Here is a 212,672-nt window from a genome sequence, read left to right as displayed (position 1 = left end):
CAGAGAGGGGCTCCCGCAGTGCAGCGGCGGGCTGAAGGGCTCCTCAAGCGCAGCCAGAGTGGACGCCGAGGCCGAGGAGGCGCCCAGAATGAGTGAGGGCTGCTAGCACGTTGTCACCTCTCAGTGGTTTAGAACCAGGGCTTTTAAGACCGGGCACAGTGGCTCACACCTGTAACCTAGCACTTTGGGAGGCAGAGGCAGGCGGATCATGATGTCAGGAGTTCGAAACCTGCCTAACCAACATGGCAAAACCCCGTCTCTACTAAAAATACAAAAAATTAGCTGGGCATGGTGGCACGCGCCTGTAATCCCAGCTACTCAGGAGGCTGAGGCAGGAGAATCGCTTGAACCCGGGAGACGGAGGTTGCAGTGAGCCGAGATCGCACCACTGCACTCCAGCCTGGGCAAAAGAGTGAGACTCCATCTAAAAAAAAAGAAAAAAAAAAAGAACCAGGGCTTTGAAGTCAGTGGGTTCAAGCCCTACTCTGCTATTTATTAGGCCATACTGTGAAGTTTGGACAAGTTTCTTGACTTCTTGAAACCTGGTTTTTCTCATTAGTAAAATGGAGATAATGTTAGCATATTCATAGATTGTGAGGTTAAATAACAAGTGGTGTGTATAAAGTTCGTGGTGTGAAGGAAATGCTCGATAAATATTGATAATGACGATAATGATGATGATGATGATTTTTGTGAGAAAAGAGGGATTATAAAAGACTGCTCCTAGCCAACCTTTTGCCCATGAGGGAAATCTACAGGCTCAGTCCTTGTGAAGCTGGGGTTTTGGGTTCCCAGAGGCCTCAACCACTCCTTTTCCTGTGATCTTGTGTCTGGGATGACAGTGCATCAGCAGAGGATGGATCGTTTCCTGCAGGCTCAGCCCACACTCCGTGTAGCAATCTTGGGGGATTTCTGTCTGGAAAACAGTCTGGCGGTTCAATCCACAGACAGTCCCCCAACCTTCCTCTATATCTTATAGAGGAGGTGGGAAAACGAGGAACACTTGAATGAGAGGCCGTGCATATACGAGTTGCCTACAAAATCTGTCATTTTTGGAGGTATTATTTGAAGGGAACGTTTATTTATTTATTTATTTATTTTGAGACAGAGTCTTCCTTTGTCATCCAGGCTGGAATGCAGTGGTGCAATTGTAGCTCACTGCAACCTTGATCTCCTGGGCTCAAACCATCCTCCTGCTTCGGCCTCCTAAAGTGCTAGGATTACAGACGTGAGCCACCACACCCAGCCATTAAATTTATAATGAAACTTTGGCCAGGCTCGGTGGCTCACGCCTGTAATCCCAACGCTTTGGGAGGCTGAGGCTGGCAGATCATCTGAGGTGGGGAGTTCGAGACCAGCCTGGCCAGCATGGTGAAACACTGTCTTTACTAAAAATACAAAAATTAGCTGGGTGTGGTGGCAGGCGCCTGTAATCCCAGCTACTCGGGAAGCTGAGGCAGGAGAATCACTTGAACCTGACAGGCAGAGGTTGCAGTGAGCCAAGATCACACCATTGCACTCCAGCCTGGGCAACAGAGTGAGACTCCGTCTCAAAAAAATAAATAAATAAATAAATAAATAAAATAAAATTAGCCGGGTGTGGTGGCAGGCACCTGTAATTCCAGCTTCTCGCTACTTGGAAGGCTGAGGTAGAGAACTGCTTGAACCCAGGAGGTGGTGGTTGCAGTGAGCCGAGATCATGTCACTGCACTCCAGCCTGGGTGACAGGCAAGACTCCATCTCAAAAACAAAAAAAAAAGCCAGGCATGGTGGCCCACGCATGTAATCCCAGCACTTTGGGAGATTGAGCTGGGTGGATCACGAGGTCAAGAGATTGAGACCATCCTGGCCAATACGGTGAAACCGCGTCTCTACTAAAAATACACGGCATTTTCTGTTCTTGTCTTTACAAATTATCCCCTGACTCATGATAGATACATGACTTGGCCACATCCTTTGCTGTGTGAGCCACTTTTTTTTTGAGACAGAGTCTCGCTCTGTCACCCAGGCTGGAGTGCAGTGGTGCGATCTCAGCTCACTGCAAGCTTCGCCTCCCAGGTTCACGCCATTCTCCTGCCTCAGCCTCCCGAGGAGCTGGGACTACAGGCGCCCGCCACTACGCCTGTCTAATTTTTTTGTATTTTTAGTAGAGACGGGATTTCACCGTGTTAGCCAGGATGGTCTTGATCTCCTGACCTCGTGATCCGCCCGTATCAGCCTCCCAAAATGCTGGGATTACAGGCGTGAGCCACCTTGCCCGGCCGGCAGGAGAATCTCTTGAAGCCGGGAGAAGGAGGTTGCAGTGAGCCAAGATCACGCCATTGCACTCCAGCCTGGGTCACAAGAGCAAAACTCTGTCAAAAAAAAAGAAAGAAAGAAAGAAAGAAAATTTAAGGCCAGGCACGGTGGCTCACGCCTGTAATTCCAGCACTTTGGGAGGCTAAGGTGGGTGGATCACTTGAGGTCAAGATTTCGAGACCAGTCTGGCAAACATGGTGAAACTCCATCTCTACTTAAAAAAATACAAAAATTAGCTGGGCGTGGTGGTGCATGCCTGTAATCCCAGCTACACATGGGGCTGAGGGAGAATAATCACATGAACCTGGGAAGTGGCGGTTACAGTGAGCTGAGATCTCACCACTGTACTCCAGGCTGGGTGACAGAGCAAGACTCTGTTTCAAACAAAAGAAAATTTAGGCCAGGCACAGTCGGCTCACGCCAGTAATCCCAGCACTTTGGGAGGCCGAGGCAAGTGGTTCATGAGGTCAGGAGTTCAAGACCAGCCTGGCCAATATGGTGAAACCCTGTCTCTACTAAAAATGCAAAAATTAGCCAGGCAGCCAGGCTCAGTGGCTCATGCCTGTAATCCCAGCATTTGGGAGGCCGAGGCGGGTAGATCACAAGGTCAGGAGTTCAAGACCAATCTGGCCAAGATGGTGAAGCCCCATCTCTACTAAAAATATAAAAATTAGTTGGCCGTGGTGATGCATGCCTGTAATCCCAGCTACACGGGGGCTGAGGCGGAAGAATCACTTCAGCCTGGGAGGTGGAGGTTACAGTGAGCCGAGATGGAGATCGCAACACTGTACTCCAGCCTGGGCGACAGAGCAAGACTCTGTTTAAAAAAGAAAAAGAAAAAGAAAATTTAGGCCCGGCTCAGTGGCTCATGCCTGTAATCCCAGCACTTTGGGAAGCCAAGGAGGGCGGATCATGAGGTCAGGAGTTCAAGACCAGCCTGGCCAACATGGTGAATCCTCGTCTCTACTACAAATACAAAAATTAGACGGGCATGGTGGTGGGCAGCTGTAATCCCAGCTACTTGGGAGGTTGAGGCAGGAGAATCGCTTGAAGCCAGAAGAAGGAGGTTGCAGTGAGCCAAGATCACGCCATTGCACTCCAGCCTGGGTGACAAGAGCAAAACTGTCTCAAAAGAAAAAAATAAAAAGAAAGAAATAGAATTTAAGGCCAGGCACGGTGACTCACGCCTGTAATCCCAGCACTTTGGGAGGCTGAGGCAGGTGGATCACTTGAGGTCAGGAGTTCGAGACCAGCCTGGCCAACATGGTGAAACCCCATCTCTACTTAAAAAAATACAAAAATTAGCTGGGCATGGTGGTACATGCCTGTAATCCCAGCTACACAGAGGGCTGAGGCAGAATAGTCACTTGAACCTGGGAGATGGAGGTTACAGTGAGCGGAGATCACACCACTGTACTGCAGCCTGGGCGACAGAGCAAGAATCTGTTTCCAAAAAAAAAAATTTAGGCTGGGCTCAGTGTTTCACGCCAGTAATCCCAGACCTTTGGGAGGCTGAGGCGAGTGGATCAGGAGGTCAGGAGTTCAAGACCAGCCTGGCCAAGATGGTGAAACCCTGTCTCTACTAAAAATACAAAAATTAGCTGGGCGTGGTGGGTGGTGCCTATAATTCCAACTACTCGGGAGGCTGAGGCAGAGAACTACTTGAACCCGGGAGGCGGAAGTTGCAGTGAGCCTAGATCGCACCATTGTGCTCCAGCCTGGGCAACAGAGCGAGACTCCACCACAAAAAAAATTAAAAAAAAAAAAAGAAAATTTAAAATCTGGTAACACGCAATAGTAAAAAAAAAAAAAAAAATAGAAGACAAAGCTGAGAGCAGTGGCATATGCTTATAGTCTCAGCTACTCTAGAGGCTGAGGCAGGAGGATACCTTGAGTTCAGGAATTCAAGTCCGGCCTGTGCAACATAGAGACCCCTATCATATCTAAAAATAATAAAATTGAAGACAATCTATCCATCAATTGGGAAAAGTTAATTAGATTACCATAATTAATACTATGGAATACTATTCCACCGTAAAAAGCGTGAGTTAGATCGAGTTAGATCTGTATGTCCCTATGGAAGAACTACCACAGCATTGTTGAGTTAAGAAAGCAGGCCAGGTGCAGTGGCTCACGCCTGAAATCCCAGCACTTTGGAAGGCCAAGGCGGGTGGATCACGAGGTCAAAAGATCGAGACCATCCTGGCCACCATGGTGAAACCCCATCTCTACTAAAAGTACAAAAAAAAATTAGCCGGGCGTGGTGATGCACACCTGTAGTCCCAGCTACTTGGGAGGCTGAGGCAGGAGAATCACTTGAACCTGGGAGGCAGAGGTTGCAGTGAGCCGAGATTGCGCCACTGCACTCCAGCCTGGCAAAAGAGCGAGACTGTCTAAAAAAAGAAAAAAAAAAAGCAAACTACAGTATAAAGTGGGTTACAGAAAGTCTCAATGATGTATTCATATGTAAAAAATTAAAGGAGCTGCACACTTAAATGTGCACTATTTATTGTAAGTTATACCTCAATAAAAGGTTTTCTTTAATCTTCATAAAATTTTGGGGGGGGGGGTGTGTGTGTGTGGTTAGAATGCAGTAGCTCGGCAGGGCGCAGTGGCTCACGCCTGTAATACCAGCACTTGGGAGGCTGAGGTGGGTAGATCACCTGAGGTCAAGAGTTCAAGGCCAGCCTGGCCAACATGGTGAAACCCTGTCTCAACTAAAAGTACAAAAAAATTAGCTGAGCATTGTGGTGGACGCCTGTAATCCCAGCTACTTTGGGAGGCTGAGGCAGGAGAATCGCTTGAACCTGGGAGGTGGAGGTTGCGGTGATCCGAGATCGCGCCATTGCACTCCAGCCTGTGCGACAAGAGCCAAACTCTGTCTAAAAAAAAAAAAAAAAATTGCAGTGGCTCACACCTGTAATCCCAGCACTTTGTGAGGCTGAGGTGGGAGGACTGCATGAGTTCCAGACCAGCCTGGGTAACGTCTCAAGACCTCATCTCTATTAAAAAAAAAAAAGAAAGAAAGAAAGAAAGAAAAAAAGATCTAGACAGATGAGTAACACATTTTTAACAGCAGTTACTTAGTTATCCCTGTGCAATTGCATGAGAAAGTGAAGGAAGATTCTTTCACTTTTTGCTTTATACTCTGTCACATTATTTACAGTTTAAATAAGCATATTTTGCTTTTGTTATCAACAACAAATAAATAGGAAAAAAAATCCTTTGTCTTCTGTGGGGTTCCCTAAATCACTCCATTGACATTCTTGCTGCCTTCAATGGCTCTCTGTGGGAAAAGAAAATGAAGTGAACACCTGTCAAAGGCTTCATGCAAATTGTGCCTACTCCAGATAATGTGATTGCTGATTTCCCTCTAATTTACATTAAGGAAATTGAACTTTTGGTTGAAGTCGGTCTTCTTTGAAGAAGGAAGCAGACGACATTTAATGCTATGGGCCTATTGTCACTTCAGCACTGCTCTCAGGAAAGAATTGGGATCTGGTGGCAAAGATCGGCGTGAACCATATCACTTTTTAAATGCCTAAAGGCTGGTTTTGAGAGGCAGCTAGTGAGAAAGCTGCCTCTGCAGCCAGGCCCCTCCCTGGCGGCCCGAGGCTCCGTCCGGTCCCCCGTGTCGTCGCTGGGGCAGCTGGCGCCCTCCGGCGAGGTAAGGCCAGGACCAACCGGAACAGCGCCCTTCCTCTGCAGCCCGCCTACTGACGTGCAATCCAGGATCTACGTGGGTATAGAGGGAAGCTGGGCCCACGGAAGGCAGAATGGCCAAAGAGATGGATATAAAGTGGAGCGGGGAAAGGAGGACACCCTAACAGTTTGGCAGCTCACTGTGCCAAGCGTTCATCTTCCAGAATAATGTAACTAATGTAGGGTATATGTTCTCCATTAGTTCATAAAGGAGGGGTGTCACACAAAGTTTACCTTCTTCCCCCAGCCCCATGAAAATTTCTTTAATATTTTTGTTTAATTTAAAGAGTAACATATGCCAGGCACGGTGGCTCACGCCTGTAATCCTAGCACTTTGGGAGGCTGAGGCAGACGGATCACGAGGTCAGGAGTTCGAGACCAGCCTGATCAACATGGTGAAACCTCGTCTCTACTAAAAATACAAAAATTAGCCAGGCATGGTGGCGCGCGCCTGTAGTCCCAGCTTCTCAGGAGGCTGAGGCAGGAGAATCGCTTGAACCTGGGAGGCAGAGGTTGCAGTGAGCTGAGATCAGGCCACTGCACTCCATCCTGGACGACAGAGCGACTCCGTCTCAATGAACAAATAAAAAGTTACATATGTTTGTGTAAACTATTAAAACAACACAGAAACAAACCCATACAGTTGGCTTATTTTACTTAGCATGATGTCTTCTAGGTTCATCTATGTTGTAGCATGTGTAGAATTTATTTCCTTTTTAAGTCTGAATTATATGGATATTTATTATGTTTATCCCTTCATCTGCTGATGGACACTTGGGTTACTTCTACCTTTTGGCTATTGTGAGTAATGCTGCTATGAACCTGAGTGTTCTATAAAGAACTTTTATTTGTCAAAACTATGTCATGCCATGCCAGGCGTGGTGGCTGACCCCTGTAATCCCAGCACTTTGGGAGGCTGAGGCAGGCTGATGATTTGAGGTCAGGGGTTTGAGACCAGCCTAGCCAACACGGCAAAACCCCATCTCCACTAAAAATACAAAAATTAGGCACATATGCTTGCTTGAACCCAGGAGGCGGGGTTGCAGTGAGCCAAGATCCTGCCACTGCACTCCAGCCCAAGGTGAAAGAGTGAGACTCTATCTCCACAAAACAAAACAAAACAAAACAAACTGTATCATGCCATAGGTTAACAAAAATAGTAGGTTAGGGAGTTTCTCTTAATAGAATTCTTCCAGGCTGAGTGTGGTGGCTCATGCCTGTAAGCCTGTTTCTCTACCACTCTACCTTCCCAGGAATAACTATCACTAACAAATGGTACTCGTCAATTCACACTTTTTGTTGTTGTTGTTGAGACGGAGTCTCGCTCTGTCGCCCAGGGTGGAATGCAGTGACACCATCTCAGCTCACTGCAACCTCCGCCTCCCAGGTTCAAGCAATTCTCCTGCCTCAGCCTCCTGAGTAGCTGGGATTACAGGCGCACGCCACCATGCCCGGCTACTTTTTGTATACTTAGTAGAGATGGGTTTTTGCCATGTTGGCCAGGCTGGTCTTGAACTCCTGACCTCAGGCGATCTGCCCACCTCAGCCTCCCAAAGTGCTGGGATTACAGTTGTGTGCCACCATACCCGGCTAATTTTTGTATTTTTAGTAGAGACAGGGTTTCACCATGTTGGCCAGGCCAGTCTCCAACTCCTGAACTCCAGTGATCCGCCATCCTCAGCCTCCCAAAATGCTGGGATTACAGGTGTGAGCCACTGAGCCCGGAGACTTTTTATTTTTATTATTATTTTTTTTTTGTAGGGTTGTTCTAGGTATGTTGCTCAGGCTAAACTCCAACTCCTGGAGTCAAATGATCCTCCCACCTCAGCTACTGAGTAGTTCTGACTACAGGTGCCAGCACTGAGCCCTATGTGCACCTTTTTTTTTTTTTTTTTTGAAATGGAGTCTAGCTCTGTGGCCCAGGCTGGAGTGCAGTGGCCCGATCTTGGCTCACTGCAACCTCTGCCTCCTGGATTCAAGCAATTCTCCTGCCTCAGCCACCCGAGTAGCTGGGATTACAGGCGCCCACCACCATGCCTGGCTAATTTTTGTATTCTTAGTAGAGACGAGGTTTCACTGTGTTGGCCAGGCTGGTCTCGAACTCCTGACCTTGTGATCCGCCCACCTCGGCCTCCCAAAGTGCTGGGATTACAAGCGTGAGCCACCGTGCTCGGTCCCCCCGCTTTTTTTTTTTTCTTCGAAACAGAGTCTCACTTTGTGGCCCAGGCTGGAGTACAATGGCCAGATCTCAGTTCACTGCAACCTCTATCTCTCAGGTTCAAGCGATTCTCCTGCCTCAGCCTCCCAAGTAGCTAGGATTACAGGCACATGCTACCACGCCCAGCTAATTTTTTTATTTTTAGTAGAGACAGGGTTTCACCATGTTGGCCAGGCTGCTCTCGAACTCATGACCTCAAACAATCCACCCGCCTTAGCCTCCCAAAGGGTTGGGATTACAGGGATGAGCTACCGTGCCCAGCTGCATCCAGACTTTTTTTTTTTTGAGACTGAGTTTTGCTCTTGTTGCCCAGGCTGGAGTGCAGTGGCATGATCTCGGGTCACTGCAACCTCTACCTCCAGGTTCAAGCAATTCTCCTGCCTCAGCCTCCCGAGTAGCTGGGACTACAGGTGCCTGCCACCACGCCCAGCAAATTTTTTTTGTATTTTTAGTAGAGATAGGGTTTTGCCATGTTGGGCAGGCTGCTCTCGAACTCCTGACCTCAGGTGATCCGCCCACCTTGGTCTCCCAAAGTGCTGGCATTACAGGCATGAGCCACCGTGCCTGACCCAAACTTTTTAATGTAAATATTGTATACACAAATATAGACACTGTATGTCATAGTTGTTAAGAATACAGGCTAACAATCAAACCTCCACATTGGTTTCCTCTAAGGTATACTGGGATAATAACAGATAATTAGATAGCTATTATTCTTTTTTTTTTTTTTTTTTTTTGAGATGGAGTCTTGCTCTGTCGCCTAGGCTGGAGTGCAGTGGCACAATCTTGGCTCACTGCAAGCTCCACCTCCCGGGTTCACGCCATTCTCCTGCCTCAGCCTCCCAAGTAGCTGAGAATACAGGTGCCCGCCGCAACACCCAGCTAACTTTTTTTTAAACAAAGATGGGTTTATGTCACATAGAAGGTTATGTCGATGTACTATTTAAATGTTATTTTTAAAAATATTTATAGATTCACTGGAAGTAGCAAAAATAGTACAGAGAGTTCCAGTGTTCCCTTCATCCATTTTCCCCCAATGGTTACATCTTATATAATTATAGTATAGCCCGGCGTGGTGGCTCATGGCTGTAATCCCAGCACTTTGGGAGGTCGAAGCAGGCGGATCACCTGAGGTTGGGAGTTTGCGACCAGCCTGGCCAACATGGTGAAACACCATCTCTACTAAAAATACAAAATTAGCCAGGCGTAGTGGCGCATGCCTGTAATCCCAGCTACTTGGGAGGCTGAGGCAGGAGAATCGCTTGAACCCAGGAGGCGGAGGTTGCAGTGAGCCGAGATTGTGCCATTGCACTCCAGCCTGGGCAACAAGAAAGAAACTCCGTCTCAGAAAATATATACATAGTACAATGTCAAAACAAGGATATTGTCCGGGCACAGTGGCTCACACCTGTAATCCCAGCACTTTGGGAAGCTGAGGCAGGTGGATCACTTGAGGTCAGGAGTTTGAGACCAGCCTGGCCAACATGGCGAAACCCAACACGATATCTACTAAAAATACAAAAATTAGCCAGGCATGGTGGCGGGCACTTGTAGTTCCAGCTACTTGGGAGGCTGAGGCAGGAGAATTGCTTGAGCCCGGGAGGCAGAGGTTGCAGTCAGCCGAGATCGAGCCACTGCACTCCCGCCTGGGTGACAGACGGTGATCCCGTCTAAAAAAAAAATAAATTAGGAAATTGATGTTGGTACAATGTGTGTATATAGTTTTATACCATTTTATCATATGTACAGATTCCCGTAACCATCACCATAATCAAGATACAGAACTATTCCATCACCACAAAGATCTCCCTCATGTCATCTCTTTAGAATCACACACATACACCCCTATCTCCCTAAGCCCTGGCAATTACTAATGTATTTTCTGTCTATAATTTTGTCATTTTGAGAATGTTATATAAATGGAATTGTATAGTATGCGACCTTTTGAGATTGACTTTTCTGGCCAGGTGCGGTGGCTCATGCCTGTAATCCTAGCACTTTGGGAGGCCGAGGCAAGTGGATCATGAGGTCAGGGGTTCGAGACCAGCCTGACCAACATGTTGAAACCCTGTCTCTACTAAAAATACAAAAATTAGCTGGTCGTGGTGGTGGGCGCCTGTAATCCCAGCTACTCAGGAGGCTGAGGCAGGAGAATTACTTGAACCCGGGAGGTGGAGGTTGCAGTGAGCTGAGATCGCACCACTGCACTCCAGCCTGGGCGACAGAATGAGACGCCGTCTCAAAAAAAAAGAGATTGACTTTTCTCAGTCATGTAATTCCCTTGAGATCCATCTAAATTGTGTGCGTCAACATTCGTCCCTTTTATTGCCAACTAGTATTTCATTCTGCAATGTACTTAAACATTTTTTTATTGTAGTAATATACATATAATGAAAATGCTTTTTTTTTTTTTTTAGATGGATTTTTGCTCTTGTTGCCCTGGCTAGAGTGCAATGGTGTGATCGCTCACCGCAACCTCCACCTCCTGGATTCAAATGATTCTCCTGCGTCAGCCTCTGGAGTAGCTGGGATTACAGGCATGCGCCACCACGCCCGGCTAATTCTTTTGTATTTTTAGTAGAGACGGGGTTTTTCCATGTTGGTCAGGCTGGTCTTGAACTCCTGACCTCAGATGATCTGCCCGCCTCGGCCTCCCAAAGTGCTGGGATTACAGTCGTGGGCCACTGTGACCAGACTCTGTTTTATATATATATATATATTTTACCAAGGGATTCTACCCACATTGGTAGAATCCCTCAGTATTTGTCTTTTGGAATACTGGCTTATTTTACTTAGCATGATGTCTTCTAGGTTCATCTATGTTGTAGCATGTGTAGAATTTCTTTCCTTTTTAAGTCTGAATTATATGGATATTTATTGTGTTTATCCCTTCATCTGCTGATGGACACTTGGGTTACTTCTACCTTTTGGCTATTGTGAGTAATGCTGCTATGAACTTGAGTGTTCTATAAAGTACTTTTATTTGTCAAGACTATGTCATGCCATGCCAGGTATGGTGGCTCACCCCTACAATCCCAGCACTTTGGGAGGCTGAGGCAGGCTGATGATTTGAGGTCAGGGGTTTGAGACCAGCCTAGCCAACATGGCAAAACCCCATCTCCACTAAAAATACAAAAATTAGCCACATATGCTTGCTTGAACCCAGGAGGCGGGGTTGCAGTGAGCCAAGATCCTGCCACTGCACTCCAGCCCAAGGTGAAAGAGTGAGACTCTATCTCCACAAAACAAACAAACAAACAAACAAAAAAACTGTATCATGCCATAGGTTAACAAAATAGGGAAAGTTTCTCTTTTTTTTTTTTTTGAGACGGAGTCTCGCTCTGTTGCCCAGGATGGAGTGCAGTGACACAATCTCAGCTCACTGCAAGCTCCGCCTCCTGGGTTCACACCATTCTCCTGCCTTAGCCTCCCCAGTAGCTGGCACCACAGGTGCCCACCAACACGCCCAGCTAATTTTTTGTATTTTTAGTAGAGAAGGGGTCTCACCGTGTTAGCCAGGATGGTCTCAATCTCCTGACCTCGTGATCCGCCCACCTCGGCCTCCCAAAGTGCTGGGTTTACAGGCGTGAGCTACCACGCCTGGCCAGAAAATTTCTCTTAATAGAATTCTTCCAGGCCGAGCATGGTGGCTCATGCCTATAATCCCAGCACTTTGGGAAGCCAAGGTGGGTGGATCACTTGAGGTCAGGAGTTTGAGACCAGCCTAGCCAACATGGTGAGACATGGTGAGAACCACTGCACTCCAGCTGGGGTGACAGAGCGAGACTGTCTCAAAACAAAACAAAGCAAAATTAATAAAAGTGATTGTGGCGATGGACAAACAACTCTGTGAATATACTAAAATCCATCGATTCGTACTTTTTAAATGAGTGGATTGCATGGTATGTGAATTTTATCTCAATAAAGCTGTTAAAAATGATATTTAAGAAGCATAACAATCAATCACAATGTATGAACCCTGTTTACATTCCGATTCAAAAAACTATTAAAAATGAAGTTTATAAGACAATTGGAAATTTGAACAATGACTAGACATTTGAGCATATTAAGGGTATATTACTTTTTGTTTTTTGTGTGTGTGTGTGAGACAGAGTCTCGCTCTGTCTTCCAGGCTGGAGTGCAGTGGCATGATCTCAGCTCACTGCAAGCACCGCCTCCCGGGTTCATGCCATTCTCCTGCCTCAGCCTCCCGAGTAGCTGGGACTACAGGCATCCGCCACCACGCCCGGCTAATTTTCTTTTTGTATTTTTAGTAGAAACGGGGTTTCACCATGTTAGCCAGGATGGTCTCGATCTCCTGACCTCGTGTTCCACCCGCCTTGGCCTCCCAAAGTGCTGGGATTACAGGCGTGAGTCACCTCGTCCAGCCTGGGTTTACTACTTTTTAAAGCATGATAATAATACTGTGTATGGTTATGTTTACAGATGAAATGATATCTGGGATTTACTTCAAAATAATATAAAAGGTAAGCAAGTGGGCCGGGTGCGGTGGCTCACACCTGTAATCCCAGCACTTTGGGAAGCTGAGGTGGGTGGATCACATGAGTTCAGGAGTTGGAGACCAGCCTGGCCAACAGGGTGAAACACAGCCTCTACTAAAAATACAAAAATTGCCGGGCAAGGTGGCTCACACCTGTAATCCTAGCACTTTGGGAAGCTGAAGGGGGTGAATTGCCTGAGCTCAGGAGTTCCAGACCACCCGGGTCAACAGGGCGTCTCTACTAAAATACAAAAAATTAGCCAGGTGTGGTCGCGTGTGCCTGTATTCCCAGCTACTCAGGAGGCTGAGGCAGGAGAATTGCTTGAACCTGGGAGGCAGAGATTGCAGTGAGCCAAGATTACGCCACTGCACTCCAGCCTGGGCTACAGAGTGAGACTCTGTCTCTAAAAAATAAATAAATACACTTTGGGAGGCGGAGGCGGGCGGATCACTCGAGGTCGGGAGTTCGAGACCAGCCTGACCAATGTGGAGAAACCCCGTCTATACTAAAAATACAAAATTAGCTGGGCATGGTGGCACATGCCTGTAATCCCAGCTACTCCGGAGGCTGAGGCAGGAGAACTGCTGGAACCTGGGAGGTGGAGGTTGTGGTAAGCTGAGATCACGCCATTGCACTCTAGCCTGGGCAACAACAGCGAAACTCAGTCTCAAATAAATTAAATAAATAAATAAATACATAAATACATAAATAAAAATACAAAACTTAGCCGGGTGTGGTGGTGGGTGCCTGTAATTCCAGATACTTGGGAGGCTGAGGCAGGAGGATCACTGGAACCTGGCAGGCAGAGGTTGCAGTGAGCCAAGATCACGCCACTGCACTCCAGTCTGGGCAACAGAGCGAGACTCCATCTCAAAAAAAAGAAAAGAAAAAAATGTAAACAAGTGGAAGTATTAATGAAACAAGACTTCTCACAGTTAGTAATTGTTGAAGCTGGATAAGGAGTGCATGAGAGCTCACTGTAATACATTTCCTCTACCTTTGTATATGTTGCAGATGTTCCATAATAATAAAAATGTATATCATAAATATCTTTTGTGTCAATACATGGAAACCTGCCTCATGCTCTTTGATAGGGGCATAGCCTTCCATATTTATTTAACTAATTCTCTATTAGAGAACTTTTGAATTTTTTTTTTTTGAGATAGTGTCACTCTGTCGCCCAGGCTGGAGTGCAGTGGTGTGATCTCGGCTCACTGCAACCTCTGCCTCCTGGGTTCAAGCAATTCTCCCGCCTCAGCCTCCAAAGTAGCTGGGATTACAGACGTCTGCCACTGCATCCGGCTGATTTTTGTTTTTTGTTTTTTGTTTTTTTTTGAGACGGATTCTCGCTCCCAGGCTGGAGTGCAATGGCGCGATCTCGGCTCACTGCAACCTCTGCCTCCCAGGTTCAAGCAATTCTCCTGCCTCAGCCTCCCATGTAGCTGGGACTACAGGTGCCCGCCACCATGCAAGTCTCTTTTTTTTTTTTTTTTTTTTTGTATTTTTAGTAGAGACGGGATTTCACCATCTTGGCCGGGCTGGTCTTGAACTCCTGACCTCGTGACCCACCCGCCTCTGCCTCCCAAAGTGCTGGGATTACAGGCGTGAGCCACCACACCCTGACTTTATTTATTTATTTATTTATTTGAGATAAAGTCTCACTTTGTCACCCAGGCTGGAGCGCAGTGGCATGAAATCTTGGCTCACTGAAACCTCTGCCTCCCAGGTTCAAGCGATTCTCCCCACCTCAGCCTCCTGAGTAGCTGGGACTACAGGCATGTACCACCAAACCTGGCTAATTTTTCTATTTTTAGCAGAGACAAGGTTTTGCCATGTTGCCCAGGCTGGTCTTGAACTCCTGAGCTCAAGCAATCCTCTAGCCTTGGCCTCCCAAACTGCTGGGATTACAGGTGTGAGCCACCGCACCCAGCCTTGAATTATTTTCAGATATTCAATATTCTAAACAATACTATAGGAAATATTATTGTACAAAGGTTTGTGCCCAATTAACTGTTTCCTTAGAATAAATTTCTTTTTTTTTATGCTTTTTTTTGAGACAGAGTTTCACTCTTGTTGCCCAGGCTGGAGTGCAATGGCATGATCTCTGCTCACCACAACCTCAGCCTCCCAGGTTCAAGCGATTCTCCTGCCTCAGCCTCCCGAGTAGCTGGGATTACAGACATGTGCCACCATGCCTGGCTAATTTTTTTTTTTTTTTTTTCCTGAGACAGTGTCTCACTCTGTCACCCAGGCTGGAGTGCAGTGGCGCGATCTCGGCTCACTGCAAGCTCCGACTCCGGGGTTCACGCCATTCTCCTGCCTCAGCCTCCTGAGTAGCTGGGACTACAGGCGCCCGCCACGACGCCCAGCTAATGTTTTGTATTTTTAGTAGAGACGAGGTTTCACCGTGTTAGCCAGGATGGTCTCGATCTCCTGACCTCGTGATCAGCCTGCCTCAGGCTCCCAAAGTGCTGGGATTACAGGCGTGAGCCACTGCCCCTGGCTAATTTTGCATTTTTAGTAGAGACCGGTTTTCTCCATGTTGGTCAGGCTGGTCTCGAACTCCAGACCTCAGGTGATCTGCCCGCCTGGGCCTCCCAAAATGCTGGGATTACAGGTGTGAGACACTGTGCCTGGCCTGTAATAAATTTCCAGAAGTGAAGATGCCAGGTCAAAGAATGTGCAGGTTAAAAAAAAAAAAGTTTTTTTTGCCAGGCGCGGTGGCTCACGCCTGTAATCCCAGCACTTTGAGAGGCTGAGGCGGGTGGGTCACAAGGTCAAGAGTTCAAGACCAGCCTGGCCAAAATGGTGAAACCGTGTCTCTACTAAATATACGAAAATTAGCCAGGCTTGGTGGCGGGCGCCTGTAATCCCAGCTACTCGGGAGGCTGAGGCAGGAGAATCGCTTGAACCCGGGAGGCGGAGGTTGCAGTGAGCCAATATCCTGCCACTGCACTCCAGCCTGGGTGACAGAGTGAGACTCCGTCTCAAAAAAAAAAAAAAGGATGTTTTTAAATTTATGCTGAGATTGTTCTCTAGTTAAATTCTTGGAATTACTTGTTTTCTGACGCTCCCAGTAATACACTGGTCCTTATCAATCCTTTTCTTTTCTTTTTTTTTTTTTTTTTTTGAGACGGAGTTTAGCTCTTGTTGCCCAGGCTAGAGTGCAATGGCGCGATCTTGGCTCACCGCAACCTCCTCCTCCCTGGTTCAAGCGATTCTCCTGCCTCAGCCTCCCAAGTAGCTGGGATTAACGGCGCCAGCCACCATGCCCAGCTAATTTTTGTATTTTTAGTAGACAGGAACTCACCATGTTGGCCAGGCTGGTCTTGAACTCCTGACCTCAGGTGATACACCCGCCTTGGCCTCCCAAAGTGTTGGGGATTACAGGCATGAGCCACCACGCCCGGCCCCTTTTCTTTTCCTTTCAACCTCTTTTTTGAGGTATAACTTACATGCCATCAATTTCATTCATTTTAGGTGTACAATTCAATGATTTTTTTTTCAACACAGAGGTTGTAGTGAGCTGAGATTGCACCACTGCACTCAGTCTGGGGGACAGAGTGAGACTCCATCTCACACACACCAAAAAAAGTGTGTATGTGTATGTATATCCCCTATTGAAGGATATTTAAGTTGAGGAGTTGAGGTCCATATTGTTTTTTGTTTTTTTTTTTTGAGATGGAGTCTTGCTCTGTCACCCAGGCTGGAGTCCAGTGGCGCGATCTCAGCTTACTGCAACCTCCGCCTCCCGGGTTCAAGTGATTCTCCAGCCTCAGCCTCCCGAGTAGCTGGGATAACAGGCAAGTGCCACCACGCCCAGCTAATTTTTGTATTTTTTAGTAGAGACGGGGTTTCACCATGTTGGCCAGGCTGGTCTCAAACTCCTGATCTCAGGTGATCCACCCGCCTTGGCCTTCCAAAGTGCTAGCTGTAGTCCCAGCTACTCGGGAGGCTGAGGCAAGAGAATGGCGTGAACCGAGGAGGCGGAGCTTGCAGTGAGCCGAGATCGTGCCACTGCCCTCCAGCCTGGGCAACAGAATGAGACTCCATCTCAGAGAAAAAAAAATACAAAAACTAGCCAGGAGTTGTTGCAGGCGCCTGTAATCTCAGCTACTGGCGAGGCTGAGGCAGTAGAATTGCTTGAACCCGGGAGGTGGAGGTCGATTGCAGTGAGCCGAGATCGTGCCACTGTACTTCAGCCTGGGCAACAGAGCAAGACTCTATCCCAAAAAAAAAAAAAAAAAAAGTAGAATAAATTCCTAGATGTAATATTGCTATGTCAAAGGATATGCAAACTGAAATTTTCGATAGATATTAACAGATTATTTGCTAAGGAAGTTGTACTCATTTACATCCCCCACCAACAGTGTTTCCCCACACCCCCAGAACATCCCTCATCATAAATGAGGTCATGCATAATTAAAAAAAAAAACAACCAGGATCTTTCTCTGTTGCCCAGGGTGGAGTGCAGCTGCATGACCATGGCTCATTGCAGCTTCGACCCCCTGGGTTCAAGCAAACCTCCCACCCTAGCCTCCTGAGTAGCTGGGATTACAGGTGCATTCCACTATACCCACCTAGTTTTTTGTTTTTGTTTTTGTTTTTGTATTTTTTGTAGAGACAAGGTCCCACACTGTTGCCCAGGCTGTTCTAAAACTCCTGAGCTCAAGTGATCCTCCCACTTCGGCCTCCCAAAGTGCTGGGATTACAGGCATGTGCCACAGTGTCCGGCCAGGCATTATTTTCTTTTCTTTTCTTTCTTTCTTTTTCTTTCTTTTTTTTTTTTTTTTTTTTTTTTTGGATAGGGTCTCACTCTGTCACCCAAGCTGGAGTGCAGGGGTATGTGATGCAATCTCAGCTTGTAGCAGGACAAGCCACAGACAAAACCTCTCAGACACCAAGTTGTAGAAGGGCTTTATTCAGCTGGGAGCATCAGCAAGCTACTGCCTTAAAATCCGATCTCCCCGAGTGCACAATTTCTGTCCCTTTTAAGGGCTCACAACACTAAAGATTTCACATGAAAGGGTCGTGATTGATTTGAGCAGGCAGGCGGTACGTGACAGGGGCTGCATGCACCGGTGGTCAGAGAGAAACAGAACAGGGCAGGGAATTTCACAATGTTCTTCTATACAATGGCTGGAATCTAATGAATAACATCAGTTTCTAAGTTATGAGTTGATTTTTAACTACTAGGATTAGGCCAGGCAGGCCCAGGCCTGGTTTCAGGCCTGGTGCCGGGCTGCCTGTCTTTGGTTTTACTTCTTTGTTGTTTTTTCTTAAAACAGGTACTGAGTATAAAATAATATAAAACAATATGAGAGGGTCTCTCTCTTCCCTCATTTACCCCCCTTTGAGACTCTCACTTTTTATTAGTGGGAGTTCTCACTTTTGTTTTTGCTACTTATGTCTTTTTGTGCAATAGATTGATAGTGATTTACATAGTATGCTTGTGCTGAAGCATTTTGGTGAACTAAGGTAGCAACGAAGTTTTTTATCATTTGGAGAAATACAGGTATAAGACAAGGGAGCAGTAAGCAGGTTCCTGTTACTATTATTATTTTTATTACAAGAGTTTTAAATTTTCCTATTGCTGGGAACCAATTTTCAAACATGGCTCCCGGACTGAGTCCATGCCACACTTGCACAGGTACATGTGCCAGTTTTGTTATATCTTTAACTATATTCTCAACTACTTGCCCCTGATCATCTATGTGTAGACAATAATTAGTAAGGTTAAATTTTCTACAAACTCCTCCTTCAGCTGCTACCAAGTTGTCAAGAACTATTCTATTTTGATAGATAGCATTTCTCATCAGAGTCTCTTGCTGGGCAAGAACGGTCAAGGCTTGACCGGTTTTATTAGTAATAATTTCTAAAACAGCTTGCAACTGTATGATTCAGTTGAGCATGTAGATAGGGGTTCGATATCCTCATGAGCCTTCTTGTGCCTAAGTGGCGGGTCTATAGTATTGTATGATTCTTTCAGAGGGCCATTCATTATTTTTCTAATCACTTATGGCTATGCTTCATTTTTTGCAGGAAGCATAGACTGGGAAGCCTAGAAGTTCACCTGTTTTTATGGGCAGTAAGAAGAAAGATGGCTTAATGGTGCCAATTATACAGCTACCTGTCCTGATCAGGCAGCTTAGCATAAGCTCTGTGTCCACATATCCAGTATAACCTGGTGGGGGCCGTCCAGTCCTGGTGGAATTCTGGGTGGGCCCAAACAGTCTGCAACTTTGGAAATTTGCTGAATGGATTCCTTTCTGTGTGATTGGAACTCTACCATGTAACTGTTTTTGTGGTACCATTATACAGCTTTTGCCTAAGACAACTAAGCCACCTTACAGGATGAGTGAATCCTTTTCCTTCTCTAGCTATGCAATACTGTCCAATAATTGAGACTTTTAGAACCCAAAAATTGTCAGGGTGGTTCTTTTGGGCTGGGAATTCATCAGGAACTGGGTCTGTAGGAACTAATTATCGGGCTTCCCATGGCCATTGATCTCTTGTTACAGTTCCTCCACAGACATAACATGAGGTGACTTGTAGAGACTGGGCTACATGTTCGACTAATGGCAAAAACAAATTTTTAGTTTTTCCTGGAATCTCAGGTACTGGCACATTTAGTTCATCATGAAATACTGAAATACTGGTAGAAAATACTGGTAGAAAGTCTGAAATACTGGTTCTGGAGAGCGTTTTTGAAACGCTCTCCTTTTATTAGGATGCTTACACTAAGATCCAGCCCTTTTCCATCAATGCCTAATGTTACATTTTTTTTATTTTACTTGGGTCTGAGGGGTTTGTGATTATCAATTTTAAAAGGATGCAGCTCCCACTTGTGCAGGAGGGGCTGACTTTTCATTTTTGGAGCCAAACAGGGTCTTTTTTTATTTTCTTTTTAAGTAGCCCAAATGACACAAGACCAGTATTGACACATCTCGCATAAATATGATTTTTGACAGATGTACTTATTTTCTGCTGTGTAACTTTTTTTCCAATCTAGAGAACCGCATCTTATCCCATGCTGTTTACTATTAATAGCAGCACAGGCATCAAATTTTAAGATTACATTTTTGGGGACCCCTTTTTCTTCTGTTCTAGCTATTACTTTACTTGTGTCACCTAGAAAAGGACCAGTCCTTAGTCTTACTTCAAAGACAGTGATCTTGGGAGGTTCAGAGGAGTCATAGCACACAATGGGCTGGTCACTGCCTGGATTACCTACTTTATACTGAGTGTTATTATACAAACAGGTTCCTTTTGGAGTTCTTAGGCATTCATAATAACTATAAAATAATATGACTGTAGCAATCTTTTGTCCTACCTCAGTGACCTGATGTATGTACTGGGAACAGTTCTCAGTCTGAGGAAGGTCAGTTGAAGTCCTTACTGTACAAGTCCAAATTTTGAGGAAAATGAGTCCCGCAATGAGTTTCCTCATGCTTCGGCCATGTGTGTACAAGTCAGCTTCCGGGTGTGACTGGAGCAGGGCTTGTCATCTTCTTCAGAGTCACTTTGCAGGGGTTGGCGAAGCTTCTCCTATCCACGTACAGCTCCTAGTCTACTGATGTTTAAGCGTGGTCTCAGTGGTTGGGCCTACTAGAATAAACTGAGTCCAGTACTTCTACACAGTTATGTTTAACTGGGCTCTCTGATACCGGGAGCAAGGTGGCAGGGTTTAGGGTGTTGCAAACTTCAGTGGTTATGCGGGGATTTTCACAGAGCAAGCTTTGGTATCTAGTTAGTCTAGCATTCATTAGCTAATGGTTTCCTTTGTTATTTATTAAAATCACCATAGCATGGGGGGACTTTATGTTTAGGTTTTGTCTAAGAGTTAGCTTATTTGCTTCTTGTGCTAACAGGGCCCTTGCTTCCAGGACCCTTGGACATGGGGGCCAGCCTTTGGAAACCCCGTCTAGTTGTTTTGAGAGATAGGCCACTGGCCTTGGTCAGGGCCCTACATTCTGGGTTAAAACCCCAACTGCCATTTTTTCTCTTTCTGACACAGAGTGTAAAGAGTTTTGTCAGGTCAGGTAGCCTCAGGGCTGGGGCCGACATGAGTTTTTCTTTTTTTTTTTTTTGGTTGATGAAATGCCAGGGTGAAAGGGATAGCCAAATGGACTAAAGCACAAGTGCCACACTAGTTATTTGGCAGAGTGCCCAGTAAAGGTCCACCACAATACCACCACACATCCACTCGGGGATGAACAAGGGCTGACTGATTGATAAGCTCTTGAAAATTCTTAAGCTCACTGCATCCCTTCAGGTCTCCAAGGAATGCTAAGTTTCCTCTCTGCCGTGAGAGACACGAAGTGAACTTAGTGTTGGGAGACAGAAGCTGCATGGCCCTCGGGGGCTGACCCGCAGAGACTTCAGGATATAGCAGAGAGAGCTTGGCATGACTTATTACTCCAGGCTGTAGAATCCTGGAAAAGAGCTACCATGCAGTCCACGCCTGGTCGACTAGAGGACCACCTTAGTGGAAGGGGGACAATCAGGGCCTCTGGCCTGCCATGTGCACAAGTATAACAATTGCTTTTGTTTAATGTGCAGATGGAATATTTGATCCATTTCAACCAGGAATTTGCATCTTGGTATGCTGTCTTAATAGTACACAGGAGGCCTTATTACTTTTAAATTATACAACATTTTTTGCTTAAAATTTTTTTAATAAAATTTTTTCTTTTATGACTTTTGCAGACAATTTTTTTAACATGTTTTAACTTTTTGACTTATTACAAACATTCTTTTCTTTAAACAACCAGTTAATTTATTTCAGGACAAGAATTTATCATATAACTCTTTTTATATAAATTCTGCCTCTCCCCTTTTTTTTTGAAGATAACCATTCTTTTTTTAAAGCAAACTTTCTTTATGTGTTTGGACTAGACTGTCTAAGGCCACAAGATTAGAAGTTACCATAATACATGTTACACTGTTAACTTTTAGCAAACTTCACTTTTGTTGAAAACCTTATAAGTTTGTGATTTCAATTATCCTTTGCTATTAATAAGACCTTGTTTAGTCTAAATTAACTTAGAATTGGTATAGATGGCCTTTTTTTCTCTCTGCTGGTCTTTCCTTGCCTCTGCCAGCTGCTTATGCTGCTGTTCTCTTAACTACTGTGGGGAGGGGGGGGAAGGGGATCTAAAACCAACTGTAACTGTCTATGTATAGAAACTGGTCTGGGTGCTTTGGCTTACAGGTTACCTTGTGCCATACCTTTGAAACAAGGGACCTCTCCAGGCTTTCTTCTGATAGCCAATCCACCTCTAATGCTAGCCAGTCTATTTCACACAAAGTTCTAAGTTTTTCTGGTGTCACAGTAACACCGTAATCTCCCTTAAATCTTGAAATTTTTTTTTAAACATAGTTCCCAGTGGGGTGGGCTTACTTTGCGCCTGACCCATATTTTTTTCTTCCGAGACAAAATACCATGCTCACACCACACATACTCACCACAAGACAAAGAATGGGTAAAGAGGGTACACACACACTTTTACCGTTTATACCAAACCAAAATCATGAAATTCAAAATCTGAATACCAAAAAATTTAAGCCAAGTGAAAACCAAAACTAAAGTATCCAGCAATTCAAGTCAAGTCAAAACCAGAACAAAAGTGCCAATGCAGGTACACCGTGGGGGATCAGGCCACGCTTCCACTCAGATGGAGTGGGGCAAGTTCCAAAGACTAGTCTTACCAAGTTTCAGATGTCCGGACTCCCAAGTGCCAGTTCCTTCCCGGTGTTCAGCCACTGTGTTAATCCTCCGCGGGGGCCTGCTACACGCTGCTCTGGCGAGGCATTCCACCAGGGCAATGTCGTACCCGGGAGCGCTCTTTGGATCGCGTCACTCAGGCTGGCCGGAGTCCCCCACAGGGACGCTCCACAGGGCAGGCTTAAGCCGCCTAAGGGGCTGCCTCGGCCGTCTGTCAGTCACCTTGCTTCCCGGTCAGGGAACCAAGAAATGTAGCAGGACGAGCCATAGATAAAACCTCTCAGACACCAAGTTGTAGAAGGAAGGGCTTTATTCAGCTGGGATCATCGGCAAGCTACTGCCTTAAAATCCCAGCTCCCTAAGTGCACAATTTCTGTCCCTTTTAAGGGCTCACAACACTAAAGATTTCACATGAAAGGGTCGTGATTGATTTGAGCAGGCAGGCGGTACGTGACAGGGGCTGCATGCACCGGTGGTCAGAGAGAAACAGAACAGGGCAGGGAATTTCACAATATTCTTCTATACAATGTCTGGAATCTATGAATAACATCAGTTTCTAAGTTATGAGTTGATTTTTAACTACTGGGTTTAGGCCAGGCAGGCCCAGGCCTGGTTTCGGCCTGGCGCTGGGCTGCCTGTCTTTGGTTTTACTTCCTTATTGTTTTTTCTTAAAACAGGTACTGAGTATAAAACAATATAAAACAATATGAGAGCGTCTCTCTCTTCCCTCAAGCTCACTGCAACCTCCCCTCTGGGTTCAAGCAATTCTTCTGCCTCAGCCTCCCGGGGATCTGGGACTACTGGCGCATGCTACCACATCTGGATGCTTTTTTTGTATTTTTAGTACAGATGGGGTTTCACCATGTTGGCCAGGCTGGTCTTGAATTCCTGACCTCAGACGATCTGCCCACCTCGGCCTGCCAAACTGCTGGGATTATAGGCGTAAGCCAACCACACCTGGCCCCAGGCATAATTTTCATAGGTTTATTGGCCACTTGTATTTCTTGTTCAGAGACTTGCATGCCTTTATCTTTCTGAACTTTGGTTTCTTCATTTGTAAAAATGGGGATATAGACTCCTGGTAATCCTAAGCATGAGAATTAGAAGATCAAGAATGAATTTCAAAGCTTGTGCAGTTCCTGCCTGCTTTTCTCCTACCCCCTGTGAGTGATAGTCTCATGCATTTTGGCTTCCTTTTTGAAGAGGGCTTCTGATCCTGGAGGGAGGACACTAGGAGCTTTTGCTCTGAGTGGTCTTTGGGCCCTTTTGGTAACTCATCGGAAGCCCTCAGCCAATGGTAGCAGTGACAACCAGGATCCTCATTTGCCTGTATTCCTAGGTCACAGCTTTATAGGGATGGCCAGAGATTCTGCTAATTAAAAACAAGAATCATTGAGAGGTATTGTAGGAGGCTCTAAATCGGACCCACCCACCCCCTCTCTGAAGATGCGTGTTTAAGAGGCAGGGTTGCCTACTGGGTGGAGGCCCCAGCACTGCCACTTATTTTGCTGAGTAATATTGGGCAAGTGGCTTCCCCATCTCTGAGCCGAGTGCTTTTATCTGTAAAATGGAAATAATAATGGCACTTACCCAATGGGATTGTTGTAGGCACTGATGAGCAAATGTATGAAGAGCACTAGGCACCTAACTAGGTAACTATTATTCTTCTTTAACAAAAGGTTTTATAACTTCTCTGCAACTAGCTCACTTAACATTGCTGTCAGTCAGTAAATTCCCTCTGGCAGTCTAATTGCAATCCCTCCTACTGCCATTTCAGGTCATTCACTTGAGTTCTGTAGTGAGGGGAGGTCATTTTTAAGGTCCTCCTATAGCTTTTTCTCTGTTCTCCCTGGTTCCAGGAATGGTCTGTCAAACTCTCTGGGGAGGGGAGGGCAGCACAAGGAGGGTACTCTTGGGGGCATCTTCCATTCTTTCTTTGCCCTGAACCTATCGCTGGAGACTCAGATACTATCTGCTGACGGTGGGGGTTGGGGAGAGGGGCAACAGGCGGCAGGGGTGGGATGGGGTTGGGGGTGGGGTGGACGAAAGGCCCACCTGGCCCAGCTTTAGTGTGTGGCTTTCCCTATTCCACTGGGGATTTTCACACGTCTCCTGCCAAAGGCCCAGGGGGCCACTGAGCCTTTCTAGAGAAGGAATGATTTGGCCAAGCTTGGAAGTGGGCCCCTGTCTAGGGCCTAATAATCATCAGAAAGGCCTTCCTGGCTAGGCTCCCAGGATCCCTGGAGCCTCCTAAGGGGCTTTCACATTCAGGATCTTCAGGCCTCGTTTGATCACTCCAGCCTGAGCTGGGGGTCTAGGCTGGGCCTCCACAGGCAGCCAAGCAATGCATAACAATGGCCTCCTGGGACTCAGCGCTCACCACACTCAGGGCCACATCTTAAGTACTTTGTAATAATAATAGCTTGCATTTACTGAGTGTTTATTAGGTACCAAACTCCTCACAACTATTCTGGGAGGAAGATACTGTTACAGACAAGGAAAAGAAAGCTGAAGGTTCTCAATTGCTCAAAATGATAGCACCACAAAATGCCCGTGCTGGGGCTCCAAAACCAGTGCTCCCCATCTGCCCATTCTCTTCCTCCTGTTGGCACTTTGGCCCCCCTGTCCTTCTGTATCAATAGTTTTCTCCAGGCCCCTCTCTCACCTCATCTCTGCCCTCCCGCCACACAACTGGGATTTTCAATACCCCCCACCATCAGTCATTGTCCCTCCAATTATTGAAGACACCCCTGAGGTCACAAAGGGATTAGATCCCCAGTCCCTCCCAGTCCAGCCACCCTGCCATCCTTTCAGGTGCCGCTGCTAGCCAACCCACCTAGAGATCAAAGGTTACTAGTGCTGAGAAGGGGCTCCGTCCATGCCTTCCTCATCCCAGGGTCAGCTGCTGGCCCTGGCCAGAATGTGGCTCTTCGAGAAGGTTGGGAAATGGCCTAGACTGAAGCTTTAACCCTCTTTTGTCAATTTCTCCCCAGGGTGGCCAGGTCTGGTCGACCCAGGCAACCCAACCAGCGGGGCTGAGGGTGGAACAAAAAGCTCTGGCTCCTCCACTAGCTAGCTGCATGGTCTTGGCCAAGTCACTCGTCTTCTTTGTGCTTCAGTTTCCTTAACAATAAATTAGGACTAAACATGACACCTTCTCCCTCAGGCTTTGGTGATGTAGGATACAATAAATTCCTCTTCAAAGCTTTTAGCCTGTTAACCTCCTTTAAAATTCAATAGGTGGAAAATTGTTAAGTACAATGAGTTCGTCTTCAAAGAACCAATATGTCAGTGTGTTCAACTTCCCTGTTCTTTTTTTTTTTTTTTTTTTTTTTTGAGATGGAGTCTCACTCTTGTTGCCCAGGCTGGAGTGCAGTGGCGTGATCTCGGCTCCCTGCAACCTCCGCCTCCTGGTTTCAAGCGATTCTCCCTCCTCAGCCTCCCAAGTAGCTGAGATTACAATTTTTTGCATTTTTGGTACAGATGGGGTTTCACCATGTTGGCCAGGCTGGTCTCGAACTCCTGACCTCAGGTGAGCCACCTCCCTCAGCCTCCCAAAGTGCTGGGATTACAAGCATAAGCCACCACACCTGGCCTTTTTTTTAAAATAGAGTTTCACTCTTGTTGCACAGGCTGGAGTGTAATGGCACGATCTCAGCTCACTGCAACCTCTGCCTCCCAGGTTCAAGCAATTCTCCTGCCTCAGCCTTCTGAGCAGCTAGGACTACAGGTGTGTGCCACCATGCCCAGCTAATTTTTTGTACTGTTTTAGTAGATATGGGGTTTTGCTATGTTGAGAAGGCTAGTCTCAAGCTCCTGACCTCAGGTGATCCACTCGCCTTGGCCTTCCAAAGTGCTGGGATTACAGGCGTGAGCCACTGTGCCCAGCCTAACTTTTGTATTTTTAGTAGAGACAGGGTTTCACTATGTTGGCCAGGCTGGTCTCGAACTCCTGATCTCAAATGATCCGCCCGCCTCGGCCTCCCAAAATGCTGGGATTACAGGTGTGAGCCACCGTGCCCAGCCAGATGCTTTCTTATTCTTATGCAAATGTACCTCCAAGACAAGTCCTCCAGGGACCCCTTTCCACCAGATGGGCCCCCTTGGTATTCCCTGGCACCCCAGGGGCCTGAGCTACCTCCTTTGGAGGTGCCAGCTCCTCCCCCAGTCTTTCTTTCTCCTATTGTCATCCCAGTCATTTCCCCTGTGCTCCCCTCTCCATTGTCTTCCGTTCAGGTGATGGACCCAGGCTATCTGTGAGAGGGCAGGGTGCCCATCTAGGTTCAAGGGGTCTATGGAAGATAACTACAGACATTTAATAGGGATAGTTCACATTTGTTGGGGAGATTGCAGAAGGCTTGTAAAATGAGCTTTGCTTCTTCAATAGCATCTTGGGTAAATAGCATCAGGTAAATATTTATTGATCACTCCCTACAGGTCATGCATGGCACTAAGCACTCTTGTAGCATCATCTGATGCCAGTCTAGGCTTCCAACCACTGCACTACATTGCCTACTCCTAGTTCACTTAACCCAGTTACAGCACGTCTCATGCCTTTTCCCCATGGTTTACTTGTCTCCCCCCATTAGACTGTGAGTCCTAAGAGAGAAAGGATGACGGGTTGGGTGCGGTGGCTCACGCCTGTAATCCCAGCACTTTGGGAGGCCGAGGCAGGTGGATCACCTGAGGTCAGGAGTTCGAGACCACCCCGTCTCTACTAAAAACACAAAAATTAGCCCGGTGTGGTGGCAAGTGCCTGTAATCCCAGCTACTCGGGAGGCTGAGTCAGGAGAACTGCTTGAACCCGGAAGGTGGAGCTTGCGGTGAGCCGAGATCACGCCACTGCACTCTAGCCTGGGTGACAGAGAGAGACTCCATCTAAAAAATAATAATTAAAAAAAAAAAGAGAGAGAGAGAGAAAGGATGGCATTACTGCGGTACTGTATCTGCCCTGTATATCTGTCATCGGTTAGCCCAAGGTCTGGCACACATGTTGCTAAACACTAGGATTGAGATGGTTGGGAAGGGGTTTTCTATCCTGTGTCCCTCCCCTCTCTGAGGTTGGCCTAGTTGAGCGGAGGCTTTGGATGACCTGACTGGGAGACTGAAGGTCTTTGGGCATAGGCATGTGCATATTAGGTTACTGATAGGGTTCTGCTGGGATCTACATTTAGTCCTCACAGAGGCTGCCAGCTCAAACCCTCCATTAGCCTGCATTGCCCCTATCTGACTGGCCTCCTCACGTATACCTGCCTTTGATTTTCAGGGCACCTGATGCCAGTGGGCAGGTGATTAAGAGGCACCCATTCCCACAGCTGAAAATACTGCCCAAATGAGTGTGTGCAGTGCCTGCCCCCAAGAACCTATAAACCAGTTCTTTTTTTTTTTTTTTTTTTCCTTTGGGCTGGCGGGGGAATGGAGTTTTGCTCTTGTTGCCCAGGCTGGAACACAATGGCGCGATCTCGGCTCACTGCAACCTCTGCCTCCCGGGTTTAAGGGATTCTCCTGCCTCAGCCTCCAGGGTAGCTAGAATTAAAGGCATGCGCCACCTCGCCCGGCTAATTTTTTTTTTTTTTTTTTTTTGAGACAGAGTCTGGCTCTGTCGCCCAGGCTGGAGTGCAGTGACGCAATCTTGGTTCACTGCAAGCTCTGCTTCCTGGGTTCACGCCATTCTCCTGCCTCAGCCTCCGGAGTAGCTGGGACTGCAGGTGCCTGCCACCACGCCCGGCTAATTTTCTGTATTTTTAGTAGAGACAGGGTTTCACCGTGTTAGCCAGGATGGTGTCGATCTCCTGACCTCGTGATCTGCCCACCTTGGCCTCCCAAGGCTAATTTTGTATTTTTAGTAGAGATGGGGTTTCTCCTTGTTGGTCCGGCTGGTCTTGAACTTCCGACCTCAGGTGATCACTACAACCTCTGCCTCCCAGGTTCAAGCAATTCTTGTGCCTCATCCTCCTGAGTAGCTGGGATTACAGGTGTGAGCCACCACGCCTGGCTAATTTTTGTATTTTTAGTAGAGATGGGGTTTTGCCATGTTGGCCAGGCTGTGCTGAACTCCTGACCTCAAGTGATCCACCCTCCTCGGCCTCCCAAAGTGCTGGGATTAAAGGTGTGAGCCACCACACCTGGTCAAGAACTTATAAGTCAGTTCTATCTGGATGCCTGACCTGGTTCCTGGGAGGTGGCCTCCTCGGGGCTTGGACACCTTAGAGAGGTGGGGGAAGTTCTCTTTTTTATTTTTTTTATTTTTTATTTTTATTTCTATTTTTTTTGAGACGGAGTCTCGCTCTGTCGCCCAGGCTGGAGTGTGGTGGCACAATCTCAGCTCACTGCAAGCTCCGCCTCCCAGGTTCACGCCATTCTCCTGTCTCAGCCTCCTGAGTAGCTGGGACTACAGGCGCCCGCCACCACGCCCGGCTAATTTTTTTGCATTTTTAGTAGAGACGGGATTTCACCTTGTCAGCCAGGATGGTCTCGTTCTCCTGACCTCGTGATTCACCCACCTCAGCCTCCCAAAGTGTTGGGATTACAGGCGTGAGCCACTGCACCCGGACTCTTTTTATTTTTACTTAAAAATAAACAGTGAGTCTCACTCTGTCACCCAGGCTGGAGTGCAGTGGTGTGATCATATCTCAGTGCAGCCTCGACCTCCTGGGCTCAAGCGATTCTCCCACCTCAGCCTCCCAAGTAGCTGAAATTATAGGCGCACACCACTACTATTTTTGTAGAGACAGCGTCTCACTATGTTGCCCAGACTGGCCTCAAACTCTTGGGCTCAAGTGATCCTCCTACCTCAGCTCAAAGTGCTGGGATTACAGGTATGAGCCACCACACCTTTCTGGGAGCTCCCTTCCTTTTCTCCTTCCTCATCCTCTTCCCGTCCAATATCCCAGCTCACTCACCTCCCCAGCCATCTACCACCAACACACCCTACCCAGAAGAAGGACTATTATTGTCCTTAAAAGTCAGCATAGAGTGCTCAAGAATATCTATAATAATGACATAGTGTCCCTTAGTGTTTCCATTTTGTTACTGGTAAAAGAAGCAGCCAGGCGCAATGGCTCACACCTGTAATCCCAGCACTTTGGGAGGCCGAGGTGGGCAGATCACGAGGTCAGGAGATCGAGACCACCCTGGCCAACATGATGAAACCCCATCTCCACTAAAAATACAAAAATTAGCTGGGCATAGTGGTGCACACCTGTAGTCCCAGCTACTCGGGAGGCTGAGGCAGGAGAATTGCTTGAACCCAGGAGGTGGAGGTTGCAGTGAGCTGAGATCGCGCCTTTGCACTCAAGCCTGGACGACAGAGCAAGACTCCATCTCAAAAAAAAAAAAAAAAAAAAAGCAGCAGCAGCAAAGATGTTCTGGGCATCTTAAAACTTTGGGATCATTATGGGGGAGGTGGTGCAGGTGGTATGTGTGATAGGAATGCTTTTATGTTGGGTCTCAAAATGTGAGGAGTGTTTAGGCAGGTAGAAAAGGTGGCAAAGGAGTGTTCAGGCCAAAGCCTGTGATAAAGCACACAAAGGACGTGGGAGATGACAAGAAACGAGATTGAAAGGGTTGTGCATGCCAAGCTAAACGTGTGGACTGATCCTGAGGGCAGTCAGAAGCCACTGAAGAGTTTGGGGCCAGTGAGTACATTCCAACAACAGAGAGAAGTGTTAAAATAGCTGATGTTGGCCGGGCACAGTGGCTCATGCCTGTAATCCCAGTGCTTTGGGAAGCCGAGGTGGGAGGATCGCTTGAGTCCAGTAGTTCAAGACCATTTAGAGAGACCCCAACTCTACAAAAAAATGAACAAAAGTAGCCAGTCGTGGTGGCATGCAACTGTGGTCCCAGCTACTCCAGAGGCTGAGGAGGAAGAATGGCTTGAGCCCAGGTAATTGAGGCTCAAGTGGGCCAAGATCATGCCACCGCACTCCAGCCTGGGCTCCAACCAGTTTCAAGAAAACAAACAAACAAACAAACAAAAAGCCGCTGATGCTCACTGAGCCTCTGCTTAGTACTGAAAAAGATGATTTCGTTTAGTCCTTCCAACACTCTTCCAGGGTTGTTAGTATTATTTCCATTGCGTTGTAAGGGAAACTGGGGTATGAGATTGTTTTCTCAAGGTCACTGCTAGGAGTTGGTCCTGGATCCTCTTCCTGTCATCATCCTGTTGGTCTGAGAGAGGGTAGGGGTCAGGGAAGGGCTCTGAGACGATGAGAAGACAGGACGGACAACCAGACGCCATGCCCGTCTAGTTGAGGGGGAGGATGGCAGCGCTCTCGAGGGTGAAGCACAGGTTTCTGACTCGGGCTCCTGGGAGGAGCGGGCAAAGGCGTGGAGATGTGAGCCACAGGCGCCAGCCAGTGGTCCCAGGTCCGAGACAGGACCTGCCGCCCGAGAGGCGTGGGAGCCGCACGGAGCAGCCGCCGCCTGCCTCTCTTGTCCTACTCTGGCGCGAGTCCATCCGGGCGGTGCGGCTGCTGAGAGCAGCGCCCTCTAGCGGAGGCCGGGCCTTGGCCCCGGGCCGGATGAAGTCACCGGCCGGAGGCATGCCGGGAACTGCGCCGCCGCGGCAGTCTTCACCCGCTGGGGGTGGTCTGGGCGCAGCTGCGGCCTGGCCTGTAGGGTCTCTGTCCAAACTGCGAGCCAGTGCACGCGCGAGTGTAGGGCCTCCTGACACGTCACCGAGAGCTCTGCGGTACCTTCTCCTGCCTCCCGCGGCCACGGTGGTCTCAGACCCCTCAGATCCCACATTGGATCCCTTCCTCCCGTCCTCACACTCCTCCGGCTTCTCTTACCACATTTTGGCCCTTCGACACCCTCGTGCTCCCCGCCTCATGCCTCATATCTCCGGGCCAGTATTTCATCGGGTCACCTCCACATCCCACTCGCTTCTCTCTGTCCCAACTGCCTGTGTCTTCATTCATGCCAACATCGACTCCAGGCTGGATGGCCACACCAGTCACCACCAGTCCGGCTCTTCAACGCATTTTTTGCCCTGCAGCTGGAGGAAGGAAATTTATTTATTTTATTTATTTATTTTTTTGAGACGGGGTCTCGCTCTGTCGCCCAGGCTGGAGTGCAGTAGCACTGTCTCGGCTCACTGCAACATCTGCCTCCCGGGTTCAAGCGATTCTGAGTAAGGGTATTTGTAAAGATAATGTTGTTCCTAGGATTGATGATCTTCAGCAGCCTTCCTTTCATATAAAGATCAAACTTCTCGGTCTGACCCACCAGCCTTTGAGGCCTGGACCCTGCACCCTCCAGCCCATCTTTCACAAAGCCTCCCTCTGGGTGGATCCACAGTCATCTGCATCAACATCACTGGTGGAGCTTGTTTAATACACAGATTCTGGGTCCCTGTGCCAGACCCATCAAATCAGAATCCCTGGGAGTGGCACGCATTTTCACCAGGTTTCCTTAGTTAAGACCCGCTTCTTGCAGCTCCGGAAAAATTACAGGGTTACTGTAATCCCAGCACTTTGGGAGGCGGAGGTGGGCGGATCTCTTGAGGTCAGGCGTTCGAGACCAGCCTGGCCAACATGGTGAAACCCCGTCTCTACTAAAAATACAAAAAATTAGTTCGGCATGGTGGCAGGCGCCTGTAATCCCAGCTACTTTGGAGGCTGAGGCAGGAGAATCACTTGAATCCGGGAGGTGGAGGTTGCAGTGAGCCGAGATTGCGCCACTGCACTCCAGCCTGGGCGACGAGTGAGTGAGACTCTGTCTCAAAAACAAAACAAAACAAAACAAACAAAAAAACCCAAAAAGCCAAAAACAGGGTTATCTTCCCTCCTAGCCTGTACACAGCACAGGAGGTGTAGTTTCCCCTTACTCAGACACTACACCTCCTCTGCTTCCTTCACATTGAGATTACAGGTCATCCCTCTCCTGCTCTTCTGAAGCCCCAGGCTTACTCCTAAAACAGTGCTTAAGTGGAGTTTTGCCTGTCTGCTTCTTTGTCCCCCAGTCAGAATGTAAACTCCTTATGGCAAGGGTTGTGTCTGTCTTGTTCACAGAGCAATGTGCCTGGCACAGAGAAGGGGATCAATAAATATGTGTTAAGTATTGAATTAATGAATATCTGGACATATTCCAAGCTTGAGACAATTCTAGCACCTGGCATCTGGTGAGAGAGAAGAGGAACTAGAATAAGCCATCCCTGGGGTGGAGGAGAAGAAGTGATTGGGGAGTATCGGGCCCTTCCAGTCCCCCTCCAGCTGTCACCCACAGGGGTCTAGTTTAAGGATGTATCTCCTCCCAAGGATGCCAAGGAGAACCTGTGTGCATATATCAACTTTCTTCTCTGTGGTCTCTGTGGACCTCTTGACCCATCTCTACCGCTCTACTGGGGCGTTGAGTCCTACCTGTACTATCCAGGGCAGCTAGCAGTGGCAACTTTTTTTTTTTTTTTTTTTTTGAGATGGAGTTTCACTCTTGTTGCCCAGGCTGGAGTGCAATGGTGCGATCTCAGCTCACTGCAACCTCTGCCTCCCAGGTTCAAGTGATTCTCCTGCCTCAGCCACCCAAGTAACTGGGATTACAGGTGTGTGCCACCATGCCCGGGTAATTTTTTTTATTTTTAGTAGAGTCAAGGTTTCGTCATGTTGGCCAGGCTGGTCTCGAACTCCTGACCTCAGGTGATCCACCTGCCTCAGCCTCCCAAAGTGCTGGGATTACAGGTATGAGCCACTGCGCCCAGCTTCAGATGGCATCTTTGTACTCCAGCAGTACCTTGTCTCTCTGATTTTTGACCCATCAGAGAAATCCCAAGCCCAGTCTAGATAAATAAGCCATTACAGCCTCAAGAAAGCCAGGTTCAGACAGCAGGGCCAGTCCCTGCCCAGCCTGTAGGAAACCAGCCAGCTGATGCTGCCTAGAGCCAACACAGACCACCCTATACCCTGTGTTCTGGTCCTTCTCTGGATACAGAGTCAAGGAACTCTGACCCTGACCTCAAGTACGTTTCTCCCCATTTAATTGGGAGTTGTGGGAAGGATTTAAATTGAGCCTTAATTAGAATAAACATGATCATCGCAGCTGTGGTTCTTTTTTTTTTTTTTTTTTTTTAATTTTTTTGAGACAGAGTTTCGCTCCTGCTGCCCAGGTTCAAGCGATTCTCCTGCCTCAGCCTCCCGAGTAGCTGGGATCACAGGCATGTGCCACCATGCCCGGCTAATTTTGTATTTTTAGTAGAGACGGGGTTTCTCCATGTTGGTCAGGCTTGTCTCGAACTCCCGACCTCAGGTGATCCACCTGCCTCGGCCTCCTATAGTGCTGGGATGGGATTACAGGCGTAAGCCACCGCGCCTGGCCGGTTCTTTCTTTCTTTCTTTTTCTTTTCTTTTTTTTTTTTTTGAGACAGTCTTGCTCTGTTGCCCAGACTGGAGTGCAATGGCACAAACTCGGCTCACTGCAACCTCTGCCTCCTGGGTTCAAGGAATTCTCCTGACTCAGCCTTTCGAGTAGCTGGGATTACAGGCGTGTGCCACCACACCTGAGCAATTTTTTGTATTTTTAGTAGAGACAGGGTTTCACCATGTTGGCCAGGCTGGTGTTGAACTCCCGACCTCAAGTGATCCGCCTGCCTCGGCCTCCCAAAGTGCTGGGATTACAGGTGTGAGCCACCACGCCTGGCATTTTTCTTTTTTTTTTTTTTTTAGATGGAGTCTCACACTGTTGCCCAGGCTGGAGTACAGTGGCGTGATCTCAGCTCACTACAACCTCTGCCTCCTGGGTTCAAGCTATTCTCCTGCCTCAGCTTCCTGAGTAGCTGGGATTACAGGCATGTGCCATCATGCCCAGCTGATCTTTCCGTATTTTGGTAGAGATGGGGTTTCACCACTTTGGCCAGGCTGGTTTTGAACTCCTGACCTCAGGTGATTCATCTGCCTCATCCTCCCAAAGTGCTGGGATTACAGGTTTGAACCACAGCGCCTGACTGCAGCTGTAGTTCTTACTAGATGCTGACCATGTGTCAAATACTGTTCTATACACTTGACACAGTCTCTTTCACACTTCAAACAATCCCTCTGCAGATTAGGAAACTGAGGCCCAGAGAGGTTAAGCCAGCCCATACACTTGAAGGGATGGGTGTAAAGCAGAGTGATTGAGAGGAGGGAGCCTGGGTGAGTTGGGAGGGATGCACACTTGGTGCAGCCCACAGATCCTCGGCTTTTTGGCTGGAAGGAAAGGTGCATGCCGGGCGGAGTCAGCGGTGATGTTAACGCTCCCTGCCTGCCAGGCTAGGGTGCTTGTGCTTGCTCCTCCAGGCTCCACACCAACTGTTTTCTTCTGTGTTTCTATCTTAGGTGACCAGTGCTACGGCTTAATGAATTGGAGCTGGGAGTCCTGGCTCTGGAACCTTAGGCAGGCTCCTGCACTCTCTTGGCCTCAATGTCCTCTCTCTGAAAGGAGTGTTGCTCAGGCACTTCCAACCCAGCCCACGGGTCTCTCTATTCATAGCTTCAGAGCATGATTAAGCTCAGATGCAGAAGCAGCTTTAATTAACATCAGCCTTTTCCCAAAATAGCCCCTCCCCTGCCTCACAGGTGCCCTGGAACACAGGACAGGCACAGACGAGGGAGGTAAGAGAGAGCAGAGGCCCTTCTGTCTGCACAACCCTGAGCAGATGAATTTCTGGCCTTCTCATGCAGTCTTGGTTCGTTGCCCTGGTGGGTCTCCAGGCTAAAGAGAGAGTATCTATTCCTCCTTTTCCTCTTTCTAGTCTGTATTCATTCATTCATCCCTCAAAGGGGAGAGCCTTCTCTTTGCCAGGCCTGGGATACAGCCATGAACCAGATAGACAGCTGTCTCTCTCCTCGTCCAACTGGCCACCAGGTGTCACCAGTGCCAGTCACATGGCCTCTTGCAGGCCTGAGAAGTGATGGGCTGGATGGGGAAGTATGGATGAGTGAACCTGGCCAGCTCTGCTCAGCCAGCCTGAATTCCAGTTGGGCACGGTGGCTCACACCTGTAATCCCAGCACTCTGGGAGGCCAAGGCAGGCAGATCACTTGAGTCCAGGAGTTTGAGACCAGCCTGGCCAACATGCTGAAACCCCGTCTCTATTAAAAATAGAAAAATTAGCCTGGCACGGTGGCACGTGCCTGTAGTCCCAGCTACTCGGGAGCCTGAGGCACAATAATTGCTTGAACCTGGTAGGTGGAGGTTGCAGTGAGCTGAGATCGGGCCACTGCACTCCAGTCTGGGCGACAGAGTGAGACTCTGTCTCAAAAAAACTGAAAAAAGCAAAAACAAACGAAAAAAGCAAGCTCCTCAAGTGGAAAAAAAATCTATCTCCTCAATCCTCCCTCGCCATAAAGATACATTCATGGCTTCCTCAACAGCCCAGCTGGCGTGGGACCTTGGGAATTCACAACCTCTGTCCAGTCTGGAATTCTTTCTGCAGACTGTTCCTCATAGAGAGCCCACTAGCCTTCTTGTAAACCCCTTTGGTGACCACAGCTCACTACTTCACAATGCAATCTATGTTATTAGAAGTTTCTTCCTGATTTAAAACAAAAATTTGACATTCACTTTGACTTGTCCTACTTCTGCCATCTGTGTTCATAAAGAGGAAGGCTCTTCTGCCAAACCTGGCCCTGCAGGCAGTTTAAGGGATTGTTCCGGTATCCTGAGTTTGTTCATTTATTTGTTTGTTCACTTATTTGTTTGTTCACTCATTCATGACTCTATACAGAGCATTTGCTGTGTGCCAGGACTCGGGGCCATAGCAGAGAATAAATAAGGTTGAAGCCTGTCCTCCTGTGGTTTACAGTCTGTCCAAGAAGCCAACAACCAAACCAACAGTAATAATAACACATGGACATGGCCAAATAGGAAAGATGTGGGTGGACCTGGAACAGGAGGCAAGGCCCTCACCCACATGGGGACTGGGAAGACTTCCTGGGGCCATTTCCCTGTGGTTAGGCAGAAGGTGAGCAACTTCCATGAAGTTCAAAGTTTCAAAGAAAAACAGAGTTTTGCTGATGCTCTGAGCTTAGTCTGCTCACTGGAAAATGCAGCATCATGGGAAGGGATGGTGTGTTTGGAGGATGGAAGAGGGATGGGAAGAGCCATCTAAGCAGTGAAAGAGAGTACGGAGTGTCTGGAGGCAGACAAGGCCCAGTCTTGCGGGAGCACACAAGGGAGGAAGAAGCTATTGTGTCCGGAATTGGTTCCTTCCGGTGGGTTCTTGGTCTCACTGACTTCAAGAATGAAGCTGCAGACCCTTGCAGTGTTACGGTTCTTAAAGATGGTGTGTCTGGAGTTTGTTCCTTCAGATGTTCAGATGTGTCTGGAGTTTCTTCCTTCTGGTGGGTTTGTGGTCTTGCTGACTTCAGGAGTGAAGCTGTGATCCATTGCAGTGAATGTTACAGCTCTTAAAGGTGGTTCATCTGGAGTTTTTCATTCCTCCGGATGGGTTCGTGGTCTCGCTGACTTCAGGAGTGAAGCCACAGACCTTCCCAGTGAGTGTTACAGCTGTTAAAGGTGGCGCGTCCGGAGTTGGTTGTTCCTCCCAGTGGGTTTGTGGTCTCGCTGGCTTCAGGAGTGAAACCACAGACATTCGCAGGGAGTGTTACAGCTCAGAAAGGTAGTGCGGGTCCAAAGAGTGAGTAGCAGCAAGATTTATTGCTAAGAGTGAAAGAAAAAAGCTTCCACGGTGTGGAAGGGGACCCAAGCAGGTTGCCACTGCTGGCTCGGGTGGCCAGCTTTTATTCCCTTATTTGGCCCCACCCACATCCTGCTGATTGGTCCATTTTACAGAGTGCTGATTGGTCCGTTTTTACAGACTGCTGATTGGTAAGTTTACAAACATTTGGCTAGACAGAGCGCTTATTGGTGCGTTTTTACAGAATGCTGATTGGTGCATTTACAAACCTTGGCCGGGTGTGGTGGCTCACGCCTGTAATCCCAGCACTTTGGGAGGCTGAGGTGGGCGGATCATGAGGTCAGGAGATCGAGACCATCGTGGCTAAAATGGTGAAACCCCGTCTCTACTAAAAATACAAAAAATTAGGTGGGCGTGGTGGCGGGTGCCTGTAGCCCCAGCTACTCAGGAGGCTGAAGCAGGAGAATGGCGTGAACCCAGGAGGCGGAGCTTCCAGTGAGCTGAGATAGTGCCACTGCACTCCAGCCTGGGCAACCGAGCAAGACTCTGTCTCAAAAAAAAAAAAAAAAAACCTTTAACTAGACACAGAGTGCTCATTGGTGTGTTTACAATCCTTTAGCTAGACAGAAAAGTTCTCTAAGTCCCCACCCGACCCAGAAGCCCAGCCGGCTTCACCTCTCAATGCCCCCTCTAAACAGGACACCCCAACTGCTGTTGGGAATTGGGCAATGATCGCTCTAGCTACTTCCTGCTGGATAGGGGCGAAGAAGGGGCCTTGCAGTTGTAGTGTCCTCCAGAGGGGAACTCTTTAGGCCAGTGAAAGGGCCAGTGGGTAGGTCCAGGGGTCCTCAGTAGAAGTTGTTATTTGAGCTCATTTGGGGTTCCATTTGTAAGACCATCTGTAGCTTGATGGCTTCGATCCTAGAGGAAACAAATTTGACAAGGTTAAAAATACAGGGCCTGAAGGCGAGTAATAGCAAGATGGCTGCCATGGGACCTAGAAAGGGGAGAAGCCATGTTGCCCAACTCCAGAGGTTGGTATAAGAGTTTGAAAGGCGTTGTCTGATTTCAGAAGCCTTTTCCTGTAAACACCTGGTGGCATCTCGTACTATACCTGACTGGTTAGTGTAAAAACAACACTCTTCCTCTAAGAAGGTGCAGAGTCCTCCTTTCTCAGCAATGAGGAGGTCTAGGCCTCAGCAGTTCTGGAGACTCACTGCTGCCAAATAGTCTATTTGGGATTGTAGAGTAAGGATAGTTTTCGTTATCTCTTGCAAACTGTCTGAGAAATCCTTTGAGAGTGTGTGGTAGTAGGATAATGAAGTAGATAAACTGGCTATTCCAGTTCCTGTAGCGTAGCCATTCCTAACCCTATAAGTAGGGGTATTAGTTGTATGGCTCTGCGCTGATGGACTTGAGCTTTGAGGGGTACTGATAGGGTCTGATTTCCTGGGCAATGTTAATGTTGGGACTTAGAAAGACTAAGGTGCAGGTGCCTGTCCAGTTAGTGGGGAGGCAGATATAGGTCGGTGTTCCACATAAGAAGAATATACCTCAGCTGGGTAGACAAAACTGGTTGTGTATGTTAAAAAGGTGTGCGAGTTTGTTGTTTTCATTTTTTCATACTTCTAGAGTACTTGCCAAGGTAGCTCCGGTGAGTGGCTGGAAAGGGATGTTGGGAGCAAAGTGAGTGGCTCCCTGTGTTCTATTTTATTTTCATCCCAGCAGGAGCTACAGTATATAGTCCTATCGCAAAGAGTATGGTTAGTATGCTGCTTAATAATATGATGAAATAGTAAAAGGATTCCATTAAAGGGGCAAGGAGAGGTGTTAAAGATTATGTAGGTTTTCACTTATCTTTTTTAAGGAGGAAGGGGTTTTTCTTCAGGATCAGTGGTAGGAGCCTTTTTAGTCTGGGATGATTCCTTCCAAAATAGGAGATGCAAGTCCTCCAATGGTTCACAGGTATCAAGGCTGGTCTGGGTGATCTTGGGACTCCTGAGCTGATGGTCCCGCAGGTTCCTCAGGGGATGTCCAAAATTTAACTCGGGTGTGGTGAATCCAAGATTCCACTCCTGCCACCTTAACTGCAGTGGGGGTAGAGAGGATTATTGAGTATGGTCCTTCCCACAAAGAGTCCATAGATGGGGAGGTAGAGAGGAGAGATTTGACCAACACTGGATCTCCAGGTTGAAACAACTCTGTTCCCTTTTCTCTGTGACATCCTTCAGGTAGGTTTTTAAGGTTTTGTTGATATTTTGCCAAAGAAGTTATATCTTTGACCAAGTTGGCCATTTCCTGATCAAGTAGGAGGTCATTTGTGAGAAAAGGTCGTCCCTACAGCATTTCATATGGACTGAACCCCATTTTGTGAGGAGAATTTCGGATTCTCAACAAGGCCATGGGCAACAGAGTAGGCCATGGGAGATGAGTTTCTTGTGTTAGTTTCCTTAAGTGCCTCTTGAGTGTTTCATTTGCCTTCTAGACCTTCCCTGAGAATTGTGGCCTCCAGGTGCAGTGAAGGTGATATTGTATCCCTAGTGCCCTGAAATTCCCTGAGTTATCATGGCTTTAAAGGCCAGACCATTGTCGCTTTGTAAGCTTTGGGGAAGCCCAAGTCTAGGAATTATTTCATGAATTAGGACTTTAATCACATCCTGAGCCTTCTCTGTCTTGCAGGGGAAAGCTTCTATCCAATTTGTAAAGGTATCAACACAGACAAGCAAGTATCGAAATACCTTTGACTTAGGCATATGGGTGAAGTCTAACTGCCAGTCCTCTCCAAGATAGTGACCTATTCTTTGTTCCCCCAAAGGGGCCTTATGATGGACAAAGGTGTGGCACACCTCACAGGCTTTGACTACCTGTAGGATGGTCCGGAGGAGACTTGGCCCTATAAATAGGGATTCGGCCATTTGATGAGTGTTTTCAATACCCATATGAAAAATTTGGTGGAGGGTTTTAAGTATTTTCCACTGGCTAGCTTCAGGTATAAGTATCTTTCCTTCTTCTGTCGTTAACCACCCTGAGGGGAGAAAACTATGCCTCTGTGAAAGTCCCCATTCTGTTTCAGTCGGGGAATACTGGGGCTTAATCTCCTGAAGGGGGTTGTTCCATACCAAGGGTCCTTCCCTAGGTGTTTCTAATGGGAGGTTCCACCTGGCGGCAATTTTTGCCTCAGCATCTGCCTGACAGTTTCCTTCTGCCTTTTCTCCTTCACCTTTCTGATGGTTTTGGCAGTGTAAGACTGCCACCTCCTAGGGTTTTTGCACTGCATGCAATAACTCCATAATTTCCTTGTGGTATTTACTGGGGGTTCCCCCAGAGGTTAGGAACTCCCTTTCCTTCCATATTGCAGCATGGGCATGTAGTATTAGATAAGCATACTTGCTATCTGTATACACATTTATTCTTTTTCCCTTTCCCAGTTCTAAGGCTCGGGTAAGTGCCACTAGTTCTGCTAACTGGGCACTGGTCCCTGGGGGAAGAGGCTTACTTTCAAGTACAGTTATATCACTAACTATGGCATAACCTGCCCTTCGTATCCCATTCTCCACAAATGAACTTCCATTGGTATATAGGTTAAGGTCAGGATTAGCTAAGGGGACTTCTAAGAGATCAGCTCGGGCGGCATAAGTCTGGACTATAATTTGTTGGCAGTCATGCTTGATTGGTTCCCCATCCTCTGGGAGAAAAGTGGCAGGGTTGAGGGCCACGCATGTATGTATTTGAAGCACCAGTCCCTCAAGGAGTAGTGCCTGGTATCTAAGTAGGCAGTTGTCTGATAACCATAAACTTCCTTTGGCAGCTAGTATGCCATCTACATTATGAGTAGTCCAGACTGTGAGATCCTTTCCTTGTATTATTTTGATAGCCTCTGACACTAAGACAGCCACCACCGCAACTACCCTTAAACAGTGAGGCCAGCCTTTTGCTACTACATCAATTTCCTTATTTAAGTATGCCACTAGTTGTGGGTTGTCCCACAAGTCTGAGTAAGGACTCCAAGAGCTATCCCTGCTCTCTCTGTGATGTATAAAGAGAAGTTTTGTCCTGTGGGAAGGCTTAAACCTGGAGCTTGTACTAGGGCCTGCTTTAAGATTTTGAAGGCTGTTTCTGCCCCTGGTTCCCATTCTTCTAGATGAGTATTTGCCCTCTGGGTCTCCTTGCTTAGAGTATAGAGGGGCCTGGCTATCTTTCTGTATCTGGGGATCCATAGTCGGCAAAAGCCAGTGATTCCAAGGAACCCCCGCAACTGTTTTAATGTCTTGGGCTGAGGATCAGCCAGTATAGGCTGTATTCATTCCTTACTAAGGGCCCTGGTCCCTCTGGCTAAGATTAGGCCTAGATATTTATCCTGCTATAGGCAAGGCTGGGCCTTCGACCTAGATGCCTTGTACCCTTGATTAGCTAGAAAGTTCAAGAGGTCTAGAGTAGCCTGCTGGCATGAGGCTTCTGAACTGGTAGCCAAAAGTAAATCATCCACATACTGAAGGACCAGAGTGCCTGGACTTGAGAAGTGGCCTAGATCTTGGGCCAGTGCCTGACCAAACAGGTGAGGGCTATCCCTAAACCCTTGGGGCAAGACAGTCCATGTAAGTTGGGATGTGTGGTCTGTGGGATCCTCAAAGGCAAAGAGAAACAGGGAGTCAGAGTGCAGGGGAATATAGAAGAAGGCATCCTTGAGGTCCAGAACAGTGAACCATTCTGCTTCCTCTGGTATTTGAGAGAGCAGGGTATAGGGGTTGGGTACAACTGGATATAGAGGAATTACTGCCTCATTGATGAGTCTAAGATCTCGCGCTAGTCTCCACTGACTGTTCAGTTTTTGTACTCCTAGAATTGGGGTGTTGCAGGGACTGCTGCATTTCCTTACTAAGCCTTGAGCTTTTAAATGTTTAACAATATCCTGTAATCCTTTATGAGCCAGGCCTTAAGGGATATTGCCTTTGATAAGGAAAAGTGGTGGGGACTTTTAGCCTGATTTGGACTGGGCAGGCATTTTTTGCCCTTCCAAATTGTCCTTCCAATACCCAGATTTCAGGGTTGATTCCTTCCTCAAGTAGGGGACAACAAATGGGTAACTTGTTCCCCATATTCATGTAGATAATAGCTCTAGCTTTGGCTAATATTTCCCTCCCTAATAAGGGTGAGTGTGGGAATTTCAGGCATAACAAGAAAGGGATGTGAAAAGAACAAAGTCTCCCAGTTGCAAGCGAGGAGGTGGGAGAAATACCTGATTACAGGCTGTCCCAGGATTCCTTGGATGGTAATGGACCTTGAGGACCGTCATCCGGGACAGGAGATTAAACTGAGAAGACCATGCCAGTGTCCAAGAGGAAGTCAATTTCCTGGCCCTCAATGATTAAACATACCCAGGGCTCAGTGAGGGTAATGACATGAGCTGGCGCTTGCCCTGGGCACCCTCAGTCCTGTTGTTGGATCATCTAGTTGGGGGCTTCTGGCCCAGAGAACCATTGCACTCTGGGGCCTTTTGCCTTCCAGTGATTGCCAATGGACATGGACGAGGGGGTGGCTTGTTTCTCACTGGACAATCTTTTTTAAAGTGCCCTTGTAAATCATACTGATAACAGGCCCTACTGGGTGATTGGCCTGCTCCATTTTCTGTCCTTTCTGAACCAACAAGGTTTGTTTGTCTGAGGGCCATGACTAAGGCTGTGGCCTTTCTCTGATCTTGCTTTTCCTTTTGGGCCTATTCCTCTTGGTCCCTATTATAGAACGCAGAGGTTACTAAGTTTAATAATGCCTCCAGATTTTGTTCAGGGCCCAGGGCTCGCTGTTGGAGCTTTCTCCTGATATCTGTGGCTGATTGGGTAATAAACTTATCTTTTAGAATCAACTGACCCTCTAGTGAGTTGGGTGACAGGGGAGTATATTTTCTTAAGGCCTCCCGTAGCCACTCAAGGAAGGCAGACAGATTTTCTTCCTTTCCTTGAGTTATGGTGGACATCATTGAATAATTCATGGGCTTTTTCCTAATTCTCCTTAGTCCTTCTAGAACACAGGTCAACAGATGTTTACAACTCCAGTCCCCATGATCTGAGTCAAGGTCCTAGTGGGGATCATACTGGGGATGGCTTGCTGACTGGTAGGGAATTTGTCCACTTCTTTAGCTGTCATTCTATCATTTACTTGTCTAAGATACCAGGTATCTCCAAACTCAGCTAAAGCTGCATTCTTTTCATTAAAGGCCAGGGTTTCCTCTAACAATAGCATGACATCTCTCCAAGTGAGATCGAAGGTTTGCCCTAGACCCTATAGGACATCTAGGTACTTATCAGGATCATCTGAAAACTTCCCCAGGTCTGCCTTGATCGGCTTTAAATCAGAGAGGGAGAAGTGGACATGTACCCGGGTTGGGCCAAATTCCCCTCCCCCTACAGCTTGAAGAGGACATAACCGATAGCCTGGGGTTTTTTGTGGTCCTTTGGAGATTTCTTTGCTTATTTCCTTCTGGGCAGGGGAGATTAGAGGAGGCTTATCATTAATAGGAAGGGGAGCTATAGGGAGGCTAGGATATGAGGGTATGCTGAAAGGTCCTCCTGTGGGATGTAAATTGCAAGCTTTGCATAGTTGTCTATTCTCCTTCAATGAAAAGAAAGCTTGGACATAAGGTATTTCAATCCATTTGCCTTCTCTCTTACAGAAAAGGTCAAGCTGCAGGATAGTATTGTAATTTATACTTCCCTCAGGGGGCCATTTTTCCCCTTCAGAGAGAATACTGGGGCCACGCCATAGTGCAGACAAAAATGAGCTGCCTCTTTTTCAGGGTTTGCAGGTCAAATTGGTCCTAATGACTTAGGATGCATTTCAAGGGTGAGCCTGTTGATGCCTGAGTGTTTCCCATCTGAAAGACAAAACTGCCCATGGTTTTGGTTTGTTTGTTTCTCCCCCTGCCCAAGAATCTGCAGTGGTCCCTGGACACTGCTGATCAGAATAGTTGCACTCACTGACGCAGCAGCAGAAACACCTCTTGCCCAAGAACCCGCAATGGTCCTTGGACCCTGCTGATCAGAATAGTTGCACTCACCAATGCAGTAGCAGAAACACTAGTTTTCCTCCTAGACCACAAGGAGGACTGAGGAAGGTCGGATTTAGTGGCCCTTACCAATGCATTCTCAAAAACCTGCACCGTTGCCTGTCCTCCTAGACCACAAAGAGGACCAAGAAAAATCGGATTTAGTGGCCCTTACTGACGCATTCTCGATAACCTGTTAGAATCCTAAGCATTCTCCTGTTAGTATTGGGACTTTACCCCTGTTCTATAAAGATGCTATGCCCCAAAAATGAAGTGGAGGGCCATACTCTGAGGGAGGGAAGGGATCTCCAGAGTTGGAAGTGTGATGCCTTTTGTCCTCACTTATATGAATAGGAAGGATAAAGGCTCCCCATATCCTAGCTTCTAAGGATATCCTAGCTTTCTAAGGCTCCCCATATCCTAGCTTCAGAAATAGCTTTTGTTAGTCCTGTTTGTCTGAGGAGGGATCCTAAAATTCCAGATATTCCCCCCTACAATGGGGCTTTGGGCAAAAATTATGTCTTTCTGATTGGTGAGACCGGGTGCCTAAAGAAGGGACTCTCGTGAGTCCTGAAGTTTATACTAGAAATCATTCTTATGGGAGAAACTAGAAAAGCACCAGAGATAGGGAGTGATTTTTAGAAGCAGGACTAGCCTCAGAGAAGAGAGGCGAGAGGAAGTTTGTCTGACAGGCATTAGGACCCAGGAGGCAACGGTCAGGATAGATAGGATAGACGGGCGAGTCTCTCTTGGGCGACGCGACTTTCAGAGTTCCACTCATGGCCGCAGGGTCAACCAACTTGTCGGGACCTGGGAGCTGAATGGCTTTCCTCTGTGTTGACCCTTGGCTCAGCCCAGAAGTACAGGAAAAGCGGAAGCTGGTTCCAGGCAAACCAACGCTCCCAACTCTGAAGAGTCGGGGGTTGTCAGAGAGCCCTTTCCCAGAAAGCCTGACACTCTTGTCTTTAGTCCGGCAGCCACGCTATTCGCTTTTAACTGGCCAACAGGTGCCCAGTATTTAGCCCCCAAATTCTAAGGAAAAATAGGACAGAATAGCAAGCGAAAGGGGTCCGATGGTACTCACCACTTGGCGATAGGCGATAGTCCCATCTGGGTAGACAAAATGTGTCTGGAATTGGTTCCTTCTGGTGGGTTCTTGGTCTCACTGACTTCAAGAATGAAGCCGCAGACCCTCACGGTGAGTGTTACAGTTCCTAAAGATGGTGTGTCCAGAGTTTGTTCCTTCAGATGTTCAGATATGTCCGGAGTTTCTTCCTTCTGGTGGGTTCATGATCTTGCTGACTTCAGGAGTGAAGACACGGACCCTCGCAGTGAGTGTTACAGCTCTTAAAGGTAGCACGTCTGGAGTTGTTCATTCCTCTCAATGGGTTCGTGGTCTCGCTGACTTCAGAAGTGAAGCTGCAGACCTTCCCAGTGAGTGTTACAGCTCTTAAAGCTGGCATATCTGGAGTTGTTTGTTCCTCCCAGTGGGTTTGTGGTCTCGCTGGCTTTAGGAGGGAAGCTGCAGACCTTCACAGTGAGTGTTACAGCTCAGAAAGGTAGTGCAGACCCAAAGAGTGAGCAGCAGCAAGATTTATTGCTAAGAGCAAAAGAACAAAGCTTCCACAATGTGGAAGCGGACCCAAGCAGGTTACCACTGCTGGCTCAGGTGGCCAGCTTTTATTCCCTTATTTGGCCCCGCCCACATCCTGCTGATTGGTCCATTTTACAGAGTGCTGATTGGTCCGTTTTTACAGAATGCTGATTGGTGCATTTACAAACCTTTAGCTAGACAGAGCGCTGATTGGTGCGTTTTTACAGAGTGCTGATTGGTGCGTTTACAAACTTTTAGCTAGACACAGAGTGCTGATTGGTGTGTTTACAATCCTTTAGCTAGACAGAAAAGTTCTCCAAGTCCCCATCCAACCCAGAAGCCCAGCCAGCTTCACCTCTCACTATGAGGGAATCGGCCCAAGATGAAGGAAGAAGCCCCTTTGGGCCCCTGAATGCCATCTCAATGACAGTGTTCAAGGCCCAGATCTAGCCTGATGTGGGTCACCTCTCTTGCAGGCACTGCATTTCCACTAACATGGCCCAAGGAAACATCAGCCTTTAGTTTCTATTTTTTGAGACAGAGTCTCTCTCTATTGCCCAGGCTGGAGTGCAGTGGTGCAATTTCAGCTCACTGAAACCTCTGCCTCCCAGGTTCAAGAGATTCTCCTGTCTCAGCCTCCCAAGTAGCTGGGATTACAGGCTTGCGCCACCATGCCTGGCTAATTTTTGTATTTTTAGTAGAGATGGGGTTTCACCATGTTGGTCAGGCTGGTCTTGAACTCCTGACCTCGAGAGACTCACCTGCCTCAGCCTCCCAAAGTGCTGGGATTACAGACGTGAGTCACCACATCCAGCCAGCATCAGCTTTTTTTTTTTTTTTTTTTCAGACAGAAGTTTGCTCTTGTTGCCAAGGCTAGAGTGTAATGGCATGATCTCAGCTCACTGCAATCTCAGCCTCCCAGGTTCAGGCAGGCAATTCTCCTGCCTCAGCCTCCCGAGTAGATAGGACTACAGGCATGTGCCACCATGCCTGGCTAATTTTGTATTTTTAGTAGAGACAGGGTTTCTCCATGTTGGTCAGGCTGGTCTCGAAGTCCTGACCTCAGGTCATCCACCTGCCTCAGCCTCCCAAAGTGCTGGGATTACAGGCGTGAGCCACTGCATCTGGCCCAGCATCAGCTTTTTGATCATGACTCGAAGTACACCTGTGGCCCTTCAAAGCTCTCAAGGATTCTTCACTCAAACTGCTGAGAGACCAAGATACCCCCATCTTGGGATCACACAGCTGTGTTAATGAACCTAAGACTGAATTTATTTCCATTTTTCTCTTATTCCCTTTTTTCTCTGTTTTGATTATACAAGCAATACACGTTCATTTTAATAAAAAATTTAAAATATAATGTTTATTATCTTATAGTTTCTGAGATTCAGGAATTTGGGAGTGGCTTACCTGGGTAGTTCTGTCTCAGGGTTTCTTATGAGAGTGCAATCAGGATGTCATCCAGGGATGCAATCATCTGGAGGCTTGACTAGGGCTGGGGGTTCACTGCCAAGGTGGCCGGTTCATGGACCTGGCAAGATATTGCCGATTGTTGATAGGAGGCCTTGTAGCTCCACCACTTGGACCTCTTCATGGGGCTGCTTGAGTGTCTTTATGGCAGGGCAGACGACTTTCACCAAAGCAAGTGATCCAAGAAAGAGATCAAAGAAGAAGCCACAGTGCTGTTTAGGACATACTTAGTTCTATATTTGGGAGTGGAATTAGGCTTCCCCTTTTGAAGGGAGAAGTATCAGATAACTTGTGGATTTTTTTTTTTTTTTTGGTAGAGACAAAAATCTCACCATGTTGCCCAGGCTGGTCTCGAACTCATGGGCTCAAATAATCCTGCCTCGGCTTTCCAAAGTGCTGGCATTACAGGGATGAGCCACCTCACCAAGCCTGTAGACTTTTTTTTTTTTTTTTGAGACAGAGTCTCGCTCTGTTACGCAGGCTGGAATGTAGTGGGACGATTCCAGGTTCAAGTGACTCTCCTGTCTCAGCCTCCTGAGTAGCTGGGAGGACTACAGGTGACTGCCACCATGCCCGGGTAATTTTTTTTTTTTTTTGAGATGGAATTTTGTTCTTGTTGCCAGGCTGGAGTGCAATGGTGTGATCTTGGCTCACCACAACCTCTGCCTCCTGGGTTCAAGCAATTCTCCTGCCTCAGCCTCCAGAGTAGATGGGATTACAGGTACATGCCACCACCCCTGGCTAATTTTTGTATTTTTAGTAGAGATGGGGTTTCTCCATGTTGGTCAGGCTTGTCTCAAACTCCCGACCTCAGGTGATCCACCTGCCTCTGCCTCCCAAAGTTCTTGGATTACAGGCATGACCTACCATGCCCAGGTGTAATTTTTGTATTGTTAGTAGTTACAGGCTTTCACTGTATTGGTCAGGCTGGTCTTGAACTCCTGATCTCAGGTGATCCATTTGCCTCAGCCTCCCAAAGTGCTGGGATTACAGGTGTGAGCCACCATGCCCGGCCTAGACACACCTGTAATCCCAGTTACTTGGGAGGCTGAGGCAGGATAAGCACTTGAACCCAGGAGGCAGAGGTTGCAGTGAGCTGAGATCCTGCCACTGCACTGCAGCCTGAGCGACAGGCTCTGTCTCAAAATAAATAAATAAATAAATAAAACTAAAAATAAAAATTTAAAGGTACAAAAGTGCAAAAGCATATGCAGTTAAAAGTGAGTCTTGGCCAGGTACAGTGGTTCACGCCTGTAATTCCAGTACTTTGGAAGGCCGAGGTGGGCAGATCACTTGAGGCCAGGAGTTCCAGATTAGCCTGGGCAACATGGTAAAACCTCTTCTCTACAAAAGATACAAAATTTAGCCAGGTGTAGTGGTGCACATCTGTGGTCCTAGCTACTCGGGATGCTGAGGTGGAAGAAGCATCTGAGCCCAGGAATTCAAATTCGAGGTGATAGAGTGACCCTGTCTCAAAAAAAAAAAAAAAAAAAAAAAAAGACCGGGCATGGTGGCCCACTTCTGTAATCCCAGCACTTCAGGAGGCCGAGGTGGGCAGATCACACGAGGTCAGGAGTTCAAGACCAGCCTGAGCAACATGGTGAAACCCCATCTCTACCAAAAGCACAAAAATTAGCCTGGCATGGTGGCACACATCTGTAATCCCAGCTATTCGGGAGGCTGAGGCAGGAGAATTGCTTGAACCCAGGAGATAGAGGTTGCAGTGATCTGACACAGTGCCCTTGCACTCCAGCCTGGGCAACAGAGATTCTGTCAAAAAAAAAAAAAAAAAAAAAAAAAAGACATATAGATTAGTGGAAAAGAATTCAGAATCCAGAAATAAACTCTCACATTTACAGTCAGTTGATTTTTTTTTTTTTTAAGCTGGAGTCTCACTCTGTTGCCCAGGCTGGAGTGCAGTGATGTGATCTTGCCTCACTGCTAACTCCGCCTCCCAGGTTCAAGTGATTCTCCTGGCTCAGCCTCCCGAGTAGCTGGGAATACAGACGTGTGCCACCGCATCAGGCTAATTTTTGTATTTTTAGTAGAGATGGGGTTTCACCATGTTGGTCAGGCTGGTCTCAAACTCCTGACCTCAAGTGATCCGCCACCTTGGCCTCTCAAAGTGCTGGGGTTACAGGCATAAGCCAACGTGCCTGGCCCTGTCACAGTTGATTTTTATTTTCAGCAAGGGTGCCAACATAATTTAATGTGAAAAAGAATAGTCTTTCCGACAAATGGTGCTGGGACAACTGAATATGTACATGGAAGAGAATAAATGTGAATTCCTGTCTCACACCACATAAAAAAGAACTCGAAATGGATCAAATACCTAAATATAAGAGCTAGAACTATTTACACTCTTAGAAAAAGACATGGGCATAAATCTTTGTGACTTGCTCAGGCAAGATTTTCTTAGATATGGTACCAAAAGGACAAATAACAAAAGAAAAAGTAGGCTGGGGGCAGTGGCTCACTCCTGTAATCCCAGCATTTTGGGAGGCAGAGGCAGGCGGATCACCTGAGGTTGGGAGTTCGAGACCAGCCTGATTAACATGGAGAAACCCCATCTCTACTAAAAATACAAAATTAGCCAGGCGTGGTGGTGCATGCCTGTAATCCCAGCTACTTGGGAGGCTGAGGCAGAAGAATCACTTGAACCCAGGGGGCAGAGTTTGCGGTGAGCCAAGATCCCGCCACTGCACTCCAGCCTGGGCAACAAGAGATAAACGCTAACTCAAAAAACAAAACAAAACAAAACAAAGCAAAAGGTAGATGAATTGGATTTCACCAAAATTAAAAACTTTTGTGTTTCACAGGACACCATGAAAACAGCAAAAAGATAACCCAAAGTAGTGAGACCCCGTCTCTACAAAAAATAAAAAATTAGCTAGGCATGGTGGTGCGTGCCTGTGGCCCAAGTTACTCGGCAGGCTGAGATGGGAGGATCACTTGAGCTCAGGAGTTTGAGGCTGCAGTAAGCCGTGATCATGCCACTGCAACTCCAGCTGGGGTGACAGCAAGATTCTGTCTCAAAAAAATAAATAAAGATTGCTGGGAGCAGTGGCTCACACCTGTAATCCCAGCACTTTGAGAGGCTGAGGCAGGTGGATCACTTGAGGCCAGGTGTTTGAGACCAGCCTGGCCAACAGGGTGAAAGCCCATCTCTACTAAAAATACAAAAATTAACCAGGCATGGTGGTTCATGCCTGTAGTCCTAGCTACTCGGGAGGCTGAGGCAGGAGAATCACTCAGAAAATCTCAGGAGGCAGATGCTGCAGTGAGCCAAGATCATGCACTGCAATCCAGCCTGGGTGACAGAGCAAGACTCTGTCTCAAAAAAAAAAAAAAGAAGAAGAAGAAAAAATTTAAAACTAATATATCTGATAAATAACGTATCTAGAATACAGAACTCTTATAATAAAATAATAAATTATTACAACAATAAAAAGATAACCCAATTAAAAAATGAGCAGGGTGTAGTAGTAAGCACCTATGATTCCAGCTACTTGGGAGGCTGGGGTGGAAGGATCCTTGAATCCAGGAGTTTGAGGCTGTAGTGCACTATGATTACATCTGTGAATACCCACTTCGCTCCGGCCTGGGCAACATGGTGAGACCCCCTCTCTAAAAGAAATTTTTTCTTTTCTTTTTTCTTTTTATTTTTTTTAAGACGGAGTCTCGCTCTGTCACTGCCCTGCTGGAGTACAATGGCATGATTTCGGCTCACTGCCACCTCCGCCTCCTGGGTTCAAGTGATTCTCCTGCCTCAGCCTCCTGAGTAGCTGGGATTACAGACATGCACCACCACGCCTGGCTAATTTTTTGTATCTTTTTTTAATGGCTGTTATGCTTTTAATGGTGGCATATACAAAATTCATCAATGCGAAAGATGTTTTACATACTCATAGACATAGTGATTAATGTAAATTATATCTTGACAATGTAAAGTACAGTGTGTTTGGCCTCAGAAAAGAAAGTAGAGAGTTAGCTGCAACTTAACATAACTGGAAAGGCTCTTTATGTTGTTTTTGCTCACCACCTTTATTATGATACTTCTAAATGATATCTGGGGAGGGAATTAAAAAATAAGACAAAGCTCTTTTCAGCTGTGGTTCAAAGAACTCTAGTGAAGCTGTATGGCAATGACATTGTGGGACCATGAAGTTTCTGTAGAAGTATTTCCAATAACAGGCAGTTAAGAAGCTTAATAGTTTCAAAGTCTGGAAAGCAGTAAAGATATCTTAGAGAATTTAAAAACATAAACTCCACTTCTCTCCTACAGAGACATTTTAAAGCATGGACATAACTTTAAGGAGATTGAGAAAACATCAGTAGTTTTCATAAAGCTTCAATGAATACCCCAAGGCACAAGTGTTGAAAACGGCCTGTTCACTAGAACATCACTTTTGGAGATACAGGTATGCTGTGCTTGCAGTGAGAGGACGACTTTATCCCTAGTTTAAAGCACCGGGTGTCAAGCTCAGCTTCCATTTACACAGGATGCACCAATAATCCCTATGATAGTGAATCGTTCAAGTACTATTTCCAATAGGTCTTTTGCCTGTTTGCTTAGTCAGTATTGGGGTTCTTTTAAACTCTGTGGGTCTGAATTTTTTTTTTTTTTTTTTTTTTTTTTGAGACAGAGTCTCACTCTGTCGCCCAGGCTGGAGTGCAGTGGCGCAATCTTGGCTCACTGCAACCTCCGCCCCCAGGGTTCAAGCGATTCTCCTGCCTTAGCCTCCGGAGTGGCTGGGATTACAGGCACCTGCCACTGCGCCCAGCTAATTTTTGTATTTTTAGTAGAGATGGGGTTTCGCCATCTTGGCCAGGCTGGTCTTGAACTTTTGACCTCGTGATCCACCTGCCTCGGCCTCCCAAAGTGCTGGAATTACAGGGGTGAGCCACCACACCTGGCTGGGCTGTAGAATATTTTAAAAGGTTAGAACTACCTCAAAAATAGTGTTGAAATAATACCGAGCCCTTTTAAAAGAGCTCACTGCATTTTTAAATAACATTTATGGAAAGAAAGAAAGACAAAATTTGCAGTAGCTGAGTTCCTTTCAAGTGAAAAGTAATAATGTAGAACTAACATGTAGGCTAAAATGTTTGGTAATTAATGTCAAAAATTGCCAAGATTATTAATATATATTTTGGTAATCACCATTGGGCAGGTTAATTTTTTGTGCAAAATACACTATATATTAATAGAACAGGAAAATCATTATTTCAGACCACTAACAGAAGAAAACCCACAGCAAGAGAAGCATCTATAGGGCAATTAAATGTTAGGGAATTTACTATCTTTAGAATACATCAATACACTTTGATTAGAGAAATATTTCATTTTTAAAACTAGAGTGTTTTAATGTACTTTTAGTAACAACCCAATCTAAGGAGTCTTGGAGGCTTGTGAAAAAGACATATCCACAAAGATGCTGCATTTCTAGTGTGTGGGTGAATTAATACTTCTGTAAGGAGGAAGGAACTGAATCACCTCAGCATCAATAAACAGCATTTTTCTTTTAAACAATAACTCATAATCTGATGACTCATTTTGCTTTACTAGTTCAAAATTAGGCAGAAGAACTAAGCTAACTGGTCAGACCCAGAAACACAATGATTTGGCAAGCCGCAGTCACTTAGCTCATGATGTGTGATAATCGGCAGAAAGGCTGCTCAACTCTTGTCCAATCCTTCACATCTGTAGAGGAGTTTGATATAACCACTTCTCTTTATCAACTTTAAGCTACATACAGGCAAAGAGATCACAAACTGCAGGGAGGTGGTAATGGTCTCGGGGGAAGTTATGTTTCTCCTGTAGAGGTTAATTAAGTAATACTTCCTGGGTCTTCTTCCAAAGCAGCCACTTGTCTTCTCCAGAGGATAACTGGGTGAGATTGCCCATCTTCTCTCCTGGCAGGACCCAGTCAGCTGTGTTAAAGGGACACCAGGAAGTGCTCATATGGGCCTTTTAAGCTTTTGTTTGCCAGTTCTGTCTTCAGTGCTAGGCACTTCCTTGGGACTTCCTTCTTTGTATAGGGGCCTGATAAGCCACTCCAACAAGGGGTTGTTCTTTATGACTTGGAAGGAATCAGCAATTCTAGAAGGAACCACTGCCTTTGGTGCTTTAGTTTGTTCTATTAATTCTTTTCTAGAAGGACAGAGCCACATATTCAGGGAATCTTTATGCTTCTCAGGCTCAGGTGTGGGTTCCACGGGCATCCCATTTTTATCCTTTCCTTCTTTCTTCAGAAGCCACTTATACAGAGCCTCCTTCTCACAGCTCTCATCACACACACACTCTGCAGAGCTTGTACAGGGCTCATTGGCTCTGCACACCTCTTCTGCCTTACATGGGTCCTGATGGTTCTGGACAAGCCAATCCTCTGTAACCATGCTGGGGGTGGACAATGGTTTCTTGGCCTCCAAGTGGTCATTCAGACACTTCAGATTGCCCAGGTTTTCAATCCCCACACTTTGGGGCTGGTTTCCCTGACAGTTGGTACAGGAGTCAGTCTTGACAAGCCAATCATTCACATTATAGGACTGGAATAAGAGCTTAAACTTCTCACTGGTTTCACAAATGCCATTCTCAGGCTTCCTCAGCTTATGGGATTCCTGGGGAGTCACCAGCCAATCTGATAGGTCCATCTCATCTTGATCAGGAAGCTTTAGATCTTCAAACTTTTCCATTTCAATGGAGAAATGACTAGTAGTGGAATGGCTGTTACAGTTTTGATAACTTGGTTTTTCAGGAATTTCCTGTTGCTGACTCTTGAGGAGCCAGTTTTCTAAGCCCTTTAGGTTTCCCCAGACATTACTGAAGAAATTGCAGGCTCTGGAAGAAGTCTGGCTATTCTCCAAGGTCTGCTTTTGGGTGAGCCAGTCCTGGGGGTTGGTGCTGGGTATGTAAGGAGCCTGATGACCACTGGCAGGTTGGCTCCCAAGCAGCCATTCGCTGAGAGGGACAGCTACAATACTGGATGCTGACTTCTGCTCTGGCATTGGGTTATAGCTTCTCTTGTCCAGGAAGGGCCCAATATTTGATGAACTAGCATGAGCCATGAAGTGCTCAGGAGTCTGAATGATTTTGAGAGACCCAAATGTGGTGATGGTCTGGCGCAGAGCACTTGTGTCAGCTTCAAAGAGCGAGATAGTTGAATCTTTAGGCTTAAGGGTCAAACTGCCCAGTCTCTTCAGGCACGCAGACTTGATTGGCTAGATCTTTGTTTTGGGTACAGTCCAGTTGATGAGTAAGAAAATTGAACTGGCCCAATAACCACTAGAGCTACTGAGCCTGCTGTTGAAGTGTCTCCTCTTTAAGCTGATAGATGAGGTCTACCTGTTCATATAGCCACACCTCACAACTTCTAAGACATTCCAGGTGACAGCTTATGCAACTGTGAATCTGAGCTTTGACCTCTCTCAAGTTATCTTTAATTTGCTGTTCAGCCCGGAGAACTCCACCAATAGCAAGCTCCAAGTCCCTCCATGCATCACTACACCTCAAAAGGGGTTTTATTTATTTATTTATTTATTTATTTATTTATTTATTTTTGAGACAGAGTCTCGCTCTGTTGCCCAGGCTGGAGTGCAGTGGCGCGATCCTGACTCACTGCAAGCTCCGCCTCCTGGGTTCAGGCCATTCTCCTGCCTCAGCCTCCTAAGTAGCTGAGACTACAGGCGCCTGCAACCACGCCCAGCTAATTTTTCGTATTTTTAGTAGAGACGGGGTTTCACCGTGTTAGCCAGGAGGGTCTCGATCTCCTGACCTCGTGATCCGCCCACCTCGGGCTCCCAAAGTATTGGGATTACAGGTGTGAGCCACCGTGCCTGGCCTCAAAAGGGGTTCTCTATTACTGGAGCTGCCACTCTGGTCTTAGAAGGTATTCATTCTGCTCACTGCTCCAGGTCCGAGTGCCTCTCCGAGCGATCCGAGGGGACCTTGGGTGGGCTGAGACACGGACCACACAAACCTAGGGCCCAAAGCAATTTTTTGTATTTTTAATAGGGATGGGGTTTGGCCACATTGGCCAGGCTAGTCTTGAACTCCTGGCCTCAAGTGATCTGCTGGCCTCGACCTCCCAAAGTGCCACTGCTCCCAGACTAAAAAAATTTTTTTCTTTTGTCTATAACCTTTAGATTTATTTTTATATTTATTAAGCAATAAGCAAACAAATAGTAAGAGTTGGGGGAGATTACCTAAAATGGTTTTCTTTTGGAATAGTTTTCTAAAAAATCAAATAACTGTTATTATTTTAAGTTGCATGGGACTGAAGCTGCACCTGGAAAGGAATTTCATTTTCATGACCTGCAAAATTGGTTAGGCAATGAGCTATTATTCCCCCCTCCCTGTGAACACATTTATAAACTTCGATGGGGGCAAATTCCATCTAATACTCTGAAAACCATTTCTCATCTCATAATTTACCCAAATCATGTGCATGACTGCAAGAGGAAATAAACAGAAATCTTTAGGCATACATAAGCCACAATGGATTATTAATCTTGTACAGACAATCCAGCATTAAGGCTAAGTTGATCTTTTAAACATTTTATGGAAAACATTTGACATTTTCACTAGAAAAGCCCACAAGCTATCATAACCCCAAAGGCATACAGCCGTGACAGGCAGGGCTCCATCGGGCTCCTCTTGAACTGGGCACCCCTTCACAGGTAGAAAAGCAGGAACACACACGTCTTCGCTTCCTGCTGCTCTGCACACACATCACAATATCTGGCAGAAGGTGGTTTCTGTCTTCCTTGGAGACATTAAACACTTTCACGTCATTTCTGTTTCTGATTTCTTCTACAACGGCCAGTGACTTTCCTTTAGGGACTGGGATTGTGCCAGCGATTATAGTCCCTGGGGTAGATAGCATCTGACAAACAGCTTGGATGAAAGGCTAACTAAAGAGTTTCATTTTCCCACTCTCATCAGTGACGCACACTCTCTGCCCTGGGCCACTGCTGGAATCTGCATTCCTCAAGATAGGGAGCGCCAACTGCTCAAAATAAGTCAGGTTAACCACATAATGCCCAACTTGGCATCCACATTTTCCAGGTGGAGGCTCTAACCCAACTCTAAATAAAGGCCCCTGGATGCCGGACAACATGATGACATCAAATCCTATTCTCCCTCCCTGTCTGACTTCCTTTCTATAAAATCCACTGGGGTCACGGTCAGGGTTGCAGTAGAGTTGGGGTTGCAATTCAGGTCAGGTCCAGGTCAGGGTCACCATTCAGGCCCTGCTCACCCTGTACCGTAGGCCCCCAGCAATTTTTTTTTTTTTTTGAGATGGAGTCTCACTCTGTTGCCCAGGCTGGAGTACAGTGGCATGACCTTGGCTCACTGCAACTTCCACCTCCCAGGTTCAAGCGATTCTCCTGCCTTAGCTTCCCGAGTAGCTGGGATTACAGGCATGCATCACCACACCTGGCTAATTTTTGTATTTTTAGTATAGACGGGGTTTCGCCATGTTGGCCAGGCTGGTCTTGAACTCCTGACCTCAAGTGATCCGCCCACCTTGGCCTCCCAAAGTTCTGGGATTACAGGCGTGAGCCACTGCACCCGGCCCCCAATTTTTTTTTTTTTTTTTTTTTTTTCTGAGATGGAGTCTCGCTCTGTCGCCAAGTTGGAGTGCAGTGGCATGACCTTGGCTCACTGCAACCTCTGCCTCCCGGGTTGAAGCGATTCTCCTGCCTCAGCCTCTCAAGTAGCTGGGATTACAGGCACCCACCACCATGCCCAGCTAATTTTTGTATTTTTAGAAGAGACGGGGTTTCACCATGTTGGCCTGGCTGGTCTCGATCTCCTGACCTTGTGATCCACCCGCGTCAGCCTCCCAAAGTGCTGGGATTACAGGCGAGAACCACCGCGCCTGGCTCAAAATTTTTTTAAAATAAAAAAATAAGATATCACTTCACATACACTAGATGGCTAGAATTTAACAGGCAGAGAATAGCAAATATTGACTAGGAGGTAGAGAAACTGGAACCCTCACACATAACTAGTGGGAAAGTAAAATGGTGCAACCACTTGGAAAGCAGTCTGGCAGTTCTTCAAAAGTCTATATATAGAGTTGCCATATGACCAAGCATCCCCTCACCCACATACATACCCAAGAGAAATGAAAATGTGTGTCCACACAAACACTTGGGCATGAATGATCATTGCAGCATTATTTATGATAGTCAAAAAGTGGAAATAACTCAATTGTCCTTAACTAATTAATGGTCAATAAAAGTGGTATATCAATGGAACATTATACACAATGGAATATTTTTGGCAACAAGAAGAATAAAAAGAAATGAAGTACTGATACATGCTACAACATGGGCAAACCTGTAAAACATGATGCTAAGGGCAGGGCGCAGTGGCTCAGGTCTGTAACCCCAGCACTTTGGGAGATCAAGGAGGGTGGATCACCTGAGGTCAGGAGTTCGAGACCAGCCTGGCCAACATTGTGAAACCCTGTCTCTACTAAAAATACAAAAAATTAGCTGGGCATGGTGACTCGTGCCTGTAATCCCAGCTACTCAGGAGGCTGAGAGAGGAGAATCGCTTGAACCCAGGAGGCGGAGGTTGCAGTGAGCTGAGATCGCACCACTGCACTCCAGCCTGTGTGATGGAGCGAGACTCCATCTCAAAAATACACACATAAAAAACAAACAAAAAAACCCATGATGCTAAGAAGCCGGACACAATCACATATTGCATGATTCGATTTATGTTGTGTCCAGTATAGGCAAATCTATAGATACAGAAAGCAGATTAGTGGTTGTCTGGGGATGAGGTAGGGGTGTTGGTTGGTGGTTGGGGGTTGATGGTTATATTAGTCCTTTCTCACACTGCTATGAAGAAATACCCAAGACTAGATAATTTATAAAGGAAAGAGGTTTAATTGACTCACGGTTTTGCATGGCTGGGGCGGCCTCAGGAAACTTACAATCACGGCAGAAGGAAAAGGAGAAGCAGGCACCTTTTTCACAGGGCAGCAGGATGGAATGAGTGTAAGCAGGGGAAATGCCAGACGCTTATAAAACCATCAGATCTCGTGAGACTCACTCACTATCATGAGAACAGCATGGGGGAAACCACCTCATCATCCAATTACCTCCACCTAGTCCCACCCTTGACATGTAGGGATTATGGGGATTACAATTCAAGATGAGATTTTCGGTGGGGACAGAGCCAAACTATATCAATGGCTAAAGGTACAGGTTTCTTTTGGGAGTGACAAAAATGTTCTAAAATTAACTGTGGTGATGGTTGCACAACTATGTGAATATACTTAAAACCATTGAATTGAATAGCATGCTTTAAGTTGGTGAGCCGTATAATATATGACATATCTCAATAAAGCTATTATCAAAATGAGTAAATAAATAAATAAGACTGGGCGCAGTGGCTCATGCCTGTAATCCCAGCACTTTGGGAGGCTGCGGGGGATGGATCATCTGAGGTCAGGAGCTCAAGACCAGCCTGACTGACATGGAAAAACCCCATCTCTACTAAAAATACAAAATTAGCCAGGCATGGTGGTGCATGCCTGTAATCCCAGCTACTAGGGAGGCTGAGGCAGGGGAATTGCTTGAACCTGGGAGGCGGAGGTTGCAGTGAGCAGAGATCGTACAATCGCACTCCAGCCTGGGCAAAAAGAGCAAAACTCCATCTCAAAAATAAATAAATAAATAAATAAATAAATAAATAAATAAATAAATGGTAGATCTCTGCACTTGGCTAGATACCTCCTTCCAACAAAATGTGGGTCCATTGTTCACTTCCTGAAGATACAGCAGCTCAGCCAGCCAGCTGTGCTTCCCTGCCCCCAATCACACCATCATCTAGCCCCTCTTTCCTCATTATGTCTACTAGGATAGCATCTTGTTTAGGGAAGACCACGACACAATAGTTAATTCCATGATGGGACAATAGAATTATAACAGAGGGGCAGCTGGAGTCAGACCCAGAAGCCACCCCTGGATTAGACATCAAATCTCTGTGTCTGCAGGAGAGGTGATTTGAGCCCAAGGTAGAAACCAAGGTAAGAGGGGCTGGCAACTCCAAGAGTGTGATTGTCAGTGGTGATAATGATGGTGATGGTGCTGGTGGTGGTGATAAGAGTTAGCAATTACTGGCAGGGTGCAGTGGCTCACACCTGTAATCCCAGAACTTTGGGAGGCTGAGGTGTGTGGATTGCTTGAGCCTAGGAGTTCTAAGCCAGCCTGGACAACATGGTGAAACCCCATCGCTACAAAAAAAAAAAATACAAAAATTAGCTAGGCATGGTGGTACAAGTCTATAGTCCTTGCTACTTGGGAGGCTGAGATGGGAGGATTGCCTGAATCTGGGAGGTCAAGGCTGCAATGAGCTGTGATTGTCATTGCACTCCAGCCTGGGAGACAGACCCTGTCTCAAAAACAAACAAACAAGCAAAAAAAACAAAAACAAAAAATGACTGGGCAAGGTGGCTCATACCTGTAATCCCAGCACTTTGGGAGGCCGAGATGGGTGGATCACTTGAGGTCAGGAGTTCAAGACCAGCCTGGCTAACATGGTGAAACCCCATCTCTACTAAAAATACAAAAATACAAAAATGGTGGCATGTGTCTGTGGTCCTAGCTACTCGGGAGGCTGAGGCAGGACAATCGCTTGAACCCAGGAGGCGGAGGTTAGTGAGCCGAGATTGCACCACTACACTCTAGCCTGGGCAACAAAGTGAGACTCCATCTCAAAAAAGATAAATAAATAAATAAAATAAAAAGACTTAGCAGTTACTGAGCATTTACAAATCAGGTCTGCACGTGCATTTATGCATTTTTTCTTTCCATTCTCAAAACAATTGTGTCAGATAAAAGATGTTGCTATCCCCATTTTAGGTATGAGGAAATTTGGGTTTAAAGAGGTTGCATATCTGGGCCAAGGTCACATAGCCAGAAGAAGCAGAGGCCAGATTGGAAACCAGGTCTACTGTGATCAACTGATAAAATCCCCCCAATGTCCCTATTCTGGTAGGATTAAGGGGCACTGAGGTTGTGTGGGCAAAAGAGTGGCTCCGTAGAGGCCAGAGGCCTCCCTACCCCATTCACACTCTGTCCAAGGCCCAGAGTCCCCTGAATGAAAGCATGGGGGCTTATTTCTCACTGGGACCACTGATAATGAGTTTCAGGGAAGACTCGTGAAAGCTGTAACTCAGCTGGAAATAGAAATGAGAGCCAGCCCAGACCAGCACTTCCGGGGTGTCTGGAGGGAAGAAGCAACTACCAGAGGAAGGAGCAGGCTGTGGAGCAGAGTGTGGGAACTCAGCACCACCAGCCTGAGAGCTGCAGCCAGTAAGCCAGGCAGCCTGGAACTTGGGCCTAACTTCCCTCCATGGCCCTCAGCTTCCTCTTTGGAGGACCAGATGGTCAGTCTGGAAGAGCTGTGATGTCCCCGCTTGTCAATACAGCTGATGTGTCTTACTGCTGAGGACAATCCCATGAATGCAGCTGTTGTGATGCTTCCTAGGTACTGAGGCCCTGGCCACAAGCCACAAGGGTCCCACCCACCCTCCAGTCCCGTTCTTATACCACTGACCCTGTTATGAATTAAGTTGTGTCTCCAAAAAGATAATGCTGAAATCCTAATCTATGGTAGTTGTGAATGTGACCTTACTTGGAAATAGGGCCTTTGCAGATGCAATTGAGTTAAGGTGAGGTCATTAGGGTAGGTCCTAATCCAGTGACTGGTGCTTTTTTTTTTTTTTTTGAGACAGAGTCTTACTCTGCCCCCAGGATGGAGTGCAGTGGTGCAATCTCAGCTCACTGCAATGTCCACCTCCTGGGCTCAAGCAATTCTGCCTCAGCCTCCTGAGAAGCTGGGATTACAGGCGTGAGCCACCATGCCCAGCTAATTTTTTTTTTTTTTGAGATGGAGTTTCGCTGTTGTTGCTCAAGCTGGAGTGCAGCGGCATGATCTCGGCTCACTGCAACCTCCGCCTCCTGGGTTCAAGAGATTCTCCTACCTCAGCCTCCCGAGAAGCTGGGATTACAGGGGCCTGCCACCACACCCACCTAATTTTTTGTATTTTTAGTAGAGACGGGGTTTCACCATGTTGGCCAGGCTGGTCTCAAACTCCTGACCTCAGGTGATCCATTTGCCTCGGCCTTCCAAAGTGCTGGGATTACAGGCATGAGCCACCGCACCTGGCCTTTTCTTTTTTTTTTCTAGAGATGGGGTCTCCCTGTGTTGCCCAGGCTGGCCTTGAACTCTAGCCTCAAGCAATCCTCCTGCCTCAGCCTCCCAAAGCACTAGGATTACAGGCATGAGCCACTGTACCTTCACCTGGTGTCTTCATAACAAGAAAGGCTATGTGAAGACAGAGACACAGAAGGGAGAATGCCATGTGACGAAGGAGGCAGAGGTTGGGTCCAGACACACCTGGGACTACCAGAAGGTAGAAGTGGCAAGGAGAGATCCTCCTCTAGAGCAGGAGTCCCCAGTCCCTGGGCCTTGGACCAGGACTGATTTGTGGCCTGTCAGGAACCGGGCTGCAGTGGGTGAGCGAGCATTACAGCCTGAGCTCTGCCTCCTGTCAGATCAGTGGCGGCATTAGATGCCCATAGGAGCGCGAACTCCATTGTGAATTGCACATGCGAGGGATCTGGGTTGCATGCTCCTTAGGAAAATCCAACTAATGCTCGGATGTGAGGTGGAACAGTTTCACCCTGAAATCATCCCCCTTCCCATCCATGGAAAAATCGTCTTGCAAGAAACCAGTCCCTGGTGCCAAAAAGGTTAGGGACCGCTACTCTAGAGATTTCAGAGGAAGTGTGGCCCTACCAACACCTTGATTTTGGACTTCTAGCCTCTGGAACTATGAGAGAATAAACATCTGTTGTTTTTAGCCACAAAATTTGTGATACTTTGTTATGGCAGCTCTTGGAAACTAAAAGAGACTCCTCCACATGCTTACATGCCCCAGTTGCACCAGCCATTGCTCTGTTCCTCCACTGCCCAGCTCCTTCCCACTCCAGGGCCTTTGTGTGTGCTGCTCCTTTCAGAATGTTGCACACCCACCTGCCCTCCATCACTCCCATCCTCCTTCCAAACTCAGGGTAAATCGCCGCCTTCAGGGAAACCTGACCCTGGGTATTCCAATTTCCACTCACGGCAGCAGGCTGAGTGCATTCCTTGTAGCCCTGCCACATCTGTAGTTAACTACTTACTCATACAGTTGTGTTCTGCCCATTTCCCCTGTCCAGCTGTAGGTGCCATGACAAGTACTGACCTGGCACGTGCACCAGCAGTCCTATCCCATGCAGAGCACGGTACACACAGGGATAGACTGCATGGATTAAGGGTGTGCGGAAATCCTGGCCTGGCACTGGAAGGCCCAGGCTGTGGGGCCTCTGCTCCCTTCGCAGCCTGCACTCCCTCCCGCACCCTGCAGGACCTTTCTCTCCAGGCAGGCCAGGCTAGGCTGGCTTCCCGGCTTCCCTGGACCCCACCATTCCCACTCCTTTTGGCCAAGCCCCAGCTTACTTTATCTGAATGACCTGGCCTCAGTGCCTTCTGCGCCTGCAAGGTCTGCATTAGAGCAGGTTCAGACTCAGGGAAATGAGCCCAGAGTAGCAGGTAGGGCAGAGGGGAGGGAGAGGGGACAGACGGGAGTGGAAGGAGGTCTTAAGACTGAGACAATGTTGGGATTCTCTCTCTCTCTCCCCCTCTCTCTCTCTCTCTCTCTCTCTTTTGAGACTAGGTCTTCCTCTGTCACCCAGGCTGAAATGCAGTGGTGTGATCATAGCTCACTGCAGCCTTTAACTCCTTGGGCTCAAGGGATCCTACTGCCTTGAGCTCCCAAAGCACTGGGATTACAGGCGTAAGCCACTGTGCCCAGCTGGATTTTCTTTACGGCATATTTTAAACATTAAACAGGTCAGGCATGGTGGCTCACGCCTGTAGTCCCAGCACTTTGGGAGGCCAAAGTGGGAGGATCACGAGGTCAGGAGATCAAGACCATCCTGGCCAACATGGTGAAACCCCGTCTGTACTGAAAATACAAAAATTAGCTGGGCGTGGTGACACGTGCCTGTAATCCCAGCTACTCTGGAGGCTGAGGCAGGAGAATCGCTTGAACCAGGGAGTCGGAGGTTGCAGTGAGCTGAGTTCGCACCACTGCACTCCAGCCTGGCGACAGAGCAAGACTCCGTCTCAAAAATTTAAAAATAAATAAATAAATAAACATTAAACAAATGATACATGTTCAATGTAGGGAAAAGAAATCTTAGAAAACATAATGAGCAAAAAAGGACAATAGAATAAAAATCACCCATATTCCAACTGCACAGAGTAACCTTTGTTAGAACTTTGTCATATATTCTCCTGGATCTTTTTTTTTTTTTTTCTGAGATGGAGTCTGCCTCTGTCGCCTAGGCTGGAGTGCAGTGGCACGATCTTGGCTTACTGCAACCTCCGCCTCTCGGGTTCAAGCGATTCTCCTGCCTCAGCCTCCCAAAGATGGCCTCGATCTCCTGACCTCGTGATCTGCCCGCCTCAGCCTCCCAAAGTGCTGGGATTACAGGCATGAGCCACTGCGCCTGGCCTTCTCCTAGGTCTTTATGTGAGCCTATTGTAGAGGAGAGAAAGTGTAGGGAATTCCCTGCATTCTTAGGGCATGATTTTGAAAAACCAGAGTTTCCAGGAAGCCTCATTGCTCCTCTGAGGCCAAGGCATCTATCAATGTGTGTCTTCCCATGTCTGGTCATGATGTGGGGAAGGGTTCAGGGCGAGGACCCCTCTGACCTGGACAGGAATGAACTACTGCTGCTCTGCGGGTGCCATCCTAGCCTCACTCTCCAGGCCTGCCCCTTCTTTGAAGCAGCTTACTGCAGCCAGAGACACTTCCCACCCCAAGGGAACTCAAAGCTTGTGTCAAGGCCAAGGAAAAATTCCCCCTCCGCCCTCTGAAGGCTTGCTGAAAATCACTGACAAGAGGCAGATTAACAGGAGGAAAAATATACAAATTTATTTGATCAGAGTTTTATGTGTCACAGAGGCCTTCAGAATGAAGACCCAAAGACAGAGGGCAAATTGTCTATTTTTACGTTTAGGTTCATTAAAGTATGGACACCCTTGTTGAAATATAATTGGACAGAAAGGGTATGCTCTAATGCTAATAGAATGAGTGGGGAAACCCAGCCACGCCCGTCTGTCTAGATTCTTCTTGGCCTCTCTGAGCATGTGTTCCTTCTTTCTGAGTGTGGGGCAGGGCCCTCTCTGGAAGGGGGATTTTATAATCTACACTCAAACAATGTAGGTCAGACCTTCCCTTCCCTTCCCTTCCTTCCTTTCTCTCTCTCTCTTTTTCTTTCTTTCTTCTCTTTTTTTTTTTTTTTTGAGACGGAGTTTTGCTCTTGTTGCCCAGGCTGGAGTGCAATGTCACGATCTTGGCTCAGTGCAACCTCCGCCTCCCGGGTTCAAGTGGTTCTCCTGCCTCAGCCTCCCAAGAAGCTGGGATTACAGGCATGCGCCATCACGCCCAGCTAATTTTTTGTATTTTTAGTAGAGATGGGGTTTCTCCATGTTGGTCAGGATGGTCTTGAACTCCTGACCTCAGGTGATCTGCCTGCCTTGGCCTCCCAAATTGCTGGGATTATAGGAGTGAGCCACTGCACCCGGCCTTTTTTTTTTTTTTGAGATGGAGTTTGACTTTTGTTGCCGAGGCTGGAGTGCAGTGGCATGATCTCGGCTCACCGCAAGCTCCGCCTCCTGGGTTCAAGCGATTCTCCTGCCTCAGCCTCCTGAGTAGCTGGGATTATAGGCACCCGCCACCACGCCCAGCGAATTTTTTGTATTTTTAGTAGAGACGGGGTTTCACTATGTTGGCCAGGCTGGTCTCGAACTCCTGACCTCAAGTGATCCATTTGCCTTGGCCTCCCAAAGTGCTAGGATTACAAGCATGAGCCATTGCGCCTGGCCTATTTTTTTTTTTTTTTTTTTTTTTTTGAGATAGGGTATCACTCTGTCACTTAGGCTGGAGTGCAGTGGCGCCATCACAGCTCACTGCAACCTCTACCTCCAGGGGTCAAGTGATGCTCCCACCTCAGCCTCCCAAGTAGCTGGGACTATAGGCGTGTTCCGTCATGCTTGGCTAATTTTTTTTTTTTTTTTTTTGTAGAGATGGGATCTCCCTGTGTTGCTTAGGCTGGTCTCAAACTTCTGGGCTCAAGTGATCCTCCTGCCTTGGCCTCCCAAAGTGCTGGGATTACTGGAATGAAATCAAGGCACAGAGCAAGCTGGGCTTTGGAGCAACCCACCAGGCTTCAAGTCCCCACTCTCAATTACTTAAACCAGTTATTTCACCTCCCTGAGCATCAGATTATCCATCTATAAAATGGGGCTAGAATTATACCTACCTGACAGGGTGGCTGGTGAAATGATATACAAGTGAAGTGATATATGCAACACTTGGCATAATGTCTGGAACAAGGTAAACACTTTATTATTATTATTATTATTATTATTATTATTTAGGTTGATGCATGGGGATTTTATAACCTCCACTCAAACAATGTAGGTCAGATCATTTTTCTTTTCTTTTCTTTTCTTTTGAGACAGTCTCGCTCTTGTTGCCCAGGCTGGAGTGCAGTGGCCTAATCTCTGCTCACTACAACTTCCGCCTCTCAGGTTCCAGCGATTCTCCTGCCTCAGCCTCCCAAGTAGCTAAGATTACAAGCGCCCACCACCACGCCTGGCTAATTTTTGTTTTCAGTAGAGATGGGGTTTCACCATGTTGCTCAGGCTGGTCTTGAACTCCTGACCTCAAGTGATCCACCCATCTCGGCCTCCCAAAGTGCTGGGATTACAGGCATGAGCCACTGTGCCAGGCCCGCAATTACTTTTGCTCCTACCTAATATCATCCCCACAACCGCCTTCTGGGCAGAAACCGGCAGGCTCTCTTGGAGAAGTCACAGGCGTGGCCATTTCCTGCAAAGAGCCAAACCCCTATTCCTCTGTGCCCCTCCTCTCCCACCAAGTGCTTTATAAAAATAGCTCTTGTTACCGGAAATAACTGTTCATTTTTCACTCCTCCCTCCTAGGTCACACTTTTCAGAAAAAGAATCTGCATCCTGGAAACCAGAAGAAAAATATGAGACGGGGAATCATCGTGTGATGTGTGTGCTGCCTTTGGCTGAGTGTGTGGGGTCCTGCTCAGGTGTTAGGTACAGTGTGTTTGATCATGGTGGCTTGAGGGGAACCCGCTGTTCAGAGCTGTGACTGCGGTGAGTGTTTCTAAACACCCTTGGTTTGGGGGTAGCAAAGGGCAATGGAATGGAGGCTTTCTCAAACCTCACCCCTGACCCCAGGACTCAGGCCCAGCTCATCAGGGCTTTGAGGGAAGGTTCCTACCTCCCTTCCTGAGGAACAGGAAATACCCTCCTTCCCAGCACCAGTAAAGCTGCGGTTTGGAGAAACGCCAGGGCTAGAGTGTTGTGGAGAAACCAATCGTTGTTAACATCTCATTTTCAGGCTGCACTCAGAGAAGCTGCCCTTGGCTGCTCGTAGCGCCGGGCCTTCTCTCCTCGTCATCATCCAGAGCAGCCAGTGTCCGGGAGGCAGAAGGTAGGCTCAAGATCAGCCTGGCAGAACGCCAAACCTAGGGCCCCTGGCACCCAGAGGCGAGGGGATGCCTGCTGGCTGCCCTGTCCCCACTCCCTGAGCTCTGTTTTCCACTTTGTTGACTAAGGTCCTCCCTGGGGTGGGTTCCGGGGACAGGGGAACCCAGGTCCCCAAGGGTTCTTGGTTGGGTAGGGCTGCACAGGACAGCTTCAAGTCTGGGTCTGGGATAGTTGCTGCCTTCTTTCTTCACCACACCTGTGGTCTCCCTGGGTCTTGGTGGGGCGTGTATGTGCAGGCCCTGCTCTGTTTTCAGCAAACCTCGCCGAGACAGGAGCTTTGGGGTGACTTATTCCCAGCCTGCCTCCTAGAGGTGTCTCTAAGAGCAGCCTCTGGGAGTGGCTGGGCACCAGGGAAAGGGGAACTGGGAGGAAGTGCCCAGCCAGAGCCTCAGTCCCAGAAGGGCAGGAGGGCAAGGGGAGAATGGTCATGGATTTCTTGGTGCCCACAGATGCCCCACTCCAGCCTGCATCCATCCATCCCGTGTCCCAGGGGTCACGGGGCCCAGAAGGCAGCCTTGGTTCTGCTGAGTGCCTGCCTGGTGACCCTTTGGGGGCTAGGAGAGCCACCAGAGCACACTCTCCGGTACCTGGTGCTCCACCTAGCCTCCCTGCAGCTGGGACTGCTGTTAAACGGGGTCTGCAGCCTGGCTGAGGAGCTGCGCCACATCCACTCCAGGTGACTCACTGCAGTACCCAGGGACGGGGTATCCAACATGTGTCACTCCCTTGATGCCTAGCCCTGCCCCTCCTTGAACCTCTCCGGCTGAGCTGGGCTGGGGGCTGGGGTCTGGGGTCTGGCTGTCACTCACAGGTACTGGGGCAGCTACTGGAGGACTGTGCGGGCCTGCCTGGGCTGCCCCCTCCGCCGTGGGGCCCTGTTGCTGCTGTCCATCTATTTCTACTACTCCCTCCCCAATGCGGTCGGCCCGCCCTTCACTTGGATGCTTGCCCTCCTGGGCCTCTCGCAGGCACTGAACATCCTCCTGGGCCTCAAGGTATGACACAGGGGGAGGTAGAAGCTCTGGCCAAGTGGTGGCTGTGGCTGGTGTGACCTGCCCTGAGCTGAGTACTGGGAGTGGGACTGGTTTAAAGGCTGGAGTCCATGGAGTAGAACCTATAATGTCCTGGAACAGTGGGTTTGGCAACGGCAAAAGAGGGATCAAGTCAGGAGCAGGTTGGGAAGCCTTGGAGGAGGAGGAGGAGTTCTCTGGGTGTCCTTGATGGAGGCCCCCCAGCCCCATCCTGCTGTCCACAGGGCCTGGCCCCAGCTGAGATCTCTGCAGTCTGTGAAAAAGGGAATTTCAACGTGGCCCATGGGCTGGCATGGTCATATTACATCGGATATCTGCGGCTGATCCTGCCAGGTGGGCCATCCTCTCTGCCCCCATTTCTCGATCTACAAAACAGACACTAAGACACACAGCCTCTTGTGTTTCTAAACACACAGAACTCACTATATTTTTCAAAGCATTTTCATGTCTACCAAATCCTTTAATCCCAAGGCATGAAGGATGTTGCTATGATGCCTAGTTTGCAGAAAGGAATATGGGGCTTAGAGCCATTAAGTGACTTGCCCAAGGTCACTTGTGAATTCTTTTTTTTTTTTTTTTTGAGAAGGAATCTCCCTCTGTCGCCCAGGCTAGAGTGCAGTGGTACCATCTCGGCTACTGCAACCTCCTCCTCCCAAGTTCAAGTGATTATCCTGGCTCAGGTTCCCGAGTAGCTGGGATTATAGGCACCCACCACCATGCCCGGCTAATTTTTGTATTTTTAGTAGAGACAGGGTTTCACCGTATTGGCCAGGCTGGTTCGAACTCCTGACCTCAAGTGATCCGCCTGCCTTAGCCTCCCAAAGTGCTGGGATTACAGGTGTGAGCCCAGCTGTAAATTCTTTCAATAAATATTTACTGCATGCTGTGTGCTCTCATGTGCCTTTTCTAATTCACACCCTGTGAGGAAGGAATAATCTTTATTCCTGTTTTATTTTATTTATATATTTTTTAAAAATAAGAGGGTTTTGCTATGTTACCCAGCCTGGTCTCAACTCCTGGGCTCAAGCAATCCTCCTGCCTTGGCTTCCCTAAGTGCCGAGATAACAAGCAGGAGCCACCAAGCCCATACCTATTTTAGATTTTTTTTTTTTTTTTTTTTTTTTTGAGGCAAAGTCTCACTCTGTTGCGCAGACTGGAGTGCAGTAGCACAATCTCAGCTCACTGCGACCTCTGCCTCCTGGGTTCAGCCTCCCAAGTAGCTGGAATTACAGGTCCCTGCCACCATGCCTGGCTTTTTTTTTTTTTTTTTTTTGTATTTTTAGTAGAGACAGGGTTTCACCATGTTGCCCAGGCTGATCTTGAATTCTTGACCTCAAGTAATCCACCCACCTTGGCCTCCCAAAGTGCTGGGATTACAGACATGAGCCACTGCACCAGCCTTAGATTTTTTTTTTTTTAAGATGGAGTTTCACTTTTTCACCCGAGCTGAAGTAGAGTGGCACAATCTGGGCTCACTGCAACTTCTGCTTCCCAGGTTCCAGTGATTCTCCTGCCTTAGCCTCCCAAGTAGCTGGGATTTTAGGCGCCTGCCACCACGCCCTGCTAATTTTTGTATTTTCAGTACAGACGGGGTTTCACCATGTTGGGTAGGCTAGTCTCAAACTCCTGACCTCAGGTGATCCACCCACCTCGGCCTCCCAAAGTGCTAGAAGTATAGGCATGAGCCACTGTGCCTGGCCTTTTTTTTTAAGTGCAGTTCTGAGAGGTAAAGTGATTTATCCGATATCACATAGCTTAGAGAGAGGAAGAGAAAGGATTTGAACCCAGGTTTGTCCAGAGCCTGGACCCTAGACCACTGCACCGTGGAGCCTGTGGTTGTTGTTGTTGTTGTTGTTTTGAGATGAAGTCTCTTTCTGTTACCCAGCCTGGAGTACAGTGGTGACAAGATCTCAGCTCACTGCAACCTCTGCCTCCCAGGTTCAAGTGATTCTCCTGCCTGAGCCTCTTGAATAGCTAGGATTACAGGCACGTGCCACCATGCCTGGCTAATTTTTGTATTTTTAGTAGAGACAATGTTTCACCATGTTGCCCAGGCTAGTCTCAAACTCCTGACCTCAAATGATCCACCTGCCTCAGCCTCCCAAAGTGCTGGATTACAGGCGTGAGCCACTGTGCCTGGCCTAAGCCTGTGTGTTTTATTCTTCTGACTTGCAGGCTAAAGCTGCAGCTCTTCCATATCTCATTGCTATCTCCTAGGGCTTCTGCTAGGAGACTGATCTGGGGCTAGAGGCCTCCCTCTGTGCACACGAGAATGCTGGAAATGTCACCTCTCAGGGCTCTGCCTGCCTCTCAGCCCTGAAAGCCATGGTGGAAAGGGGTGGTGCTGACATAGACATCTGAGGAAAGAAGTGAGGGAGGGTAAAGGGTGGTGCAGTAAGAGGAGGGGTGGGGAGGGCTTTTGGAGGCGCTGCCCCTCCTGGCCTCCTGTACAATGAGAGTGCACTGGACTCTCCATTCTCTGGCACCCACACACTGCGGGGGCCAATGACCTGGGTCTCACTCCTGAATCAGGTGGGAGATAGGGTTAGCAGGAATGACTTCTTGGGCTTCCCCGCCTCAGAGCTCCAGGCCCGGATTCGAACTTACAATCAGCATTACAACAACCTGCTACGGGGTGCAGTGAGCCAGCGGCTGTATATTCTCCTCCCATTGGACTGTGGGGTGCCTGATAACCTGAGTATGGCTGACCCCAACATTCGCTTCCTGGATAAACTGCCCCAGCAGACCGCTGACCGTGCTGGCATCAAGGATCGGGTTTACAGCAACAGCATCTATGAGCTTCTGGAGAACGGGCAGCGGGTAAGTGTGCAGGGGAGTGGGGGTCCCTGAGGAGGGGTCAGGACCCCAGAACCCTGGGCCCTAGCCAAGCACTGATGAAAATTCACTGCCCTTCTCTGAGCTGTAGTGTCCCTAGCTGGTCCCAGGTCTGGGCAGGATTCAGCTCTGAATGATAATAATGAGTAACATTTATCGAGCACTTACTACAAGCTGGATGCTATTCTGGGTGTGTCATCTGATCACCTCATGGAATTCTCACCACAACCCTATGGGGTAGGGACTGTTAGCATTCCCACTTTACAGAGGAGAACACTGAGGCTCAGAGACACCGTAGGAAAGTGGACGATTTAAACTTGACTTTACCATGCTCTTGACCATAAAGCTGCCCCAGACGAAGGCTGTGAGAACATCTGAAGGATTCATGTGGGTGCAGGGGAACCCAGACCAGAGTTGAACCCAGAGCCCAGCCCCAGACCTGATTCCCAGCTGGAGCAGTTGACAGCCTCGGGTCTTGCCCTAGGATCTTAGGAGAAGGATCTGTGAAGAGTAAATTTAGCCCAGCCGTGTCCCTGATTTCAGAGTTGGATATCAGAGGCAAAGGCAGGCCAGACAGCATAGACCCCATTAGGGTGGCCACCTCCCAGGACTCTATCGTTACAGGCTGAGGGAGTGGGGCCTCAGCCCGTGGCACTGGGGGCCAGAGCCTGGACTGGACCCTCCATTCTCCATCCGCCTGGCCCCTGGCTTAGTCTGGTCTTCCTCTTACCTCCTCTAGGCAGGCACCTGTGTCCTGGAGTACGCCACCCCCTTGCAGACTTTGTTTGCCATGTCACAATACAGTCAAGCTGGCTTTAGCCGGGAGGATAGGCTTGAGCAGGCCAAACTCTTCTGCCGGACACTTGAGGACATCCTGGCAGATGCCCCTGAGTCTCAGAACAACTGCCGCCTCATTGCCTACCAGGGTGAGGGGTTGGTAGGGTGAGGGGTTGGTAGGGTGAGGGGTTGATAGGCTGGAGGGCAGGAGGAGTCAGGGGTCCCAGGGTCTCCCAAAGAGTCAGAAGGGGCTATGGAGCACCATGCCCTGGGCCTATCCTTCCTTCCCTGGGAGAAGCCCCCTCTTCCCAGCACACCAGATTGCTTTTTAGGTCTTTGACTGTAATCCCTCAGGGGAGCCTGAAGAGGTGGGTTCTAGGGGCCTCTCACTTCATCTAGGATTCCAGAGGAAACAGAAGAGTCCCAGGCCAGTATGTACTGGGCACAGGAGACTAGGGCTGCAGCCTCGGCTCTACTACTCCCTCACTGTGTGACCTCGGGCAGGTTTCTGCTCCTCTCTGAGCATTAGCTTTAAAAGTAAGAGGGTGGAATTTCATTCTCTCTGAAATCACTTTTTTTTTTTTTTTTTTGAGACGGAGTCTCACTCTGTTGCCCAGGCTGGAGTGAAGTGGCTCGATTTCGGGTCACTGCAACCTCCACCTCCCAGGTCCAAGCGATTCTCCTGCCTCAGCCTCCCAAGTAGCTGGGACTACAGGCGCCCGCCACCATGCCCAGCTAATTTTTGTATTTTTGGTAGAGACGGGGTTTCATCATATTGGCCAGGCTGGTCTCGAATTCCTGACCTCATGATCTACCTGCCTCGGCCTCCCAAAGTGCTAGGATTACAGGCGTGAGCCACTGTGCCGGGCCTGAACCACTTCTACCTCTAGGATTCTATGAAACTCTAGTCCCAGTGGCTGGGGCTTGGGTAGGAAGGGGGGTAGGGAGGGTTAGGGGATCTTCCCAGCAAGTTCTCTAGGTGTGTTTGAGTGGGAATGGGTAAGATCCTCACTACTCTCTCCCCTATCTCCCTGTTCCAGAACCTGCAGATGACAGCAGCTTCTCGCTGTCCCAGGAGGTTCTCCGGCACCTGCGGCAGGAGGAAAAGGAAGAGGTTACAGTGGGCAGCTTGAAGACCTCAGCGGTGCCCAGTACCTCCACGATGTCCCAAGAGCCTGAGCTCCTCATCAGTGGAATGGAAAAGCCCCTCCCTCTCCGCACAGATTTCTCCTGAGACCCAGGGTCACCAGGCCAGAGCCTCCAGTGGTCTCCAAGCCTCTGGACTGGGGGCTTTCTTCAGTGGCTGAATGTCCAGCAGAGCTATTTCCTTCCACAGGGGGCCTTGCAGGGAAGGGTCCAGGACTTGACATCTTAAGATGCATCTTGTCCCTTGGGCCAGTCATTTCCCCTCTCTGAGCCTCGGTGTCTTCAACCTGTGAAATGGGATCATAATCACTGCCTTACCTCCCTCACGGTTGTTGTGAGGACTGAGTGTATGGAAGTTTTTCATAAACTTTGGATGCTAGTGTACTTAGGGGGTGTGCCAGGTGTCTTTCATGGGGCCTTCCAGACCCACTCCCCACCCTTCTCCCCTTCCTTTGCCCGGGGACGCCGAACTCTCTCGATGGTATCAACAGGCTCCTTCGCCCTCTGGCTCCTGGTCATGTTCCATTATTGGGGAGCCCCAGCAGAAGAATGGAGAGGAGGAGGAGGCTGAGTTTGGGGTAGTGAATCCCCCGGCTCCCACCCTGCAGCATCGAGGTTGCTGTGGACTCTCCTGCCGGGCAACTCTTGCGTAATCATGACTATCTCTAGGATTCTGGCACCACTTCCTTCCCTGGCCCCTTAAGCCTAGCTGTGTATCGGCACCCCCACCCCACTAGAGTACTCCCTCTCACTTGCGGTTTCCTTATACTCCACCCCTTTCTCAACGGTCCTTTTTTAAAGCACATCTCAGATTACCCAATGTGAGTGTGTCGTCTTTTTCCTGCTGGACTCTGACCGATATAACAGATGGGAATTACTGTCCCTAATGTCCAAACCTGCCTGCACATGCATGCCTCCCCGCACCCCTCCTCATCTTGGTACAGGGCAGCAGGGTGCTGGGTGTCATTTACCATCTGGACAGAGCCTACCAGTTGGGCTGAGGGCACCTGTCCTTTCAGTGCCTTTCTCGTCAGTGAGAGGCTTGGGGAGCAGGGACCATAGGCTGGCCTGAGCCAGCACACAAATGATGCCATGAAGGAACACAGCTGTGTCCTGGGCAAGGGGCCACTCAAAGGAGCAGGTGTCACTATAGGTGCCAGATGAGAGAGCCTGCAAATGGACAAGGGGGAAAGAGTTTGTGTGATGAGATGGGACAGTCCCTGGAGGGCCTTGGACAGCACAGCCAGCTGCCGTGCCATACCTTCCACCATCACGGTTACAACTGAGCCACTGATTCAACACTGTGGTGGCGCAGCTGTCCCCATCTGGGAGGGAAGGCAGCCCATCTCTGTTAGTTCCATTTGTCTCACCAAGCTGGGCTCCTTCCCTCCCTCCCGCCTTTTTTTTTTTTTTTTTTTTTTTGAGTTGGAGTTTCGCTGTTGTCACTCAGTCTGGAGTACAACGGCACGATCTCGGCTCACTGCAACCTCCGCCTCCCGGGTTCAGGCGATTCTCCTGCCTCAGTCTCTTGAGTAGCTGAGATTACAGACATGCACCACCATGCCCGGCTAATTTTGTATTTTTAGTAGAGACGGGGTTTCGCCAGGCTAGTCTTGAACTCCTGACCTTGGGTGATCCTCCCACCTTGGCCTCCCAAAGTGCTAGGATCACAGGCATGAGACACCGTGCACTGTGCCTGGCCTGTTTTGTTTTTTTTTGTTTTTTTGTTTTTTTGTTTTTGGTCACAAAGGCTCAATATACATTTCTGAGTACAGCATCACTGTGGAGAAATGCTCCACACAGACACACATGGGTTAGAAGGAACTGGCTGCCCCTAAGGACAGCAGAGCCAAGGGAGTCAAGGGGGAACAGTCCCCACTCTCCCTAAGTATCCCACCCTGTCCTCAAGGCCTGAAGATCCTCCATCATCACACCAGTGCCTTGTATACTAGAAACCAGCCCAGAATCAAAGGTCTTTCCAATCCATCCAGTAACTGTCATGGGGCTTAGGCTGTGGAGTCTGATGGCCCCAGCTTCAAATCCTGACTCCACCACTTAGGACCTGTGTCTACTTAGGTATCTTGATAACCCTCAGTTTCCCTAAGTGTAAAACAGGGATAGCAGTGGCCCCTCCCCTGGAGGTTGTTGTGAGGAGTGAATGGTATCATATCTGTAGGTCCACAGAGAAGCCTGGTGTCCAGCACTTAGCTGACCCACAACAAGGGGCAGCTATTAACACTTTAGCTGCCTCTCCCCAGTCCCAAAGGAGGCAAGCATGCCCTCTGCACACACTGCAATCCCCACCTCTGTTCTTTTTTATATTCTATTATTTCCCAGCCTCCCTGACTGTGCTGGGGTCTTGCCAATGCCCCCAGGGGACTTCTTGTCCCCAGGAGTTCCCCAGGGTAGAGCACCAGAGGTCCTGCCATAAATGTCTGTCTGCATGTTCTTGACTGCAGATGAGTAAGATTCAGAGGTGCTGGGGAAGGCAGTGCCACCAGCAGGCACTGAGCCACTAGGAGGCCCAGTTTTGTCTTCCTGGCTTCTGGATGCATCATCCTGACCCCCCTGCTGATTAGACCCAGGCACTCCCACAGCTGGGAGTGGTCCCCACCCCACTCCTTCCTTCCCAAAACAAGTTCCATGGAGCTCCTTTTCCTTTCCTGTTTTCTCATCAGCCGGAAAGATCTGGGAAATGTCCTGTGGTACATTCTAGGCTTGTTCCAACAGGCCCAGGCACACAGAAAGTGGGAGGCAATGAGAGGCTCCCAAATTCCCCCATCCCTTCTGGAGAGGCAAGACAGAGTCAGTGGGGGCCTTTGAAAGCCAATCTTTGAACTATAAATTGTGCTTGGGCTTACAAGGACTTTGGAGCTTGTCAACAAGGTCTGGGCCCTAACAGCCGAAGGACTGCCCCTGACTGACTGCCCCAAGGAGAACAGATGTTCGTCACTTCCCTAAGACCAGTGAGCCTAAGGGAAGGCAGATCCCAGCTTCTCCGCCTGGGCTCTCCCTGGCTGGCCTTTGTAGGATGAGGGCCGCTCCACGGGGCCTCTGACATTCCTGCTTGGGGGGAGTTGGATTCACATTACAAAGGAAGGAGATTAAGCATGCAATGAAGGGGCAGAGACTCAGAAAAGGAGATTCAGGGGTCTGGTGGTCCCTGAAGAGGAGGGAGGGACTTTGTGAGGTGGCCTTGGGCCCTGGGAAGGCCCCCCGCAGCATGTTTCTGGGCAGGGCCCTCAAGCTTTGATTTCTCTTGCCCACCACAGGGCTTTCTCTATCAATGTTCTGAGAGAGCAGCTCCAGCTGAGTCCAGTGTGCCCTTCCGACGCTCTGATGCCCAGGCTCCAATTTGCTTTTGCCCTAGTTCTCTGCCCGGTTTCTTGTTCTGAGCTAGGTCAGGCTAACTTTCCAAAGTCTCCCTCCTACAGACAAGTGACTTCATCGATGCTGGGCCTGGGTCCATCTGGCGCAGGGCAGGAGCCAGGGACAAGAGGGCCCGGTGGTGCTTCTTCAGGACTGTCTTGGGGGCCCAGCACCCGCCAGTGGATGAGATAGATGCCACCATCTGGCTTTGGGGTCGGTGGCTCTGTAGGGAGAGTGGCATGGCCCTGGTGCAGCCTTGGCCCAAAATGGACTGCCACTATGATGCAGACTGCCAGCAGAACAAAGACAGCGACAATGACGGTGACCACAGGCAGCCCGTCAACTCGAGGTTGTTCCCAGGTGCCACTTAGCACCTCCGGAAGCTGCCTCTGGGGCTCCTGCTCTGATGAACTGTTCACAGCTGGAGAAGGCCAGAAGTAGTGGCCAGCCTGGGAGGAGAGTGGCAGAGAGAGAGGGTGACATGGATGTATACACACAGAAAAAGACCAAAATAGAAAGAGACAAACACCCAAAGGAACCTGAGGCGGGGGGTTGAGGGCGGGAGGGACCAGAGACAAAGACAGAAAGACAAAAAGTCAGAGTAAAGACCTGGAGAGAGGCAGAGAATACAGAGGTAAACCACATGGCAGCAGAGACGATCAAAGAAAAAGGCAGAAAAGGCAGAGGGGGATACAGAGAGGGAGAAAGAAAGAGGAAAGGGGAAAGAAAAAGGCACATAAAAACAGACAGAAATAAAGATACAGACAGAGACAGAGAAAAAAGAAACAGATGCAGGGAGACAAAGACATTCAGACAGGGACAAAGAGAGTGCTGGCTTCATCACAGTCCAGCGTATACAGTTTGGCCCCCCAAGTTTCCTCCCACTGTCCCCTTTTCCCAGGTCTCCAGCAAAATTCCTAAATAGATCCTGTGCCCTGGGTCGGGAGTCTTGGCACGCTATGGGCTGCTGTCCCCACATCCTAGGCAGTGGGCAGAGAGCACCTGCTTCTTAAAGTCCTGGGGAAAGGGGGTCCTTGTCCAGCATTTTAGGCTCCCCTTACTCCCCACTCACACAGAAGACAGACAGGTGGTGCCCTGGCGGCGGGAGAGGTAGAGGTAGAGGTAGAGGGGACGTGAACTTAGAAGGCAGGGGGATGCCTCATTCCATAACTGTACCCCCGCCACCCTGCCGAGGTCTCAACATCAGGTTCTGGGGTCCTGGAGGAGAGGGGGTGCGCAGTGTGGACTCCTGGCTCTGCCCAGGATCGATTGTGGAGACCCTGTGCCAGTCTTCCTCTGTCCAAGTCCCAGTGTTCTTCTACCAAAAGCTGGGGGTCACGATCCGTACCCCTGTCTGACTCCACCCTGCTTGGTATTAGATGGGGGTGGTGGCATTGTAGTTAAGGTAGCAAACGGCAAAACTGTAAACCCTAGAGCTGAGGTCCTCACAGGCCCAAGAAACTTTTCCTCCCTAGCTTCCCCTTCCCAGATGGGCCATCCTGGAACAAATCTTAGCGGGTGGAGCCCCTCTCTCTAACCCTGCACTCTCAGCATGGCCCTCCCCATGGGTAGGCCAGGAAAGGCTTCCCAGGACAAACCCATGTCCTTTAGCCCCTCAGTCCCCTTGTCCACACTATCCCATCTCCCACATGCATCCCTTTGTCTGTGGAAAGGCACACCCCCCTCCCTACCTTGCAAGTGTCTCTGGGTCCCAGGCCACAAAGTTCCCAGGGCAGGGGGTGGGGAAGCAGCTCTAGATGTGCAGAGGAAAAGGGGAAGCTGAGGCTGGTGACAGACAGGGGGACCCTGCAGGGAGTCAGCCCAGCCTGGCAGGAAGGGGTGAGTCTACCTGGTGCATTGTCCGGGCCGACACAGGGCTCCCTTGGGACTGGCAGCCAGCTGGGTAAAGGAGGGCTGGCCACCCTAACTCAGCCCCTACCCGGAGCTGCCACGTCTGCGGGGCCCATGGGCACACACCCTGTGCACACACTCTCACCGCTCTCCTGCGCTTGCACTTCCTTCCGGGAACATCTGGGCTACCTTGGGCTCTGCCCTTAACACTGATAGTACCTTAATCTTCCTCCTTGGCGCCTCCTTTCATGCCCCCTGCCAGCTTCAGGAGCCTGGGTGTGCCTGACCACCCCTCCTCCACCAGATCTCAGAAGCCTGGCCAGAGCCCCAACCTAATCTGCCCCCCACCAAGTCATGCTGGCTCCTCGCCTTAACCGATTTCCTGGAGTTATTGTCCTTTGATCTTTTCTTTCTAAATGCAATATTTCTTTTTTTTTTTTGAGATGGAGTCTCGCTGTGTCGCCCAGGCTGGAGTGCAGTGGCGTGATCTGGGCTCACTGCAACCTCCGCCTCCCGGGTCCAAGCAATTCTCCTGCCTCAGCCTCCTGAGTAGCTGGGATTACAGGCACCCACCACCATGACCAGCTAATTTTTGTATTTTTAGTAGAGACGGGGTTTCACCATGTTGGTCAGGCTGGTCTCGAACCCCTGACCTCGTGATCCACCCACCTCGGCTTCCCAAAGTGCTGGGATTACAGGTGTGAGCCACCGTGCCCAGCCTCTAAGTACAATATTTCAAACACAATGGAAACTGCAGATACATTCTCTCTTTAATAAATACATAAGTCTCTAAATCTCCAAGTCTCAACCACCAGCTCTGTCTTCTCTCAATAGTTTGTCACATTTATTTTTAAAATATTAATATTACAATGAAAACAGAAGCCCTCACTTCCTGACCTCTCCCCTCCTTCTCACCACAGGGATAAACATCTCATAGAATTTGATGTTTATTGGCCGGGTGTGGTGGCCCATGCCTGTAATCCCAGCACTTTGGGAGGCCAAGGCAGGAGGATCACTTGAGGCTAGGAGTTCAAGACCAGTCTTGGCAACATAGTGAGACCTTATCTCAACAAAAAATTTAAAAATTAGCTGGGTGTGGTGGTGTATACCCATAGTCCCGGCTACTTGGGAGGCTGAGGTGGGAGGATCACTGAGCACAGGAGATCAAAGACCATGAGCCATGTTCGTGTCACTACACTCCAGCCTGTGCAACAGGGGGAGACCCCATCTCAAAAAAATAATAATAATAGAATTTGATGTTTATTATTCTCACACAAGGCATTGTTTTCCCTTTTTTCTTTTGGTTTTTATAAATATGAATTCTGTATTTCTTTGCATTTGCCTGAATGCAACTTCATTTGAGAGTATGTATGTGTTTTAATGTGTCCAAGTCACAAAAACTGCCCACCAATCTCTCCTCTCTCTAGAGACAGTTTTTTTTAGCCGCAGCTAACTCTGTGGGACCAGCCATCCCTCATTCTGTCCATTGCTGTGCACTCACCATCCTCCCTTCCAGTCTGGAGAGCCAGAGACACCCTGGGAACTCCCCTCCGCTGGAGTCTTGATCCAGGATGAAACAGAATGTAGCATCCTGGTTCCTTGTCTCTCAGCCGAGCTGCCCACATCCTGACATCCAGGGCCCCCACTCAGACCTCCAAGTTCACTTGAGCCCAGATCCCTGGGCTGCTGACCTGATCTGCAAAGTGAGCGGGACCTATTGCTGGCTGACCTTGAAGCCCCTGGCTGACCCCCTCCCAACGGGATCAAAGGCTCTGCTCATCCTCTGCTTCCCACCTTGGTCCATTTAGACTTTAGCCAGAGGGAATCTGGACTCTGCCACGGGTCCTGAACTTTGGCCACTGCTATTCACCTCCTGCCTCCTCAAGACACATGTACCATTGCTCTGGCAGATACCTCCACTGGGGCTCCAGTCCCTGTGTCCAAAAGCCCAATTTTTGATCCTTCTGATGACTACTTCTTCCCTTTCCTCCCTCATTAATCCTGGATCTATCTCCTAAAGGGCTTCCGAGATGATAATACGGTGGAACTTCTGGGACCAGACTACAGCCCCAGCCTTCTGTGTCACTTCTCTACCACTGCTGTGAGCTGCCCACCCATTCCTGCCGTCTAAACCTTAAACATCTGTTATAGCTTAGGTCAAGTGTGGCCTCCTCTAGTGACGAATTTTTCAGCCCTGTACTTGAGTAACTTGCTTTCTTTTCCTTAAGCCTTACAGCATAATGTTTCTTACCCGCTCCTAACATTTGTCCCACTTTGTCTTATGTAACAGGTATGTGGAGGCTCATCTTTCCAGGAACCATGACTCTTTTTTTTTTTTTTTTGAGACTTAGTCTTGTTCTGTCACCCAGGCTGGAGTGCAGTGGCGAAATCTCGGCTCATTGCAACCTCCACCTCCTTTCCATCTTTCCGGGGGAGGGTGGAAGTGGCTTTGCTGGCCAGAGGAAGGCAAAGAGCAACCCTTCTTTCACTCTGTCACCACCAAAGGCAGGCAGGCTGAGGAGTCTGCAGAGGGAGCCGAAGGACAGGGGCCTGTGGGAATACCCTGAGCAGGCCAGAGTGGGGTTGCCATGATAGACTCAGGGCAGGTCTGAGAGGCAGCTGACTTTTGAGGTCATCGGAAACTCTGGGCTAGAGTTGGGTAAGTAAGGAGCAAAGGCTGCTTTCCTCTACCACACCCCACTTCTAGCCTTGTAAAAAGCTATAGGTCTGTAAGGAGTGTGGGGTTTCTTTTTAGGGTAATGGAAATGTTATAAAATTGATTTTATTTGGGGTGAGTGAACAACTCTCTAAATATATAAAAACCACTGAGGCAGCCGGGCTCGGTGGCTCACGCCTGTAATCCCAGCACTTCGGGAGGCCGAGGTGGGCAGATCACAAGGTCAGGAGATCGAGACCATCCTGGCTAACACGGTGAAACCCCATCTCTACTAAAAATACAAAAAATTAGCCGGGCGTGGTGGTGGGCGCCTGTAGTCCCAGCTACTCTGGAGGCTGAGGCAGGAGAATGGCATGAACCCGGGAGGTGGAGTTTGCAGTCAGCCGAGATCATGCCACTGCACTCCAGCCTGGGCAACAGAGCGAGACTCTGCCTGAAAACAAACAAACAAACGAACCACTGAGGCTGGTGTGGTGACTCAGGCCTGTAATCCCAGAACTTTGGGAGGCCGAGGTGGGTGGATCACTTGAGGTCAGGAGTTCAAGACCAGCCTGGCCAACATGGTGAAACCCCATCTCTACTAAAAACACAAAAATTAGCCAGGCTTGGTGGCGTGTCTGTAATCCCAGCTACCCAGGAAGTTGAGGCAGGAGAATAGCTTGAACCCGGGAGCCAGAGGTTGCAGTGAGCCGAGATTGTGCGGCTGCACTCCAGCCTGAGCAACAGAGGGAGACTGTCTCAAAAAAAAAAAAAAAAAAAAGCCACTGAATTGTGCACTTCAAATGAGGACGAGTGAGAGGGTGAAGAAGGCATCCACATGGTGGGGAAGGAATGGGAGCAGAAATGGGAGCTTGGTTACTGAAAGGGGAGTGATCCAATAAGTAAGTATTTAAGGATCATGGGAGTCAGAGAAGGGCCTTAGAGACGCTACTCCCTAGCACCAACGAGCACACTGACAACTCAGACCTCGGTTTCTTTCTTTTGAAAAAATTTGTTTTTTTGAGACAGGGTCTCACTCTGTGGCCCAGGCTGGAGTGCAGTGGCATGATCTCGCTCACTGCAGCCTCAACCTCCCAGGCTCAAGTGATCCTCCCACCTCAGCCTCCTGAGTAGCTGGGACTACAGGCACACACCACCCCACCCGGGTAATTAAAAAAATTTTTTTGCACAGATGATATCTCACTATGTTGCTCAGGCTGGTCTCAAACTCCTGAGCTAAAGCGATCCTCATGCCTAGGTCTCCCAAATTGTTGGGATTGCAGGTATGAGCCACTGTGCCCGGCCCTCAGTTTCTAAATATCATTTGCACCAAAAGGAATGAAGACCCCTTAAAGAAACAGCCGATTCCAGGGCTGGGGCAGGTGAAGCACAAGAAGTGCCTGGAAGCCGGGTGCAGTGGCTCACACCTGTAATCCCAGCACTTTGGGAGACCGAGGTGGGTGGATCACTTGAGGCCAGGAGTTTGAGACCAGCCTGGACAATATGGTGAAACCCCGTCACTACTAAAAATACAAAAAGTAGCCAGGCTTGGTGGTGTGTGTCTATAATCCCAGCTACTCAGGAGGCTGAGGCAGGAGAATCACTTGAACCTGGGAGGAGGAGAATGCAGTGAGCTGAGATCATGCCATTGCACTCCCCCTGGGCAACAAGAGCGAAACTCTGCCTCAAAAAAAAAAAAAAAAAGCCTGAAACATCTTATTATGCCAGAAAGTAAGGAAGTGCTCAAAAAATGATGGAGACGTGTCAAAAGGACACAGAAGCCAGCTTGTAGGGGCTAACAGTGGCCAAAATGGAGACAATTTGAGCATCAGAACAATAAATGATTTTATTCCAACCTAGTGAATAAAACAGAAATACATGAGTTTATATACAGATATAGAAAATATCTCCTCATAACATCTCTATTAATTATAAAGGATAAAAGTGTAACTTTAGAGTGGAGAAAACTGGCTGTGGTGGGCTAACTTGTGGCCCCCAAAACGATATGCCCATGTCTTAATCCCCAGAACATGTGAATGTTACATTATTTGGAAAAAGGGTCTTTGCAGGCTGGGCATGGTGGCTCATGCCTGTAATCCCAGCACTTTGGGAGGCCGAGACGGGCAGATCACCTGAGGTCAGGAGTTCAAGACCAGCCTGGCCAACATGGTGAAACCCTGTCTCTACAAAAATACAAACATTAGCTGGGCATGATGGTGGGTGCCTGTAATCCCAGCTACTCGGGAGGCTGATTCAGGAGAATCACTTGAACCCAGGAGGTGGAGGTTGTAGTGAGCCGAGAAGCAGGAGAATTGCTTGAGCCCGAGAGGCAGAGGTTGCAGTGAGCTGAGATCACGCCACTGCACTCCAGCCTGGGTGACAGAACGAGACTCCATCACAGAAAAAAAAAAAAAATTGAGCCAGGCATTGTGGCTCATGCCTGTAATCCCAGCAATTCAGGAGGCTGAGGCAGGAGGGTCACTTGAACCCAGGAGTTCAAGGCTTCAGTGAAGTGAGATTGTGCCATTGCACTCCAGTCTGGGTGACAGAGCCAGATCCTTCTCTCTTTTTTTTTTCCTTTTGAGTCAGGGTCTGGCTCTGTCTTCCAGGCTGGAGTGCAGTGACACAATCTTGGCTCACTGCAATCTCTGCCTCCCAGGTTCAAGCCATCCTCCCCATTCCAGCCTCCTGAGTGCTGGGACTATAGGCATGTACCGCCAAACCTAGCTAATTTTTAGCAGAGACAAGGTTTTGCCATGTTGCCCAGGCTGGTCTCAAACTCCTGAGCTCAAGCAGTCCTCCCTCCTTGGCCTCCCAAAGTGCTGGATTACAGGCGTGAGCCATCACACCCAGCCCTGAGACCCTGTCTCTTAAAAAAAAAAGGAAAAAATAATGCATTATTTGATAGGATGCAAAGAGAGAGACTCAACATTGCTTCTTTGATGTCACTGCCAAGATAGATAGCCCAAATTTTAATTAATTAATTAATTAATTTTTTTGAGACAGGGTCTCACTCTGTCGCCCAGGCTAGAGTGCAGTGGCATGATCTTGGCTCACTGCAACTCCACCACCTGGGTTCATGCCATTCTCCTGCCTCAGCCTCCCAAGTAGCTGGGACTACAGGCACCCGCCACCATGCCTGGCTAATTTTTTGTATTTTTTGTAGAGACGGGATTTCATCATGTTAGCCAGGATGGTCTTAGTCTCCTGACCTCGTGATCCGCCCACCTCGGCCTCCCAAAGTGCTGGGATTACAGGCATGAGCCACTGCTCCCAGCCTAGATAACCTAAGTCTTATGAGGAAACATCAGAGAAACCGAAATTGAGAGAACTTCTATAAAATAACTGTACTGTAACCTTCAAAAGTGTTTAGGTCATGAAAATCAAGGAAAGGCTGAGCTATTCCGGATTGAAGGAGACTGAAGAGACTTTCAATGAGTAATTCTGGGCAGGATCCTTTCACTATAAAGGACATTATTGAAACAACTGTCAAAATTTGAATAGGATCTGAAGATTAGATGGTATTAATATATTTATATTAATTTCCTAATTTTGATGGCTGTATTGTGATTATGTAGGAAACTGTCCCTTGTAGGAAATACACAATAAACTATTCGGGTTGATGGGGCATCCTGTTGACAATTTACTCTGAACAACAGTTCAGGGAAAAAAGTTCTGTGTAATGTACTTCCAACTTTTCTTGTGACTGCTTCAAAATAAAATATTAAGAAAATAAAGAAAAAAGGGCTAGGCATGGTGGCTCATGCCTGTAATCCCAGCACTTTGGGAGGCTGAGGTGGGTGGATCACAAGGTCAGGAGTTCGAGACCAGCCTGGCCAACATGGTGAAACCCTGTCTCTACTAAAAATACAAAAATTAGGTGGGCGTGGTGGCGTGAGCCTGCAGTCCCAGCTACGCTGGAGATTGAGGCATGAGAATGGCTTGAACCCGGGAGGTGGAGGCTGCAGTGAGCAGAGATCTTGCACTGCATTCCAGTATGGGCAACAGTGAGAGACTCTGTCTCAAAAAAAAAAAAAAAAAAAAAAAAGGAAAGACAAAAGGATACCATTCATTTAAATGATTGTATATGTATATGCATATTGTCAAAGACTGGAAGGCAAATAGACTGGAAGGGAATTAATAACAATAATATAATTAATATTAAGGAGGTAGGATTGTTTCTGACATTCCTCTGCTTTCGAATCTTTTTTTTTTTTTTTTAATTTCAGTTATGGAGTCTCACTCTGATCATAGCTCACTGCAGCCTTGAACTCTTGGGCTCAAGAGGTCCTCTCGCCTTAGCCTCCTGAGTAGCTAGGACTACAGGCATGCACCACCATGACTGGCTAATTAAATTTTTTTTTTTTTTTTTTTTTTTTTGTAGAGACAGGGTCTTGCTGTGTTGCTTAGTCTGGTCTCAAACTCCTGGCCTCAAGAAATCCTCCTGCCTCAACGTCTCAAAGTGCTGGACTGTAGGCATGAGCCATTGCGCAGCCCTGACCTTAAATCTTTTGAGTTTAGTTCAGTAAATATGCTCTGAGGACCTGCTATGTGGCAGGCATTGTGCCAGGTCCTAGGAATATTGAAAAAAGTCACAATGCTGGCTTGCAGTCTGCAACAGAGAGAATCCTGGGATAAGGATGAGTGCTGCTGGATGCCGAGGACAGGGGACACCTCACCCCAATGAGGATGCAGAGGGAGGAGTGCTTCAAATAGGGACTCTTGCTTTTCTATTAAGAATAACGATACCAGACTTGGTGGCACATGCCTGAAGTCCCAGCTACTTGTGAGGCCGAGGCAGGAGGATCACTTGAACCCAGGAGTTTGAGTCCAGACTGAGCAATATAGCAAGACCCCATCTCTCTCTTTTTTTTTTTTTTTTTTTTTTGAGACGGAGTCTCGCTCTGTTGCCCAGGCTAGAGTGCAGTGGTATGATCTTGGCTCACTGCAAGCTCCACCTCCCAGGTTCACACCATTCTCCTGCCTCAGCCTCCCCAGTAGCTGAGACTACAGGCGCCCACCACCACACCTGGCTAATTTTTTGTATTTTTAGTAGAGACGGGGTTTCACCATGTTAGCCAGGATGGTCTCGGTCTCCTGACCTCATGATCTGCCCACCTCGGCCTCCCAAAGTGCTGGGATTACAGGCGTGGGCCTCCCAAAGTGCTGGGATTACTGGCCAAGACCCCATCTCTTAAAAAAAAAAAGTAAAAAAGGAATAATAATCATGCGTATAGGGCCTCTCTGAAAGATGTGGGGAGTCCTATCTGCATTGGGATCCCTGAGGAGGGAGAGGAATGTGGAGAATTCAGAGTCCAGGGAGCATGGGCGGCTGGTGGGCTGGGCTTCCAGGCTGAATCATGGGAAAGGAGAACCTGGTCTGAAACAGTACTGGGCAGGATTGGTGTTAGATTCCAGGAAAACCCCCAGGTGGTCTGTGGTGGAACCTGATGGACCCTCAGAAGGGAAGAGAATGGGGATGGGGCCAGGTTGCCATGGTTGGTCATTGTGCATAGGCACTAGAGGCCATGCTGGGTGGGCACAGTTGCTGCTGCAGCCTCACATCCTCATCTGGACATGGCTGAGCAGGGCCCCTGGAGCTGGTCCCAATGTGTTTCCTTCTATTCTTTTGACAGGAAGCTCCTGGAGAGCCAGTCCCCACCCCCATCCCGCCCCAGCACTCCCTCTCTCTTCTCCACTATGGACAGAGCCTCCACTGAGCTGCTGCCTGCCCGCCACATACCCAGCTGACATGGGCACCGCAGGAGCCATGCAGCTGTGCTGGGTGATCCTGGGCTTCCTCCTGTTCCGAGGTAAGAGGTGCCTGCCGCTTTCCCATGGCAATTCCTCTCCACAGCTGGCCATTCTAGGCATCGGTCTCTTTCTCAGGAGACACATGCTTTCCATCCAGGGGCTGTGCCCAGGGGAAATTCCAGAGCCTTTCCATGAAGGAGATCAGTTGGATTGGGGGGTCCTGATTACCAGGCAGGGGTAAAATGGAGCTACGGTTAAACCCTCTTGTGGGAAATTGTCCTGGGGGAGCTGGGCTCCCCATAAAGGCTGGCCTCCTGAATCGTGGGAGGGAGCTGTGTTAGTGCAAGACCCAGGCCCAAAGCTCCTTCTAGGATGTGCTCAGGCTACTCATGACCCTCACCCTCTGATCTTGGGGCAGGGCTGACGACGGCCACTCTCTCAACTGTTCTAACACAAATCCTCTGCACCATGGGCTTCACAGGGGATCTGTTCTCTCCTTTCACATGAGGAGTGGCAACCTAGGAATTCCTAATGTTGATTTTAAAGTTAAATCACAGCAAGAGGGACTCAGGTTAGACACAAAGAACTATTCACCAAGGAGGATGTGCTTAACATTCTCACATCCAGGGGGCTAGAGTAGATGACCTCCAGAGGATGCTACTTGGAAATGGCACCTCTCTGACAGGCTCTGCCAGCCAATGAGTTGTGAAGCCACTCATAGGGGTCCTCTCATCAGGGAGCAGTTGCTGGGAATCATGACGAGTCCAGGGCATTCTGACTCACAGGGCAGCAACTTCCCTTTGACCATTCCTGCTCTGCCCCCACCTCACCCTCTACAAGTCCTCTGTGCTCAAAGCAGCAGAAAGAGTGCGCAAGAGGGCTCAGATGGGGAGGGGTGGTGGCCCCTCGTCGGTGGTGGGTAAGAGGGCCTGAGTACCAGAACACTGGCTTCCGGAGATGTCAGGCATTTCTCTAAAAGTCCATGAGCTGGAGGACAAGATTCTGATTGTCCCCATCCCCTCCTACCCCCTCCATGACAGAGTCACAGGTCTGGGGCTGGGGGACAAGGCTGTTGTGGAAACTGCAGGTGAAGCTCATGAGGTGGCATTTTCACAGGCCGAGACTTTTCCCAGCCTCCCTACCCACTGTTTTCTCCCAGGCAAGTGCCAGCACTCTCAAATGCCCTGTGTCGGCTGTACCTAAGCTGCTATCACCTGCCCCGAGTTTCCTAACCCTTCATCCTGAAGTGTGCAGAGCATTTCCTGGCTCCTTCATCTTGGTGGACTGAGGAATCCTGAGCACATTCAGGCCCATAAAGGGACTTGACTATGGATACCCAGAGGCAGGGCAGACTTGAGACTTGGAGGATTTGAGAGAACAGGGCAAAAACAAAAGTGTCTGGCCTTCATTGAGCATGTCAGGCACTGCGTTAAGTGCTTCATATGCATTTTCCTTCCTTCACAACAACTTGCAAGGTACTGATACCACTTGCATTTTACTTAGTTATTTTTGAGACAGGGTTGCTCCATTGCGCAGGCCAGAGTTGCAGTGGCATGATCATGGCTCACTGCAACCTTGACCTCCTGGGCTCAAGCAATCCTCCTGCCTTAGCCTCCTGTGTAGCTGGGGGCTACAGGCACACACCACCACACCCAGCTAATTTTTGCATTTTTTTGTAGAGACAAGGTTTTACCATGTTGCCCAGGCTGGTCACTTGTACTTCAAAGTAAAGAAAACTGAGGCCTAGGTCAGACAGCGACAAAGCCAGGACTTGAACTCAGGCTTGCCAGGCTCGATTAAAATCCACGATTTTAACTTCTAAACTATGCTTTTGAGGAAAAAATGGGGAGGGGTGTGTGTGGAGATAGACTAGAAGGGGATAAAGCAGACAGAATTAGAGAGGGGAGACCTGGGAAATCAAAAATTCCTGTGGCTAGAGCTCTTTGGGAATCTGCAGGCCCAGTGGTCAGAGACACCCTCGGCTGTAGACACAGATGCTCCCTAAGTCCCTCCCTTACCCACAGAGAAATCTTTGTTGGTGACAAAAAGTTTGGGTAGTGGGAGGGGCAAGAGGCAAAGAAAGAGCAGGGTCTTGAAGCTTGTGACTTTGGAACTCCTCCCAAGCCACTGAATAATTTTCTTTCTAGATAAATGCAGGAAGGCAGTTCCCTGTGCCTTCCCTGTACCTTCCCACCAAAAACTAAGTTATAACCTTACAGCATTTAGATAGTACATTAGGCCAGGCTCGGTGGCTCACGCCTGTGATCCCAGCATTTAGGATGCTGAGGCGAATGGATCACCTGAGGTCAGGAGTTTGAGACCAGCCTGGCCAACATGGTGAAACCCCATCTCTACTAAACATACAAAAATTAGCCAGGCATGGTGGCAGGCACCTGTAATCCCAGTTACTCAGGAGGCTGAGACAGGAGAATAGCTTGAGCCCGGGAGGCGGAGGTTGCAGTGAGCTGAGATCGCACCACTGCACTCCAGCCTGGGTGACCAAGAGCGAAACTCTGTCTCAAAACGAAAAAAAAAAACCAAAAAATACATTAGATATGCTGGATTAGTAACTGATACATGTTTTCAGGACATGCCTTGGGTTAAAAGGATTCTCCCAGGGTCCTCCCCAGCTAGAAAGGGTTTTCTCTAGCCTGGGCTTCCTATAAATTTTGACTCCCCTCTTGACCATCCCCCTCTCCCCAACAAGGGAATGGGGCTCTCAGAAATGGTGATCTAGAAAAACATGGCCCAGGGTTTGGTAATTTTACACTTGGAAGCAATTAATTCTACACTATCCAGATGATAGCCCCATGGAGGAAGGCAGTGGCTTAAGGAAAATAAGCAGAGCAGCAGGCTGCCACAGGCTGGGGTGGGCCCCTGGCACCCGGCCGCCTCTGTCCACCCAGGCCTGGGCTGAATGCTCCCCTGATGCTGAGAGACCAAGGGAGCAGCAGAGCCAGGCCAGGGGCTGTAGTCCCTGCTCAAGCAGAGGGACGGGAACCCAGCTGGGCGGCTCCACTTCCCCACGTTGTTTTCCTTTCACATTGTTCACAGGTTTCAAGAATGATTTCATTGTGGAAAATAAGCAAATACAACCTGACCTTTCAGGTTCCACATACACAGCGGGACACACACAAGGGCACACGAGCATGCACACACATTTGCATAGAGCCCCGCAGACACACGTGTACATACAAAAAAGCCAGTGAGGGCTTCTGATTGGGGACTCTTGGTGACTGACCCCTCTCTGGGTTTGGTCAATAACAAGCATTTCCTATGTATCCTCTGCCTGTGAGAGTGAATGGGTTGCTCATGCTAGAGCTTCCCTGCCTCCTATGTATACCTCAGAACTTACTTTCTGCACAGGCCCCTACCTCTAGGCAAGATACAAGCCCTAATCCCCATCCCCATCTCACTCACCTTCCCGTCTCTCAGCCCCTTCCCTGGGGACAGGACCAGGGTGACAGTAGCTTAAGGTAAACATTAGCCTAGAGACCTGGAGTCCTGGGCCCTTCCTTGTCTAGGTGTGGCAGGTCATTGATCTTCTGTCCTTAGAAATGTCACTAGTTTAAAATAACCTTCTCCTGACTCTGCATCAGGTTGGTAAAATGCCCATGTCAGATTGAAGAGACAGGGAAGGACTTCGGGACTCTGAGCCATGAGGTGGTGGTGATGTTCCTATTGAGTCACAGTCTCAGAGGAAGCCAGCACCGTGAGCCACAGCCCACATCCTTTAGTCCTCTGCCTAGTGTGTCTGCCTTCCAGCATGGTAGGCTTAGAAAGCCAAAACGTTTTTTTCTGTTTTCTTTTCTTTTTTTTTTTTTTGAGACAGAGTCTCACTTTGTCTCCCAGGCTGGAGTGCAATGGCACGATCTCAGCTCACTGCAACCTCCACCTCCCGGGTTCAAGCGATTCTGATGCCTCAGCCTCCCAAGCAGCTGGGATTACAGGCGTGTGCCATCAGGCCTGCTAATTTTTGTATTTTTAATAGAGGCAGGGTTTCACCATGTTGGCCGGGCTAGTCTTGAACTCCTGACCTCAAGTGATCTACCCACCTCAGCCTCCCTAAGTGCTGGGATTACAGGTGTGAACCACCGCACCTGGCCAGTGTTTTCTTTTCTTTTTTCTTTTTCTTTCTTTTTTTTTTTTTTGTTGAGATAGGGTCTCCACCTGTTGCCCAGGCTGGAGTGTAGTGGTGCAATCATAGCTCACTGCAGCCAGCCTCAACCTTCTGGTCTCAAGCAATCCTGCCACCTCAGCCTCCTGAGTAGCTAGGACTCCAGGTGTGCACTACTGTGCCTGGAGAATTAAAAAAAAAAAAACAACAACAAAACAAAACTTTTTTTTAGAGACAGGGTCTTGCTATGTTGCCCAGGCTGGGCCAGAAGGCATTCTAAGGGTTCCTCTCTAGGCTCTGTGCTGGGCAGGGGACTTACCAAGCTATGTGTTTTGCTTTCTCTTGCAGGCCACAACTCCCAGCCCACAATGACCCAGACCTCTAGCTCTCAGGGTAAGATCAAACACGTGGGTCTACTCCAGCGTGTAGGCCTAGGAGCTTAGGAAGGGTGAGAGGAGCTCTATGCCAATTTAGCCTTAACTTCAGGGGGCTGGGGCTGCGGCTGGAGCGGGAGCTCTCAGGACTCACCAAGGCTGAGCTCATCTAAGGATTTTTTTTCAGCCTAGCTGAGTCTAATGTACCTTGAAAGAAAAAAGAGGTGAATGGTTGGGAATGAGGGGTGGGGGATGGGGTAGGGAGAAAGACACACAGATCTAGGGAAGAAGAGAGGGAGATGGAACAGTAGGAGGCCGTGCACCCCTCAGCCTCAGATGTTCTGTTTCAGGAGGCCTTGGCGGTCTAAGTCTGACCACAGAGCCAGTTTCTTCCAACCCAGGTGAGTAAGTGCGGTTGCTGAGGTCCCTGCTCCTGCCCCACACCCATTCATTCAGACCTGCTTGGAGCCCAGGGGTTCTTGGGTGGGATAGGGAGTGTGGTGTCACTAAACCTACCCCACCTCCCACTCCCTATCTGCCTCTGTCCTTGCAGGATACATCCCTTCCTCAGAGGCTAACAGGCCAAGCCATCTGTCCAGCACTGGTACCCCAGGTACTGTGTCATTCAGACTACAAATGCCATCCAGGGAGGGCCCAGTGAGGACCCCAACAGTTTCTGCTCTAAAAGAGAATATAGACTGGGGCGAGCGGGAACAGACAAGGAAACAGACCCTCACACTGATGATGACATGCAGGGTGAGAAGGGCTGCAGTGGGCACCAGCAGAAGTGTGGGAGCCCAGGCACATGTCAGTCACTTCGGACTCGGGGGCCAGGGATGACTCCCAGAAGCAGCTTCTGAAGCCAAGCTGAGAAGGGGTCAGCTGAGCATGTGGAGGCTGTGGGGTAGAGAGTAGTGGGGCTTATTCCAGGTGGGGTGGAGAGTAGTGGGGCTTATTCCAGGCAGAGGGAACTGCCCAGAGGTGAACAAGAGAATGGCCCCTTCTAGAACTGAAAGCAGGAAAGAAGAGGAAGATTTTGGACTGAAGAGCCCACCCGGTGCACATGCCGGCCAAGGCCCTGAGCAGGCCCGAATGTGCTTCCTCATTCACGGCAGCTCCAAAGAAGGCTGCGCAGGCCCCCATGGCAGCCAGTAAACCCGTGACGCCGAGGGCAGGCACCGTGGACGGGCTCTCCCCGACCTGGTTGGGCCTAACTTGGGCCAAGCCACAGATGTACACATCAGGACTTGTTGAGTGCCCAGGGCGGGGGGCAGCGGTGAAAAACACTGGGTTCCATCTGGATGGGTTCCTTCTGCCCTCTTCAGGAGGCCACAGGGGTCAGGACCCACATCAGTGGCACCCTGGTTCAGGAAAGAAAGAGGTTTGGTGGGGCGTAGAGACAGAACCTTGGGCCTGGTCACAACGAAGGTAACAGGAGCTTAGACTTGAGACTGAGAAAGGCATACCCAGAGAGGAGAGGGAGGAGAAGGATACCCCAAAATGAAGGAAAAGGAAGGCAGAAAAGGCTGAGAAAGAGCTAGAGTCCTCTCAGGCAGGGAAGACTGGCCTTTGCTTAGCAGCGAGGGAGAAGAGCTGCTGGGGGATGCCCCCATCTTGGTCATGCTGTTTCATGGTGCAGGCGCAGGTGTCCCCAGCAGTGGAAGAGACGGAGGCACAAGCAGAGGTATGTCCTGCTGCACTCACCCTGAAGAGAAGTCGGCAGGAGATGTCTGTGACCCTTTCTCTCATCTTATCCCTTGGCTCTCAGATTTTTTTATTCTCCCAGACTTATTTGGGAAGGGGAAGTGAGGAGAGATAAGTGGAACAGCAATTGGGCCTGAAGTACAATGGGTTGAGGAGGGAAGACACAGGTGACATAGCACCTTTTTTTTGTTGAGAAGGAGTCTTGTTCTGTCGTCCAGGCTGGAGTGCAGCGGTGCGATCCTGGCTCTCTGCAACCTCCTCCTCCTGAGTAGCTGGGATTACAGGCATGCACCAAAAGGCCCAGCTAGTTTTTATTTTTTGTTTTTTGTTTTGAGACAGAGTCTCGCTCTGTTGCCTATGCTGGAGTGCAGTGGCACAATCTTGGCTCACTGCAACCCCTGCCTCCCAGGTTCAAGAGATTCTCCTGCCTCAGCCACCTAAGTAGCTGGGACTATAGGCACGCGTCACCATGCCCGGCTAATTTTTGTATTTTTAGTAGAGATGGGATTTCACCATATTGGCCAGGCTGGTCTTGAACTCCTGACCTCATGATCTGCCCGCCTCGGCCTCCCAAAGTGCTGGGATTACAGGTGTGAGCCACCGTGCCCGGTCTTTTTTTTTTTTTTTTTTAGGAGAGATGGGGTTTCACCATGTTGGTCAGGCTGGTCTCAAACCCCTGACTTCAAGTGATCCACCCATCTTGGCCTCCCAAAGTATTGCAGGCATGAGCCACCGCACCAGGCCAACATAGCAGTTTTTAAGAGGGCCAGAAATCTGTGCCCCTTAACAGGCAGCCTGGCTTATTGGAGCCTTGCCTGAGCAGAAACATTCCTCCCACCTCAACCCTGGCACAATACAGACAGCTCTATTTTGCCCAGTCTGACCTCCTAGCTCTGCAGCATAAATTCCGGTCCTTCCCTAGGGGGAAGCGGGAGGGAAGCTAGCTCTAGCTTCCCTGTGTCAGTCCCCTTCGCTGATGCCCCTGACTCCACTCCATTTTAGACACATTTCAAACTGTTCCCCCCAATTCAACCACCATGAGCCTGAGCATGAGGGAAGATGCGACCATCCTGCCCAGCCCCACGTCAGAGACTGTGCTCACTGTGGCTGCATTTGGTGAGAGCGGGAGGAGAAGGTGGGACATAGGAGGGAACCCTACCCCTGGAATTGACTTGGACTCTGGGTCTGGAAACGCAAGTTCAAATCTCACCCATTTGTTCCAGGAGGTTCTGGCTGATGAGGAAGACCCTTGTGGGAGGGGGGCCCCTGCCCCTCCAGTCAGCTCTTCTTGGCTGTGCTGGGTTCCATGTTCTCATGCAGGGATGGAGTCGGGTGGAGAGCCCACTCTGGCTAGGGGGCGGCAGGCTGAGAGCTCACCTGTTCAGCAGAGAAGTGGAACTCACTTTGCTCCTGGAGCCTGTCTACACAGTACTTATCTGGGAAGGGAATGCCGGACTCTTGTTGGCCCCTTTGTCCCCCCGACTGGCCCCCTTCACCCCATTCTTTTCTCTGTTCAGGTGTTATCAGCTTCATTGTCATCCTGGTGGTTGTGGTGATCATCCTAGTTGGTGTGGTCAGCCTGAGGTTCAAGTGTCGGAAGAGCAAGGAGTCTGAAGGTGCGTGCCCTGCCCTCGGGGACCCTTTTCCCCTCTGCTGGCGGACCAGGGCTAGAGCCCCAGCTCACACCAGCCTGCATCTGCCACTCCATGAGCTGGAGGGTCCCCAGGTGGGCTTTGAGAGGAAGGCTGGACTTCTGAGTTACAGCATGTGAGCCCCAACCTGTGCCTTTGGCTTTTTACAGATCCCCAGAAACCTGGGAGTTCAGGGCTGTCTGAAAGGTAAGACCGTCAGAAAAATCTTCTATCTGACACCCAGACCCCAACTCCCAGAGGGAACCAACACTTCCTGCCTTCCACACCCACACACCCACACACCACACACCTTCACACATCACACACACACCCCCACACACCTCAAACCACCACACACCCTACACCTCACTACACACACCCACACACCACACACCACACACATTACATACATCACACATCACACACAACCCCCATGTTATACACACCTCCCACACACCTCAAACACACCACATACCACACACCCCGCTAGACACACATCTCATACACCACACGACCCCCCCACACACTCCCACACACCTCAAACACACCACACACCCCACACCCCACTACAGACATACCCACACACCACACACACACACACCCCACTCATCAGACACACCACACACCCCACACATCACACACCACACACACACCCCACACATACCTCAAACACACCACACACCCCACTACACACACACACCACCACTCCACACACCACGCATATCCCATACTATACACACACCCCAACACACCTCAAACATACCACATGCCCCACATCCCACACTACACACACACCCACACATCTCATACACACCCCACATACCACACACCACACACCTCATACTGTACACACCACCCTCACACACACCTCAAACACACCACACACTGCACCTCCCACACTACACACACATACCCACACACCACACATCCCCCACACATCAAACACCACACACACCCTGTACTATACACACCACACACACACACCACAAACACACCACACTCCCCACACCCCACACTATGCATACACCACACACACCCCACACATCACACACCATACACACAACCCATACTATACACATGCCCCACACACCCACACACCACACACACCCCACACGTCACACACCACACACTCCACACCCCACACTACACACACACCGACAAACCACACCCCACAAACCACACACACCCCGTACTATACACCCCTCCACACACACACCTCAAATACACCACAGGCCTCACATCACACACACCACACCCTACACACATATCATATACCACACACACACCCCATACTATACACACACACACACACCACAAACCTACTACACTCCCCACACCCCACACTATGCATACACCACACACACCCCACACATCACACACCATACACACAACCCATACTATACACATGCCCCACACCCCCCACACACCCACACACCACACACACCCCACACGTCACACACCACACACACTCCATACTATACATACCTTCCCACACACATCACAAACACACCACACACTCCACACCCCACACTACACACACATACCCACCTACCACACACACCCCATACTATACACCCCTCCACACACACACCTCAAATACACCACAGGCCTCACATCACACACACCACACCCCACACACATCACACACACACCCCCATACTATACACACACACGCACACCATAAACCTACCACACACCCCACACCCCACACTATACACATATACCCACACACCCCACACATCATACACACACACCCCTACACACCACACACAACACATCCCACACCCCACACTACTCACACATACCCATATACTACACACACACCCCACGCGCATCCACATACCACACACACCCCATACTATACACACACACCCCATGCACATCCACATACCCCACACATCCCATACTATACACACACCCCCACATACACTACAAACACACAACATATCCCATACCCCACACTACACACACACCCACACACCACATACACCCCATGCACCACACATACACCCTATACTATACACACATCCCACATACATCATAAACACACAACATGCCCCATACCCCACACATCCACAGCACAAACACACACACCCCACACCCTATACTACACACACACACCACATACATACATCCTATACTACACACACACCCCACACCCCATACCCTACACACCCACCCACACCATACCCACCCTCATACCCATACTATACACACCCACCCTCCCCACACACATACCCCACACACCCTCCCAAACCACACACACACCACAAACACATCACACGTACCCACATCACACACCCCACACCCCATACCCAACATACCCACCCAGACAACATACATACACCACACACCCACACACCACACACATCCCCCCATACCATACACACACATCCCCCCATACCATACACACAGACACCACACACACACCACACCACACACACACACCCCATACCCTATACTACACACACACCACACACTTCATACTATACACACTCACACCACGCACCCACCCAAACCACACACACATCACACACAGACACCCCGTACCTCATACTACACACATACCTCATACTACACACACACCACACACCCACCCAAACCACACACACCACAAACCCACACACCACATAAAAACACATATGTACCCCATATTATACATACACACAACATATACACCTTACATCACACACACCACACATACACACTCCCCCACACATCACATACATGACACATAACACTCCCATACCATACACACACACCCCACACACCCCATACCACACACACACCCCATACCACACACACCCCACACCACATACACACACACCACACATGCATTACACCACACACACACACAACACCTCACACCACATACCCCATACCACACATATACACCCCTCACACCACACACACATACCACACACATACAATCCTGACAGGCTCCTCTGAGGCCAGGGCTGGGGTGGGCAGGACAGGGGCAGACCTGAAAGGGAACAATCAAGTGACAGGAGATGGACTGAAACTCTTCAACACCAGGGCTAAGCCTCTATAACCCCATCATGAAAAGTGTAGGAATTCAGATTCTAATATAAAAAGACATTATCTCTAAGCTTAGGAACCACTTATTGAATACTTATTATGTGCCGAACACAATGGTATATATTTTATAATATTATCTCAAATCTTTATAGCAATTATTCAAGGTATATATTACTTTTTTTTTTTTTTTTTTTTTTGGACATGGAGTCTTGCTCTGTTGCCTGGGCTGGAGTGCAGTGGTACAATCTCAGCTCACTGCAACCTCTGCCTCCCAGGTTCAAGTGATTCTCCTGCCTCAGCCTCCCGAGTAGCTGGGACTACAGGCATGAGCCACCACACCCAACTAATTTTTGTATTTTTAGTAGAGACAGGGTTTCACCATGTTGGCCAGGCTGGTCTCAAACTCCTGACCTTGTGATCCACCCACCTCAGCCTCCCAAAGCGCTGGGATTACAGGCATGAGCCACCACGCCCAGCCTTTTTTTTTTTTTTTTTAAGGAACAGGCTTGCTCTGTTGCCCAGGCTGGAGTGCAGTGATGCCAACAGGGCTCAAATGATCCTCCCACCTCAGCCTGTCAAGTAGCTGGGACTACAGGCATGTGCCACCATGCCCAGCTAATTTTTAATTTTTTTAATAGATATAAGATGTCACTATGTTGGCCAGGCTGGTCTCAAACTCCTGGTCTCAAGTGATCCTTCTGCCTCAGCCTCCCAAAATGCTGGGATTATAGGTGTAAGCCAAGACATTACTCCATTATACATTTTAAAAATTGAGGCTTTAGGCCAGGCGCGGTGGCTCATGCCTGTAATCTCAGCACTTTGGGAGGCCAAGGTGGGCGGATCACGAGGTCAGGAGTTCAAGACCAGCCTGGTCAAAATGTTGAAACCCAGTCTCTACTAAAAATACAAAAATTAGCTGGGCACGGTGGCAGGCGCCTATAATCCCAGCTACTCGGGAAGCTGAGGCAGGAGAATTGCTTGAACCCAGAGGCGGAGGTTGCAGTGAGCTGAGATGGTGCCACTGCACTCCAGCCTGGGTGACAGAGCAAGACTCCGTTTCAAGGGGGAAAAAAAAAATTGAGGCTTTAGCGGATGCGATGGCTCACAACTGTAATCTCAGTACTTTGGGACACTGAGGCAGGTAGATTGTGTGAGCTCAGGGGGTCAAGGCTGCAGTGAGCTGTGATCGTGCCACAGCACTCCAGTCTGGGTGACAGAGCAAGACCCTGTCTCAATAAAAACTAAAAAAATAAAATTGAGGCTTTAATAGAGGTTGTAACTTGGTAAAGATCAAACAAGTAGTAGGTAGTAAAACCAAAATTTAAATGCAAGTCTTGGCCAGGTGCAGTGGCTCACACCTGTAATCCCAGCACTTCGGGAGGCCAAGATGGCTGGATCATTTGAGGTCAGGCATTCAAGACCAGCCTGGCCAACATGGTAAAATCCTGTCTCTACTAAAAAATACAAAAATTAGCCGGGCATGGTGGCACGTGCTTGTAATCCCAGCTACTCAGGAGGCTGAGGCAGGAGAATCGCTTGAACCCGAGAGGTGGAGGTTGCAGTGAACTGAGATTGCACCATTGCACTCCAGCCTGGGCGACAGAGTGAGACTCCATCTCTAAATAAATAAATAAATGCAGTCTTTCAGTCTTCAAAGCACACTCGCATTTCATTATGATCCACCACCAAAATATAGATTTTTTGAGACAAAGGTCTAAGGCTCAACAACCTCACAGTTCCTTGACTCCCCATTGCCCTGCCCTCCTCCTCTCTTTAACCCAGACCCCCTTCCTCCCCCAGCTGCTCCACAGCCAATGGAGAGAAAGACAGCATCACCCTTATCTCCATGAAGAACATCAACATGAATAATGGCAAACAAGGTCTCTCAGCAGAGAAGGTACATTTTTCTGTTTCCTGCCTTCCTTCCCCAAATTCACCTTTCCCTTCCTCCTCCTACTTTCAGGCCAGAAAGGAGATACTTTCAAAGACTCTGGCTTTTCTCCCCTCTTCTGTACCCCGCCAATCCTAAAAAGTTCACCCTTCCCCATTATGCATTTATTTTGCAGGTTCTTTAAAAGCAACTTTGGGTCCCCATGAGTCCAAGGATGATGCAGCTGCCCTGTGACTACAAGGAGGAAGAGATGGAATTAGTAGAGGCAATGAACCACATGTAAATTATTTTATTGTTTCATGTCTGCTTCTAGACCTAAAGGACACTAGCATTGCCCCAGATCTGGGAGTAAGCTACCAATAGGGGAGACTCTTTCCTATATGGACAGCTGCTGTGGAAATACTGCCTGCTTCTCCCACCTCCTCAGAGCCACAGGAAAGAGGAGGTGACAGAGCGAGAGCAAGGAAAGTGACGAGGTGGATTGATACTTTCTACTTTGCATTAAAATTATTTTCTAGCCTGCAGTCTAATTACTTTTGAGGTCTATGCTCCCATGCACATTTCTTAACAGTATGTTCTAGCAGCTTTTGGGCCTTGTTTCCTAGACCAGACATACATGCAGGTTTCTGCCCCTATGGGCAGCTCTCTGAGAAACTTGGATGGTCGATAGAAGGGACTTTGTGTCAGGTTTTATCAAGTTCACCTGGGTTTTGTTGTTGTTGCTTTTGTTTTTTTCTTGAGATGGAGTCTCACTCTGTCTCCCAGGCTGGAGTGCAGTGGCGTGATCTTGGCTCACCACAACCTCTACCTCCCGAGGGTTCAAGTGGTTCTCCTGGTTCAGCCTCCTAAATAGCTGGAGCTACAGGCGCATGCCATCATGCCTGGCTAATTTTTGTATTTTTTTAGTAGTGACAGGGTTTTACCATGTTGGTCATGCTGGTCTCGAACTCCTGACCTCAAGTGATCCACCCGCCTCAGCCTCCCAAACTGCTGGGATTACAGGTGTGACCCACCACACCCAGTCATTGTTTTTGGGTTTTTTTTTCCCCCTTCTTCTTCTTCTTTATACTAGCCTTGCTAAAGCAAAGGCTCAAAAAATTAGCTAAAAACTCAAAAACTCTCCACAGGAATCTTTAGTAAAAGGTGAAAGATTTATATGATCTGAAGAGAAACCAGAGTATCACCTGGTTTATTTTTATTAGTAGGGTTGAGGCGACTGACTAACCACTCCAATAGAGGAGAGAAACAAGGGGCTGTAAACAGTGACCAGTCGTCATCAAGAAAGAAGTTTTGACTAGGAAACTTCTTAGGGAAGTTCCTAAGTCACCTCTTGGGGAGAGGTGAATGAGAAAAGGGCAAATGTCCTCTGCCTGCCCCCGGGTAGACATGCATCACTTTGGTCTTAGCTATGGGATGAACCCTGGGAAGGTTTGCGGTGAAGATAGGTCTGTGACTTCATCAACACAAACCCCACCCACTTTACCCCATACAACAGTTATCTTGTGTCCAAATATAGAATAAAAGATTGTAGAAATACTGGAAAGTCATTTAAAGAGAAGGAGGAAAAGAAAGGAGGTGTCTGCTTTCTTAGTCTTAGTCATGTTTACCATGACCCTAGTCTGGAAATGAATCTTGGGGAAAATCAAGGGAGGAGTCATCCATGTGTGTCTTTCGGGAGTATTTAACTTAATTGGCAATTTGGAACATAGGGAGAACACAGCTTACTCATTCTGAAGCAACAATATGCTATTTTTTCCTGATTCAGACTTCTCAAGGCGATGAGAGAGACAGGCTAGAACAACAAGTTTCATCCCCTCTGTCTCATTAAAATTATTAAAATGAGACTGTAGAAACCGAGTGAGCAGGGCATAGTGGCACATGCCTGTAATCCCAGCACTCTGGGAGGCCAAGGTTCAGGAGGATCGCTTGAGGCAGGAGTTCAAGACAAGTGTATTAGACCATTTTCACACTGCTATAAAGAAATACTGGGTAATTATAAGGAAAGAGGTTTAGTAGACTCAGTTCCGCATGGCTGGGGAGGCCTCAGGAAACTTACAATCATGATGGAAGGGGAAGCAGGCACCTTCTTCACAAGGCAACAGGAGAGAGAGTGAGCAAGATCAGGAAAAACTGCCGTATAAAACTATCAGATCTCGTGAGAACTCACTCACTACCATGAGAACAGCATGGAGGAAACCACTCCCTTTATCCAATCACCACCCACCTGATCCCTCCCTCGACATTTGGGGGTTATGGGGATTACAATTCAAGATGAGATTTTGGTGGAGACACAGAACCAAACCATATCAACCAGGCTGGGCAACATGGCAAGCCCTTGTCTGTACAAAAAAATACAAAAATTAGCAGGGTGTGGTGGCACATACCTGTGGTCCCAGCTACTCAGGAGGCTGGGGATCACTTGCTTCTGGGAGGTAGAGGCTGCAGTGAGCCATGGTTGATTGCACCACTCTCCTCCAGCCTGGGTGACAGGGTAAGACGTGAAAGAAAGAAAACAAAGGAAGAGAAAAGAAAGAAAGAAAGAGAGAGAGAGAGAGAAAGAAAGAAGAAAGAAAGAAAGAAAGAAAGAAAGAAAGAAAGAAAGAAAAAGAAAGAAAGAAGGAAATAAAGAGAGGGAAAGAAAGAAAAGGGAGGAAGGGAGGAAGGGAAGGAAGGAAGGAAGGAAAAAAAGAAAAGGAGAAGAGAAGAGAACTTACTGTATTCTAAAATCCCCTAGGACAGGGCCTGTAACCTGCCCATGTCTGTAGCTCCTGCATGACACACTGTGCCCAGCACTTCCTAGGTAATCTAAACTGGCTCTTGGGTGAAGGAAATCTGATCATAAGATTGGGCTCTGCCACAGACTTTGGGTGCAATTGTCCCCCTCCTCCAAGCCTGTTCTCTTATATCTTTACTTTTTTTTTTTTTTTTTGTACCACTGCTGGAGTGCAGTGGTACAATCATGGCTCACTGCAGCCTTGAGTTCCTGAGCTCAACCAATCCTACCTCAGCCTCCTAAGTAACTGGGACTCTTGGCATGAGCCACTGCACCTAGCTAATTTTTTTAAATTTTTTGTAGAGACAAGCTCTTGCCGTGTTGGCCAGGCCAGTCTCAAACTCCTGAGCTCAAGTGATCCTCTTGCCCTGACTTCCCAAAGTGCTAGGATTACAGGCATGAGCCACCATGCCTGGCGGGTTTTAAAGTGAGCTGGCTGGACGACTTGGCCTTCACTATCTTTTCTCATTCTTACATTCCACAGTTCTATAGACTCTGGACATAGGAAAAAATGAATACAATGTGCTAAGTAGAGATCACTCTGGGTGAGAGCCAGAGACAAGTCGCAGGCAGCTCTGGACAAGCCTTTCACATTCTCAGGAGTTCCATTTCTCCTGTGTATTAACAGGGAAGAATGCGCCCTATCTGGCCCTGGCTACCTCACAGGCTAGTGGCTAGGTAAAATGGGATAATAAACATGGAGATACTTGGGAAGTGAGCAATTGTAGCAGACAGCTTGGAGTAGGGCACCAGCACCCAGGTCCCACTTCAGGATCAAGGCGCTTGTTCCCCAGCTGTGGGATTGTTGGCTGCTGAGGACTCACGGCTGGTTGATGATTGGCTGATGGGGGCTAAGAGTGGGGATGAAGACCTGGACCCCTTGCCTCAATTCCTTTGCCCCCATTCCTACTTCCCTTACTCCTCATAGCTGTTGTTCCAGGGGTGCTCACTAAGAAACCTTTAGTATGCAAATCTCAGCGTCTCAGAGTCTATTTTGTGGGGCACCTAACCTACGAAAGCAATACTGCAGTATTTTTTGAGGGGAGGGAAGACAGGGTCTGGCTCTGCCTCCCAGGCTGGAGTGCAGTGGCATGGCACAATCATAGCTCACTGCAACATCAAACTCCTGGGCTCAAATGATCCTTCTGCCTCAGCCTCCCAAGTAGCTGGGACTATAGACATGTGCCACCACAACCGGCTAATTTATTTAAATTTTTTGTAGAAATGAGGTCCTGCTACGTTGCTCAGGCTGGTTACAAACTACTGGGCTCAAGACATCCTCCCCCCTCAGCCTCCCAAAGTGCTGGGATTATAGGTGTGAGCCATCACACCTGGTTAGTTGTTTGTTTTTTGTTTGTTTTTTTTTTGAGATGGAGTTTCACACTTGTTGGCCAGGCTGGAGTGCAATGGCACGATCTCCACTCACTGCAACCTCTGCCTCCCAGGTTCAAGTAATTCTCCTGCCTCAGCCTCCTGAGTAGCTGGGATTACAGGTGCCCGCCACCACGCCTGGCTAATTTTGTATTTTTAGTACAAAAAATGGGATTTCACCATGTTGGGCAGGCTGGTCTCGAACTCCTGACCTCAGGTGATCCGGCCACCTCAGCCTTCCAAAGTTGTGGGATTACAGGTGTGAGCCACCACGCCCGGCCTTGGCTAGTATTTTTTAAATAATTCATATATATTTGATTCAAATCTCACAGCCAACAGCACATGACTTAGTAGCCACTTCTGGTCCAACATCCACCATTGGGATGGAACCCTTCAGGTGACATAACAATGTCTAGGATTCTGTTTGTGCTGTTGTTATTCTGCCTGCCATGGGCACTCAGTACAGCTGCTCATCATACTGGACTAATCAGGTCAAGGACATGGGGCTTCATTCTAGGTAACTCAGCTGACATCTTCATTATAAAACCACACATTTTCCTCTGACTCTGGGCAATGACCTGCATATATAAGCTGTTAGTCATAAGGTGTTTATATGTGGGGGAAGAGGGAGACAACTGGTATTAATAATCTTTGAGATTGAAAGGCTTTTACCCTGACACTGACACCGCAGTACCACATAAGCCATGTGGATTTTCCTGTTGCTAAGTAACTCTATCCTTTGGGAAGGGGTTGAGGATGAATTAAATGCTGAATTCTGCTCTGGAGCAAACTCTAATAGAGAGGTTTCTCCTGAGAAGCCTACTATTTATGCAAATCCAAGACCCCACCTCTGACAGGAAATCTGAGTGCAGCCTTCTGCAGCCCTTGCAGCTTCCTTGAAACCCTATCTCTTCCTTCATGTCTAGACAACAGGATGATGATTGTTTACAAGATGACTTCCTCCCTTTTCTCACACAGGACTACACGGTCCTTAAACAGGAACAGGTGGCGGGGATTGGGGGCTAGCTGCAGAATGTCCTTCTCTCATTTTTTCCCTCATCCTATGGGAGGGCAACCAATAAACCGGCACAGACACACAGGCCCAGTGGGACAGGAGGATCATTTACTCAGCTTCTTTCTTCTAGGCCTGGATGGGGCAGCATCTCAATCATATAGGGCACAGGACAAACCTCAGTATCGCCAGCAAGAATCCATTACAGTTCAACATGTAAGTAAGTGGAGGCGCCTGTAATCCCAACACTTGGGAAGTCCCCGGGGGCAGGATTGCTTGAACCCAGAAGTTCCAGACCAGCCTGGGTAACATAGTGAGATCCCATATCTTAAAAAAAAAAAAAAGAGCCAGGCATAGTGGGCATAGTGGCATGTGCCTGTGGTCCCAGCTACTCAGGAGGCTGAGGTGGGAGGATCGCTTGAGCCCAAGAGATCAAGGCTACAGTGAGTTGTGATAGCGCCACTGCACTCCAGCCCGCATAACAGAATAAGACCCTATCTCAAAAAAATAAAGTAAGTGGAGAAAACTGAGAGAAATCTGAGGCTGGCCCTAAGGTAAAATGGTTTAGCAGATGAAGGATCATTGCAGGCCCCCCTGACCTAGTTCTGGCACACAATTTCCCCAAGCCCAGCTAGTACTACTCTATTAAATTTGAATGTGCTGGAAAACACTGTGTGATTCTGTCCACCAGTCTTTTCCTGGGTTTGTGGATGTCCTCCTTTCTCTCTTCGTCAAACTTCTTTCCACATCTACCTCCTTCTCTTTGAGAACTGCCTTGGAGACCCCAATTTCTCTTCCCTTATCTCCTTCCCAGTTACCCTCTCACTTTTCCTGCGGGTCCTTTTCAACTGGCATCTCCATCCTATACTCTTTGGGCCCACAGCTTCCTCTTTTATAAAACACAGAAATTGAACTTTACAGTGAGGATTATTTTTGCTGACTAGTTGATGAGTTTAAGCAAAAACTGGCACAGAAGTATTCTTAATTTTGAGCTTTAGAGTTTCGCGTTAGTCCAAGTGATGCGATCATAAAAAAAAAATTCATCCAGAAGTGTTAGTTGAGGTGTAAACAAACTGAAGAATACATGTGGATACTTGGCAATATTTGAGAAGGTCATAATGCTAAACCATTTTTGTTACTGTTCTAGAAGTAAATGAAAAGAAGTCTGGAAAAGAAGGGGATGTAAGGTTTCAGAGCATGAGGAGAGAGGATGCTTAGCTACCAGACAGCAGCTAAGATTTGGGAAGAGGCCCCAGCTTCCCAAATCTTGTCCAATACTCTTGAACCTAGGCTCTGCTCCTAGATAGTCTCATAATTCATAGTTGCTCCTCTCAATCCAGTTAACCCCTACAGTGCTCTAACAGCCCACTCTCAGCCAAACACCTCTGACTTCATGGTATTCTAACATCTCCAGGTAGTACCTCCAGACCTTTTCCCTGTGCCCCTGGACACCAAGGTCCATCCCACCCTCAGCTGTCCATCTTCTAGAGCAGGCGGTCTAGCCTCCCCAAACCAGAAGAACTTCCTTTTTATATTCAACCACCTGATGGATGTCCCTGATCAGGTCCCTCAGCTGCAGAGCACAAGAAGGACCTTCAGGATCCAGCTTTCTGTGAGTACACTGCTCCGTGGATTAGTTAGCTGGTCATAGGTCCAGTGTCCTAGAGCTGAGCTTTTGACTCATCTCATGGTTCTGGGGCCTCCTTTGCCTCTCAAGTTTAAGGACATCCATAATTCATTGGATTTAGGATGACCCAAAACCTTCTCATACTAGTTCACTTTTGCCATCTTCTTCTGTTTCTGAAAGGGAGAAAATCACCAGTTTTAGTGGCTGGATTCAGGGGTGAGGGTGCATGGACAAGCAGCTTCCCAGCCCTTTTTGGTAGTGTTTTGCTTCTTGTCTTATTTGCAGGTAATGATTGCCAGATAGACAGGAATGGGGTCCAGTTAGTTATATCCAGGACCTTATGATATACCCCATATACACCCCTTTGCTCCTAATTTACAATGTCAAACTATAAAAAATGGTTTCTCTTCCTCTGAGCCAGTCTGTAACAGTGGTCAGCATTTATTAAACACATACTACATGCCAGATGAGGTGCTAAAAGCTTTGCAAGCATTATCTTATTATATCCTACGGCAATCCTATGCAGATTTTTTAACCACTATGCTAAATTCCTCCTCCTAAATTAAGTGAAAATGACCAAATTTCTAGACAACTGTTACTTTCTCAGTGCTTATGGGGGTGGAGATGAGGGAAGAACACTGACTTTAAGTGTTCCAGGAGAAATTGATATTACAAATGACACAAGCCTTTAGTGGTCAACTGGTTTGGTAGTTTTCAAACATGTAGGTTTTCTTTCCTTTAGTAGACCACAAAATACAAAACAGAAAAAAGCAGAGCTTCTTTGATTGAAGAAGGGTGAGGTGCTAGTGCCTTCCCTGCTATGCCTTCCTCCCCGCTCCCACTCCTCAATAGAAGATTCCAGAGACATCTGCACATTAAGCCTTAAGGATTCCTCAATTTAAAAACTGATAATTGAGGCCGGGTGTGGTGGCTCACGCCTGTAATCTCACCACTTTGGGAGGCTGAGGCGGGCAGATCACAAGGTCAGGAGATTGAGGCCATCTTGGCCAACATGGTGAAATCCCGTCTCTACCAAAAATACAAAAATTAGCTGGGCATGGTGGCGTGCAACTGTAGTCCCAGCTACTCGGGAGGCTGATGCAGGAGAATCGCTTGAACCAGGGAGTCAGAGGTTGCAGTGAGCCGAGATTATGCCACTACACTCCAGCCTGGCGACAGGGTAAGACTCTGTCTCAAAAAGCAAACAAACAAAACTACTAATTGAATCCAACCTTCTCGTTTTATAGGTGATGAGACTGAGGCCAAAGAAGAAGGAAAAAGGAGATGTTCAGGATCACGCAATGATTTGTGGCAAAACCCCAGCTATTAATATAACACCTATACAACTTCTAGACCAGTGCTTTTTCCACTTGAAAGGCCTTGTTATCTGAGTTTTGTTTTTTGTTTTTTTTCTGAGACAGAATCTCACTCTGTCGCCCAGGCTGGAGTGCAGTGACGCGATCTTGGCTCACTACAACCTCCGCCTCCCGGGTTCAAGCGATTCTCCTGCCTCAGCCTCCCGAGCAGCTGGGACTACAGGCACACGCTACCATGCCCAGCTAATTTTTGTATTTTTGGTAGAGACGGGGTTTCACCATGTTGGTCAGAATGGTCTCGATCTCCTGACCTCGCGATCCGCCTGCCGCGGCCTCCCAAAGTGTTGGGATTACAGGCATAAGCCACCGCGCCCGGCCGTTCTCTGAGTTCTTAAGTGGGCATAATGTCAGTGATGCCAGGGCCATGACTGTAGGCAAGGGCTGGAACTGCATGCCCTTTGGTGCTTTTACCCTTCCAAGTTTGTGTCCAGGAATATACATCTCTCCCCAACTGCCTAAGTAGGTGCTAGTTGATATCATGATTGATTTGGTCTTCTTGGGTAAGACCTCAGTTAATTCTGGGTAATTTTTTGTTTGGGGATGAACTGTAGCCATCCACCTATGAAGAAAGTGTTGCTTTTATTCTTTGCTAGGTTCCATCCATACCTGGATGAGGAACAGCAAGAATATTTATTTCCTCATTTCCATTTTACTAATCTCAATGTCTGGTCCTTCAGAAAAGAAACGAATGGGCTAAAGAGATAACTAGACTGGAAGAGAGGAGAAAAGTGTCAGAGGGGTGTTGGAGTAGGATGGGTTGGAGGAAGGACAGGAACAGCAAAGATGGAGGCTCTTCATGCCGGCCCCAATACCTTTCCATGTCTTCTTTCTCCACCCCGATACCCTCTGATGTCCAGTGCCTGAGGAGCTGGGGCAGTAGGGACATACTGAGATTGCCCTCCAACCCCATAAATCTACATCACTTTTCTATTTTCCTGACTCAAGCTTCCAAAGGCTGGGTTCGGCATCCCCAAAACCCATCTCTGAATCTCTAGGGCCTACCATTGACTGCACAGAACAGGCATTAGCGTATGCTTCAAAAAGACATCCCTGAGGAGCATAATAGTCATACTGTCACCCTCTAGCCTATAGTTTGCGAAGCCCTTTCCAGGCAGGACTTCAGTCGCCCCTCTTTGGATGTCCCTAGGGTTAGGCAGGGCCGAAGCCACTATCCCAACTCTACAAATGAGGAAAAGCCAAGAGCCGTGCTGCAGGCAGCTGGCAGCTGGCAGCAGCACTCTTCCACAGATCTCCTGACGAAGGTCGAGCACTTCTCTGCATCTCCCACGGTCTCTGGCGCAGAGCCTGCCGGGAGTTGTAGTCCAGTGCCCCGGGAGCTCATATGGACTGGACTACAATGACCAGCGTGCCCCGCGCTCCGCGCCCCCTTCTCTTTCAGCCTCGGGCGCGGGGGAGGCTCGGCGGACCTGCTGATTGGGAACCGATATGGCGGCGACTCTGGGCAGCGGGGAGCGCTGGACGGAAGGTACTAGGTCCCCGCCTGAACGAGGGATAGGGCGGCGTTCGGGAGACATCAGGGATGAGGATCCTGAAGACGCACAAGGGCTGAGATCCTGGGTCTGAGGTGATGGATAGAGGCCTGTGAAAAGATGCTGAGCCTGAGTAGGGTTGCGGATGGGGTAGGGAAGCTGGGGACCCACCGCGAGCCCAGAGTCACCGGTGACGACTTGTTGCCTCCGGCCCCCAGCCCCGCCCCCGCCCGTGCCCCGCCCAGGGCCCGCAGCTGTCAGGCCCCGCCCGTGCCAGGGTGACTGGAGGGCCCGTGGGGTGCTGTGGTCTCTCCGCAGCTTGCTAACCTGGCCCTTATCTTTCGCCTAACTGGGCCACCTGACCTTCAGTCCCTGTTTGATCATGTCGCTCCAGCCGGCATCAGGACCAGCCTTTTCCACCCTACAGTCAGGCAAAAAATATTGATCCAATACCTATTGTGTGCCCCGCCTAATGCTGATTCTGCAGTGGGGATTTGACTGACATGGGTCCCTTAGCTCACAAAACTCGCAGCCCACTGAGAGAGTTTGACGACTGAACAGCCAATTACAAAACGGGCGAATAATACAAAACGCCTGGGCTACACAGCAAGGTCAGGGATTTGGAGAGCACACTTACAAGGCACCTAACGCAGACTGGCTGTCAAGGTAGGTTTCTTGCAGAAAGTGTTACAAATGGTGACAAGAAGGATGCGTCGGAGTTAGCCAGGCCGACTTAGAGGAAGACTGTCCAGGAGCAGTGGGTGGAGGTAGCTGAGGGATGTTAAGCGGAAGAAAGATGTTAAAGCCTTTCTCAGGTCCTCCAGAGAAGACATGAGTGCTCTGCCCCTTTTGACTGTATTGCTTATGACCCTCTTTACATTCTGCAGGTGTTGTTATTGAATCTTCTCCCTTTAAACCAGGGGTATCCAATCTTTTGGCTTCCCTGGGCCACATTGGAAGAAGAATTGTCTTGGGCCACACATAAAATACACTAACTGACGACTAAATAACTAACTGATGACAGCTAATGAACTTAAAAAAAATTGCCAAAAAAAATCTCATAATGTTTTTTTTGTTTTGTTTTTTGTTTTTTGTGTGTGTGTGTGACGGAGTCTCGCTCTATCACCCAGGCTGGAGTGCAGTAGCGCGATCTCGGCTCACTGCAAGCTCCGCCTCCCGGGTTCACGCCATTCTCCTGCCTCAGCCTCCCGAGTAGCTGGGACTACAGGCGCCCGCCACCACACCCGGCTAATTTGTTGTATTTTTAGTAGAGACGGAGTTTCACGGTGTTAGCCAGGATGGTCTCGATCTCCTGACCTCGTGATCCGCCCGCCTTGGCCTCCCAAAATGCTGGGATTACAGGCGTGAGCCACCGCGCCCGGCCCTCATAATGTTCTAAGAAAGTTTACGAATTTGTATTGAGCTCAAAGCCGTGCTGGGCCACATGCCACCTGTGGGCCGCGGGTTGGACAAGCTTGCATTAAACTAACCTCTTTGTGGTCAGGAGTAGGTCTTACCCATCCGCCCTCTTGATCTTCTAGCCAAGTTCCTTGGTATATATTAGTTCTATAATTGTTAGTGTAAAAGAATTGAACTCCTCTCTACTTTAAATTTTAGGGGTGGGAGGCACTGCAACAAAAAATACTATTTTACGAGCAGTGTCTCTTCTGACCGTGGACCACAGAGAAACATGTTTATTCAGCTTTGTATGAGTGCTTAAAAGTCAGCATGACACCTCTAGCCCTGGCCATCATGCTTACCTTCTCATGCTTACGAGCAGCCTCCCAGAGAGGAAAGGCAGGTTGCAAAGTTGATTTTCAGGGTCAGATGGAGACCTAATGGAGGGGCTGTCGTTTTGCAGCTTACATTGATGCAGTTAGAAGAAACAAATACCCAGAAGACACACCTCCTGAGAGTCATGACCCCTGTGGCTGCTGTAACTGCATGAAGGCACAAAAGGAAAAGAAGTGTGAGAATGAGTGGACTCAGACCCGGCAGGGTGAGGGGAACTCCACGTATAGTGAGGAACAGCTGCTTGGGGTACAAAGGTGAGCATGTGGTGAGATTAAATGAGTGATTTTATGGAAAGTGCTTAGAAGAGTGCCTGGATGTGCTATGTAAGTATTGACTGATGATAATGATGATGATGATGATAATTGAAGCATACTAGCTTCTTGACCTCAGAGGGAAGACTGAGTAGAAGTGGAATATTAGGGTATAACATGAACTGACTACCCTGCTTCTACTTTAAGAGAGGCAGCAGAAACCGACTAGACACAACACACATCTACAGGACATTCTTTCAACAACAACAGAACGATTTTCTTCTTAAGGATACATAGAATATTCTCCAGGATAGACCATATCTTAGGTCATAAAACAAGCCTCAGTAAATTTAAAAAGATTGAAATCATACAGTGTATGTTCTCTGAAATCAAAAACAAAGGGAAATTTGAGAAATTCACAAATATGTGGAAATTAAACTACAAGCTCCTAATAAGCAAGCAAGTCACAGAATAAATCACTAGGAAAGCTAGAAAATGCTTTGAGATGAGTGAAAATGAAAACACGACGTACTAAAATGTATAGGATGCAGCTAAAACAGTGCTTAGAAGGAAATTTATAGCTCTAAATGCTTATTTTTTTAAAAAAGACTCCAAATCAGTAACCTAATCTACCTTAAGGAACTAGACAGCCTGGACAATACAGTGAAACCCCCTCTCTTCCAAAAAATTTATATATACAAAAATTAGCTTGGTGTGATGGCACCAACCTGTAGTCCCAGCTACTTGGGAGGCTGAGGCAGGAGGATTGCTTGAACCCAGTAGGTTGAAGCTACAGTGAGTCATAATCGCACCACTGCACTCCTGCCTGGACAGCAGAGCAAGACCCTGTCTCTCAAAAAAAAAAAAAAAAAAAAGAAAGAGGGATATCCCTACCAATCTAAATACTATGAACAATTGTGTGCCAACAAATTAGATAACCTAGATAAAATCAGCAAATGCCTAGAAAGACACAAATTACTGAAACTGACCCAAGAAAAATGGAGGCCAGGCATGGTGGGTCACACCTGTAATCCCAGAGTTTTGGGGGTGCTGAGGCAGGAGGATTGCTTGAGACCAGGAGTTTGAGACCAGCCTGGGCAACACAGCAATACATTATCTCTAAAAAAAGAAAAAAAAATACCTGGGCATGGTGGCACATGCCTGTGGTCCCAGCTACTTTGGAGACTGAAGCAGGAGGATCACTTGAGCCTAGGAATCTGAGGTTACAGTAAGCTATGGTAGTGCCACTGCATTGCAGCTTGGGTGACAGAGACCTTATTTCCAAAAAAGAAAAAGAAAAAAAAAAGGAAAACCCAAGTAGACCTACAACAAATAAGGTGATTTAATTAACAATCAAAAAAATTCTAGCTGGACATGGTGACTCATGCCTGTAATCCCATTACTTTGGGAGGCTGAGGTGGGAGGATCACTTGAGCCCAGGAGTTCAAGACCAGCCTGGCCAACATGGCGAAACTTCATTAGTACAATAAAAAACAAACAAAAAGACCCCACAAAAATTAGCCGAGCATGGTGGTGCACACCTGCAGTTCCAGCTGCTCAGGAGGCTGAGGTAGGAGGATTGATGGAGCCTGGAAGGGCGAGGCTACAGTGAGCACCACTGCACTCTAGTCTGGGTGACAGAGGGAGACCCTGTCTGAAAAAAAAACAAAAAAAAACAAAAAAAAAAACTTCCAATGAAGAAAAGTCCAGGCCCAGCTGGCTTCATTCTTTGAGACCAGTATTAACTCTGTAACCGAAACCAGACAAAAATATCATGAGAAGTCTAAACTATCAACCAATATCCCTTATGGATATAGATTTTAAAATATTCAATAAAATACTAGTAAAACAAATACAGCAATGTAAAAAGTATTATATATTTTCACCAAGTGGGATTTATCCCAGTATTGCAGGATTGTTTAACACACACAAGTCAATCAATGTAACATACCATGTTAATAGAATAAAGGACAAAAATCACATGATCATTTCAATAGGTACAGAAAAAGCATTTAACAAAATCCAACACTCTTTTTTTTTGAGATGGACTCTTGCTCTGTCACCCAGGCTGGAGTGCAATGCCACGATCTCGGCTCACTGCAACCCCTGCCTCCCAGGTTCAAGCGATTCTCTGGCCTCAGCCTCCTGAGTAGCTGTGACTACAGACACGCACCACCATGCCCAGCTAATTTTTGTATTTTTAGTAGAGACGGGGTTTCACCATGTTGGCCAGGATGGTCTCGTGACCTTGTGATCTGCCCGCCTCGGCCTCCCAAAGTGCTGGGATTACAGGTGTGAGCCACTGCGCCCAGCCCCAACACTCTTTCATAATAAAAACACTTAGCTAGGAATAGAAGGGAACTTCCTCAACCTGATAAAGTCCATCTACAGAAATCCACAGTTAACATCATACTTAAAGGTGAACAACTAGGTGTTTTCCCACCAAGATCAGGAACAAGACAAGTATGTCTGTTCACTCTTGCCACTCTGTTCAACATTGTACTAGAGGGTCAAGCCAGGGCATTTAAGCAAGAAAAAGAAATAAAAGCCATCCAAATTGGAAAGAAGAGTAAAACTACATCCACAGATGACATGATCTTGTAAATGGAAAATCCTAATGAATACACACACACACACACACACACACAAATACTGTTAGAACTAATAAACAAGTTGGACAAAGTTACAGGATATAAGATCAATATACAAAAATTATCATTTTTCTATATACTAACAATGAACAATAAAAAAATGAAATTAAGAAAATATAGTTGAGGCTGGGTGTGGTGGATCATGCCTGTAATTCAAAACTTTGGGAGGCTGAGATAGGAGGATCTCTTGAAGCTAGGAGTTCAAGACGAGCCTAAGTGACATAGCGAGGCCCTGTCTCTACTAAAAATAAAAATTTAGCCAGGTGTGGTGGCATGCACCCAAAATCCCAGCTACTCAGAAGGCTGAGGTAGGTGGATCCCTTGAGCCCAGGAGTTCGAGGCTGAGGTGAGCTATGATCACCCTACTGCAATCCAGCCTGGGTGACAAAGCAAGACCCTGTCTCTATATATAAAGAAATAAATAAATAGTTTTAAAAAAGAGATACAGTTGGCCTTTGAACAACACAGGTTTGAGTGGCATCAGTTTGAACCATGGATTTTTATATGTAAATTTTAAAAGATAAATACATTGGAAAAATTTTTTAGATTTGCAGCAATTTGAAAAAGTGGCTCACACCTGTAATCTCAGCACTTTAGGAGGCCAAGGCAGGAAGAATACTTGGGCTCAGAAGTTCGAGACCAGCCTGGGCAACATGGCAAAACTCCGTCTCTACTAAAAATACAAAACTAGTCAGGCGTGGTGGCGCACACCTGTAATCCCAGCTACTTGGGAGGCTGAGGCGGGAGAATTGTTTGAACCCAGAAGGCAGAGGTTGCAGTGAGCTGTGATTGTGCCATTGCACTCCAGCCTGGGAAACAAGAGCAAAACTCTGTCTCAAATAATAATAATCATCATCACCATCTCACAAACCATGGAGCATGGACATACCAAAAAAATTAAGAAAATTATATGAGTGCATAAAATATATCTAGATTCTAGTCTATTTTATCATTTACTGTCATAAAATATACACAAATCTATTATAAAAAGTGAAAATCTATCAAAACATATGCTCACAAACACTTAAGAGACTACATGGTACCATCTGCATTTGAGAAAAATGTAAACATACAGGTGCAGTATTAATCACACCTGCATAAAATTAACAGTAGTACTGTACTACTGTAATAATTTTGTAGTTAGCTCCTGTTGTTATTTTGCTGAGCCTCAAGTATTGGGAGTATCTGCTTAAAATGCCACATGATGCTAATCATCTCTTTGTGAGCAGTTTGTCGCTTGAGTAAATTATGTATAGCAGTAAAAAGTGATCTCTTGCAGTTCTCCAGTTTTGTTTTTTTTTTTTGAGATGGAGTTTTGCTCTTGTCGCCCAAGCTGGAGTGCAGTGGCACGATCTTGGCTCACTGCAACCTCCACCTCCCAGGTTCAAGCAATTGTCCTGCCTCAGCCTCCCAAGTAGCTGGGATTACAGGCGCCCACCATCATGCCCAGCTAATTTTTGTATTTTTAGTAGAGATGGGGTTTCACCATGTTAGCCAGGCTGGTCTTGAACTCCTGGCCTTGTGATCCACCTGCACTTAATGCCAGCAGGTAAGAAAACATTGCACTTTTTGCAAAATACCTTTTCATCTCATATTGAAAATGAAGCTTTTATATGGGTGCAGGACTGCTATAAGAAAGGCATACAGTCCATGATGTGATTATTACTTATCGCATGCCTGAGCTCAAGGCTTCCACTCACCTCAGTCTCTCAAAGTGCTGGGATTACAGGTGTGAACCCTGCGGCCAGCCCTACCTCATCAACTTTTTAGTGCAGACAAAAGTGCCCTATTCTGGAAAAGAAATGTCACAAAGGACATTGTATTAGTAAGGACGAGAAGTGAGCATCAGGATATAAGGCAGGAAGGGATAGTCTAACTCTGCTATTTTGTGCAAATGCAGTTCAGTTTATGATGGGGGCTGCCATTATATATAAAGCTGCTAACCCCTGAGCCTTGAATGGAAAAGATGAACACCAGCTGCCAGCCTTTTGGTTGTACAGCAAGAAGGCCTGGGCAATGAGAGCCCTTTTTCTGGACTGGCTCCATTGGTATTTTCTTCGTGAAGTCAGGAAGTACTTTGCCATTAAGGGACTGCCCTTAAAAAGTTCTTTTGGATTAACTCAGGGTTATGGTGCATGCCTGTAGTCTCAGCTACTTGGGAGGCTAGGCAGAGAATTACTTGAGCCCAGGAGTTGGAGGCTGCAGTGAGCTATGATCGTGCCACTGCACTCCAGCCTGGGTGACAGGGACCCTACCCTGTCTCTAAAAAAGAAATAAGTTCTGTGGCCAGGCGCGGTGGCTCACGCCTGTAATCCCAGCACTTTGGGAGGCCAAGGTAGGTGGATCACAAGGTCAGGAGTTCAAGACCATCCTGGCCAACATGGTGAAACCCCGTCTCTACTAAAAATACAAAAATTAGCTGGGTGTGGTGGCAGGTGCCTATAATCCCAGCTACTCGGGAGTCTGAGGCAGAAGAATTGCTTGAACCTGGGAGGAGGAGGTTGCAGTGAGTCAAAAACATGCCATCGCACTCCAGCCTAGATGACAAGAGTGAAACTCTATCTCAAAAAAAAAAAAGAATGTGAAAAGTCAACCCACAGAATGGGAGAAAACATTTAAAAACTGTATATCTGATAAGAGACTTTATCTGGAATGTACAAAGTTCTCTTGAAACTCAACAATAAAAAGACAAATAACCCAATTGGAAAAATGGGCAAAGGGTCTGAATAGGCATTCCTCCTATATATTCCTCCATATATGAATAAAGAAGATATATATATGGTTAGTAAGCATATGTAAACTTGTTCAACATTCATTAGTCATTAGGGAAATGCAAATCAAAACCACAATGAGATATACCCACTGGAATGGCTATGGTCAAAAAGGTGGATGATAAGTGTTTATAAAGAAGCAGATAAATTGGAACCTTTGTACATTGCTGGTAGGAATGCAGCCAGTTTGGAAAACAATATGGCAATTCCTCTTAAGGTTCAGAAGAAAATTAAGATTATTGACCTAGCAATCTACTCCTAGTATATTCCAAGAGAAATATAAATATACTTCCACAAAAAAACTTGTACATGAATGTCCATAGCAATATTATTCATAACGACCCCAAAGGGGAAACAACCCAATGTCCATTAACTGATAATGGACAAGCAACATGGGGTATATCCATACAATGAAATACTATTTTGTAACAAAAAGGGATGAACAGATTCATGCTACAACATGGATGAACCTTGAAAAAATTACAGTAAGTGAAAGAAGCCAGATACAAAAAGCTACATGTTATATAACTCCTTTTATGTAAAATATTCAGAATAAGCAAATCTATAGAGAGGAAAGTAGATTAGTGGGTCCCAGGGGCTGGGGGAAAAGTGGGAGTGACTACTAATGAGTATAGAGTTTCTTTTTGGGGTGATAAAAATGTCCTGAAATGAGATAATGGTGATAGATGCACACCTCTAAAAATGTATTTAAAAACTAATGAATTGTACATTTTAAAAGGGTGAACTTTATGGTACGTGGATTATTTCTCAATAAAGCATTATTAAACAAATAGTAAATTTAGGAGAGGGAGTCCTGAGTGTCTGCCATGGAAGCAGAGATTGGAAACTGGGCTGGGGATTCAAAGACTCCCCATGGGCAGCTCATGTGGAAGGGATCTGCTGACAGCCCAGACCCTGCATTAGAGTCCAACCTGTGTTACTGACTTACGATGAATTTCCCAACGAAGCTCCGAATCTCTGCCTGCCTTACTGAATTATATAGTAGCAAAAGACTGAAGACCTTCTCAATACAAATTAGTAGGTAATGTATATATTATACATTGATACAATGCAATAATATTTAGATTTTAAAAAGAATGAGGTAGGCCAGGCGTGGTGGCTCATGCCTGTAATCCCAGCACTTTAGGAGGCCAAGGCAGGTGGATCACTTGAGGTCAAGAGTTCGAGACCAGCCTGGCCAATACAGTGAAACCCTGTCTCTACTAAAAATACAAAAAACTAGCTGGGTGTGGTGATGCAAGCCTGTAGTCACAGCTACTCGGGAGGCTGAGGCAGGAGAATCACTTGAACCCAGAAGGCAGAGGTTGCAGTGAGCCGGGATCGCGCCACTGCACTCCAGCCTGGGCTCTGTCTCAAAAAAAAAAAAAAAAAAAAAAAAAGAGGTAGATATATAATACTAGGTAACATTTATTTAGTATTAAATGCTCTCAAGCACTTTGATGAAGACTTTATTTAATCACAATATCAACTCTGTGAAATATAATTATTAGCCCATTTCAGAAGATAACACCAAGCTATAGAGGTTAAGTACACAGCAAAATCAAAGCTAAACCAAGGCATTTTGACTCCAGAGCTCATCTCTAATCCAGCAGTTCTCAAAGGGTGGTTGGGGAACCCCAAGACCCTTTTAGGGTATAGGTCTGCAAGTTTAAAACTGTAGTCATAATGATACAAACATGTTACTTGTCTTTTTCACTAATTTTCTCATGATTATACAGTGGAGTTTTTGAGAGGCTACATGACATGTAATTACATCATCACTGTTTAAAAATTTTTTGTTTTCATTTCTGGTATAGTAGATGTGGACTGATAGAAGTCATATAAATGAAAGCTCTTTTGAGGTCTTCAGTAATTTTTTTTTGCTTCCTGTACCATGCATATCAGTAATTTTTAAGAGTATAAAACGTTGCTGAGATCAAAAGTTCAGAACTGCCACTCTAATCTAAACTACTGTCTAGTCTAAACTATTATTCTATACTTCTCATCTCTATATGTTAAGGATTGATCTCCAAGATAAATTGTTTTTTGTTTGTTTTTTAGAGACAGGATCATGCTCTGTTGCCCAGGCTAGAGTGTAGTGGAACAATCATAGCTCACTGCAGCCTCAAACTCCTGGGCTTAAGTGATCCACCTGCCTTGGCCTCCTGAGTAGCTGGAATTCCAGATGCAAGGCACCATGCCTGGCTAACTTTTTAAAATTTTTCATAGAGATAGGGTCTTACCATCCTGCCCAGGCTGGCCTCAAGCTCTTCACCTCAAGCAGTCCTCCTGCCTCAGCCTCCCAAAGCACTGGTATTACAAGAGTGAGCCACCACGCCCAGCCCAAAATAATTTTTTTTTTAAAGCAAGATGTAGAAAACTGATAATAATATGTTTCCATTTAGGCAAGAAAAAAATGGAGAGGACTATACCTGTACTCTCTGTACATAGGATCCACAGAAAACTTCTAATGATGGTTATCCCTGTGGTGGGAAACTGGGGGACAGAGAATGATGAAGCAGGAGAATTTTTACTGTATAAACTTTAGTTCTGTTGGCTCTTTTTCTTCTATCATGTGTATGTTAACTTTTTAAAAACACAGTTTAGCCAGGCACGGTGGCTCACACCTGTAATCCCAGCACTTTGGGAGGCCAAGGTGGGCAGATCACAAGGTCAGGAGTTTGAGACCAGCCTAACCAATATGGTGAAACCCCATCTCTACTAAAAATACCAACATTAGCCAGGCCTGGTGGCGCATCCCTGTAATCTCAGCTACTCGGGAGGCTGAGGCAGGAGAATTGCTTGAACCTGGGAGGCAGAGGTTGCAGTGAGCTGAGATCGCGCCATTGCACTCCAGCCTAGGCAACAAGAGCAAGACTACGTCTCAAACAAAAAAAAAAAGCAAAAAACACAGTTTAAAAAGATAGCCATAGGAAAAAGAGAGAAAAAATTATAAACAAACAGGGTGATTAACTGTTTCTTCCAGCTTTGCTGTCCTATAGTTCATCTCTCAGGATCTTAGCCTGAACCTTGGTGTAACAATTAGCATACTTGTTCTACTCACTTGCAGGGATATAGGAAGAGTAAACAGTAGATGTAAAAGTACTTTGAAAGGCATTAAGTTCTGGGTGGGAGAAGGACATTGTTAATGAATTTGAATGTTTCATTAACGTGTGCACTAATTTTCTTACAGGTTTGTTTTGGGTCCCACAGATTGGAGGTAGGATCGATGTATTATCTTGCAGTTAGTTGTACAAAAGGGACCTTTATAGACATACATGCGTGTGATTTTTTTTAGGATCAAGAAATGCAGAAATTACTATGAAATTCTGGGAGTTTCTCGAGATGCCAGTGACGAAGAGCTTAAGAAAGCTTACAGAAAACTCGCCCTGAAATTTCACCCTGACAAGAACTGTGCTCCTGGAGCAACAGATGCTTTCAAAGGTCTGATCCTGAACCAATGCTCAATGGTGCCCTTGTCATGGTTGGTCATAATAAGTTGCTTTTAGCCTTCCCCATAGTTGTTTTATAAGGCCATAAGGAGGGTTTTTTCCCCCTGCCACACCTCTTAAATAGTGATAATCAGCATAGCTCCCACTGGATTTTACCTAGGCTGGAGTGCAGTGGTGACATCTCAGCTCACTGCAACCTCCACCTCCCGGGCTCAAGTGATCCTCCCACCTCAGCCTCCTGAGTAGCTGGGACTACAGGTGAGCACCACCATGCCCGGCTAATTTTTGTATGTTTTGTGGAGATGGGGTTTTGCCATGTTGCTCTGGCTGATCTCAAACTCCTGAGCTCAAGTAATCTGCCCGCCTAGTCCTTCCAAAGTGCTGATATTACAGGCATGAGCCACTGTGCCCGTCCTCCATGATATTTTAAGAAATATATTCTTCAGGCTGAGCGCAGTGGCTCACACCTGTAATCCTAGCACTTTGGGAGGCTGAGGTGGGAGGATTGCTTGAGCCAGAGGTCAAGGCTGCAGTGAGCTGTGATTGCACCACTGCACTCCAAGTCATTATTACAGGCAAAGATCTTCAGTGAATGCTAAAACCATTGAGTGCTAGGTAGTTGTCATCTATGGGGTATTCTTGCCAAAATGTTTGACCTGAATCTAATAATGAGGAAACAATCAATATGAAACATTCTACAAGAATACTGATCTGTTCTTCCAAAAAATTTAACATAATGAAAAACAAAAAAGGTGGGACAGTTTTAGATTAAAAGAAACTAAATGCTATACTTGATCTTGTATGGATGCATTGGATGATAATGGACTGATGTTAATTTTCTTAACTGTGATAATGGTGTTGTGATCACATAGGAGAATGTCTTTCTTCTTGGGAGATATATGTTGAGGTATTTAGGGGCAACGTGACGTAATATCTGTGGCCTATTTTCAAATGGTTCAGCAAAATAAATGTATACTTATTACAATACATATGTACATATGTATATATAGAGTTGTGGGTAACAGAGTGGCAAGGCAAACATTTAACAATTCCCCAGGTAAAAGAATCATGAAGAAATACTCTTTCTGTGTTTCTGACAGTGTTGACTGAATTACAGATAGGGAGTGGGGGATGCCTTAAAAGATTTTTTTTTTTGAGGTTTCTGTTGATTGGTGCTACTGATTGTATGTTTAAATGAAATTGGGCAAGGTTTGCACATTTGTACATAGAAAGGAGACATGTTGGTAAACATATGTAACTATTCAGCCTTTGAACCCTCCTTGAGACATTGGAAATACATTTCTTAATTTCAGAAAATATTTGTCTAAAGTAAACTGAAATAAGACTATGATGAAGACTTTGTTTTTAGTCAAGCAGGAAGGTTTCTACTAAGATTGTTTCAGAAGAGAATTCAGGAAATTTTTTGGACTACAAGTTAAAATATCACTACTGATGTGTGAACTGTTTCCAACATAAACTATTGCACTCAAGTGAAATAAGAACACTTTTTTGGCCAGATGCAGGGCTCACACCTATAATCCCAAACTTTTGGAGGCCAAGGTGAGAGGATCACTTGAGGCCAGGAATCTGAGACTAGTCTGGGCAATGCAGCAAGACCCTATCTCTAAAAAAATTTTTTTTAAAGTAAAGAGCACTCTTTGTGTGTGTGTGTGTGACAAAGTCTCACTCTGTTGCCCAGCCTGGAAGGCAGTGGCATGATCTCGGCTCACTGCAACCTCCCAAAGTGCTGGGATTATAGGCATGAGCCACTGCACCCGGCCAGAACACATTTTTTATGAATGAGAGTGCTGACCAGTTGGAGAACATTTCCCCAACATGCCTGGGACTTGTGGTGACTGGGAACCCGAACTGAGGGGGGCTTCCTAACTTCTAGGACAGCTGGGATGACTCCAGGACTGTTGATTGGGAGTTAACTCACTGCAGCAGTAGTTCTTAATTCCTGTGATTCCAATGTTGTTGTTTCTGGCGATCAGGGAAAACCTGAAGGGCAAGCACTGTGGAGAACTTTCTAGGCCCAAGCATCTCTTCTTGGGCCCCTGCAAAGTTGTCCAGCACGAGTCACCTCTAGGCTCTTTGTCACTGCTGCTGTGATCACTCTCAGCCATAGCAAAGACTGTGTCCTCATGTGCTGCTTCTTGTTGGTTGCAGCAATAGGAAATGCATTTGCAGTCCTGAGCAATCCTGATAAGAGACTTCGCTATGATGAATACGGAGATGAACAGGTGACTTTCACTGCCCCTCGAGCCAGACCTTATAATTATTACAGGGATTTTGAAGCTGACATCACTCCAGAAGAGCTGTTCAACGTCTTCTTTGGAGGACATTTTCCTACAGGTTAGTCTCCCCAAATTATCATTCTTAAACATATTTCTTTATTTATGGCTCTCAGCAAGCTTCTGTTTGAAAATCTGAATAGAGGTACAATGGTATGATGGAAACAGCAAGGATCTGGAATCAGTTGAGCAGGAGTTTGAGGCAAGTCTCCAGCCTCCAGCTGTGCATAATTTTGACCAAATCATTTAGTCTCTCTGACCCTGTTTCCTCTCCTGAAAAATGGGGCTGTTAATAATACCTACTTCACAGGGTCACTGTGAGCATTAGATATTTTTAAGTGCCTTATACATAAGTAACAAAATGCCTATTATTGTTGTGTAAAATAGCACTTACAAAGATAGAAGATAGGAAAGTACCCCCCAGCAAGTTGGAAGTTTGTATAATTCAATGCCCAGGAAGTAAATTGAATTTTATGAGTTGCTATTAAAAGATACCAGTGACACAATATGGTATTGGGCACGGAAGCAGACGTGAACATGCCAGATAGGATTCATGGCCCAAATGCTCTCTCTCTTCTAGCCTTTTGGGGTTCTCTCTCACTAGTTGCAAAGGTCTATTTAAATGAAGTCAGGAGAGCTCAGCATGCTTTAGCTCCAGCTGGTTCACTTGGCTTGCCTATTGTCTTATTTTTCTACTGGGTAAAATAGGCCAATACTCTATCCTTAACAAACCTAGCTGGGAACAAGGACCTTGAAAAAGGCAAGGAAGGGTCAGGTGCGGTGGCTCACGCCTGTAATCCCAACACTTTGGGAGGCCAAGGTAGGTGGATCGCTTGAGTTCAAGAGTTCGAGACCAGCCTGGCCAACATGGTGAAACCCCATCTCTACTAAAAATACAAAAGTTAGCCGGGCATGGTGGCGGGTGCCTGTAATCCCAGCTACTGAGGATGCTGAGGCAGGAGAATCACTTGAACCCAGGAAGCAGAGGTTGCAGTGAGCCGAGATCACGCCATTGCACTCCAGTCTGGGTAACAGAGCAAAACTCCATCTCCAAAAAAAAAAGAAAAAGGCAGGGAAGGAGTGTTTGCCATATCCCATACCATGTATTTCTTTTTCTTTCTTTTCCAGGAAATATTCATATGTTTTCAAATGTGACAGATGACACTCACTATTACCGTCGACGGCACCGACATGAGAGGACACAGACTCAGAAGGAGGAGGAAGAAGAGAAACCTCAGGTACCTAGGGAGGGAGGAGCGCTGCTGCCCATAAACAGTTGTACTTGGCCAACCTGGATGGTACATGGTCAAGTTTTAGAAGTTGAACTTGAGATATGTTGCTTTAGGAAAGATGTGCTTTAGGAAAGCAAAAGCAATGGTTAGAAGAGCTGAAAAATTGGCCTAAATAGGCAGAATGGTATCGCCTCCCTCTGCCCATTCTTGGGTGGCTCTCCCAGAATCTCAGCAATCTGTGGGGCTGACTTCATCAAGGCTTTTTTTTTTTTTTTTTTTGAGAGAGGGTCTCACTGTCACTCAGGCTGGAGTACAATAGTAGAAACACAGCTCACTACAGCCTCAAACTCCAGGGCTCAACCAATCCTCCCACCTCAGCCTCTCATGTAGCTGGGACTATAGGTGCGTGCCACCACGCCCAGCTCATTTTTTGTAGAGATTATTTCTCACCATGTTTCCCAGGCTGGTCACAAACTCCTGGGCTCAAGTGATCCTCCTGCCTTGGCTTCCCAAAGTGCTAGGATTACAGGCATGAGCCACCGCTCCGGCTTCAAAATTTTCTTGGCTGCAGAAAATAGGAATCCTCTTCAAAATATTTAGAACTAAAGGGGGTTTAAGGTAAGGGATCAAAAGAGTCTCATGAAGCTCAAGGACAAGAAGCACTGGGTCTCATGACAGACAGGAACAAGGAACTGGGATACTGTCAGGCTCCCAAGCAGCTGTGCTCTGCAGGACTCTTTGGGCCCAGATTGTCTCCAGTTTTCCTGCCACTCTTTGCCTCTGTTTTGTTTTCACCAAGCAGCTTTGCTTGTTCTACTTCCCCTTGCAAATAGCCAGTCTACAGTGCCTGAGAGTGTGTGTTCTTCCTTAAAGTGATGACCCAGAAGTGAAGGGTGATGAGTCTCAACCCCAAATTCCTAGGAGAGAAAACATGATTACCTCTGCCAGAGTTGGATGTCCCCTGAGTCCAATCAGCTGTGGCCAAGCATGATGCTAACCTGGCTCCTAGAGCCCCACTCCTGTAAAAGGCACAGTCTGGGCAGGTTTACCTAGAGATGTTTGCTTCATTGGTCTTATTAATGGGGCTGCAGGGGGATTACTGGGTGTCAATCCAGGTTGTTGTTGGACCTCCTTCAGCCTGCTCAGCAGAGAGAGTAAAGGTTATTTGGTATAGATTGAGTATCCCTTATCTGAAGTAAATTGGACCAGTAGTATTTCAGATTTCAGATTTTTTTTTTTTTTGGATTTTGGAAATTTGCATTATACCATTATACATTTGACAATTCCTAATCTGAAAATCTGAGGCTGGGTGCTATGGCTCACACCTGTAATCCTAACACTTTGGGGGACTGAGGCAGGAGAATTGCTTGAGCCTAGGAGTTTGAGACTAGCCTGGGCAACATGGCAAGACCTTGTCTCTACAAAAATTTAAAAATTAGCTGGACACGGTGGTGTGCACCTGTGGTCCCAGCTTCTCAGGAGGCTGAGGCGAGAGAATCATCAGAACCCAGGAGGTCAAGGCTGCAGTGAGCCATGTTTGTGTCACTGTACTCTAGCCTGGGTGACAGAGCAAGACCATGTCTCAGAAAAAAAAAAAAGGAAATCCAAAATGCTCCAATGAGCATTTCCTTTAAGTGTCATCCTGGTACTCAAAAAGTTCTAGATTTTGGAGCATTTGTGATTTTGAATTTTCTGATTAGGACTGCCCAACCTGTACTTCTCAGCTGAAAGTACAGCCTTCCCAGAAAAGCCTGGGGCTTTGTGGATCCTCCTATGCAGTGCATTGATAATTTGTTGTTTTCTTTGGGGCAACTATCTTATTTTCAATAAGCTTTATATTGATAAAGAACACTTACAGGCCAGGTGCAGTGGCTCACACCTGTAATCCCTGCACTTTGGGAGGCCGAGGTGGGCAGATCATGAGGTCAGGAGATCGAGACCATCCTGGCTGCAGTGAAACCCTGTCTCTACTAAAAATACAAAAACTTAGCTGGGCGTGGTGGCGGGTGCCTGTAGTCCCAGCTACTCGGGAGGCTGAGGCAGGAGAATGGTGTGAACCCGAGAGGCGGAGCTTGCAGTGAGCCGAGATCGCACCACTGCACTCCAGCCTGGGCGACAGAAAAAAAAAAAAAAGAACACTTACAGCAAGTTTTTTTTTTTTTCTTTTTCAGACTACATATTCTGCATTTATTCAGCTACTTCCAGTTCTTGTGATTGTGATTATATCTGTCATTACTCAGCTGCTGGCTACTAATCCCCCATATAGTCTGTTCTATAAATCGTAAGTCTGATATTTCTAAATCTTTCTCAGTAACAGTCTGGGGGTGAAAGACTTGAAGGTTTTGCTGATACATTACTAACATTTCATTTCACCTTTTGCTGTAGAAAACACCGATTTGATGTTTAAAGGAACAGCTGGGTAGTCATGGTGCTGAGACTCAAAAATACTGAGGCAGTCTCCTGTGTGCCTCGGGAAATAGATTGTCTTGTTCTATAGTGACATCATCTGGTCAGCTGCAGAACAGCAGTAACTGGTTTTTGAAGGATCAGTAGAATTTAAGGTTTAGATGAACTCATTATCACACCATGGTAGAGTTAGAAAGACTCTGTTAAGCTGTTGATAGGATTGCTGCACCCTGTGGGTCTCGGAGCATAGTATTAATAATGGGGATCAAGTGATTATTTTCAATTTTTTTGTTTTTGTTGAAAATAGAGAAATTCCTTGTAATGCTTTTTGCATATAGATTATAAACTCTGATAGGATTTTTAAAAATTTCTTCAATTAATTCTTTCAGTTGATTCAGTTCCCAAAGTTTGGTCCCCAGACCAGCCATTGTCAGCATCAACAGGCAACATGTTAGAAAGGCAGATTCTAGGGCCCCTCCATATCCATTGAATTAGAGGCTCTGGGGGTAGGACCAGAAGTCTGAGTTTTAAAAAACCCTCTAGATGATTCTGGTCCACACTGAAGTTTGAGAATCACTAGATTATCTTTTTTGTTAATAATGAATAATAAATTATTATTCATTATTATAATTTAGTGGGAAAAAAACCTTTTAAAAGTAGAATTTATTAGACAATATATAACAGGAAGAGTCTTTGTCAGTGATCACTGTAGACAAGACCATCATTCCAGGTCAATCCAGGTCAGTATTTCCTTTTTTGTTTGTTTTTGTTTTTTGAGACAGAGTCTCACTCTGTCGCCTGGGCTGGAGTGCAGTGGTGCAATCTGGGCTCACTTCAACCTCCACATCCCTGGTTCAAGCAATTCGTGTGCCTCAGCCTCCTGAGTAGCTGGAATTACAGGCGGCATGCACCACCCCACCTGGCTAATTTTTATATTTTAGTAGAGACAGGGTTTCACTATGTTGGCCAGGCTGGTCTCAAACTCCTAACCTCAGGTGATCCGCCCACCTTGGCCTCTCAAAGTGCTGGGATTACAGGCATGAGCCATCGCGCCCGGCTAGTATTTTCCTTTTACAGAGAGCGAAGCTGAGGCTGAAGGAGAGGTGTTTTTTTGTTGTTTTTGTTTTCGAAGCAGTCTTGCTCTGTCACCCAGGCTCCCAGTCTGAAGTGCAGTGGTGCAATCTTGGCTCACTGTAATCTCCTTCTCCCAGGTTCAAGCGATTCTCATGCCTCAGCCTCCTGAGTAGCTGGGATTATAAGCATGTGCCACCACACCTGGCTAATTTTTGTATTTTTTAGTAGAGACTGGGTTTTACCATGTTGGCTGGGCTGGTCTCGAACGCCTGACCTCCACCTTTCTTGGCCTCCCAAAGTGCTGGGATTACCGTCATGAGCCACTGCACCTAGCCTTCATAGAGAGGTTTTTGCCATCAGGCCACACTGGCCCGATTCCCTCTGTTTCCCAGCTTCTCATGTTTTTCCATATGGCACTTTAGCTTTCTTTCTTGTGAGGCCAGCAGGGTAAGCACGGACCTGCTCTGTAAGCTCCCCCAAAACCTTAGAGTGAGGGGAGAGCAGTCATGGCTTCAGCTCTTACTCTAATTAGAGAGGATCAAAGGAGAGGGCCGGAAAAGGGCCAAATAAAATATAGCCCCTTTAATGTAGAATTTGTCCAGTTTGAAGAAAACCATTTCTGTCACATTGTTTTAACTTGAGTTTGAGGTCCCTTCTATGTTTCCTTATGGTTAGAATTAGTCAGCTCAGTACTCTTATTAATGTTGCTGAGCACCAGATACCTTTGGATGTCTTGGACCCACAGAGAGTTAGCTCTAAAGCATCATTGAAATCTTTTGTCTGAGTTTCTTGCAGTTCTCAGTTAGCAGCTATGTGCGAAGTACTTTTTATCATGTCCAAAATATTGCTTCTAGGTTGGTGTGAGCTATCTGTTTTTTTTTGTAAATAATTTGCTATATAACATAATCAGTTCATTCAACGAGCATTTATAATAGCCTACTCTGTCAGGTACCATACTAGATCCTACACAACATAAAAATTGTTTGTTTTAAGCATTCAGCATTCTACTTTTAGCACAGAGAGCAGTATAAGAGAGGTGAGTCCTTTAAGAGAATAAACTATTTATGCTGAAGCTGAATTCATAGTATGAACTTGCTTACATAATGCAATTATGATGATGTTATACTTACAACTTTGCTAGGGAAATAAGAAGTGTTGGGTATATTAGAAAATGATATCTGCCTCTGCTCTATGAGCAGATGATGATGATGATATCTGTAAGGGCAGTGCTAAGAGTAATATTGCCAAATATTATGAGCTCACATGAGCCTCTCTCTCCTTGTTTCAGAACTTTGGGCTACACCATTTCTAGAGAAACTCAGAACCTGCAGGTGCCTTACTTTGTGGATAAAAACTTTGACAAGGCCTACAGAGGAGCTTCTCTGCATGACCTGGAGAAAACAATAGAGAAGGATTACATTGATTATATCCAGACTAGTTGTTGGAAGGAGAAACAACAAAGTAAGATACTGTAAAGGGGGCATTAGCTGGTGGCTGTGGTTCCCAGCAGGAGGCACCCCCAGCCTCCTGATCCTTCCTCTCTTCTTGTTTGAGGCTACGCATGTTTATGTGAACAGAGTCAGAGGACAAAGGCCATTCAGGATACTACAAAAAAGTAGGGGAAACTTATTGACAGGATACATGTGGCCAGGACTTGGAAATCTTAGGAATTTAGGCGGCACTAGTCACCTGTCTGCATGTCTGTCTCTCTTTGAGTCTCTACCTCTCTCTGCCAATCTGCCCCCTCTCCTCTCCCCACCAGCTGCCTTCCTTTCTTTCTTCCAGCTTCCCTTTTGCATAACCTTGTTTGCCATGGTTTACAGTGGTTGCCACCCTGCTTATCACTCTCTCAAATTCCCCAGTCTCACCAGTCAGTGCCCCTTTCTGCAGCACACACCTCTGTAAGTTCTTGGTGCTCACTGATTTGGTCCACAGTTTCCCAATTCCACACTCCCTAGAGGGAAATCTGATCGAGCCAGCCTAACTTTTTGAAACAGAACAAAGGTTTAGAGGTTTCTGGTATGGAATGAGGTGTCCCTTACCCTCACCTCCAGCTGGTTGTGGCCACACAGAACAAAAGCGACCCCCTGGGTCTGCCCCTTTGGGTGTGGCAGGCCTTCCCCCCTATTTCCCTCTCTGGAGACAGTGGGGATGATAGCATCTGCCACTGGCTTACAACTCCAGCAAGTGTTACTAGGAGTGTCTGCAGCAGGGGTAGCCCCGTCTCAGCCAACAGCTTCACCTTTGGTCCTACTTGAATTCTACACACACATACCGCATTAGTGACTGTGTCTTCTAAAACTTGGTTTTGATTATTTTTATTTTCTTTTTTATTTTTCAGGAGGTACCCTTTTAACTGAAGTTTTGGCTCATGTTTAAAAAGCAAATTCTGACTCATTTCTAAAGCCTTATTACTGAGTATCATTAAATACCTAATGGAGTCTGATAAAATTAGCTCTTCGGTCACAGTGCTGCTAAGCCCTCATTGACCATCACACACTCCCAACCCCGCCCTCAAGTTAAGCTCTCCTTCCTCTGTGTTCTTAAAGCACTTTGTTCAGCCTGCTAACATAGTACCAATCACACAGTGTTAGAGTTCCAGGGATATATGTCAGTCTCCCCTGCGAGACTATGGGCTGTCTGGGAATAAGAACTTGGTCTTACTAATTTTGTGTCCCAGGGTTCTGGCACAGTCCTTGCTTCAGAACAGGTGCTCAACAAATGTCTTTTGAAGAGAGGATTCTCAGGAGTAGAAAACAATGAAAATGCTGAGGATTGTGAATAACAACAGCAGGGTTAGTGTCCTAGCTCACCCTTAGGGACCTGGTCTCTGCCCCGTATTTCTGTACGGCAAAGTCCTACTGTTCTCTCAAGGTGCATTAGGAAGTTGGTGAGCAATGACTCTGGGATATAAGAGGAAATTAAACAGGAAGAGGAAATTCCAATTTATTGAAAAACACTGAGGATTCAGGAAATACTCTACCCCATTGCTAAACTAGATTTTACAAGAATCAAAAATCAGGAAAGAATTTTAGAGCAGGATAAAGGCCTCATATTAAAAGGCAGTATATAGGCCAGGCATGGTAGCTCATGCCTATAGTCCTAGCACTTTGGGAGGCCAAGGCAGGAGGATCACTTGAGTCCAGGAGTTTGAGACCAGCCTGGGAACCCCATCTCTAGAAAAAGTATAAAAATAAGCCAGGTGTGGCAGCACATGCCTGTGGTTTCAGCTACTCAGGAGGTCGAGCCTGGGAGATCGAGGCTGCAGTGAGCTGTGATCACTCCACTGCACTCCAGCCTGGGCCACAGAGCGAGATCCTGTCTCAATAAAAAGGCAGTATATACATGGATCCAAATCAGGTGAAAGCCAGTATATGTCCTGAAAATCCCCATTGTCTGGGTCCTGGGAGGGCTTTGACTTTGTTGCTTTCTGCAAGAACTGGATGAAAATCTGCATTTCACATTCTTCAAACACCCCCCTGCCCCACATCTTCCTCTGTGGCAGTAAGATGCTGGAATTATACAAAGAGCTCATGGTAAGGATTGCACCAGAGGTAGTTTCTCAGCTTTTGTCCCCATCCCCATGAGGCCTAGTTCAGAGCTTCGGCACTCTCCAGGTATAAATAAAAATCCAGTGAGTGGCCAGGTGTGGTGGCTCATGCCTGTAATCCCAGCACTTTGGGAGGCCAAGGAGGATGGATCACCTGAGGTCCGGAGTTCAAGACCAGCCTGGCCAACATGGCGAAACCCCGTCTCTACTAAAAATTCAAAAGTTAGCTGGGTGTGGTGGTGCGCACCTGTAATTCCAGCTACTTGGGAGGCTGAGGCAGGAGAATCTCTTGAACCCGGGAGGCGGAGGTTGCAGTCTGCTGAGATCGTGCCACTGCACTTCAGCCTGGGTGACAGAGCGAGACTCCATCTTAAAAAAAAAAAAAAATCCAGTGAGTAAGCATGATGCGTGTGCCCACAAGTTCCAAATGGCAGTTATCAGCACAAACCCCTTTAAAATCTATTTCTGGCATTTAAGTACAGCGGCTATGCAGAGCCTCCACACAACCCAAGTGCCATTTGAGAACAAGCAGCATCTGCCCTCTGAATCCAGCAGCAAGTGCAGCCAACAAGGTTAAATTTAGCACTTGGAGGTTGTAAAAATAAACCCACTTGAGAACAAAGTTCACTCTTGGCAAAATACCAAATGCAAACTGTTTTTAGCAAGGTTAGCCATTGACTTTTTAAATCTTTGTTTGGTTCATTTATTTTTTTCTGCTCTTCCTTAGAATGCTTAATCTGGGTGAAAAAAAAATTTTTTTTTTTTTGACAGAGTCTCGCTCTCTCGCTCAGGCTGGAGTGCAGTCATGCAATCTCGGCTCACTGCAACCTCCACCTCCCAGGTTCAAGCGATTCTCCTGCCTCAGCCTCCTGAGTAGTTGGGACTATAGGTGCATGCCACTGTGCCTGGCTAATTTTTGTAGTTTTTAGTCGAGACGGGGTTTCAAGGATGTTGGTCAGGCTGGTCTCGAACTCCTGACCTCAGGTAATCCGCCCACCTCGGCCTCCAAAGTGCTGGGATTACAGGCGTGAGCCACCACACCCGGCCAATCTGGGCAAACTTTTATGAGTAATCCCTTACTATAAACACTAATTGTCCTGTTTACTTCTTCGCAGCTGCATCTAGATAGTAAACCTGATGCCAGGGCAAGTGGCCACACCACTAGGCTGGGCTGGACGAAGGTAGCAGGCAGGAACTGCCTCTTGGCCTAGCTGAGCTGAGCTGAGCTCCTGGCCCAGACTGGTAGAGGAGCACTTCTTTCCACACCCTTGAGCAGGATAACCTAGTGGGTAGAAGCTTAGGCTTTGAAATGGGGATAGAATCCACTTCCTCCTAGAGAGGTTGTGTGGGTTATGGAAGATGGTATGGGTGTAACTCTTAGCACAGTGTCTGGCACATAGAAAGTGCCTAATTTCTGGTGGAGTCCTGGCTTTACCTGGCTTTGCACTGTAGACTGGATGTAGCACCATCTCATGGGGCTTCATCATGAGGGCAGTTGGGATCTGTTGCGGTCTTTCAGCTGTTGAGACCAATCTGGGCTCTTTTGCAGAGAACCTTAGGAGAGGTTCTGGGTCTTGCTTCTCTTGGCAATTTGCCTGAGTCAGTTTATCTTTAAGGCTCAATGCTCTGTCCATCTGTTACAGTGGTATTCAGAGGAAGGGGAACTTTCTGCTAAGAAGAAAAGGTATTCTCTGGAACCTGCCACTCCCCAAAATTTTTTTAAATTACTTAGAATTTATTGAATATTAACAGAATTTGTCAAAAGTAGCATATTCTTCAAGTTGACCCTTTGTTCATTGAAGGATGAAAGGATTCACTGGCAGTTTGGAGAGAAGTTGCTCTAAGCTTGGTAGTGGGGATGTGGGACATGATTCCTTGAAACACTGACCTTGTACAAGGTCATTGCTCTGGAGCAGGGGTCTCTGGGCTGGTTTCAGTGAACTTTATGAAAAGCAATGTGATATTTTGAGAAAAGCAGTTATCTTTCATCAGCTTGTTAAAGTGGCCTTCAATGTAGAAAATATAAAGAGTCACTAGCCCTTAATGTTTCCTGGAACAAGATTTCAGGGAATGAGGCATTTAGAAAAGCTGAGCAAATGGAAAACCTGAGGAAATCATTTCAAAGAAAAGCAAAACCACAGAATCTGTTTCAATACTGGTGTAACTGTGACTCCAGAGGACTAAAGGCATAGACTGACTTCACAGAGGCCTCCTGGGCAAGGTTACCCACATGCCAAAGTAGCCTGAGATTGGAGTTAGTGCCGAGCCCTGGGCAGGATGCAGGAGCAGAGAGCTTTCATTTGGATATGGCCCATGATCCTCCATGACGCCCCATCACCTGCAAGGGTGACTGTGCCAAGGCAAGCCCTGGCTAGCAGGCACTGCAGGCACCCTCACCAAGCAGGGAGAGCACATTGTTCTGGAGCCTGGGAGACCCACTGCTTGCCAAGCAACTGCTGGGCTAGAGCCCAGGCTGTGCAGCCTCCATTGTAGAGGGAGGGTTTTTATGCATATCCACCCCTCACTCTGGAGTCCTGCACTTAATCTGCACTTTGGGCCTTACTTGGGGGTAAATAGCATCATTGTGCGCAGAAATGCCAGACAGTGTTTTGTGTTGATAGAAACGTATTCAGAAAGCAATGCCCATTGTTCCCCCTGGCTAAATAATAATTCCGTTTCCAGGCAGTTTGCTGATTAATCAGACAGGTGTCTTTCGTTCCACCAAGAAAAACAAAATCTGTCAGCAAGATGATTAAGAATAGATAGGCATATTTCAAAACAATTAAAATAGCATTTTTACAAGTCTGGTCCTTTAAACATTGAGTAGCTGCCTGCTGTTGGAGGCTTTCAGGAAACACACACTACATCCAAGCATGCCATCCTGTTAATACGCAATACGTCTCTAAAGGTGCTCTTCAGGCATTCCTCCCTGAATATGTCTGAAACCTCACAAAAGAATAAAAAATAGAGGCAACCAAACCACCGTTGAGTCGGGAAACACAGCAGAGATTATATTCTGGTTAAAAATAGAATGACCTTCTCCACCATAAAGAGAAAATGAAATTAATTTAGTCAAGGAGACAAAGGTCACCGGATCCAGATGATTCAACTTTTAGAAAGGCCCAGCTGCCTTTGGCCTTTGAGTTGGGGACCCTACGTGTGGTGAGGGAATGAACAGCGCCAGTAGTGCCCTGGCCTTCTGTGGACGCACACCCGGCAGCAGTAGGCTCTGTGTGCCTTCGCACATGTGAGTTATGATGCAGCAATGCAGGAGAAGAATAAAGCAGCTGTCTGTTTCAGATGACAGGAATAGGCCACTGGACTCCATTCTCTCCCAGCTGCTGTTGGAATCCCGTTTGTAGGAGGCTATAGGGTGGTCTCACTGCACATGCGCAGGTTTCCTAAGTCTGGTGCCAAATGTTTTCTTGGTAAGAACTAAGTCCAGTGCTTTTATAAGAGAGCACAGATACTGTTGGACTGCAGGGTCACAGGTGCCCTTTAATCCTCCACACCTGGTCTAGTACCTAAGACGTGTTTTGTGAATAAATGATTAAATGTTTCTTATATTTAATTGTAAGAAAAAGCTTGAAATGAAGTAAAAGGAGCTTTGACTCCAGAAACATTGAAATGAAACAAAGGAGTTCAGCCCTTGATGAATTGGTTACCTCTTTTATCTTTCAGAGTCAGAGCTGACAAATTTGGCAGGATTATACAGAGATGAACGATTGAAACAGAAAGCAGAGTCGCTGAAACTTGAAAACTGTGAGAAACTTTCCAAACTCATTGGCCTACGCAGAGGTGGCTGAGAGGATAATGGTCCTACGCAGGGCTGGGGTTTTGCTACTTGTTCCTATTTATGTTCCTGATTCCATTTTATAATACAAAACTAGGTAATGATGAACACTTTACTATTTGCTAACTTCGTTGGTTGGGCAGAGTGGCAGGAGCATGGGCACGAGAGCCAGATGTGTCTTCACAGGATCCTTCCTGGGGAGTGGCTCCAGGGGCCAGGAGTAGTTCATCTAAGTTAAATTAATGGCAAGGCATTGGATTCAGTCTCCCTGCTCCATGCCTACCCTGCCTATGTGAATGGAGTTCAGGGCATCCCAGAGCAGATCCATGCTTTCTTCCTTCTTCCCTTCTTCAGTGAAGTCTTAAGAACCAGGCATTCCTAGGCTTAGCCAAAGCTTAATATTAGTTATTTACACTGTCTACCAAGAATTATACCTCTCCCTTCATTAGAGTCATCATCTCCGCCAAGATTTAGCCTTTGGAACATGTTCCTGCCCAGCTTTCCATTTTCTAGGGGAATATGGAGAAATTTAAACTATTGTAGTCAGTAGTTTTCTATTATTCCAATCTCTGCTCAGTTAGTAGCATTAGCAAACTGCCTAATTTGAGATTCCTTTATTTCCTTAACCCTCTCTCTTTTAGAGAGTCCAGAAATTAAAACTACTGAGCAGCATCTGGAGGCGGGGGCCAGGGTGAAGTTATAATGCAAGACCGAGCCTCATCTCCTCCATGAAGCCTCCCTACTCCATCATAGAACCCAGAGAATGTCCCTTCGGTCGTTTCCCCTCAGTATCATCATTGGTGTCATCGCACTTGGGCTGAGTTCCTACATCCCACAGAGGCAGATGGTCAGACCCAGGAGGAGGCATTGCCAGCTCTCCAGGCTGTTTGCTCAAGCCTAGAGATAGAGGAGACAGATCCTCTCTCCTTGGATATGGGGGTCTAGCTTTGGCCCCAGCAGCCACTTTGTTTAACCCAGTATCCTATAGTTTGTGATTTGAGATGATTTTTCATTCATTCAACATTTATTGAGTGCCTACTATAAAAGCAGGGGCTCTCACACATATTTTCTTACTTAAACCTCCTCACAACTCTGAAGTAGATGTATTATCCCTGGTTCTATGAATGAGAACATTGGCCCAGAGAGGATGACCCAGGTCTTGTAGTGGCAGAGCAAGACGGTAGGCTGAGTGTCAAGTAGAAAGTGGGAGAGCATCCTCATGTCTCAGGTGATTCTAGCCAGACTGGCAAAGCAGAACCTTTCCTGAGGATGCCTCCGTCCTCCCCAACCCCATGACCCCTCATCTTTTCTGTGGCAATCTTGCATCTGTTCAGGACAACATCCCTGCTGCTCTTTAGGAAGCAGGACCCTGTCTAACATAAATTCTGTACACAAAATAAGAGGTCCCTCACAGGCAGGCAGCCCTCCCACTGGTGACTAGGAAGAATTCAGTCACTGCCTGGGCTGTGTGGTTCTGGGCCTTCCTGTGGAGCTGAGCTGCCTGAATTATCATGACTCTGAACTTGGAAGGATCATTAAGTGACTGTAGCCTACACTCCATGCTTCATATTGGAAGAAAAGTTTCTGGTAGAGAGTTGGCCGGGTGCACTGGCTCAAGCCTGTAATCCCAGCACTTTGGGAGGCTGTGGCAGGTGGATCACCTGAGGTCAGGAGTTCAAGACCAGCCTGGCCAACACATTGAAACCCCATCTCTACTAATAATACAAAAATTAGCCAGGTGTGGTGGCACATGCCTGTAGTCCCAGCTACTCGGGAGGCTGAGGCATGAGAATCGCTGCAACTTGCGAGGTGGAGGTTACAGTGAGCTGAGATCACGCCACTGCACTCCATCCTGGGCAACAGAGTGAGACTCCATCTCAAAAAGAAAAAAAAAAAAAAGAGTCTACATTAAACAGATTCCAAAGTAAAGTTTCTTCATCCCAATGCATGGCCATGATTTACACAGACGTGCCTAGCATGGCTTATCAACATCTGAACGGTTGTTCCCTACCATGCCTCTGCAGGCATTCCACAGAGTCAGGAGATGGGTTCACAGGTAAAGATTGGGGGCTTTAGTGGCTTGTAGGGGACAACTGCTCAGTTGCAGGGAGAGGGAGCATTTCTAGAAATAGCCAGATTTTGCTGCCCAACTAGATCTGTCCTCCTGGTTTTAGGGGGCCCTTCTTGATCCCCCCTGAGTGACTGAGGGAGGTTACATTGTAAAATATGTCCATGAGCCAAACAGGCTTATGGAAAGTTCTTCTACACACAAAAAAATCAAAGCTCTCCTCTCCCCATCCCCAACCACTGCTAGAAAATTGGCCATAATGAAACTGACTTGACAGGTTAAAAGACCCTGTCCTAGATGCCCAGGAATCAGGTAGTCACACATTTTATGGACTTCATGGCAGCAATGAGTAATCTGTGATGATACTAAATAGAGGCAATAATAACTAACTCCATTAAATGTCATGCTGATTGTCTGTTTTTATAGCACCGATGGTACTGTTTTATTTATTGCCAATAGACCACAACATTCACATCTGTTTTTCCTCAAGGGAACCGTATTTGCTTTTGGTTGAAGGATTTATCTATTTGATACTATCCAGAATATTGTTAAGCTATAATTTCCTGGGTTATATTTTAGATGGGTTGTCTGCATGGTGGTAAAATAAGCTTTTTCCTCTCGCCTACATCCTTTGGAAGATCTCCTGATCATACATAACTAGGTAGGGCTTATTCTTGCTGTCGGAGCTTGGCACCCAGCTCTAGACTGTTTCTTTGAGCATTACTGCAGATTGGAGACGTGTGTGATAGGAGCAGGGCTCAGAAATAGGGCTTGAGGCTCAAGCAGAAACTGAAGCTCTCATTCAAATGAAGATGCTCTCTCTACTGCATGATCGGCAGTGAGAAAAGGAGGATGAAAATCCTTCTCATCACAAAGAGCTTGAAGGAATCCACGTCCCCAGATTAGCAACCCTAGAGTTCATCTGCTCAGGCCGGGAAATGTGTAAGCTTCCTTGATCAGCTCCAGGCCTCACAGCACGGGAGCAGTGACCAGTAAGGAAACGTCACTGCTGTGCTTTCTGTTGGAAATTGTTAGAAAATACAGTGAACTGGCCAGGCACAGTAGCTCATGCCTGTAATCCCAGCACTTTGAAAGGCTGAGGCAGGCAGATCATTTGAGGTCAGGAGTTCAAGACCAGCCTGGCCAACATGGTGAAACCCTGTCTGTACTAAAAATACAAAAATTAGGCGGGCATGGTAGCACGTGTCTGTAATCCCAGCTCCTCAGGAGGCTGATGCAGAAGAATCGCTTGAGCCTGGGAGGCAGAGGTTGCAGTAAGCTGAGATCACATCATTGCACTCCAGCCTGGGTGACAGAGCAAGACTCTGTCTCAAAAAAAAAAAAGAAAGAAAAAAGAAAATACAGTGAACTCCAGATGCCACTGGAACATGGGTTCCAGCAGCCTGGCCAAGCTATGTGTCATTCTTTTTCCTCATGATACCCAGGATGGGCTTTGTGAGGAGGCACTGTGCGGTTCCAGTGGCTTTCTGTTACAGCTGGCCACACCATACAAGCAAGTACATCATCTGCATGCACTGCTCCTCACAGGAGCTTGCACTTCATTCATATTTATTCTGCCCTCATTTAAGGTGTAAGCTTAGTGTCCTAATATATTTATTTTTGGAAAGGGCCAAGTTACAAAACATCTTTTTTTTGAGGCTGCACTGTTGATATGTCATGCAGTGGCCACCAAGAAAGTATATACTCGTGTTAGATACTGATTACATCATTTACATCACGCTCAGTATTTGGAATTAAAGATGTGAATGTTCTGTGACCAGAGTAGGGATGACACAAATGGAATCAGCTCCTGGTGGACTAAGAATCTTGAAAAAATCTGGCCACCTCATCCACTACATCTGGATTGAGTGTACTGCAACAAAGAAAAACATTAAACAATTTTATATTAAAAGAATGGCTACTTTTCCTTGGTTCTTTTACCTTTGCCCATGGCATCCTTGGCCACTGCACATCGCCTGACTCCCTTGGAGCCACTTCCGACTAAAGAAGCTTTTGACGCCTGCTCCAGTCTTCCCTCACCCGTCAGTGGGATTATTTGCATTTAGAATAGTAGATAGCATTGTTGGCATCAGTTCCACATTTTCTATCAGATAACAGCAGTTGCAGTACCTCACAGCCAATATACAGATCAAAACTACACTTAGCATCAGAAATTCAGGTGTTATCCCAGTTCCTTGCTGGCTTTGGTCCTAGTGGCCCATATTTAGGAAAGTTTTGGTTTAAAAATATAGTAAATGATATTTACATGATCCTAACTGGTCATGATAGCTTTCATTTGAAAAAGAAAGTGAGATGAGATTCAATTCAGCAATGATTGAGAACTTACTCTGAGCCAGGTGGGCTGGGTTTTTGGAATGGGGGTCAGGGAACAGGTGAGGCCCAGCACCAAGACTCCTGGAGCTCACATCTAATGGGGAGGCCAGGCTTTCCACAGCGCTCCCCAGTGCAATGAATAGCTAAAGGGAGACCAAGGGGACCACAGACTGTATAACAAAGGGATTTAACCCAGTCTGAGGGGTCAGTGAAAGCAACTCTGAGGAAGAAATATGTGAAATATAATCACCCTTCCTACAGAGATGAGTAGATTTTTATTTAGTGAAGGAGAACGGAAGCAAGACTTCCAGTGCTCCCATTACCATCACTAGCACTTCCACCCATCCAAGTGCCAAAGTCAGCAACCCAAGCCAGGCACGGTTTTGCACACCTGTATCCCAGCTACCTCCAGAGGCTGAGGTGGGAGGATCACTTGAGTCCAGGACCTTGAGACCAGCCTGAGTGATATAGCAAGACCCCGTCTCTAACAATAAAATTAAAAAGTTGGCCAGGCACAGTGGCTCACACCTGTAATCCCAGCACTTTGGGAGGCTGAGGTGGGTGGATCACCTGAGGTCGGGAGTTTGAGACCAGCCTGATCAACATGGAGAAACCCCCATCTCTACTAAAAATACAAGAATTAGCCAGGCATGATGGCGGGTGTGTGTAATCCCAGCTATCAGGAGGCTGAGGCAGAAGAATTGCTTGAACCTGGGAGTCGGAGGTTGCAGTGAGCCGACATTGCGCCATTGCACTCTAGTCCGGGCGACAGAGTAAGACTCCGTCTCAAAAAAAAAAAAAAATTAAAAAGTCAAAAACCCAGGAAACTTTGTGTGGTAGACTTAATTTGGCATCCCCTAATATTTATGCCTTTGTGTAGTCCCTTTTCTAATCGGGGCTGGCCTTTGACCTTTAACCAACAGAATGTGGCAAAACTGGCAGCTTCCATTTTTGTACTTGGAGGGAAGCCAGCTACCATGTAAATTCAACTACCTGAGACCACTACACTAACCAAAGGAGAAGCCATGCAGAAGAGAACCCAGCAACCAAGCTGACAGCAAGAACTGAGGACCCAAACACATAATTCAAGTTGAGCCATTTTTGTTACCCCAGATGATGGGCAGAGCAGAAATGTGCTGCCCCACCAAGTCCTGCTCAGACTGCAGAATTGTGAGCAAATAATAAAATGATTGCAGCCATTTTTTTGCAGGTGCAGTGGCTCATGCCTGTAATCCCAACACTTTAGGATGCTGAGCCAGGCAGATGGCTTGAGCCCAGGAGTTCAAGACCAGCCTGGGCAACGTGATGAAACCCTGTCTCTACTGAAAAATACAAAAATTAGCTGCATACCTACAGTTCCAGCTACTAGGAAGGTTAAGGTGGGAGGATTGCTTGAGGCCAGGAGGCGGAGGTTGCAGTGAGCTGGGATCGTGCCACTGCACTCCAGCCTGGGCGACAGTGTAAGACTCTGTCTTTAAAAAAAAAAAAAAAAAAAAAAAAAAAAGAAGTTGCTGTTTGAAGCCATTACATTTTATGGTGGTTTTTAGCAATAGACAGCCAAAACACCTTTTCCTTGTCCCCATATTCCCTCTCTCTGTTAAGTTCCATCAATTTTACCTCCAGAATATCCTAAACCTACTCTCATCTCTGACACTATCTGACTCTCAAACTACCATCCACTTTCACTGCAGTAGCCTTCTCGGTTAAAGTGGTCTCTGTGCACTTACACAGCCCCACTCCAATCTGTATACCTCACTGCAACCAAAGAGATCTTTTCCAAGCATAAATTGGATCACGTCATCCTCTTGCTTAAAATATTTCAGTAGCTTTCTTTTGTCTCTAAAATAAAAATCACCAAAATCCTTAGCATGGCCTACCTTGCTTAGCAAGGCTCTGCCAAGTTCCTGGTCTCTACCCACTACCCAAGCCCCCTCTTGCCCTATAATCTTTTTCTTTTATGCCATGCTACCCTTTAATTACTACACTCTACCAGCCCCTTTTGCCCCAGGGACTTTGTATACACAAAGTATACACTGCTTCCTCTTTCTGGTATCCCTACCTACTCATCTGCCCCTACCCTCTTTGCTAAGTGCTTCCTAGTTACCTTAATAGGCTTCAGCTCAAACATCACTTCCTCACAGAAGCTTTCCCTTGCACAGAATCTTAGCCCCACCTGGCTAAGTTTCTCTTTAGATTTATCTGGTTGTTTGATTATTGTCTGACTCTTCCCACTAGACTAAGTTCCTGACTGGTTTTACCTGAAATGAACCTTGAAGGGAGTGGTGCCCCATCTGTCATAAGGATTTGCTCTAGAAGTGCAGCCCAAATTCTTTGACACTACTCCCATTGAAAGGTGGTGGGGTAGGGGGGGAATCTGTGTGTCCTCCTCTGGAATCTAGACTCACTCCTTGACCAATAGAATACAGCAAAAATGACACTATGCCAGGTATCAGGCCCAGGCCTTAAGAAACTGGCATCTTCCATTTTCTGTCACTTTGAATGATTTCTCTTTAACCCAGTCTTCATGCTATCAGAAAGTCCAGGCAGCCTATGGAGAGGAACCAAGACCTTTGGTCCTCAGCCCTAGCAGAGCTCCCAGCTGATAGCACCAACTTGCCAGTCACGTGAGTGAGCCATGTTGGAACTGGAACTTCTAACTCCCCGTTGAACCATCCCAGCTCACACTGCATGGAGCAGAGATAAGCTTTCACCATTGAGCCTTGCCAAATTCCAGATTCATGAACAAAATGATTTTTTTCAATGACTTAAAAAAAATTGGGGGGTGGTTTATTATGCACCAATAGATAACCAGAACATCAGCCAAAATGACAAGCCTGTGCAGAAAGGCAACCCTTCCCTGGCAGGATCACAGAGCTGTTTGTGATGTCATGTCATATAGAGGAGTCTGTGGCAGTGCCCAACCAGGGTGACCACCCCTCATGTCCATGCCAGGAAGCAGGTGCAGACCTGGATCCAGGGTTCTCTCTTGTTCATAAGCTTCCACCCCCAGGTGGCTGCTGGAGCCTACTGCTCTCCAGGGTTTTGCCCCAAGTACGCAGAGAGCAGCCTGTTCCAGCTGGTGAAGGTGGATGTTGGATATCAAGGGACATCAAGCAGTGCCTCATGAAAGATCCTAGGGAGGAAATGCAGTTATTGGGGAAGGCTCAGGAATCACTGCCCCAGAGGAATGTGCAGCTTTGTGCAGGGTGATTCAGGTGAACATTCACATTTGGTACACCAAGTTCTGAGAGGGTCTGTGCTGAGGCACACAACCTACACAGTGCCCTCTAGGCACACACTTTCCAGTACAGTAGCCAGTAGCCACACATGGCCATTTAAACTAAAAATTTAAAAATTTTAAAGAGCCATGATTAAGGTGATCTTCAGAAAATAATAAAAAAAAATTTAAAGCAATTTCTCAGTCACATGAGCTATGTTTCAACTGCTGAAGAGCCACATGTGGCTAGTGGCTATTGAATAGTGCAGCTGTAGAACATTTTCATCACTAGAAGTTCTATTGAACTGTATTGTTCTAGGCCCTTTAACAGAGGTCGGCCGGGCACAGTGGCTCACGCCTATAATCCCAGCACTGTGGGAGGCTAAGGTTGGCCGATCACCTGAGATCAGGAGTTCGAGACCAGCCTAGCCAACATGGTGAAGCCCCGTCTCTACAAAAATACAAAAAAATCACCTGGGTATGATAGCAGCTGCCTGTAATCCCAGCTACTGGGGAGGCTGAGTTGGGAGAATCGCTCAAACCTGGGAGGCAGAGGTTGCAGTGAGCCAAGATTGCTCCACTGCACTCCAGCCTGGGCAACAGAGCAAGACTCCATCTCAAAAAAAAAGAAAAGAAAAAAAGAAAAAAAAAGAGAACATGGTGAAACCCTATCTCTACTAAAAATACAAAAAATTAGCCGGGCATGGTGGCGGGCGCCTGTAGTCCCAGCTGTTCGGGAAGCTGAAGCAGGAGAATGGTGTGAACCCCGGTTGGGGCAGAGCTTGCAGTGAGCCAAGATCGCACCACTGCACTCCACCCTGGGCATCAGAGCAAGACTCTGTCTCAAAAAAAAAAAAAAAAAAAAAAAGAGAGAGGTCAACAGAGATGGCCTTGTCTCCAAGTCCATGAAAATAAACGCAAGAAACAAAACAAGGGCTCCCGCTGAGAGAACCACAGGGATGGCCAAGTTTGTCAGGCCCCCCGGGAGTTTTGGGGAGCGGCTTGAATGACTTACCCTGAGCTTTCTGCCTCCTTTCATAGTCACTGGTAACTTTTTTTCCAAACTCCTTGTTAGTATAGTCATTTCCTACTTGGGGGTATCAAATTCCATAACTTCCACCCATGACGTGCAACACAAATGCAGCACAGCATCCTGGTTAAGAACATGAACTCCAGGCCCAGCGCGGTGGCTCATGCCTGTAATCCCAGCACTTTGGGAGGCCGAGGCGGGCGGATCACCTGAGGTCACGAGTTCGAGACCAGCCTGGCCAACATGGTGAAACCCCGTCTCTACTAAAAATACGAAAATTAGCCAGGCGTGGTGGCGGGCACCTGTAATCCCAGCTACTTGGGAGGCTGAGGCAGAAGAATCCCTTAAACCCGGAAGGTGAAGGTTGCAGTGAGCCGAGATCACGTCCCTGCACTCCAGCCTGGGCGACAGAGCGAGACTACATCTCAAAAAACAAACAAACAAAAACACGGACCCTGGAACCAAACTGCCCATAGCAGAACTCCGTTCCACAACTTACTAGAGTGACCTTGGGCAAGTTATTCATTCTCATTCTCATAGAGCCTAGGTAAAAAGGGGCTGATAGGAGTTCCATGAGGGTCACATGAAATAATATAAACATAACGGTGCCACGAAATAGTGAACACAATATATATTCGCTCTGATGTTCTCCAAACCTAATCTTATTTGGGTTTCCAAGGGAAAAAAAAAAAAAAAAAAAGCCTTCAATAGAGACTTGGTGAGTGTGCGTAATCACCGTATCCTTCCCTGACTTCATTTTACTAAACTCTCCTCCTTCAAGCCCTCTTCAGTCCTCCTAATCTCTTCAGGGTCCTCCTCCTCGGGTGGTGGCACATGACTCTAGTGCAGACTCTAGTGCCCAGAGCCTGGTATCAGAGTAGGAAGACTTTGATCTCAGGTGTAGCCATTCTCATTTTTTATCTTCGTCTATCTTCCGTGCTTAGGCTTAGGACCCCTAAGTACTAAGTGTGTTCCAGGAGGCTGGAATCTCATACAATGGAGGAAATTTGGAGATTAGGATAAAGATTTGGAGAAAGAGGCATGAGAAGCTAAAGATGCAGGAGTTGCCTATGCTGGCTCTTGCTTCGTGGTCATGCAGTTTAACAGGCCCTGGGTGAAGGCTGAGGGCTGGTGTTTTGAGTGTTGCCTGCTCGCAGGCAAGGAAAGTACAAGCCGGGCCCTGCCGGCTTCTCAGGACTGCGTGAGAAACAGAAGACGCAATAAAAGCGCAATTTCCTGTAAACTTAAATGCCTTAAGGGTTGTCAGCAGTTTCCCCGCTCCAGGCGGCTCCTTTAAGAGGCGGCCCCTCGCCCCGCTAACATAGGAAGTCCCCGCCCCCCGTTGCCAGGGTGCTCTGTGGCGTCGCATTCTCATTGGTGGGCGACGACGAGGATCACCCCCGAGGCAGCCATTTCCAACTAGCTGGCGGGGGCGGAAGATGGCGACGCCCCTCGGGTGGTCGAAGGCGGGGTCAGGATCTGTGTGTCTCGCTTTAGATCAACTGCGGGACGTGATTGAGTCTCAGGAGGAACTAATCCACCAGCTGAGGAACGTGGTATGCAGCCAGAGGAGTTTGGGGAGAGGCGGGGCCGGATGCCTCACTGGTGGGGGCGGGGCCAGAACCTGTTCCGATGCGGGGGCCGTGGCTAGAACGCATGGCCCATGGCGTCATCAGGAGGAGGCCGGGCTCAGTCGGTAGGGGTGGAGCCAAAAAGGGGCGGACCTTCCTGAACCAGGGAATTTTAACTAAAATCAAGCCATATTCTCCCTTGCGTTTGCCTGGTTGCTGCAAGAGCTGGTAGAGAGTCCCTGAGCCTCAGTTTCCCCATTTTCAGTGGAGATGACGTCACTGAGTTCCCATGGCCCTTGTGTGCAGGCAGAGAAACTGTCATCCCTTCTATTATGGACACCATTCCCGAGAGTCAAAGGCAGTGCCGTGTTGAATGCAGTAAGCGCAGATTTGGCCCTTGCCAGCGCTAACTTAGGGGCCTCCAAGAACTTTACATACCTTAGCTTTTGCCTTCTCAATCAAACCCCAGCTAATGGGTGCAAAGCATTGCAGTCACAGATTACCTGGGTAGGCATGATAGAATCCTGGCCAGCTGGAGTTCATGGTTTTTCTGGTTTTGTTTTCCTGTCTTGATAAGAAGGTTAGGATGTATCTCCATCTCAGAAATAAAACTGGCTTCACATCTATTTCTCATTCTAAGTTGTTCTTAGACAATTTCTTCCCTTCTGGGAAGTTGAATGTGGGGGAAAGGGGAGAGAGACCTGTCCTATTTGCTACCCTAATGCTCTCATTCAACAAAATATATGGAGCTCTAGGCACTGAATTGCCTTTGATTCCCTGAAGGTACCTGAAGGTCTTCCTCTTGGCAGCTGACCTTGGCATGTGTGTCCCCACCATCCAGAGTGCTTTTCTCTCTATCCCTCTTCTGGCCCACCCTATATAGCAGTCAGATCTCAGGTCTAACATCCCCTTCTCCGGAAGTGACTCTGACCCTTCCCCAGGCTGGGTTGGGGCCTCCTCTGAGCCCCAGATCCCCTTATGTCTCCCCATCAAGGCACACAACATGTTAGAAGTGCTAGCTGTGGACTGCCTCCTCCATGAGACTGGCTGCTCCTTGAGGGCAGCACTTAGAGCTGAGTCTTAGTTTATCTGTGGAACGAATTCTCCCTTCCCAAGGCCTCAGTCTCATCCTAGGTACCACGAGCATCATCCTGTTATCCGCTTTTGGTCCTGGTCCCTAGAGGGCGCCCCTTCTACTCCAGCCCCAGGCCCTCCCTCAGCCAGGCTCTGTTGCAGATGGTTCTCCAGGACGAAAATTTTGTCAGTAAAGAAGAGTTCCAGGCAGTGGAGAAGAAGCTGGTGGTAAGTAATGGCCTCTGCGGTCTCCTAATCTTCCCCCGTTTCCCAGGATCCCTGTGGTTAGGCAGGCTCATTAAGTATTAGCCTCTGATGGGTGCGGTGGCTCACAACAGTAGTCCCAGCTCTTTGGGAGGCCAAGGCGGGCAAATCACTTGAGGTCAGGAGTTCGAGACCAGCCTGGCCAACATGGTGAAACCCTGTCTCTACTAAAAATACAAAAAATATATATATACATACATATATATATATTAGCCAAGCATGCGTGGTGGCAGGCGCCTGTAATCCCAGCTACTTGGGAGGCTGAGACAGGAGAATTGCTTGAACCCAGGAGGTGGAGGTTGCACTGAGCTGAGATCATGCCACTGCACTCCAGCCTGTGCAACAGAGTGAGACTCTGTCTAAAAAAAAAAAAGAAAAAAGAAAAAAGAAAGGTCGGCCTCTGAGAACCTCCAGCCCCTGTAGCAAGGTGGCCAGAATCTCCCTGTGCTCTGGCTTCTGTGTGTCCCTCTGAGAAGGGGGGCTGGTTAAGGGAGTCTAGGAGACCCAAGGCGGCCTAGGGTAATGAGGTGACTGCTGCTGCCCCTGCAGGAAGAGAAAGCTGCCCATGCCAAAACCAAGGTCCTCCTGGCCAAGGAAGAGGAGAAGTTACAGTTTGCCCTCGGAGAGGTAGAGGTGCTATCCAAGCAGCTGGAGAAAGAGAAGCTGGCCTTTGAAAAAGCGTGAGTGGGCCTCAGTACGGGGTGTGGGGTTTGGGGGATGCATCTGCTTGCTAGCCTGCCCACCCTCCCATCTTATCTTCCCCACCCAGGCTCTCCAGTGTCAAGAGCAAAGTCCTTCAGGAGTCCAGCAAGAAGGACCAGCTCATCACCAAGTGCAATGGTAGGCGGGAGGCCCGTGCTCTCCACCATGGTTATATAAACGGGCTCTTTCCTAACCACCCAGTGCCTGTGTCAAAGGCAGGGTTTCACTCTAACACCTGTCCCCAGCTGAGGATACAGGCAGGCCCGGGTGGGCCACACCTTCGAAAAGGCCTTAAGGGACCAGGCAGGCCACGGAAATGAGGGAAGCAGTCGGTGTACTATATTCTTCACCGTCATAAAGGAATGGGCTTGCTCCCATTTTTCCTGAAACATACAACCTTCTTAGTCCACCTTTTGTTTTCCCACTTTTGATGGGTTACTCCTAACTGATACAAGAGGAACACAGGGCAAGCACTGTCCTATTTGGGACCTGATCCTTAGTCTCAGGGTCAGGACTCAATAGGGAAGGATGCATGTGGTGACAGGGGGCTAGGATTGCCAGATCTTTAAAATGGAAACTAAGAGTTATTTTTATTTTTCTAAGACTGGGTGTCACTATGCTGCCCAGGCTAGTCTCAAATGCCTGGGCTCAAGTGATTCACCCACCTCAGCCTCTCAAGTAGCTGGGACTACAGGTGTGAGCCACCATGCCCAGTGAAACCAAGTTGTTTTATTTTTTTTGAGATGGAGTCTTGCTCTGTTGCCTAGGTTGGAGTGCGGTGGCACATGGCTCACTGCAACCTCCATCTCCTGGGTTCAAGTGATTCTTCTGCCTCAGCCTCCCGAGTAGCTAGGATTACAGGTGTGCACCACCACGCCCGGCTAATTTTTGTATTTTTAGTAGAGATGAGGTTTCACCATGTTGGTCAGGCTGGTCTCGAACTCCTGACCTCAGGTGATCCCCCACCTCAGCCTCCCAAAGTGCTGGGATTATAGGCGTGAGCCACCGCACCCAGCCAAAACCAAGTTTTAATGGAAGCTTTTCTGACTTTTTAGTGTTGGCAGTTGATTTTGAAATTTTAAAACTATCGTGTAGGCCAAGTAAAATATCTGTGGGCTGCCAGTTTTCAACTCTGCTCTGTGCAGATGCCTGGGGGCCACTTTTTTGGCTCAGTTGGTGCCATAAGTTGTGGGGCACCTTCTGAGTCAGCTACACATGCCCGTACACCTCAGGAGCCCCTTTCATTTCCCGGAATGCTAAACTCCCCTTACCCAGTTTAAGTATGGGCTGGGCGCGGTGGCTCATGCCTGTAATCCCAACACTTTGGGAGGCCAAGGCAAGCGGATCACATGAGGTCAGGAGTTCGAGACCAGCCTGGCCAACATGGTGAAACCCCATCTCTACTAAAAATACCAAAAATTACCCGGGCATAGTGGCGGGCACCTGTAATACCAGCTACTCAGGAGGCTAAGACAGGAGAACTGCTTGAACCCAGGAAGCAGAGGTTGCAGTGAGCCAGGATCATGCCATTGCGCTCCAGCCTGGGCAACAAAAGTGAAACTCTGTCTCAAAAAAAAAAAAGTAGGTATGAATTCCAGGCACAACATCTGCTTTGTTCACTGCAGCAGATCTCCAGTAGGCCAGAGCCCAAGCGCAAGAGGTTCAAGGTCCTTACTGGTGGGGCTCCCACGTGGAGCCTTGAGTACCCTGCCTTTCACCTGTTCAGCCTTCTCTCTCCCCTAGTGAGTGCTCTCACTGGGAAGATGGCAGCAGGCTGACATCTTGATCTGGCCAGGCAGGCTGACAGGGTCTCATAGTAGTTTGGTCACTGGCTCCTGCCATGGCAGGGCGCAACAGGCAGTCACTGCCCCCATGCTCGAGACCATTGGTCCCCCTCAGTCTTGCCCTCTCCCTGGGCATCCCCTTACTTCCCAAAAAAGAACCTGGGGTTCTTTCCTGGTAGGGCCAGAGACCTCCTTCCCCTAGGTAATTTCCTTCCAACAGAGATCAGTCAAGCTCACGGGGCTTTGGATCTGCTTGTTGGAAGGTGTGTGTGTCATGGGGACAGGTCCTGGCTGCCTCCCCCAGAATATTCTAAACCCCTCCTGTGGGACACAAGCCCTCCTGAGCCAGTCTGGTGATGTGAACCTCACCCTGGCCAGTGCCTCCCACCCCTACAAACTCCCCTTGTGTGGTTTCAGTTTGGTTTTTACACTTACATAGTTCTTTACTCTCAAAGGGATTTTCTAACCATTCTCTCACCATCGGGTGCCACAGGCTTTTATTTTCAAAGAGTCACACAAATTTCTAATTCTTTTTCCCAAACGAACTTCACAAGTAATTAATTCCACTTAGCTGGACGCCTGGGAAGGAGGTTCAACAGTCCTCGTCCCATGACCCGGTGAACTCATGTCTTCATTCTCTCCCTTCACCTGTCTCCTCTTTTCCATGCTGTGCCTTCACTTTTTACCAGGTCTTCTCTTTTGAAATCTTAAATGCTTAGACATTTCTGTATTTTCAGAGTTTGTGTTCTAGTTAATTCTTGTCCAACCTTTTTTTTTTTTTTTTTTTTTTTTGAGATGGAGTCTTGCTCTGCCGCCCAGGCTGGAGTGCAGTGTCGAGATCTCGGCTCACTGCAAGCTCCGCCTCTCAGGTTCACGTCATCTTCCTGCCTCAGCCTCCCAGGTAGTTGGGACTATAGGTGCCCGCCACCACACCTGGCTAATTTTTTGTATTTTTAGTAGAGACAGGGTTTCACCGTGTTAGCCAGGATGGTCTCCATCTCCTGACTTTGTGATCCACCCACCTTGGCCTCCCAAAGTGCTGGGATTACAGGCGTGAGCCACCACACCTGGCCTTTTTTTTTTTTTGAAGCGGAGTCTCGCTCTGTCACCCAGGCTGAAGTGCAATGGCACGATCTCGGCTCACTGCAACCTCCGTCTCCTGGGTTCAAGCAATTCTTCTGCCACAGCCTCCAAAGTAGCTGGGATTACAGGCATGTGCCACCACACCCAGCTAATTTTTGTATTTTTAGTAGAGACGGGGTTTTACCATGTTGGCCAGGCTGGTCTCAAACTCCTGACCTCAGGTGATCCACCCGCCTTGGCCTCCCAAAGTGCTGGGATTACAGGCATGAGCCACTGTGCCTGGCCCCTTGTCCAACCTTTGAAGACAGTAGGATTTTCTTTCTATGGGAATCAGAATTTTCCAAGGTGCCATGTGGGGCAGTTATGTAAATGAAGCACCCCCAGATCCCTACAGCCTCCTTGGATTTTGATCCAACACAGAAAAATTATCATTTATTTATTTATTTATTATTTAGAGACAGGGTCTTGCTCTGTCACCCAGGCTGGAGTGCAGGGGCACAGTCATAGCTCATTGCAGCCCCCAACTCCTGAGCTCAAGTGATCCTCTTGCCTCAGCAAGTAGCCAGGACTATAGGCATGTTCCACCACCATACCCAGCTAGTTTTTTGTTGTTTTTTTTTTTTTAGTTTTGTAGAGGCGAGGTCTCACTATGTTGCCCAGACTGTTCTCTTACTCCTGGGCTCAAGCCATCCTCCTGCCTCAGAAAGTCATCTTTGCCTCAAATGTACGATTAATTTGGGGGTAGGCTTTGCCACCACTATCTCACTGGGTCCTCCCCAGACCACTGTGGGATAGGGCTGTCTCTTTCCCCATCTTTGAAATGAGGAAACAGGTCTGAAAATCGAGGCAACTCCCATCTTCTCCCACCACCCCTGAAGCCCTAGCACAAGGCTGGGCATCCAGCCAGCCCTCGGGAAGTTTGTTTGGACTGGGATGACTGAACTAGGTCTTTTTTCTGAGTCCTAAACCCCCAGTGACATCCCGTTCATTCGGTCTGCAAATATACTTTTTGTATACCTACTATGTGCCAGGTGCTGTTTTAGGCCTTAGGGATAAAGCCGTGAATAAAACAAAGATCCTTGTCCTTGTGGACCTTACATCCCAGCAGCGGAGAAGACAGATGAGTAAAGTATATGGTATGTTAGGTAAAAGTGTTAAGAAAAATAAAGCAGGATGTTGGGCATGGTGGCTCACGCCTGTAATCCCAGCATTTTGGGAGGCTGAGGTGGGTGGATCACCTGAGGTCAGAAGTTCGAGACCAGCCTGGCCAACATGGTGAAACCCCATCTCTACTAAAAATACAAAAATTAGCTGGGCGTGGTGGCAGGCGCCCGTAATCCCAGCTACTCGGGAGGCTGAGGCAGGAGAATTGCTTGAACTCAGGAGGTGGAGGTTGCAGTGAGCCAAGATCATGCCACTGCACTCCAGCCTGGCGACAGAGCAAGACTCAGTCTCAAATACAAAAAAAAAAAAGAGAAAGCAGGAAGAGGGAACAGGAAGTACTGGGAAATGTAATTTTTTGATGAGGGAGAGTTTCTCCAAGGAGGCAACATCTGTAAAGACCTGCAGGAGTTGAGGGCAGGCGCCATTCATCTTCCAGCCTTTGGGCAGGCCTGCCCACTTCTCTCCAAGGACCTTCTCCTGCCCTCATGTGGGTCCTCTGGTCCAGAATAGACTTGTGAAGTCATTGACAACAATCCTCAAACACTGCACTCCCCCAAGACTGCATAATAAACTCATTCATACTAAGGTATTAGCAGTTCTTCATGGAGAACTCTTGGGTGGGGAGCCAAGCTCTGAAAAGCCCCGTGAGGGAATGCCTTATCTCAGGAAGGAGCCCTGGGATGGGAACCACCCCTCCTCCCTGCCTCTCTCCCCCACAGAGATTGAGTCTCACATTATAAAGCAAGAAGATATACTTAATGGCAAAGAGAATGAGATTAAAGAGTTGCAGCAAGTTATCAGCCAGCAGAAACAGATCTTCAGGTGAGGGGTCTGGGCCCGGCTGGGGGTTGATGACACTGGGGAGCCAGACCTCTGGCCCCTACCTACCCTCGGCTGTCCACAGCCCACCACCAGCCGGCTCCGTTGCAGGAATCACATGTCTGACTTCCGGATCCAGAAGCAGCAGGAGAGCTACATGGCCCAAGTGCTGGACCAGAAGCATAAGAAAGCCTCAGGGACACGTCAGGCCCGCAGCCACCAGCATCCCAGGGAAAAATAAAATGGCCGCCGCTTTCCTGTTCTCTGGCTGTAATCCCCAGCCTCTGCCTTCTCTGCTCTGGGAGTCCCCAGCCTCTAGCCCCTGCTACTTCCCTCCCTCTTGGGTAGTGGTAGAGGTCCACAAGGTGGGGGCTTGTAGCCTAGGGGAGGAGCTGGGTCTTTGTTGTCTGGTAGGCACCACCGCTTCCTTTGGGTATTTAATCCCTTCCTATATAAACAGCCCTGGTTACCCAGTAATATTCCACCCCACTCCCAGTGTCCTGGTAAATTTAACTCTCCCAACTTGACTACAGGGCTGGAAGCCCTGACCAGAAACTTCAAAGACAGTGGGTTCCAGAACCACAAGGAATTTGGGAAGTCAGTTTCCATCACATGACAATAATGTTATACCTGCAAATTGCATTTGCACCTGCTGACACCTCCCCCAAACGGGAGCTTCACAATGGGAGGAAGAGAAAAGACAATGCTGTGTGTGGTTTTAAGGTGGAGAGACAATCTGGGAAGGGACCTCGATTTGCACAAGTTGCACAGGCAAGGCTGGATGGGATGGAGCAGCAACATTTTTTCAGAAGCCATCACCGAGTGCCCCCTAGGTGATCATGGGGACACACCCAGGCAGAGGACCCACTTCAGGGGTCAGATTAGCCCAGTGTAGCCTGTCCTGGGTCGGTTTGAGGCCAAGTGCACAGGAGGGGGCAGTGCTCTTGCTCCAGGGCCAGCTGGGGCCTGAGTCATAGCAGGACCTTGAAGCCAGAAGTTTAAGGGCAAGTGGTGCCCACAGTTGTAAGACAATGACAGGTGGTGGTTGCCTCCCCACCAGCGCCTGTCCCCAGCGCAGGTCCTAAGGCTGTGGGGGCTGAAGTTAGGGCCTTGTGAATACCTGGGGGAGCACAGGGCTGTTCTGGCCGCAGGGGCCTTTGGAGCTGGGACCACAAGCTACTTCGAAGCTTCCCGTAGGACCCCACATCGGTATCCAGGGCCTGTTCTAGGTGCTGAGGCAGACTGTGAAAGCTAGAGCTGTCCACTCCAGCTCCTTCCAATAGGTCCCACCGAGGGCAGTGGGTCCAGCCAGGGGTAGTACCTTCCTGAGGCCCTGAAGAGTCAGGGAAGCCTCTAGCGGTGCTCTTCACTCTATTGAAGGGGATCAGGAGGAGTGTAACTGGGGTCAAGAAAGGTGGTGTGTGCACCCTTAAGAGCTCTAGCTGAGGCCAGCAATGGCAATGGGGGTCCCCTGCAGTGATGCTAAGGCACCCGGGGCTGAGGGGAAGATGAAATTGCTGGCTCTACCTGCGTCTCCTGGCCTGAAGGTCTGGTTCACCCGCTCACAGCCTGAACTGCACACAGCAGTGCCTGACTTCAGGCGGATCCCTGCTGGGCTTCAGTTTCCTCACCTGTGATAGGTGGAGTTGGGCCTAACTCCTGGCTCCAAGGCTTTGAAAGTTGGGCCTGCCATTCCCTCACCTGCCTGTCAGCCAAAGCTTGGAGCCCACCCCAGGTACTCCGGCTTGTGCCTGAGAAGGGGGTTAGTTGGGCATGGGGGCTGGACAGGGAAGGGTGCAGGGCCCAGGTCTTTTCTGCTGCCGGCGCCGCTGGCTCAGGAGTGGACGCGGCCGCTTTAAGGCGCGGTGACCCCACGGCATCCTCGGGCGGGGCGGGGACAGTGCCGGCGCCACCAGCGGAGGCGAATGCGAGGGAGATAGTGCACGGCGTCCGGCCCCACCATGCTGACCGCGCTCGCCCCGCCAGCCCTGCCTGGGATCCCGAGGCAGCTGCCCACGGCCCCCGCGCGGCGCCAGGACTCCTCCGGTTCGTCAGGCTCCTACTACACGGCTCCAGGTTCTCCGGAGCCCCCGGACGTTGGGCCGGACGCGGAAGGCCCAGCGAATTGGCCCTGGGTGGCTCCTGGGCGGGGGGCGGGCGCGCAGCCTCGCCTGTCCGTCAGCGCCCAGAATAGCCGCCAGCGGCACGGGCCCGGCTCGGGTTTCCCGCGAGGCCCAGGTTCCGGCCCACGGCCACCCCAGCCCCAGCTGCGCACGCTGCCGTCGGGGGAGATGGAAGTCATCTTCGGCGTCGGACCCCTGTTCGGCTGCTCCGGCGCAGACGATCGCGAGGCGCAACAACAGCTCACGGAGCCGGCCTTCATCAGCCCTTTGCCGCCGGGGCCAGCGTCTCCCGCCGCGGTCCCACGCCAGTTCCAGGTCCCCGATGGTGGCTCCCGCTGGGCCACCTACCTAGAGCTGCGGCCCCGTGGGCCAAGTCCTGCCGCCCCAGCGCAGTTCGAGTGTGTGGAGGTGGCTCTGGAGGAGGGCGCCGCGCCCGCCAGGCCCCGGACAGTGCCCAAGCGTCAGATCGAGCTGCGCCCCCGGCCCCAGAGTCCCCCGCGGGCGGCCGGCGTGCCGCGCCCCCGGCTGCTCCTGCGCACCGGCTCCCTGGACGAGTCGCTGGGCCCCCTGCAGGCCGCCGCGGGCTTCGTGCAGACGGCGCTGGCCAGAAAACTGAGCCCCGAGGCCCCGGCCCCGAGCAGCGCCACCTTCGGGCCCACGGGGCGGTCGGAACCTGAGACCCGGGAAACGGCCCGCAGCACCCGCGTGGTCCTGGAGAAGGCTAAGTCTCGGCCACTTCGCGTACAAGATAATTCGGCCCCCGCCAAGGCCCCGAGGCCGTGGCCCAGCCTCCGCGAGCGCGCGATTCGGCGCGACAAGCCTGCGCCCGGGACGGAGCCGCTGGGTCCTGTTAGTTCCAGCATCTTCCTTCAGTCAGAGGAGAAGATCCAGGAGGCGCGGAAGACTCGGTTCCCGCGAGAGGCGCCGGATCGAACTGTTCAGAGGGCACGGAGTCCGCCTTTTGAGTGTAGGATCCCCTCGGAGGTTCCGAGTAGGGCTGTGAGGCCAAGGAGCCCGTCCCCGCCATGGCAGACTCCAAATGGGGCTGTACGGGGTCCTCGCTGCCCGTCGCCCCAGAACCTGTCCCCGTGGGATCGGACTACTCGGAGGGTGAGTAGCCCTTTGTTCCCTGAAGCCTCCTCCGAGTGGGAAAATCAAAATCCCGCCGTCGAGGAAACTGTCAGCAGGAGAAGCCCTTCCCCTCCGATCCTTTCCCAGTGGAATCAGTGTGTTGCTGGGGAAAGGAGCCCGTCCCTCGAAGCCCCTTCCCTGTGGGAGATTCCACATTCGGCAGTCGCGGATGCGGTGGAGCCACGTAGCAGCCCGTCCCCGCCGGCCTTCTTCCCGTGGGAGGCTCCAGATCGTCCTATTGGAACTTGGGGCCCATCTCCCCAAGAGACATGGGATCCCATGGGGCCAGGCTCATCGATAGCATTTACTCAGGAAGCTCAGAATGGGTTAACTCAGGAGGAGTTGGCACCGCCTACACCGTCCGCACCCGGGACTCCAGAACCAACAGAGATGCAGAGTCCATCCACGCGGGAAATTTCAGATCTTGCCTTTGGAGGGAGTCAGCCGTCCCCAGAGGTAGCAGCACCCGAGCCGCCCGGCAGCCACCCTGTGGGCACCCTGGACGCGGATAAGTGCCCGGAAGTCTTGGGTCCTGGAGAGGCGGCCTCGGGACGCCCCCGCATGGCCATTCCGCGGCCTCGAGACGTGCGCAAGTTGGTGAAGACCACGTACGCGCCAGGCTTCCCGGCAGGAGCACAAGGCTCTGGGCTGCCTGCGCCTCCTGCCGACCCCTGCGGGGAGGAGGGCGGCGAATCCAAGACGCAAGAGCCGCCAGCACTGGGGCCCCCCGCCCCGGCTCACTACACTTCCGTTTTCATCAAGGATTTTCTACCGGTGGTGCCGCACCCCTACGAGCCTCCCGAACCGTCCTTCGACACGGTCGCCCGGGACGCCTCACAGCCCAACGGGGTCCTGCGGCGGAGGGCAGAGAACAGCACGGCGAAGCCCTTCAAGCGCACAGAGATCCGCCTGCCTGGGGCCCTGGCCTTGGGTCGCCGGCCCGAGGTAACCTCGCGAGTGAGAGCGCGCGGCCCTGGAGGAGAGAACAGGGATGCAGAGGCCCAGCGCCTGGTCCCCGACGGCGACGGTCGCACCAGCCCTCTAGGCGGCGCCCGCAGCTCATCCCAGCGCTCCCCCGTAGGGCCAGCAGGGGTCCGATCGCCCCGCCCCGGCTCCCCTCAGATGCAAGCCAGCCCGAGCCCTGGGATAGCACCCAAACCGAAGACACCACCTACGGCCCCCGAGCCCGCGGCTGCCGTCCAGGCGCCACTCCCGCGGGAGCCCCTGGCGTTGGCGGGCAGGACGGCCCCAGCCCAGCCCCGCGCTGCCTCGGCGCCTCCCACGGACCGGTCCCCGCAAAGCCCCTCCCAGGGAGCGCGCAGGCAGCCCGGGGCCGCGCCCCTGGGGAAGGTCTTGGTGGACCCCGAGAGCGGCCGCTACTACTTTGTGGAGGCGCCGCGGCAGCCTCGGCTGCGGGTGCTCTTCGACCCTGAGAGTGGGCAGTACGTGGAGGTGTTGCTGCCGCCCTCGTCTCCCGGGCCGCCCCACCGCGTCTACACCCCTCTGGCCCTGGGGCTCGGCCTCTACCCGCCCGCCTATGGGCCTATACCCAGCCTCTCTCTGCCACCGTCCCCGGGCCCGCAGGCCCTCGGCAGCCCCCAGCTACCCTGGGTCTCTGAGGCAGGGCCCCTGGACGGGACCTACTACCTGCCGGTGAGCGGGACCCCCAACCCCGCACCTCCTCTGCTCCTCTGTGCGCCGCCCTCCAGCTCAGGTCCCACCCAGCCCGGCAAGGGTTCATTGTTCCCGCTGTGAGGCCCCGGGCCGATCCCCGTGGAGTTGGAGCCCTTGGATGCCTGGGAGGTTCTGGCATCCAAGCCCCTACCCTCCTCTCTTTCCGTTGCCTCTGTCTTTAACCCATCCCAGTCAGTCGTCGGACAGGAAGTGATCTTCAGAGAATGAATCTGAGCCCCGAGGCTGGTGGAGCTGGAGTCACCCAGGAAGTGGCTGCCTACTTCCTCCCCCAACAAAATTATGTATCCCTTTCCCAGGCATTCCCAGGGCGTGGTGTGGTGTGGTGTGTGGGTGTGTGTATATGCGGGCAAGCAAATAGGGAAAGTGAGGCATCCCTGGGCTTGTCCCCAGGAGCCGATCAGAGGAGGTGCTGTGGCTGCCGTGGGGCAGCAGGAACGGGAGCAGCAGGAGACAGGGCGGGGAACTGTCTGCCCTCCCTGATGGCGGGCCCAGCTGAGGTGAGGCTGGCCAGTGCCCCTGGTGAGGTGGCAGGAAGGACTCTGGCTGTCGAGTCTGCTCTTAGGAAGAGGAGCTGAGCTTTGGCCCTGGAGGTTACTGGGGGGAAAGTGGCCAGTACAGCCCAGGCCAGGCTGGCTCCGAGAAAGAGAGCTAAGGCGGGGGACAGCAGGTGGAGGCAAAGCAAGGAATACAGGGAGGGCCTGGGTTGGGGGTGAGCCTGGAACTTGGGGTGGGAAGATGGGGAGCCTGGCCCTCAGAGCTGAGCTGACTCGTTTTTGGGCCAGGGGTGGGGCTTCAGTCCCCCACCCCCTACATCGGGAGTAGGTGAAATGGTCATCAGGAAGCTCTGAGAAGAAGGAGGGTTGGGCTCTTGTCCCACAGGAGCCTCTTGACCCCTCTATGTGGCCAGAAGGTGGGTTAGGGCCAGCAGTAGAAGCGATACCCCTGGTGGAGTATCCAGAGGGATCTGAAGCTCTTGGCAGGTTCCACTCCCCAGTAACAGATGTGGCAACAATGCCCAGAGAGGGGCTGGCCCTACAGACCAGTCACAGCAAGGGACAGGGCCCAGAGCCTGCACTTCAGTTGCCCTGAGATTCCAGGAGCCTCTGAGGGAGATGAGGGGGGTCTGCATGAGGTGGGAGGTGGTGTGCGTGGGGGTCTGTATATAGTTCTGAACCGGAAATGGCTGGCCCTTGCCAGCCTGGTGTGTGATGTGATGAGTTTGGGAAGGACAGTTTCCATGAGAAGCAGTGGCAGGGATGGGGATGGATGCCTTCGTTGTTCCAGGCCTGTCAGGGGGCCCAGGTCCCTAGCAGTCCCTGCCCTCTGCCCTGGACTGGAAGCTGACTAGGAGAGCTACGAATCAGAACAACTGGCCATTTTCTAGCTGGAGATGCCAGCTCCGATGGCATGGAGGGCCCTGGGGCCACCCCAGGTGTCTTTACCTCATCCTGGTGTGTAATAAATCACTGACCATGGAGCCATCATGGCTGAAATAACTGGTGTGAGGTGCCTGATTTCCTGCCATGGCCTCTCAACACCCTCCACAGTGCCCTTCCATGCCTGGGTATGGCCTGGGTGGAGGGGACCTCAGGGCTAGGGAAGGAGACCATGTGTGTCTTGGAAACAATGTAGCATCCCTGTCTCCCTGAACTTGCCTCCCAGGAGGCTGGCAGCCACACCTCATTCCTTCTGGTGGTTGAGTGGCCAGGGAGCCTTGGGGTCAATCAGGCTTGGGTTTCTCAGCATGGCCCCTCTAGCTATGTGGCCTTGGATTTGTCACCTCTCTCTGAGCCTTTGTGTCGGAAGAGGCAGAATAAACATGACAGTCTCATTTCTCAGAAAGGTCAATGAAACAAAAAAAGATGATGACGGCAGCCAACCAACTCTTCCCACAAGGCACTCAGCACAGTGCCTGCCACTTGGCCAGATCACAGGATGTGGGCAGTATCGGCCCCTATGTGTTCCTGTCTAGGCCCAGCCCCTCTCCTTGCCTCATTGCTCCCTATCTGTGAAATGGAGCTGAGATGGCTGGAGCCAGGGTCCAGCTAGAGGACAATGCCCACGTGGCATCTTCGGGGCCCTGGAGGAGGGAGTGGGAGGAGGATGGGAGGGGTGAGGTGTCAGTTCCCCATTGGTCTAGGCCAGGTGTTCTTTGGCGGTCCCCACACCACACAAGCACACACACATCTGCACCTCAACCACAGACTACACTTGCTGAACTGGCTCCTGGGGCCATGAGGCTGTCACTGCCACTGCTGCTGCTGCTGCTGGGAGCCTGGGCCATCCCAGGGGGCCTCGGGGACAGGGCGCCACTCACAGCCACAGCCCCACAACTGGATGATGAGGAGATGTACTCAGCCCACATGCCCGCTCACCTGCGCTGTGATGCCTGCAGAGCTGTGGCTTACCAGGTGAGTCCTTCGCCACTGTCACCCTGCCCTGCTCACACCCCTTCTCAAGCCAGACCCCTCCACCCACCTCACATTCCACCACCGGCCTTTGATCCCCAATCCCTACCACTGGGCATCAAGCCACAGATGCAGCCTTTCATATATTCCATGCCTCAGTTTACCCATCTGCCTGCCTAACAGCAGACAATCTGGGAGACCTCCTCAGTATTTTGAGACCCCAGGGAATCACTCACTTGTCCTTAGACTTCTCCCTTTCCAGGCCCATCCTTGAGTCCGGACTCCCTCCCCAAGCCTGACAGGGTGGCTTTGGCTATGTGTACATGGTGCAAGTGCACACGTGTGAGCGCCTGCACGTGAGTATGCGTGTGTCTGGCTTCACACACACACCTGCTGAGCATGCCTGCGTGCCAGTGTCTCTGTGAGGTGGGGGCCTGGGAGTACTTGTGTGATTGAATATTGGGCTCCAGTTTTTCTTACCTTGCTCTTGTGGTTTAAAATGGCACGTGCCGGCCGGGCGCGGTGGCTCACGCCTGTAATCCCAGCACTTTGGGAGGCTGAGCGGGGCCGATCGCCTGAACTCAGGAGTTCGAGACCAGCCTGGCCAACATGGTGAAACCCCGTCACTACTGAAAATACAAAATTTTAGCCGGGTGTGGTGGCACACACCTGTAGTCCCAGCTACCTGGGAGGCTGAGGGAGAAGAATCACTTGAACCTGGGAGGTGGAGGCTGCAGTGAGCTGAGATCGTACCACTGCACTCCAGCCTGGGCGACGAACGGCGTGAGACTCTAAATAAATAAATAAATAAATAAAAATAAAATGACACTTGCCACTGGGCAGGTGTGCCCTGGAGGAGGGACCCCAGTGCCCAGGCCTCACCTACCACTTCAGCATTTCTTTCCCATCCCCCACCCCCATCCCAGAGAGCTTTGGGGGCTGGGGGAGGGGCCATGCAACAGCCTCACAGGTGCTTCCTGCTCAAACGGCTCTCTTGCCACTTTATTCTCCCCAGAGACTCTGCTCCTATCCTCCCCACCTCCCCCTAACTGAGCAGCAGTCCTGAGGCCCTGCCTCCCAGTCCCTCCTTGTTCCAGATGTGGCAAAATCTGGCAAAGGCAGAGACCAAACTTCATACCTCAAACTCTGGGGGGCGGCGGGAACTGAGCGAGTCGGTCTACACAGATGTCCTGGACCGGAGCTGCTCCCGGAACTGGCAGGAGTGAGTTGCCAATCCTGCCCCCACCTCCCTCCTCCAAGGGCAGGCCTGGTGGGTGGAGATTCCCACTCAGCCGCTCACACAACACACACACTCCTCTAGGACTCAAGTCCAAGGGAGGGGCTGGCTGGGATGAAGTCTGGGCTCTGGAGCTGAGAGCAAGTGGGAGAGCAGAGGGCCAGTGGACAAGGTCACCTTGTGACCTTGGGCCAGGGGCTTTCCCTCTCTGAATTCCACAAACGCCCAGCATGTCCAGCTTGCTGTGGAGATGGGTCTCTCCCTGGCTGGGCTCCTGCCAAAACTGTACTCCTCTCCTCTCCACTGCCACCAGCTACGGAGTTCGAGAAGTGGACCAAGTGAAACGTCTCACAGGCCCAGGACTTAGCGAGGGGCCAGAGCCAAGCATCAGCGTGATGGTCACAGGGGGCCCCTGGCCTACCAGGTGATGCCCGGGGCTTGGGGATAGGATGAAGCTCCTGGAGCCTTGGTTTGCCCCACTGTGGGCTGGGCGGCATCTGAGGCTCCTGCTGGGCTCCCCTAGGCTCTCCAGGACATGTTTGCACTACTTGGGGGAGTTTGGAGAAGACCAGATCTATGAAGCCCACCAACAAGGCCGAGGGGCTCTGGAGGCATTGCTATGTGGGGGACCCCAGGGGGCCTGCTCAGAGAAGGTGTCAGCCACAAGAGAAGAGCTCTAGTCCTGGACTCTACCCTCCTCTGAAAGAAGCTGGGGCTTGCTCTGACGGTCTCCACTCCTGTCTGCAGGCAGCCAGGAGGGCAGGAAGCCCTTGCTCTGTGCTGCCATCCTGCCTCCCTCCTCCAGCCTCAGGGCACTCGGGCCTGGGTGGGAGTCAATGCCTTCCCCTCTGGACTCAAATAAAACCCAGTGACCTCACTTCTTTTCTCTGCAAAAGGTGCTTGCGGGGCTGGGAGTGCAGACATTGGTGTTTCTGCTGATATCCCTTCTGAAAAAAAAAAAAAAAACTCTCAAAATCAATTTTTTTTTTTTTTTGAGACAGTCTCACTCTGTCACCCAGGCTGGAGTGCAGTGTTCTTGGCTCGATGCAACCTCCACCTCCCAGGTTCAGGCGATTCTCCCACCTCAGCCTCCTGAGTAGCTGGGATTACAGGCACCCACCATCATGCCCGGCTAATTTTTGTATTTTTAGTAGAGACGGGATTTCACCATGTTGGCCAGGCTGGTCTTGAACTCCTGACCTCAGGTGATCCGCTCGCCTTGGCTTCCCAAAGTGCTGAGATTACAGGCATGAGCCACCGCGCCCGGCCTTCAAAATGCTTTTTCTATTCTCTCACTCGACAACAACACAGAAGATGGCTGTGACCGAATGCGTGGGGGCTTTCCCCCACACACCAGGCAAGCAGTTCTGCAGCCGACACCAGCTGGGTGCCCTCCAAAATTCAATTCTGGCACTATCTACCTGGAGATAGTGTCAGATCCCACAGGCTGAGGGCTCAGTCCACCATTCTGTCCCCCATTCAGACACCAGTTCCAACTCCTGGAGCTTCTGGCCTACTGGCTTCAAGATGAGGTTCCCACAACCCCTTCTTTGAGTTCAACTAATTTGCTAGAGTGGTTCGCAGAGCTCAGAGAAACGTTTACCAGTTTATTATAAAGGATGTTACAAAAGATACAGATGCAGAGATGTGTAGGGCAAGGTATGGGGAATGGGCTCGGAGCTTCCATGCCCTCCATGGATGCATCACCATCCAGGAACCTCCACGTGTTCAGCTATCCAGAAGATCTCTGAACCCTGCAATTTTGAGTTTCTGTGGATAATTCATTACATAGGTATGATTCATTAAGCCATTGGCCATTGGCGAACAATTTACCCTCCAACCTGTCTGTCCTCCCTTGACTGGGGATGGGGGGTGAGGGGAGGCTGAAATCCTGCCTTGGTCTCTCTGGTGACCAGCCCCTGTCCTGAAGCTACCCTAGGGGCTGCCAGCCATCAGTCAATCATTAGCACACAAGAAGACATCATTTTGGGGATTCTAAGATTTTAGAAATTGTACTCCAGGAAACAGAGGTCAAAGACCAAATATATATTTCACAATATTACATCCCTCCTACAGAAGGCCAAATTTGCATCCCTACAACTTCCAGAGGTAAGAGGGAGCCATCAATGGTGTGGTGATGTAACCGCCCAAAGGGTTCACCTTGCCCAAGCCTAGACAGAGCCGATTGCTCAAGACAGGGGAATTGCAATAAAGACTAATTAACGCAGAGCTGGCTGTGCAGGAGACCAGCGTTTTACTATTACTCAAATCAGTCTCCCCAAGCATTCAGGGAGCAGAGTTTTTAAGGACAACTTGGTGGATGGCGGGGAAGCCAGTGAGCCAGGAGTGCTGATTGGTCAGGACTGAAATCATAGGGAGTTGAAGCTGTCTCCTTGCCTTGAATCCGTTCCTAGGTGGAGGCCACAAGTCCCAATGAGCCAATTTATGGATCTGGGTGATGCCAGCTGATCTATCAAGTGCAGGGTCTGCAAAGTATCTCAAGCACTGATCTTAGGAGCAGTTTAGAGAGGGTCAGAATCTTGTAACCTCTAGCTGCATGACTCCTAAACCAAAATGTCTCATCTTGTGGCTAATGTTGCTCCATCCTACAAAGGCAATCTAGTCCTCAGGCAAGAAGGAGGTCTGCTTTGAGAAAGGGCTGTTATTGTCTTTGTTTTAGACTATAAACTAAAAACTAAGTTTCTCCCAAGGTTAGTTCAGCCTACACTCAGGAATGAAGAAAGACAACTTGGAGATTAGAAGCAAGATGGAACTGATTAAGTTAGATCTCTTTCACTGTGTCAGTCATAATTTTGCAAAGGTGGTTTCAGTGACATCCCAGGTCTTCAGAGCCTTCATGAGAAAAGAGAACCAAGGAAAACTGTGCACGCAGGTCACCTTGTGGCACACCTATTCCAGCCACTCCATGCTATCTGCACCCCTCCCAGAACACACGTCTCACTGGGTCTACACCCAATGGCTGTTCATTTTCCACACTCTGCCTTTGACCCCAGCTGGTATGGATGGGCCCTGGGTTTCTGACCTGCCAGATTCAACATTTTGGTTCTCAGTCCTGCTTTCTCTGGAAATTCTTCTGGCTGGGGCTTTTCCTTAGTAAAGGAGCCCTGGACCCCACCTAGGTCTGGGAACTGGAGATCGGTGGCACCAGAACTTTCAGTTTCCTTTGTGAGTGTCTCTGATCTGGCCAAGCCCTGGGAGAGAGACAGAACATTCTAACCCTCATTTTTAGAAATATTTTTATTTTGCACGAGAGCCATGTGCAGGAAGACAATCTAATCCCCCTTTGACAGATGCAGAAACCGAAACTTAGACAACAGAAGGGGTTTGGGCCAAGTCCCTGGCTGAGTAGTAGTAGGGCTGGGAGGGGATTCAGACTTAGGGGACCAGGGAGGCGGGCTGCTGGGGGAATGGAGGTGCCTGGGGCAGGCCCTGGCCACTCCAGCTTCCCTGGGAGCTGCACTCAGCCCCTTCCATCCTTCACCTGTTCCAGGACCTGCCTGAAGCCCCACCATCCGTGGCCTTCACTCAGGAGAGAAACCCTAGACACCAGGAGGAAAGTCAGGGCCCAAGAAACCCACTAAGCTTTCAGGACAGGGTGTGGAGCCGGGCACCCATGACGTGGACCTGTGTTTCTGTGGGGTGATTAGAGAGGCTGCATCAGCTCTGGGTGTGTGGGCCCCTTCATGCTACTGTGGATCTGGGACCGTGTTCTCCACCTTGTTCTCTATGCGTGTTGTGTGGTTTGGGTTGAATTGAGTGTCCATGGAGCTGTGTCTGCAGGGGGTCGGGCTTGGTCTCCACAGCACCCTGGGGAGTTCTGGGAGGAGAAGTTGGAGAGAAAAGTGCTGGGGAGTTGCAGAGGCTTCAAACTGGTCCAGCAACTTTGGAAATTGGGAGCAGTAGCCAAGAGGGAGAGGAGAGGACAGGCGGACAGAGGAACAGTGTGGACACTGGCAGGCGGGCGGACTCAGTGCTGTGGCATGAAGCTGCTGCCCAGCTGGAGAGCGGTGCTGCCCCTTGGCCCTTCGGGCAGGGCCTGGCCGTGGGCACAGCGACCCAGAAGTAGGTGGGCTCTAGAGTGCTGGGGCTGGGGCAGCCCAGAGGGGAACAGAATGGGGACCTCAGGCCCAGCCCTCACCAGCTGAGGAGCCTGAGTTCTTAGGGCCCCTCCCCATGTCCCCCTCTGCCATCCTCAGGCCCTAGGGCCAGGCTGGGCTGGGCCTGCCAGGAGGGGAGACAGGCTGGGCATAGGACTGCCTTCCTGGGCTGGGTGATGGGCAGTCACACAGGGCTTGGTGCATAGAAAGGCCCCACGCTCCATCTAATGCTCCTGCTATCTTTAAATTCTTTATACTTTTGGAATAAAGGCCTCACATTCTTACTTTGCACTGGGTCCCAGAAATTATTATGTGGCTGGGAGGGGAAAGGGATCTGTGCCCTGACACAGAGTGCAGGCCCGGCTGGGCCAGCCTAGGCAGCTCTGCCTGCAGAGGCCCATCTGCTGCCTGCCTCAGGGACCCTGAGGGGTGCAGGGTGGTGGGGGCAAGGCAGCTCAGACCAACCTGAATTTTAGGATTGGTTTCTGCAAACTTGCTATCTGCATGGCTTGGGTCAAATCACATCTACTGAATCTGTTTCCTTCGCTGTTAAAGGGGTTAATACCGCCCAGCACAGGGGTTACTTGGGACAGTGCAGATCCATGTTTCTTGGCACAAGGCCAAGGCCATTCCTCAATAACGAGAATGACTATGATGATGATGATAATGAACTAGTTATTAATCAGTGGGGAAGGGCCTCATACATGGGGGTTACATAATAAGTGCCTGTTTCCACTCCCTCTTTCTCCGCTCACCTGGGGCTTGGTAAACTTCTGGTCCTCACCCCCTCGACTCTGGCCCTCTCTTGGGAAACAAGAACAGGTCCAGCGCCCAGGCGCAGATGTGGGCAGGGAAGGGCACATGTGGCAGAGGCTTGGGTGGCTTTTACTGTCCTAGTGAGAGTTAATACATTACCTCTGCCCAGGCCCCCCTTTCGCAATCCAGAGCTGGGCATCTGGTTACAGATTTACTTCAAACAATGCCTGATATGTGGAGTAAAGTCCTCCTCCTTGGCCTTTGTCAAGTCATCCCCTCTTCTCCTCAGGAACTGCTCAAACCTGTGCCCCAAAGATGAGGGCCCAGGAGGACCCCGAGGGCCGGACACAGGTGCTGGGGGCTGGGGGTGGGGGCTAGGTGGGGGCAGGGGGGGTGGGGGGCTGGAGGGCCTGTGCAGGCCTTCTTCCTGGAGGCCAGAGATAAACGTTCTGATGAACTTGATAAGAGTGACTGTCCCAAATTGAATGTGGCAACTGGGGGATGGGTGGAGGTGGGGGTGAAGGAGCCTGCAGCTTTGGGACTGGCTGACTCCAGGTTGGGGTTCAGGAGAGGCCTAATCTCCCGGCCAGTGACACCCCAAGGATCTCCAGGGGGCAGAGGTGGGACCAGATTGGACTTGTCCACAGTCTTGAGCCCTCTTGGCCCCCTCTCCTGTGGTCTCCAAGACTTCTGACTTAAGGGTCCACTTCCCTGGCTAAAATGGCAGGTCCTGAGGGCTCTAGAAGCTGGCACAGTAGACTCATCCCTGCGGGAAGCAATGCAAAGTGGGAGAAAACTGTGGCCAGGCCGAGTGGCAGCCGGGTGGACGGACTGTTGGGGAGGGCGGGAACCCCGCTCTCAGTTGCTGACAAGCCACTTGGGCTGCCTGATTGATTCTGGGGCAGAATGGATTTTGCCTGTCCCCATCACTCCACTCTAAGCTACTTATCTCTGCTGCCTCCAGCATGAATCCACCAGGGACCCCCCGACCCCGCTACCCACAGAGCCTAAGTTTGACATGTTGTACAAGATCGAGGACGTGCCACCTTGGTACCTGTGCATCCTGCTGGGCTTCCAGGTGGGTCCCCCAGGGCCTCCCCGCCCTCACTCTGCACACTCCCCGGGGACTCCAGCCCCTCCCTGGCCAGCAGGGAGTATCTTGGGTAACAGGAAGAAAAACCTGAGGTCAGCACAGTGGCTGTCAGCAAGCAGGAGTCGGGAAGAGGCTGAATCCTGAAAGAAGATGAACTCCCTGGGGGAGTGTGACGCTTGCCAGGTGGGGTGTTGGTGACAGGGAGCAGAGCCGACTCCACGGAAGCCGCAGGAATATCTTGGGTGGAAATTAGTGACCCCCAGAGTGGTCAGCAGTAGCTCTCTGGGAATCACTTGTGGGGACTGCCAGTCCTGGGCAGGCAGCCGGTTCCAGGCCCGCTGAGGCAGGCATGAGGACACTAGGTTGTCCCCTCTCCCTGGAGCTCTGGGGTCCTGCCTCATGCACTCTGCTGTCTCCCTCTGCCCAGCACTACCTGACATGCTTCAGTGGTACCATCGCCGTGCCCTTCCTGCTGGCTGAGGCGCTGTGTGTGGGCCACGACCAGCACATGGTTAGTCAGCTCATCGGCACCATCTTCACGTGCGTGGGCATCACCACTCTCATCCAGACCACCGTGGGCATCCGGTGAGCCGCCCAGCCCCCCCACCCGTCCCCCGCCACCCCTCTACTGTGATCCACACAGCTGGAGCAGGTGGGCTCCCAGAGGACACTGGTGAGACAAAAAAGCCGCTTTCTGCCTCCACCTGCTTCTCCTATCCCAGGCCAGCCTTAGAGCTGGGCAGCGTGGCCCCAACCCTGGGAACCTTGATCTAGGCACACTTCAAAGACCAGGCATCTGCAAGTTTAAGGGAATGTACCCTCGCTGGCTCTCCCCTCTTTTTTTTTTTTTTTTTTTTTTTTTTGGAGACGGAGTTTTGCTCTTGTTGCCTAGGCTGGATTGCGGTGGCGTGATCTCGGCTCACCACAACCACCACCTCCCGGGTTCAAGCGATTCTCCCGCGTTCAAGCGATTCTCCCACCTTAGCCTCCTGAGTAGCTGGGATTACAGGCATGCACCACCATGCCCGGCTAATTTTGTATTTGTATCCGCCCACCTTGGCCTCCCAAAGTGCTGGGATTACAGGCGTGAGCCACCAAGCCTAGCCGGCTCTCCCCTCTTAAACCCCATTCTGAATATTGCCCAAATGGCAGCCCTGAGCTAGCTCCCAGGGTTGGTGCCAGCCTCTTCGACAGCCCACCCTCCCGGGGCCCCACGCCCCCGAGTGCACAGCCCTAGGCCTGGGTGGCATTTGAGCTGTTTGAGCTGCGGGGGACAGGGGAAGATTGTGAGAGAAACCTGGATGCGGGAACTGAGGTGTCCACTTCCGGGCAGGTGCCCCCTCCTCACAGTGCAGGAGCTGGTGGTGGGAAGGGGGCAGGTTTTGAGCTGGGGGCTCCATTTGTTTTCTTCCTTGGGCAGCCAAAATGTTAGAGATGGTCTTCCCTGGGGCCTCAACGATTTCCATCTGCCCTTGTCCCTTGTGTCTCTGTCACTCTCTCTGTGCTCTCCTTTCCTGATCTCTCCCCGCATCTTTATCCCTCCTCCCCACCCGCCCCTCCCCACCCCTGTTGCTTTGTGCCTCTCCTCCAGGCTGCCGCTGTTCCAGGCCAGTGCCTTTGCATTTCTGGTTCCAGCCAAAGCCATACTGGCTCTGGAGAGATGGAAATGCCCCCCGGAAGGTGGGTACACTTCTGGGGTCTGCACTGGGGAAAAGGGGAGGCCCAGAGACCTGGAGGTCTGAGCAACTGTCCCGGGTCGACACCAGGGTACAGCCATGGCAGCATCTTCTCTCCCTCTCTGTCTCTGTACCTGGTCCGTGTGTGTATCCCTGACTCTACCCCCAGAGGAGATCTACGGTAACTGGAGTCTGCCCCTGAACACCTCTCATATCTGGCACCCACGGATACGGGAGGTGGGTTTGCATGTAAGCATAGAAGAGGCCGGGTCCTGAGGAGGGGCTATATGGGAGTGAGGGTGGCCGCTGAGTTTGGGGATTTGAGGAGGTGGTCCAGGAGCTTTGTTCCTGCTAGCAGCAGCCAGGTCATGACCTTTACATGGTGACTTACGGCTGATGTTTGCCCTTCCAGGTCCAGGGTGCAATCATGGTGTCCAGCGTGGTGGAGGTGGTGATTGGCCTGCTGGGGCTGCCTGGGGCCCTGCTCAACTACATTGGGCCTCTCACAGTCACCCCCACTGTCTCCCTCATTGGCCTTTCTGTCTTCCAAGCTGCTGGCGACCGAGCTGGCTCCCACTGGGGCATCTCAGCTTGGTGAGCAGGCACCAGGCCTGATCCCTGCCCAGCCCCAGCACCCTACCCTCTTCATGTCCTTGGTCCTTCTTCCCGGCTCCTGGCCCCAGCCTGGCCTCCCATCCACTTCCTGATTGTGCCTCTGCCCCCAGCTCCATTCTCCTGATCATCCTCTTCTCCCAGTACCTGCGCAACCTCACCTTCCTGCTGCCTGTCTACCGCTGGGGCAAGGGCCTCACTCTCCTCCGCATCCAGATCTTCAAAATGTTTCCTGTGAGGACCTGGCAGGCGGCTGGGGCTGGGACTATGGCCAGGGCTTGGGCTGAGGTGGGAGCAGGTTAGCCTGGACAGAGACCTCCAGTGCCTTCAGTGCCCCCTCACCCCCCTCCTTCAGATCGTGCTGGCCATCATGACCGTGTGGCTGCTCTGCTATGTCCTGACCTTGACAGACGTGCTGCCCACAGACCCAAAAGCCTATGGCTTCCAGGCACGAACCGATGCCCGTGGTGACATCATGGCTATTGCACCCTGGATCCGCATCCCCTACCCCTGTGAGCAACACCCCTTGGGCCCCTCTGCCCCCAACTGAGACCACCTATGAGACAGACTCCTGGTGACCCCAATCCAGCAGGTGACACACCTAGCATTAGCCGCACATTTATAGTGCGCCCAGCAGAGTGGTGTTTTACTTAGACAAAGCTTCAGTCCCACTTCCTGGCTCTGAGTGACTCAAATAAGCTCCCACAACTGTATAGCTCCCATCCCAGCCTGAGGTCTCCTGATCTGCTCTTGCTCCTTCCAGCACTGCCCTGTCTATTCCTAACCATCACAGTCTCCTCACTGTAGCCACCATCCTGTCTCCCTCCGAGCACAGGTCAGTGGGGCCTGCCCACGGTGACTGCGGCTGCTGTCCTGGGAATGTTCAGCGCCACTCTGGCAGGCATCATTGAGTCCATCGGAGATTACTACGCCTGTGCCCGCCTGGCTGGTGCACCACCCCCTCCAGTACATGCTATCAACAGGTAGCCTACCTGCCCTCCTCAGTGTCTGATCTCCTCAGGGGCCCCCCAGGAAGCACACACAGGAACGGGGTGGAGGCCCAGGGGGTAGGCTTAGGCAAGTCGAGAACACGCTCCAGACCTCATTCTCCTTGTTTGTGCGATGGGGGTGCCCTCTCATCACCCCTCTGTCTTTGCTGGGAGTAGCTGAGAAGATGGTGGAGTCCAAAGGGAACCACCGTCATTGACAGCCCTCCATGTGCCCGGCTCTGACTGTGCATTCTTATGCAATCTTTGAAGCATTTTGTGAGACGGGCACCGGTATTTATCCCAGGAGGAAATTGAAGGCCAGAATTACCCACAGGAGTAAGTGCCAGGGCACTAGGACTAGCTCTGGAGCCTGAGCATTCTGGCCTGTAGTAGGGAGTGCTACAGCTGATAGCTGCAGCCCCCACAGCCCCAGAGGACGGCAGCTTGCTAAGATGATGGGGGAACACAGACTGGTGCAGAGGCTGGACCAAGCCCCGACTCTCCCTTTCCTTACAGGGGCATCTTCACCGAAGGCATTTGCTGCATCATCGCGGGGCTATTGGGCACGGGCAACGGGTCCACCTCGTCCAGTCCCAACATTGGCGTCCTGGGAATTACCAAGGTGTCGCGACGAGCCAGAGCCAAGTCCTGCCCTAATTCCGTGGGCCGCAGGCCCCGCCCCAACTCGGTCCCCACTTTGGTTTAGCCCCACCCTGTCTTTGAGAGGCCTCGCCCCCGCATCAAGCCCCAGCCGGTTTATGCCTCGCTCTTATAACAGGCCCCGCCCCTGGAACTAACCCCGCCCCAGCCTCGTCCCCAGGTCTAGCTTCCCCGCTGGCTCCCCGGCAGGTGGGCAGCCGGCGCGTGGTGCAGTATGGTGCGGCTATCATGCTGGTCCTGGGCACCATCGGCAAGTTCACGGCCCTCTTCGCCTCGCTCCCTGACCCCATCCTGGGGGGCATGTTCTGCACTCTCTTTGGTGAGTGTCTGGCGCGGGCCACGGGTCGCGGTGCGGGTCGCCGAGTGGGACTCACCTGGATTGCGCGTGTGCGGCGCCTCCAGCGGTTCTCTTGCGCCCTTAGGCATGATTACAGCTGTTGGGCTGTCCAACCTGCAATTTGTGGACATGAACTCCTCTCGCAACCTCTTCGTGCTGGGATTTTCCATGTTCTTCGGGCTCACGCTGCCCAATTACCTGGAGTCCAACCCTGGCGCCATCAATACAGGTGCCTCCAGCTGTTTACTGTCTCCAAAGGCGGGGTGGGCCCAAAATTTTGAGCACAGCCCCCTCCCTCAAAGGCTCCACACAGCTACAGCCACAAATCGTACCCAACTCTGGGTGTCAACCAGCAGCTGAGAGTTTGGGTCACAGCTGTCCTTTACTAAGACACTTCCTGTGGACAGATATTGACCTTTACATGTGCTTATTTAATTTTCAAAACAGCTCCATTTATCTACATTTATCATTTCTCCATTATCATTTCAACTTTACAGATGAGGAAGATGAGGCTCAGTGATTTGTCCCAGGTGAACAACTAGCAACTGGCAGAATTGGGATTTGAACCCAGAGATAGGAAAGACAGAGATAGGTTTGAGACAGGGCTTTGTACTGTTCCTTTGCCATGGCTGCACAAGAGGAAGTCCCTCAACTCTGCTCTCCGGATTGGGCCATGACACCCATTGGCCCTTGGCCTATTCCACAGGCATTCTTGAAGTGGATCAGATTCTGACTGTGCTGCTGACCACGGAGATGTTTGTGGGCGGGTGCCTTGCTTTCATACTTGACAACACAGTGCCAGGTATGGTTCGGTCCTGGGAGGGGAATGAAGAACTAGGCTGGACTCATGCACTCCAACAGATGGCCTCTGAGCTGGAGCTGTGTGGTTAGGTCCCATGCGATGCAGGCCCTGCAGGGAGCATCAGGAATAGATGGGCTGGTGGAGTGCTCACTGGCTGGAGGGAGAGAATGAGGCACAGACATACCTCAGAGGTCTTGAAGAGGATGGGGCCAGAAGAGTCACTGCTGGGTCCTGTGAATCCTTTCCTCTCCACTTTTTCCATTTCTTTCCTTTTTTTTTTTCCGAGATGGAGTCTCGCCCTGTCACCCAGGCTGGAGTGCAGTGGTGCGATCTCAGCTCACTGCAACCTCCACTTCCCGGAGGGTTCAAGTGATTCTCCTGTCTCCTGAGTAGCTGGGACTACAGGTGGCTGCCACCACGCCCAGCTAATTTTCATATTTTTGGTAGAGATGGGGTTTCACCATATTGGGCAGGCTGGTCTTGAACTCCTGACCTCAAGTGATCCGCCCGCCTCAACCTCCCAAAGTGCTGGATTACAGGCATGAGCCACTGCACCTGGCCTCCTCTCCATTTCTTAATAGCCACTGGGCTGAGGGATGTCTTTGCTTTCTTCAGAGTAGGACAGAGATAAATGCAGCATCAGTTTGTTGGCAAAATCCATCCACTCCAAATATGTCAGCAGCCTGCCACAATGGCGACTAGAAGAGCCACTAACATTTCCCTTTGGTACCAGAGCTTTTTGCAAAGATCGTGGAGGATACTTTGTGGGGCCCGCATAAAGATGCCAGTAAATATATAAAATAAATGTCACCAGGTGCTCTGATAACAAACAGTTAACATTTAGCAAACATATACTATGGGTAAGGCAGAGCTAAGTGTCTTACTTCATCCTCAAAAACCACAAAGTCATAAAGTCACAAAATTAAAACATCACGGCCGAGCGTGGTGGCTCATGCCTGTAATCCCATCACTGTGGGAGGCTAAGGCGGGTGGATCACGAGGTCAGGAGTTTGAGACAAGCCTGGCCAACATGGTGAAACTCCATCTCTACTAAAAATGCAAAAATTAGCTGGGTGTGGTGGCGTGTGCCTGTAATCCCAGCTCCTCGGGAGGCTGAGGCAGGAGAATTGCTTGAACCTGGGAGGCGAAGGTTGCAGTGGGCCGAGATCGTGCCATTGCACTCCAGCCTGGGTGACAGGGCGAGACTCCATCTCAAAAAAAAAAAAAAAAATTAAAACATCGCAAATCTGGGATGTATATTTTAATTGAGACAGGGTCTCAGACTATCACCCAGACTGGAGTGTAGTGGCACAATCATAGCTCACTACAGCCTGAAACTCCTGGGCTTATGTGACCCTCCTGCCTCAGCCTCCCAAATAATTGGGACTACCGGTGCACAGGTGCATGCCACCATGCCCGGCTAATTTTTGAATTTTTTGTAGAGACGGGGTCTTACTTTATTGCCAAGGTTGGTCTTGAACTCCTGGGCTCAAGTGATCCTCCCATCTCAGCCTCTCAAAGTACTGGGATTATAGGTGTGAGCCACCACACCTGTCCTCAATTTTTTTTTTATTTTTGAGATGGAGTCTTGCTCTTGTCACCCAGGCTGGAGCACAATGGCGTGATCTCGGCTCACTGCCACCTCCGCCTCCTGAGCTCAACCGATTCTCTTGCCTCAGCCTCCCAAGTAGCTGGGATTACAGGTGTGCACCACCACGCCCAGCTAATTTTTGTATTTTTAGTAGAGACAGGGTTTCACTATGTTGGCCAGGGTAGTCTCAAACTCCTGACCTCAGGTGATCCGCCCACCTTGGCCTCCCAAAGTGCTAGGATTACAGGCGTGAGCCACCACACCTAGCCTCTATTTTTAAATTAAGATGGGGGTCTATGTTGCCCAGGCTGGAGTGCAGTGGTTATTCACAGGTGTGATCATAGCATACTACAGCCTCAAACTCCTGGACTCAAGCAATCCTTCTGTCTCGGCCTCCTGAAGAGCTGAGAGTACAGGTGCATGCTATATACCATCTGGCTAAATCTGGGATTTTTAACAACATCCATCTGACGCAGTCAATGGCCTGTGTCCCATCCACTGCACCATACTGCCTCTGCTGGAGGGTTTCAGGGAACCTGGGCTGCAGGACTGGGGAAGGCTCCATGGAGACGGGAGTTAATGACTGCATCAGTATAGGGACATAAGGGATGGTAGTAGCAAGATCATGGGCCTCCATTTTGTCACTTACCAGCCTGATCACAGCCACAGGTCCTGTCTGCCTCCCTCTCTCTGAAGATCCAAGTGTTTATATTCACATAACATAAGTGTCAGAGGCTGTCTCTGAACAGCTGGTGGGTTGGGGCTGGGGAGGACAGAGGAGGGCCAGGGTTCCCCGTAGGATTTTAGGCAGAATCAAAGGAGGGTGCTCTTGGTAGCAGCTGTCCCTTCGATGGATGGGTGGGTATTTGAACATGGTACCCCTGCCCATTTAGAGGATGCTAGACTGGGGGCTGGAACAGACCATCCTATGGGCCTGAGACAGTCAAGTGGCAGCCTCAATGCCTAGGGAATATGAGGAGATGGAGAGCATCTGGGTAGGCATCTGTACATGAAGAGGCTTCTTTGTGACTTGGGTGGCTAGTTTAAGCTATCCAGTCATCCTTAACAACAGCTGCAGAACTGCCTGAGTCCCTTATACCCCACCTTTCAACCCACCTGAGCATCACAACTGTCCCTGCCAGGAATCATCCTGTGTGTCATGCCACATAAGCTCAGCAGTCTTCAGTATCCACTGAGGAACCTAAAGCTCAGGGGGGTTAAGTCACTTGCCTAAGGTCACACAACCTGGATTCAAACTAAGGTCTAGCTGGCTCAAAACCCTGTCCTTAACCATGGAATAGCAAAAGCCTTTTCCAGCCCTTAACTTCCTGCTGGGGATGGGCCATTTTGCATTTGTTTTTGTTTGTTTGTTTGTTTTGTTTTTGAGACGGAGTCTCGCTCTGTCGCCCAGGCTGGAGTGCAGTGGCGCAATCTTGGCTCCGCCTCCCAGGTTCACACCATTCTCCTGCCTCAGCCTCCCGAGTAGCTGGGACTACCGGTGCCCGCCACCACGCCTGGCTAATTTTTTGTATTTTTAGTAGACACAGGGTGCTCTTTGTCTTTACCTATCCAGAGCCCAACCTTAGAGGGCAGTCCGTTTAGTTCAGCACATGCTGCTAGAGCTTACCAGCTTGGCCCTGAATCAGACACTGAGGAGGATATGCCAAAAAGTGTAAGTCAGTAACAATTTGTTTAGAGGAGCTCCTGGCACAAGATAGGTGGTAAAACTAGATTTAAGCAAGCAATGAAGTCAAGGAAGCCGGGCTGGAGTTATTGGGAGGGTTTACTGATGAGGGAGAGTGGGTGAGGCCTAGGAAAAAGGAGGGGGCTTGGAGAAGTATAGAAGGCACTGAAGGTTGGGATGTAGTGGGCAGGCTGACTGGTCTGCTAGAGGGAGCTGTGGGCTGGCTGCCATGTGTGTCTTGGCAGTGGTGCGAGGTAATCGGACACCAGGAACATAGTCCTTACACCACACCTATGGCTCATCCCACTCTACTGTGCCCACTGTGTGTGCCCTTTGTACAGCCAAGCCCAATCAAAGTGTCTCTTCCAGACTGTGTGTGCCCTTTGTAGAGCCAAGCCCAAACAGTGTCTCTTCCAGGTAGTCTTCCCTAGGGACTCCACCTTCCCTCAGTGCCCTCTCCTGTGAGATTTTGGAACATAACTTGGTTTGTGCTACTCATGGGTTTGTTCTCAGCCTGGGCTGCCAGCAAGTGGAAATTCCCACTCCTTCTGCTAGATTTATAGTATTTCAGTCTTTGTCGATCCCAGCCCTCTTGTGAAAACCTGAGATCTCATGTGACCCTGCCCCACCTGAGGGAGAATTCCTAGTTGTAAAAATTACTAGCCTGGCTCAGTGGCTCACACCTGTAATCCCAGAACTTTGCAAGGCCAAGGCGGGCTGATCACTTGAGGTCAGGAGTTCGACACCAGTGCCTGGCCAACATGGTGAAACCTCATCTCTATTAAAATTACAGTAATTAGCCGGGCGTGGTGGGTCACACCTGTAATCCCAGCTACTCGGGAGGCTGAGGCAGGAGAATCGCTTGCATCTGGGAGGTGGAGGTTGCAGTGAACCGAGATCAACCCACTGTACTCCATCCTGGGCAACAGAGCAAGACTCTGTCTCAACAACAACAACAACAACAAAAAAAAAAAAACCACAACACACAAAAAACAAATTATTTGGTGTATCCCTACCTCCAAAGATTTTATTTACCTTGACTTTCTGAAGTTTGTATTATAAAAATGAGTTTTTCACATATGGAATCATAATATGAAATATTAACACTGATTATAGTGTTTCAAAATATGCCTCCCTTACCCCCAGAACGCAATCTGGACTTGATTTGGTCCCCATGGGCCTAACACACATTACCACATACTCACAGATTTAGGTTCACAATCACTTAACTTTTTGTCCCTTTCTTCATCTTAAAATTTTGTATAGGCCGGGCACAGTGGCTCACGCTTATAATCCCAGCACTTTGGGAGGCCAAGCCGGGCAGATCACAAGGTCAGGAGTTCAAGACCAGCCTGACCAACATAGTGACACCCCGTCTCTACTAAAAATACAAAAATTAGCTGGGCATGGTGGTGCATGCCTGTAATCCCAGCTACTAAGGAGGCTGAGGCAGGATAATCGCTTAAACCCGGGAGGAGGAGGTTGCAGTGAGCCGAGATCGTGCCAGTGCACTCCAGCCTGGGCAACAGAGCGAGACTGTCTCAAACAAACAAATAAATAAAATAAAATAAAATAAAATAAAAATTTGTACAATGGTGTCTATACATCTCCCAGGGGTATGTTTTCAAGCAACAAGATAATGAAATTAAAGCACTTAGCACAGAGCCTGGCACACTGTAGTTACACAATAAATACTATTATAACTAGTATCCTTTAGTGTTCCTTAGAGCTCTGGCCAAGTTAGGAGCTCAGAAACCATAGATTCAGCCACGTTTTAGGACCAAATGATAGTTAAGGAAGATACTTGATTCCAGAAGTCTGCCTTAGGACTGGGTTATGGGAAGTGGGGGTGGCTGAGGGTTGCTGGTCTTGGTAAATGACCTCACTATCCTCTTCCAGGGAGCCCAGAGGAGCGTGGTCTGATACAGTGGAAAGCTGGGGCTCATGCCAACAGTGACATGTCTTCCAGCCTCAAGAGCTACGATTTCCCCATTGGGATGGGCATAGTAAAAAGAATTGCCTTTCTGAAATACATTCCTATCTGCCCAGTCTTCAAAGGATTTTCTTCAACTTCAAAAGATCAGATTGCAATTCCAGAAGACACTCCAGAAAATACAGAAACTGCATCTGTGTGCACCAAGGTCTGAAAAATGACTTCCAGGAAAGGTAGGCTGTGTCTATGGTTTTTGTGGGAGGGTTGAATAATCAAAACATTCTTATGCTTTAACCAAAGAAAAACCAAACTACTCAGTTCTCTTTCTTGTAAACTGTTTGAATGTCCTCAAAGAGAAGGTGAGCTGGGTAAAAAGTCAACATACGGATTTTGGGTGGAATTCCTTTACCATTTCATAGTAACAGCAGAACTTCCCAACTAGTGTGGGCCACTAAGAGGCTACAAGTATGCTGAAATGCAGATCCTCTAGCCTTCCAGACACCTGGGCAGAATCTGGGCCAATTGGAGTCCTTGAGCTAAGAACTCTAGCCACTGGCAGCCTCATTCTTGTACTCCAGTATGCTAAACAAGTATTACTTTGATATGCGACATGGAAAATGTTGAGAAATGCAGCACAAGAACAGGAAAAATCCTCTCATATACACTGCCTTGTCTCAATAACGTCATAAAATTAAAACCCTTTAAAACAGGATGCCTTTATCCTAAAACGATGCCTGTACAAGCCCTGATGAGGTGATACTTTGTCCTTAGGGCTTCAGAACGCATGGGCAGCTGATGCTCGGAAACCTTCCATCACTATCTGTAATGCAGATGCCTGGCTGTCTACTAAACACTGAAGTGGGTTCAATGTGCACGTTCCCTCAGACAGAAAAGAAAAGTTCCCAAAAAGAGAGGTTAGCCTAGATGACTCCTTAATAGTAAAAATAACAACACTTAAAACAGGACTTTCTATGTCTTAAGTACTTATATATATTAACTACTCACATAATCCAGAGACAGTTATTACTGCTATTTTAGAGATGTGGAAAGGAAGGTACAGAAAGGTTAAGTGATATGCCCATGATCACAGGATTCACATCCAGGAAGTCTGGCTAGAGTTCCCTTTTCCTTTTTTTTTGAGACAGAGTCTTGCTCTGTCGCCCAGGCTGGAGTGCAGTGGCACCATCTCGGCTCACTGCAACCTCCACCTCCCGGGTTCAAGCAATTCTCCTGTCTCAGCCTCCTGAGTAGCTGGGATTACAGGCGTCTACCACCATGCCCAGCTTATTTTTGTAGAGATGGAGTTTCACCATGTTGGCCAGGCTGGTCTCAAACTCCTAACCTCAAATGATCCACCTACCTTGGCCTCCCAAAGTACTGGGATTACAGGCGTGAGCCACCACACCCAGCCTAGAGCCCCCTTTTCTTTTTTTAAATTTTTTTCCCAACAAAAGCCACATTCAAGAATCTTTACTCTTAAGGGCGATCACCTGAGGTCAGGAGTTCGAGTCCAGCCTGGCCAACATGGCAAAACCGCATCTCTACTAAAAAAATACAAAAATTAGCCAGGCGTGGTGGTAGGCGCCTGTAATCCCAGCTACTTGAGGCTGAGACAGGAGAATCGCTTGAGCCCAGGAGGCAGAGGTTGCATTGAACTGAGATTGCATGACTGCACTCCAGCCTGGGTGACAGAGTGAGACTCTGTCTTGAAAATAAATAAATAAATAAATAAATAAATAAAGGCTGGGTGCGGTGGCTCACGCCTGTAATCTCAGCACTTTGGGAGGCCGAGGCAGGTGGATAACCTGAAGTCAGGAGTTCAAGACCAGCCCGGCTAACATGGTGAAACTCGGTCTCTACTAAAAATACAAAAATTAGCCAGGTGTGGTGGCACACAACTGTAATCCTAGCTATTTGGGAGGCTGAGGCAGAAGAATCACTTGAACCTGGGAGGTGAAGGTTGCAGTGAGCTGAGATCGTGCCACTGTACTTCAGCCTGGGCAACAGAGCAGGACTCCGTCTCCAAGAACCAACCAACCAACCAACCACACACTGGGGTACAGGTGCCCACACCAAAGAACCTCCCCCGTACCCACTGCCAGAAGAATGTGAGTCAGAACTGACTATATGGCTCTCTTAATCTTTTTCAACCTAATAAGCTCAAAAAAAGCCCTTGTGAAGAACAAAAAACAATGGAGGTTCTATTAGAGTAAGGTCACCATCATATTGGTCAGCCGTAAAGTTTCTTACATGACTATCTAGGATTCCCCTGACACTGAAGTCTGAGGTGATTAAGAAGCAAGGATGGGCAATGGAGTTATTCTACTGCTATATTCTGGAAAGGTACTTGCATGGCAACATACCTGTTAGAATCTAACAAAGCCTGAAAGCTTAGCACATTTTGCCAGCAAGATTGTCCTGAGGCACTGGGCCCATACTCAAGTGAGTAACACCACTACAGTACATTCCAGCACCAATAAACACAACCATCTGCTCAGTTCTACTATTATTTATTTTTTTAAATATTTTTGAAAAAATATAATTTTTTTACAATATTTTCAACTTAAACACTATTCACACTGAACACGTATGGCAGCTTAACCTACCCAAATATGAAGTTTAAGAAGCCAAAACTGTTCTAGCTTTGTTAAAAGAAAAGTTGTGCTGCAGACTCTCGTGATGGTTAACAAAGCAAGGAAAAGCACCACTCAAATCATAATGTTACAGTATCTTTGTTCAGCTGGATTATGGGTTGGTATTGGTCATATGTTAGACTCCATACAGGCATAGCTATGATGCAGTGAATCCCTTAGAAGTTACAATTCTCAAATTACATACTTCCTCAGATGTAACATTAGAACTCAATATTTCTAACAATAACATACCAGAAAAGGCTGGACTGGCACTCATCTGCTGACTAACTTGTAGCCTCAGTAATATGACATACTTGCCTTTAACAAATTATCTCAAATTAACTAACAGACCTTCAGAAAATGGAGATTCTTTTTGATGGGGACATAATCAAATTTAAGTCTGAGAAATATGCTTAACAGTTGGAACTCAAATTAAATGTACTGATTTTAAAGTTTAGACATTAGCAAGTGATAGATTAGCCTCAAAAAAAGACAATTTGGTAAGGTTTAGGTCTTTTAATTTGGTGCTTGTTCACAACTTGACTGGTGCTTCTTTCCTTGCTGTCTTCACATCAAGCCATGGGGCCAATTCTATTTTCAGTAAATGTTTGACAGCTTTTTACTTAGTAACAGTCTCAGCACTTTTATTAAGCATGCAAGACTAACAAAAACTTTGGCAATGCATAAGTGTAACACAGTGACGAGAGAGCTTTTACAATTAAGTCTTCTAATACTGCCTTCACAGTGTGGAAATTGTGCTACATCCACCAAAAGAGGGCCCCGTCTACTCAAATATTTCAGTACTTCACCCCAGGAACAAACTCCTTTGCATTTGGATTCAGATTGCTCTTGACCTGGAAAATAAGTACATAAAAAAGCAAGTTCATTAACACAGTTTCAGGTACTAATTCAATCTAGATCCTCATGCAAAAACATCTTCCAAAAAAAAAAAAAAAAGACAAAAGAACTCAGTCTGTAAGACTATACTTAACCCCAAAAAACCCCAAAAAGGAAGAACCAGATGTAAGCTATATATCATATTAAATTACATCAACTTTTTCTTTTCTTTTTTTGTGATGGAGTCTTGCTCTGTCGCCCAGGCTGGAGTGCAGTGGCACAATCTAGGCTCACTGCAACCTCTGCCACCTGGGTTCAAGCGATTCTCCTGCCTCAGCCTCACGAGTAGCCGGGACTACAGGCGCGTGCCACCACACCCAACTAATTTTTTGTATTTTTATTTATTTAGTTAGTTTTTTTTTTATGAGACGGAGTCTCACTCTGTCACCCAGGCTGCAGTGCAGTGGCGCGATCTCAGCTCACTGCAAGCTCCGCCTCCCAGGTTCACACCATTCTCCTGCCTCATCCTCCTGAGTAGCTGGGACTACAGGCGCCCACCGCCACGCCCAGCTAATTTTTTGTTGTATTTTTAGTAAAGACGGGGTTTCACCATGTTAGCCAGGATGGTCTCGATCTCCTGACCTCGTGATCCGCCCGCCTTGGCCTCCCAAAGTGCTGGGATTACAGGCGTAAGCCACCGCGCCCGGCCTAATTTTTTGTATTTTTAGTAGAGAAGGGGTTTCACCGTGTTAGCCAGGATGGTGTTGATCTGACCTCGTGATCTGCCTGCCTCGGCCTCCTAAAATGCTGGGACTACAGGTGTGAGCCACTGCACCCGGCCTAAATTACATCAATTTTCTAAAGAGAAAGTAGGAATTGAAATTCAGTTTGCTTAAGTGTAACCAGAAATCCAGTAACTTCACATAAGTTAAAGGAATAGCACGGAACAAGGAATTCTGTTAATCGAACTATGGTACGTAGCTTTCTTTAAACACTAAATACCAAGGAACCATGTTAAACAAGTGTTGAAATTATGATTAAAGTAACTGGGGAATTGCTGATGGATTAATTTTACTTTAGAATCCTCACTAAAAATGTGGAGTTGTTTTTCTACAATTGCCATCTTCTAATTCCCACAGGAAGCATGGTATATAACAGGAAAAGAAAACTACATGGGGAACCAGAAGACCTAAGTCTGAAATCCCAGCCCTGCCCCTAACTAACTTCTGTGTAAACTCAGATAAGTCACCTTTCTCTGGGATTCAAATTTTTGCATCAGTTAAAAAAAAAGGGGTGGGTGGGAATGGGCCAAAGTCTGAGTCTTAGAGACTTGTACCAATGTTATGCTATGTCTCTAAATCTTTACTCTCCTAAGTAGACTTGTCAGCATCTAGGAAGAACAGCTAGAAATTTTCCTCTGTGATATTTTAGACTGCAAGTTGATAAAAATAAAAAGAAATGAGGGCAGGTTCCAGGGCCTGAAATGTAGGTATGCTGCAAGGCTTTTACATTGAATTTGACCCTACATCACTTCAAGACTAATGCATAATATTAAACATCATGTTGAAGAAATAATTTTAGTTTCGTAATTTATACATACAGTTTCTTTGGACAGGATATATTCTCCCTTCCCCCAAGGGAAATAATGTATCTACATTTTAAAAGTGTGAAGTTTAAGAAAAAAAAGCAGCATTCCTTTTCTCTTTTTTTGAGACATGGACTCGCTCTGTTGCTTAGACTGGAGGGCAATGGAACAATCACAGCTCACTGCAGCATCGGCCTCCTGGGCTCAAGTGATCCTCTGGCCTCTGCCTCCCAAGTACCTGGGACCACAGGCCTGTGCCACCACACCCAGCTAACTTAAACTTTTTGTAGAAACAGGGTCTCCCTTTGTTGCCCAGGCTGGTCTCGAACTCCTGGGCCAAAGTAATCTTCCCACTTTGGCCTCCCAAAGTGCTGGGATTACAAGCATGAGCCACCACATCCAGGCAGTGTTCTTAAATGAACAATTTTCTGGGAGCGATAGAAGAATAAGAATGAAACAAAGTAATATCAAATAGACTGAGAACAAACCAGCTTCTGTACTATGGAATTATACTGGGTCCAGATTAAAGTTATACATTATGCTCAGCCAAGACTGTTACTCTGCAGGGCAACTGGATTATTTATGGTGACTAATGTAGCCGTAAGTAATCATACCCCCCTCCAGACTATTCAGATCATACAGCTGCTCAAATGGGTTACCATCACTTACTGCAACAAAGGCTATATACCACAATGTAAACTCAGTGCTCTCTACACCATCCTTTAGAAGAATGGTTTCCAAATGACCGACTCAGGCAAGTTGGCTGTATAATAAATCCTCTGTAGTACTTTTAAAAAATTAACATGCCCAGACAACTGAGCATGTTGGGATGTAACTAAAGAACTGATTTTTGTATTTAATGCTTCATAGGTAATTATGGTGTACAGATTAGTTCAGTGGACCCAGCCAGTTCTCACTCTAGTGCTGATGTTTAGTTATCACAATTCCCCCCACCCCGCTATTTTTTTGTTTTTTTTTTTTGAGGTGGAGTCTCACTCTGTCGCCCAGGCTAGAGTGCAACGACACCATCTTGGTTCACCACAATCTCCACCTCCCAGATTCATGCGATTCTCCTGCCTTAGCCTCCCAGGTAGCTGGGATTACAGGCACGCACCACCACGACCAGCTAATTTTTGTATTTTTAGTAGAGACGGGGTTTCACCATGTTGGTCAGGCTGGTCTCGAACTCTTGACCTCGTGATCCGCGTGCCTCGGCGTCCCAAAGTGTTGGGATTACAGGCATGAGCCACTGCACCCAGCCAAGACAAGATTAAAGAGCAAAACTTCTCCATCAAGCTACTTTTGTATAGGCAAGTAACATGATAATATTGTGTGTATTTTTAAATTATTAATTATTTAGGACATTTAAGTACCCTAGGGCAACATCAGGACTAAAAGCAGGGGCTAGAAGTCCGTCTAAGACTAGCTCTACAGTATTGCCGGAAGTGATTCCATGTCGTGAGACTCTGCTTCCATTGTAAAAAGCAGCACAATTCCTTTTTCCTTTTTTTTTTTTTTTTTTTTTGAGACAGTCTTGCTGTGTCACCCACGCTGGAGTGCAGTGGCGTAATCTCGGATCACTGCAACCTCTGCCTTCCAGGTTGAAGTGATTCTCCTGCCTCAGCCTCCCAAGTAGCTGGAACTACAGGCGCCCGCCACCATGTCCAGCTAATTTTTGTATTTTTTTTTTCTTTTTTTTGAGTCAGAGTCTCACTCTGTTGCCCAGGCTGGAGTGCAATGGTGCGATCTCCACTCACTGCAACCTCCGCCTCCCAGATTCAAGCAATTCTCCTGCCTCAGCCTTTTGAGTAGCTGGGATTACTTACAGGCATGCACCACCACACCCAGCTAATTTTTGTAATTTTAGTACAGATGGGGTTTCACCACGTTGGCCAGGCTGGTCTTGAACTCCTGACCTCAGGTGATCCACCCACCTCGGCCTCCCAAAGTGCTGGGATTAAAGGTGTGAGCCACTGTGCCTGGCCAAATTTTGTATTTTTTATTCTATTTATTTATTTATTTATTTATTTATTTATTTTATGGAGTTTCGCTCTTGTTGCCCAGGCTGGAGTGCAATGGTGCAATCTCAGCTCACCACAACTTCCGTCTCCCGGGTTCAAGCGATTCTCCTGCCTCAGCCTCCCGAGTAGCTGGGATCACAGGCATGTGCTACCATGCCCGGCTAATTTTTTATTTTTAGTAGAGATGGGGTTTCTCCATGTTGGTCAGGCTGGTCTCAAACTCCTGACCTCAAGTCAACTGCCTGCCTCGGCCTCCCAAAGTGCTGGGATTACAGGCGTGAGCCACATGCCCGGCCAGAAGCAGCACAATTTCTGAAGGGGAAAGAGATGTAGAATTCTTAAATAGATGGGAGCTGGCTTTTCCACTTATGCAAAAGATGCACTAGGTTTTAAAAAGATGAAAAATAACTTTTTACCACAAGATCTTCCAGAGAAGAGCCATCACTGATAACAAGGTCATTAAACTGGTCTTGGATTTGGTCCATAGTTTGTGGGAGATCTCGAGCTGGAATAAACCATTCATGCTCTTCTTCCTCTTCCAGCATTTCTTGGAAACAGCGTTCAATAAATTCTTCTTCCCATAACTCCTCTTCTATCTAGATTTATAATAAAGGATAATTTATAGCACACTTGGTAGATATCACTAGGAATGGCTTAAAATATCTTGAACTAAACCATTTAAAGGCACAAAGTCATACTTTCTTTTCTGCTTCCATGCTAAGGAAAAAAAAATGCTTACCATAATGACCCGCGAAGATCTATCTGTTTAGGGTTTTTCTATGTTTTTACTTTTATTAGTAGAACATTCTTTTTTCCATTGAGGGTGGCAGGGAAGAAGTAAAAAGAGATGCCTGTCTCTTTTTTCTGTGCCTGTCTGCTCCTAACTCCTGAATTCTCTTGACTTTCACGGTAACCAGCAATCTTACTGGCATAAGGCAGTGGTTTCCACATCTGACTGCTCAATGGAACCATCTGAGAGCTCTGAAAAAGTTTCCCAGGCTCCACCCTCATCCTCCTGATTCAGACATCTCTAGGGTGGGACCCTGAAACAAGCTCCCCAGGTTATTTCCGTAAGCAGTTAAGCCTGGTAGTAATCAGCAGCCAAATAAACATGAGTGGTGGCACATCAGTCTACATACTTTATACATAAAGGACAAGATAAACACATTTCAGGGACAAGTACAATCATATTGAGGGCCAGAATGGACTATAAAAACATGTTTGTACAAAAAACTAACTTGTCTGTTGAATTCTTCTTCATTTTCCATCCACATGTACTCTGCAAATGGATTGTCATCTTCATGAGAATGACCGTTAATAATCACATCTTCATTGATGATGCTTGGGCTAGTACTGCTGCGACTTGGATCTTTCATGGCTGATGTTGGTTGTCGTTTTTAACCTTAAAAGAACAACAGCACAGTTAATTTACTTACTCATTCAGGGTTTTTTCTTTCTGAGACAAGGTTTCACTCCGTCATCCAGGCTGGAGTGCAATGGTGTGAGCATGGCTCACCACAGCCTCGATCTCTTGCCTCAGCCTCCCAAGTAACTGGGACTACAGGTGTGCACCACCACACCACCCGGCTGAATTTTTTTTATTTTTTGTAGAAACAAGGTCTGTGTTACCCAAGCTGGTCTCAAATTTCTGGGCTCAAGTGATCCTCCCACCCAAGCCTCTCAAAGTGCTGGGATTATATGCATGAGCCACCGGGCCCAGCTGATTCTTTCAGTTCTTAGTGAGCATCTGTTTATTATTAGCAGGCATCATGAATAGGTGTTAGAGGCAGATGATACATTAAAAATATACAGTAAGTTGAATAATTGGAAAGCTTCATGTTTGTTTTTTCCAAATGATTTTAATGTTTTAAGAAACAGGAGAGGACAGCCTAAAACATCTAATGTTTTCTTTTTTTTTTTGAGATAGAGTTTCACTCTGTCACCCAGGCTGGAATGCAGTGGCATGATCTTGGTTCACTGCAACCTCAACTGCCCAGGTTTAAGCGATTCTCCCGCCTCAGCCTCCCAAGTAGCTGGGATTACAGGCATGTGCTACCATGCCCAGCTAATTTTTGTATTTTTAGTAGAGATGGAGTTTCGCCACGTTGGCCAGGCTGGTCTTGAACTCCTGACCTCAGATGATCTGCCTGCCTTGGCCTCCCAAAGTGCTGAGATTATAGGTGTGCGCCACCACGCCCGGTCACATCTAATGTTTTCTGATAACAGTAAATGAAGTCCATCAGTTGCTTACATGGACTCTCCAAACCATCCAATTTATATTTTATATTACATATCACTTGCTCTGTAAAGCAAGCATGGTTGGCTGGGCGCAGTGGCTCATGCCTATAATCCCGGCACTTTGGGAGGCAGGGGCAGGTGGATCATTTAAGGTCAGGAGTTTGAAACCAACCTAACATGGTGAAACCCTGTCTCTACTAAAAATACAAAAAAGGCCAGGCGCGGTGGCTCATGCCTGTAATCCCAGCACTTTGGGAGGCCGAGGCCGGTGGATCACCTGAGGTCGAGAGTTCAAGACCAGCCTGATCAACATGGTGAAACCCCGTCTCTACTAAAAATACAAAATTAGCCGGGCATGGTGGCACATGCCTGTAATCCCAGCTACTCCGGAGGCTGAGGCAGGAGAATTGCTTGAACCCGGGAGGCGGAGGCTGTGGTGAGCCGAGATTGCGCTGTTGCACTCCAGCCTGGGCAAAAAGAGTGAAACTCCATCTCAAAAAAAAAAAAAAAACACCCAAAAACAAAAAATTTAGCTGGGCGTGGTGGTTCAGGAGGCTGAGGTGGGAGAATCACTTGAAACCAGGAGGCAGAGGGTACAGTGAGCCGAGACTGCACCACTGCACTCCAGCCTAGGCAACAGAGGGAAACTCCACCTCAAACAACAACAACAACAAAAACCAAACACGGTCTGAAAGACTGAGTCATTAAGTGATGAAATGATGAAAAGCAAATTCAATTTTTAAAAACTGACTTCAAAAAGTCCAGGGATTGAAAGTGAAAACTAACAGATTTTTAATAACTTCTTAGGTTCTTCATGTATATAGCTCTGGATCTCTCCTTGATAGCCCATATTCTGTGTCTGCTTTTTCTCTAGGTCCATGTCAAGTTCTTCCATGTCTGGAGTTCCTCACTGTACAGTGAGTTTCAGGTATCTTTTTTTTTTTTTTTTTTTTTTTTTGAGACAGGGTCTCACCCAGACTGGAGTGCAGTGGCATGATCTCAGCTCACCACAACCTCCGCCTCCCAGGCTCAAGCAATTCTCCTGCCTCAGCCTCCAGAGTAGCTGGGATTACAGGCGTATGCCATTATCACCTGGCTAACTTTTGTATTTTTAGTAGAGACTGGGTTTCACCATGTTGGCCAGGCTAGCCTTGAACTCAAGACCTCAAATGATCCACCTGTCTCAGCCTCCCAAAGTGCTGGGATTACATGCATGAGCCATCGCGCCCAGCCCAGTATCTTTTCACCTGAGTAAAAGTAGTATCAAATACAAGCCTGATGTCTTATACTACTCAATAGCTGATAACATGATCTAACCTAATTGATACATTGCAGGCTAAATATTTGAAGCACAAGGTTTCACATTCTAAAATATTCCAATTCATTAAGTTTGAAATCGCTAAAAATAGATTTACATAAAACAATTCACCTGTATGTAAACTCAAGCAGTATAGTGACTTGTGCCAAAGAAAGGCTTATTGAGGTCTGCTTACCTCAAATTTGTCATAATCAAGTAAAACACTAAATCTAAAATCTCCTACTGGAAATATATGTATTTTTTTCCCTTTGGGATAAGTTTCAGGGAAAAGATTAACCCTATGTGTGTTGCCTGGCCCTTTAAATTTTATGGACTTATCCTTAAGAGGACATAAGTGTAATAAAAATCCATAGCTGTTCATGTAATATGACAAATACTAGATACTAATGACAATAGGATCATAGTGGTGAAAATTTTAATTGTTGAGAGGTCCTCAACTAAAAATTTCTGGGAACTTCTGTTCTAGTTATAGTATGTATATCTATAAAAGAAAGGCAGGCCGGGCACTGTGGCTCACTCCAGTAATTCCAGCATTTTGGGAGGCCAAAGCAGGTGGACTGCTTGAGCCCAGGAGTTCGAGACCAGCCTGGGAAACATAGAGAACCCCATCTCTACTACAAATACAAAAAATTAGCTGGATGTGGTGGTGCATGCCTATAATCCCAGCTATTTGGGAGGCTGAGGCAAGAGAATCACTGGAACCTGGGAGGCAGAGGTTGCAGAGAGGCAAGATCACATCACTGCACTTCAGCCTGGGCAAGAAAGCAAGACCCTGTCTCCAAAAAAGAAAAAAAAAAAAGAAAGGCAGGAAGAAACAAACTGGGTGCGGCTCATGCCTGTAATCCCAACACTTTGGGAGGTCAACAGGGGTGGATCGCTTGAGCCCAGGAGTTTGATACTAGCCTGGGCAATATGGCAAAGCTGGGTACAGTGGTGCACGCCTGCAGTCCCAGCTACTTGGGAGGCCAAGGTAGGAGGATCTCCTGACCCTGGGAGGTGGAGGTTGCAGTGAGCTGAGATAGTGCCACTGCACTCCAGCCTGGGTGGCAGAGCAAGACCCTATCTTGAAAAACAATAATACAATCAAACAAAAGAAGAAAGGCAGAAACAGACTCAGAGTTATGTGCTATGGTGTTGGTACAAAGAAAATATGATAATATGATTTGTTAGGAAATTGAGGCACTGTAAAAGCAGACAAGACAGAAAACAGACAATGGATATCTGTTATTTTTATCATTAAACTTGGATGAAAAACTATTTTGATAGCAAGTTTTGACTAAATAATAACCAGTTCCTCTAAAGAAAATAATTAGGCTGGGTGCGGTGGCTCCCGCCTATAATCCCAACACTTTGGGAGGCCAAGGCGGGCAGATCACGAGATCGGGAGTTCGAGACCAGCCTGGCCAATATGGTGAAATCCCGTCTCTACTAAAAATACAAAAACTAGCCAGGTGTGGTGGCACGCGCCTGTAGTCCCAGCTACTTGGGAGGCCGAGGCAGAAGAATCGCTTGAACTTGAGAGGTGGAGGTTGCAGTGAGCCGAGACTGCGCCACTGCACTCTGGCCTGGGCAACAGAGCGTGACTCCATCTCAAAAAAAAGAAAAGAAGAAAATTACCCATTTTTTTTTGAGACGGAGAGTACAGTGGTGCAATCTCAGCTCACTGCAACCTCTGCCTCCTGGGTTCAAGAGATTCTCCTGCCTCAGCCTCCTGTGTAGCTGGGATTACAGGAGCGTGCCACCATGGCCGGCTAATTTTTTTGTATTTTTAGTAGAGACAGGGTTTCACCACGTTGGCCCGGCTGGCCTCAAACGCCTGACCTCAAGTGATCCGCCCACCTCAGCCTCCCAAAGTGCTGGGATTACAGGCATGAGCCACCGTGTCTGGCTGAAAATTACTCATTCTTATATGGCAGGCTACCAAACCGCTTACTGTTAAATAATTACATTTTAGATATTCCTCTAATACTGTGAATGGCTGGGATTGATCCTGCCTCACAACTGGATGGAACTTTGGTTAATCTGCATCTGAACCTTATCATTAAGTTAGGTACAAAGACACCCCAATATAAACAGGTTTTCATTATTTTCCCAATTTGTATCCTGTCCCAACTTATGCCCATAAAATCCTACTTTTCACACCGGGCACTGTGGCTCATGCCTGTAATCCGAGCACTTTGGGAGGCTGAGGCGGGCAGATCACTTGAGGTCAGGAGTTTGAGACCAGCCTGGCCAACATGGCGAAACCCTGTCTCTACTGAAAATGAAAAAAAATTAGCCAGGTGTGATGGTGCACACCTGTAATGCCAGCTACACAGGAGGCTGAGGCAGGAGAATCACTTGAACCCAGGAGGTAGAGGTTCCAGCGTGCCAAGATCGCACCACTGCACTCTCCAGCCTGGGAGACAGAGTAAGACTCTGTCTCAAACAAATAACTTAGCTGGGTGTGGTGGTGCACACCTGTGGTCCCAGATACTCAGGAGAGTGAGGTGGGAGGATCATATTAGCCCGAGGTCAAGGCTGCAGAGAGCCATGATCGCACGCCACTGCATTCCAGCCTGGGCAACAGAGCAAGACCTCGTCTCAAAAAAAGAATTTACTATTTTAAAGTGTTTGATTCAGTGGTTTTAACACACCACCATTACCTAATTCCAGAACATTTTCACCACCCCAAAAGGAAACTCCATACCCATCTGTAGTCACTCTCCATTTCCCAAGCCCCCCAACTTGGGCAACCACTAGTCTACTTTCTGTCTCTATAGATTTGCCTATTCTGAACATTGCATATAAATGGAATCATAAAATATGTGTCTTCTTCTCATGTCTGGCTTCTTTCACTTATTACAATGTTTTCAAGGTTCACCTATGTTGTAGCATGTATCAGCATTTCATTCCTTTTTATTGCCAAACAATATTCCATTGTATAGAGATACACATTTTATCTACTCTGATTAATGAGCATCTGCAGTCGTTTCCACTTTTTGGCTATTAATAATGCTGTTATCGGTATTTGTGTACAAGTTTTTATATGAGCACGTTTTTAGTTCTCTTGAATATATACCCAATGTGTTCAACGCTAGTCAGTCTTTTAGCTGTACATTTTCAACTGTGATAGAAAAAATGAGCAAAAAAGGTAGCTGACTCCCTCCCCACCACCAGACACAATCCTCACTCCCAATCCTTTTCCCGAAAGTAAGCACTGCTAATGTGGTATATATTTTTCTTAAAAAGTAAACACATATGCAACAATAGTATTGCATTTAAGGGCCTTACAGTCATCATCTATTTAATACTCACAAGTCCTGTGGATGTAGGGATTATGGTCAAATTCATTTCCATGACAAAGAACTAAGTCTTAAGTAACTTGTTCCAGGTTACACAACTAGTGAACAGTGGAGCTGAAATTCAAGTCAAGGTAGCCTGACTCTAAAACATGCACCAGGGCCCAGCACTTTGTGAGTCTGAGGTGGGCCTCCAGACCCAGCTGTTGAAAACCAGCATGGGCAACATAGTGAGACCCCTATCTCTACAGAACTACTAAAAAGAACTGCCAATGCAATGATAAACTTCCAGAGGAATGCTTAAGAAAAAAAAAAACAACAGTTCAATTCTGGTAAAACACCTCTGTGGTATTTTAAACTACCCTGGTGCCATCTCCCATTTGCAGCTTGGTAAGCCTTGAAGACAATAGCCTGCATTCTTGGTACAAGCTGGAGGTAGCAATATCAATATTATTTTTATTTTTTTGAGATGGAATCTCGCTCTGTTGCCCAGGCTGGAGTGTAGTGGCGTAATCTCAGCTCATTGCAACCTCTGCCTCCTAGGTTCAAGCGATTCTCCTTCCTCAGCCTCACAAGTAGCTGGGACTACAGGCACGTGCCACCATGCCCCGCTAATTTTTGTATTTTTAATAGAGGCGGGGTTTCACCATGTTGGCCAGGATGGTCTCTATCTCTTGACCTCGTGATCCGCCCGCCTCAGCCTCCCAGAGTGTTTGGATTACAGGCGTGAGCCACGGCCCCTGGCTGCAATATAATAAATATTAACAAAAAACTCTGGTTGTTTTGACCTGGCTCCCTGAAGGACTGGCTCAAGAGTTTGCTATGGGGAGTGAGGTGGGGCAGTAGCACACATATTTGTCAAAAACAGTTAAGGGTAAATTTAGTAGCAATAACGGGGCAAACAATCAACACAGTAAAAAGCCTGGGAAGAAAAGCTGGTGAAGGAGATGCTTTGAGAGTAAGAGCTTTGAAAAGCTCCCACATATCTGGTAGTCCTAGAAAGCCATAGGCATGTCAGTGCTGAGCAGATGTTCAGAAAAGACCTGAAAAGGCTCTAAGTTTTCACCTCTGGCTGAATTTCAGGCTCTGCCCATGCAGGAAGTGAAGGCAAAGGCAGAGCTGTTGAAGGTGTGCCTCAACACATCCATAGGACCCATATACCAAGACTAGGGGAGTTGTTTTTTGCTTAAAGGCATTTAAAAAAATATCTGTCAAATCACTAGCTGACCACTAAGCTAATGGAAGAGAGATTTCAATGGCCCACACAGAAAAAGAATACAAATTTTACTAAACTCTTTCAGAAAAGGCACTAAAATGACAACTACAATAAGTGGCAACAAACCTGGGGAGAATCTAATTTCCAGAATTGCCACATTATATCATTCAAAATGTCTTTTTTTTTTTTTTTTTTTTTTCTGGAGACAGAGTCTTGCTCTGTCACTCAGGCTGAAGTGCAGTGGCTCAATCTCAGCTCACTGCAACCTCCACCTCCCGGGTTCAAGCGATTCTCCTGCCTCAGCCTCCCTAGTAGCTGGGACTACAGGCGCATGCCAGCACACCTGGCTAATTTTCTGTATACTTTTAGTAGAGACGGGGTTTCACCATGTTGGCTAGGCTGGTCTCGAACTCCTGACATCAAATAATCCACTCGCCTTGGACTCTCTCTCAAAGTGTTGGGATTACAGGCGTTAAGTCACCATGCCCAGCCCGAAATGTCATTTTCAACAAAAATTATGAGGCATGCAAAGAAATAAAAAAGTATGGCCCATACACAGGCAAAAAATAAATTAACAGAAACTGTCCCCAAGGGAGCCCAGATATTACATTGGACAAAGACTTTATTTATTTATTATTTTTGACGAGGAGTGTTTTGCTCTTTTTGCCCAGGCTGGAGTGCAATGGCGCGATCTTGGCTCACTGCAACCTCCGCCTCCTGGGTTCAAGTGATTCTCCTGCCTCAGCCTCCCGAGTAGCTGGGATTACAGGTGCATGCCACCAGGCCTGGCTAATTTTTATATTTTTAGTAGAGACGGGGTTTCACCATGTTGGTCAGGCTAGTCTCAAACTCCTCACCTTGTGATCTGCCTGCCTTGGTCTCCCAAAGTGCTGATATTACAGGCGTGAGCCACCGTGCCCAGCCAACTTTATTTATTTAATGTATCGTTTTTGAGACAGAGTTTTGCTCTGTCACCCAGGCTGGAGTGCAATGGCACAATCTCAGCTCATTGCAATTTCTGCCTCCTGGGTTCAAGTGGTTCCCCTGCCTCAGCCTCCCAAGTAGCTGGGATCACAGGCACCCAACACCATGTCTGGCTAATTTTTGCAGCTTTTAGTAGAGACGGGGTTTTCACCATGTTGGCCAGCCTGGTCTCAAACTCCTGACCTCAGGTGCCTCCCAAAGTGCTAGGATTACAGGCGTGAGCCACCACGCCCAGCCTATTTATTTTTTGAGACTGAGTCTCCCTGTGTTGCCCAGGCTGGAGTGCAGTGGCTTGATCTTGGCTCACTGCAACCTCCGCCTCCTGGGTTCAAGCGATTCTCCTTCCTCAGCCTCCCGAGTAACTGGGATTACAGGCGCCCACCACCACACCCAACTAATTTTTGTATTATTTTAGCAGAGAAGGGGTTTCACCATGTTGGCCAGGTTGGTCTCGAACTCCTGACCTCAGGTGATCTCCCCGCATCAGCCTCCCAAAGTGCCACTGTGCCTGGCCAAAGACTTCAAATCAAGTATATTAAGTATGTTAAAAGAGCTAAAGGAAACCATGTAGAAAAAAATAAAAGGAACCATAGAATGATGTCTCACCAAATAGAGAATATCAGTAGAGACAAATAGTGGGCCGTGGTGGCTTACACCTGTAATCCCAGCACTTTGAGAGGCCAAGGCAGGCAGATCACCTGAGGTCAGGAGTTCAAGCCCAGCCTGGACAACATGGTGAAATCCTGTCTCTACTAAAAATACAAAAAATTTAGCCGGGCATGGGGGTGCATGCCTGTAATCCCAGCTACTTGGGAGGCTGAGGCAGGAGAATCGCTTGAACCCAAGAAGTGGAGGTTGCAGTGAACAGAGATCATGCCACTGCACTCCAGCCTGGGCAACAAGAGTGAAAACTCTGTCTCCAAAAAAAAAAAAAAAAGAGAGAGACAAATAGAAATTTTGGAGTTTAAAAGTAAACTGGGCCAGGTGTGGTGGCTCATGCCTGTAATCCCAGCACTTTGGGACTTTGGAAGGCTGGGGCAGGAGGATCACGAGGTCAGGAGTTCAAGACCAGCCTGGCCAACATAGTGAAACCCTGTCTCTACTAAAAGTATAAAAATTAGCCAGATGTGGTACCACGTGCCTGTAGTCCCAGCTACTCAGGAGGCTGAGCCAGGAGTATCGCTTGAACCTGGAGGTGGAGGCTGTAGTGAGCTGAGACCACGCCACTGCACTCCAGCCCGGGCAACAGAGCAAGACTCCACCTCAAAAAAAAAAAAAAAAAAAAAAAAAAAAGGTACAACTGAAATGAAAAATTTACTAGAGGGGTTCAACAGCAGATATGAGCAGAGAGACAAAAGAATCAGCAAATTTAAGTTAAGGTCAATTGAGATTTATCCAGTCTGAGAAGCAGAATGAGGAAATGAAGAAAAATGAACAGAACATTGAGAGACCCAGGAGACATCAATTGTGCCAAAATATATACAATGGAATTCCCAGAAGAAAAGGAGAATAGTTCAGAAACATTTGAAGAGATAACAGCCTAAAACTCCCCAAATTTGATAAAAAGACACAAATCTATGTATCTAAGAAGCTCAATTAACCCAAAGTAGGATAAACTCAATATGACCCGTACCAATACACATTACAATCCAATTGCTGAAAGACAAAGAGAGCATCTTGAAAACACCAAGAGAAGCAACTCATTACATACAAGGGGTCCTCAATAAGATTAACAGCTGATTTCTCACCAGAAACCATGGAGGTCAGAAGGTAACATATTCAAAATGCTGAAAGAAAAAAAATCGAACCAAGAATTCTTTATCTGGCAAAACTACCCTTTCAAAAATGAAGGAGAAATTAAGTCACTGCCAGATAAGAAAAAATGGACAGAGTTTGTCACTAGTAGACCTGTCCTATAAGAAAAGCTAAAGTGAGTCGTTCAGGCTGAAATGAAAGAACTCTATAGACGTTAAATTGAATCCACACAAAATTAAAATGCCAGTAAAAGTAACTTATACAGGTAGTCACAAAAGTCTGTAATAACATATTTTGGCTTATTACTCCTCTTTCTTTCTGCATTATTTAAAAGATAAGGCTGGGCACAGTGGCTCATGCCTGTAATCCCAGCACTTTGGGAGGCCGAAGTGGGTGGATCACCTGAGGTCAGGAGTTCGAGACCAGCCTGGCCAACATGGCGAAACCCCGTCTCTACTAAAAATACAAAAAAATTAAGTGGGTGTGGTGGCAGGCACCTGTAACCTCAGCTACTCGGGAGGCTGAGGCAGGAGAACTGCTGGAACCCGGGAGGCAGAGGGTACAGTGAGCCGAGACAGCGCCACTGCACTCCAGCCTGGGCCAACAACAGCGAGACTCTGCCTAAAAAAAAAAAAAAAAGACAATGCATAATATAAGAATTATAAATCTATGTTAATGGACATACAATGTATAAAGATGTATTTTGTAGTAACAAATTACAAAAGACATGTAATTATTTTGTAATTACATTATTACAAATGTAATAATGGTGGGCAACAGGAAGCTATATAGTCTTTTGGATACACTTGAAACTAAGCTGATATTAACTCAAACTGAATTGTTACAAACCAAGATGTTAATTATAACCTCCAGGGTAACCCTTAAGAAAATAATACACAGTAAAAATGTGTACAACAGCTGGAGTATATCATCATCCTATTCAGAAATAGCCAGAAACAAATGTCTTTAACATCCTAAGAGTCAATGAGCTCAAACCTATATATGTTGAGAGTCTCCCCTGGCTGAGAGAATGCTTTTCTCCAGAACAAAAATAATTAAAACTTAGAGGAAATGCTGGAAACACAAAAGAAGGCCCTAATTTGCTTGAATGACTTTTAAGGACCGAAAACAGATAATGACTTAACAATACAGTAAAAAGACAAACTCTGGTACAAATAAGTCACAGAGGAAAACAAAAAACACAAAACTGAGAGGCTGACTATACTCAGCTGTTACTTTTTTTTTTTTTTTGAGACAGAGTTTCATTCTTGTTGCCCAGGTTGGAGTGCAATGGCTCACCACAACCTCCATCTCCCTGGGTTCAAGCGATTGTCCTGCCTCAGCCTCTGGAGCAGCTGGGATTACAGGCATGCTCCACCACGCCCGGCTAACTTTGTATTTTTAGTAGAGACGGGGGTTTCTCCATGTTGGTCAGGCTGGTCTCAAACTCCCAACCTCAGGTGATCTGCCCACTTTGGCCACCCAAAGTGCTGGATTACAGGCGTGAGCCAACGCACCCAGCCTCATCTGTTACTATCTTATCTTTGGCTCATGCCTCATTCTGACCCACTATAAAACTGGCAGGTAGGCTGGGCGTGGTGGCTCATGTCTGTAATCCCAGCACTTTGGGAGGCTGAGGCAGGAAGATCACCTGAGGTCAGGAGTTCGAGACCAGCCTGACCAACATGGAGAAACCCTGTCTCTACTAAAAACACAAAAGTAGCCGGGCGTGGTGGCACATGCCTGTAATCACAGCTACTCGGGAGGCTGAGGCAGAGGTTGCGGTGAGCCAAGATCACTCCATTGCACTCCAGCCTGGGCAACAAGGACGAAACTCCATCTCCAAAAAAAAAAGAAAAAAAAAAAAACCTGGCAGGAATTAACTGAGAAAGCCAATATTTTTTCCCCAGGTTTTTTACAGCCTGTATTTGTTTCAAGGCATGTTATGCTTTAAAACCCTAAAACTGTCAGAAAATATATCAAAAATAAAAAATGTTCAGTATTAATCTCATGCAAAGGAGATAACACGTCTTGATAACACGGCAAGACTAACTCAGAAAAACTAGTTTAATGTATCTAGTAGTCATTAAAATACATGTAAATCAGATTTCCCTAGTGAAAATCACAAAATAAATGTGATTATCCAAAATGCTTAGAACCAGAAGTGTTTTGCTGTTTTTTTTTTCTGATTTTGGAATACTGTATTATACTTGCAGTTGAGAATCCCAAATCTGAAATTTTGAGTGTCATGTTGGCATTCAAAAAGTTCTGGACTTTGGAACAGTTCAGATATCAAATTTTCAAACTGGGATGCTCAACCTGTCATAAACAGTAATTTTTCACTTTATGCTTTCAGTATTCATTTGAAAATTTTTGGACAGCAGGGTCTTTGCACAAATTTAGGATCAATTTTGTTAGGAAAGCAAGCATTGAAGTGTAGGCCGATGCGGGAGGATCACTTGGGGTCAGGAATTCAAGATCAGTGTGGGAAACATACCAAGAGCCCATCTATACAAAAAACATTTTTAATTAGCTGGGCATGGTGGTGTTCACCTGTAGACCCAATTACTTGGAAAGCTGAGACAGGAGGATTACTTGAACCATGATTGCACCACTGCACTCCAGCCTGGGTGATACAGCAAGACCCCATCTCTCAAAAAAAGAGTGACAGGGATGAATGTAAAAAGTACACACTACTTACAAAAAAAAAGAAAACAAGTTAGGTATACAAATGTTTAAAGCGTATATATTTTTTCCCTCTCCGATCCTATCATAGAGGTAATTCATCAATGTTAACAGCTTAATATGTATCCTTTCATAATTCTTTGTTTATATAAACACGCATAAAGCATTTCTGTATTTTAACAGAATTATATTAAATACATTACATAAAATCTTCCCTAGTCAACAGGTATTGGTATACTTCACTTTTTAATGGATACAACACCACTTATTCAACCACCCCCTTCTGATGTACATTTATGTTCCCACTTTTTGCCATTACACACAATCTTGCTATGATCACTCTTTTTTTTTTTTTTTAGTAGAGACAAGGTAGTAGTGCTTCATATAGGATATATTCCTGTAAGTGGGAATAACTGTGTCAAGGGCCATGTGCATTTTAACTGTAAGAGATGACAGATTATTTATAAAAATGTGGCAATACGCATTCCTATTATAGTGTTTGGGCGCATCCATTTTGCTGCATCTTCAGCAATCCCAGATATTATATATGTATTGTATTTTATTTTTGCAATCAGATGAGCTAAAAATGACATTTGTTTTCCTTTACAGCTTCTGGGAAGTCTTTTCCCACATTGAGATTATATTTCCTGTATTTTCTCTCAATATTTTTATAGTTTCAAGTTTTTATATTTAAATCTTTAGTTCATGTGAACATTTGAATATGTGAAGGATCTATATTTTTCCATATAAATTACATCATCCCCCACTAAAGAAAGCTTATTCCTCATGTTTATCATAATTGAATTCCCATTTGTCTGAATCTATTCTGAGATTCTTTATTCTGTAATTGTGTATTTCTATACCAATATCAAAAACTGAAAGAGGACAAGGAACACAAACCTTTCATCTAGATTCATCAAACAGTCTTTTGCCTGTTTTCTCTATTTTTTTCTTTTTTTTTTTTTTGCTTAACCATTTGATAAGTTGCAGGTATGATCTTTCAACCTCAACTATTTCAATTTTTTATTTTTTATTTTATTTTATTTTATTTTTTTGAGACAGAGTCTCACTCTGTCACCCAGGCTGGAGTGCAGTGGCACAATCTCGGCTCACTGCAACCTCCACCTCCTGAGTTTAAGTGCTTTTCCTGTCTCAGCCTCCCGAGTAGCTGGGACTACAGGCGCATGCCACTATGACACACTAATTTTTGCATTTTTAGTAGACATGGGGTTTTGTCATGTTGGCCAGGCTGGTCTCCAACTCCTGACCTCATGATCCGCCCACCTCGGCCTCCCAAAGTGCTGGGATTACAGGCATGAGCCACCGCGCCTGGCCTGTGATTTCTATTTCTAAAGTACAAGAATGATGTATATATTACACTCATCTTTTTTACTTAATCTGTTCAATTCTGAAAGTGGTTTATCCAAGTCCTCTACTACAGTAGATAGAATATGTGACCCAGTCTGAGAATTTCTGTCTCATAAGGAATTAACTTTTTTTTTTTTTTTTTTTGAGACAGAGTCTCGCCTTTGCTGCCCAGGCTGGAGTGCAGTGGCGCGATCTCAGCTCACTGCAGTCTCTGCCTCCAGGGTTCAAGCAATTCTCCTGCCTCAGCCTCCAGAGTAGCTGGGATTACAGGCGCCCGCCACCACACCTGGCTAACTTTTATTTCTTATTTTTATTTTTTGAGACAGAGTCTCACTCTGTCGCCAGGCTGGAGTGTAGTGGCGCAATCTCGGATCACTGCAACCTCTGCCTCCCGCGTTCAAGTGATTCTCCTGCCTCAGCCTCCCGAGTAGCTGGGATCACAGGTGCACGCCACCATGTCCAGCTAACTTTTCTATTTTTAGTAGAAACAGGGTTTCACCATGTTGGCCAGGATGGTCTCAATCTCTTGACTTTGTGATCCACCTATCTCAGCCTCCCAAAGTGCTGGAATTACAGGTGTGAGACACTGTGCCCAGCCAGGAATTAACATTTTTGATAACTGATGTTTCGTTTTATGTCTTTCATAATAATTTCATGTTTACTTTTCTTATGCTTTTTCAAATGTTCTATTAACTATTTCTTTTCTATAGCGTTTATTTTCCCACACTTAATAACTTTAACTATTTTCCTATCAATTAAAAATGTACTCCAAGGGCGGGAGGCAGTGGCTCATGCCTGTAATCCCAGCACTTTGGGAGGCTGAGGCGCGTGGATCACAAGGTCAGGAGATCGAGACCATCCTGGCCAACATGGCGAAACCCGGTATCTACTAAAAATACAAAAATTAGCCAGACATGGTGGTGTGAGCTTGTAGTTCTAGCTAGTCAGGAAGCTGAGGCAGGAGAATTGCTTGAACTCAGGAGGCGGAGGTTGCAGTGAGCTAAGATCACACCACTGTACTCCAGCCTCGGCGATAGAGCGAGACTCCGTCTCAGAGAAAAACAACAACAACAACAACAGCAAAAAACAACTCTATACATCCATTTAGAATGCCTTTCCTTCTCCAATATACCCAACCCAATGCCTACTCTGAGCCAAGGCAAGCCCTTTAAAATTATTTTACTTACACACTTCTTCCCTCCCCAATCTTCAGTTTTGTGGAAGTTAGCACTGGTAGATTCCTACTATTAGGTTTTCTCTTACTATGTTTTAAAATAATTTTTGAATTGAATACTTGACAATTCACATTATCATCCATTTATATTTTACTAAATTCATCACTCAGGCCATGCACAGTGGCTCACGCTTGTAATCCCAGCACTTTGGGAGGCTGAAGCAGGCAGATCACCTGAGGTCAGGAGTTCAAGACTAGCCTGGCCAACATGGCGAAACCGTCTCTACTAAAAATACAAAAATTAGCTGGGTGTGGTGGCAGGCACCTGTAATCCCAGCTACTGGGGAGGCTGAGGCAGGAGAATTGCTTGAACCTGGGAGGCAGAGGTTGCAGTGAGCCAAGATTGTGTCCTGCACTTCAGCCTAAGCAATAAGAGTGAAACTCTGACTTAAAAAAAAAAAAAAAAGATACAAAGATTAGCTGGGCGTGGCCAGGCACAGTGGCTCACGCCTGTAATCCCAGCACTTTGGGAGGCCGAGGTGGGCAGATCATGGGGTCAGGAGATCTAGACCATCTTGGCTAACACGGTGAAACCCCATCTCTACTAAAAATACAAAAAAAAATTAGCCAAGTGTGGTGGCAGGCACCTGTAGTCCCAGCTACTCGGGAGGCCGAGGCAGGAAATTGGCGTGAACCCGGGAGGCAGAGCTTGCAGTCAGCTGAGACCACGCCACTGCACTCCAACTTGGGCGACAGAGCGAGACTCCGTCTCAAAAAAAAAAAAAAAAAAAAAAAAAAAAACAATTAGCCAGGCTTGGTGGTGCTCCCCTGTTGTCCCAGCTACTCAGAAGGCTGAGGCAGGAGAATTGCTCGAGCCTGGGAGGCAGAGGCTGCAGTGAGCCAAGATCACGCCACTGCACCCCAGCCTGGGTGACACAGCAAGACCCTGTCTCAAAAAATAAAAATAAATAAATAAATAAATTCATCACTCGTAGTTTTTGTTTTTTTTTTTTTTTGACATGGAGTCTCACTCTGTTGCCCAGGCTAAAGTGCAGCTGCACGATCTCGGGTCACTGCAACCTCTGCCTCCTGAGTAGCTGGAATTACAAGTGTGTAACACCATGCCTGTGCCTGGCTAATTTCTGTATTTTTAGTAGAGATGGGGTTTCACTATGTTGGCCAGGCTCATCTAGAACTCCTGAACTCAGGTGATCCGCCCACCTCAGCCTCCCGAAGTGCTGGGATTACAGATATGAGCCACCACACTGGCCACTCATAGTTGTTTCTTATATTCATCATCTTCCCCTAACTTCCTATCTTTGTAAAATAGTTCAAAAGGCTACCTGAGGATTTATCATTCTAAGCCAGTGTCCAAAACATCTTTTTTTTTTATGGATGTACCATAGTTTTTTAAAAATTATTATTATCCTTTAAGTTTTAGGGTACATGTGCACAATGTGCAGGTTAGTTACATATGTATACATGTGCCACGCTGGTGTGCTGCACCCATTAACTCGTCATTTAGCATCAGGTATATCTCCTAATGCTACAAAACATCTTTTGCCTTCATGTTTGAATAAAAATGTTGTATGGCCTGGCGTGGTGGCTCAGGCCTGTAATCCCACCACTTTGGGAGGCCGAGGTGGGTGGATCATTTGAGGTCAGGAGTTCTAGAAAAGCCTGGCCAATATGGTGAAACCTTGCCTCTACCAAAAATACAAAAATTAGCCGGGCATGGTGGTGGGCGCCTGTAGTGTCAGCTACTCAGGAGGTTGAGGCAGAAGAATCGCTTGAACTCGGGAGGTGGAGGTAGCAGTGAGCCAAGATCGCGCCACTGCACTCCAGCCTGGGCGACAGAGCGGAACTGTGTCTTAAAAAAAAAAAAAAAAAAAGTTGTAACATGAGTATTTCCATGTAAATGTGCTAAAAAAAATTAGTTGTAACAGAATTCTGAGATGTCTGTGCTTCCTGTTGATAATCTATTGTCAATAATTCCAACTTTCAATGTTGTAGAAAATCAATTTTCTTTCCTTTTAAAAATCCTGTTCTAGGCTGGGTGCAGTGGCTCACACCTATAATCCTAGCACTTTAGGAGGCCAAGGGAGGTGGATCACTTGAGGTGAGGAGTTTCAGACCGGCCCTGGCCAACATGGTGAAACCCCATCTCTAGTAATACAAAAACTAAGCCAGGCATGGTGGCGCACAGCTGTAGTCCCAGCTACTCGGGAGCCTGAGGCAGGAGCACTGCTTGAACCTGGGAGGCAGAGGTTGCAGTGAGCTGAGATGGTGCATTCCAGCCTGAGCAACAGACTGAGACTGCATCTCAAAAAATAAAAATAAGCTGGGCGCAGCGGCTCACGCCCAGCACTTTGGGAGGCCAAAGCGGGTGGATCACGAGGTCAAGAGATTGAGGCCATCCTGGCCAACTTGGGCGAAACCCCGTCTCTAAAAATGCAAAAATTAGCTGGACGTGGAGGTGCACGCTTGTAGTCCCAGCTACTCGGGAGGCTGAGGCAGGAGAATTGCTTGAACCTGGGAGGCAAAGGTTGCAGTGAGCTGAGATGGTGCCACTGCATTCCAACCTGAGCATCAGAGGGAGACTGCATCTCAAAAAATAAAAATAGGCCAGGTGCGGTGGCTCACGCCTGTAATCCCAACACTTTGGGAGGCCAAGGGGGTGGATCATGAGGTCAAGAGATTGAGACCATCCTGGCCAACATGGTGAAACCCCGTCTCTAAAAATACAAACATTAGCTGGGCGTGGTGGCACATGCTTGTAGTCCCAGCTACTGGGGAGGCTGAGGCAGGAGAATCACTGGAACCTGGGAGGCGGAGGTTGCAGTGAGCCGAGATTGCGCCACTGCACTCCGGCCTGGCAACAGAGCAAATCTCCGTCTCAAAAAAATAAATAAAAATTTAAAAATCCTGTTCTAGACGACAGCTTAAGATGTTTTAACAAATTCATATATTTCACCAGATTTTGGATAGGTAAGAGCAATTTTTTCCCAGTACTACTGCCTGGAAGTCAGCAAACCCTTTCAATTTATCAACTTAGGGCTTTATTGTGTCTTCAGCTGTTTTTTTCCCTCCTGAAATGCCTCTTAGACATATTGGTTTCCAGCAGTGTCCTTTTATATTGTCTATGGAATTTTAAAATACAGAAATCTTTTAGGTTTTACAATCTTTCTCCACTAGTTTCATCTTTTAAGAATTCTCATTAAAATTCAAATACAGGCCTGGTGCGGTGGCTCACGCCTGTAATCCCAGCACTTTGGGAGGCCGAGGTGGGCGGATCACAAGGTCAGGAGATTGAGACCATCCTGGTTAACACGGTGAAACCCCATCTCTCCTAAAAATACAAAAAATTAGCCAGGCATGGTGGCAAGCGTCTGTAGTCCCAGCTACTCAGGAGGCTGAGGCAAGAGAATGGCGTGAACCCGGGAGGTGGAGCTTGCAGTAAAATGAGATCACGCCACTGCACTCAGGCCTGGGCAACAGAGCGAGACTCCGTTTCAAAAAAAAAAAAAATTCAAGCATAGTTCTCTTCTGTTTCTTTCATTAATCTACCTCCATAGGCACCAACTTTTCTCATTCCCTTGGACTCTGTTTTGAACCACTGTGATCCTTACCTTATTTGCATATTTTTTTTAATCGTATTTTACGCATATATACGTTGAAGCATACTTCCTTTGGCAGTTAAAGAGGATCGCAACATTTTTCAATTGGTCTGTTTTCCACTCTGAAGTCTGTGAAAAGCACCGAATTTTTTGTTTTACTATTTGGCACAGTAAGGTAACGATTAAAAAACATGGGCTCTGGGCTGGGCGCGGTGGCTCACACCTGTAATCCCAGCACTTTGGGAGGCCAAGGCCGTTGGATCACGAGGTCAGGAGATCGAGACTATCCTGGCTAACACGGTGAAACCCCGTCTCTATTAAAAATACAAAAACAAAAGTAGCCAGGTGTGGTGTCGGGCGCAGCTACTCAGGAGGCTGAGGCAGAAGAATGGCATGAACCCTGGAGGTGGAGCGTGCAGTGAGCCGAGATCGCGCCACTGCACTCCAGCCTGGGCAACAGTTGAGCAAGACTCCGTTTCAAAAACAACAACAACAACAACAACAAAAACCCATGGGCTCTGGAACCAGGCTGCTTTACTAACTGTGTGACCATGGCAAGTTATTTAACCTGAGTCTCGGTTTCCTCATCTGTTGCATGGGAATTAATAATAGTACCTAGTTAGAGAACCTGGCACACAACAATTGGCATTAACTATCTCGGTGATTAAATATTTAGGGCAGTTAAAGGTCTCTAGACCAAGGGACAAGGTAAAAATTAGAGATCTTAAATCTACAGAGGTGAGACAATGTCACAGGAAAATCCCAAAGTCTACCCTAATCTCAACTGTAGTGTAACAAGGGTAATTAGGTGAGAGCAAGAATGGGTCATCCTAACTGATAAAAGCTCAAGTACATTAGAAATGCCACCCAAATTTATACAAACTGATATAAGAAGCAGAGGCTATTCAAATTCTCCAAACGTGTGCCCATCCAATATGGTGGCCATCGGCTACACAGATCTATTTGATAAAAATTTAGTTCTTCATTTACACTAGCCACATCTCAAGTGCTCATAACCACACACAGTACCTACATCATTGGACAGCACCACTCTAAACAATGAAAAAATTAAGAAAAAAGGGAGTTTTTTGGAACTGAACCTTAGCCTATATCAAATGCAAACTATTCATGCACCTGTGCAACAGGTGGTCTAGATCACAAAGGCAATGACTTGGACAACTTTAATCTTAGACCACAGTCAGAAGACGTAGGTTCAAATCCCAGCTATGCTACATAGCCACCTTAAAGTACCCTAGACCTGTCACTAAATCACACAGCACCACATAATGGTTAAGAGCATAGAATCTCTGGACTATCTGGATTTGAATTCCGACTATCATAGCTCTGTGACATTGGGAAAGTTACTTCACATCTCATTTGTCATCTTCATTTTACAGTAGGGCCTACCTTCTAGCTATGTTGTGGATCAAATTAGTTAATATTTGTAAAGGCAATGAGAACAATGCCTGGCATTATTGTTATATAAATATTTGCTAAATAAAAATAATCTTTCAGGCTTCTATTTCTTTAATTCCCAAATGGGCAAGATAAAACTTGCTCTGTTGGGAGGCCGACGGGGGCGGATCACAAAGTCAGGAGATCGAGACCATCCTGGCTAACACGGTGAAACCCTGTCTCTACTAAAAATACAAAAAATTAGCCAGGCGTGGTGGCAAGCGCCTGTAGTCCCAGCTACTAGGGAGGCGGAGGCAGGAGAATCGCTTGAACCCGGGGAGGCGGAGGTTGCAGTGAGCCAATTGCACCACTGCACTCCAGCACTCCAGCCTGGCGACAGAGTGAGACTCCATCTCAAAAAAAAAAAAAAAAAACTTGCTCTGCCCATTTCACGTTTCATGATAATGAATGACAATAGGATGTAAATTACAAGAAAATGTTTTAAAAGCACGAAAGGTTATTAGATTACAAGTGGGCAGAGGTCTTGCCTTCCACATTCTTTAATCTCCCACAGTATCAACCAAATTGCTGTGCTAAGTGTTCAAGTTTTTCACTAAAACTGGAGCATCACACTCTAGAGTCATAAAGTGATAAACCTGAATAAAGTGCAGAGTGCTTATTTAAGGAAAAGCCTGCTATAAACTCATTCTGACCAAAAGAGGGTGAAATTACCTACCTCAATTTGAGTTCCTAAGGAGCAACGTGCACAGCCTTGAATCATTAGAGGAAATCTCCATTCCCTAACCTCCATCCCTTAAAGAAACACAAGTGGGTTCTATAGTTCTTGTCAAGTTACCTATCCTGTGATTTTGTGTGTGTGTGGAAAAGTTTTATTCAAGTTCACAACTGACTAGTATAAACAGACTAATTTTCCCCAAATATCCTGTCTTTCACTAACTGGAAACAGAATCACAAAAGCGAATAGTGGAGTCTCATTAAAAATTATTGTAGAGAACTTTTACTTATTGCAAACACAACCTACGCCAGAAGAAATTTCAAAAGCGACTTAATGAAAACATAAACCAACACCTGATCTAACTGCGCTAATGAAATTTGTGAAAAAACAATGCCACCACGTTCCAACATTAGCCAGCACACCCAACATGAACATCTACTTTCCGTTGAAATAAACGTCAAAGGCTGTCAGCTGCTACACCTTCCAAGGCAAATTGGAAGCCAAATTCTTTCTAGAGTTTGGGGTTTTTATGAGTTGATACGTGTGCCAAATCAGGGAAAAAAGAAACAAAAGGAAGCAGGTAAGACCCCTTTTAGGAGTCCCTAAAAAATATCACTGCTGGCTGCTGCAACAAATGTTTTGAAGACCTAAGTTCACCACAAGCCTTATTTATTTCTGGTGGCGATGGTGGGGAAGGAGGAGAGTAAGCACAGAAAATTATTAAAAGGTAAGAGGACCTTAAAGTTCATCTAACTCAACGCCCTCCTAGGGTAAGGGTTCCCAGTACCCCAAAGGTTCTTTTTTCCAGGGCATGAGCCGCAATACAACCAAAAATAAGGGGTAGCGATGGCGAAGAAACGGGAGAAAGACGATCTTCTGATCAGGCCGGTCGACGGTTGCAGCGTTCCCCCAGGACGCCAAGAGCCCGCCAGTCCCTCCGCCCCTCTCTCCCCAAACCCCAGCCTCTGCTGAGGCGCGCACGCGCAGCAAGTAGGGGCTGCGCGTGGCGACGCGCAGGCGTAAAGCGGGTAGAAACAATAAGCTTTGTTGCCGAGGCGGTGGGAGGGGGGGCAGGGGAAAGGGTACCCGGCGGAGGGATAAAGGACCGGGAGAATGGGGAACAGGAGAAAGCGCTATCCCGGCAACCCTCGCGCCACTGAGGACCCGGATAGAGAGCTGCGAGATCCAAATCATTAATAATGACAATGAAAAAAAAAAGCGACGGCCATGTCTCGGAGAAGACAGAGACGAAGTCGGCCCAAGCTCATCCCTCAGACTTGGCGGAAAGAGGCAATGAACAACGGAGGCCGCAATGGACTCGGTGGCCAACCACCCAGGGAACCCTTTAGGCCCCTCTGCCGTCGCCGACTTGCTGTCCCTCGACCTCCGCACCCCTGTCGCCACTCTGCCCGAGAGGACCCCTCACCCAATGCACAGCAGCGGGGACGGCAGCCAACGAATCCTGTCGGCCTCCGCGGATCTCCACAGGCAGCGCCGCTCCCCCGCTCGACGTGCGCTTCGCCCGCCGCCTCCCTTCTCCAGTCCAAACAAACACCCCAGCCCGGAAGTGACTTCACTTCCGTCGCCGCCAACCCCGCCCTCTTGTTCTGTCAGCTCTGCCCTCCGAAGCCACTAGAGAGCGCGCGCGAGAACGCGCGACCCCGAAGTCTGTCTCCAAGGCTGCACACGTGTGCACGCGCAGCAGCCTTTCCAGCGCGCCCCTACGGCCGGCTGCCGGGTGTAGCAGGAACGCTGTCGCACGTTCTCTCTGGGAGGCAGGAATGGGGGCGTACCACTGTTCCCACACCCGCCCATCTTCCGAGAATGATGATATGCAATGAGTGAGGCAGCTGGGGACTGAAGAGCACCCTGACAAGATACACAGGCGTGGACTTTTACAGACATCACACACCCCCCCAAAAACGTAATATTTAGGTAATGACATAGCACACACATACCCATACACACCCCAAGAATGATACACAATGTCACACAAACAGCGACATGCACCGAGTCACGTCAAGATCCTGACACAGAAAAATAATAAACTAAGGGAAATCACAGAGGCGTACTAAATGATACGCAAACATCCGCACTCAGACACGTGCAGGCACAAAAACACACTTTTTGAAGCTGGATGCAAACGCAAAATACAAATACATGTGCAACTTCTTTGTGGCTAAAGGAGGAAATGCCCTGTCCACACAGGATAGAAGAGTGTGACCTCCGGGTTCAAGAATTTTGTAGTCCGTGATCCTGGGTGCACTGGCCCCATAGTTATTCTTACCCATGCTTCCTTCCTGTCATCGTTGACAAGCCCCAAGATATATTTCTAGTGACACTAAGCAATGTAAAGAAGAGAGTATGTTTTTGTTTTTTTGTTTTGTTTTGTTTTTTTGAGGCGGAGTCTGGCTCTCTTGCCCAGGCTGGAGTGCAGTGGCGCCATCTTGGCTCACTGCAACCTCTGCCTCCCGGGTTCAAGAGATTCTCCTGCCACAGCCTCCCAAGTAGCTGGGACTACAGGCGCAGCACGCCAGGACACCCGGCCAATTTTTGTACTTTTAGTAGAGATAGGGGTTTCACCGTGTTGGCCAGGATGGTCTCGATCTCCTGACCTCGTGATCCACCCGCCTCCGCCTCTCAAAGTGCTAGGATTACAGGTGTGAGCCACCGCACCCGGCCGAGAGTATGTGTTTTACAAATCTGGATGTTCAAATCTGTAGATACTATCTTTGAAAAAGGGACACAAACTAATTTCTTCCCTTTGGAGAGGGAAAATGACTGACTAGGAAATGGGTGCAAATAACTATCTTTTTCTCCTGAAAATTTTGAATCTTTTAAAAACTATATGCTTGTAGTATTTACTAAGACAAAAAATTCCCTCCATGGGAAGGCTTGAATTTAGAAACCAGGTTGTTCCTCTTCAGAGCTATTTCATTCACTGAATACTCTTCTGGGCCAGTCCAAAGCCCCAAAGAAATGAATGCAGATGGTTCTGCCCTAGCTCCTGGGTCAACCACCTTGGCAGCACTTACAGATCTATATTCTAAACTGTGAAGATAAGCTATCAATCTGAGGCTGGAGGAAGTCTGAACATAACAAAATAGGTATTTATATAGTCTGAGATGACTCAGACTCTCTTTTTAAGACACAGTCTTCCATCACCCAGGTTGGAGTGCAGTGGCATGATCACGGCTCACTACAGCCGCAACCTCCCTGGCTCAAGCAATCCTCAAACCTCAGCTTGCAAAGTAGCTGAGACCACAGGTGTGTACCACCATGCCTGGCTAATTTTTGAATTTTTTGTAGAAATGAGGTTTTGCCACATTGCCCAGGCTGGTCTTGAACTCCTGGGCTCAAATGATCTGCCTGCTTCAGCTTCCCAAGGTGCTGGGATTACAGCCGTGAGCCACAGGGCCTGGCCTAACCCAGACTCTCTTAAAAGGTAAGCATGAGGCCAGGTGCGGTGGCTCACACCTGTAATCCCAGCACTTTGGGAGGCTGAGGCGGGCAGATCATGAGGTCAGGTGTTTGAGACCAGCCTGGCCAACATGGTGAAATCCTATCTCTAATAAAAATACAAAAATTAGCCGGATGTGGTGGCACATGCCTGTAGTCTCAGCTACCCAAGAGGCTGAGGCAGGAGAATCACTTGAACCCGGGAGGAGGAGGTTGTGGTGAGCCCAGAGCATGCCATTGCATTCCAGCCTGGGTGACAGAGTGAGACTCTGTCTTAAAACAAACAAACAAATAAACAAAAAGGTAAACATGAGATAATTGAATTTGTTATTTAGTAACACAAGCCACTTAACTGGTTATAATGGTAATAAAAAATATTTGATAAATCATGTGGAACACTCAAAGGCCAATGCTGTTTTTCCCACACAAAGGGGTTAAGATCTCAATTTCCAGATCGCACTGAGAGTTCACCACAGTGGCTAAGCGTCAGGGGCCCAGTATTTCCTTGGCATTCTCTAGACATAAGGACATGCAATGCTCTGCTCACATGCAAAATAAACTTCAATGTAGCAATATTATACTTGGATAGTGATGGTGATGATCTATACATGGAAAACAAAATAATGAAGGCTAACAAGTTTGCTAATGGTAAGGAGAGACACTGCAATGGGACCAACAGAGAGATCCAGTTTTAAAACACTGCAAAAATTTACCTATCTGGTTCACATAGTAACCATCTTAAGATGGAGGTTGAAGTAGAAATCAGAAGGCCCAGGATGGCTATGAGTAGGCCCCCACTGTAAATTACCACCTTCCTACAGACCCCTCATTTCTCAACAATAATGTAAAAAGTATGTACCTTCTTACCCAAACATTCCAAATATAGGAATCTACCCAAATGGACAGATGTAAAGAGAGACATGTAAGAATATTTATAGCCTGGTTATAAAACCCAAAAGATCAAAATGCCTATCAACAGGAAATTGGTTAAATGAATAATGATGCATTAAAATACTTATTTAAAATACGTATATTCATTGATATAGAATATATCAATGCTTTTTAAAAGAGCAGGTTGCAAAACAGCATGTTTGTAAAATCTTTCAAAATTTTATATGTAAACAGGCACGAGTAGGTATAAATGCCAAGTATCTGATAGAATGGTCATCAAAATGTTAATAGCAGTATTTCCGGGTGGTCAGATTTCTTTTTTTTTTTTTTTTTTGAGATGGAGTCTCGCTCTGTAGCCCAGGCTGGAGTGCAGTGGCACGATCTCGGCTCACTGCAACCTCTGCTTCCCAGGTCCCAGTTCAAGCGATTCTCCTGCCTCAGCCTCCCAAGTAGCTGAGATTACAGGCGCGCACCACCATGCCCAGCTAATTTTTGTATTTTTAGTAGAGACGGGGTTTCACCATGTTGGCAAGGCTTGAACTCCTGACCTCTTGATCCGCCTGCCTCGGCCCCCCAAGGTGCTGGGATTACATGCGTGAGCCACCGTGCCCGGCCTTCCTGGTGGACAGATTTCAAAGGAGTCAATATTTTCTGAATTTTAAAAATATTGTCTAAATTCTCTAGGAAAGCTTGAATTGCATATTGCATTTATAAACAAGAAAACACACCCCCCCAAAATGAACTCTTACATAGGTTCCTATAGTGCTTCAGTAATGGTTCCTATGCTCCTTTGTATCAAGGTAGGCAGAGAATGTAGCTAGCTAGAGTGGGTACGTAGGGTTGAGTAAGGGCCTAACACTGCAGGGTAAGCAAAGGTCCCTGCTCTGAATGAGAAGGTGAGGGGATCAAGTATTATTCAACTTTTAAAATGCCTACTTATGCCTGCACTGATCTAGGCACTAAGGATACACAGACAGTAAGTGGTGGGTTTTCCTAAAAAAGTTGTTTAGTGAAGTTTAAAACTCACCTGGCCTTAAAGAGCCAAACTTGGCCAGGCGCGGTGGCTCACGCTTGTAATCTCAGCACTTTGGGAGGCCGAGGCAGGTGGATCACGAGGTCAAGAGATTGAGACCATCCTGGCTAATACAGTGAAACCCAGTTTCTACTAAAAATACAAAAAATTAGCCAGGTGTGGTGGCATGCACCTGTTACCTTAGCTACTCAGGAGGCTGAGGCAGGAGAATCGCTTGAACCTAGGAGGCAGAGGTTGCAGTGAGCTGAGATCTCGCCACTGCACTCCAGCCTGGGCGACAGAGAAAGACTCCTTCTCAAAAAAAAAAAAAAAAAAAAAAAAGAGCCAAACTTGTGTAGTTTGAATATGCAGCATGAGCAGGATTTGGAAAATGTGTAGGTGTAGAATAGGTAAACGTTTTTGCAGAATCATCATGTGTGCCTACAGACGTGCTGAATAACTGGAAAGGCAGAAGCAATTCCTCTTTTCCAGCTGGGAACACCCTTCCCTGCTGACTTTGTGCAGCTCAGCTTTTTTTTTTTTTTGAGACGGAGTCTCGCTCTGTCGCCCAGGCTGGAGTGCAGTGGCAAGATCTCAGCTCACTGAAAACTCCGCCTCCCAGGTTCACGCCATTCTCCTGCCTCAGCCTCCCGAGTAGCTGGGACTACAGGCGCCTGCCACCACGCCCGTCTAATTTTTTTGTATTTTTAGTAGAGACGGGGTTTCACCATGTTAGCCAGGAGCAGCTCAGCTTTTGTTGTTGTTGTTTCCATGTTCTCCCCATGTTCACCTCTCTAGAAGCTTGCCTTTTAAAATAAGATGGGCCAGAGATACACTTGGAGTTTCAGCAGAAGCAGCCAAAATCAGGAAAATGAACTAGGAGTTATCATGAAAGTCTCACTATCCTTCACACCAATCATCACTTAAACTGCAGTCCCTTTCCACAGGCTATCACACCATAAAGCAGGTTTCCCTATTCAAATAGGGCATAGGCTGGGTTCTGTGGCTCACACCTATAATCCCAGCACTTTGGGAGGCCGAGGCAGAAGAATGCTTGAGGCCAGGAGTTCAAAACCAGCCTGGGAAACTTACCAAAACTCTGTGTTCAGAAAGAATGTAAAAAAATAGCTAAGTGTGGTGGCACATTCTTGTAAGTCCCAGTTACTCGTAGGCTGAGGCAGGAGGCTTGCTTGAGCCCAGGAGTTCAAGGCTGCCATGAGCTACTAGTGTGCCACTGCACCCCAACCTGGTAAGGCGGTGACGCTGTCTCTAAAAAAAAAGGTGGGGGTGGGCCAGGTACACTGGCTCGCGCCTGTAATCCTAGCACTTTGGGAGGCCGAGGTGGGCGAATCACTTGTCAGTTTGAGACCAGCCTGGCCAACATGATGAGACCCCTGTCTCTTCTAAAAGTACAAAAATAAAAATTAGCCAGGTGTGGTTGCACACCTGTAGTCACAGCTACTGGGGAGGCTGAGGCAGGAGAGTCACTCAAAACTGGGAGGCGGAGGTTGCAGTGGGCTATCACGGCATTGCACCCCAGCCTGGGTGTCAGAGCGAGAACCCCTCTCAAAAACAAACAAACAAACTAAAAACAAAACCACCACCAACAAACTAGGGTTTATGCAAGTGTAGGAAAAAAAGTAAAAAGTGCCAGGCATGGTGACTTATGCCTATAATCCCAGCACATTGGGAGGCCAAGGTAGGGGCATCTCTTGAGCCCATGGATTTGAGACCAGCCTGAGCAACATAGCAAGACCGCATCTTCTACACACAGACACACACACACGCCCTACAAAAATTAGCTGGGCATGGCAGTACATGGCTGTAGCCCTAGCTACTTGAGAGATGGAGGTAGGTGAATCACTTGAGTCCAGGAGTTCGAGGCTGCAGTGAACTATGATTGTCATTCATTGCCAGACCCCATCTCAAAGAAAAAAAAAAAAAAAAAAAAAGGCAGGAAGTCAATATAAGTAGAGTTGGTAGTTAAGAAAGTAGCTGGGATCTAATTGCTCTGTGATGTTTCGAATTTTCCTACTATGTACGAAAACAAACTCTTCCATTTAAATCTCAAAAGCCAAATGGCCAATGAGAAGCCGCTACTTCTGATTTAACAACCCTGTCAAAATTGAGCCAACTGAAATTGGTCCTGTTTTTGATAGGCAGGGGCAAGGAGTGAAACTTGAAAAGCATTTTGTCCTAATCAAAGACAGGACTCCTGCTGCTCTTTGTGTATACCCTTTTGGATCAGGTCCTTAGAAGAAACTCCTCATAGGCTGGGCGCAGTGGCTCACATCTGTAATCCCAGCACTTTGGGAGGCTGAGGGGGGTGGATCACGAAGTCAGGAGATCGAGACCATCCTGGCTAACACGGTGAAATCCTGTCTCTACTAAAAATACAAAAAATTAGCCAGACGAGGTGGTGGGCCACTGTTAAGTCCCAGCTACTCAGGAGGCTGAGGCAGGAGAATGGCGTGAACCCGGGAGGCGGAGCTTGCAGTGAGCCGAGATCACGCCACTGCACTCCAGCCTGGGCAACAGAGCGAGACTCCGTCTCAAAAAAAAAAAAAAAAAAAACTCATAAATATTACCATGTATGA

General features: G+C 48.0%; 9 protein-coding genes, 1 long non-coding RNA gene, 1 other non-coding gene and 2 pseudogenes across 21 annotated transcripts; 7 read left to right on the top strand and 6 right to left on the bottom strand.

The window, feature by feature from the left end:
* Positions 1-37,054: 37,054 nt before the first annotated feature.
* Positions 37,055-51,260, bottom strand: LOC117980174 (uncharacterized). The gene is made up of 2 exons (XR_004671343.3): positions 45,178-51,260; positions 37,055-39,141 (listed from the first exon to the last, which is right to left on the bottom strand). It is a non-coding gene; the product is annotated as an uncharacterized LOC117980174 (long non-coding RNA).
* Positions 51,261-52,719: 1,459 nt separating this feature from the next.
* Positions 52,720-55,063, bottom strand: LOC100981505 (nuclear receptor coactivator 4-like; annotated as a pseudogene).
* Positions 55,064-55,760: 697 nt separating this feature from the next.
* On the bottom strand, positions 55,761-56,363 carry LOC100983854 (cancer-related nucleoside-triphosphatase-like; annotated as a pseudogene).
* A 7,791-nt stretch (positions 56,364-64,154) lies between these two features.
* Positions 64,155-73,427, top strand: STING1 (stimulator of interferon response cGAMP interactor 1). Of its 3 annotated transcripts, none has more exons than XM_063604248.1 (8): positions 66,007-66,367; positions 66,675-66,767; positions 67,273-67,499; positions 67,635-67,818; positions 68,079-68,187; positions 70,436-70,674; positions 71,429-71,615; positions 72,507-73,427. In XM_063604248.1, exons 3-8 carry the CDS (start codon positions 67,273-67,275, stop codon positions 72,698-72,700), a joined length of 1,140 nt encoding a protein of 379 aa, XP_063460318.1. In that variant the 5' UTR covers positions 66,007-66,367; positions 66,675-66,767; the 3' UTR covers positions 72,701-73,427. The 3 variants fall into 3 exon arrangements, with proteins under 3 accessions (XP_063460319.1, XP_063460318.1, XP_034816501.1); XM_034960610.3 differs by having other exon boundaries at positions 66,007-66,427; XM_063604249.1 differs by lacking the exon at positions 71,429-71,615 and having other exon boundaries at positions 64,155-66,427.
* Positions 73,428-73,529: 102 nt separating this feature from the next.
* SMIM33 (small integral membrane protein 33) lies at positions 73,530-78,778 on the bottom strand. The gene is made up of 2 exons (XM_057302412.2): positions 77,831-78,778; positions 73,530-76,430 (listed from the first exon to the last, which is right to left on the bottom strand). Exons 1-2 carry the CDS (start codon positions 77,837-77,839, stop codon positions 76,041-76,043), a joined length of 399 nt encoding a protein of 132 aa, XP_057158395.1. The 5' UTR covers positions 77,840-78,778; the 3' UTR covers positions 73,530-76,040.
* Positions 78,779-84,569: 5,791 nt separating this feature from the next.
* Positions 84,570-99,528, top strand: ECSCR (endothelial cell surface expressed chemotaxis and apoptosis regulator). 3 transcript variants are annotated; one of them, XM_034960607.3, is made up of 10 exons: positions 84,574-86,301; positions 90,708-90,752; positions 91,084-91,134; positions 91,287-91,346; positions 92,373-92,417; positions 93,440-93,553; positions 93,955-94,053; positions 94,239-94,275; positions 98,908-99,004; positions 99,174-99,528. In XM_034960607.3, exons 1-10 carry the CDS (start codon positions 85,740-85,742, stop codon positions 99,180-99,182), a joined length of 1,119 nt encoding a protein of 372 aa, XP_034816498.2. In that variant the 5' UTR covers positions 84,574-85,739; the 3' UTR covers positions 99,183-99,528. The 3 variants fall into 3 exon arrangements, with proteins under 3 accessions (XP_034816500.2, XP_063460700.1, XP_034816498.2); XM_063604630.1 differs by lacking the exon at positions 92,373-92,417 and having other exon boundaries at positions 84,571-86,301; XM_034960609.3 differs by lacking the exons at positions 92,373-92,417; positions 93,440-93,553 and having other exon boundaries at positions 84,570-86,301.
* A 540-nt stretch (positions 99,529-100,068) lies between these two features.
* LOC112440027 (U5 spliceosomal RNA) lies at positions 100,069-100,179 on the bottom strand. Its single transcript, XR_003028231.1, has one exon. It is a non-coding gene; the product is annotated as a U5 spliceosomal RNA (small nuclear RNA).
* A 3,386-nt stretch (positions 100,180-103,565) lies between these two features.
* DNAJC18 (DnaJ heat shock protein family (Hsp40) member C18) lies at positions 103,566-137,898 on the top strand. Of its 7 annotated transcripts, none has more exons than XM_055113007.2 (11): positions 103,574-103,659; positions 104,288-104,370; positions 105,569-105,766; positions 107,029-108,643; positions 110,509-110,695; positions 119,413-119,558; positions 121,736-121,921; positions 122,989-123,098; positions 125,264-125,373; positions 127,861-128,033; positions 133,804-137,898. In XM_055113007.2, the coding sequence occupies exons 4-11, from the start codon at positions 108,604-108,606 to the stop codon at positions 133,926-133,928; spliced, it is 1,077 nt and encodes a 358-aa protein (XP_054968982.1). In that variant the 5' UTR covers positions 103,574-103,659; positions 104,288-104,370; positions 105,569-105,766; positions 107,029-108,603; the 3' UTR covers positions 133,929-137,898. The 7 variants fall into 7 exon arrangements, with proteins under 7 accessions (XP_034816494.2, XP_054968982.1, XP_054968985.1 ...); XM_055113010.2 differs by having other exon boundaries at positions 103,579-103,659; positions 108,557-108,643; XM_055113012.2 differs by having other exon boundaries at positions 103,597-103,659; positions 104,288-104,374; positions 108,557-108,643.
* A 5,953-nt stretch (positions 137,899-143,851) lies between these two features.
* On the top strand, positions 143,852-151,287 carry SPATA24 (spermatogenesis associated 24). Its single transcript, XM_003829203.4, has 6 exons — positions 143,852-144,120; positions 145,372-145,437; positions 146,023-146,153; positions 146,243-146,313; positions 150,926-151,028; positions 151,137-151,287. Exons 1-6 carry the CDS (start codon positions 144,004-144,006, stop codon positions 151,264-151,266), a joined length of 618 nt encoding a protein of 205 aa, XP_003829251.3. The 5' UTR covers positions 143,852-144,003; the 3' UTR covers positions 151,267-151,287.
* Positions 146,137-160,496, top strand: MZB1 (marginal zone B and B1 cell specific protein). The gene is made up of 6 exons (XM_003829213.6): positions 146,137-146,153; positions 146,243-146,313; positions 158,179-158,385; positions 159,480-159,604; positions 159,933-160,043; positions 160,143-160,496. The coding sequence occupies exons 2-6, from the start codon at positions 146,311-146,313 to the stop codon at positions 160,297-160,299; spliced, it is 603 nt and encodes a 200-aa protein (XP_003829261.2). The 5' UTR covers positions 146,137-146,153; positions 146,243-146,310; the 3' UTR covers positions 160,300-160,496.
* PROB1 (proline rich basic protein 1) lies at positions 151,562-157,470 on the top strand. Its single transcript, XM_003829204.6, has one exon. The coding sequence runs from the start codon at positions 152,987-152,989 to the stop codon at positions 156,032-156,034; it is 3,048 nt and encodes a 1,015-aa protein (XP_003829252.3). The 5' UTR covers positions 151,562-152,986; the 3' UTR covers positions 156,035-157,470.
* Positions 160,497-165,478: 4,982 nt separating the features above from the next.
* SLC23A1 (solute carrier family 23 member 1) lies at positions 165,479-176,218 on the top strand. The gene is made up of 13 exons (XM_063604247.1): positions 165,479-165,571; positions 166,014-166,171; positions 167,178-167,266; positions 167,432-167,499; positions 167,675-167,856; positions 167,988-168,108; positions 168,230-168,386; positions 168,710-168,857; positions 169,380-169,485; positions 169,713-169,842; positions 169,946-170,089; positions 170,567-170,662; positions 175,837-176,218. Exons 1-13 carry the CDS (start codon positions 165,512-165,514, stop codon positions 176,082-176,084), a joined length of 1,707 nt encoding a protein of 568 aa, XP_063460317.1. The 5' UTR covers positions 165,479-165,511; the 3' UTR covers positions 176,085-176,218.
* Positions 176,219-178,364: 2,146 nt separating this feature from the next.
* PAIP2 (poly(A) binding protein interacting protein 2) lies at positions 178,365-206,448 on the bottom strand. Its single transcript, XM_003829215.5, has 4 exons — positions 206,140-206,448; positions 184,185-184,348; positions 183,363-183,542; positions 178,365-179,357 (listed from the first exon to the last, which is right to left on the bottom strand). Exons 2-4 carry the CDS (start codon positions 184,320-184,322, stop codon positions 179,301-179,303), a joined length of 375 nt encoding a protein of 124 aa, XP_003829263.1. The 5' UTR covers positions 184,323-184,348; positions 206,140-206,448; the 3' UTR covers positions 178,365-179,300.
* Positions 206,449-212,672: the final 6,224 nt, after the last annotated feature.

Source organism: Pan paniscus, chromosome 4, assembly GCF_029289425.2.
Source record: "Pan paniscus chromosome 4, NHGRI_mPanPan1-v2.0_pri, whole genome shotgun sequence".
Lineage (NCBI taxonomy): Eukaryota > Metazoa > Chordata > Mammalia > Primates > Hominidae > Pan > Pan paniscus.
This window is presented reverse-complemented; position numbering and strand designations above follow the sequence as displayed.

Bases quoted from the DNA above. Each gene is read 5' to 3' on its own strand.
- DNAJC18 (XM_034960603.3), top strand. From the start codon at position 108,604: ATGGCGGCGACTCTGGGCAGCGGGGAGCGCTGGACGGAAG. The intron at 119,559-121,735 runs GTCTGATCCTGA...TGTTGGTTGCAG, and splicing joins AGCAACAGATGCTTTCAAAG to CAATAGGAAATGCATTTGCA. The intron at 123,099-125,263 runs GTACCTAGGGAG...TTTCTTTTTCAG, and splicing joins AGGAAGAAGAGAAACCTCAG to ACTACATATTCTGCATTTAT.
- MZB1 (XM_003829213.6), top strand. The intron at 159,605-159,932 runs GTGAGTTGCCAA...CACTGCCACCAG, and splicing joins TGCTCCCGGAACTGGCAGGA to CTACGGAGTTCGAGAAGTGG. The intron at 160,044-160,142 runs GTGATGCCCGGG...GGGCTCCCCTAG, and splicing joins GGGGGCCCCTGGCCTACCAG to GCTCTCCAGGACATGTTTGC.
- PAIP2 (XM_003829215.5), bottom strand. From the start codon at position 184,322: ATGAAAGATCCAAGTCGCAGCAGTACTAGCCCAAGCATCATCAATGAA. The intron at 183,543-184,184 runs GTTAGTTTTTTG...TTATAAATCTAG, and splicing joins AAGAAGAATTCAACAGACAA to ATAGAAGAGGAGTTATGGGA. The intron at 179,358-183,362 runs GTAAAAAGTTAT...CTTATTTTCCAG, and splicing joins CTTCTCTGGAAGATCTTGTG to GTCAAGAGCAATCTGAATCC.
- SLC23A1 (XM_063604247.1), top strand. From the start codon at position 165,512: ATGTTGTACAAGATCGAGGACGTGCCACCTTGGTACCTGTGCATCCTG. The intron at 167,857-167,987 runs GTGAGCAGGCAC...CTCTGCCCCCAG, and splicing joins CACTGGGGCATCTCAGCTTG to CTCCATTCTCCTGATCATCC. The intron at 170,663-175,836 runs GTATGGTTCGGT...ATCCTCTTCCAG, and splicing joins ACTTGACAACACAGTGCCAG to GGAGCCCAGAGGAGCGTGGT.
- PROB1 (XM_003829204.6), top strand. From the start codon at position 152,987: ATGCTGACCGCGCTCGCCCCGCCAGCCCTGCCTGGGATCCCGAGGCAG.
- ECSCR (XM_034960607.3), top strand. From the start codon at position 85,740: ATGTGGGGAGTCCTATCTGCATTGGGATCCCTGAGGAGGGAGAGGAAT. The intron at 86,302-90,707 runs GTAAGAGGTGCC...TTTCTCTTGCAG, and splicing joins GGGCTTCCTCCTGTTCCGAG to GCCACAACTCCCAGCCCACA. The intron at 90,753-91,083 runs GTAAGATCAAAC...GTTCTGTTTCAG, and splicing joins CCAGACCTCTAGCTCTCAGG to GAGGCCTTGGCGGTCTAAGT.
- SPATA24 (XM_003829203.4), top strand. From the start codon at position 144,004: ATGGCGACGCCCCTCGGGTGGTCGAAGGCGGGGTCAGGATCTGTGTGT. The intron at 146,154-146,242 runs GTGAGTGGGCCT...TTCCCCACCCAG, and splicing joins AAGCTGGCCTTTGAAAAAGC to GCTCTCCAGTGTCAAGAGCA. The intron at 146,314-150,925 runs GTAGGCGGGAGG...TCTCCCCCACAG, and splicing joins GCTCATCACCAAGTGCAATG to AGATTGAGTCTCACATTATA.
- STING1 (XM_063604248.1), top strand. From the start codon at position 67,273: ATGCCCCACTCCAGCCTGCATCCATCCATCCCGTGTCCCAGGGGTCAC. The intron at 68,188-70,435 runs GTGGGCCATCCT...TCCCCGCCTCAG, and splicing joins TCTGCGGCTGATCCTGCCAG to AGCTCCAGGCCCGGATTCGA. The intron at 71,616-72,506 runs GTGAGGGGTTGG...TCCCTGTTCCAG, and splicing joins CCGCCTCATTGCCTACCAGG to AACCTGCAGATGACAGCAGC.